Below are 285,681 nucleotides of genomic sequence, written 5' to 3' on the forward strand. Positions count from 1 at the left end.
CTCTGGTGTCAGCTAAGATTATATTTGGCTTTAAAAGAACTCATGTGTGACCACAGCTCACACTAATGAGGAATATGTTCTCCCTCAAGGGTTGTTTCAAAAATCCAACTGGCTCTTATTGATGACCTTGTAAAGTCACTTTTTTTTTTTTTTAAGATTTTATTTATTTATTTGACAGAGATCACAAGTAGGCAGAGAGAGAGAGAGGAAGAGAAACAGGTTTCCCGCTGAGCAGAGAGCCCGATGCAGGGTTCAATCCCAGAACCCTGGGATCATAACCTGAGCTGAAGGCAGAGGCTTTAACCCACTGAGCCACCCAGGCACCCCATAAAGTTGTTTTATTAAGATTTTGCAAATATTCTAGGAAGGGTCTACCATAACTTAAGTTTTAGAAGGTTAGAAAACAACAAATCTGAATTTCTTGTTTAATTTTTGCAAGGACCCACAGTGACATTTCACAAGATGGGACAAACTGACAAGACAAACATACACCCGTCAAGGCTTCTGTCTGTATCTTTCTGTATACAGGAAGGAATGGAAATGTCCAGTCTCACTCTGATGAAAAGAAATGCAAAATAAAATAACCTGGTAGGGCTTCACCTTACCAACAAAGCAAATCTTTCTTTACGCAACACCAAATTTTGTGAGTGTAAAGTAAAACAGGTATACTCTTGTGCTTTTCTGGTGGCTTTTTCACACAGCCATCTGGAGAAATAATTGAACGATACACAGAAAAAGCCAACATAATCTTGCATACTCTTTGACCCACTCATCCTATATCTAGGAATGGTTTAAGCAAATGCTTCAGGAGGAGGAAAAAGCATGTGGATGTTCATTATAGCACTGACTGTAATAGTAAAATGTTGGAAGCGGCCTAAGTAACCAACAATGGAAGAATGGTATGTTTAAGTAAATTATGGTAAATTATCCATCCCAGTATAACAGTGGTTAAGGTGGGCTTTTGAGTCAGAATGTCTGGGTTGAAATACTGGCTCCAAGGCTAGCTCTGTGATCTTAAAGACTGAATCTCTTTTTCTGTGCAATGAGTATAATAATAGTACCCACCTATAGTATTATTTGGGAAAGTAAAAGATACCAAATACATAAAACACTGAGTGTGTGATGCATAGTAAATGCTCAATAAATGTCTTTTTCTTTTTTTAAAGATTTCATTTATTTATTTGAGAGAGACAGAATGCACACAAATCAGGGGCGAGGCAAAGGGAGGGAAAGAAGCAGACTCCCCACTGAGCAGGGAGCCCGAGCTGGAGCTCAATCCCAGGACCCTGGGATCAAGACCTGAGCTGGCAGATGCTTAACCGACTGAGCCAGCCAGGCGCCCCTCAGTAAACATCTTTTGATGGACCATTATGTACCTAGTGAAAATAAGAATTAGGAAAAATCTTATAATTTTTTTAAAATCACAATATTGAAATAGAAGCTATTCTGTATTAATGAAGGCTAATAGAAAACATACAAAAATAAAAATAAGTTTGTCAAAATGTTGAAGTCATGGATGCCTTTTCCCCCTCAATTTTCTATGTTGCTATTATTTTTATCATTAAAATACTAGTAGTGGTCACCTGTGGGGCTCATTCTGTTGAGCATCTGACTGTAGCTTTTGGCTCAGGTCATGAGCTCAGGGTCCTGGGATTGAGCCCCAGGTCGGGCTCTCTGCTCAGCAGGGAGTCTGCTTGAGGATTCTCTCTCCCTTTGCCGTCCCCCCACTCACCCACACACATTCTCTCTCTCACATGGATGTATACATCTTTAAAGGATTAAAAAAAATTAAAAAAATACTAAATTGTAAGCAGCCGGAACCCAGAACAAAAATCTATTTATAAATGCACTCAAGCAGCCATTAATTGGTCTTTTATGTTTCAGGCGCTGGTAAAAAATTAAGACATCATAAAAAAAAATCTATAGTTCAGTAAAAGAGAGACATAAAAATTAACAACTTCTACTGGAGCATATTAAATGCTATAATTGAGATTCATTCAGGGATCAACAAGGTCACCGAAGAGGAACACCTACTGACCCTATGATGGAGAATGGTCAAGGAAAGCCTCACAAATGATGTAATGCATGAGAATAATCTTGAAAGATTTGTAAAATCTAATTAAATGAGGAGAGGAAGGAAGAATATTCCAGGGAGGAAATATAATTAGAAAGACAAAAGTGAATTAAAGCAAAACGGATCCAAGGAACTGAAGTATATGAATCAAGCCACAACATGGGAGAGTGTTGTAAGAAAAGAGTCCAGTGGTGTAGGCAGGGGCTACATTTCACAGCCGAGCTGAACAATCTGTACTTTGCCCTGAAAGCCAGGGGGAGCCCTTGACAGACACTGTTGGAGGAGGTGACTGAGAGGAAATGACTGCAGGTTGGCCCTTAAACTGGCCCCGGGCAATTGGCAGCACTCTACCCACTACCCCGTCCTTAGAATGTATATCCCACCCACTGTTCGCATAGTAGGAGTCCCTTCGAGGGCAGAGATAGCCTTGAGAGAGTACCGTGTTGAGACCATCTGAACCATACACAAGACTGAACCCAGGCCTGGCCTCTACAGAAACTCTTAAGAGTCTGGTGGGCGTGTGTTCTTGCTGGCGCCCAAGACAACCTTGTATGCAAGTTTCTCTGCTTATTAAAGCTGCCGCCTACCGACCTGGAGTGGCTGACCTCTGCCTTCTGTGTCTCCTTACCCTCTGAGCACAAGGGCCGATTTTGATTCTCACTCAGGGAACTCCCAGAGTTGTAAGCCAACAATTGGCGAGCCAACCAGGGAGACCAAAGAAATGGGTCTTAGGAAAGAGGCATCAGAGGGGGAATCCCAGGTTGGCCCTGTGGAGAGGGATGGCCCATAGGTCAGACGCCTGGGGACTGCTGCATGAGTACAGGGACACCCTGAAAAGGCCAGCTGGCCCAGTGCATTTGGTGGAGGAAGTGTGCACAGCATATGGTGGCCAAGAAGGGGAAGCAGGGCTGCCACAGTGGGCTGGCCTGTTCTGGGGACAGTTTGAAGGCCACCAACACCCAACTACAGACTGTAGCTCAACTTGGAAAGTTGGGAGAGCTGAGGTTAGAGAAGGCTGTGCAGGGGTCCCCTACTCTTCTAGCTTCGGGGCCTGGCAGGCACAGTGGGAGAGCAGGATAGTATCAGAGGCCTTGACATGCCCTTGTACAAAATGAGGAGGTTAGAAGCTGCTGCAGATAAGGGTCAGATCACTTGTGAAGAGATGGTAAAAGGTGGAACCCCTGGGAAGGTGAGGAGAGCAAAGAGGAGGGGGTGTGGTGATTGATGGCGTGCCCTTGAACCCCAACACAAAGGGAAAGAAAAGCACAGCAAGAGCCTCCAGTTCAGGAAACAATCATTCCCGTGGAGAACAAAGGCAAGAAGGAAATACAGACAAAATTCAATGTCCTTATAGCAGCCCAACAACAAATTCTTGAAGGGGGCAGAGTAGAACATTCCTCCAGGAAACGCCCAACTGTCTTCATGTTAATGCCTGTGGGGCTAGAGGTGAAAACCACCTTAGCTTGACAATTGCAAGGCCTCCAGGACCCTGGGAGTCTTCTTTCTTGCACATGAATGTTCTTATGGAAATGTCCCTCTTTTTTTACCTCTCCCAACTCCAAAGATACAAATCAGTCACCCTGAGGCTCCCAGGCCCCTTCTTTCTACCCAGGGGTCCTGTCCCCATGCTACAATAAAAAAATACCTTTTTGTACCAAAAATCTCAAGAATTCTTTCTTGGCCATCTGCTCTGAACCCCAATATTTCCACATCAGCCATGATGAGAAAATATCCTTGCAATGAGGTTTTTTTTTTTTTTTTTTTTTTTTTTTTAAAGTAGTCTCTATGCCGAGCACTCCGTACCCAACTTGATTTCAGTACAAGAATGAGATAAAAAATCGCAAGCTCTATGGACTAAGCCAGCCAGGTGCCCCCTCCCCTGCCTCTTTTCCCACTGAGCTTACTGACATAGCTGCCAAATTCCAGCAGAAGGCCCGGCAAACACAGCTGCTGTGGCTATGGAATATGGGGGCCATAACATTTCTCTGACCAGGCTGGAGGCAGAGATGCTGAGCAAGGTCACCACACACCTTGCCCTCTGGCTACAAGGGGCTCAGGGGGTCAAAGTACTCACTCCCAAACAGATTGAATTATTCTAGTGTACAGGGAGGTTTGGCTCAATGCTGGGCATGCGGGAAACTGGAACTCTACAGAGGAAGGGCAGCAAATTCTCAGGGAGGTGGTAATGCCACAGGCCATCTAGGCCCTCATCTTTGAAGGGTGTGATGTGGCCACAGTCACCGCAAAGAATGAAAACCAAGATTCTCCATTCTGCCCCTGGCACCTGGTACAAATATCAGTAGATATCTGCGCGGAGCCCAGTTGTGGGACAAGACACGTATGAGGCTGGGCAATCCATTGTTAATCTGGGGCACATGGGCAGATCCTGGGAACAGGTATGTGATATAGAGAAGACATTAGGGTTTGAAGCTGATGGCTAAGAAAGAATTCTTGGGACATCTTTGGTGCAAAAAGGTGATTTTATTAAAGCACAAGGATAGGACCCAGTGGGCAAAAGAGCTGTACCAGGGTCACAAGGAGTGACCCATTATATACTTTCAAGTTGGGAGGGGATTAAGGATAGTGTGAGTCACTAAAGAATTTTGGAAGCAAGGTTTCCAGGATCTTCACGGGGTTAGCCCCTGTTGGGAAATGTCACTCATTACTGTTTAATAAAACCTGAGTCATGAGACCTTTCAGATGTATTTCGGTGGGCCATGATGAGGGAGCAGGAGGCTGGCTGAGGACAAAGCAAAAGCTGGCGCCTTGCACCCCCTCTTCACCCGCTCCCCTCCATATGTGTGGCATTCCTCAGGCACCCATGACTGCCATAAAACGATAAATAGTTAACTTGCAGGGATCGCAATCCTGCAGAACAGGAATCTCCCTTGCCCTACAAGATGTCCTAGAGACCTGAACAGGGAGGTTACCTTATCAATAGCACAAATTTCCAGAGGCGAATAACTCTTGGTTCCTGAAGCCCTAATGTCCCCCTCCCACTATAAACTGGAGGAGACTGGGGTAGAAAGGAATGTAAATGATAGCCAGATCATAATGCCCCACCATGAATCCCCCATTATCTTGATGTTAGTGCTTGACCTAAAGACGACATTAATCAAGCCATAATGGCAAAGACTCCCCCCCCCCCCCCCCCCCGGCACCTTGTAGACCCTCCCTAGCATGTGAGAACTCTGTCGAAATCCCCCATTCCTTTACCACCTCCCCCCCCAACCGTGGGGTATATAACATGCCCACCTTCACAACCCGGGGCAGCAGCTCTTCCTGCCCACGGGTTCTGTCCCCGTGCTTTAATAAACCACCATTTTGCACCAATGACGTCTTAAGAATTCTTTCTTTAGTCGTCGGCTCCGAACCTCCTCACCACACCGAACCTGACTTAAGGTTCTGGGACTTCATCAGGCCATACGCTTGGGGATGAATGCTAACATGTATCCTGAGAGGTAGAGATAAAGGAAATTTCTAAAGGAATTAAAAAAAAAATTTTATTTATTTATTTATTTATTTGAAAGAGGGAATGGGGAAGGAAAGGGGCAGAGGGAGAAGGAGACTCCCTGTTCAGCAGGGAGCCCCATGTGGGGCTCGATCCCAGGACTCTGGGACCATGACTGGAGCCAAAGGCAGATGCTTAAGTGCCTGAGCCACCCCTCTAAAGGAATTTTTATCTGTTAAAGTAGGCTTATGGGATCCTGGGGAGGGGGTGCTGGGGTAGGGTTGGAGGTGGGCTAGGATTGTCTTTCGCTCTTAGCAAAGTATTGACACTGAGGCAGTTGTGTCTTTAGAGGAAGGTCACTCTGCCTGTTTCTAGGACTCCGCAATGGGCTGTAGGTAGTAAGGAAATAAAATAATTTTTCTTCTGCCGTTGTTTCTCACATCAGTACGGACTATGGGAAAGACTGGAGACCGAGAAGGAACTTGAGAAGCCAATAGGCTCCTCCAATTAGCTATAACGGTAAAGAAAAATACCCAGGAAGTAACTGTAGTTTTGTTACAAAACCTGGACTGGATCCTGACGGAAGAACCAAGCGGCCCTCGGAGGCGCTGGAGGATCCGAGGTTTATTTAACACTTGTGGGCTCAGAGGAGACGGTTCTCCTAAGGTCTGGGCCCTGAGCACAAGCAGGGAGGGGGATTTACATCCTTCTACTTCTGCACACTTGGTACTTTTGGTGCACGCGGGAAATGGGGTAGAAAGAAGAACCCAGAAGGGCTTTGAGACGGGCTAGAATTCCCTTGCTGGTTTGGTCGGCCAGCTTATGAGACAGATAGAGACCCTCTCTCCCCAACCAACACCGGGGCGCAGCCCCTTCCTGCCCTGCTAAGGCGGAGGAAAAGACCAGAGGGCTGTCCTGTTTAAGAAAAGAAAAAGAAACCGTCCCCAGGGTGATTTAGCACACTCTGCAGGGATTATACTGCCACAGGAAGGGGCCATTCGGCCTTGAGAGACCTCAAAAATGTCCCATTACCATCCCCCCTCACCCATAAACATAAAAACTCACCCCTAACCCTGCGGGTGCTCAGCCTTTGGGAAAGGACCCCGCCGAGGCCGCCAGCGATGATAAAGCTAAGCTCTCCCTGATTCCCGTGGGTCGCTTGAGTTTCCTTGGTCACTTCAGATTTTCCGCAACACTTAGATTAGTTTTTCCCTTAACAGTTTGACCTCATGACTGCCAGACCTCACCTGAAAAGATGGTCTTGCAACCTACTACTGTATTGGTCAGCCTTCAGGAACCCTTAAAACCTGAGTAGTAGTTCAGCCCTGTTCTGTCTGTCCCTGCCACCCCTAGTGCCCTGCCTGGTCCAACAGAGGCCTTATGGACACAGTCCTCCTCAGGGTGAATGGTTCCTGTGCCCTGGGTTTAGGACGCAGGTCAAACTCATCTCCAGAGGGGGCCCATAGTGGGTGATCAGAGTTCCCAGGTTGAACTCACTATTCACTGGTCCCCAGAAATAAACAAAGGGAGACTGCTTTGGTGGATACTGGAGCTGATTGTACTCTAATCCTCAGAAACCCTCAGAAGTTTCCTGGCCTCTCAGTGCCACTGAAGGGCAGACAGTTGTGCTCAGGAGGGTCCTTTGCACACAGAAAATTGGAGGCTCCCCCCACCATGAGAATACCAGGTTTTTAACTCTCCAATACCAGAGAACATATAGAGGATTGATAACGTACGAGGTCAAACATAAAACCTCTATCTTTGAACTCTCCCTCTCGGTTAGGAACCAGTGTGCAGGGGAAATGCTGACTAGGAACCCATAAGCAGGGCACCCTCATGAATAATGTTAACTGTTCAACAATATAAATTGCCTGGGGGGGGGGGTAGGAGACACTACCTGAGAACAGTGTTGAGTAGCTCTATTGTACTCCCTGCCCACAGTACTGTCAACAGCCCAGTGCAGCCAGTAAAAGAGCCAAATGGGGGAGTACTAAGAATTGAACAAGGTAGTGTCCCACCCCCTCATCCAGGCTGCTGTGCCCAACATGGCCGCCATCTTAGGTACCTTGGCCATGATCCTAGCAGTGTGCCGTGATGTGCTGAACTTGGCAAATACTTTTTTTCACTATACCCCTGGGCAGAGTCATTAGCCAAAGTCCCTCTTTATGTAGAAGGGGCAACCTGAGCCATTCAGGTGCTTCTTCAAGGTCAAGCTGAAGTTCAGCATTTCCAAAAGGACTTTCATATGCTAAAGAAGACTCACAGGATCCTGGCGGCCTAGGGGTTGTCAAGCTAGAGCTGTTTTTCCCTCCAGCAAAGCATTAGCTTGAATGTCACACTCTGCCTAACTCAAGTATTTGTCAATGGGCTACGAGAGGTAAAGACATTGAATTTTATCTACGTTTCCTTCTTGCCTCTGTCCTCCTCATCAGTGGGAAAGTAGCCAGAGACTTGTCCCTGTTTTCCCTCCCCACAAATAGGCCCATTACATTGGTGACAAATGTAAACACTTACTTCTTGACAGGCCACCCTGAGGGCTTTGCTGGAACATCAGCAAGGGAGAGGATGGGCACAGAACTCCCAGAAAACTCAAGTCCCAGGCACCACCGTAAAGTTTCTGGGAGTCAAAAGAGTAAGGGAACAACGTGTGTTGGAGAGGATGTGGAGAAAGGGGAACCCTCTTACACTGTTGGTGGGAACGCAAGTTGATGCAGCCACTTTGGAGAACAGTGTGGAGCTTCCTCAAGAAATTAAAAATAGAGCTTCCCTATTACCTTGCAAAGATACAGATGTAGTGAAAAGAAAGGCTGTCTGTACCCCAGTGTTTCTAGCAGCAATGGCCACAGTCACCAAACTGTGGAAAGAACCAAGATGCCCTTCAGCAAACGAATGGATAAGGAAGATGTGGTCCATATACACTATATACACTATGCCTCCATCAGAAAGGATGAATACCCAATTTTTGTATCAACGTGGATGGGACTGGAAGAGATGATGCTGAGTGAAATAAGTCAAGCAGAGAGAGTCAGTTATCATATGGTTTCACTTATTTGTGGAGCATAACAAATAACACGGAGGACTTGGGGGGATGGAGAGGAGAAGGGAGTTGAGGGAAATTGGAAGGGGCGGTGAACCATGAGAGATTATGGACTCTGAAAAACAACCTGAGGGTTTTGAAGGGGGTGGGGGGAAGGTTGGGGGAGCCAGGTGGTGGGTATTAAGGAGGGCACGTATTGCATGGAGCACTGGGTGTGGTGCAAAAACAATGAATACTGTTACGCTGAAAAGAAATAAAAAATAAGAGAGTAAGGGACTGTGCACATTGTCCCAGAAGCTGGGATTAAGATGCAAACCTATCCAACCCCTAAGAATGTGAAAGGGGCACAAGCTTTGATAGGGATTTGGGGGTTTGGGAGGACTTTTATTGTCCAGTTGGCACACTGCCTCTGTCCCTTATGCCACTTGGTTTAAAGGGGGGGGCACAGACGGGAGTGGGGATGAGAGCAGCAAGCCGCCCTTGAGAAGACCAAGCTACTAGTGAGCTGGGTAAAGCTCTGGGCATCTCCCAAGCAGGCTTACTGCTTGCATTAGCTGTTTTTCTGACTCCAGAAGGTATGGGCCAGTCACTGGGGCAGAGACAACAGGAGAGAGAAGCCTTAGGATTTTGTTTCCAACTCTGAAAGGACATAGGACAAAAAGCCACCAAACACGAAATGATGCCTCACCTCACTACTTAAAAAAAACAGAAATTCACTCAGGCTAATAATTCTAACAGTAAAGTCTCACCTGCACTTGCTCAGGTGGCACACTGGAACCACTCTGGACCACAGGACAGGGTTATTTCAAACAGATAAAGAGAAGCAGTTACACCACCGCATCAGGAAAAACTGGACAGTAGACAGTCCTCCCAACACAATGATGTGTCCACCCAGATGCACTCTTTGCCGAGACCGCTGTCCTCCCTCTAATGTTGCTGGGCAGCAAGCGGACATCTAACTCAACCTGGGCCTGCTCCATTCCTCTGGGAATCTGGACCTCGGGTAAGGAAGCTGGACTCTCCAAGAGGCTGAGGCTGAAACCTACAAAAACAAGCAGGTGCCACCGGCTCCTCTTCAAACTGCTTATGAACCTAGGTCCCGGGGGACAATCTTCTGCTTTTTGAGTGGTCGATGCAACTAGGAGGACGATCCAATCAGAGTTGACCTGAAGTATCTCATTTACATTCACGTGCATCTTGATTTTTTGTCTCCTCAGAAATTGAGTTTACCCAAAACCTCGTCCGAATATGCGATTTATTAGTAAGTCCTGTGGCTTCACAACTCGTTGCTGTCTTTTCCTCAAGACTGGGGGGCTGTGTCTCTTATTTCCAAGTCTTTCTCTAAGTTTTCTCTCAGGTCCAAGGAAGGCTCCAGGAAGTCACCATGGCAGAAGAAGAATGGCAGGAAATGGCAGAGATGTTACGGACAGCCCTATTACACTAACTATAGAGTAGGTCTTGAAGATGGTTCACCCCCAAACTGGCATCTCTACAGAAGCCCTGTGAATGAATGAATGTTCATGATTTTACAGCACCTCCCCATGAGTCTACTCACCTGGCTCTTTACAGTGGGCTCTTGGTTATCATGTATAGGGAATTCCAGACGGTTCCTGCACTCTCATGCCTGGGGAGCTGGCCAGGCACACAGTGTGTAGGGCACTATTTCCTATCACCAAGTATACTGGCCACAAATGAGTTTTTTTAAATTTTTTTTTTTCACAGAGAGAAAGCTCAGGTGGGACACGGAGGGGAGGGGCAGAGGGAGAGAGCGAATCTTAAGCAGGCTCCACGCCCAACACAAAGCCCGATGAGAGTCTCGATCTCACCACCTGGGGATCATGACCTAAGTCAAAATCAAGAGTCAGGTGTCCCTCAAACGAATTTTTTAGGAGGACATGAGCATCCAAACCCTGGAGACTCCTTTCAGAGCCAATTACACTGGCATGTTAAGAGCTGGATTTCAGGTGTTTGATTTTGGATTTAGAACTTTTCCCTGTTTTTTTTTTTTTTAATTTTTTATTTAGTAAATTTGAGTTTATTGTTCTGTTCTTTTCAGTAAGTTTTCTAACAGAGTAATTTTTTAAAAAAAAGATTTTAATCTAAAAAAAAAAAAAGGGGGCGCCTGGGTGGCTCAGTGGGTAAAGCCACTGCCTTCGGCTCAGGTCATGATCTCAGGGTCCTGGTATCAAGTCCTGCATAGGGCTCTCTGCTCAGCGGGGAGCCTGCTTCCTCCTCTCTCTCTCTCTCTGCCTGCCTCTCTGCCTACTGGTGATCTCTCTCTGTCAAATAAATAAATAAATAATCTTTAAAAAAAAAAAGATTTTATTTATTTATTTACTTGACAGACAGAGATCTCAAGTAGGTGTAGAGGCAGAGAGAGAGGGAGAGGAGGAAGCAGGCTCCCCGCTAAGCAGAGAGCCCAACTCGGGTGTGGATCCCAGGACTCTGGGATCATGATCTGAGCAGAAGGCAGAGCCTTTAACCCATTGAGCCACCCAGGCACCCCTAACTGAGAGTAATTTTAGATTTATAGAAAAGTTGTCAAGATAAGAGTCCCTGCTACTCCTCACCCAATTTCTCCTACTGTCAATATTTGTGCATTTCTTACAAGCAAGGAGCAAACACTGGTAAATCACAGTGACTTGAACTCTAAACTTTGTTTGGATTTCAATAGATTTTACCTAATTTGTTTTTCCCCTGTTCTAGGATGTAACCCAAAATACATGACATTTAGTGGCCATGTTTACTTAGCCACCTCTGGGCTATGACAGTTTGTCAGAATTTCCTTGCTTTTCATGACTTTCATAATTTTGAGGGTTTATAGTCAAGTATTTTATAAAATGTTCCTCAACTTGGATTTGTCTGATATTTTCCTCACGGTTTGATTGGAATTATGGGGTTCCTGGGAGGAAGACCAAAGATGTGAAATGCCCTTCTCAACATACCAATTTAAAGGTACATTTTTGACACGGCTCGTCACTGATGCTGTGCACTGATCACCTGGCTGAGATACTGTTTGCTAGATTTCTCTACTCTAAAGTCATTTTCTTTCTCCCCCGCCTTTCTGTACTCTGTGCTTTGGCAAGGCTGAGGTCTCGAACGCTACCTGCTTGATATAAGTGTATCTATTGAATTATTTAGAATTTTTCGGTTTAGAATTTTTGCATATCCCTCATTTAGACATTTATACCATTATTCTTCCTTGATTTTAAAATTTCACATTAAAAATTTAATTGCTATGTTCTAGACATTATCTAATTTTGTTCAATATATCTGTACAATTTTCAGTCTTCAAAATTTTTCCTTCCTTTTGTGCCTTCCCCAATTGCATGCCTTAATTGGTATTTATGTCCTTTAATTCAAGAGATGGTTAAAACTCTTTCATAACCCAATCTCCCCTAATTGACATATGTATTTTATGCTCATCTTTTAACTTCTTATAGAACTTTATACCTTTCTTATAACTGCTCACTTACATATCCTATGTGTAGATCTCAAGTGTCTGGAACGGCTTTTTTTTTTTTTTTTTTTTAAACCAGTGAGATTCTTTTTCTTTTAGATAGACTACTGAATATTTTGTAGTTATGCATTTGATAGTCTAACTAAATGTTCATTTGTTTTCCAATTTTTCTTGGTGTTCACAGTACAAACAAATCAACTGAAACTATTTTGTACTCAAAATTTTTGAAAAGCTTGGCTAAGATTTCTTAATAATTTCAAATAATTATGATAGACATTTTAAAAAAGATTTTATTTATTTGATAAACAGGGAGAGAGGGAAAACAAGCAGGGGGAATGGGAGAGGGAGAAGCAGGCTCTCCACCTAGCAGGGATCCCTACGGGGGGTGGGGGCTGGATCACAGGACCCTGGGATCAAGATCTAGCAGAAGGCAGATGCTTAATGACTGAGACAGCCCAGGCGCCCCCTCCTGTTTGTTCTTATCCAATCATCACTTAACTATAGTCCTTAATTCAATTTTAGCATTAATGTTGCCTGTCTACAGGTGCCTGGGTGGCTCAATGTGTTGAGCGCGGGCCTCAATTTCGGCTCAGGTCATGATCTCAGGGTCTGGAGATTAAGCCCAGGTGGGGCTCAAGCTGAGTGTGGAGCTTGCTTGCTTGGGATTCCTGCTGTCCCACTGCCCCACTGCAAGTTCTCTAAAAAGTAAGTCAAAGTCACCTGTTTACATTAGCTCAGAAACTAAGTGGTGGTTGCAAAGATAAGAGAAATTATAGTTCCTTCTCCCAATGACTCTAGTATGGTGACTGAACTTTGCTGTCTGGGGTGCCTGGGTGGTGGCTCAGTCAGTTAGGTAGACTCTTGATTTCTGCTCAGGTCATGATTAGGATCCTGAGATTAAAGTCTCCAGGGGGATCTACACGGAGCATGGAAACTGCTTCAGATTCTCTCTCCTCAAAAAAATCTTCCTTGCTGGGGCATCTGGGTGGCTCAGTGGGTTAAGCCACTGCCTTCGGATTGGGTCATGATCTCAAGGTCCTGGGATCGAGTCCCGCGTCGGGCTCTCTGCTCAGCGGGGGGCCTGTTTCCTCCTCTCTCTCTCTCTGCCTACTTGTGATCTCTCTGTCAAATAAATAAATAAAATCTTAAAAAAAAAAAAATCTTCCTTGCTAACCAACCACTTACAGGAAGGCTTGTTGATCCTTAACTTTAAAACTCAGAAGAACCCGTTAGCAGAACCAAAGGTCTAGTATGCAGGGATTTTTTACCAGGATTTATGGCACATGTATATATGTGTATATAGACAACTCACACACATGGCAGTTCATGCACAGCCTTCACTGATCATTTGAGTGGCTCTGAAAAGAGCCTTTGTTTTTTCTTCACCAAATGTTCAGGTCACTCACTAGGATTCATGACTTGTTAACTATTTGCTCTGGGCTTTGTGGTGGTGGCTCTCGGTCTTCTTGGGCAGCAGCACGGCCTGGATGTTGGGCAGGACGCCGCCCTGCGCGATGGTCACACCGCCCAGAAGCTTGTTGAGCTCCTCGTCATTGCGGATGGCCAACTGTAAATGGCGCGGGATGATGCGCGTCTTCTTGTTGTCCCGAGACGCATTGCCAGCCAACTCTAGAATCTCTGCAGTAAGGTATTCCAGCACGGCCGCCAGGTACACGGGTGCACCAGCCCCAGTGCGCTCTGCATAGTTGCCCTTTCGGAGCAGACGGTGGATTCGGCCCACTGGGAACTGGAGGCCTGCTCTAGATGACCTGGATTTGGCCTTCGCGCGAGCTTTGCCACCCTGCTTCCCGCGCCCAGACATAACTGAGTGCACCGCAGCAAACCAACGGCTAGAGACCCTAGGGGGCCTATTTATAGTCTGACAGTAGGTTGTGATTTGCTGTCTGATTGGCTGACGGCTATCTAGCCAATCAGAAAGCCTCGCCAGAATCACCTCATTTACATTCACGCCACTGCCTACTAACCAATCAGACGGTGTCTGCTCAACGCGTCACTTCAGAGCTGTGCCTATAAATACTGCTCTCGCCAGCCTCCAGTGATCTTTGCTTACTTGGTGCGTACTGGAGCCGTTAGAGCTGTAACTGGAGAGCTGTAACGCTATAGAGCTGTACACTCATCATGCCAGAGCTGACTTCAAAGGGCACGACCATTTCCAAGAAGGGCTTCAAAAAAGCTGTAACTAAAACTCAGAAGAAAGAAGGAAAGAAGCGCAAGAGATGCCGCAAAGAGAGCTATTCCATTTACATCTACAAGGTGCTGAAGCAGGTGCACCCTGACACCGGCATCTCTTCGAAAGCCATGAGCATCATGAATTCCTTTGTAACGGATATCTTCGAGCGCATCGCGGGCGAGGCGTCCCGCCTGGCGCACTACAACAAGCGCTCGACCATCACGTCCAGGGAGATCCAGACGGCCGTGCGCCTGCTGCTGCCCGGGGAGCTGGCCAAGCACGCCGTGTCCGAGGGCACCAAGGCCGTCACCAAGTACACCAGCTCCAAGTGAACGTGCCAAGTAAGCGTCCTCACCTAAATAACCCAAAGGCTCTTTTCAGAGCCACTTAAATTTCCTGGAGAAGGGCTGTGGGCTCTCCGCTGACCGGGCACAGTCCCTATATCCTGGCAAGCTGAGAATTAAAAAAATTTTAGGAAACTGGTTGAAGTAAGTGCTAGTTCTCCTTGGAACAGTGACTTGTTCAGCCAATTGAGGACCAAATAGTGCTGTAAAAAGAAAAACCTGCAACTGAAGTTGCCCGAGTACTGTCCCCAATGGTGCCAAGATTCACATTACATGCTAGGGCTACTGGTATTTTCCATGGGAGCCCTGAGCATCTCAATAGAAGAAATTCTGTAATGCAAGTTCTGAGAAGCAGACTGGGATGTTGAAGACTGGCTCACAGTCTGCAGAGCAGAAGGAGAGGGCCAAGGACAGCCAGAAATGGGGCTGGTTCCCAAGACCCTGATATCATGACCTGGGCTGAAGGCAGATGCTTTAACTGAGCCACTCAGGTGGCCCTGTAGCAGGCCTTTGTCCAAAAATCTTCCCCAGTAGAAGCTAAGGGCCTGAAGCTGTGGAGAGCCCTTGAGACCCTAGGGTATTCTGGAGAATATTAATGATATTTTGCTTCCTGTTTATTGTTGTGCATGAAATAATTGGTCCTATAGACTACTCTAGATGCCCTGAAGTTGCAGAGTTTGAGGTGCTATCTCTTAGTTCAAGGTGTTCTATGTTAGACGTTCACAGAGGGCATGTTGACACTGAATGTGTAAATGTTAGTGTATGAGGTTTTCAGATTGGAACTCACTAACCTGGCTAGTCACAATCAGCTGGTAAACAGTAACTTTAACTGAATCATTTTTACATTGATTTTCTACACCTATGATCACTTGTTCTGTTGTAAGATTGATCATTAAATGGTGTCTGTGTCCTGGGACGCCTGGGTGGCTCAGTGGGTTGAGCCTCTGCCTTCGGCTCAGGTCATGATCCCAGGGTCCTGGGATCGAGCCCTGCATCAGGCTCTCTGCTCGGCGGGGGGCCTGCTTCTCCCTCTCTCTGCCTACTTGTGATCTCTCTCTGTCAAATAAATAAAAAGAATCTTAAAAAAAAAAAATGGTGTCTGGGTCCTGCATCACTGCATCATCTGGACTCTTCTCAGAGAAGCAGACCAAGTACTAAAATCCATACATGATTGAATTCAATGACCTTAAAAGGAAGGGATCAATTACTTCCAGCAGACCGGTGATTTAGCTGGAATCCTCAACTTGACTTAATTTAAAGCACTTTTTAAAATGATTTAGAAGTGTATACATGTTTTCTTCTCACTAAATAAACTTTAGTGCCACCCAACAGTGCCAAGCCTGACGCAGCTTTTACCTCAGATTATGTTTTGGTTGCAAAGAGCAGGAAGTACCAAATGAATGAGCTGATAGAATACGTAATGTCACTAATCAGGATGTCCAAAGGTAAAGAAATTGCAAGAGTGGGATAACCGAAGTCCCGGTTCCATCGCCATGATAGCCTCAGCAATTCTCCACACCCTGACTTCACCGTCATGCTGGCTACAGGCCCAAGTGTTCATGCAGACAGGGTGAAGTAAAAGCAGGAAGAAATAGTCTATTTCACTGGGTCTCTGACTGAGAGCAAGAAAAGCCTTCCCTGAGCATTTCCTTGTCACTTTTCCTTTTTTTTTTTCTGAAAGAGAGAGAGAGAGAGAGAGAAGTACAGAGGGGGAGGGAGAGAGAATCTCAAGCTGACTCCCAGCTCAGCAGGGAAACAACATGGTTCTCCCAACCCTGGGATCATGTCCTGAGCTGAAGTCAAAAGTCAGATGCTTAACTCACTGAGCCACCCAGACACCCCACCTTCTCTCTTTTCTAAACCTGATTCTAGTCCCAAATACTGCTTGAGCCATTCACCTACAGGGAATGGGTGTCTGGTATGGGCAAATCAATTTCCTTCATATAAATTTGTCATATTTTTTATTAAGTATAATTCTAGATATTTTCATTCTTCTCTTATTATAAATGGTGTATTTCCCTATTCAAATCTTCTATCATTTAATTGTTCTATGTGAAGGTATTGTTCTATGTGAAGGTATTGACTTGTGCATCATTTTTATATCCTATTATACTTTACTTAATTGACTTAAATTCTTGTTGGCTTTCTGGTAAATTCTGTTGGGTTTTACACTTTGGTGATAATATCTGAAAATAAACATTTTACTGCCTCCTTTTAATTAGCTTGCTTCTAATTTCTTTCTTCTGTCTGATTTCAATGGCTCACAGACTTCATAAAGATGTTAAATAGAAATGAAGAGAGTAGGCATTCCATTTTTTTTCTTCACTTTGCCGGAGAACCTTTTGCACTATTCTTCATTAGATATATTTCATCATAATGAGAAATAATTCTTCTTTGTCTACTTTACTGAGAACTCTAAGTTAAGAATGGATATTGAGTTTTAGAAAATGCTTTTTCAGCATCACTGGGGATGCTTCTTTAGACATATTATGATGAGTTATTTTAATAAACTCCCTAATACTGAGTTATCCTTGCATTTCTGCATAAAACCCCGCTTGGGCATCATGTTGTTCACTTAATTCCAGTTGGCAATATATCATCTACAATTTATGCTTCAATATTATAAATTAGATAATCTCTATTTTCCTTTTTTGTGTGTAATAGTGTTCAGCTTTTGGTATAAATTTTTATTCAGTTCATAAAAATAATATGGAAGATAATGCTCTTTTTTTTCTTTAAAGATTTATTTGAGAGAGAGAACGGGTGGGCACATGTGCACGGACACATACGAGTGGGGGTTAGGGGGAAGGGGAGAAGGAAAGAGAGAATCCCAAACTCCCACTGAATGCGGCGCTCAATCCTACAACCCTGAGATCATGACCTGAACCAAAACCAAGAGTCCGATGCTCAATGGACTGAGCCACCCAGGTACCCCTAGAAAATAACTGTCTTTTTAATACTCTGAAACTGAATACACTGGAATTCTGTTTTCTTGAAAATTCTGGTAAAATTCCCTTTTCAAAACAATGGGTACTTGGTGTCTCTTTTACAGTTGACAGTTCTTTGACCATTTTCCCTATTCTTTTATGAACCTATTCTGCTTAGATTTGCTAATAATTTGTAGTAAGTTTTGGTAAAATATATTTTACAAGAAAATCATTTAAAGATATCCTCTTAGGGACAAGCAAATTGGTCTCTAATGATTTTCTCTCCACCGTGCATGTAACTACAAGTCCTTTATTATCCCTAATTTTCTGTTTGTGTTTTCTCATTTTTTTACAAACCCCATCAGTTAGTGGCTAGTCTTTCATTTTTTAAATGTATTCATTTATTATTTCTTTACCTTTATATTTATTATTTTACTGTAATGAAAAATTTAAAAACAGTTTGGCCATTTCTCTTTCTCCTAAGTACTTTTCCCAGGTTTTTCATTATTTAACCTTTTGCCTTCCACCGACTCACTTTATTTTTATTTTTCCTAGCTTCTTTAGTGGGGTGCTTACTTCACAGAGAAAATTTTCACACTGCACAGTTTTGATATAAATGAATTTCAGTTATGACAGTTCAGTTAAATAACACCAGTTGTCCAACAACACAGTATGAATTTCAGTAGTGAGTAGATGCATAAATTACAAACTTCAGCATTGGATCTTTAGTTCATATAAGTCATTGCACAGAAAACAAATGTACATTGTTTTCTATCATGTGACCTATCATGTCACTTATTTTATTTATATATATTTTTAAAGATTTTATTTATTTGTCAGAGAGAGAGAGAGAGCACAAGCAGAGGGAGTGGCAGGCAGAGGAAGAAGCAGGCTCCCCCCAAGCAAGGAGCCCGCTGCAGGACTCTGTCCCAGGACCCCGGGACCATGACCGAGCCAAAGGCAGACGCTTAACCAACTGAGTCACCCACATGTCCCATATCACTTCTTTTAAAATGTGTTGGTTTCTGGACACTGCATACATTACTCAGTTTATGTACAAATAGGAAATGTGTACTTTTAGTTGCCACTTTGTCTCCCAGTGATAAATGTACATGACAAGAACTGCTCATCAAAAGAGGGATTTGGCCATCAAGATGAAAGTATAAGAAAAAAAAGAAAAATTATTATCCTGGAAGTGGAATTCAAACTGAATATAAAAGGAGTTCTAGAAGAAACAGCTGGCAGTGAGACTGCTGGCGCTATCCAGAGACTAGCTACATGACCAGAGGAACTCGGGGAAGGTGAACTCACGGACATAAGTCGGAATATGTTTGTGTCGAAAAGGATGAAGATGTTCCAGAGAAAGTGGCTCCGGCAAAACACTTCATAGTACAGGAATTCTCAAAGATATTTCACAACACTGAAAATACAAAGAATAAAATGGTGGAAGCTGACACGAATTTAGAAAGAGCCTGACCCTTCACCAAGGTGTAGAAAAGAAGCTCCGTGTACCCTAAGTTATATGATGATGAGAAGGCAAGCATGTCCAACTATTTTCGCGAAGCTTTTAAAAAAGGAATGACACTTTAATTCTTTAATGGTTTTAATATTTTAAAGCACAATATCCTAAATATTTTTTTTCATTTCCCTCTATAATCATAGCAGTCAGTTAAGGGAATTTTTAAATATCTGGATAAAAATGTAGAAATTATTTAGTAATCATGATTTTTCCCACTGATTATTGAGATTGCTTTGCATCATCATTTTAAGATTTTATACTACCTGAAGAACTGCCTGTATTTATGCGTTCTGATTAATGTAAGCAGTTACACTACCTTTTTTTCCTCTAAGTCATGCTCCCCCCCATTCCCACATATTCACAAATATTCTGAATTCTCACTGATATGTAAGAGTTGCTGAAAGATATGAATTTCTTCATTCTCCAGTAGGAAACTGGAAATGTTTATTATTAGAAAAGCAAAGCCATTGGTGAAACTGTCTTTCCTTAGATCGAACTTGCAGGCCAAGAACCCAGCTTTAGGGACCTTGGTGGCACAAAGGACGGTGGAAAGGGTTCGCGATCTCCGAAGACTTTTAATGTCAGACAAGTTAAGAGCAAAGCTTTAGTCCAAAACCATCCACAGGAAAGCAGTGAAAACACAGGGGTTCCTGTTATTGTTTCAGGTTTTTAAAATGTGCTTTAAGAAGGATACTGTCTGCCTGTTGCCGGCACCTCAGTCTCTGAGTAACATAGGACAGGCATGATGGAATTTTCTGAGGAAAGGGTCACAGCAGAGCTACCACTTGGCTTTAAATACAGTGAGGTTGGGGTTGGGAACTGGGGAGAGCAGATCCTGAAGGTGCACCCCTCCCTAAGCCCCTCTAGCTGTTTACTCCACCCCGACATTACCAGCAATAACTACCTGTTGGGATTTGCCCTGGAAGTAGGGAAGGTCTTCCCTCTCTCTCCCTAATTCTAGGGCTGTGGTGTTGTTATGCCACAGAGCAGAAAACATAAGGAGTGCCAGGAAGGTGAGGGCTGGAAAACAGACAGAGCACCCAAGCCCCTTGAGAGACCTGGATGCTGCCATTGCCCTCAAGCTACCATAATTTCTCTGAACCCAGAACAGCAGAAAGACCTCTGCTGGTGCAAGTCAAAAGAGAAACTTCCCAGTCCCATCTCGGATGGGACCGTGAGGTATGTGGGGCAAGGGAAACCCTCCTGGGGAGCGGGGCCACAACGAGCCAGACCAACGTAAGTCCTCACTCTACTGCCCCGGCAGGCCCGCATTGCTCTTCCTTGAGTGGAGGCCAGTCAGAGAAAGTGGCTGCATTTTGTTGTTACTCTTTGTGTTCCAAAAAAGATTTTAAAATTATGTTTCTTTTTCCTCTGGTCTTTAAATATTTGCTCAATGAATGAACGTGTTATGTGTAAAAGGACAAGACCAAGGAGGTGCTTACTCTTCTTGTGTTTCCTTTTTCCTAGAGTGAGGTAGACATAAACACAAGGTTTCAATTAGTTATGAATGAGGGAGATAATTAGGTGCTCCAAAAAGGCTTTCTGTGGTCTATAATTTAGTCTAAATTACTTCAGTCCAGTTTTTCCTCTGGTGACCAGGAAGACAGTAGACATTCAGAGTGAGCATGCCTACTCACAACAGCCAAAAATCTTTCAAACTAAGAAGGTCCTTCTTGGAGAAACTGGCAAGGAGAAGCTCCCATGATACCATAAGAACATTGGTCTGGGTTTCAAGGTGCCTAAGGAGGCCACTGAGGCTGCCTACATTGACAAGAAATGCCCCTTTACCAGCAATGTCGCCATCTGAGGGTGGATTGTGTTTGGCATGGTGACCAAGATGAAGATGGAGAGGACCATTAGTTATCCAGCAAGACTGCTGCCACCACGTCTGAAAGCATAGCTACTCAGAGAAACACCATAAGATGTCCTATACCTGCCCTCCTGCTTTACAGATGCTCAGATCAGGAACATCATCACAGTGGACAAGTGCCAGTCCCTGAGTCAGACCACATACTTCACCATTCTCAAGGTCACCAAGCCCACTGGCACCAAGAAACAATCTAGAGGTTCTGAGACTGGATGCTTGCCAATGCCAGACAAAACAGAGTTATTTTCCCCATTCATTAGTCAATCAATCAATCAATCAATCAATCACTTCAGCCCAGATAGAATGATGGAAATTTTGTGTGCATCAATGTTAAGCTAAACCTTAGGAGCAATTTGTTAGTTTGTGATGTGTAATGGGTTCAGTTTTGTTCTGTTAAAGGATATATACAAGCCTTAACCCCTCATACCTATGAATGTGTTTGGAAATAGGGTATCATTAAGAGTTAATTAAGAATCTTGAGATGAGATAAATCTGGATTTAAGGTACCCTTATAAGGGAAAGGAGGAGGTCATCGCAGACATAGAGATGCAGAATGGAGGGCCATGTGAAGCCTGAGGTGGGCAGAAGGAATAGGAGTGTCTTAAGCAGACTCCACGCTGAATGTGGAGACTGACATGGGGCTTGATCTCAGGACCCCAGATTATGACCTGAGCCAATACCAACAGTTGGATGCTTAACCAACTCCACCACCCAGGTGCCCCCAAATATGAGCTTTAATAATAAAATAATGCCATATTGAAACAGTTTTCAAAATATTTTAAAAATGTTTGATAGAGTAATATTTTAATATTTATATTTAATATTTAATAATTATATTTAATAGTGCTTTTAAATTTGCACTTGAAATAGCAAATAACAATGATAATATTTTGAGGTTCTCATGGGTATTAATATTTTGAGCGATCGGTAATCATGGTTAAGAGCTAGGAATATGGCTGTGATTTCCATTGGCAAAAAAGCCACAGGTATGGCTAATGTGACTGGTCTGTTTGCTACGTAGTATTCATAACTGAAAAGAATGCTAAATTTCAGTTAATGGTTAGTGAAAACAAAAATTTTTCTCATTTAAGATTACTCTGCCAACTGAATGGAGAATGGATTTTATGGAAACAAGATTAAGAACAGTGAGGCTAGCTAGGGACAGTAATTTAGGTGTGAGATAGATGACAGGACTGGACAAAAATGGCAGCAGTGGAGATGGGGAAAAGTAGCCAGATAACAAAAATATATGGGAAATAAAATCGATACATCTTATAGATAGATTGAAGTGGAGACTGAACAAAAGAACTAACAAGGAAAAAATATCACATCTCTGGCTTGGACAACCACGTGAATGGGATGGCACCATGGCTACCATGAACCGTAAAATTGAAAACACTTGTCAAGAGAGACTGCAAACCCTTGTGGAGAGAATTTTGAGGTGGCTGTTAATGTCAGAATGGCGACGTTGAGAAAGCAGTTGAATTTACTGGTTTGGAATTCAAGGGGAGCCCTAGACTGCAGATATAAATCTGTGAGTCTGCCATAGGTGTTTAGAGCAAGGGGTGTGGTCTAGGCTACGTAGAGTGAGTTTAGTGTCCAATATGCTAGTCACTAGCCATACGTAGTTACTGAGCACTTGAAATGTTGCAAGTCTGAACTAAGACATGCTATAAGTATAAAATACACATTGGATTTCATAAATCTAATTCTTTAAAATGAAAATTATCATAATTTTATCTTTATTACATGCTGAAATTATACATTTTTGGTATATTGGATTAACTAAAATATTTGATTAAACATAATTTAACGAATTTCCTTTTTCTACTTTAAATGTGGCTGCTGGAAAGTTTAAAGTGACATATATGGCCAATGTTTGTGTCTTGCATTATATTTCTGTTGGGCTTTTTGAAATTAAAAATGTATGCCTGCGTAAGAGAATGGAAAGACAGACCGCAGATGGAGAAAATATTTGCAAATCATCTATATGATAAAGGACTTGTACCTAGACTATATTTTAAGAAATGCCTGAAACTCAACAGCAAGAAAATCAACCCAATTAAAAAATAGGCAAAAGATCTGGACAGACATCTCACCAAAAAGATCTACAGATGGTAAATAAGCATTTCAAAAGATCCTCAACATAACGGTTATTAGGGAAATGCAAATTAAAAACAATGAGCTATTACACACACCTATTATTAGAATGGCTAAATCCAAAACATGACATTGCCAAATACTGATGAGGGTTTGGAACAACAAGAATTCTCATTCAGTCCCTGCTTGTGAGAATGCTGAGCGGCACAGCTGCTTTGGAAGACAGTTTAACAGTTCCTTATAAAGCAAAACATACAGCCCAGCAATTGTGCTCCTGGTAATTTTTACCCAACTGTTTCAAAAGTTATGTCAACATAAAACCTGCACACAAATACTTACAACTTTACTTACAATGGCTAAAAAGTGGAAGCAACGAAGATCCCTTGAAATATGTAAATGGAATTCAAGGAGAGCCCTAGACTGCAGATAGAGATCTGTGAGTCTACCATAGATTTTTAGACCAAGCACAGTTGGTCTATCCATACAATAGAGTTATTCAGTGATAAAAAGAACCAAGATAGTAATCCACATAACAAAAATGGGTAAATCTTAAATACATGCTGCTAAGGGAAAGAACCAGCCTGAAAATCAAAACTCCTCAACTCGAGTTGATCAGGATTTGGGAGCTGTGCAGATATCTGCTGTTTTATAAGGTCTTATTAGGGCAGCTGGGACCCCTGAGTGGAGATGATGCCCCCTTCCCATACAATGTGGCATAGAGGTTCCATCTATTACCTCCTTCAAGGACTCCTGGCTAAGGCATTCAGAGGTTCTGCAAGGGCGTGTGACACTTTTTTCCTATGAATTTTTACTATACATATTCAACTAAATGGCATTTCAGTTTGTTTTTTTATTTTTATTTCTTATAAAGAAGATGTATATATATTACATCTTTCTAGAAAAGGAAGAAACTAAAAATTAAGAGTCAAACTGAGGATTCTAGCTGAACCACAGGTTTCTGGGAAGTAGTCATAATAATTTGAGTCCTTTTTTTTTTTTTTTTTTTTGTCAATTTCCATGGCCTTTTTCACTGATTTTTAAAAATGCTTGTGGGCTCTCTCAGAAGAGTCCAGATAATTATGGCAGATTAGATTTTGTACCTAAAGTCCTCTGCTGTGATTACCGGACATCCTATTTTGATAAATTCTGTATGACCCGATTTGAAACATCATGGTATTGAGCCCAGAAGTACATGGTACAAGCACAATTTAATGATCCAATCACAATATAAAAAACAAGTGGCCCTATTATAACTTGTAATAAATGATGCAAAAAAAGAGTGAATTCATTAATGTTCCTCGTTTGCCAGTTGATTGGGGTTAGCCAATTATTGGGCTCCAGTGTGAATTATTTGGCAGGGCAAAGTGTCCACATTCCTGTCAACCTGCTCTTGATATATAGCCCAGTTTAGAAACCACAATAAATGTTCGGATAAAATCAGACCAAGAAATTCTGGGCTTTGGGCTTCAAATATCAGCAGCTTATGGGCAGCTAGCCTGACACAAAGAATTTTTTCACACATCATAGCCAATGTAAAGAGGAAGCAAAACAGCTGTAACTAATGCTCCCATACTAGACAGTCTTAAGGTCTGTAAAGTCTGTCCACAGCTCCAGGCTTTCACTGTTATCTGATACAAAGTACTTAAAACTAATATTTTTTAAATAAAGGGAAGCCATATTCCTTATGGCTCTCATGGCCCATGGAAGGATCTCCCTGAGGACACGGGATTACTGGAATTTTTTTCTGTTCAAAGGATTCCCTTCTCTGAATTTCTTCACCTAGATATAAAGTCTCACTGAAAATGCTGTAAATGCATAAAGAATCCAGTTAGGTGTTTAGTACTAAGATAGTCATGCAATCACTCCAGTGAGACCTCATTATTTCTCAAAAGATATTGTGTGAGCAAAGTGAACTTGGAAAAATGGACCAAGAAATCTATTTGCTTGTTACACCAGCAGTTTCCAAGTCAGAACACCTACCCACATACATTACAACTAAGACGAGCCTACAGTCTTTTGGAAAGTGTGGGTGGCTCTTAAAAGAGCCTTTGGGTTCTAAAGCTTGTCTAGTGACTGGAGTCATTTTACTTGGAGCTGGTGTACTTGGTGACGGCCTTGGTGCCCTCGGACACGGCGTGCTTGGCCAGCTCCCCGGGCAGCAGCAGGCGCACGGCCGTCTGGATCTCCCTGGACGTGATGGTCGAGCGCTTGTTGTAGTGCGCCAGGCGGGACGCCTCGCCCGCGATGCGCTCGAAGATGTCGTTGACGAACGAGTTCATGATGCCCATGGCCTTGGACGAGATGCCCGTGTCGGGGTGCACCTGCTTCAGCACCTTATAGATGTAAATGGAATAGCTCTCTTTGCGGCATCTCTTACGCTTTTTCCCTTCTTTTCTCTGAGTTTTTGTTACTGCTTTCTTGAAACCTTTCTTGGAAATGGTAGTGCCCTTCGAAGTCAGCTCTGGCATGGCTGGTAAACAGCTCCAATGTGGCCAACAACTGGCACTTGGAGAAGCCAAGTGTGGTATTTATAGGCGCAGAGCCCAATGACGCGTTGGGCGGCCAGCATCCGATTGGTCAATGGGTAGTGGCGTGTTTTTAAATTTGGTGATTCCAGGAACATCCTCTCATTGGTAGACGAATAGCCAATCAGATAAATGGGCCTGGTGCCTGGCCTAACGGAAATTCCCTCCGTTATCACACAGGTGTTCGTAAGCAATGACAGGTGGAGGCAAGCAGGGCGGCAAGGCGCGCGCCAAGGCCAAGACGCGCTCGTCGCGGGCGGGTCTGCAGTTCCCGGTGGGCCGCGTGCACCGCCTGCTCCGCAAGGGCAACTACTCGGAGCGGGTCGGGGCCGGCGCGCCCGTGTACCTGGCGGCCGTGCTCGAGTACCTGACGGCCGAGATCCTGGAGCTGGCGGGCAACGCGGCGCGCGACAACAAGAAGACGCGCATCATCCCGCGCCACCTGCAGCTGGCCATCCGCAACGACGAGGAGCTCAACAAGCTGCTGGGCCGCGTCACCATCGCGCAGGGCGGCGTGCTGCCCAACATCCAGGCCGTGCTGCTGCCCAAGAAGACCGAGAGCCACCCTCATAAAGTCCAGTCCAAGTAATACCTCAGAAGCAGTAAAGCTTCGCGAGTGAAAACAAACCCAAACTGAACCAAAAGCTCTTTCCAGAGCCACTCACATTTTCTGAGAAAGAGCTTAGATTTACAAAAAAGTTAACGAAGAACAGTAATGGATTCACCTGCAATAAATAAGGATTTAGTTGACCACAACTCTTTTTAACAGGACGTGGAAAACTATCTAGTTAATGGTGACCGAGACCTCTGAAGCAGTTTGCCTTAACGTGCAGTGACTTTTCCAACGGAACTGTTTTCGCCCTCCAGAGGACACAGAGTAGCCATCTGGCAGGCTCTTGGGGGCAGAAGTGCCTCTCCTTGGCAAAGGAGCAAACTTAGATTAGGGCTGTTGTGACAGCAACAAACTTAGCACCAAACAAGGGGTATGATTGGTCTTTTGAGCCTTTGTGGATTATCAGAACATTGTGACTCAGCAACTTGAGGTCATTAACCCAATTCCACCCTCTGCTCCAAGAATCCATAAGAGGGCAGTGAGATAGGCTGGTCTGTCACTTATGGTTTCATCTCTTGCCCCATGAGTCCTCTAAAATCCTGAAATTTATCAGAACTGGACCACATTGAACATTCTACCTAGTAGAAATAAAACTGAAATGTGACTACCTTCCCATCTTAAATATACATTCTTACACAGTCCAACTAAACTCACCAGTATGTTAATCAACCAATAATATATGACCATCATATAAGAATGGCACCCAAATAACACAATGCTGGAAATAAGAACCAAATTTGTTGCCTTCACTGGAATATAACAATATTATTAGATCTCTGACCATTTTCTCTTTAAAATCTAGCAGGAAAATTTGGGATTCCCCAGATGAATCTCCTCTCCCTTTGTTATCACAGACAAATTAAATCCTACATGATATAAGTAATTTTATTCCTAACACCTTTCTTTTGATTTTCCTTAATCGCAGCCATTCAGGTTCTGCTTAGATTCTAGGCTGCTGTCTGTGTTCTTTCTGGGCAATTTAGGATCTTGTATTATCTTAAGGGCCCAGGTGGGGCCTAAATCCAGTAATAACTGGTTATAAGAAACCAAAGAGAAGACACAGAGAAGGGAAGATCATGTGAAAGTCGAAGGCAGTTGTTAGAAGTGATATGGCTACAAGCCAAGGGACACTAAAGATTCCTGGAAGCCACCAGAAAAGAGGAGGGAAGCATGGGACAGATTCTCTCCCTAAGCACCCAGAAGGAACCAGTTCTGTTACACTTGAATTTGACTTCTTCCTGCCAGAAATATACAAGAATAAACTTCTGTTTTAAACCCCCAGTTTGTGTTTGTTATAGCAGCCATAAGAAACTAATATTCTCTTTTAAGAGAATGCAAAGACAAGCTATAGACTCAAAGAAAATAGCTGCAAAGCACATATTTTACAAAGAACTAGTACTTAGGATATATAAAGAACTCCCAAAACTTAACAGTAAGAAACTAGTCAACAATCCATTTAGAAAATGGATGAAAACATAAATGGATTTCACCAAAAAAGATATACAGATGGCAAATAAGCACATGAAAAGGTGTTCAATATCATATGTCATTAGGTAATTTAAAATTAAAACCACAATGAGATGCCATTATACACTGACCCCAATGACCAAAATCCAAAACACTGACACCACCAAATGCTGGCTAGGAGCTGAAGTAACGGTACAACATTACAGTGCCGGTTGTAGTGAAAAATGGGACAGCCACTTTGAAAAACACAGTTGGTTATAAAAGTAAACATTAGCTTAATATTTGATCCAGCAATTGTGATATATCTATCTAAGATTATGTGTGTGTGTGTGTGTGTGTATGTGTATGTATACCTCCCAAATGTTTATAGCAGTTTTATTCACAATTCAGTTCAATAGATGACTGGATAAATAAACTATGGTACATCCATACAAGGAAGTTTTATTCAGTGATAAAAAGAAATGAGCTATCAAGCCATGAAAAGGTAGCAGGAATCTTCAAAGCATACTGCTAAGTGAAGGAGCCGGTCTGAAAAGACGATGTACTACATTAGTCTATTAACATCCTGGGAAAGGCAAAACTATAAGAACAGTAAGAAAGACCAGTGGTTGTCAGGATTTGGTGGAAGAGATGAAGCATGGAGGACCTTTAGGACAAGGAAACCATTCTCTGTAATACTATATGGTGGGTACATGACATTATGCAGTAGTCAAAACCCACAGAACTAACAGCACAACACAGAGTGAATGCTAATGTAAATTATGGATTTTCATGAATAATAATATACCAATAGAGAATCATTAATTGTAAAAAATGTGCCACACTAACACAGTGGCAGAGGAAGTATATTAGGTATATGCACTTTTTTTTTTTAAAGATTTTATTCATTTATTTGACAGATCACAAGTAGGCAGAGAGGCAGGCAGAGAGAGAGGAGGAAGCAGGCTCCCCACTGAGCAGAGAGCCCAATGCGGGGCTTGATCCCAGGACCCGGAGATCATGACCTGAGCCGAAGGCAGAGGCTTTAATCCACTGAGCCACCCAGGCGCCCCGGTATATGCACTTTCTACTCAATTTTTCTGTCAACTTGAAACTGCCTTTAAAAATAAAGTCCATTTTTAATTTTTTTAAAAGATTTATTTATTTGAGAGAGTGTGTGAGAGAGAGATCATGAGAGGGGAGGGATAGTGGGAGAAGCAGACTCCCCACAGCAAGGAGGTGAATGCGAGACTCCATCCCAGGACCCTGAGATCATGACCTGAGTGGAAGGCAGATGCTTAACAACTGAGCCACCCAGATGCCCACAAAGTCTATTCTTTAAAAAACAAAACTCCAAAAGATTACCTACTATATAATTCATTTTACATAACATTCTTGAAATGACATAAAGAAACAGAAACTGTATTAGTGGCCCAAGAGGAGTGTGGGTGACAGAGAAGTGTCTGTGCTATAAAAAGGAAATATGAGGGATCCCTGCCATTACAGATTGCCATGTTGATTATCTCAATGTCAACATCCTGGTGGTGATACTGTACCAAGTTTTGCAAGATGTACATTTTGGGGAAACTGAGTAAATGCTACACGGTTTCTGTAATATTTTTTACAATTGCATGTGAATCTACAATATCTCAAAATAAAGTTTACTTAAAAAATTTTGGGGGGCACCTGGGTGGCTCAGTTGTTAAGCATCTGCCTTTGGCTCAGGTCATGATTCCAGGGTCCTGGGATCGAGCCCCATATTGGGCTCTCTGCTAAGCGGAAAGCCTGCTTCTCCCTCTCCTACTCCCCTTGCTTGTGTCCCTCATCCTGTCAAATAAATAAATTAATTAATTAAAAAAAATTTTATAAGATGCAGTTGAAGTCATACTGAGAGGGAAATCTAGCACTAAATGGTCATATTGGAAGAGGAGAAAGTTCTCAAATCATTACTACAAACTTCCACATAAAGGTATAGAAAAAGAAGAGCAAAATAAGTTCAATGCAAGAAGAAAGAAAGATAAGAAAAGAACTCAGGGAGGGCACCTGAGTGGCACAGTCAGTTAAGCATCTGACTCTTGGTTTTAGCTCAGGTCGTAATCTCAAGAGTCAAAGAGATCCAGTCCCGAGCTGGGCTCCATGCTCAGCACGGAGTCTGCTTGAGTTTTTCTCTCCCTCTCCCTCTGTCCCTCCTGCTCTTGCTCTCTCTTTAAAATCAATCAATCAAAAAAAAAAAAAAAGAGAGAGAGAGAGAGAGAGAACTCAATGAGATTAAAAACAAACCAAAAAAAAAAAAAAATAGAAAAACCATGGCAACAATGTTTTTTAAAAAAATCAATACAATTGAGAAACTCTATCAAGACTGACAATAAAAGAGAGAAATTACAAATCTCAGAAATAAAACGGGTATATAACAGATCATTAAAATGATAATAAGGGGGGCGCCTGGGTGGCTCAGTGGGTGAAGCCGCTGCCTTCGGCTCAGGTCATGATCTCAGGGTCCTGGGATCGAGTCCCGCATCAGGCTCTCTGCTCAGCAGGGAGCCTGCTTCCCTCTCTCTCTCTCTCTCTCTCTGCCTGCTTCTCTATCTACTTGTGATTTCTCTCTGTCAAATAAATAAATAAAATAAAATCTTTAAAAAAAATAAAATGATAATAAGGGAATACTGCAGGCAACCACAAACTAGAAGAATTCATCCAAGACAAATTAGAAAAATGGAATATTCTTATAAATTTAAAGAAATGGAAATAATAACAAAAACCTTCACTCAGATAAGATCTATAGACCTAGATGGTTTTAATAAAGAATTCTACCAAATGTTTAAAGAAGAAAAGCACTGATTTTTATACAATCTCTTCCAGAAAAATTAAAGAAAAAATAATTCCCAACTCAATTTATGATTCTAAAATTAGCTCAATACTAAAATCATATAAAAACAGTATAAAATAAAACTACAAATCAATATCCCTATGAACATAGGAAAGAAACAATAATAGCAAACAAGTCCAACAGTGTATAAAGATCAAGGAATGCAAGACAGGCTCAATATTCAAAATTAATGTAATCTACCATATTGACGGTATAAAGAAGAACACTATAACCATAGTAATGAATGCAGAGAAAATGTTTGACAAAATTCACTATCCTTTCCTGACTAAAAACTCTCAACAGAGTAGTAATAGAATTTTCTGAGTGTGATAAAGGACCTCTACAAGTATCCAACAGATAACATCATATTAATGAAAAGAGAGTCAGTGCTTCCCCATAAGATCAGGAACAAGGCAAAGATATTCATTATCACCATTACATTCAACTTCTGAAGTCTTTCATAGAGCACAAAAGAAATTAAAGGCACATGGATTTGAAAAGAATAAATAAAGCTCTTATTTGAAGATGATGGGATTGTCCATGTGGAAAATCACAAAGACCCTACAAAACAAAACAAAACAAAAAACCAAAACCAAAACTCCTAAAACTTAATAACTGAAATGTAAAAGAACTATAATATCAAAGAGTTTTGAAAAGAAAGAATAAAGTGGGAGGAATCCCTCTTCCCAGGTTCAAAGGTTATTATATATTGTGGTGATCAAGACTGTGTGGTAATAGGAAAAGGATAGATAAATAGATTAATGGACCAAAACAGAGAACCCACAAATAGTCCCACACAAGTAGGGCTACCTAGCTTTTGACACTGAGGATAAAGAAATTTAAGGGAGGAAGAATAACGTTTTAAACAAACGATGCCAGACCAATAGGCAAAAGTAGGAAACTCAACCTAAGCCTCACACCTTTCACAAAAATTCGCTTAAACCTGATGGTAGATTCAACTATAAAATGTAAAACCATGAACCTTTTAGAAAGGAAGACAAATCTTTGGGATCTAGAGCTACACAAAAAGTTCTTAAACATGAAACCAAAACCATCCAGGAGAGAAAAAAAATTGGTAAATGTCATCAAAAGCAAAACTGTTTGTTTTTTGAGAGTCCTGTAAAAATTAAAACGACAAGCTATAGACATACAGAATATATCTGCAAACTATAAATATGACAAATCTACATTTAGAATATATAAAAACTTTTCCAAGCTCAATAGTAAAAAACAAACAAACAAAACCAAAAACTATCCCATTTAAAAAATGGGCAAAATCACTAAGGGACATTTCACAGAAATTAATAAACATTAACATTAATAACCACTAGAGATATGCAAATTAAGACTCTGATGAGATATCAATATATACCTATGAGGCAACTAAAATAAAGAATAGTGACATTGATTGCTGGCATAAATGTAGAGAAATTCCATGTCTCATACATTGCTAGTGAGAAAAAATGTTATGGTCACTTTGGCAAATTTCTTGGCAGTGTCTTAAATTACGAAAGGAATTTCTTAAAATGCGAAAGGTATTACCATATGATCCCATACTCCCGGTACAGAGCACTCATCCCAGTGAAATGAAAACTGACGTTTACACAAAGACCTCTGTGTTCACAGCAGGGTTTTGGTGGTTTATTTTTGTTTAATCCGTAATAGTTGGAAAAGCTAGGATGTCCTTTAAAAGGTGAATGTTAAACAGCTGTTATTTATCCCTACCACGGAATACTATGGAGCAACAAAAAGGAAGAGCTACTGACACATGCAACGACCTGAACGTACCTCTGCGGAATTCTGCAGAGTAAAAATACGGTAGGATTTCATTTACAGGACATTTCAAAACCGAATTATTGAGTGTATATTAATGCTCACTTCCAGCTGGTGTCCTTGGTGGACATCACACAGGAAATAGCCATCTGATGAAAACTTCAAGGTCTGAAGAAAGCCTCTGCTTCCAGTGAGACTGCCCAACAGGTCCGCAGGACCGCAGAAGAAGCGCGTCTCCACCAATCGCCCAGGTTCCCCAGGAGAAACAAGGCCCAGGACCATTGCTGAACTTCAGGACCACGCTGCTTTACCACCTCGCCCAACAACAAAACTCCTGTTTACGTCCTCACAGTCTCACCGCCTTCCCTAGAGACTCAGGAAAACCCCTTAGACGATCAACCACAGGAACATGACTCGGTCTCTAACAAAGACTGATGGCTTTCCGGGACTTGGAGTAAGGGGCTCCTTTACAGTCCGTGTATTCAAATAAGTTTGACATAGTCATGTCTGATTGGACGAACGGTAATAACAGACTGTAGGTCAAAGCCAAACAGCCCCGTTCCACTCTCCGGTTGGACAGTTGCCTAGATGACCTCAGCCAATCAGAACATGCCCCAGTGCAGTGGCCGGAGGATCCTTCCCTTTAGTTGTGCCTGAAGTGCTCTTATTTCTGTTCCCTGTTTTTGAAGGTGGGAAGAAGCAAGTAGGGCAGGCTGAGAGCAGATGCACCGTGTTTCCTCCGGGGCTGGCAAGCGGCGAACCCGTGGGGGCGAAGGTGGACTCACAAGCTGGCCGACCTGGGAGCTGCGAGCCCAGCGCTGGGCAGGGCGGGCAGTCAGTCCATCATCCAGCAACACCAAGGGCCACCACCACAGAGGCAAGTGCGACCCAAGTCTTCATTTAGTAAAAGCCCAACGAGTAATATGCACTCCTGGGAAAGGACACAATAGCAAAGCAAACATCAAAGTCTCTTTTTCAAAGGTGTCTACCCAATTTCAGAGAGTGAGCTGTGGCCAGAACCATATATATTTCCATAAATCAACCCACTTAATTATGTTTTCTTGATAAGTTTCCTGTAAGTTACTCTGCGAGAAAGGGTTTTACTTGAAACTTCGATTGTCATTAGATTTTTAAATCCTATTCTAACCTTTCCCATTTAAAACAAAAACAAAAACAAAAAACAACTCTAGGTGCCCACTAAGTTGATTTCAATGCAGGGTAGGGCACTGAGTTGAAAAACTCTGGGACAGTCAGTGCCAAAAGAGAAGTGCCCATCCCCCAACCTTACAGCCAGTGGAACTACTGTCCGGGGTCCTGGGTCACAGTTACCCCAAAGGTGGAAACACAGTCTGAGCTGATCTAATGAAAGAACTTCCTGAGATTTTCAGCTCTGCCCCTTGAACACACTTTTTCTTTCTTTTAAGAAGTTGTGAATAAGGCTCTGAAGCTGCTGAGGAAGGTCTCCTGGCTCTCAGAAAAGATTGAAAACTGAAATGAAAGGGAACAAGAAAAATGGGTTTGGGACGTCTGGGGTGAAGGAGAGAGAGAGCAGCCTTGACACCCAATCTCAGCCGCTGTGTTCCAAAGGCCCTTAAATTTTGAGCTGCCACAGACTACTTAGCACTAAGTCTCCCCTTTGCTTTTGGCCCTTCTTTTAAAAAATACTATTCAGTTTGACTTCTGTCACTTGCAAGAGACTGTATCTGACAAATCAAAGCCAAAACTAACTCTGCCCATGAGAAGTTTCACCCACCATGTGCTACCATAACAGAAAATTGTGCATCTGCCCTTAATTCTGTCCCTCCTCTTTTGTAGCAATAATGCTGAGTCTTTGCTCTTCACCCTTACATTTCATTCAAAGAGAGGTGAAAATCAGAGTGGGAGAGAGAGGAATCTGGTACATTGAACCCAATCAAAACTTTAAAGTAAATGGCTGAAGCAGAAAGTACTCACACAGAGTCTCAGGCTATGACTGATTTTCCTACACTGGGTGTTAAGAAAAAAGAAATGACTCTTGCTTTGATCTCCAAGCTAACATTAGAAGAATGCTGAGGTAGTTGGATGAAGAGGAAGGAAAATATGGAAATTTTAAGGGAAACTTTTCTTTTCTAATAGGTGGCATTATGGCTAACCCCCCCCCCCCATGAATGTACCTTAATTCAAAAATATTTCTAAAAAATTCTAGCCATTATCTAAGCCTCCAGCAAGTTGCAATCACTAATCACAGATCACCATAATGAATATATGATAAAGAAAATGTTTGAAATATTGCAAAAATTACCAAAATGGAGATACAAAGTGAGTAAATGCTAATAGAAAAATGGCACCAATAGACATGCTCCACACAGGGTTGCCACAAACCTTAAATTTGTAAGAAACAAAACAAAACAAAACAAAACGAACCACAGTATCTGTGAAGTAGAATAAAGTGAAGCAGGATAAAATGATGTATGTCTAAACGATGAAACTGAGTAAAGGAAACCTCATTTAAAAATGGAATCAGGAGGCCATAAGTGGGAACTCTGATGTTTTGTTTCTTCTGCTCCACTGCATTCCCAACAGGAAGAAGCATACTTTACTACTGGGATAGGGGGAAGGAAGACCTTCTCCTTGCCCAGCAACAAGTTCAGCCAATAAGAAAATACCACAACTCAGCCAGTGAGATGCTGTCACCACCCTGAACTCTAACTTTCCTCCAGTGGGCTTTCTTTCCTTTAAAGTAACCCCTTCCAACCTCTTCTTTTTCTCTACCCAGTAATGTTCCTTTCCTTTGATCTCCGGACTTGCCTATGGTTTGCCAGAGCTTGTGTGTCCCAAATTGTAATTCCTCTGCTATTCCCAAATAAATCCATTTCTCCAGTAAAATAACTGGCTGTTTTACTTTTAAAGTTCACAAAACCATACATTTGAGAGTGGCCCCTAAGTGAAACACACAAGAAAGAACAAGGAGAGGCAAAAGAATACTTTTAACACTCACTTTTTCTTTGGCTTCAAATCCCAATACGATTCCTGAGAGAGGCCAGATCATGGGAAGAACTTCTTTTCCCTGCACTAGAGAAAACAGAGAGGAAATAAAATCTGCTTATTATTCCTGTTACAGACTTTCCTAAGTTGAAGGATTTTCTCCAGGCTCCAAATCCTTGTATCTCAGACCTATGGAATAACAATCATTTAAGTAGCAAAAAGAGATAATATGGCCTCTTTCCAGAAGGGACTGACTCAGGGTTCACAATACTCTGCTCCTGTGGCTGAAAAATCTTTAAAACCAAAATGCATGGGCGTCATGGAGGCATTTAACTGGTTTTTCTCCTTAGAGCTCCTTTTATTAGAGAAACTATCACTCCCATACCTATTCCAGCTAACAAATCCTCAGAGGCTTTCCAGAAACAGTGCCTTTGCACAAGACTGCTTTGGCAGAGCTAAAAAACATGCCTGGAAATAAATTCACATGTTTGACTTAAAGACAGAGGGAATCACTCATGAGCACATTTTGCAGCCCTAAAAATAAGTACAATTAATGTAATCAACCTGGTAAACTCAAGTGTTTATCACATCTGCAAATAATAAATTCAACAAAAAGATGCATCAGGTCTTATCAAAGGAACTGTGTGAATCACAGCCATTATAAACAAGGAAGACAGTTAATCACAGCATGTATTCTGGAAACTTAGCTGTTTCGAGAACACTTTGGTTTCTGATGATCTTTAAGTAGCTTATCGGCAGCTGGAGGTCTTGAGAACTGCCTCCTGGGGTTCCTCCCAGAACACAAGGATGATTCAATACTAGTATATCCATAAAGATGATTCACTGACTTTAGTGAATCAATACTGCTACAGCACTAAATTCCTAACAATGGTTACTAAAAATACATTTGGCAGTGCTTGCTCTAACTACTTTAAAGTTAAAAACCCTTAATAAACTGGGGATAATGGGATAAATTCTAAAAAATATTGAATGGACTAAAAAAACCCAAGTGTCATATATTTAATAGTGAAATAACATTTATATTGTTGTCAATGAACCTGCAAAAAACAGTCCTTGTCACTACCATATGTCCCGTTGCAGAATATTAGACACAATTATTTTTTTTAATTTATTTTTATTTTTGGCATAACAGTATTTATTATTTTTTCACCACACCCAGTGCTCCATGCAATCCGTGCCCTCTCTAATACCCACCACCTGGTACCCCAACCTCCCACCCACCCACCAATTCAAACCCCTTAGATTAAATGTTTTTTAGAGTCCATAGTCTCTCATGGTTCACCTCCCCTTCTAATTTCCTGCAACTCCCTTCTCCTCTCTAACTCCCCATGTCCTCCATGCTATTCGTTATGCTCCACAAATAAGTGAAACCATATGATAATTGACTCTGTCTGCTTGACTGATTTCACTCAGCGTAATCTCTTTCAGTCCCGTCCATGTTGCTACAAAAGTTGGGTATTCATCCTTTCTGAATAGCGTATATGGGCCACATCTTCCTTATCTATTCATTAGACACAATTATTAAGTAAAGCATGTAACCTGGTCAACTCTAAGACAATATCACACTTTCCCATGACTTACCTGTATACCTAGTGTGGTAGCCAGCTTCCAAGATGGCGGTGCTCCTTTGGCAATCAGGTCACAATAGATACAGCAGCTTCTTCTAAACAGAAAGCGTCAGAACATAGCAACTGCCTGATTCCCAGCAAAATACTGACAATATGAAGAGATACTTCCATTTATCCCAACTTTTATAAGTTCAGAGTACTCTATAAAAACAATCTTTGATTTGGAAGGACAAGGGCATCCCAAAGCTGTTCACTGAGACTATCATCAAGAGAGGAACTCCTGATGCCCATGGCACAGAGGATGCAGGTAGGAAGTGAGCCCACCCCACAGGGTCTTGAGCAGCATCCTTTTTGGTTAGGGCATTTGTGGAGCTACCCTACGGTAACAGAGCAAAGTATTGTACCAAAGTACTTTTGGAATCATAACAACAAAACAATGGTCGAGAAGGAAAAATAAGTATGTAGGTAATAGTGGCTGTATGGGGAACCTTATTTTAGGGCTTTTCTTTCAGTGATGTAAGAAGCTGGGCTTATAGGGTGATGGGATTAGCAGCAATAGAAGGAGGTGCATCAACTTTCAGCCTTCAGCTCAACTGGCTCATGGCAGAGTACCCCACAAGGTGGTACATAGCAGGCTGTTGCTGGGAATCAGTCAGTTGCTATATTCTGACACTCTCTGACTAAAAGACTTACTATTACAACCTGGTCGTCAAAGGCGGGCCACCATCTCAGAAGCTGGCTACCACACTACCACACTAGAAGTTGGCTACATGACAAGTACCACCTTACCTCCAAGGCTATATAATTTCTCCAAGTATCTCCTGGTCAGGAGTAACCTTCCAAGAAACTTAGTATATACTAACATGGGGAAATGTATAACAGGGGACTTATAATACCCAACCAAAATATCTCCTTTTGATTTATCACCAACAGTATTGAGAACCTAGAGGTTGTCCTTATTCTTGTTTTATTCATTATTCTTCTCCATAAAAATTAATTTTGCTCTGGCATGTGGCTTTTGAGACAATGGTCAAATGAATTATATGACTGTTTTGCTCTAGAATGTAACAACTCTGTCTTGTAATTTTGATATACTGGTCATCAACTTGGAAGTTTGAGAAAGAATCTATATTTAAATGGTCTTAGATTTATGTACATAAAATGTACTTCCTATTAAAAAAAAGTAAAAGATTAGTTAGTGATTTGAAGAGAAGGCAAAGCACAGAAAAAGCAAAACCTTACAAGTGGTTAAGAAGAATCATGAAACCACAGGAGACAGTACTGTGATTATAGTTAATCACACTTGGCCCTAAGGCTACAGTGAATATAGGATCACCTAATATATGCCACATTACTGATATTTTTCCTTAATGAGGTTTCAATTTTTGCTCTGTCAAAAAGAATCCATTTTATTAAAAATCCAAAATTGTTTTTTCTTAAAGGTATATGTAGTTTCTCTGACATAATCTCGTTTGAGAGGAAAGTGATTAGGGAGCAGAGCAGGGGTAGGACTGATATGTAAGACCAGCAGCTACAAAGACTTCTCAATTCTTCTTTTAGAACTAACATTTGGGAAATCTCCATACTGTTTTCCAGAGTGGCTTCATCAGTCTGCATTCCCACCAACAGTTCAAGAACCAAAAATAGAACTACCCTACCATCTTGTAATTGCACTAGGAGGTATTTACCCAAAGGATAAAAAAAAAAAAAATACTAATTTGAAGGGAATACATTCACGTCAATGCTTACAGCAGCATTATCTACAACAGCCAAATTATGGAAACAGCCCAAGTGTCAACGGACTGACGAATGAATAAAGAAGATGTGGTATGGATGTACAATGGAATATTCCTCAGCCATAAAAAGAATAAAATCTTGTCATTTACAATGACGTGGATGAAGCTAGAGTGTATAAAGCTAAGTGAAATAAGTCAGTCAGACAAAGGCAAACACCATATGATTTCACTCACATGTGGAATTTTAGAAACAAAACATAATGAGCATAGGGAAAAAAAAAGAGGGGCAAACCAAGAAATAGACGTTTAACTCTAGAGAACAACTGATGGTTACCAGAGGGGAGGTGGAGGGATGGGTTAAGTAGATAATAGGGATGGAGGAGGGGGCACTTGTTGTGATGAGCACTGGGTGTTGTATGCAAGTGGCAAGTCACTATATTGCACATCTGAAACTCATTTTTTTTTAAAAGATTTATTTGAGAGAGAAAGGGAGAGAATGCACATGAGCTAGGGGAGGGGCAGAGAAGGAGACTCCCTGGTGAGCAGGGAGCCTGATGTGGGACTCGATCCCAGGATCCCAGGATCATGACCTGAGCAGAAGGCAGATGCTTAACTGACTGAGCCACCCGGGCAACCCACCTGAAACTAATATTACATGTAGGCTAACTACTAATATTTGGTAGAAAGATTTTCATAAATTTTGGGGTTGCTTTACTTTAACAAATTGTTTCTAAAAGTGTTTTCTCATTTTTTTTTCAAGTGAATGTTATAGTTCCTTAGAACACCCTTCTCATTTTCAGAAGTCATTTTATATCTTAAGTTGCACACAAATAAATCATTTATTTCATTGCCTTCCAATACAATGTCCTGAAGCCCACTGTTCAATGAAGAGGGGCTGTATTTTTGAATATGAAGCACTTTAATATTGACTTGATGGTAACTAGTCTATTTTTTCCAGAAAGCAAATTGGATATATATGTATAATGTACTAAATTTACATAGAAATTCCAAATAGTAGACCACAAAAATTACATCTAACTCAAAAATGTCATGATCAAATATCTCCTTCCCAATCCTGTTGTTCCTTTTTTATTATACTATTTATTGTTAAATTTTAAAAGCATAAATTAAAATAATATAAATTTTAACATAGATTTTTGCTTCCAAATCAAATGTGACATTTGCGCTAAAAAAACAAAAACCGAAAAACCAAGACCCAGAAAGTGTTAAATTTAAAATTTGCTGAAAGGTCATATGTGCCTACTTATTACTTATGTTACAGAAAAAAGCACTTAGTGAAACAAGACTAATAGTATTCATAACATATGGGCAAAAGATATCTTAACCTTAAGTCCAAGATCGTGTTTGATGACAAAAAATCATACTGTTTTCAGAAGAGATGAGATGCAAAATGAACTCTTTATATCATAATCACTATCGATAACATTTTGTGATTTATTTAGAAACAAACAAACAAATAAATAATATAAATAAATAAATAAATCGCATTTTGTGATTTATTTAGTCAAGGAATTTTCTAAGTAGTTTATTTATTGCTTGGCATACAAACACCTAAAAAAAAATGACATAAAAAACAGAAATGACCATTTTAGCAAAGTGGCCAAAGACATTTCTGTGAGAAAAAAAACCCAACCAAACACGAAGAACTTTTTTTTTTTAACCATGAGGCTATGAGATAGAACAATGTAATCCATATACCCAATAAATTATCACACACATCCAAAAGTTACAGAGATTTGGGGCACACATAACAAAAATATGTAGTAATGGGAAGAAAGGTCTACAGCTTTTTAAGAGGTTTAACCTAAGGGACACCTGTGTGGTTCAGTCGGTTAAGCATCTGCCTTCAACTCAGGTCCTGTTTATCCTGGGGTCCCCGGATGGAGCCCTGTATTGGGCTCCCTGTATAGTGGGAGCCTGCTTCTCCTTCTCGTTCTGTAATCTCTCTCACTTTCGTTCAAATAAATAATAAAATCTTTAAAAACAAAAAAGAGGATTAACCTAGGATTAGAAGAAATGACATAATTTGATAGTTAAGAATGATCACATTTATGAAAGTCATTTGCTCCTTTAATTAAGCACATGTATTCTCTCTCACACATACATGTGTGTATGTTGGCTGAGGGGTTTCCCCCCGCAAAGAGGCAGAAAAGTTCTGGAAGATATGAAGAGAAAATGGAATCACAACTAAATTACACAAAAATATATTTCATTTGTATTTATGTAGAAAACACAATAATAGGGTCAAACCTAATGAAGAACATGCTTAAAACTGATCAGTATTGATCAATATATTTCCTACATTAAAGATTTGATGCCAACTCTGGGAGAACATTAAATAATGAGCATGTAAGGCCAACCTGAGGAGAGAACAGAAGGCAAGCTGAGGACAAAGCAGAAGCTGACCCCCTGCAACTGCCCCCCCCCCCCCACCGTGGGACATATGTGATGGTCTTTCAGGAATCTCCCAACTATCTTAGTGGTAATACCTTGCTAGAGGGGAAAAAGAACCTTAACTTGACAATGGCAAAGCCTCCAGTATCTTGTAGGTCCTCTTTAGCATACGGAAGTCCTTTTGATGAACCATGAGAGACTATGGACTCTGAAAAACAATCTGAGGGTTTTGAAGGGGCGGCGGGGGGGGGGGGGTGGGAGGTCGGGGTACCAGGTGGTGGGTATTAGAGAGTGTACGGATTGCAAGGAGCACTGGGTGTGGTGCAAGAATAATGAATACTGTTATGCTGAAAATAAAAAATAAATTAAAAAACAAAAAAGAAAACCTCTCTTTTCCTTGCCTCCCCCAATCCCATAGTATATCATCAGCCACCCCTCACAACCCTGGGGCAGCAGCTGTTTCTGGCTGGGGTCCTGTCCCCGGCGCTTCAATAAACCACCATTTTGCACCAAAGACAGCTCAAGAATTCTTTCTTGGCCGTTGCCTCTGGACTTCACCCCACTGAACCTCACCTATATTCCAAAACCCCATCAAACCTCTGATCCAAAAGGTTCAATATCCGGTAATAGGCAAAAGTACAAGTCAACGGTTGTATCAGTCCCTCCAGTCAAGAGAGAGAAACCACACAGTGAACTGAATGAGGAAAGTTTCACATGAAGAATTACTCTCTCAACGCCCGGGAGAAAGGAGGGGGTGGCTAGTGAGAAGTAAGAGCTCAAAGTATCAGAGGAAGGGCATAGGGTGTAAGAATGGGTTAGTATAAGAATAGCCATCTTGAAGGCAGGGAAGCCATTTTACTGAGCATCCCTAACCAGCCCACAGGGCATACGTGACTTGAGACAAGAGAAAGTAGCTAAACCCTAAGAAAACAACTTAATCATATACTACCAGGGCGGTTAAGTGAAGGCGCTACAGGGACCAAACGTTAAAGAAAAACAAATAGTTAACTTGCAGAGATCGCAATCCTGCAAGACAGGAGTCTCCCTTGGTTTGCAAATATCCTGGTGATTTACAACAAAAAGGCCATCTCTTCAATGGCCCAATTTCCAGAGACAAATGGCTCAGTGCCTCGAGGCCAAAGGTCGCCCTCCCCACCACAAAACTGTAGGAGGCTGAGGCAGAAGGAAATGTAATTAAGGTGAAAATTCTTCTAAACCTAAATCTCACTTAACCGCTAGGGTGACGCTGGGGTGGCAAAAGGTTAAACAAAGTTAAACTGTCAAAGTGGGATGCAAGAGATGTACGTAGCTATGAAAAAGTGCCTTGAAAATGCTATATAAACCCTTGGCTTTGAATGCTCGGGGTCCTTGTTGAAACCCGCTGCGCTGGGCGGATACTTGGACCCCAGCTAGCTGGAAATAAACCTCGCTGTGTGACTTGCATTATCGAGAGTGTTCTCTGTCTAATTGAGGGGTGGTCGACTCCAGACCCTAACAAGGGAAGGGCCCACTGCCACCCCTGGGGCTGGAGAAAAGACCAAGCACGGGGATCCGGGCCTTACTAGGGAGGGTGCCTGTGGAGCTCACTGGGTTGCAGAGAAGCTTCAAGAACTTGGCACTTGCCAGAATGGCTGAAAACGCAGGCCCTGGGGTAAGAGGGCAAGTGCCCTCCACCCTCTGCCCCCAGGGTATGAGGGAAAGCTCCCCACCTGGAAAGTTCTGCTGATGGCCTGAGAGAGCCACGTTCATGAGACGTGCTGCTCCACATCTCGCTGGAGAGGCTCAGGGTAGCCCTGGAGTATGGTTGGGAGGGAGTGGGGATTGGAAGGGGGGAGTGCACAGCCACGTCCAGCAAGCAAATGCTTCTCCTCTAGGGTGTCTCTCCAGTGCCCCCATCTGATGAGGCTTTGGTACCAGCTGACAAAACCCTAACATTTAACAAGGGCCAAGTCCACTGCCCAGAGCAGGCCAAAGGGAATTGTCTCCATTACTAACACCAGGTAGGTGGGCCCCTCTGAGGACAAGTGCAGGGAAAGCTCAGAGCACTCCTGCCATCATCTCCAGGGGTCCCTCCTTCGAGTTCCCTCCACTGCAGCTCAGAATGACCCAAGGAGCTGAGACCACAGTTCAACCCCACGTATTGATGACAAAGGCGTCTCGGTTATCGTCCTGTTACTTTTATAAAGCTGCTCAGAACTGAACTGCTCAACTAGTTTACTTACAAATCCACTCTACAGAAATAGAAGCAACATTCTACCCTTACCCCAGAGGAAACCATACTCCATACTCCGTTCCCCTGGCCGTCCCACATCACCAGCATTACGGAGTAATTACAAGCCAAATTCAAAAGCTATAATGCAGTAAGAGAGCCACAGTGTTGTGTCTTTCCAATTGTATTTACTAACTCAGTTGAGAATTGAGAGCTCATAACTCTCAATTTATTGATTATTGACATAAAAATTAAGGTGCCTACAACAAAATGTCCTCTTCTTATTGCTGGTCACACCAAGCCACAGCTACTCTGATGCGTAAACTAGAAAAAAATACATCTGTTCACCTGCTCAGAGAGACAAAAAGCTTTTCTCTCTTGGCCTATACTCTAGATGGTAAAAACAAAACAAAACAAACCAGACAAAACAATAGAACAAACAAGAAACCCTCCTAATGAATAACTACAGAGTTCTACAGGCTTTATTTTTATTTTATTTATTTATTTATATATATTTTAAAAGATTTTATTTATTTATTTGTCAAAGAGAGAGCGAGAGCGAGCACAAGCAGACAGAGTGGAAGGCAGAGTCAGAGGGAGAAGCAGGCTCCCTGCAGAGCAAGGAGCCCGATGTGGGACTCAATCCCAGGATGCTGGGATCATGACCTGAGCCGAAGGCAGCTGCTCAACCAACTGAGCCACCCAGGTGTCCCCAGGCTTTAGTTTTAGCTTCATATATATGCTATTTACGTAGTCCATAAAAGTGGTCTCAGGTTGGTAGTACTTAGAAGCAAACACAAAAATCTCTCTGGAAGAATAATCCCTCAACCCCCCGACAAGATTTCCTTGAGTAAAGTTTATTAACCGTGAGGCCACAATCTGGAATTACACAATACATCCAGAAACACTCCAGCATGAGCAAGGGCCAGGTGAACACAAACAAGATAGAACATCCTTCCCCAGAACTTTGGATAAGAGGACAGCGTAAGAAGTTTGACAAATGAAGAAAACAGCGCATAAGAAAGCACAGTAAGGACCTGGCAGATATGGGGAAAAGGCAGAAGGAGCAAATAAAACAAAACAAAACAAAAAAGAGTCACTGAAAATAAAACTCAGTAAAAAAAAGGTGAGTTTTGTGCCAGATTAGACACTGCCCACAGAGTAGAGCTATAAGCCCTGAGGAAAGATATTCTGGGGGCACTGCTGTCCTCCACATCACCTGCAGAAGCCCCATCAGGAACCATACACCAGTTCTTGAAATAGCTACCTACATGATTTCAGATTTCTTTGAACTAGCAACGACCAACGTGTGTTCCCTCTGTTTGCAGCTGCCTTTCTGTGTTCTAGCCTCACACACTGGGTGTGTGTTGAACAGAAGACAAATTCATTCATGGCTTTTGGGAACAAGAGAAGCAACTTCCTGTCCTGTGCTGTGCATTAACTTGGTCCATTTTGTCCTGATTCTACTGAGAAGGCTTTGGAAGACGTTAAACCAGTAAATGGTGCATTTACATATTTACAGATTTATGTAAGTTACAATATAGGTATTTACATTTTCAATATTCTGCCTGCTGTGTGGAGACGAACTGAAAAAGAGAGGAGAAAGAGTGGGGCCAGGTAAGAGTATGTTTTATTTACCCCAGTGACAGGCAATTGTGTTAGGAGTGGAAGAAATGAAAAGCGATGGCATTTGGGGAAAGGTCTGTAGACAGAGCTGACAGGACATGCTAGTTGGAAAACACTCGCCAAGGGAAAGAGCAGACTGAGGAGGACTCCAAGGTTTGGGGCAAGATGCAGTCTTGCTCCAGGGATGAAGATGGAAGGGGTTGAGGCATTCTCCTTGTGGTCATGTGAAGACCGAGATACCCACTGGATACACCAGGAGAGATGATGGTGGCCAAAGGGCTGAAGTCCTGGCTCGGGAAGGGGTGTGAGGAAGGGCAGTTAGAGAAAGGAGACGGTGTGGGCTCACCTTGGGAGTGAGTTTGAATAGGGAAGAAACTCAAGACCACAGTCCTGGGGACACCAATATCAGAGGTTCCAGAAAACATAAGAACTCGCTAAAAGGATTCAGAAGTAAGACACAATAAGGGAAAATCAGGTCCAAATCATGGATGATAATCAAGTGAAACAGTCCAGGGGAGAAATGAGTGATGAAAGCTATTGAGCTTAAAAGATAAAGTCTCGGGACTGGCCACTGGATTTACCAGAATGGAAGTCAGTGAAGGCTTCGCTAAAAGCTTTCTTGTCTCGAGTGGGACAGGGAGTATGTGTGAGTCTTTTGAAATGTTCTGCCTGGAAAGGGAGCAGAATCACAGGCTATGAATGTTCCAGAGAGCTCAGTGATCTTCATGCCAACAGCTATCATCAGTAAACCACAAAAGTCACTTGAGTCAACCCAAATGGATATTAAGTCTCTGCTTTGTGGAGACCCCATTTCTACTAAACATTTCTGGTGAGACAGGACTCAAAAGGGACAGGGCATACCCCATCCTAATGAGGAACACAATGAGCAGCGCTGCAAACACAGGGTATGGGGTGTCGGGATCCTACAAGGAGGGACGTTGATTCTGGCTGGAAGATTAGGGAAGACGGAAGTGACCTCAGCTGGCCTTTAAGTCTGAGGAAGATCTAATGAGTTTGGTTTACTTGTCAACTAATAGAAGTTAAAAATTAAACCATTCACCAAAAAATATCTTTTCATTGGGTAACATAAAGGCTAAAGGTTTTAAGGTAATCATTTACCTCTTGGGGATCTAAGGCAATGTAGAAAATTTTGAAAAGCTTAAAAGAATTTATTGGAAAGGACTGAGGACCCCGCACTCTGACTTGCTCAGGTTAGCCTACCATCTTTCCTCCTAATTCTGCTTTTGAGATGATGGGAGAGGGTCTTTCTTTCATTTGCTGCTCTGGGTTGGATGCTATGGGGTGCAGGAGAGAACTCCTCTTTCCTAAGATAATCCTGGAAATCAAGAGAGGATATCACCTTATCCTAAGAGAAAAAGAGCCCTAGAATTCCAGAGAATAAAACTTCAGGGAATAAATTCACCCAAAAGAATAGTTGCAGAGGCAAGAGTCAGAATTTTCTGAAGCATGTGGAAGTGAACCTGCAACTTTAAACTATGCCTTTAAGGCTTAACATCACCCAAATATTGGGACCAGTCGAGATACCTTCAGCTTAAGATTGATATTGGGCTTATTTTTGTGAGATGTGTTAATAATAATAATAGTAATAATAATAATAATGATAAAGCAGTGACTGCATTTGGATGAGACAATAAATGTAAAAGCTGAATTTTGGCAAAGGAAGATTTTATCAGGGCTAAAAGACCAAACTAATTAGAAAAGATGAGAACTCACCAATGAACTGATGCAAATGGAATCCCACGGCCTTGGGCAGTAGTAATGGAATGAAGAGTTTGGGGCCCAGGACTCAGATTTTGGAGCTATGAATATGAGCCATAAGCTACTTCTTACATGGAGGAAATGTTCAGGGCTGAGACCAGATATAAAAATATGTGAGCTGCTAACAGCTCAGTACAGGACCTTAAGGGAAAGCCTCACTCCATAGTGAACTAGTTTAGAGCAGAAGAGCAAGACACAGGTTCATGCATAGAACAGACACAGAATCAGTTTTGGCCAGGGAATCAGACAACAAGTTGACAGAATGACTCATTCAATATCTTTGCAGGTTGTTCCTCATTTATTTAGTCTGTAAGTAAACAGATAAAAGTGATGACTTTCAAATTTCTATTTCTTCCTTGGCCCCCTGCCTCAAGCTACAGCATCACAGACACAATGCCTACTGGGCCACCTTCCCTTCTGGGTCTAACAGGCATCTCAAAACCAACAGCACAGAATGAAACTCTTATTTTTCTTCTGGAAACCTGCTTCCCTCCCACTTGCTTTCCCATCTCTACAGAGCATAACACCATTTACTCATTTGTAGAAGCCATAAATCTAGAAGTCTCCAATGATCTCCTCTATTCTCTCTTCCCCTACCCATCTCATTAGCAATTCTGGCTTTCACTCCAAAACAGATCCAAGTACAGCTCTTTTGTACTATGGTCGGCCTCCCCTATACATCAACTCTTGCCTAGGTGATCGATCACCATAGCCTCTTCTCGACTCTCTTGGTTCCTGGTCTTGCCCCATAGAGACCATGCATCACCCAGCAGCCAGGTGAATCCAGTCCACTTACCTGGCCTGTAGGAACCCCATGGAATGGCCCCTGACCACCACTTTGGTCTCCCTACTCATATCAACCTTCTCACTCACTCTGCACGGACACTGGACAAACTTGCTGGTTCCTTTTACTCAGAGCTCCATTCTTCTCATCTTTCCCAACTTAGCTCAAATAGACCTTTCCCAAACAACCAGGTAAAACGCTTGCCCTCTTCTTGCTAGTTACCTGGTGGCCGTCACTGTGACTCTCATTTTCTCCAGAGCAAATGTCATTCTCACATTTTCCTTGCTGGGGTTGACGAGGCAGTGGAAGTTGGCAGTGAAAAAGGAAGGTAGGACACATCTGTTGTAGGGCAAGGGACGCAGCCATGGACAGTATGTGAGACATCGTTTCTGGTTTCTACCAGACAACCTGGCATGTACTTCTGTCACAGTAAGCACAGAGAGGGGGCAAATTTAATGAGAACTAAACACGTCAGCCATAAATGTAAGAGAAAGAGCAAAGATGTCTGCCTTTGGCTCAGGTCATGATCTCCTGTCCTGGGATCAACCCCCAGGCAGGCTCCCTGATCAGCTGGGAGTCTGCTTCTCCCTTTCCTGCTGTCCCTCCATGTCATTCATGCTCTCTCTCTCTCAAATAAATAAATGTTTTTTTTTTTTTAAAGAAAAAGATAAGGAAAAATAACATCCACTGGTTCAACAAATATTTACTGAATCAATGAATGAACTAGTGATCAGTGAACTCTCAGGCACTGGTGCGTGAGAAGTGTCCTTCTAGTTGTCACTGTGGCAAAAAAAAAAAAAAAAAATGTTAACCTGAAAGGTAGGGCTGTGGGTCTTGTGACCTGAGTTCAACTGATAGCCCTAAATGTGGACAGACGTGAGGAGCAAACTATTTTTACAGGAAAATATTCCATCCCTTCATTTGATGGATTTCTTCTCAGAATCACCAGGGCGACTCCTTGGTTCCTTTCAGTTTCCAAATAATCTCATGTTATAAACGAATAGGTCCTGTCTGATGAAAAGCACAAAACTCCAAACTTATCTAAAAGTAGAGCTTTTTGGGGTGCCTGGGTAGCTCAGTGGGTTAAGCTTCTGCCTTCAGCTCGGGTCATGATCCCAGGGTCCTGGGATCAAGCCCCACATTGGGCTCTCTGCTCAGCAGGGAGACTGCTTCCACCTCTCTCTCTGCCTGCCTCTTTGCCTACTTGTGATCTCTGTCTGTCAAATAAATAAATAAAATCTTAAAATATATATATATATATATATAAATTAAAAAAAAAAAAAGTAGAGCTTCTCCCTAAATAGGGATCGAGAGTAATGTATTGTGATGAACACTGAGAACTGTTGAATCATTACAGTGTATACCTGAGATTCAAACAACGTTGTATGTTAATTCTACTTTAAAAAAAAATAGAGCTTCTCTCCTCTCCATCTTGGACCTTGGTGGGGGTCAGTAGTCACTTAGTTTGGCTTCTTGTTCCCTCTCTGTCAGCTCCTCCCCACACCCATCTTGGTAGCTGCGGCTTCTGAGCCTTCTAGGGCTGGGGGTTAGGGAGATGGAGGGGTGGCTGGGAAGAGGCAGGAAGTGGTTTCTGACTGGAACTCTTGTGATCTGGCTCTGGTGCTCTCTGGGCTCGGGTGGATGTTCACTGCTGAATCCTTTAGTCAGTTCCCCACTGGAGACATCCCACAGTCTCTCCCTTAAGGGGCCCGCCAGCCATCTGGCATCTATGGTCCCTCTACCTCTTTGGGGCTCATGCGGCCCTTCTAGATAGTTCTCTCGGGTATGGCTGTAAGCTGGATCCCTCCTGCATCACCCACATCTGGTTCAGAGGAACCTGCAGCTCTATGTCCATGCGTCTCTGCACCTGTCGCTGGGGGATGTGGAGGCATCACGACCTCTCATTGGGCAGGGGCCTTTATTCTGCTCTGCCAGCCTCGTGCCTGTGGATGCTGAGGCAGGTGTCACTCACCAGCCTCCAGGGGACATAGGTCAATCTGTCTAGGTGACACCCCCTCCCCCCACAAGCAGTCCCTGTCCTCTGATTTAGAGTGAAGAGCAGCACCCTCCCCGCTCTTCCCTAAATGCAGGGTGGAGAAGTGACAGGCCACACCGGCAGCTTTCTCTAGAGATATTCTCTCTCAGAGATGTCATCTCAGCCAGTTTGTGCCCCGGTGGTGGGCTCAACAGCCCTCTTCTTGAGTCCTGGAGGGTGGTCTCCTATCGCTTTGGAGTGGAGGCAACACTTGCTGTTTTCTTCTCAGAATGGCCTGGGGGCAGTTGCACCTTTTTTTTTTTTTTTTTTTAAAGATTGTATTTATTTATTTGACAGACAGAGATCACAAGTAGGCAGAGAGACAGGCAGAGAGAGAGGAGGAAGCAGACTCCTCGCTGTGTGGAGAGCCCGATGTGGACCCTGGGATCATGACCTGAGCCGAAGGCAGAGGCTTAACCCACTGAGCCACCCAGGTGCCCTAAGAGGCATCATTTTAACATCCAGTTATAAACACACACACACACACACACACACACACACACACACACACAATCACACATGTACACATATGCACACAATTTGTAAAGCTGTTAGGATGAGAGATTCCCACGCCCCACACACTGTGATCAGAGGTTTTATGATAGTTTTTTCTGTTGTTGTCGATTTAAATGTACTTTAAAAATTTATTTATTTGACACAGGGGGAGAAAAAGAGAGAGAGAGAGAGAGAGCACACAAGCAGGGGAAGCAGCAGAGGGACTGGGAGAAGCAGGCACCCTGCTGAGCAGGACCCTGGGATCATGACCTGAGCCAAAATCAGACGCTTAACCAACTGAGCTACCCAGGCACCCCTTAAATGTATTTCTGAATCACAGTAATAATTTGCAAAAGCATTATTGTTGTAACTCATTTACATACCACAGATAATGTGAAGTTCCCTCCTGGCCATTCCTCCCCGAAGGGAATGGTCCCCTGCATTCCCTTCTACACATTTGAGCAGCGTTATCAGATTAATGTATCTTAATTTAACTTTTCTTTATTTTTTAAAAGATCTAAGAGAGAGAGAATGAACATGAGGAAAGAGAGGGGCAGAGGGAGAGGGAGACTCGGCACTGAGCAAGGAGCCCGGTGAGGGACTTGTTCCCAGGCCTCCAGGATCATGACCTGAGCCAAAGGCAGACACCGGACCAACTGAGCCACCCAGGCTTAGCCAGCCGTGTATCTTATTTTAAAACCAGTGCTAAGGGCAACTTACAGCAGAGCTGTCATTGTTTCAATGTTGTGCATTTTCTTTTCACAATTTCCTACTCACTTATAAACACGTCAATGACATAATGTAATGTTGTGTGCATATATGTTTTACTCATTACCTTGGTACTTAGTGTTCTACAACTTGCTATTTTCTTTTAAGTTTTTATTTTAATTCCAGTTAGTTCACATACAGTGTCATGTGAGTTTCAGGTGTGCAATACAGTGATTCAAACTTCCATATGTCCCGCGGGACTCCTCCCGAGAAGTGCCCTCCTCCATCCATCACCCATTTCCCCATCCCTCCCCCCGCCCCTCTGGCAACCATCAGTTTGTTCTCTGTAGGTCAGTCTGTCCCTCCCTGCCTCCCTCCCTCTCTCCCTTTTCCCTTTGCATGTTTGTTTTGTTTCCTAAATTCCACATAGGAGTGAAATCATATGGTATTTGTCTTTCTCTGACTGACTTATTTCACTCACCATTAAATTCTCTAGCTCCATCCATGTTGTTGCAAATGCAAAGTTTCATTCTTTTTGATGGCTGAGTAATATCCCATATCTATCTATACCACCTCTACTTTCTCCATTCATCCATTGATGCACACTGGGCTGCTTCGTATCTTGGCTGTTGCAAATAATGCTGCTATAAACACAGGGGTGCATGTATCCCTTCGAATTTACAACTTGCTTTTTTTACTTACTATGTCCTTTAAATTGTTAATACGTATTTCGATTTTATTAGTTCTTTTTGATGGTTATAGAATGTCCCCAAAATATACGTACTTTGCTTTACTTACCTATTCAAACATTAATGACCACTAGTTAGCTGTTCATTTTTCACTTTTACAAATATCGCTAACAAGAACTGTCTTGGGATATGCTTTTGGGTGGCTGTATGGATTATTCCCTGGTAGAGGCCTTGAAGCAGCAATACCAAGAGGAAAGCTGCCCTGACTCCCACAACAACAGCTTAGTTCCCCACACTTTCACCTAAACTAGAGAGAAGTCTTTCAAATATTTGTGGAAGCGGGTAAGAAATATTGTCTTATACTTCGAAGGTTCATGTCTTTGATAGTAAGTCAGGGTGGGTTCTGCTGTCTGTTCTTTATCTGTGCTTACATACTGTACTGATGGTTTTGTACTCTTCACTCACTTTCCTCTACTTTGTCATTATTATTATTATTATTATCTTGAAGTTTAAAAAAGAACACTGCTCCCTTCTCTGGTATCATATTGTAATTACTTTCTACCCCCTGTCCCCCACCAATGACCTCATATGGTATGTATCATTACAGATAAGTTTCACGCTTTTTGTATTCTACAGGATTCTTAACGCTTTGTCTAAGTATAGCTTTAACTTCATTTTTGTGGCTTCAGACTCACTATCATTCCTGAATCTGAGAAATCTTGTTTCATCTCTCCTGGAAAAGCCCTAACCATTATTTCTTAAAGCATTGCCTCTCCTCAGTTCTGTTCATTTTCTTTTCCCAGAAATCTTACTGAACACATATCAGAACTTTTAACTCTATTTTCCAAGTCCCCTAACTCTGCTATGATATATCATTATCTGCCTGAGCTTTAATCTGTATAATATACTTATTCTGTTTAATATTCTGTATAAATTACTTTATTCTGTATAATTCTGTTCTATCTTCTATTTCCCTCATTCAGTCATTAGCTCATTGTCTAATGGTGTCGTTTCTAATTTCAATACTTAAATTTGTCATTAGTGTTTCAAGTAGTGCCTTTCTTAAATATGCCTGATCTTTTGGATATCTTCTTACGTTTTGGTCTCTCCTTTATTTCTTCAATTATTTTAAACATGCTTATAAAAGGCAGTTATCAGTTTATCAGACTCTTGGAAGTTCTCAGCAATTTGATCGTGCTACATGTTGAGTCTGAGGACTTGCTTTGGACGGTTGCTTCTCTGAGTGTTTCTAATTTTGGATCTGGAAGTCATATTAAGCAGAGCTTCATCAGTAACTATGGGTGATCTGTGTTAAGGAAATCCGCCTGGGCCCAGTTCTTTAGTCCAGTTTTTCAGCCAAGAAAGAGTTCTCTCTCTGACAATGAAAACAGTATGAATTGCAACCCCCAACTCCCTGTGACATAGTTATGAATTTTTGGAATTTTAAGCAGAGGCTCTTTCTTTTCAAACCAGAGCTCAGGAGGATGTAAGCTATCACTGTCTCACTATTGCAATCTTTAACTCAGCCTCTTTAACTCAGTTTTGAACCCCTTTGAGGGTTCTGACTCTATAATAGGATCTCCATGATAATCGCCTTCCTAGCGGAGGTCTAAGGCTTCACCTCTCGTCCCCAAGGACCTAGATCTCAAGACCCTGCATCACTGAAACTGATATCTGCTCCCCACCCCAGTCCCAATATCACTGAGGAGTTAGCTCATACTGCAAACTTTTCATTACATCCATGGGGATATCTCTTACTATCTTTGGAGCTATGTATTTGAAAAGATGTTTGCCATATTTTATCTGGTATATCAAGATGTTCAGAACAAGCAGTTTTTCAGGTAATTTAAGAAGTTGGAACCTTCCAGATGAAATTTCAAAGAAGACTGTCAAGTTTTAACAAGCAGTCGATACATTTATCAGTGGAGAGACAAAGGAACACAGAACTGGAAAGAATATTATAATCCATTATGGCTATCCAGGCCAGACCCTTCATTTCAGAGAAGCAGAGATTAAGACCCAGGGGTAACTGTGATGTTCCCAAGGTCACACAATTGGCTAGCAATAGAGTCTGGGCAACAAATCAGGTCTCCTGAACCCCAATCAAATATTTTTCCCATCAAATATTTCCTCCTAATTCACAGAATTGGGGCAGTGTCATGTGTGATACAGGACACTTGTCGCTCTGTATTTGCTTTTGCATTCTTTTATTTCAGCAGGTGAATGTCAGTCCCTGGGAGAAGAGAACCAAAATGCCTAGCAGAACAGAAGCCAAGGGAGTGGGAGCTATTTCCAGCGATGGTAATTTAAGCACAACTCATGCGCAAACCCCCAGGAAAGGTAAAATCATGCACTGGCTACAGATAAAACTGGTATCTGTGTCACCTTGACTTCCCTCTTGGTGATACAGAGCATGAGGCTACCCCCAACTGCCAAGGGCTCTACATAGTTATAAAGCCTGTTTTATGGAGAATTATTTCACTTCCTGTAAGAAACCTTGAAGGTATACAGGACTGGTAGGTGTCAAGACATTATTTATAGAGGAATGAAAAACTTCAGAGCAGATGCTAAGTAGAAACTATAGAAACCAGTCTTGGGTTTTCCGACTCTAAGTACAGGAGCATCCAGTTAGATCTCTCTGTTCATACAGAGTCAGCCCTGCCTCAAAGAGAACAGGCTTTTCCTTTCCACTATGTCGTAAAAGTCACTTTTCCTCCTCCACGTTGTCTATGTCACAACTTGGTACTTTTCTATAACATGTCCGAAGAAAACCTGCTGAAGACCTTATTTTGCCCTAAACTCTTAATGGTTCACAATTACGTGATTCATTAATTCTCCTACGGAATTAGACTTTCATAAGATAATGCCTTTGAACAGTACAGCACTAATCAAGGTGGGATGCTTTATAAGCCTCAACCTTTCAGCCAGTGTGTCTGTTGGGGGGTGAGCATGTCTCAAGGACAAGAGGATTCTCCTAGTCTTTCCCATCAAAGAAAAAATAAGGAGATGTGCATTCTAATACTCTGTCTACAGTTAACTAGGAATCATTTGACCTGGAATGCATACTACCCCTTTGCCTCAGCTTTCCCATCTGGAAAATGGGAGAGCTTGATTCTTGTATCTCTAAGATCTCATCTACATCTAAGTAATTAAGAGCCTATCGGTCAAATTCTCCTATCCTAACTCGCACGTGCTCTCTCTGTCTCTCTCTCTCTCAAAATCAGTAATATGAAGAACTTATACATAAAAATTTTCCATGATTGCAATCCTGATTTTGCCATTTCTGAGCAATGTGACCTTCAAATTTGTGTGTCTCGGTTTCCTTACTCATAAATACAGGATGATAATGGTAGCTGCCTCACAGCATCTCCATGAGAATTAAATTAGTTATAAAATGTAAACCACTTAGAACCATGCCTGGCACATAGAAAATACTATGTAAACTTTAGCTATGATTATCACCTCTCCCACAGTGTCCCCTCCTCAGTCCCCTTTATGGCAGTGGTGGGACTCATGTGTGGTCTTTCTGGATTCTTCTACAGTCTTCTAGAACATCCACCCCACCAGGCTGCTTAGTCCACTGCTGACACCCCAGAAGCTCCAGAAGCTATATCCAATCCTTTCGTAACCCATTTGACCTGTCGTTACAAATGGCATCATGTGAATAATAACCCTTCTTTGGATAAATCTCATCCCACTTGATAAGGCACAACCCCAACTACTCATGGTCTCACCTGGTTATTTTGTTAAGTCTCCAAGTACTTGTCACAGTGCTTATGCATAAACCCTGCTGGCTGCTTCATCCACAGGTGGCCAACATCAATTTCCACTCATCTCTCTTCCTCTCTGGAGCACACGTCCTGGGCACTCCTGGGTCCTCTGTCTCACACCTTCAGGGCACTGCTGGGGTTTTCTCTAGGTCTCTGTGCCCCCAAAGGCTAGTGACATCTTTGCTGAGTGTGACAGCATTTCAAAGAAACTTACAGAACCAAATCCAGCTATTCTGTGGCACACACAGAAGTACCCCTCCCCCACTACAGGTCAGATACAGTCACAAGATAGAGTTGCTTATGCTCCTGTACCCCTAGAGATCCAGGGAAAAGCTGAACTTTGACATTCTGCCAGAGGTCAGTGGTTTCTATTAGGCTCGGTTAAGGGTTCATGGGGCTGAGTGGGGACAGACACCACATTGCCCTTCCTATCCCCTTCTCTCCCAGAGGCCTGTGAGCTTCTGTCTGGGTTCACTCAGAAAAACAGAAGGCACTCTAGATATTCCAAGAAAAAAGAGGCGATTGGGGATTGGAAGATTTCACAGACTTCGGAGGGCTGGGGAAGCAGGAGTCTGGATTAGCCCCTTCCAGAAAATCCAGGAGTCAGGATGGATGGGTCACTGTGATGACCACAGGCAGCCCCGAGTGACTCCCAGAAGTCACAGGCAGAAGTCCCATCTCCACCGTCACTGGTCCTCATCCATGGGCCTCTAGGTGCCTCACAGCCAACATGGCTTCTCACTGCGTTCCCCCTTCCAAACCTTGTCAGAAGGCCCTCATTGTTGGAAGCCTGTCTGTCTGCGTGAGAGATTGACATCTGTCACTTCCAGGTATTTGTCTGTCCATGGAGAACTCGGAAGGGCAAGGATGGCAGCGAGAATTCATAAACAGCGAACGGCACAGCTTCCTTCCTCCCATCCAAAGCCCACATGGAGGTGAATCTCCAGCCCACAGAAAATATGTCACCCAGAGGCTAGGCTACAATAACACCCCTCTCTGAAAGTTCCAAAATTAAATAAGCAAGCATGGCACTTGGAGAAAGTATCTCCATCCAGGTTAAAATTAGGGAATTGTTCCTACAACACACTATGAATCCTAAGGCTCATTGATGGGTTTAATACATTTGGAATGAGATTGAGAGAAGATGCCAAGTGCTTACAAACCTCTCCTCCTTGGAGCATGGGACAGTCATTTAGGAAGAAAGGGAGCACACTCGTTAACCGTTAGGCCTCGGCTCACACTCCCTAGCTCTGAATGGCAGTGTCTAGAGGCCAGCAGCCCACCAGCAAGGCGAGGCCACCACAAGCCAGGGGAGTCTGTTGTGCTGAGATGTGGTGGGTGAAGCTCACATGGGCCCACATCCTGCCGTCTCCTCCTCCACAGCTTACCCATCTTTCTGAAGATCTGCATCTTAGCAGACCAAGGCAGTATATACGCGATGGCCAAAATTAACTTCGAATTTTGGGGGACTTATTCTCAAAATCGACCAGGTCATTGCAAAATTCAAATGAACTGGCAAAAGAATTCCAAGATGTCCTCCTCCATCCCACCAGAGGCCCCCTGTGCAATCACGCACACGCTATTACCACCGCACGGCAGCAGGCCTCAAACCAGCAAAGGTGGCCCAGTCCAACACGTGACAAGGGTATCAACATACGGGAACTAAATCATAAAGGACTGACCTTTACGGTCCAAAACCATGGGGAGGATGTTAGCACAAAGAAAAGAAAAGGAAAAGGAATGTATTAGATCAAAGAGTAATTGTGACATAGTAAATGCATGTTTGATGTCAGGCACTGGTCTAAGCACTTTATATGGATTAATTTACTGAATCCTCCCAACATTCCTGCAAGGAAGCTACTCCTTCTGGCATCCTCTCCATTGAAGGAGCCAGAGTTCAAGCAGAAAGGAAGAACTCATTTAAGTCACTGAGGCACAAAGAGGGGTCACCTGGACTCACACCAGAGCAGTCTGACTGCTAACCAGCATATTACATGGCTGCACTTATTTTATCTGGGGAAACCGAAGAATATTTTCATTTTCAACTTAACATCTCAAGAATAATAAGAAGCTCACAGTGCAGGAAGTAAATCAACAGGAAAATGTACAAGAAGAGCCCAAAGTAGACAAGAAAGGAAACTAAAGAGGAAAATATATGACTTCAGAATTAAAGTGGAATAAGTAATAGCAAGGAAAGACATGACCACTGCAGAAAATTGCATCAGTGACATAGAGCCAAGGCTTAGAAAAGTCAGGAAGGACGCAGAAGGGGAGCAAGACAAGTGGCTCAAAAGATGAAGTGTATAAAGAAGGGAAGAAAAGAGAGAGTGCATGAGAATAAATGAAAGCAAAAAAGACAAAAAAAAGAATAAATGAAAGCAACTTAATCAAGCATCCAGTTCATGGAGTCTACACCTTTGAGGAAAGGATGTGGAAAAACAAAAAAAGACAACCTCAATATAGGAAAAAAGTGAACTCAAATTATGAAAGAAATTGCCATGAAAATATATACAAGAGCAGGTTCTCTGACAGCAGATACCTTTTATAGCAATAAAATAATTAATAATTCCTGACTCAGACGGATCAGGTAGAGAAATTGAGCACACATAATCATGGGGAAGGAGGGGACAGAAGCATTTCAAATGTGTAAGGCGTTAAACACGGGGAAGCAGATAATGTCCATGACTTCCATGGAAATAACATTTATAAATTTGAATTAAGAAAAATTGCAGATGTTGAAAAAATATGCAAGAAGTGAAGAAAGTTGTCAAAAAGTCCTCTTTTTTTTTAATTTTTTATTTTTTATAAACATTTATTTTTATCCCCAGGGGTACAGGTCTGTGAATCACCAGGTTTACACACTTCACAGCACTCACCAAAGCACATACCCTCCCCAATGTCCATAATCCCACCCCCTTCTCCCAAACCCCCTCCCCCCAGCAACCCTCAGTTTGTTTTGTGAGATTAAGTGGGTAGGAGAAGAATAAATGAAAAATGTCCTCTTAAAACAAACAAATGATGTCTTGGTGGTTTCACTAGAAAAATTCAGTGAGATTCTATAGAACAGAAAATGTCTCTGTATCCAGTGCATTTCTGTAGATTCCCTCCTTAAGGCGGTGGGGCACAGTTCCTCACTCCCTATGTGTGGACTGTGCACGTGACTTCCTCCAGAGCACAGCATGGAAAGGGAACAAACAAGAGTAACTTATGGAGAAACTCGACAAATACTGCCTCAAACTGGTTGTCGAGGGACATTCTACAAAATATCTGACTGGTACTCTTCAAAACTGTAAAGTCATCAGAAACAGAGAAAGTCTGAGAAATTGTCTTAGCCATAAGTATCCCAAGGAGACATGACAATTAAATGGACTGTGCTATCCTGAATGGGATTCTGGAACAGAAAAAGCACATGAGGTAAAAACTAAGAAGTCTGAATACAGTATGGACTTTAGCTAATAATCCTACATTCTAGTAGGCTCGTCAATTGTGACAAACATACCAAAGCAACAGGGGAAAACAGGTGTAAGGTGGTCAGGAACTCGATAATTCAGGGGCGTCTGGGTGGCTCAGTCATTTAGCATCTGACTCCTGGTTTCAGTTCAGGTCATGATCTCAGGATCATCATATCGAGCCCAGTGGCTGGCTCTGCCCTCAGCAGGGAGTCTGCTTGAGATTTTCTGTTTCCCTCTTCCCTTCCTGCTCTCTTTCTCTGCAGTAAATAGATCTTTAAAAAAGAGAAAAGAAGAAAAGAAGAAGAAGAAGAAGAAGAAGAAGAAGAAGAAGAAGAAGAAGAAGAAGAAGAAGAAGAAGAAGAAGAAGAAAGAAGAAGAAGAGAAGAAAAGAAAAAAGAAAATGACTTTATACCTGAAATATTTCAGGTCATAGATTGAGATGAAAAGCCTAAAATCTTTTCTTTACAAAGCTAGCATATCAAAAATTATGCATACACACATATTCACAATAATCTTCACCTGAATTCAATTATATATGCCAAAGAAAGTTCCAACCAAAATATTAGCAAAATAAAGCATGTGTTTTCATTACAACAGCCCATTAAGAGATCATTTCAAGAATGTAAGCACAGTCAGATATTATTAATAATAATTATAATGAACTTACATAAATGTACTCAATTAGTCTCTATTTCTTATTTTAAATATTTAATTAATTTATTTATTTGAGAGAGAGAGAGAGAGCAAGAGCAGAGACGGAGAAGCACGCTCTCTACTGAGCAGGGAACCCAACCTGAGGCTCAGTCTCTGGACCCTGGGATCATGACCTGAGCTGAAGGCAGGTGCTTAACCCACTGAGTCCCCAGGCACCTTGAGGTAGGCTCTATTATTAACCCCATTTTACAGGTGGAATACTGAGGCTACAGATAGCTCAGTAATTTGCCCAAGAATATACAGGTCCAAATAGAGCAGATCCAGGTGGCTGACTCTATGATTCAAATACAGTTTATAAAATCCTGCATTCACATCAAAATAATAAGAAACAGGAATAGGAAAGCTTCATACAACAAAAGTGCAAGTCCCACTAACAAGTACAAGTCCTACGACACACTTAATGGTGTGATGTGAGAAACATGCTCAGTAAATTCAGAGAGGCTCTCACCACTCCTATTTGGCACTGTTTACAAACTGCCAGTGGATAAATTACCCACAGGGATGAAATGTTACAAATGACAAAAATAACCATGTTTTGTTTTCCACTATTAGTACTTGCCACTTGTGTGCCTTTGGCTTTCTGTTGTAAACCCAGAGGAAAGAAACATGAAAGTAATAAAGGGAGGACTCAGTTATAGAAACCATAAAAAGTCTCTGAAGAAACTTGTGTGGGACTTAACTGAAGAGAACGAACTCTAAGATTCCAGCTCCAGCCAGAGGAAGAGACTGGAATCCAAAGGAAGCCACCCTGCTCTTGGCCAGGAGAAGACAACACTGTCCATGGGGCAGTCCCTTGCAGTGTCATCTGCCCTATCTATACAATGTTGATCAAAACTCTAATGTAAATTCGTGTGGTTCGGGGAGGGGCAGTCTCAACTGAATGCCCCCCAAGTTAAATCAAAGGTGGGGGTCCTGGAACTTGACAAGCGTGTCACCCCTCAACACGAGACAGTGTTGGCCATTTCAACTGCGTTTGTTCCCTTGTAGGAGCCAGAAAACGGGGCACCCATGTGCCTTGAAGGAGGGATCACACATTATCCCTCTGATAGCTCATCAATCCTTCTAGCTGTTGGCAAACTAATGTACCTGGACTCAATCCAGGATGGCCCCAGACCCCTCCTGGACCACTGGCAAATTTCGTGCGAGCCCAGATTACAGTAGCAAGATGAAGGTGAAATGCTTCTGGAGTCTAACCTAGCCCACCTCTCAAGTCTGATCTCCTTCCAGCACCTAACCTGTTAATGTGCCTTGTTCCCTGGTAATAGGGTGGGGACCTTGGAAGTCATGTCCAACAACTGTCTCTTCCTATCCATCTCCCCTCGACCACTACCTCCAGCCAGTTCTCTGTCCCATTTCACTTCTTTCCAGTCCCACGCTCACGAGCTCATCCCAGAGCTCAAGTGCTGATTCTAAGCAAGTGACTGACCCACTCATCTCCCAGGGGCGGGAGTGCTGGGTGTCCACGAGCCACCTGCAGAGCCACTCCTGCTCTCTCTCTATTTCTCCTTCCACAGACTGCAGTCTTCTCCCTCTTCCAGACTTAGGGAAGGTGGGAGAAGATTACCCTGATCTTAAGACTTTCTGTGCCCCCTCACCCCAGGCTTTTGTTCGGTCCGACATGGGCTGGCCCTTCTTGTGCATCTCTGCAATTTTTCGATTGACTCTCAAAGGATGAGCCTGAGCATTGCCATGCCAGCCATGGTGAACAGCACGGCCCAGCTCAGGCCACCCAATGCCTCCACAGAAAGGCCTCCTGTCGACTCCCAGGACGGCTGGAATGGAGCTCTGCAGCACTCTGAGGCCATGGTAAGTTTAATGAGACTCCAGACCCTTTCTCGGACTCGGATGGTCTGACCTAAAGGGTTATTTATGAAGCATCTACTATGTTCAATGAACTATACTACACGAGAACATAACAGGTAGCTAAGGAGATGATAGCTCTTCTCTATCTAGTGTCTAGCAGTGGAACCGGACCAAGCGGACTAAGTGAAAATGCAGGAAATCACTTTCGTCTTTAGTGGACAAACATTCTTCCCCAGCAAGGATGAACATTGCAAAATAAGTTTCACAGATGTTTATCTTGGCTTTCTTTCTTCACATATTTTTCAAGTTACCCCATTGCCTATAATGCTTTCTTCTTTATAGCTTTTCTTTATTTACAGGATCTCGTGCACTTTAATGGGTTAGTTTATTGTCTCACCAGGGAAACTGTGTAAAAGGAAAGAGTAAATAGTGCATAAGTTTGGGTTTTTGGTTTTGTGTTTTGCGGTTTTATTTATTTATTTATTTTGAATGAAATTGGTAGACTGGAGGAACTGGAGAGAAGTATGAGAGAGAACTGCCTGTTTTTGTTTTTGTTTTGTTTTTTGCCTCTCAAGTTTCACATGATCAAAACGGCCAACTCTCTGGCCAAGATAAACAGTGAGATTCTCTTGTCCCTTAGGGTCCCGTGTATAACTGGGGTCCTGAAATTCAGGGGATCATTCTCAGCTCGTACAACTATGCCTCATTCTTGCCTCCCATCCCTACTGGCTACATCGCTGGAATATTTGGAGCCAAGTACTTGGTGGGTGTTAATCTGCTTCTTTCCTCAGTCTTGGCCCTCTTGATTCCATTGGCTGCTGATGCAGGAGTGCTCTCGATCATTGTCCTGCGGATTGTTCAAGGCTTAGCCCAGGTACCAAGATGCTTTCTAATTATAAGTGGAGTATTAGTTCCAAAATGACCTCAATAGCCAAGAATGGAACCTTCCCCCCCCTCCCCCCAGGTTATGGTATCAACAAGCCAGTTTTCACTTTGGGTCAAATGGTCTCCCCCACTAGAGAAGAATCAACTCATCAACATTGCTGTATCAGGTAATCGAGGCCCTAAGCTGTCAGTTTGTATGCACTGTCCAAGGGTACTCTACAGTGGCCTATCAATAGAAGCAAGACCTTAGGCTCCAACTACCCTGTCTCCCTGCTCCTGCTTGGGTGAGAGAGGACCCTAACCCTCTCACCCAAAACATCCTCACATCTTCTGTTTAGGGCATTTGATGGGATCCTTCATTACTTTGCTCGTCGGTGGTTTCCTCTGCCAGACTAAAGGGTGGCCCTCTATCTTCTATATCTTTGGTAAGTTTGGGCTTCTCAGATCTCAGGATTTTTTTCTTTTTGTTTTTTTGTGTGTTTCATTTTGTTTATTTATTTATTCATTTAAGAGAGAGTGGAAGAGAGAGCATGAGCAGGGGCAGAGGGAGAAGCAGACTCCCCACTTAGCAGGGAGGCGATGTGGAACTTGATCCTGGATCCCAGCATCTGGATCTGAGCCAAAGGCAGACACCCAACCAACTGAGGCACTCAGGCATCCTTCAGGATTTTGTTTTGTGATAGAGAATGCTGGGCATGATTTTCGTGATGCAAGTCATCTATAGTTAACCAAATCCTAATAGATATGAATATTTATATAACTATATAACTACAGGTGATAATGTTCACAGCTAATCATGTTGTGAATCATGCAAAATGACATTTAAATCTCAGGAGCCTGGATGCATAGTCAGAATAACCTAATGACTTCAAAGGCATCATAATGTTCTCTCCTGCTTCCAAACCAAACACACAATGAACCCCAGAGGGATTTCTTTCATAAGATGCTGAAAATGGTATCTTGATGGGATGGTATTTTTAGTTATGCTTATTTATTTAATTCATTTTTTATAAAATTCTCCTATTATTACAACCAGAAAATTGTACCTGATCATAAAATGCTGATTGAAACAGAGAATTAACTAGTAGAACCTGCAAGATAGGGCAGATTGTGGGAGGCTCCAGGGTGGATGTCATACATTAAGAGATGCCGCAGAAGAACCCAAAGATGCATGGGGTATTCCAGAAGCCATATTCTACTACTTCACTGTTTTGCCTTTACCCAGCCCTGATTGGGATCTCCCCAGCTGCTTGCAGCTAATGTTTGTGTCTGAGTTTTAAAATATTCTCTAAAGTCCTATCTGCAACCTGCGTGATTCCAGTAAGACCAGTAAGCACCAGCGGTGTTTCTGTTAGAGGACAATGCTCTTATATCAAGGGTTCCTGTAACATCAGGTCAATATATTCACTAGAAACAAAAATTGTGTGAAGATGGATTACTTTTGCATGGCAACCTGCAAAGGCTCTGTCATGGAAACTTCAAAGGGCAGGTTACAAAAATGATCCAAGCAACAAGAGAGGTTTACTCTGCTCCTAGTTTTCAGAAAGGGAAGCTACAAATGTAGATCTACAAGGAAGGAATTCAGTGAAATATTTGTTGACATCCTCTACTCAATCTCCAGTGGTGGAAAATGTTCCTATCTATTTCTCTGTACTTGATTTTAAGTTCCTCCAGGGCAAGATTGTATCTTTGTATTCTTATACTCTCAAAATCTCACAGAATACCTGGTGTATGGTAGTTCTATACTCCATGATAGCTCTTTACTCTCTGTGAAGGCACGGGTAAAGGCCAAGGTGGCAACTAAAAAGAGCGGTTAAGATTAGGGCATGCATGGTGATGAGCACTGGGTGTTGTATGCAACTGATGAATCATTGAACACTACATCAAAAACTAATGATGTACTCTATCTTGGCTAATTGAACATAACAAAAAAAAAAGTATTGGGAAAGTTGGTGATGTTTATATAAAACATCACCAACTTTCCCAACAGTCATAATCTATATACAGGTGGTGGGGAAGCACCCTCCACCAATGATGGGGGCCAGAGCATAGATACAGGTAGGAATGGAATATTGGGGTCAGTGATTCTGTCAACCACAGACATCAGCTTAGTGCAGAGTTAAATGGAAAGAACTGCCATCAAGGTCTAATGGTATCCTCTTCCTAGGTGGAATTGGCTGTGCCTGTTCTTTTCTCTGGCTTCTTCTTGTTTATGATGACCCCAAACATCATCGGTTTATCAGTGCTGGAGAGAAGGAATATATTGTGTGTTCACTGGCTCAACAGGTGTGTTTGATGAACTTCTCTGCTATTTCCCTGTATTGGTCCAGGTATCTTGGGCTGAAGACAGCATTAGAGCAAATCTCTTGTCTTCTGATGGAGCAGTACTGATATCTGCTTTCTTCCAGGGCTGTTCGCCAGACTGGTCCCTTCCCATTAAGGCTATGATCAAATCCCTACCACTTTGGGGCATTTTAGTCTTTCATTTCACTCAATTCTGGATTTTTAATATTTTGATCATGTACCTGCCAACATACTTCAACTCTGTACTTCAAGCTAACTTCAGAGACGTGAGTATAGAGAAAGTCTATTCCATTCTTCTGTTTAAATGCCTTATTATATAATCCTCTGTCTCGCTTATGGCCACAAAATCAGGGGATTAGGCCAAGGACCTTTGTGTAGGAAATGCAACCTGGTTGTGTGAATTCTTAATCATCTCACTGTGACCTACTGATTATTGGGGAAAACTGGGACGGTTCTAGGTAAGCTTGACATTCACAAAATGTCATACTTTTTAAGGGACCAATGTAAAACTTTGATGTTCAATCCAACCAACATTTGCAAACAAGATAGTCTGCATAAGACAGTGTTAACAAGACAAATTCTGCCTTCAAGAAGGCTTGACAGGAAGCATAAACATTATAGGCTGAAAATAAGAGCTTATGACTAGGATATAAAGTCCCAAATAGGACTCCTACCCAAAACTTGCAGATAATGTTCTTCTAAAAAATATGTTATTCAAGTATGACACATACAGAGAAAAGTGTATGTGTACAGCTGAATTTTCACAAAATGAACAGGTGCCCTGACAGGTGGACAGGAGCCTTTAAATTCCTGCAAGATGAAGGTCTTAGAAGTGGCAAAGAGTATATCAGATTTCAGAGCCTATTAACAGCACTTCACAAGGTTATTGAGCGAATGATATTGTGTTTTGGACTCAAAAAGCAGTGCTCTCATATTAACTGGGCTCCTCTTGTGAAAATGTGCTAACCGGCCAACAGGAAGCTGATTTTTAGAGCAGAGGTCAGAGTCTGGGGTGCACATGTACAAACAGGCTGGAGGTACTGAGGTCAGAAAGCGCAAGGGTTGAGTGGCCATGGGTCTTCACAAAGAGGAGGCCAGAAGCAGGTAGCAAAGCCATAATCTTGGGTGAGACCATCAGGGGACAGGAGGTCCAGATAGACATCTCTGAGGCCAGCTGTTGGGATGGTTTGTCTGTGGTGTGAGGCCAAGTGGGTTCCCCATCTCAGAGGCCAAGGCTGAGGACAGGAAGGCGGGAGGGAAGACTGGAGAGACCAGTGGAGACGAGGCTTATCAGCTTGGGAAGTCAAGAGGCCCCAACTCCCATGGGTCTCAAGATGGCTTCTCCCTAAGTCATAAAACCTTGGTGGCTTCAGTCTACTCATCCATAATGTGAACAGCTGGGACATGGTGACAGTTAAAGCCTTTCTGTTTGGGGAGTTTTACACAACATTTCTTTCCTTATATTTTCTTTAATAACACTGTAATAGAGAGGCTGAGCTGATCAAACCAGGGTTCAACATTTTAAAAACTCTATCCAAAGAGAGGAGTGAAAAATCTTCCTGTCGTTCCCATCCCCGGTCTGCCCTGTCCCCCTAGCCTGTTCCCAGCCACAGACAACTCTTTTTTATTCATTTCTTAAATATTCTTCCACTGCTTCTTTATCTTCTTTATGAAGCTGCGGGCATACACAAACATATCTTATTTTGTCACTTTTTAAAAAATTTTACACAAAACATTATGTGTTGTGTACATTGCTATTGTTTGTATATTACACCACAGTGATCTTTTCAGATCAGTACACAGGACTCTTACTGCAAGACATTTGGGTTGTTTCCAATCTCTGGGCAAAAAACCTTGCTCGTCAGCCACCCATCTATGCAACACTTTCTGCATGTCTGTTCAGGGTAAACGCAGTACAGACTTTTGTATCTGTTGCTAAATTGCTCTCCACAGGGCACTGATATTTGTAAGTACCCAGTTTCCCACAGCATCCCAGGGGATCAGGTCAAAAAACTGCTGGATTTTTGCCAGTTTGATCCATGAAAAAGTAGTTCTTCTCGCTATAGAGTTGGAGCCCCTTATTTTCCTTTTTCCATAAATTGTTCCTATCTTTTGTCTATTTTTCTATTGGGCTTTGCTCTTTTAAAAAATCTGTTTCCAGGTGACTTTACCTAAGATGAGAGCATTAAACTTTTTTTTCCCCCAATTGAACTATATGCATATTTTCTCTTAGGCACCAAAATTGTATTCTTGTAATTCCAGTAACCTGAAATTTGTATTCAAGGAGATAGGTCTATATAGAGAAGCTCTACACACAGACAAGCCACACAAGGGTCAGTGTGTGCCATGGCACACGAAGTGAGGCAGGCATCTTCTCTCTGGTCCTCAGAGTGGAATCCTGTCAGCCCTGCTGTTAGGTACTGCCTGTATTGGCACTATCCTTGGAGGACTACTGGTGGATTTTCTTCACTCCAGAAAAATCTTCAGACTTGTTACAATCAGGAAACTCTCCACTGCCATTGGTAAGGACCCAGGTGGATTGTGGGATGGACGTGGGAAGCTCAGGGCAGTTTTTATTTCCTCTGTTTGTCCTCCTGCTGCAGGGGTTCTTGTCCCATCTGTGGTCTTCGTGTCCCTGCACTGGGTCAGATTCAGCTTCAGCGCCAGTATGGGCTTGTTGGCACTGTCTTCTGTCACCAGCACCTTCTGCCAAACAGGAGCCCTTGTTAACATCGTGGATATTGCTCCTCGGTAGGGACCCCTTGGCCACATCCACACAGGAGGTCAGCTCAGGTCCTGCAACCCTAAACTCACATTGATGCCCCAGTTCCATGTGGGTGATCCACGCTACAGGTCACAGGAAATGCCAGAATTAGCCCTACATCCAGATAATTCCTGGAAGGGACCCAAAGCTGGCCCACCACTGTGCACTCAGTGTTCCAGGTGAAGTGGGGAGGCAATGGCCACACTCACAGCTCAGCTAGGGACAGGAGGGGCCTCACACCCACATCTCTGTTGGGGAATGCAGCGGTCCCACAGGGTTGGATAGGTGAAGGACCCGTAAAATACTACTGTGCCGGCTCCCAAAGGTAAAGCTTGACTAATGGGAGAGTAAGAGAAACACTGACTTCCAAGAGAGGTAGTATCAAGGAGGACTGGGGACTTCCAAATGCAGCCCCCAGGATCCTTTCACGGTCAGAAGAACATATTCTATCCTCAGAGAACCAGCCACCATGACCCATGGGAGATGCCTTGGTTGCAGGGGAACCAACGTCTCATCCAGTGAGGGGTCTTTTTTACCCAGAACAAAGCTGTGAGATCAGGTCCCATAGCAGAAACTAAGAGGACATACAAACTCGGTGCAAATCATCAATCTGTACATTTTGTAACAACAATGTTGACAAGTTAGTACAAATGACCCTTGGGAGCCTCAGACCCTCACACGGGACTGTACTAATCTCAAGTCAGCACATTTCACTCAGGCTTGACCGAGGGTCACCTCAGGGCACCCCCAGGGACAAGCACAGAGTTACAACAAGTAAATTGGGGTGAACGGTTTGCTTACACTGGAATATTCTTTTCTGTCTCAGGTACACCAGCTTTCTTCAGGGACTATCAGAAGTCTTTGCGTACTCATCGGGAGCCATTTCTTCCACTGTTGCTGGATTTTTAATCAGTCAGGTGAGGTCAAATGCTCTGATGAAAATACTCATGAGAGACAGCTAGAGAGGTCACTCAGGAGAAGTCAGACTGAAGATATTTTTGTTCACTCCCCAATGGGGGCTCAGCTTAAAGCTCGAGAGTCCCAAGCCCCCTCAGGAACCCCCCATCCCAGGCTCAGCTCATGCAGGACCATTACCACAGGTTTAGGATGTGGAGTGATAATGAACGCTCAGACTTAGAGTTTATACTTTAAGAGTTTTTAGAAGTTTTTCAGGCTAATCATCAAAATTTCTAGCAATATTCATGGCACTTCTTACAAAGTATAGAGAGGTCAACTATTCTGGTTCGACTGTGACTGCGGGGTTTCCCTTCTAGTCGCTAATACTGTCAGGAAACAGCTTTTATTATTATTTTTTTAATTTAAAAAGATTTTTATTTATTTATTTGATAGACAGAGATCACAAGTAGGCAGAGAGGAAGGTAGAGAGGGTAGGGGGGAAGCAGGCCCCCTGCTGAGCAGAGAGCACGATGAGGGGCTCGATCCCAGGACCCTGAGATCATGACCCGAGCCAAAGGCAGAGGCTTTAACCCACTGAGCCACCCAGGCGCCCCAGGAAACAGCTTTTAATAGGGAAATTCTCAAACTGAATTTGTTTCCCTTGTCATCCCTCCATTCATTCATTCGTTAATTCAACCTTAGCGTGTGTCACGCATTGTTTAAGTGGATCAAACGAACAGAAGTCCCTGCCTGGTAAAGCTTATATTGTAGGAAAGCAGCTGATGGAAAACTAATGAAATCAATAACATATGAAATATACTGAATGGTGGCAAAGTGCGAAGAGAAGAATAAAGCAGGAGAGAACAGGGCGCGCAGGAGGGGGTGGGATTTCCATTTCATATAGGGTGGTCTTGGAAGGTAACATTTAAGTAAGGGCTGGACACAAACCAGAGAGTGAGACACATGGCTATCGGGAGGAGTACTGTTCTGGCAGAGGGAAAGGCCAGGGCCCAGGAAATGACCTGCATATTCTAGGAACAACCAGGAAGGCCACAGACTCTGGAGCAGGATTGGGGAGCCAGACCTGCACCAGGACCTTTCTGAATAGGAGGACCAAGAGCCAAGAGACTGTTAATACTCTGTAATTTCTTCTTTCCAGGATTCTGAGTTTGGCTGGAGAAATGTCTTCTTGATTGCAGTTTCTATTAACATGTTAGGCCTGGTCTTCTACCTCATCTTCGGCCAAGCAAAGGTCCAGGACTGGGCTACAGAACAGAATTTCACTCAGCTCTGAGCAAAACGGATGCGTCAGATCCCAATGCTTAGCCATTCATTGTTTACCGTCATGGACATTCCCCTTTAGTACCTGCTTGACTGGTTAGCCATTTGATTTGCATTGACTGTTTCCAGTATCTTCTCAGAGAGCTTGGCTGTGTAATACTGAAGGTTCCGCCTGCAGAGGTTACGGTGGTGGGTGGGGTTAGGGAAGGCCAGTTATCTAACTGTGAGCTCTGGAAAGCATAGCTGTGTCTGAATTTCTAAGTGTTCTCTACTCTGTCCATTATTATGACTTAATAAGAAATTATCAATAAGAAATACATATTTAGTCTCTGCCCCTACTTTCTGGAACAGAGCTCCAAAATTTCAGATTGGTGAAATCTCAGATCTCTTGAGTGGTAGAGATGATAGGAGTACCTTTTGTCATAATACTTGGACTCAGTCCCTAGTTCCCAACACAAGAGCTTCTAAGACCCTTGGAATTCCTAGAGTGAAGAGAGCACCGTGGGTATTCTATGGAAATGACCAGTGGCTGGGGGACACTGAAGCCACCCATAGCTTCAGGATGGGAGCTGGTCTGATTCAAAGGTGGGAGCCTCCAGCTCCACGATTCCACCTCCAGGGAGGTGAGAGGGGCTGGAGATTGAGTTATTCATCAGTTGCCATTTACTCTAAGCACATCTATGCAATAAAGCCTTGATAAAAACTTAAAATACGGGGTTCTAAGATCTTTTGGCTTGGTGAGCACAGGGAGGTGCTGGGACAGAGGTGACCGAGAGAGGACAAGGAAGCTCCGTGGCTCTTCCCATATTCCTTGGCCTGGGCATCTTTTCCTTTTGGCTGTTCCTAAGTTGTATCCTTTATAATAAAGCAGTAGTAATAGTAAGCAAACTGTTTTCCTGCATTCTGTGAATCACTCTAGCAAATTATCAAATGTGAGGGGAGAGGGGTCATGGGAACCCCCAATTTTGTAGCTAAATCAAACAGAAGTGTGAGTACCTCGGGTACCGACTACTTTAATTGGTGTCTGGGTGGGGGCAGCCTTGTGGGATGGAGCCCTTCACCTGTGGGGTCTGCACTAATCCCAGGGAGTTAGTGTCAGAATCAACTCACATGGCACCTGGCTGGTGTCCCCCCAGAGAGAGAGAACTGTCTGGTGTGGGAAAACTCACACATTTGTTGTCAGAAGCGCTGAGGACAGAAATCCCTTTTGTTTAGTTATCCTGGCAAAAGCACGAGGGGCCAGAGGACAGTTTCTCACCACAGCAAAAAAGGAAGCCGGAACCATGGCAATGAGGACAGGGGAGCACAAGAGGAATTGTGTCCAAACAACCAGATGACGAACCCTGAGAGCTACCTTCCAAAGAGAGCCCCAAACAACGGAAGCCACAGTGTACACAATGCAAAGTCCTAGGCCAGGAAGTCAGAGCAAGTCAAGCTGACCTCACATTCATAAAGAACAGATATAGGATGTCCAGGAGAAAAATACCAAGGAGGGAAAAACGATGAAACCTGAATCCACTGTATGCAGAGAAAGGCTCATGCTTGCCACTAGTGGCAGTGGGGTAAGGAAACATGGGCCCTTTCCGAGAACTTGTTTTCCGTGGATGATGGTGTAGGAATCAGAGTGGTCTCTAGAAGGTGTGGGGTGCTTGGACATGCCCTGGCTGTCACTTTTCCCAGCCACTTTCTTTCTTGCCATCGTGATCTCTGCTCTGCATCTTGCTTGTGGGTCTCTGTAGATCCCTCCCACCTCAGGGACCAGACATTGGCCAGGGTTCCTCCTCTGACCTCCTGGTGTCACAGCTGCTCTTTTGACCACTGGAGTGAGCCTCACTCCACAGTCGCCTCATTCACTTACCAGTTCTTCCTAAGATGCGTGTGCAAGACTCACACTGGCTTGACTCCACTCCACAGTCTGCAGGGTGCGTGCGGTGTGTCGCTTTCATTAATCCCCCACGTGGGGAGGATCAGGATCATGAAACACAGCAGCAGCACTGAGCAGCGGGAAGTGAGTATTGATGAGGATATAACATGGGTTCCCAGCAGAGACCGAAGTCAGACCCAGCTTCAGGGAAGACAATGTGTCAGGAGAGTGGACGACAGAAAGGCATGTGGATGATGACTGTAGGAAAGGAAATAAAGGGGTCCATGGGTGAGGGGTAAACGGATTATCTGCCATAGGGGATACACCTGACAAGACCCAGACACGGAACAGGCTCAGGGCGACTCCCAGGTTTTGGTTTGGTTCTGTCCAGATGGAGATGCCTAGGAGGCTGAGGGCTACCCAAGTGAAGATGACAGGAAGGAAAGTAGACACTTTTCCTTCCTGGGAGATCTGGGCTTCATGTGTAAATCTAGGGAGCTTCTAGATACAGGCAGTGATTGAAATGCTCAGCACAGCGGAGGCTGTCCCAGGCAAAAGGATGGTGTAGGGAGGGAACATCTGCCGAGAACCTTACAGAAGTCCCAACACTGAATGGCCAGCCTGGGGGATCATTAGCCTTTTTAAGAAAAAGGAAAAAAGAAGAGACTAGAGAGAAGGAAAACCAAGAGGATACGGTGCGCAGAGAGGGAAGAGAGACGTGTTCCAGAAAGCAGTGTAGCAGGAAAGGAGAGACGTGTTCCAGAAAGCAGTGTAGCAGGAAAGGAGCTTAAAGCGAGCATGGTTCAAACCTGGGGGAGAAATGAAATGGACTCTTGAAAAAAACACACACGAGTGCGGTTCTTGAGAAGCTGAGGGTTCGGGAGGAGCCTGGGCCTGAAGCCCATTTGGATGGATGACTGGGGGTGCGTGAGGGCCTCTCCTGCTCTCTCACAGCGGGCTCAAGACTGCGTCCTGCCTTCAGGGCCCCTCCAACACCTCCCCTAGTTCTTCCCTCTCCCCCCGCCCCACCCTGGTTCATTTAGGACAGTTCCCTCCACCACATCTGACTGCAGACTCTGGAATTGCGGGAACCATGACACATACTACTTTGTAATGTCTTAAACACAACAACAACCGTGTCTTGCACACAGAATCAATACGTGTGTGTGTGTGTGTGTGTGTGTGTATTGAGTGTGTAAGTGTTCACTGTGTGCCTCAGTGCACGGCCTGTGGTGGTGTGGAGGACCAGTTAGGGAATAAATGGGTGAGAAGGGAAAGGACCCAATTCTTCTTTAATATCCTTTGTTTTTCAGAACATAGAATTATCTAAACCTACCAAATCCCTTCCTTATCCCATCTGGTGTTGAGACTGAGAGACTGGTTCTCGCCATTCCACGTCTCCAACAATCACAGAGCAAACCCCAGGCCCTCAGCAGCAAGGATCACGGGGTTCGCGCATCAGGGCAGAGGCTCGTACTTGTTTCTGAACGACCCCTGTTGGCGTGTAATTCCGCTCCTTTCCTTCGGTGGACTCTTCTGTTTTTTCCTCATCTATCACTTTTCATTGCTTCTGGAAACAGGTTTGATTCCTCCCCAGGGCCTGATGAGTACAGTTTCCCCCAAATGGCTCACTTAAAGTACAGAAACCTGTCAGACTTCCCACTGACCCACACGTTGACAACACAGAGGACTGAACGCTGAAGAGCAGGGAAAAGGTCTTCCAGAAAAATCTTAGAATAAAATCGTTTTTCTTGCACTTGTTTATTGGTTGACTCAGCAATCATTTACAAAGCAAAGAATGTGGAGTGGAAGACGAAAAAAATCCACATTTAAAATTCAGACCTGCTAGCTGGTACAAACAATATATGGTACAAAAGAGATGCACACGGGGTGTGTGTGGGGGGACATCCTAGGAAGGTGCACGCCATCTTCTTCCTTGGGCCGCTTACTGCCCCTCAGTCCCAGCTCCGGGGCTGGTCCCTCTTCCCTTCAGTGAGGAGGTCAGTTCCAGGCTCTCCCAGGGTTCTACTTTACACAAAGCTTTGTAGCGAAAGAAAAAAGTGCACACAAATGTCACTGGTGAGTCCCGGCGTATAAAGGAAAGCTTTCAGAACAGTTCAAAGCACCAGTCTGGTCAAGCGTATTTTTCTCCAGCTAACTTCCTTGTCCTGATGACAGCTTATCCCAGGCATGTGCTACTCTGTTCTCCTCCTGACATAAAAATAAGTATGTCTGGTGAACAATTCTAACATCGTGCTAAGTCCAGGAACACAACACGAGACCATGCATCCCCTGTTCCCTGTCTCTGCGGTGTCAGGAAACACTGGGCAGCTTGGGCTTTGCACCTGAAGCCGTCTGATACTGCTGCCCTCTCTTATTAATATGAATACGTGTTATCTACAGCAACAATAAGGCACAGTCTGTGTACTTTGGCAAATGCCTATTTTGTGAAAAGAAGACTTCCATTTGTGCCCCCCACACTCTGGTCCTGCTCAGATGCACCCCCGTCCTTTCAAAGAACAAACTGCCAGAGCCCATGCCAACTGGAAGACCAGACTGCAACCCAGCTTCAACTGGTTACAAAATCCAGAAAGGGCAAGTGCTCTACACACATCCTTCCTCCGCCTGACAGATGAGTCCAGGGCTGCCCAGCAGGCCGGGATGAGGAGTGTTGGAGGCCACGGGAGGTCAGGACTGTTGGGACAGGACAGCCTGGCATAACGTGCTGAAGCCTGACCAGAGGTGTGGACCATGTCTGCGTTGGCTGACAGCCTGGCACAGGGTCTGGAAGTGACGCAGTGAGGAAGGCCAACGTCCATGAGCACCAGTTAGCCATCCCAGGTGACCCTCCCCTGGGCCAACCCCCTTCCTGCTTTCTGTAATTCTTCACCGGTCTGACTCTCCTAAGCCCCTACTTCTCCCCTCTCCTTATTCCTTTGTCTTCCCTTTAAAATGCCCCTCACCTCTGTACGAATAAAAATTTGAGTTTGGATCTCTCTAGACTCATTTGCTTTTTGTAACAGTGTATGACTGATTAAAATCTGTCCTTACCACTCTAAATAGCATCTAGCTTTGTTCATCTTGGATATTAGGGTAGGATGTCAGCACCCAAGAAAGATGAAGAGGGTTTCCATGGTCCAGGAGGGGTGCCCCAGGGTAATGGTGCCAGAGCATGGGAAAGAAAGCAGGGAAGAATACACAATGGGGAAAAGACCGTCACTTCAATAAATGGTGCTGGGAAAACTAGACAGCTACGTGCAGAACAATGAATCCGGACCACTTTCTTATCCCATACACAAAATACATTCAAAATAGATTAAAAACTTAAATGTAAGATCTAAAACCTTAGAATTTCTAGAAAAAGACACAGGCAAATGTTCTCTGTCATCAGTCTTAGCAATATGTATTTTTTTAATCTGTCTCCTCAGGCAAGGGAAACAAAAGAAAAAATAAACAAATGGGAGATATCACACTAAAAAAGCCTTTACATAGTGAAGAAAACTACCAACAAAGCAAAAGAGGCAACCTACTGAGTAGAAGATATTCACAAAAGACATATCTGATAAGAAGTGAACCCCTAAAATACATGAAGAACTCATACAATGCAATATGTTTTTTAAAAAACTATCAATCCCATTAAAAAACAGGCAGAGGATCTGAACAGACATTTCTCTAAAGACATTCAGATGGCCAGGAGACACACGAAAAGATGCTCATCAGGGAAATGCAAAACAAAACGACAACGTGGTATTACCACATAAGGGACAGAATGGCTATGATCAAAAAGATAAGAGACAACAGATACTGAAAAGAATGTGGATGGGAAAAAAGCCTCATGCATTGTCGGTGGAAATGCAAATTGGCGCAGTCTCTACGAAAACAGTACAGCTACGAAAACAGTACAGTGGTCCCTCAAAAAATCAAAACAGAACTATCATAGGGGTGCCTGGGTGACTCAGTTAGTTGGGTATCTGACTCTTAGCTCAGCTCAGGTCTTGATCTCAGAGTCATGAGTTCAGGCCCCATGCTGGGGTCCATGCTAAACAAACAAATAAAACAAAATAAATAAACAAACAAGCAAACAAAAAATAGAACTATCACAGACTCCAGCAATTCTATCTTGAGGTATTTACCTGAAGAAAATGAAAACACCAATTCAAAAAGACACATGCATCCTTATGATTTGTAGCACTATTTACAACAGCCAAGATATGGAGGCAGCCCAAATGTCCATTGATAGACAAATGGATAAAGAAGATATGGCTTATTTATACAACAGGATATTACTCAGCTATAAAAAAGAATGAAATCTTGTCATTTGTAACAATGGGGATGGAGCAAGACACTAAATGAAATTAAGTCAGGCTGAGAAAGACAAACACCAAATGATTTCACATATTTGTGGAATCTGAAAAACAAAACAAGCCAGCCAACAACACAAAATAGAACCAGATTCAGAGATACAGAGAACAAGTGATGGTTGCTAGAGGGAAGGAGGGTAGAGGGATGGACGAAACAGGTAAATGGAATTCAGAGGGACGATCTTCCAGTTATAAAATAAATAAGACAGAGGGATATAATGTACTGTATAGGGAATATAAGAATAATATTATAACAATTTTGTATGGAGACAGATCACAACTATGCCATGACCATTTCGTAATGTAAATATATATCAAGTCACTACATTTTTTTTGAATCATACGTTTTATACCTAAAATACAACATTGCATGTCAATTATTCTTCATAAAAAATTATATAGATAAAAATAAACAACTGACTTCTTAGAGTAAAACTAGAAGGGGCACCTGGGTGGCTCAGTCAGTTAAGTGTCTGCCTTTGGCTCAAGTCATGATCTCATGGACCTGAGATCAAGCCCCACGTTGGGCTCCATACTCAGTGTGGAGCCTGCTCCTCCTGCTCTCTCTTCCCCTCCTTCTGCTCATGCTCACTCTCTCTCTCAAATAAATAAATAAAATATTGAAAAAAGAATAAAACTAGAGTATATGCATTTAAAGGCATAAAGAATAAAAGAATACTAACATTAACCCATTATTTAAATTTTTTTCTGGAAATTCTAAGGGCCATGAGTCCAGAAGGGGGGAAAAAGATAAAATATCAAAAGGAAGGAAAGAAAATTATTATTTTTGTAAATGACATGATTATCTACCTAGAAACTAGAGAATTAACTCCCAAACCATCCAAAGGAGATAGCTTAGCTACAGGTTAAATTTTTCAATTAAAAAATAAATATATTCAAACAATACATTCCCTACATCCCAGCCCAAATATGTAAGAAATTACAATAAATAAAAAACACATTCAGGAAATATAAATAAAATTTTGTTAAGAAATGTATACTAAGTACAGGTAGCAAAGTGCAGCACTGGACTCAAAAACTGAACCCATATTCATCATGGGGTGGGGGGGTGGGGGGTCTCGCTATGCACTCTTAAGGGAGAATGTGCTGGTACAGGGAACTTAGTTTCTCCCAAACAGATTTAGTGCACTCTAATGCAAATAAATTGCAATTTGGTGCCATTTAAATACTGCAGTTCAATCTTTATTAAAATGGCCCAATGATTATAAACTTTCCCAGGAGAATAAACAGCTGATATTACACAGTATCATCTTCAAAAATACAAATGAAAAATGTTTGATTGGTCTGGTATTTACATATATTAAAAATTTAGACCCATCAATATATTACACAACAGGTCCCAGGAGCAACAGATCTTAAACTATATATTAAGCCCCAAAACACATATAAATACATAGAAGTTTATTTTACCAAAAGTTAGTATTTTAAGTCAGAGGAACAAATGTGAAGCATTTTTTAAGAAAATGACGTAGTTAAAACTCACTGGCTTGGGAAACAAATCCAAATCCCTACTTCAGCTGTCCACTAAACATCTGTAGATGAAGTAACGACGGTAAAGAAACCACGAATCCCCAGGAACTCTTCTTTCCCCGCTTTCCCCTCTGTGTGAGCTCGGACTCCTGGATGGTGGCGGAGGGGCGGGGCCTGCCCTAATTGGCTGACACAGCGATTTCCAAAGCTTGCGGGAGTAATACAGAGAAGTCTGCAACCGCTCTCTGTACATCTGAAACTAATACAACCTCGATGCTAACTCTACTGGGATTAAAATTAAAAAAAAAAAAAAAAAGGAAAGAAAAGTCAAAGGAAAAAGCTTGTAGGAGCTTAAACTCTGCCAACTGTCCTTGGTATCCTGCTGGGCGACACGCCAGGTGGCTGACAGTGTCAGAGGGAGAAGCCACAGGACCGAGTTCACCCATGAGTGCCCTGGCGAGGGGAGCCTTTTCTGTCCCTCCAGTGGCTTCACTTTGTCCCCGGCTTCAGAGACAGCTGCACAACTGTTCCTCCTACTTCTGTTTACAGACCCCAACACGTTCACCGCGATCTACCGGTCCAATAAAATCCGTGCGAATGGACAACACACAACATGCGAAACTTTAGAAGATGCCAGGCGCACAGAACTCTGCCTTTTCATGGGCAAACTCTCTAGCCCAGTTTTTTGTTATGTAGACTACGGGAGAGCCTCACCGACAAGGCTCACCCCGCAGTACCCACAGTATCTAAAGTTCTGTGCTGTCTTCAACGGGGCACATTCCCCAACCCCCTAAAAAGGCAACTTCAACAGAGGAAACAAGGGAAACCAGGGAGCCACCTCCCGCCAGAACCTACAAGGGCTGTTTGCTAATTTCGAGACAAGGACCCAAAGAGAAGGGGACAGTCAACTCACAGCTGCCTGCCGGACTCCTGAGCTCAGCTCCTTCCTGGGGTGTTCGCTGGAGAGGGACTCGGGTCCAGCGAGGTTTGCGGGGCTTAGTCAGCGCGCACGCGACACCCCCCTGGACGCCTGCCACTCAGCGGCCCAGGCCCTTTGGCCGCATGCGCTCTGGGCTGGAGGGGGGGGGGGGAGACACGTGACGAAGACCCCGCCCTTTCCGGTTTGCCCCGCAGCTTCTCCAATCAAGACGCGCGGCTGAGGTGGACCCACCGGAACAACGTGTCCGCCTGGGCCCGGGCCTCACCGCCGATGCTGCAAACTGTTAAACACCGAGGTTGTCGAAGAAACCTTCCATTCTCCTCTCAGAGCGCCCAGACTCAGAGCGGGAGGCCAAGGGAGACGCCTCCCGAGACACCCCCCGCTCCCTGAAAGGCCACCAAGGTAAGCAAGAGACAGGAAATTGCCCCCGGGGGGCTGTGTGGGAAATTACAAAGTGAGGCCAACGCAGTCCCGCGGGAGAGAAGTTACTAGAAAAGCCCGGCGTGTTCACCAGTGCCTGCTGAGGAAACATGGAGGCATTTCCAAAGATGTCCCCCGAGCCTGGAAACACAACCAGCATTTCACATATACCACAGACCGGAGTTCCTAGCGGCTGGCCAGGGGGCAGGCGTGGGAGGACCGCAGAGAGACGGAGGACACTGCTTGAAGGGGACAGAAAATCACACGACAGAAAAGGCAGGCTGTAAGGGCACCAAAAGTTCAAGCGGTTGGCTGAAACCCTGCCAAAGAGGCAGCGCTCAGAGTGGGTGAAATATTTGTAAGAAACATGTATTACGTGGAATGACTCCGAAAGGTAGAATCCAGAGGCGAACGTCTGTGCCGGAGAGTCTGGAACCGGCGCACGCGCAGAGTTAGAGATCACTTCCTGACGTGAAGGCAGGCGCTCAACCCTCTGAGCCACGCACGCGCCCCCTTGTCCCTCGGATTTAGTTCATGGCCTCCTGCATTGCGTGGTGTGTTTCTTACAGAACGGTAGCTGTCTTTACAGGCTGGGTTGTCCCCAGTGGGTGTTCACAGAAAGACCTCGGGGGTGGCCGTTCTCTCATCAGGATGTACCCAGTATGTCCGAATCTCTCTCTCCCTGTGATGTTAACGGCTGTTGACTCGCAAATCCGAGATCCCTTCATTCCCTGGAGTTTGCAAACTGAGGCGATTCTACCAAGACCAATTCTTATTTCTGTATTCGCTGAGGTAATCTTACAAAGAGACATGTCTCCTCTTTATTTACCACAGACAGAGTTTCCGGAAGGAAGGCACAATACTGGATTCTCTTTTCGACCTTTGGTGGACCCTTTGTTTCCATTATTCATTCTAGTCAGGGTCAAATCCATGGGTAGATTCTCAGACCTCATGCAGTTTGCTCCCTTGGTAGTGTTTGCCAGGGGTGCTCAGGTGCACCTTTTCCACTTCTTTTCTGAGCTAGCACATTTCTTCAAATGTTCTTCCTGCTCCATCAAGCGTCCTTCGCATCCCCTCAAAAGCGTCCCCTTGTCCTCCTCACCCTTAATGTTAGAGAGGCCCTGACTCCCAAATTTCTATGTCCTGGACCCACTCTCTCCCCAGAATCCCAGAGCGGCATCTCCTCGGGGCTAAATGTCCCATCAGGACACCAGAGAGTTTTAGACTTGACATGGTCCCCTTCTTCCCCCAAATCTGAGCTTTTCCCCACCTTAGCACCCTATCACCCTAAATCCCACCCTATCCTGCACCCCCAGTTTCAAAATCTGACCTCAAGCTGATCACTGCTTACCTTCAGAGGCGCGTGTGTTCTTGTCTATCTTTAGCCCAGTCCTGAATTTCTGCTTTTCCAAATACGAGACAAAAAAGTAGGCATATCACGTTAATGACTGCCATCAGGAAGAAAATTTTAAACCAGGCAGATTCTGGATCCTGAGGGATTATAGTGCAAAGTGATTATAAATTGATGGGCTTGAGGTATGTTGTAACAATTCTAGTATAATTTAAAAATAGTATAGGTTCAACACAGGTCACTTAATAGACATGGAAAAACACACATAAGGAGCAAAAAATTGATGATTTCACTCTACAAAGATAACTATCATTTATCTTTCTATTTTTAAAAAAGATGTATTTGAGAGAGAGAGGGAACACGTGGGTGGGGGGAGGAGCAGAGAGAGAGGGACAAGCCAGCTCCTCACTGAGCTCAGAGCCAGATATGGGGCTCTGATTCCAGGACCCTGACATTGTGACCTGAGTCGGCTCAGGTCATGATCCCAGCATCCTGGGATCAAGTCCCACATCAGGCTCCCTGTTGAGCAGGGAGCCTGCTTCTCCCTCTGCCTCTGCCTGCCACTCTCTCTGTCTGCCTGTGCTCACTCTCTCTGACAAATAAATAAATAAAATCTTAAAAAATTAACATTATAATGTACATAGTGCTGAAGCCAGAAATGCATTGATTTTTTATCTAGAAATATAAACATGTTTGCATATCAAGAAATATTTGGCTATATCATAACCTTTATGACTGATTAGTAATCCAGAGTTTAGATTTATAAAATTTATAAAACATCACTTATTTCTTTACATTTAAATTGTTTTTCACTTTTTGCAGCTATAAATCTGAATATCTTGGTAGTTAATTACACACCCATCAATGCTTTTGCATAAAATTTATCAAATACCTTTTCTTTATATATAACATTTTCTCTTTAAGCCTACCAGTATGATCAGTTTCATTAATAGATTTTGTAATACTGAGTCACTTTTACTTTCCTAGACAATGCCTTAGTTAATCATGGTGTCATAGGCTGGTAGAGTCTATACACTGGTGATTTATTTCATTTTGCATCTATATTCAAAGATGACATTGAATTTTAATTATGTTTGAGATTTGTTTACCATTTTGCTTTTTACCTTTTTTATCAGCCCAGATTAAATTTTATGTAGTTAAATGTATAATGCATCGTGATTGGGTTTAGGTGTCTGGTCCCAAGCTTTTGAAGGATGTCCAACCCAAAGTTTATCTAATTACTAAGTCTTGTTTTACTTTAGTATTTTCTTTGTTTCCTTTCTTCACTTACATTTTTTACCATCTAGAATTAATTTTGGGGGTCAGAGTATAATTGTATTTTTGTATTTTTATATAAATAAGATATAATTGCATTTTTCTACAAGTGGGCTTCCCACGATGTTTTTTTTTTAAAATAAATCCATCTCCTCTGGTTCGAAATGAAGCTTTATCGTACAGAATGTATTTTTTTGGAACTTGATCAAATCATCATCAGTTTTATTTAAAATATAATTAAGAGTAGAGGTGCCTGGGTGGCTCAGTCAAACTTAGTCTGACTCTTGATTTCTGCTCAGGTCATGATCTCAGGGTTGTGAGATCAAGCCCCACAAATGGCTCCATGCTCGGTGTGGAGCCTGCTTAAGATTCTCTCTCTCCCTCTCCCTCTGTCCCTCTCCACTCCTACTTGCTCTCTCATTCAAAAAGAAAATTAAAATTGGAAAAATAAAATGAAATTAAGAGTAGACTTTGAAAAGGTAAAACAATATGTTTCCTTCAGCTAAGGCATTAAATATATTTAATTATAGCGATTTCTCTAATTAAAACATGCCAAGCTTGACAAGTCATTGGCAAACAGAAAGTGAAGAAAAGGACCAAGATGTGCCCAGAAATTTAATGATAAATAATAAAGTTTTCAAAAGTTTTAAGTTAATAGAATTCATTGTGTGTGTGTGTGTGTGTGTGTGTGTGTGTGTGTGTGTGTATTTGGACCTGAGCTCCAGCATAAAAACTTAATATGCCTCCCTCTTCTTATAGTTTTACTGTGTTGCTTTAAAAGGTGTGCAGTTTTCTTCATATGGAGTTTCCACAATTTTCAGTGTTTTTCCCCCATAGGTATTTTGTAATATTGGTTGATACTGTGGTTTAGATATTTATATGATGTAATATCTAACTTTGATTCTTCTTCCCACCCCCGACAGTCTGTTCTCTGTACATAATGTAACTTTGTTCTTCTGCATTTACATTGTATATACCTGTAAATACTTTTCTTGACCAATTGTGTTAGATAGACAACACTTAAAAGGGTATACAAATAATGATATTAATTTCTGTTATGGGTTGACTACATGAGCATCTGGCACTTGCAGCCATGATCTGATTTGGTAAGCCCCTAAGCCCCATGAGGTTTCTGTGTCATTTTTGCCATTTATAGCTGGAGACACCAGGACTTAGAGAAATGTTTCTGGGGTCTCATAACCCATAAGTAGTGGAGTTGAGATTTGAATACACACATTTTATATATAAATTTGAATGCACACATATTTTTAGAATATGAATATATTTGTATGTTCATATATATGTTCATTTATGTATAAATGAAGTTTTCCCAGATTTTTAGCATAGAGTTGTTCTTAATGTTCTTAGCTTTTAATCTACGTCTCCAAAAAAAAAATGAGCCACCCAGGCACCTCTGCTCTGCCTTAGCCACAGGGAGTGCTTAGAAGATGGGCTCTCCCCAGTTAGCCCGTTGGCTGACTGGAGATGGATCTACCAGCTGAGAAAGACAGACCTCCATAGTTTTGGCTGCTGGGGTTTGGGGTTGTTAGTGCTGCTGTGTCTGTCTAATTCATCCAGTGAATTCCTAACTTTTTTGGTACAGTTTTCCATTTTTAAACTTCAGTTTTAATTCTTTTCCCCCTCACATATTCTATGTGTCAGAGCCTCCTACAGAAACTTCCAAGCCTCACTTATCCTTCCCTGTGCAATGTATGCGAGCTGGTGGTACCAGTTGTCTTTGGGGGCCCTGTTCTCCTGCCACAGTTGTTTGCTCTTTGTTCTGCCAGTTTTCCCAGCTTTTGCTGTGTCTCTTTCACGTGCCTGGTTATCTTTTGTTGTGTGCAGGAGATTGTACTTAAAAAAACTATTTCTAGGGACAGTCGGGTTGGTGATGCCTTTGCCCGAAAGTGCTGTTTTTGATGGCTTCCTCAGACTCCTCTGGGACACTGGTAAGTCTGAAGCCCTTTAAGGTCAAGTTGGCTATGTTCCGGTCTGCCCAAACAACTCAGAGCAGGCTGTGTGAGGACTGGTGTATTTCTCTTCACCTTTACTCCTTCCATGCAACTCTTGGAAGGTCTCAGGCTAAAACAAGAATTAATATATCAGGGTCCTCATGTTTGGCAAGTCCTCAAAAGCTGCCAAAAAATTTGCTTTCCTCAGCCCAGTGGAAAATACCCTGTAGTCTTTTGCCTAATTCTTTTTAGTTCCTGGCTTCTCCTACATCTTGCCTGTTAAAGTTTTCATCTCTCTGGTTCTCTGAAGCTTCGCAGAAGACTCTCAACATTTTTCCAACCTTGTAAAATGGCTTTTACTAAGAGAATTGGCCCAAATTACTTACTCTCATCAGTGGAATCAGAAACTTCACTAATTCTCTTGTTAGCTGTATTTCATATGAAATTTTTTATTTCCACTTTTCTATTTTTAATTGCCAGAGGTTAGATTCAGTTCTTTGTCAGATCTTATGCCTCTTATTTATATTTGCAGTCCTCTTTTTGGCTTTAAACATCTGCAAAGATTTCCAGTAACTCTGAGGATCTGATGCTAAGGTTCTTTTATTCTTCTTTCACATGACATCTTCTTTCTTCACGTGTTTGTTGATATTTGATTGACTGTAAAATCATTCTCACTGAATGTTAATGCTTGAGAAAACCCTAGAGTATGAATTTAGGGTGAGTTTCTCCAGAAAAATCTTCTACTAGACCTCTGCGAACTACTCGAAATTCAATGCTGGGCTTACAGTGTTGAAAATAGAGTTTGAATTTGGGCCTTAAACCTTTGTGAAAATTAGTTCATTGTTCCAGATTTCCAGAAGAGTCTTTATTTGGTTTTTCCTCTCCCTTTGAAGCTGAGGCTGAGACAGACAAATTTACTGGGCAGAGATAATTTTGGACCATCTGGAGGTATATTTCCTCCCACCTTGTGGAAGTCAGCAGAGAAGTTAGCTCATCTCACAACTTTTGGAAGTTCACTCAGCACATCCCAGTGAATTAAATGGAAGAACAAGCTGAGTGGGCCCTATACTGAGGAGGAGAAATCAGCCTGGTCTCTTGGACCAGGGGGATTCCATGGTTATAGTGACTTTCCTGCCTTTCCGAGACCATGAGTACATAGAACCTGATGGTGGCAGGTGCTCTTCTTTAGGAAATTTGGCAGTGGTGAATGCAAACCATCTCTCCTTGCCCAAGTAATGGGATAAGGAGCATGTGGAAGAATTTTGTAGATATTGCTACTTCTCAGCTCATAGCTTTTCCTCCAAATAAATCAAGTTTGCCTGTAACTTACATGGTACTATGAAGTGAGGGTGTAGTCCTTTGTAATTACAGATTTTTGCCAGCATTTTCAATCTGACTTTTTTGTGTTTTTGTCTTATGAGTGGTTTGGGGATATTATCTCTTATTCTTGGTTTGTTCATCGCAGCTGAAGCGACAGCTCGCCCAGCAAGGGTCATTGCACCCGGAAGAGCACAGGGCTTCATCGGGCTTTGACCTCTCTGGGATCAAGCTCTTCCTTCATTTTTCATCTCTTAAATATTCTTATACATCTTTTTTAAGATCAGGTATGCACTGAAAATGATTGTTTCAATTTGTTAGGGCATTTTAATATCCTTAAGAGAAGGATTTCAGGTAACCTTGTCCAGGACACTTGTTGAAACACAAGTTGGCCTTTCTTTCTCTCACTTCCTTTCTTTCTTTTGCCTTTGCTTAATTTGTATTTATTTTTTAAAATTTTATTTTATTTTTTCAATGTTCCAAGATTCATTGTTTATGCACCATACCCAGTGCTCCTTTAGAGAAGGGTTGCTTTTGATCTCTAATTCTATTTGCTCCTGATTTTTCATTCCTTTTCTAACAAAACTGTATCTTGTTACTTATGTTACCATTCACCTAGCCAAATTCCTATTTGGATCAAGACACACACTCATTGTTAAAAACTCACAGAGGTTCATTTCTGTTCCCAAGACCAATGACTAAAATGTTCCCAGCACAACTACGTGATATACAATGAGAAAGAAATTACATTATCTATAGATTTGGAGGGATGCCTGATCTGACTAAGGTTAATGTGAGCGAATATCTCATTATTCATCTCCTGCTGATGTCACATCTACAATTGTTTGTGTATATATTGCTTTCTTTCTCTGTATAAGTGATATTAGAAAAGCAACCACCCATGCCTGGAGCTTTCTTACCTGATTAAGGATCACGCCGCACAGAGTAGAAGAAGTTAGTCCTCCTATCATCCCAATTAAAGTTGTAATTCCTTTAAGAAATCCATAATAACTATGCAAAAAAGAACGACAAGACACAGATATAAAGTCAGACACATGCTGCAGGAAAAGCCAACCTAACAAAATGAGGTTTAAGAGTGGTAACTGTTGATTTCCTGAATTTTGCATCCCTTCTCAAATTCCATTAAAATGTTGAAAAATGATGTGTATGGAGGTAACCTTCCTATTTCAGTACAAAGTTAGAAAGGTTGGCTTTAACAGCAAAAACAATTCAGAAATTGAGAGAGTGAGAGCCTAGTGGAGTGAAAGCCAGCACAATTAGGAAATCTGTGAATCCAGTTGAGAAAATCAAGGTGATGTTTACTGGTGATAGGAACTGGTTTAGAGTCAATACAAAAGTGAAGGACACTGTTCACCCGGTCTCTTCCCACAGTCCCAGAGCTACTGGTCACAGTGATTGCTCCCAGTACACGGATGAGGAAGCTGGAAGCTTAGCGTCCAAGCAGCTGTCCGTGGCCAGTCCTGGGTACCCAAACCCAGCTCAGCAGAAAGCAGGAAAAACCATGGAAAATGATCAATAGAGCAAGGGCCAAATCCATCAGCCATAGAGAACAAGGAGGTGACTTTTGGAAAGCGGAATCTCTGTCTTACCAAGAGATTAGTTCTCTCCCAGCGCAGAGGATGGGGGTGGGGGGGCAGTCTTTGCCTCTCCTGTTCAACAGATTTTACCATTAAAGGTTCTGTTTCCTTTTCTTCCAAGAGTGAGGGTTTTTTATTTTGTTTTGTTCTGTTCATTTCATTTCCCTAGGTCTATTTTATTCCTATTCTGCCTTTACCTATTCAGTACGGGAGATAATAGTTTGTCTATTAGTTTCTCTGTCCCTTAATCAGAGAGGCATGACATACGGACTGAGAATCCCTGCATGTTGAGTTGTATGAGGTCACTGGGTGGAAATTTGATCTGATTTTTAGGGGGAGCTGGAGAGTGTGTTCTAATGTATAAATAAGAACATTTATGGTTATCAGCAACAACAGATGTAGATTGGTACAGAAACCACCAGTTGTCCCCAGAATTTATAGTTCTCCTTTTCATTTTAGCAATAGGACCCCTAGGGTTTTTGTGGGAATTGGGCTACATATGCCTTTTGTGAGCCTCTGTTACATTTGCCTTCAGGAACCCCTTTCCCCATAAAAATATTAAAAGTTATATTTATGACTGTGTATATGTGTGTTGATGGACATTTCAGTTTCATCTAAATTGTCAGACCTACTAGCAGGAAGTTGCTCATAATATTCTGTTATTTCTTTTCATACTCTAAACTTACCATAATATACTCTGTCATTACTGATACTGATAATTTTTCTCTACTTTTCTTTTCTTTTCTTTCTTTTTTTTTTTTAAAGATTTTATTTATTTGACAGAGATCACAAGCAGGCAGAGAGGCAGGCAAAGAGAGGAAGGGAGGCCCGATGTGGGGCTTGATCCCAGCACCCTGGGATCATGACCTGAGCCTAAGGCAGAGGCTTAACCCACTGAGCCACCCAGGTGCCCCTATTTTTCTTAATCAGTTTTCATTATTTCATTACTTTTATTATTTTCCAAATAACCAACTTTTGGCATTGATGGTTTTATGTATAATTTTTTGTCCTGATCTTCATAATTTGGGGGGAGGGTTAATTTGCTGTTTTTCTAGCTACTTGAGATAAGAAACACGATTATTGTTTAAGAACTGCTTTTCAATACATATGTTTAAAGCTATACATTTCTCTCTGGGCATGATTTTAAAAGCATTCCATATGCTTTGAAATGTTCTACATCATCATGATTTAGTCAAAGTATTTTCTAATTCCAATTGTGATTCCTTTGACTGAAGTATTAGTCTCAAAGCAATGGGGGTTATGTATCTTTTGCTTTTGATGGTAACCTTATTTCACTGTGATCAAAGAATATATTCTGAATAATTTCAAGCGTTTTAAATCCATTGCAGCTTGCTCTGTGACCCAGCATATCACCAATTTCAACAACTGTCCCATAGGCAAGTGAAAATAACTTAAATTCTCTCCTTGTTGAGGGAACTGTGGTCTTCCACATATGTCAATCAGGTCAACTCTGTTCATTTTTGTTGCTTTTCTAGTCATCCATATCCTTACTGATTTTGTCTACCTGTTTTTGTCCAATCTTTTGAAAGAGGTTATGAAAAGTTCTTCCTACATTGTAAATTTGTCTAGTTCTTTGAGTTCTGTCAATTCATAATGAACATAAATTAAAGCTGTGTTACTGGATTCAAACATATAATTCTGATATTTTTCTCTCCACCATTATGAATTAACACCCTTTATTTCTAGTAGTATTCCTTTTTTTTCAGGTACTAACATAGTTATTGCAGGTTTCTCTCGGTTAATGTTTGCTTGGAATACTTCTTTGTATTCTTTCATTGCATCCTTGCTATATCCTCATGTTTAATGTGTGTCTTTTATTTGCAGCATAGAGCAGAATTTCCTTTATTTTTGACTTTGACAATCTTGATACTTAGAGTATTTCATCTATATTAAGTTAATATAATTACTGATATACTTGTGATTATCAGTTCACTACTTTCTTTTTGAACTTTCTTATATGCCATTTTTTCTTCTAGATTCATCCATTTTATTTTTCCTTCTATGGTTTCCTTCTATTATTTCAACTGTTCTTTTCAAGCATTGAAGATGTTATAACAAGTACTTTTTACTTAAGTTTATTATGAATTTTACTTCTAGTATTTTCTCTATTTCAGAGCTTAGAAAATTCTTAAGATTTTAATATTTTAACATTTCTGTTTATCTCCCTTCTGCTCTTTGCATTATTTCATCCTGTATTTTAGTTCCTTAAGGCAATTTGTTTAGATATGCATTTCAACTCACAAGTTACTTTCTGCTGTTTTTACAGATCAATAGTCTCTGTAATTACACACATATTCACCCTCCCTGATTGCTCCTCAGTCCTTCTATTATATTCAGATTTCAGTAGGGATTTCTTTTTACCCAAACATTTTCTTTTAGTATCTCTTTTAGTGAAGATCCACTAGTGACAGTTTCTCTGTTGGAAAACATTTTTATTTTGCTTTGATTTTGAAGTATATTTTCACTAGGCATAAAATTCTAGGTTGACATTTATTTATTTTTAAGCATGTTGTAGAGTTCGTATCATTATCTTATGGTTTTCTTGGTTTCTGTTGAAACGTTAGATGTCAGGCATATTATTGCTACTTGAAAGTGACATGCCTTTTTGCCCTAGTTCCTTTTAAGATTTTTTTGTCTTTGGTTTTTAGCATTCCTACTATATATACGTGTGTGTGTGTGTGTGTATGTGTATGTATATGTGTATATATATTATATACTGTATATGTTATTATATTACATATTAATATATGTTATATATTTTGTATTCTATGTACTTATATATTATATATTATAATTTACATTTCATCATGTTTTAAAAAATTTACAGAGCTTTGCGTATGTGTGGTTTACTGTCTCATTACTTTTGGATTATTCTCTTAAAATATTGCTTATGTTACATTTTATCTTTCTTTTCCTTCTGAGACTGAAGTACAAATTTGTTAGCCTTTTTACTTCATTCCACATTTCTGTTATGCTCTTTTGTTTTTTTTCCTGTGTATTTCAATTTAGATATTTCTTTATGATGTCTTTCTATTTACCAATTGTATCTTCTCTCGTGGCTAATTTGTCATTAAATCTATTTAAGATCTCAGTTTCAGATATTTTATTTTTTTCAGTTCTAGAACTTCCATTTGATTGTTTTTATAGATTCTCATACTGGTCAAGTTCTTTATCTTTTCTTCTCATTTCTTCAGTTTTTCCCCTGGTTTCCTGGGTATATTAATCATAGATATTTCAAAGCTTTTCTTCCTGATAACTTTAAATCTGTTTCAGTTGTAGGACTATTTCTAATGCATTTTGTAGTTATTGACCACATGGCCCTATCCCTTGTCATGCCTAGTAATTTTTATTAAATGCAGGACATTTTTAATAAAATATATAGAGACTTCAAGAATGTGTTATGCTGACAATAAGTGACTCTTAATCTCACAAAACAAACTGAGGGTTGCTGGGGGGAAGGGGGTTGGGAGAAGAGGGGTGGGGTTATGGACATTGGGGACATATGTGCTATGGTGAGTGCTGTGAAGTGTGTAAACCTGGCGATTCACTCTTTTCTCTAATAAATAGACTTGGAGGGGAGGGAATGGATCACTTTAATCTAATTAGTGAATGAACTGAGATGAGGCCAGGTTTCAGTATTGATAAGACTCAAAGCCTGTAGTTACCCTTCCCCCCAGTTGCTTAGGTATTGTCTTCCATGTTGTTAATGGAGTGCTCAGTATATCCAACCGGTTCCCTCCAGGGTTTGATAGTTCTTGTCTCCTTGGTATATACAGTATAGGAAATACTGCCATACTTCTCATGGTCTTAGCTTAGTTTGGTTTTGTGGGGTTTGTTTGTTTGTTTGTTTGGCCACTTGCCCCATTGAACTTCAGAATTCAGTAACTGTCTCTAAGAAAGAAATTGACTTTATGTTTAAGCTCCTTTAATTTTCAACGTTATCACTCCAACCCTGTGCAACCCAAATGCTTCACTAATTTCTCCATCCAGAGCAGCAGGCTTGTCCGGGCCAAACCTGGATTAACAGCCTTTGGCAAATGACTCCAGGGAAAAGTGGTGAGAATGGTCAGCTCACCTTAGAGGTGCTATCCTCTAGTTTCTTTGGTCTTATAGGCCTTGGATGTTACCTGATGACTTTTAGTGAATAGTTTGGCTATTTTATTTTATTTTTAAAAATTTTTAAGTAATCTTTATAACCAGTGTGGGGCTAAAACCTTGATCTTGAACAATCTTGAGATCAAGAGTCACACACTACATTGAGGGAGCCAGCCAGGCACCCCTACTTTTGGCATTTTATTTGGTCTTTTCAGATTTTTCCCAGCTAGAATGTCAGTCATCCTCAGCTGCCCAATCCTATGTAGAAGTTGAACAGTTTTCTCAAATTTTGCTTTGCAGTTGTAAAATGCTAGGTGCATAGAAATTTAGAATATTATATCTTCTAGTGAATTAAAGTCATTCTTAAAAAATTCTTTCTTTCTAGTAATGCATCTCGCCTTAAAGTCTAGATTGGCTGATCTGTTTTCCTTTAGTTTGTTTATAATCTGCTACATTTTGTTTTTGCTTTTATTTCCATTCAGATTAACTCAAAATTTGGAAGATATAGTCCTTTTATATTTTATGTTTTCCTGATACATTTGACTTAAAATGATTCTCATTTGTTTTTTTTCCACCTATTTTATGCTCCTTTTTAAACAATGTTCTTGATTTCTTTTTGTTTTTTTAAAGTATTTCCTTTGCACTTTTACTAACCTTCAATAGTTACCCTAGAGATTAATACATGTATTCTTGATATGTTTTAGTTTAACATAACTTAATATTTTTATAAATTCCCATTAATAAAAGCACCTCAGGACACATATTTGTATCATCTCATCTTTTGTGTTTTTTACTGTCATTTTAATTTACATATATTTTGTATCCTATGAGGTATTGTTTTCCTTTTGTGAATTCAGTAATTACTAGATTTACTCTATTTTTTCCTCTCCATCTATATTTGTTCCTAAATTTCTATGCTTTATCTGTGATTATTTTGCCTCTGTCCAAAGAATTCCCATTTAACAAGTTTTCATTGGAGGTCTTTGCTAATGAATTCCCACAATTTGGCTGAAAATATTTTTATATTACCTTAATTCTTGAAGGAACTCTAGACCTCTAATTAATGGGGATTTTCTTTTTTTCATATTAGAAATTGGCTTCTAGCTTTCATTTTTTTCTCTTGAGAAGGCAACTCCTAGTCTTATTATTTCTTCTTTGAAAGCCATGTGCCTTTTGCATATGGCTATGTTTAAGAGATCTCTATTTCTCCCTCCCTACCTTTCTAGTTTTAGCAATTTTACTACTACTACTATGAAATTTACTTTCATTCCGTAGTTGAAGAAATAAACAGAATCCTCAGTGTCAAGAAGCCTGAGTGCCTTGACAATTTCTCTGAAAACCATTACTCATCCATAAGGTAGAGCAGTTCTTCTGATCTGAGAGTAGGTTGTAACATTTTATGATCTAATCCTCATACCATTCAGTCCTCAAACGTGGAGTGTGATGTGGAGCGCGAAAACAAAGGTTGTTCTAATGAAGAATAATTTTCTGGACAATAATGAGCTCTAAATTGGCTTATCCTTCAGCAGCAAGAGCCCATGCTAAGAGACATTTTGAAAGTTTAAATAACCATTAAAGTAGACTTTCAATTTTATTGACAATCAATTTTTATTGATTTCATATTTTGGCATACTATGATTTAGTAGAGCCCAAATAAGATTCTGATGTCTGAACTCTACTATGGAGGGAAATTCAAGGGTATACAATCCATCCAATCAGTTAAAAATAATGAAAAGCAATTAGTCTTTTTGGAGCCTCCATTTAAGAATGTCAAGGCAATGACAGGTTCTTCTTCATTACAGAACTCTTCATTACAGAACTCTCTGTGCTTTTCTGCTCTTACTGCCTACCAAAGTGATGGCAGCCACTCCATTCTTAGGTCTCTGTCTCCCTCAATCTTATTTCTCAAACAATATCTTCATAAAATCACGTGTGTTTCTTTTTCCTTCCAGACCTTTGTAAGCTCCAACCTATGTAATCCCTGACAGACTCTTTAGTTCTAACAAAGACTGAATTTCCCTGAGAAAACAAATTAGAAATTTATTCTCTAAGGGAGCTGTTTGTAATAGGCAAGGGAGGTATATGATTAGGAACATGTCTTGCTTAAATAAGTTTGGTCTCCATCCTATTAATAAACAATAGTTTAAGCAACACAAATAGGTATGGTTGATCTATAACACACATATGCCCTAAAGATTGAGGATGAACTAGCTTGAGAGACTAAGAATTTTTTCCAGTTTGTATCTTATCTTTGTAGTATCTCTGACTACAAAATTACCTAGCTGATAGGGAATTTGGGTCCATTGGAATGATGCATCTCAGACCAAGCCCTGTATAATTCAAGCCATTGCTGGTTGAGATGATTTCACATCCTACTGACCAGATGCTAGCAAATAGCCCTGTTGATGGAGTGAGTACAGATAGTCAGCCACAGAAGCAGACATACATAGTGCTCAGTGTTTATTGCTGTGTGATTTACATAAATTCTTTTCTTGGTCTTTTGCTTCCCCACCCATACTATGTGGGTGATACCTCATTTACACTGGGGCATGACAGGCACATAAAAAGTACACTGTAAATCCTAGCTACTTGTAATTTCCTTTCCCTATTTCTGTATACATTATTTTTTTAAAGATGTGTTTATTTGTTTTAGAGAGAGAGAGCATGAGCAGGAGGGGCAGAGAGAGAGGGAGAGAGAATCTCAAGCAGACTCGGCACTGATCATGGAGCCCCACATGGGCCTCGATCCCAGTACCCTGAGATCATGACCTGAGCCAAAACCAAGAGTCGGGTGCTTAACCGATTGCGCCACCTAGGCGCCCCTATTTCTGAATACATTTTTGATTTCAAACTGCATATGGCTCAGTTGACCCTGTGCTTTCTGTATCAAATAATCCTTATATATTTTGATATAATTCCAAGTAATCAGAATACTAGTGGACATTTTAAAGAAGGGTCTTGGAACTGAACAAAAGAAGTGAACTCATGTCCTCATTACTCTGGCACTCACCTCGTGTAGATGTAATGAACAAGACTCTTTAGAAGAATCAAGATAAGTAGATTATTCATTGTTGATTTCACCTCTCTACCCCACGGCCACTGCTTTGCTAAACTTCAGAGAATTCTGTTCCTACTGGATCCGTGTTCTCCAGGACTACTAGTCCCATAAAGCATAATGAAAACAGTGCCCCCAGAATTATGCAAATGGCCGGGCTGCTTCCATCAGTCACACTTGGTGCATCTTTTTTTTTTTTTTTTAGGATTATTTATTTATTTGTTTGACGGAGAGAGACACGGAGAGAGAGGGAACATAAGCATGGGAAGTAGGAGAGGGAGAAGCAGGCTTCCTGCTGGGCAGGGAGCCTCATGTGGGCCTCGATCCCAGGATTCTGGGATCATGACCTGAGTCAAAGGCAGATGCTTAATGACTGAGTCACCCAGGCACCCCACTTAGTGTGTCTTTAAAAAAAAAAAAAAGCATCCCAGTAAAAGCAAGAGATCTTTGCAGACAGATCTGGATTAAACTCCCAGGTAAGATCCCAAACCAGTGATAAGATCTTAGGCTGACTAGTATCTGACCTTCAGTTTCCTTAACCCAACCCTGGTGGGTTGTCATGAAGAGTCATAATATATAAACATGCATTCAGTACAAGGGCAATGGGAAGCAGGTACCCATATATAGTGTTTGCTATGGGCCAGGCACTATTCTGTGTACTTGACCGAAATTAACTTATTTCACCCTCTAATAACTCTATGAGGTAAGCATTCCCTTATCATTCCCATTTTAGAGGTGTGGAACAGGCCCAGAGCAGGTAAGTAATTTGTTTGAGAGTGGTCATGCTGTTATTAAACTGGGCCTTCTGACTTTAGAATCTGTGCTCTGAATCACTGGGCTATACTATACGCACACACACACACACACACACACACACACACACGTGTGTGCATGTTTGAGTTGCAAACATTAATATTACCATTAGGTATCTAATGATTACTTACACTATATGAATGAACTATATTGATGCTACTTCTGGAAACATTTTGGCCTGCTGGCCACAAACAAGAAATAGTTGTATTCTTAAAACACTCTCAAGAGCTGAGGTGCAGGAAAGAGATTTGTAAAACCCTACCTGGGAGCAATATCCAAGCCATTTATGAGTACTCCGGCCATGCAGAAGGCTCCTGTTGAACTGGCAAGTATCAGGAAGATGGTAATGCTAGAGAAGCTGAAACTCCAGTAGAGCAGGCACACGCTGAAGAAGGGAGGCAGGAGAAGTCCTGGGGAGGGATTCAGACCTCACAGTTAGGGGCATCCCAAAGATTGGGCAATGGGCCGCAAGGTGCTTGAACATCCCGGCTGTTCCTTACCTAGTGTGTTGAAGAGTTTCCGGATGGTAACTAAGCGGAGAATATTCCTGGACAGGAAGAAGTCTGTCAGGTGACCTGCTAGGATACCAAAGCTCCAGGCAAACAAAGAGGGGAGGGCTGACAGCAGCCCGTTCTGGGAAGTAAACGTTAATATGAGGGTGAGTATGATAGGTAGAGTCAACCTGACACTAAAATTAAGTACTGAAAATTTGTAATTGCCGTACAAGCAGCCATCAACGTGCAACCTCAGGATTCCCACTTGGGGCCACATCACCCATAAGAAAGAGGAAAGCAGTTCTGGGGTCAGGAAGAGTTGTCAGAGTCTGTCTGGTGTTCTCTTCCTAGTGTCACAGCACCTGAAAGTACTGGAGCATCAAGATCGGAAGACTATAGTCGGGAATGGGGACTGCAGGCCCTAGGCAAGGGGGTAGAGCTAGTAATGACAGCGATTACAGACATTCGTATGGTGCTTGTTTTGAACCACTGCTGTGAATCCTTTCAAACCATCCATGATCTCATGAAGAATGACACTGAATCAGAGAGCACTTGGCCCTGAGGCTGGATTACTGGAGGTTGGCTAATGCATGGCACTTTGGGCATTCCATTTCTATAGGGGTCTTTTTGGTTATTATGGCCTTGAACATAATATTCAGGGAAGAGTGGTTTTCCAAGTCAGACAAGCAATGAGAGTGCCCATCCTTTCAGAGCAATGGGTTCTCAAATCAGGACGTGTTGCCTTATCCCAGGAAATAGATTGGTTGTGAGCTGGGAAGGATGTCATGGAAGGATCCCAGTCTCTGTAGGGAATGATGGTGTTGGAGCCTTAACTAATACTAATTAGAGTGATCATGCAGTGAATGGGAGGTAGGGAACCTGTGGGAACATGAGTGTGTCTGTTGTGGAAGGGCCAGATACTGTGCCTAAACCCTTTGTTCTGGGAAACGTTAACATAAGAATTGGAAAGAATTGAGTTTCCAATACAGCTAAATAGTGTAGGGGCGAACAAGAGCTTGGATTAGAGTCATAAGAAACAAAGAAATGAGCAGAGTCCTTCATAAAGTTAAAAAGAGAACACAGATTGACTTACTTCTTTTATATTCACACGAAGCTTGGAGTTGATAAATGTTGGAGTGTAAAAAACCATGATGTTATTTGTCCAGTGAAAAGCAAAGGAACCTAAAGCAATGGCCCAGACTGGGAGAGACTTAATCATAGCTTTGATCGGCAGAGACTGTGTCCTTGAGCTGACCTGGAAGCAAAACAAAAACAAAAAACAAACCCTGTTTAACTGTTAGCACATTAGGACAAGTGGGAACATGGTTTCATTCGTCACAGAATCTGGGAGATACCACAGTGGAGCATCTGTGTTCTACCTGCTGGCTGAGGGAGGACAAGATGTATTCCTTCTCACTGATGCTTATACATGGGTGGTCCTTTGGGTCGTCATAGAACAGAACAAACCAGAGAAGACTTAGGGCACAGCCACAAGCACCTATCAAAGCAGGACAGGTTAGAATCGAAATTGCTTCTGTCTGTAGTAAGTTTCTTTCCCAAATTGGCATTTGTCATTATCAATCAGAGAACCTGGACCTCCTCCTCTTTAGAACTTTGCAACAAGGCTTATGTTTTTGACAGTCCTCTCTGGATCTGCAGCTCCCTCTGCTTACACTGCGAGTTTTGCAGAGAGCATGGGAAGCCCTCTAGCCTCTCCTGTTCAAGACTCTGTATCCCTTCAGTCCTCATAGTGGGACTCCCTGCTCTTAGGCCTTCATCTTTTTAGTTTCCCAGTGTGTTTCCACTGTGAGAATATGGCACAGCTGAGCCCTCACAGGGCTTGACAATCACTTACCTTTGAGAGCTACATCTTGGCCGTGCTCTTAAGATTCAGCCCAGGCTGGGGGGATTATACAAGTCCTCTGGGAGGAATCATGTGTTAGGACCAGGGAGTATGTACTACCCAGTCACTCTTGACAAATATTGATTAAATGCTCATGATTGTACCATTCACTGTTTTATATGCTGGGGATGTAGCAATGAATAAAACACAAAAATTCTGTCTTCATAGAGTTTACTTTCTCGTGGATGAGAAAGGGATGACTGAAAAGTAAATAAGTAAAAGGTATTAAATGTCAGTGATAAGAGCTATGGAGAGAAGTTATGGGGGCAGGGGTGGGGTGGGGAGTGTCATGCTCAGTAAAGGCTGGGACATAGATATGGGGCAAGGACATTCCAGACAGAGAGAGCAGAGATCATGAGGTCATGAGGCCAGTGTGTCTGGAGAGGAAACAAGGGGATGGTGGGAAAGGTTGAGGACAAGAGGTGATAGGACCAGATGGAAACCTGGAACCACTGTAAGATCTTAGACTTTTACAACACTCTTTTCAACAGCATTAAAAGGATATTTCTACTGTATACTCTTTCCATGTCATTCTGTGACCTGAGTACCCAGTCCCAAGGCAAAACGTAAATGGAGAGAGATTACTATCTAATAAATACATGTGTAATATGTACATTTTAATATATTATTTCAGTTGACTCAGGAACTTTTCCAGATGAGAATACAGATGTTCAGAAAGGTCCCATCCTTGCCCCAGGACACACGGTTAATAAGTGGTAATTGACACTTAGCATGAATTATATTTTTAGAGCTGGAGTAGAGTCGTTGAGGAGCAGCCTGGGGCAGAGCTTTGAGGAAAGACAAGAGTTAATGGGGTAGAAGAGGATGAGTTTACAAAAGAATGAGACAGAATGGCCAGAAGAACAGGGTCCAGGGCACGAGGCATAGGCATCACTGGTGATAGATGTGATTGAGAGCTCAGGTCAGATGTGGACTGGAGAACTTCCATCTGGCTTATGGGCATGGAGGTTTGACCAGCTCTAACATTTGTGAGGCCTAGGGCAAGACGAGACATGGAAATCCACATGAATGTTTAAGTTACAGATTTATTAAGAAACTTAAAGTGTGTCTCCTTATCCTATGTTGACAAAAATGTAACTTCAAAATGACCTGGAGAGAAACTTCTGGTTTCTTACCCAGCATTTAAGGAACTGGATAGTCATCCTCATGATAAGAAAAATGTTGAACAAAGTAAAAATCAACAACTCTTCTTTGATCTCAGAAAATTGAGGCCATAGGACAAATTACTGTACCCAAAATTGGATGCAGAGACTCACAACTTCCTGGAACAGAAGCCCGGAAGCAGAAAACTGCATGGGAACAAGTACCAGGGTAAGAAAGCCTGGGAATTGATTAATCCTGGCAATTAAGCAGTAGGCTGTGTGGACAAGTTTGAGAGTTAAAAAATCTGGAGTGGGGGGAATCCTGGAGGGATCCTCATACTTTTGAGAGTTCTACCTTTAGGAGACCTAGCCACGTTCTCACAGTGAAGATCAAACAAAAATTCCTACATCCTTTTAGCAGGAGAAAGGAAAAGTGGCTGTTTTGAATTATGCCTAGAGCATTCTGTTCTTAACAAAGCCTGCTATGAAGGGAAACTTCTACCAGAGTCTAACCAGCTTACCTGAGAGGAAATACTCAACTGCTACTCCCTCCAGCCTTCCTGTCTTACCTAATGGGGAGCATACTGGGAAGGATTTCTGAAGGCGAAGCCCAGAGGCGCAGGCTTACCAAAAGACTGAGAGTAACCATAAGACCATAGAACACTGTCTTCCCCACAATCACCTTACCACCACATCAGCAGTTTCCCTGTATAAAAATGGGAATACAAATGGAAAAACTGCATGTGTCAAACCTCATTTAAGAATACTGTTAAAAAAAAAAAAAGAGGGAATTGTTATCTCTGAAACTAGAGCTATAACACAATAAGCAATGTCTAACCCCTAGCAAAGCCAGGTAAACCTAAAACCTCACATTGAAAGACTGTTTCCATTCCTCTTATCCAGTACATCTTATGGAGCTTTCAACAACAAAAAAAATCACAAGGTTTCCCAAAAGACAAAAAAATATAGTTTGAAGACAGCAAGCCCTGGGACTGATTCAGAAATGCAGAGATGTTGGAATTATCAAATCAAGAATTTCAAACAACCATGATTATATTGCTAAGAGCTCTTATAAAAAATGGGACAACACACAAGAGTATATGATTCACATAAGCAGACAGATAAAAACTCTAAGAATAAAATCAACAGGAAATGCTAGAAATGAAAAACACTAACCTAGAAATGAAAAATGCCTTTAGTGAGCTCATCAATAGACTAGGCATGACCAAGGAAGGAATCACTGAGCTTGAAGAAATGTCTGTAGAAATTTCCAAAACTGAACTGCAAAACTGAGCTTGAAGAAATGTCTGTAGAAATTTCCAAAACTGAATTGCAAAGAATAAAAATGACAGGTATCCAAGAATTATGCGACAATTACGAAAGGTGTAATATATACATATGGTACTATCAGAAGGAGAAGAAAGAGAAAGAATGGGAGAAATATTTGAAGGATTGTTAGAGTCTTCCAAAATTAATGATAGATGACAAACCACAGAGACAGGAAACTCAAGAGAACACCAAAAGGGTAAATACAAAAAAATTCACACTAAGGCATATTATATTCAAACTACAGAAAATCTAAGACAAAAATTTTTTAAAGAAACCTGAGGAAGAATGAGGTTTAAAATTAGGATTCTTAGATTCCACTGGTCACAAATCCCTGATCACTGTGGTCTGAGGCTTGACCTACCCAGAGCTGATTCCCACACCATTAGAAGTTTCAGTTAGTTATTTGTCGAAATTCTTGCCTTCCCCATCATACTCCATTTACATCTGCAAGCAGTTTTGCCTGCCCCTCATTGGCCAAGTCTAAATTCAGTGGATGTGCTGAAGAGTACTGAGAAGTCTGAAAAGCCTTGGTGGTTTCTGAGCTAAAACTTCTGGGAGTGATGACTAGGAGTGATGGACATGGGCTCTGGAGAGTATATAATCTTGACCCCACAGACAACACAGAGGGCCTGGCTGGAGGGGGCCAAGAATGGGTGCAGCGAGGAATCAGGGCAGCTCTGAGTGAAGCCACAAATGATCTTGTCAAGAGGTATCTTGATGATGAGACACATATGTGGCTCAGTCAGTTTAACGTCTGCCTTTGGCTCAGGTCATGATCTCAGGGTCCTGGGATCAAGTCCCATATCAGACTCCTTGCTCAGAGGAGAGTCTGCTTTTCCCCTCTGCCTGCTGCTCCCCCTGTTTGTGCTCTCTCTCACATACTCACAAATAAATTAATGTCTCAATGGCAGAATGGGTCAGACACAAGTCAGAAGTTGAGAGGTCTGGAAGGATGGGGTAGTAGGTAAGAACAGGATGAGCAATAATTTCCACTGTTCAAAGAGAGGTGACATGAGAGAGAAGGCAGGCAAAAAGGAGCATTTTTGAGACTTGAGGAGACTAGAGAAGTTTTGAGAAGTTCAAAATAGTCCTTGTGGAGGGAAACTTAGCAGGCTGGACAGCTGTTTTAAGCACAAATGTGAGTTTATGATCCCATTTGCTCTTCTGGGAGCCTTTCTCCAGCAATTAGAAGCTGCTCGAAAGCAGACGTTATTTTGTTCTTTAAAATGGTGTGGATCTAATTTATTTATTATTATTATTATTATTATTTATGGGGAAGAATAAATAAAGGTTGAGAAGAACTTTCAGATGAAACCGGGACCAGCCATTTGGCCTCTGTGGGCATGGTGTGATGCCTTACCGTAAAGACTTGTGGAGGCAGATGCCTAAATCCCTACCCTGCTACCCTCTAAGCCTTTCCCCCATTCCAGGTGCCTCCATCTGAGGCAGTTCATGGGAAAGCTGCTGACCCAGGACAACGAATAGTGCCTCTCTCTGAGCTTCATGGAGCCACCCGGGAGAACAGCAGATGACCTTTGTCACTGTGCACATGTCTATGACATTGGATATGCCATGTGTGTTGGAGGTCATCCAGCCTCTGATCAGCGCTGATGGGCAGCATTAATTATCGAGCTTGTCTTTCAAGGAGCACAAACCTCAGCTTCCTGTTATTTCTCTGATTACTTTTAATTTTGTAATACAGAGCAGGTGTGCATTTTTCTTCTGTGCATGCTTTTTCTCCCAAGCTAGACAGTCCCAGTTCTTTTGGCCCCCTTCCTGGTGCAGGGTTTGGGTACTGTCACTATACTCATCATCACTTACTACTGATGACTAATCTAGTGATGAAGAGCAATGGAATCTGGAGGACTCTAGGCGTGTTTCCACATCGTGGCTTTGCCATGTGCATTGGGTGTCTTTGTTTGTCCCTCTAGACCCACTGTTCACCCTTCTGTATCCTACTTTGGTCACAGATGATTGGCTTGAAAGAACAGCACCAGGTGCCTGTGCTTTCTGCTTTCTAAATTGATTTGGCAAGCAGCCTGAGAAGAAGGTAAGGAAGAGAGTTGAGTGAGATTGGGGGGTCTTCCCTGACATAACTCCTTCGTAGCATCGCTTCAGTCTGTATGCTCCTTTTTTATGAACAGTAGTGGCTCATCCCTTTTCTCAAGGGTTTCCTATAAGGGGTATGGATCTCTAGTACCTACATGATAGAATTGCAGAGCTTATGTACAATAACACATAAATAGTTCTGCTTGTAATGTGAAATTAATGAATGTTGCCTTCTCTCTTTCTTTCAATGAGGTTCATGATTTTAAGTGTCATTAGCTTTATATAAATTATTACCTGATAGTTTTTACTTTTAATTTTTTTTTTCAATTCTGAATAATGACTGGGATGTTATAGAAAGAGACTTACCAAAAATGTAGAAGGCCATGGGCCAGCCCAGGGATTGGCAGATGAATCCAGTCACAAGCAGAACAACGAAGGACCCCAGCAGAATTCCTAATCAGAGGGCACAAAGAACACCCCTAAGGAACATAAGCATCTGAGAATAGAGATAACACAGCCTCATGGTAGCAATAAACAATTTCCAAAGAAATACATTCGTAAAGCAGAATACTGAATGTAAAGCAGAAAAGAATGAAATATTTTTCCTAAGAAAAATAAAAAAGACTTAAAGAAGGTCTTTCTTTAGACAGTCTCCATATATTTAAAACAAAGATGCTGGAACAGATGGTTTCCAAAGCCCCAGACACTTGAAAAGACACAACTTTTACAGGTCAAGGAGAACATGACAGAATGACATGGTAGCAGGATTCAAACACTCTAGGCCTTACGTCATTACCTGATAGACTCAGGGAGGTAAGTCGGCCTCGTTCCAAGGGAGGAGCCCACTTGACCCACACGACATGCTGAGCTATGGATATCAACCCCTGCAATCAGAAGGATGCAACATTTGATTTCTGATACTTTCTGTGCACTTAAACCCTGCTCAGGATTTGCAGTATCTGAATACCTGGGCTGCTCCCTGGGCTACCCGGCATGCCAGGAGGAAAGCTTCTCCACCTTCAGCTGCCATCGGCATTAACAGGCTAAGCAGAGAGCTGAGGAGGAATGCAAAGCCAATCATTTTCTTGATGGAGTATTTTTCAGACAAGTATCCAGCAGGAATTTGGGTGATGAGTGCACCATAGAAGATGGAACTGAAGATGAAGCCCTGGATTTGGGGGTTCCAGTTATACACGGGGTTCTGAAAGAAACAAGGAGACATCCTGTGAGTTACTGTGATAGAGATGCGGGGGACCTGCTCTACCAGCCCACAAGCTCCCCTCTGCCTCATTCTCATCATGGGATCCTTGCTGTTCCTTCGACACATCTTCTCCTGTGTGTACTGTCATGTAACAGTGGCGTCTTCAACTATAATGTGAAGTCCTTGCCATTGAGAGCACCCTCTGTGGCCCCAGGACAGCATGGACATTTATTACTTGTTTCCGGAACATTGCCACACTGCACGTCAGCCCTTCTGTAGAGTACTACACCCACTGCAGTCATGAATGTCCTCTTGCCTTTTCTTGTCCTCTTACTCCTCCAGTAAGGTAACCTCATCCACAAAACAACATTCCCCCACATCCAGGCTACTCCCAGAGAGAGGAAATAGTGATAGATCAAATCACAAAAAGATGATCATGGGCTGAACTGGAAATGGTTGGATGAAACAGTGAAGGGAGAAGGCCATTTCTCTCTTATTTTTTTTTTTTTTTTTTTGGTTTGGTGTCTCTTCTTTTCTAAAACGTTCTAAATGTCTTGTTTTTCCATAAGCCTGACCATCTTGGCTTTGAGCTGCTGTATGTTCTTCCCTGTGGTGACTCCTTCTGTAACTATGATTGTTTCATGAGCTTTTAGGTTCCTTTTGTAATTTCAGGTTACAATTTAGATCTGCTCTTTGGAAAGAGTTTTCTGGTGAGTCTTCATATTTGGGAATAATTACATGCTATATTTTCTCATTTTTTTCATCTAGTGCCTTTGCATGGCAGCAAAGAGAATTCCTTTTTTGTGACTCACATTTGAAGGATATCAGTTTCCCTGCATTACAGAGGGAGCCTCTATAGGACCTCCACAGCTCGAGTGCCCTCCTTTTTTGCTATGGTGAAGGATTCAGTAACATGGCCCCTGGAGTAGATATATCTCTAGAACATGGTTCTCAATAGTGAAACCAAACCATTGGAATAGTACAGATATTTAAAGAATATAATTCAAAGGAAAGTTTGGATTAAAAAATTCAAAAGATTTTTGAGGGACAAGTGACACAGTGAACTTCATATTTAATCTTTATAACGTTATAAAGGATACAACTTGACAAATATTTAAATTTGTGTATGCTCACAAAACCATCACCACAATAAAGGCAATGAATGCATTGTCTACCTTCAGTAGTTGCCTTACTTTTATAATTCCTCCCTCCTTTTCTCCCAACACTCATCTGCCTGTCGCTATGACATCAGTTTCATTTTCTGGAAGTTTTTTTATAAATGGAGTCATGTACTATGTATATAGATTATTACACTCAACATACTTATTTTGAGTTTCATCCATGTTGTTCTGTGTGTCACTAGTTCATTTCTGTTTAGTGCTAAGTCATAGTCTCTTTTATGGAGGTACCATAGTTGATGCATATTTATCTACTGATGAACATATTTATTGGTTTCAGCTTAGGTCTGATGTCAGAGTTGTGGGTTCAAGTCCCCCATGGGGCTCTGCACTCAGCATGCAGTCTACTTGAGTTTCTCTCTCCCCTCTTCTGCCCTGTCCCAGCCTGCTCTGTCTCTGAAATAAATAAATAAGAATCTTTATAAAAAAATAAGTAAAAATAAAGTGATTATTGAGGGGTGCTTGGATGGCTCAGCCAGCTAAGGGTCCAGCTCTTGATTTAGGCTCAGGTCATGATCTCAGGGTCATGAGATTGAGGCCTGGGTTGGGTTCCATGCTGGGTGTGGAGCCTGCTTAAGATTCTCTCTCCTTTTCTCCCTTTGCCTCTTCCCCCCATCTGCTCACAGGTGCTCTCTCTCTTAAAATAAATGAATAAAGTTGGTACAGTTGGATTAAAATCTGCCATCTTTTAACATTTCTTTTACGGCAGGCCTGTTGGCAATAAATTACCTCGGTTTTTATTTGTCTGAAATAGTCTATCGGTAATTTCATTGGATAGAGAATTCTAACTTGGCAGATTCTTTTTCTTTCAACACCTGAAAGAGTATTTTCTGTTTCTTCATTTGAATGGTTTCTGATAAGAAGTCTTCTGTAATTCTTACCCTTATTAGGTATTTTCCCCTCTGGCTTCATTCAGGATATTCTCTTTGTTTTGGTTTTCTGCAGCGTAAATATGTATGTCTGCTTGGTTTTTCTTGTTAATTATTATCATTTAGTGTCCTGTTTGGTGTTCTCTGAGCTTCTTGGATTTGTGGTTTGGTTGTCTAGTAATTTTGGAAAGTTCTTAGCCATTGATTTTTCAGATATTACTTCTTGCCACTCTCTCTGTCTTCTTTTTCTGGTATTCTAGTCATTTATATATTATGCCCCCACTTTTTTAAAGATATATTTGAGAGAGAGGGTGGGGGAAGGGCGAAGGGAGTGGGAGAGAATCACAAGCAGACTCCCTACTGAGTGTGGAGTCTGGCATGGGGCCAAATCTCATGACTGGGAGATCATGACCTGAGCCAAAAGCAGGAGTCTGATGCTTACCAACTGAGCCACCCAGGTGCCCCTGTACCTGTTGATATTCTCCACAATTCTGGCATAGTCTCTTAAGTTTCCCTCCCAACTCCTCCATTCTCTTTCATTTCAGCTTGAGAAGTTTCTATTGACCCCTATTAAAGTTCATTGATTCTTCCCTCAGCTATGTTGAGAGTACTTAGGAGCATGTCAAAACATTCTTTATGTTACAGTTGCCTTGATTTCTGTTTCTTTTTTATTCATTCTCATAGTCTCCATCTCTACTGATACTACCCATCTGGTGTTATGTGTTGTCACCTTTTTCCATTAGAGCCTTAAATTATTGATTATAGTTATTTTAAATTCCATGTATGGGAATTCCTACATATGTGTCATATCTAATCCTGGTTCTGTTGATTGTGAAAAAAAAAATTAAGGTGCCATACATTGCATATAAAGTGTTATTTTTAATGTAAAAAAGGTAAAAATAAGAAACTGCTCATGCTTGCCTGTGCATTCGTAACAGAACATGGGAAGAGTAGAATGAAAAAATATTCTTCCCATTCGTTTCCATTTTTTTCCTATTCTACGTCTTCTGATAAGTAGCAACCCATTACCTTCCAGAGATGAAATTAGAGAAACATGTAAATATACCACATACTCAAAAACATTTAAAAGTAAAGAAACAATGTGTCTTTACTTCCACTCTGGTTTGAAATGCTTTCTCTTCTTTTCTCTTATCCAAACTCCTTAATTCTAGGAACCCTGATGCTTGATTTTTATTCCTCTTCACATAGAAGGATTAATATAACAAAGCCCTTCACAAATATAAGGCATGCTGTAATCATGGGGCATGTTTAGTTAGGTTACTAACTAACTAGGTTACCTAGCAAGGTAGACAAAGACTTGAACTTCTTTTTCTAGTGATTACTGTCGCATCAATTATGGTAACATTCGATTGCCACACAAATCAATTAGCAAGAGAGGATTTTAAACTTGTAACTATAGACAATATTTTTTATGTACCTTACTGTGATCCAGGTGTTCCCCTGTGGTGGTGTTGGCCAAACCATGAGCATCTGTGCTGTTCACCATGGCTACCATTGTGAGGCTCAGACACGTGCGCTGTGCAGTTATTATGACATTGCAGAAATGCAAGAGGAGAGATAATCCGTAGCGGAAGGAACAAAAATTTGGAACTAAGAAGTAAAACAAAGTGTCCATTGTTAACACAGCTGAGATAAAACCATACAGCAGCTTCAGGAAGGGCACTCAGAAATTTGGAAACATATATATAATATATTATATATGTATGGAACCATATATATATAGAATCAATTATATATATCATATATTTTTTTCAAGTATAGCTGACATATAGTATTATGTTATGGAACCCTAGATATTAATTTAAAATTTTTATTATTAAATTTAAAATTTCATTGTACTTAATGGCATTTAAGAAATTATGATATAATAAGAAGCTATTTGATTATCATAGTCCTATACCTTCCTACCATATAATCCCAACAAGAATGTCTCAGAAAATTAAACCAGTCCTCCAGATACTTTGTCTCATTAATGGGATTAATGAGTTACTTACAAGTACTCTGGGTTAGTCTTGGAAGTAAGTCCCCTTAATAACAACAAAGACTTTCTTTCAAGGAAACTGTTTCATTCTCTAAATTTGTATCAATAGTGTATGAATAGTCATAGAAGCACATTGCAGAGGAAAATTACATTTAAAAGAAATGTAATTACTTTTTGAGGTAGTTTCAAGCTAGAATAATGAGCATGGTGTTTGTGTAAGGCCAAACAAATTCATCAGTGGAAGAGAGTAGGGGGTCCAGAAACAGATGCAAAGACATGGTCAAATGCTTTTGAATAAATGCACTAAATGTAATATAGCAGAGGAAATGAAAGACTTTTTCAACAAATGGCATTTTCCCAAGAGAAATAGCAACATAGGTCTACAAAAAGACTTGTACCAGAATGTTTATAGCAGCTTTATTCAAAATAGGTGAATGTTTAGAATGAACCGTATTATAGTAATACAATGGACATTACTCAAAAATGTAAAAGAAGGAAGTACACACTCAGCAATCAGATGAATGTCAATGAAAATCTGCTCAGCTTGGGTGGCTCAGTGGCTTAAAAAGCCTCTGCCTTTGGCTCAGGTCATGATCCCAGGGTGCGGGGATGGAGCCCTGCATCAGGCTCTCTGCTCAGCAGGAAGCCTGCTTCCTCCTCTCTCTCTGCCTGCCTCTCTGCCTACTTGTGATCTCTGTCTGTCAAATAAATAAAATCTGTTAAAAAAAAAATGCTCAGCTTAAGAATCTAGACACCAAAAAAAGTGCATACTAGAGAGATCTATTTTTATGACTTTTAAAAACAGGCGAAATTAATTTGTGTGGTTAGATACAGCAATTCCCTCAAGGCAAGAGAACCAGTAAGAACCTAATGGAACTGCAATGTAATGTTCTAAGAGTGTTGCTCACAAGTCTGTGCATTTGTCAGAACTCATTTAAGGGTACACCCGAGATCTGTGATTTTATTGTATGTAATGATACTTCGATAAATCTTTAAAACATATTGAGAAATTATGATCATGTATCAGATTAGCATAGATCCAAAAGCACATTTGTTGGCCAGCCCCAAAGAGAAGAGAGAAGCTACATTGTTACAACCCCATGGAGGGTAATAGGGTAATTTGGTGTCTCTTTAGTTACATTTTTTATATGCCTGTGTTTGGTATAAAGAAATGGATTAGACTTTTAAAGATAGATACTATATCCAGCAGCTAGCCAAAAGTTGCTATTTCTTAAAAATACCACTGTTAATTTGGGGAAGTTGTCTGTGCTGGGAATATGCAAATAATGACGATTTTATTTCTTCTTTTGCTACCCTCGGATTTTTAATTTCATGTTCTCCTTGGAGCAGAACCACCAGCATATTGTTGGTTGCACCTGTCATCCCTGGATTTTATACCAGTGTTCCTGATATATAAGGAGTGATTCTAATGTTTGTACATTTCAGATAATGCTTTGTTGAAGGTTCAGTTGTAGATAGGCTTTACAAAGTGTGTTCATTTTCTGTTATTGTGTAAAAATTTTTTTTTTTTTGCAAACATAATGGCTTAAAACAACACCCATTTATTAACTCACAGTTTTGTAGGTCAGAAGTTTTAGCATAGTGTTTAGCATGGTATGGTTGGGTTTTCTGCTCAAGGTCTAAACAGCTAAAACTCAAGGGTTCAGTCCAGGTGAGTTCTCAGCTGAAGACTCTCAGCAAGGATCCATTTCCATTCTCATTTAGATTATTGGAAGAACTCAGTTTTCTATGGATGCAGAATGGAGGTTGCTGACTCCCTGCCAGCTCTCAGCTGGGAGCTGTTTACTGTTCCAAGAGGCTTCCTGTGACTTGTCACATGGCCTCCTCCAGCTCCAAAACCAGCCAGAAAGAATCTTAGCATTGTGTTAGTATTGAACTTTCTCACACTGAGTCTCTCTAACGGCTTGGTCTTTGACCTCTAGACCCAGATTTAAGGGCGGGGTTATTTTCTGGATATTTCCCTATTTTAAGACCAGCTGATTTGGGACCCTACTTAAATCTGCTAAATCTCTTGAGGTAGCACCTAGCTTAGTGTTCGTTTGAATAACTAGCAAAAAGTGCATATACACTAGGGGTCAGAATCTTGGGGGTGATCTTAGGATTCTGGCTACCATGGCCCACTCTCCAGTCCTTAAAGATTCATATTCATCCCACATGCAAAATACACTCACCCACTTCCAGGGTTCCTTGAAAGTCTCATAATACAGTATCAGCTCAACTCTGTCTCCTCCTCAAAATCTCATTAGCTTAAAGTCACAAATCTTAATCATCTAAATGATCTAAAACAGATGTAAAGGATGGTCACACTGGAACACAATATTTCTGTATCTGTGGACTTGTGAAATGAGAGGCAAGCTCTTTGTCCCCAGTGGTCTTGCCATACAGAGGTGGGGCAGGCATTGGGTCATTGTTGCAGAAGTTCCAGTTCCAAAAGGGGGAGAGGGAGAGTAAAAGGCTGTTGCTGACTCATAGGGTTTTGAAGGTCACCTAGACGAATGTTGGATATACTGCTAAGTGAATTTACACTAATGCCTGGAAAATTCATTTTTTGGACTGATCTCTTTGTAACAGATAAAAATATTAGATGAAATGTATTCGAAATAAAATATTTCAGGGCACCTGGGTGGCTCAGTTGGTTAAGCATGTGACTCTTGATTTCAGCTGAGGTCATGATCTCAGGGTCAAGAGATGGAGCTCTGTGTTGGCTATATACTAGGCACGGAACCTGCTTGAGATTCTCGTTCTTCTCCTCGGCCGCCCACAACTAAAAATCAATCAATCAAGTAAGTTATTTCATTAAAAGCATGGATGATCTGCTAGGAAAAATGAAATATTCAGACCAAGGGTTTGGTGGAGATGGGCTCCTAAAGGCATATACTGATCAATGAAGGAAGATTTTTCTCTGAAGACATTTGATACCAGAGTTAAAAAAAAAAATTATTATTCTTGTTTTCTGCCTCCCAGGGCACAGAGACAATAAGGAGTCAAGTGCCAAGACCCTGGCAATGGGAGGGTCTAGTAAGAGACCCTCTTCTCAGACAATTAGATGCCAAAGACCCACTGGCTCAATGAGGGGCTGTGGAAACTTGCCTGCGGTGAATGAACCCTGGAGCCCAGTGGAGGGAAGAAAGCAATTCAGTCATCAGCCTGTCTTTCCTTTGTCTTGCAGCCTAAAACTCACTATCCCTGGGCCATGAGAAGAAAAAGTCTCCAACCACACACATACACACACACACTGAGGATGGCTTGCTCCAAAGCTGATCAAAAGGAAAGTGAATAGACCTGGAAAACTAACAGAAAATAGTCCCTGGAAGAGAGAGAGAGAAGAAAATAAAAATCCTTCTAGAGAAGGGAGGCAGTCCTCGGCATGTGTAGAGAAGAACTTGACGTCATTGTCAGGAATGGCCTTTTGAGTTCATGCACTCGTCTCCTTTGCTTTGCTCCAGGAAGAACATGAATTAATTCTAAATAAGCCTTGAGTTAAAAAGTAAACCAAGAGAAATTCCAAAGTGCGTGGGATGAGCAACACTAAGATGTCCAACTCATGGACAGTTAGAGCCAAAGGTATACCCTGAGGATGATTATCAAAAAAAGAAGAAAGAATTCAAAGCCAGAAAATTAACAAAGGAAAAAACCCAAAGAACCAAAAAGGAAGGAAATGGTAAGAAAAATGGCAGAAATTAATGATATATACATATCAGTTTATATGTTTAAATGTTTTGTATATCTGTATATAAGTTTGAATATAGATTAAATGAACAATAGAAAACTATCCAAATCACTAAATGTAAAAAAAAAATACAAGAAGATACTTAGAAGTTAATAGACCACTCATCTTTACAAAAATTGAAAAAGAATATAATTCATTGCCCACTCTCTCTCCTTAGATTGTGTTCCCCTGGACATGCACATAACTCTAAGACAATGCCCTTCCATTGCCCTGCTCAAAATAAACAGTGTGGCTAAAAAAAGTTTTCAGGATATGCAAGTGTTGATGTCCAAGGATGCAGTGACTTCAGAATATTCATCCTGCCCAGCTTCCATCTGGGCATCTGTCTCTTTCTCTTCGAGATGCAACAAAAATTGTGCACCTCTTTCTGATATTCTCCACCAAGTGATTCAACTGACAAATATATAAGAATCAAAATAACTTAGTGAATTCTTTGTATTTGGGCTTTTTCTAATGGAAAACTAGAGTAGGACTAATTTTTTTCACATCCTTCCCTGAACATTTCTAAGACCCTTTACATGTATATTTTTAAGATTTTATTTATTTTAGAGAGCACAAGTGGGAGAAAGGGCAGAGGGAGAAGGAGAAAGAGAATCTCAAGCAGACTCCATGCTGAGGACAGAGACTGACTTGGGGCTCAATCCCACGATCCTGAAATCATGATCTGAGCACAAATCAAGAGTCAGATGCTCAACTGACTGAGCCGCCCAGGCATTCTAACCCTTTATATGTTTTTATGGGAAAATCCTCTCACCTAGAATCTATGATGTCTCTCTCTCTCTCTCTTTTTTTTTTTTTAAAGAGAGAGAGAGCTCTCATGCACATGGAGGGGCAGAAGGAGAGAGAGAATCCTAAGCAGACTCCACGCCCAGCACTCAATCCTACATGGAGCTCAGGCCCATGACCCTGAGATCATGACCTGAGCCGAAATCAAGAGTCAGAGGCCTGACTGACCGCCCAGGTGCGCCTTGATGTCATATCTAAGAAGAAGAAAGCCTATGCACTGGGATAAAGAATAATTTGTACCTTTCCTGGGAGGGAACTGGTTATCCATTTGCATAAGGGATTCCAGTTTCTTCTCTTCTTACTTGAAGGGTTTGGTCTCCACTGCAAGTGTAAAACACATTGGTGTCAGCATGGTGCAGGGAAGAACTGACCAGAAGTCCAGTCCTCCTTTCTGATTTAAAGTGTGCATCAAAGGGAAGCTTTCTCCTCCCACCAGTACCCATTTAACTCAACCATGTGCTTTTTTTGACATTGCACTCTTGTGTTTTTTAAGTTGACTAAAAATATAGATGCCCCCTGAAAACTATTAAAAAAGAACAAAAACCCTGCTAACCCATAATTCTACATGCAGTGACAATATTCCTCAAAAGTGAAGCAAACAAAAACTAAAGGAATTCACTGACGGTCTATGTGCCCTACAAATAATGTTAAAACATGTTTTTCAGGCAATAGGAGATCGCTCACGGTCAGAAAGTTGAGTGTACAAAAAGAACATTGGAAGAGGAGTAAGTAAAATCAAATAAATGATTTTTTACATCTTAATAGGGCTAAAGAAACTATCTGCTTATTAATTTTGCCTCCTTGAGGACAGCAGGTCATTCTCACATAGCCTCCTTCCTGGACAGACCAGTTTGTACGCTAACAGGCACTGGTCATGTTGGTTGTCTACACCTTGAGTTTCAGCTGCATCAATTTGAATGACCAGATGCTCAAGGATAAATTCCCAAGGATGGATTTGCAAAATATTTTGAGTGAGCAACTGGTCAACCACCATTATTGCATGCTGAAACATCTTTTGGGTCTGCTGCTTATTTCCAAATACACACGTGCACAAGCACACATACCAATACATACTACACAAACACACATACACTCCGCACACACACACAACCACACACAAACACATCTCAACACAATACAGATATATGAAATACAAACATCACATACTTATGCATACCAGCTGCCATGCACACCACAGACACCTCACACCATTCACAGATACACAAGCACCATACAGCACACACCACACACTTCTCTTTCCTTGACTGTCCACACAACTGTCCACATCACATTCATCCCTAGAAATAGGTTCTTTTTACTTTTCTTTGGAAAGAATCTGTGGAAATATATATTTTCCCCCAAATTTCCTGAGCTTGCTAAATACCCTTGATAAGGTCTTTAACAGAGAAGTCCCCCTTATCACTCTGGGGAATTGTTAATTTCATTCATTATCAACATAAGAGTAAGACTGACCTGATTCGGGAGAGACAAGCGATTCCTTCTTCCCCTGCGAAGCCTTTGAACTTTAAAAAGTACTGAACTTCTGGATTTACCACTTTTAGCTTCATTAATCCTTCATCCAATCCTCTGACTTCATTATATCCAAGTTAAAAGGGTTAGTTTTTAACTTCACTTTTACCTTTTCTTGAATCTTCAGATGAGGAGTGTGAGTCTTACAATCTTCCAGCAAATTAGAAACCTCCTGGCAATCAGCCATCAAGTTCGTGACCCTATAGCCAGACATCGTTCATCTCCTCCTGCCAGGACGGAGAACCAGACTGTTGCGTAAGTGTTCCCAGAGTAATGTTTTCTCTTGCGCATGGCTCTGGGTAAGTCATACTCTTCTGACAGGAAGGCTATGGCTTTTTAAATGCCTGATAAACACCCTATTAGCTTTTTGCTTTCCTACTATCCCTTTTCCTTCTTTTCCCTTCTCTCTGCCCTGCCTCTCTTCTCTTCCCTTCCCTCCCCCCCTTCCCCTCCCTCTTTCTCTCTTTTGCAAAGGCCACATCTGCCTGACACTCAAGCTACTCAGCTACTCAGAGAGATGTACATTTTATTAAGGTATATCCTCCAAAGAAAGTGACTTCCCCTATAGCCTCTGCAATGACTACATTCTCCTGGTTCTGCCACTTATCCATAGTGACACCCAGGAGCGCTTTTACCTTGGAATTCTTTGAAGGGAACCTACTGATCAGATAGGAACATCTAAGCCCTTAAATTAGGGATTTTGTAAGACATATAGTTTCTTACATACTTAAGCATTTTTAAAGAGATACGTTATTATACTTATAAAGTGCCTAATAAATATTGGGCACATAGCAGATACTCTATTAATTGGCCCAATCATTTTCTCTAAAGAAATGTTGAAAACGTTTAACCTATTTGCCCCAAAGACTCTGATGTCTTATATAATCCATTGGATATTTTCTCCATCGGAAATCTAGGTCCTGGCTATCCCTGTATGTTTATATAGTTTGATGATGAGGCTGGCCATTTCTGGCATTCTCCAGCCTTTTAGTGATGGGAGCCCCAGATCAGCAGCTGCTCAATGTCCATATTTTAAATAAACAGCATTCCCATCTGGTGTCCATGTCTCGGGTTCTCGTCACTGATTACCCAGAGCAAATGATCTTCTTGTATGCTGACCCCCAAAGCTTTATGTTGCTCTGTGATGTACTCTGAAATCACTTCTGGATTCTACATCTGAATTCTGTGTTTCTTATTAAGTTTTTAAATTTAACACTGTATATGAAACTTCCCAACATAGAAGAAACATAGAGCAGTTTAATATAACCATGTGCCCATTAACCAGCTTCAACAATCACCAATATATATAATTTTATACATACATATTTTTACATATTTTTCTCCAGTGGTGGTTTTCTGTAGTATTTTAAAATAAATCTCAAATATTATGTTATTTTTCCCACAAAAAGGACAGCCTGGATATAGAACTAATTAGTGCTTTAAAAAACAACATGCCCTCAGCCCAATAATAGGCAATGATCTCTTGATATCATCTAATAGTCATTATGAGTATGTTTCCAATTGCTTTAGAGTTATCCTTTAATACTTCATGTATTTATTTATTTAATCATTTGTTTATTTAAATGAGGACCCAAACAAGATCCACGTATGGTCCGTAACTGTTAGGGCTCTCACCTCTCTGTAACTTCATAACCATCATTTCCTTCATTTTGTACTGGCTGTTACTTAAAAACAACAGTAGTAACAAAACAGGCTCATTTGCAGAGTGACCCTCATGTCTGATTTGGCTAATTGCTTCCTTTCAGTGTCATTTGATAAATTTTTTATTCCCTTTGTTCTGGAAGCTGCTGGTGTATGGAGAGGCTTGCTTAGACCAAGGACAAGAATTCTTCATGAGCTGCTGGCAGCTTGACTCATCTTTAGTGAGATAAGATTGCTCGGTGGGTTCAGATAGTCTCAGCTTGATTTATCCACCGATGAAGTTCTCAGCAGCCTTTGCCTGCGGACTTTGATGGTTGTTAGTAAATGCTGTGTAGAGCCATTATTTTATTAGAAGTTACAAAATGGTTTCCTAATTCTGTCCTGCCTTTGTCGTGTAGGAACTGGAGCCTTCTGCAAAACAGGATATTTGCCCAATTGAATATTTTGTTAACCTGAAACACAATTTAACAGGAAAGTTGGGGCGCCTGTGTGGCTCGTCAGTTAAGCATCTGCCTTCTGCTCAGGTCGTGATCCCGGGACCCTGAGATCGAGCCCCATGTCTGGCTCCCTGCTCAGCAGCGAGTCTTCTTCTCCCTTTGGCCCTCCCTACAGTTTGTGTGCACTCTCTTTCTCTCTCTCAAATAAATAAATGATCTTAAAAAAATAAGAAAGCCAGGATACTTTATGAAGTTGTAGAATAATAATTTAGTGCCTTAGTGAAGTTGACCACGGAAAATTATGACTTCATGGGTTTTACTTGATGTGTTTCAATCTGTTGAGCCCCTGTTTTTTGATGCTTAAATTGTCCCTTCTTTGGCCAGTAGGAGGCTACTTCAGCTGGTTTCTATCTATTAAGACCTGACCCTAGTTGTCTGGGAAATCTTCCTTGTTTTCTAACACACACACACACACTCCAGACTTCTCTAGCGGATTTCCTGTTCTGGAACCTGGGCTTTCTTATGGAGTGCTGTTTCCTTTCAGTAGCAGATAACAGCCACGCTCCAAACACTGAGGTACTCTCTGCTCCTAGGTCTCATTGCTTCTAGCCCTTTCAGCAGCAGAACTTAAAAGAACTAGTTTTTAAGAAAAAAAATTATAAATTCTGATTGATATTTCCAATTCAATTTGAATGTTGGAGTGATTTTTAAAACTTCTTTGATTTTATGCTCCTGAATTTTTGTCATACAGTAAACATCTTGATTCCTAATACATAGAATTACGTGTTTGCTTTATGATAATATTCCTATATTAAGATTCATCAGACATTTATTAAGTACCTACACCAAAGACTCAGAAGCACATGGCTCAGCCTTGGACCCTCAGGGCCTTCAGCATGTTGGTCATATCCATTTAGTACTCTCAAGAATGACATTAAGAACCTGTCATTAGCAGGATGTCTGGGTGGCTCAGTGAGTTGAGCTGCTGACTCTTGATTTCAGGTCATGATCTCAGGGTCGTGAGATGGAGCCCTGGGTCAGACTCTGTGCTGAGCGTGGAACCTGCTTAAGATTGTCTCTCTCTCTCTCCACTTGCCCCTCCCCCAGGTTCCATGTACGGCATGCTCTCTCTCTCTCTCTCTCAACCCCCCCCCCAAAACAAAAAACCTGTCATTAACATGGGACATCCTTACAAGTAGGGGAAAGTTTGACAAAGAGACATGTACAGAGGGAAGATGATACGAAGACAAAGGGGGAAAGATTTCTACAAACTAAGGAGTTCCTGAGGCTCCTAGCAGAGAGGCACAGAACTGATTCTCCCTCAACACTGAGAAGGAACAAAATCTGCTGCTCTGTCCAGACTTCTGCAACTGCGAGACAATAAATTACTGCTTTTCAGCCACCCAATTTGTAGCACTTCGTTATGGCCAACCCAGGAAACGAATACACATGCCCACTTGATTACCTCATTATTATCACTAACACAACATGGCCCCACATCAACTCATTGTCTTCCCTCTAAAAAAGACTCCTTTTCTTGCATTCTCTGGCTTAGTTGTTCAGACACTCTATTTGCAGTCTGTCAGGTTAGAGACCCAGATTCCTCGGCATCCATCTAACCAAATACGATGACCTTTCAACTTTACCTCCTGAACATTATGGATGTCTCTGTTCTTCTCTCCATGTCACTATTGCTTGTAGGGTCTCCCTCCAGCTCCCTAACGTGGCAAACACGACCTTCATGTGCTGGTCACACTCACCCTCCTAATCTTACCTTCTGTTCTTTACTCATTGACCGTGGAGGCAGGTCATTTTTTTCAGAATTCATCCTGTTTCTTGTCTCCATGCTTTTGCATGTGTTGGGCTTCAGTGTGAGAAATCTTACCATGAAACAACCCATTTAGCTCAGGAATTTCTTGTGGAGGAAGATTCCTCACTGTGCTCTTCCACTTGGGGTCAGAACCGCTTGTATGGTCTCCCCAAATGGTCTGTATGTCCCTCTGCTATTTTGCCTAAGGCAGAGGCCTGGCAGTGATTTTGTCTGTCCTGTACTTTAGTCTGGAGAATAGTGACTGTGCCCAGTTTACTTTCGTGTCCCAATTCCTAGATTCTAGATGAGAGCAAGACTTCAGTCATAGTCTTTTAGTGTATACAGATTTGACCTCTGTTTACTTGCCCTGGTTTTTCATTCAGAACCATGCCTATCCCATCACCTCAACATGAAATAACCTCATGGCTCTACTGTCTCTGAGGTGAATATCGCCGCAGGAAGCAACCAAGGAAACAGCCCTGGATCCCCGTACATGCTCTGACCAGTTGACACCTACACATTCCCATTTTACAAAAATACTGCTCCTTCTCCTGTTGGGAGCATTATAGATGATTCAACCACTGAAGCCGTTGGAGCCCAGAAGGAAAATACAGCAGACTCACAGTAGTGCATTTGAAGACATCGTTAAAAGAGACAACTTACACAGGACTGAGAATGTGGCACAGGCCAAGAAAGTCCTGACAGGGAGGAGAGAAACCACCAGAATGTGTGGATGGACCAGCCAGTGGCTGTGAACTGCAGGGGAAGAATCAGCCACCTGCCGATCCCACAGGGAGGGACTTTAGGGTTAGACACCCCCTGTCCTCACTCTTCAGCCTCCACTGAAAATCCAGCAGGATCCAGGGGACAAGGCAGTGTGGATGGAAACCGTGCAGGTCAGCCTCCTGGGGCCTAAATGGGATGAAGAGTGGATCATACAAAGGGAGGGGTATGTGGCCAATGTCTAGTCCAACAAATATAAATGAACATTAGCTTTTACAAATAGGAAAAATCATCATCCAACTGAGGTTACCACCCTGGATGAAGAGCTTCCAAACATTGTTTCCTGTTTTGAGATCCAGAAACTGTGAGTCTGGCCTGTGGGCTCTGATCTAGCAGTTCCTCCTAATCCACTGGTAATTCAATGAGGACGACAACTTCGTACTTGGCTGTTACTTTATTGGAATTTTCATTCTTCTTACATTTTTCTCAGAAAGAAAGCTTAATAACATAAAGAACTGATCTCAGATTTGAAAAAAACCAGACAAAAGAAATTCTTTCTGTTGATATTTTTAACACCAAAGTCTTCTCATTTGTGCAGGAAGGTGTCCAGTAACTTTCCATCATAGCAAGGTAGGATAACTAAGGAAATCAAATTAAAGGACATCAAATTAAAGATTTAAATAGTGCTTCTGTGGTTAAATTCACAGGCAAAATCACTATCCTTTACCTTCATAAACGAGTGAGTTTCCTCTCTTTAGCCCAGTCTTGGATAACTGCTTCTCCAAATATAAGGTAGGTGATCAGTCCTGATAGGTTAATGGCAGATAACAACAAGAAGACATTTCTCCACCCAAATTCAGGGTCCTGAGGACACAAAAGCTCAAGTAAATATTACCCCCTTTCATCCTTTTCTCTGTGAGGCTGTATTAATAGTTTGCTAGTGGGTTTCCATGCAGAAATTCATTCCCTGCAAGCAGCTTGGTAGTTGGGTAGAAATAATATGTTCAAAGTAGATTTGGAATAGTTTTAATAAATGGAATTTAGGGACCTTTACGATTAGCTTACCAAACTGCATTTGTCACAGTTTAGCGAGGTGCCATGTTTTCTCTTTTGTACAAATCATGACATCAAACACGCTGAGTGTTTTTTTCTTGCTTTGCAATGTCATGGTGGCAACATTGCAGGCTTGGGGCTAGACATGTCTAAAAAGGAAGAACTCTGATTCTATATCGTCTTAGTGGAAAGACTTATTCTGTCAGATTTTCAGCTTAATCATCAGGAAGTGGGGGTAATAACATACCATCCTCATAATTAATCCATAATTAAATGAGATTCCTTCATATGATATTCCTATAATGATGCCTGCATGTGTCCCACACTCCACCACATCTGTTTTAAATCATCCCTCTGCTTGGGGATGGTTGTGCAAGTGAAAATTCCAGAATGTTGCAGAAGACATGGTAAGTTGCCTCTATGCACGCAATCATCATCTCCGGACACCTCTATGGCTGTGTGGTTTCTGGTATTAAAGACTGAAGGAAATTGTTCTACATTTTTCTTTGCCAGGTTGATCTTCATGACAAAGGGGACCTGCAATTTATTGTGTTTTCTAAAATGAGAATAGCGTCTTTATGCCACTACCTCTAGATCTAGATGGCAGAGCATCTGAAGAATCTGTGACAGGAAAACTACCTGATCGAGGAGAAATCCATTGACAGTTGGTGTCAGGATTGCTGCTATGAATATGAATCCCCTTGTGGCTCCCGTAAGAAAACTGGAATGTCTGTGGATGACAGGAATGTTCCAGGCTAGATCCAGAGGTGCTCCACAGTGTCCTTCAGCCCTGCTCTTCAAAGTATATCAAAAAGGACTTGCACTGCCTATGTTCAATGAGAGGAACTGAGACAAATAAAAAAATACCCCTCCCCCCACGTACCTCAAAAAATGGCCAGAGGATCAACTGCGGTCCTTGCCTATGATTTATTATTTCTCAAAGTTTGGGGCTCCCAGAAAGCTTTGGGCTACATTTTTTTCAGAATACATGAATATAAGAGTGGAGATTACCCTCCTACCTTGGAGCAATATCTAAGACATTGATATAGATCCCTGAGTGACAGAAGGAGCTCAGTCCACACGAGAGGATCAAGAAGGTCATTGTCGTGATGTAGCTGGGGGTGATGTAGGGCAGAACCACAAGGAGCACTGAAGATGGGAAATTTCCTAGGGAATGTGGAACAAATTAAACAATGAGATACATCTTTGGCTGTTGGATGCTTTGCGAATCACCTGACCTTCAAACCCTGTTCTTACCTAGAAATGTGGCAGCTTTCCTCACAGTAACGAGCCTAAAATTCTTGGTCAGGAGGAAATCTGCCAGCTGGCCTCCTAGTATACCAGTGACCCAGGTGACAAGAAAGGGAAGGGCAGACAGGAACCCATTCTGAAGGGGAAAAAAATGAGTAAACCATCATAACAGGGACAGTGAGCCCACACCTTTTGTCCTTTTGTTGATAAACTACTGATCATTGTACTGACAGTCCTGAGATCTCATGGTCTGAAGAAAGTCAGTAGCCTCTTCTATCATGTCCTTAGAAGAGCTACCAGCATTAGTGTTAAATCTTAGATGATTTTGTGGTAGGGGTAAAGGAAAAACTTTTCTGGAAGGAATGAGTTGTGAAGACAAAATGATTGGTGGGTCATGCACACTGGAGAAAGGCATGGAAGAAAAGGCACTCACATCTCTCATGTTAATGTTGAACACAGAGTTGATGTAAGTTGGTGTGTAGACCAGCAGTGTAATCATTAGCCACTGATGGCCGAAGCCGCAGACACATATGGACCAAAGTGGTAGCGATCTGAGCATGGCCTTGATGGGAAGAGGCTGCTTACAAGGGCTGACCTGAACACAAATGTACTGATTAGAACAGTGAGATCTGCACCTCAAGCTCCCCGAGAAATCCAGAGGCTGACACAGCTCTCTGGAGATGCTTGGACTCCTTACATGTATCTGGTTGGCCAAGGACGATATGATATATTCTCTTTCTGTGATGTTTATCCATGGGTGAGAGATGGGGTCATCATAAACCAGAACAAACCAGAGAAGGCAGTAGACACAGCCGATGCCTCCTGCAAGCAGAGGGTAAATTTGGGAACTGAGCCTGATTTTGCTTTCTGTGTGAATTTCTTTTCTGTCAGGACATTCAAGTCCTGGGAAAAGCCCTCGCTTATAATATCCCCTGTCCATTTCTCAAAAAAACCCCTCACATGAATAGCAAAGCTTTCTAGAAACCTCTTTAAAAAAAAAAATACATTTCTTGATTTGTGTGAATGGAAATCACAGACCCTAGGGATGGCGGAAAACTTGGCAATTCAACCTTTTTAATATTACCAAAAGAAAACTATTTCTTTTAACACTTTTAAGAAATTCTCCAGTGCTCTGTAGACACCAGCTTTGGCTCAGTTTGACACTAACATCTGATACAGACCCCATAGGGTGAGGGCTCAGTCTTGTAAGACTGCCCCCCCTCCTTCAGAGGCCAGTCACAAGCAGGGGGTCCCCATATCACCCACATTTCTGACTTGACTACACAGGTGGAGGTTCCTACAATTCCCATCTCGGTTTTGATAATTAATTGGAACAAAGTCAGCTCACAAGAGTCAGGAAAACATTTACTTGTGCTTACCAGTTTGTTATAAAGGATATCATACAGGAGAGAGACGGACAGCCAGATGTAGAAATACACGGGGCAAGGTCTTTCATGCTCAGAGAAGAGGCGTAGTATGGGAGAACAGAAGGAGTCTTGGAAGAAGTAATGGGTGATAAGTTGCTTAAGTCAATAAAAACTCCAAACTCACAGACCCAAGAAGGTCCGTGGGCCTCAAGGACAGGAAACATGAAGAAAATGACACACTGTTCTGTCCTGATGTTCTCATTCACTATTACTTCATTTCTCAGGTGGTCCATTCTGGATGATTTATACTGCTAATTTTAGGTACCTTAATCTGTCTTTAACTCCATCCATATAGTATAGTTTTCATCTCCAGAAGTTAGATTTGGGTCTTTTAAAAAAGATTTTTTCCCTGTCTCCACTTAACTTCCAAACAAATAGACTTAGGTTATAGCAGAGTTATAATAACTATTTTAATGCCCTTGCTGGCTAATTCTTAACATTTGTGTCCATTCTAGGTTGGTTTTCACTTATTTATTATGATTATGATTATGATTATTATTATTCCAGATTGTGTTACTGTGTTTTCCTGCCATTTTTTCCCCCCATATGTGGTGATCAATGATTGGAAGCAGACCTTATGAATAACAAGTAGTTGGGTGCTAAATATTTTTGAGCTTTTGTCTGGGATGCAGTTAAATTACATAGAAACAGTTTGATCTTTCAGGTCTTGTGTCCTTATTTGTCAGATGGACCCCCACAGCACTTCCTCTGGAGCGAAGGATTCCGCATTACCAAGGAAGTCAATGGGGAGAGTTCTGCCCAATGACCTCTGACCTCTAAGTGTTTCCAGCCTGTCCTGCGGTCAGAGACACTATCTCTGATTCTCTGTAAATCCTGGATACTATTCTTTAATCTTTTCCAGTGATTTTCCCCCACTCTGGGCTCAGATGATGTCTTCACACACGTGTCCTGATGAGTGTCCCACTGCGGATCGAGTTGGTGGGGAGGAACCCTACAGAGAACCGGGTTTCCTGTTCCCTCTTTTCTGCCTCACACTCTCTTCTCTCCAAGCTTTTAGCATTGTCTCCTCGATTCTGTTTCTGCGGAGTTCCCTTGTCCTGCGCCCTGCCTGAGACCTCACCTCTCACAGGTCGCTGTGCCTCCCTCCCTGCACCCTGCTGGTGTTCAGTGCTTTCTCTCCATAGGAAGCTTGCCTCCCCCCCGGGGGTACACAACACCCAGTAGTGGCTGCACGTCTTTCTTTCCTCTCTCACGAACCACCTCTCTGGGGCTGGGGAGATAGTAGCTTACCAAAGATATAGAAGGCAAAAGGCCACCCAAGGTTTTGGCAGATCATGCCACCCAGGAGGATGGTGGTGAAGCTTCCCAATATCATTCCTGCAAAGAGAGAGCAAGCTGCCAGGCTCCGGACTGCCATTAGAAAGACACCGGCAGAATGATGGGTGTTACCAGCATCACCAACCGTAATGAGGCAGGCATGCTGGAATACGTGAACTTCAGATGTATCCCCCCACATGTTCTCCATTTTTCTGACAGTTCCCTAATAACATGACAGATGACAGGTATGCTTCTTCCTTCTGTGCTATTTTAATTTTTACCTACACAAGTCGTGTGATGTATGCTTATTGTAAGAGTAAATTACCACAAAGAACCAAAGTTCCCCTCGTGTGCCCCCAAACCCATTCCCATTCTGGTCTCTAATGTTAACTAGTCCCCATTATGTGGTGTAGAGTTGCATGCCTTTCTTCTCTGCAGACATCTCTAATGTATACTGACTCACACACCTACCTCTCTGTAAAGGCACGTGTGCCCCATGCAGGCAGAAAGCTCAATTTGTCTGTGAAGGGGCCAGTAGCATTGTTTTAATTTCCCTGACCTCACAGAGTATTCTCATACATAGTAGGGCACACTTCCTTTTTACAACTTTTTTGAAACTAAGGTGTTCTTTCTGAATGTAAGTATAATTTATTTTGGTAGAACAGGCTGTCATCAGTGGCCTTGCCTGACCACTTGTGCATTTTTCATTTTGATGGGTATTGTCAAAGTATCTTACAAAAAGGTTGTACCAAACTAAATGGTCAAAAATATTGGTTTTTTTCCCCCCTCATATCCTTGAGAACATTGAACATCTTCAACATTTCAGTACCTTTTCTACCATGAAGTCCACCGAATCTTAATGTTCCCCTTGAACCCTCTGCCTTTACTCCAGTTACAATAGGGGACAAGTTCCTGCAGCCAACCAAGACCAGATCCCTCTGGACCCCTGGACCACGTCTCCTCCAGTCTTGCCCAGGCCCAGGCCGCTCAGAGAGGAGGCACCCTCAAATCTGTACCCTCACTTAATTCCTTGGCTCTCTGTTCCCACCCATCCACATATGCAAATTTATCTTCCTTCATACAGCCAGGACTCAAAACCAGACAAAACTTTCCACCTCTTCAGAACTCCTTCCATGTGCTTTGACAGTTTTCTGCTCCTTTTGTGCTTGCAGTCCCTGTCCTTCCACCCTTGTCAAGGCCTTTCAGGACCTCTGGCTTGCTAAGTCCACCATCGTTTTCTCTAGACCAGCAGCACATCGTTCCATGGACCCGTCACCTCAGACTGAATGTTGCCCAAGGGCCCCTGGGAGGCTTCCCAGTCCCCGCTACCTCTCCTTCTCCTCTGTCTGGGGCCCAGAGATTGGAGGATCATGGGACTATTTCCTTGGGTTTCTTCTCTGGGTGATCACATTCAACCCAGGTCTTCAAATACCATCTGTATCTTCTTTTTTTTAATAGAAACTTTTTTTAAAAAATGTATTTGACAGAGATCACAAGTAGGCAGAGAGGCAGACAGGGTGGTGGGGGGAGTAGGTTCCCCACTTAGCAGAGAGCCAGATGATGTGGGGCTCGATCCAGGACCCTGGGATTATGACCTGAGCCGAAGGCAGAGGCTTTAACCCACTGAGCCACCCAGGCGCCCTACCATCTGCATCCTGAGAGATTTTAGTATGCCTTGTTCTCTGCCGTATTTCTGCCGAGTCCATTCGATCTCCACTCATAGTTCATAGCTAGCACTTGATTTATATGTATTGTAAATTAATGCTTAAATCTATCACCTGTTTATGCAATTTGTACCCCATGTGTATGTGTGTGTGTATGTGTATGTGTATATGTATACCTCAAGGGTATGTTTGTCTTTTTTGACTTTTATTAAAGTTATAGCATCCTGGCTATTCTCTTTAGAACATTGCAAAGTGTATCTTAAGTGTGTCATTACCCCATTTTTCCATTTTCTGTTTCACTGTGAGTTTTAGAGGAGTTTAACTGGACAAGAGAGCACCCCATTTATCCTGTGAGCCCATCTGTACCGTGACCACTGGGATAGCTTGCCAGGGTAGTGCACTTGGGGCTAAAATTGCATCAAGGTGATTTTCCACCACAATAGACATGCTTTGTTCATCCAGCATTTGTGTTTCTAACACTTAGCCATGTTGCTGTGTGCAGTTGCAGTGTTGTGTTTTCCCCCATTTTTATCGCTGTATGTTGTTGCCTCATCTTCAAACTAAGTGTGTGTGTGTGTGTGTGTGTTTCTGTCACCTCAGATATGAACTGCCAGTTCTGTTTTATCTGTTTTATCTTTTTTCTGTAAGTGGTTAGAAAGTTTCCTGCTTATAGATGTGCCTCTGTGGTTCCCTGGAGAGGAAGATAGAGTATGTACTGTCCTAGAGCCTGGCAGTACCTGGGCCCTTCTACTTTGGGGTGTTTTCTGGGACGTCTTCCTTCAGCCTCACAGGATGAGTCATCCTGTTGACCAGGACAGCCTGCTGAAATCCCTAGAATCACCAGAAATGGCCATTTCTATAAGAACTATTGAGTTCTTACAGGCTTAGCCCACTCCACCTGCCGGTTCCTCCAATGGCTTCCCATTGGCCCCTCGGACGGCCTTGGCTTTGTGTTCTCTGAACCAAAAAAGGTTTCTAGAGGCCAGTGAAGACTACTTTTTGGAGACACTAAAGTATTCCCCTAATACCAAAACCAAGGAAGCCTCTGGAACTTGCAGACTTGTGGATTCCTGAGATTTCTATGCAGTCAGTCATCCTATTCCAGTAGCTCTATGCCTATGTAACAGGAAATGAGAGAGAATGGGGCTGTCTTCCTTCCAAAATTTTAAACCTTTCCTGCATGCTTTCCATCTTCTGATTCTTGTATTGTATTCTGGGATAATCTTTCAACTTACTTGTCCAATTTGCTAATTTGATGTTCATCTCCCTTCATTTAGGTATTCAGACCATTCATTGCAGTTAAAAATACTAACAATTATATTATTTTATCAACAACTATTTTACAGCAATCTATTTTCTAAGTTATTTTCTCACATTTTTAGTTGAAGTATAGTTGATGTATGTTAGTTTCAGGTGTACAATATAGTGATTTGACAAAGTCACACATTGCAAAGTCACACCATACAATAGTAATATTATTGACTCTATGCCCTACGTTGAACTTTCCATTCCCATGGTTAATTATTTTATAACTGGAAGTTTGTATCTCTTAATCCCCTTCACACCTATTTGACTGATCCCCCCCACTCCCCCACCCTCCCACTTCTGGCAACCACTAGTCTATTCCCTTTATTTATGAGTCTGTCTGTCTTTCCTCTTGTTACTGTTATTTGTTTGTTTGGTTTTTTACATTCTACATATAAGGGAAATCATATGGTCATTGTCTTTGTCTGACTTGTATCACTTAGCATAATAAAGCTTTGGGTCCATCCATATTGCTGCAAATGGCAAGATTTCATTATTTTTTTATGACTAAATAATATTCCATGATGTCTATACCGCATCCTCTCCAGCCATCCATCTATTGATGGACGCATGGATTACTTCCTTATCTTTTGCTGTTGTAAAGATTGCTGCAAGATATGAGGGCAAATATCTTTTGTACGAGCATTTTTCATTTTCCTCAGGTAAATACCCAGAAGGGGACTAACTGGGTTGTATGGGATCTTTATTTTTAGTTTTTTCAGGAATCCCCATACTGTTTTCCACAGTTGCTGCACCAATTTACATTCCCATTAATAGGGCAGAAGGATTCTCTTTTCTCCACATTTTTTCCAGTGCCTTTTTGTTACTAGCCATTTGGACAGTTTTTTTTTTTCTTTTTAAATAAATGTTATTATACATATTTCCTGGGATCTCTCCCATGTTATTTGTTAATCATGTAAAATTTTCTTTTAATTTATCCTTCATTTGGATTCATTCTTACAGTTTTTGAGTTTGGTGTTTCTCTTTTGTGTTCTTGGTTTCTTTCATGTGTTTGAGGATTGGGGGCGGAGGTTAAACTCAGAAGCTCCATTAGTCAGTTGTGATAACTGATGTGAATTTCCTTTGCCCAAATTGGTGGACTATTCCCCTATCAGTGAATACTGAATACAAGCTCTGGTGATTGAAAATATAAAGGGCTCTATGGGGTATGAAGTCAGTCAGGCTGTGTGTGTTTGTATGTAGTTGGGGCAGGGGGGGCTTGTTTTCTGGGATGAAGAGTCCCTGGCTCTCTTGGTATCCATTAGTTAGCTTTTCTTACCCATCACCTACTTCACCAATTTTATGTTTGTTAGCTCTATTCTTCCCATTTTTTATTCTTCCCCAATATTATGTAGACTTCTTTCTTCAGAATATTCCTTTCAGATACACTGCCTAAGCAAATCACAATCAGAAAGCAGTTCTCAGTAAGCTAAGAGAAATTCCAAAGAAGATTAAGTTGGATGCATACTTTATACATAGAATTCTAAAATAGACTCCGATATATCAGAATTTTAGCTATAAAAATGAAATCATGCAAGTTCAAGAAAAAACACAGGTGGATGCTTTTATCTAGAAGCCATAGAAGGAAAGAATGATCAATTTACACAAAAATATGTTTCTTTCAGAATAGGAAAAATCATTATCAGCAAAATCATGTTACAAATGACAATTTGGGGAAAAAACAACTGAAAGTCCTGTCACAAAGGATCCATCTCCCTAATTTATAAATACCTGGTCAACACTGAGGAGAAGACAAAGAAACATTCAATAGAAAAATTGTCAAGTAACCCAGGGTGCAGATGTTTCATGGTAATGTACTCATTTCAGTTCTATGTTTTTATCTGATAAACTGATGGAGCAGAGTCGACTTCGTTCATGTGGAGGACCCCATTTCTCCCACAGCGCGTGCTGACCCCCTAATACCGATCCCTGAAATTAACATAGTTAGAGCTCTTGATGTGTGGTGCCATGTGGAAACTCCCATCCAGCTCATAGTTGCAAAGTGTCTGGATACCTGGCCTATGCTCTGTCCAATTCGAGTTGCAATGAAGGAAACTAGTCCCAGCTCGGCCGCCAGAGGGGCGAACATAGTGAAAAGTGAGGTTGCAAACAAAGAAACACCAACCACTCTCTTTGTTCCTACTCTTCCAGCAAGGTATCCACTGAGAAACGGCATCGGTATCAGGCCATAGCTGAGAGAACTAAAGATGATGCCCTGAATTTGAGGGCTCCAGTTGTACACAGGGACCTTAAAGAGACAAGAGACCGCTTCGGTGAGCTATTTGCAGGAAGGTGCTATCATAACTACAAAAACCTTGTTAGATCTTTCACTTGCTTTCACATCACTATTTCCCCCAATACAACTTTTTAACATAGAAGCCCCCAAAATAAGCATACAAACAGATGAGCAGCAAGAACAAGCGCACAGCTTCAATCTTGCTTTGCTTACCCCTGCAGGGAGACTGTCTGGGGCGTTATTTGGGTCACCAAATGAGTCACCAGGCAGCCCCTCGGTAGAGTCATTAAACTGGAACCGATGGTCCGTGCTGTTGACCATGGCTACTATGGTGATGTTTAGGACAGTACACTGTGCCACCATTATGAAGTTGCACATGTGCATGGTAAAGGCTATCCCATAGCGAGTGGAGCACAAGCTTAGACCTAGAACGATTATAATGTGACGTTAGGGCTTTTCTCATTAAGCCATCATTTGTTTCTCACAAGTTGTAATACAGAAAAATACCACAGGCCATGCCTTGATGGTTTAAATGGCGCTCTGCTGGCTTTAGGAAAGGAAGATACAAAAGGAGGAAATCACTGAGTTCAACCAAAGGTGTTTTTATTTATTTTTATTTAAAAAAAATTTTTTTTAATTTGAGAGAGAGAAATTGAGCATGAGTCAGGGGTGGGGCAGAGAAGAAGATTCTCCACTGAGCAGGGAGCCTGATGTTGGACTCATTTCCTGGACTCTGGGACCATGACCTGAGCTGAAGGCAGGTCCCCCAAAGGTGTGTTTATACTACAGGTGTGTAGACACTGACTTGCTTTGAGGCATCTCTCCTTCCCATAATTCTGTCTCTCCCATTCCTGGGTTATTATATCCTATTGTTGATTAAAATCCTCAGAAGTAGGGCGCCTGGGTGGCTCAGTGGGTTAAGCCGCTGCCTTTGGCTCAGGTCATGATCTCAGGGTCCTGGGATCGAGTCCCGCATCGCGCTCTCTGCTCAGCAGGGAGCCTGCTTCCTCCTCTCTCTCTCCCTGCCTGCCTCTCTGCCTACTTGTGATCTCTCTCTGTCAAATAAATAAATAAAATCTTAAAAAAAAAATAAAATAAAGTCCTCAGAAGTAAATACATATATAGTAAAGTGTACATTTTATATGCATATAAATAAAAATATGTATATGTACATATTTACATTCTGTAATTTAAATAAACTATGTTATATATATTTTGTGTACTACATTATAAATTAGGTATATATAAAACACAATTTTTTAAACTCTGAAGCAGTTGTTTCTTGGTGTAGATGATGATTCTTATTATTCCTTATGTCTTCAGGCGTTGAGGACAAGCTTTCAGTTAAAGTTTAAAATTAAGAGGTGCCTGTGTGGCTCAGTCAGTTAAGTGTCCCACTCTTGATTTTGGCTCAGGTCATGATCTTGGGGTTGTGAGGTCAGGCTCCACACTCAGTGGGGAACCTGCTTGAGATTCTCTCTCTCCCTCTCCCTCTGCTCACTCTCTTCCCCCCGCTTTCTCTCAAATAAGTAAATAAGTAAAAAAGATTCTCTTTTTCCTCTTCCTCTCCCACCCCATTCCTGTGCTCTCACTCTCTCTAAAAAAATAAAATCAAGTTTGAAATTAAACCCCTAAAAATGTCTTCTCAGGCAAATTCACAACCACAAACTATGGAAAAAATATAGCAAAAAAAAAAAAAAAAGGTAGAAAAAGAAATGAGCACAACATTCAAATCTGGTTTTGCATTTCTAGGAAAGACAGCTACTGCTGGGAAGAAGCTATTGCAATAATGCAGAAGACAAGTGAAGAACGTTGGACGGGGGTCATAGCAGTAGAAGAGCAAAAAGGTAATCAGATCCCAGATCAATCCCCAGCATGAGTCACACTAAATCAAGGTTTCAGTTTTATAGACTGGTGGGGGAAGGGCACTGGAGAGGTTCTTGTTCTAAGAACTAGAAGCCTGGTTCACTGAGGAAGGAAGTTCTGTGGCAAGAGCAGGTTTGTGGGGAGTGGGGATGATCAAGAGCTTATTGTTAGACCCACAGAGATCCCTCTTAGGGACCTAAGGGAAGGTGTCTAGAATGTTGTTGGATACACAACTTTAGAGTTTAGAAGAGATATAGGGGCTGAGGTATAAGACTGGACACTCATAACCTATACATAATACTTGAAGCCATGGTATTCGGGAAAAGAAAACACAGAGGGAGGAGAACCAATGACTAACTCTGGGCACGTCTGATATTTACAGAGGCCAAATACGTGGGTACAACCAGTGAAAGGGAATGGTCAGAGGGTTTGGAAGAAAACCAGGAGAGTGTGGTGTCCTGGAAGCCAAGGGGAAAAGGGTTTCTGGGAGAAGGAAGTCAGCTGTGTCAGATGGTCCGGATAGCTCATGTAACGTAATAACTGAGGATCAATTCACTTAATCCTTACACAATCCTTTGAGGAAGCTACTGCTACTATCCCCATTTTACTGATGTACCTATGCTTCACATAGGTATAGAGAGACCAGCTAATGGTGTAAGTCAGGTGTCTATGCTCTTAAACATTGTGTCACAAGTATATGATGGCTTTTCTTTTGTCCTAGATGACACCATGAGAATACATTTGCTATAAACCAAGTGCACCCATCTGTGGGTGAATCATATGGCTATATGGTGTACAATAGAAGGTCGACACCCTGTGTCTTCAAAAAGTCCTCATAACTTCAAGGAAGGAGTCACCTTGAGATAACAAAAGAGCCTTCCTCAAAAAGCCATGCTGTTTTCTCTTTAAATGTAGCAGAAGCCTTTGTAGTGAAGGTGGGGGCAGAATTTTGATAAGCGAGAAGCTCAAATATAATACTTTTTAAAAAAAAATAGTTATTTATTTATTTATTTGACAAACAGAGATCACAAGTAGACAGAGAGGCAGGCAGAGAGAGAGAGAGAGAGAGAGAGAAGCAGGCTCCCTGCTGAGCAGAGAGCCCGATGCGGGACTCTATCCCAGGACCCAGAGATCATGACCTGAGCCGAAGGCAGTGGCTTAACCCACTGAGCCACCCAGGCGCCCAAATATAATACTTTTATAAGGGTTTTCTTTCCTGATTCAGGGCCAAGTAGTGACCTCTATGTCAATCAAATCAACTACTAATTCATGAGTTCTTGGGGGTCTCTGATTTCTCCAAGTTGCCCAGGAGTCCTAAAGACAAAGACTACTGAAAAGTAGTACCAGTGAACCAATAGGCTAATGGCTCATGAATGAGGGCATTAAACATCTGCCGTATTAGATTACTGAAAGACTAAATACATGCTAGCTGGGTAGTAAGTATTTCTTGCTATTATATGTGTCCTTAAGGATGGTTTCTGTTCTGTGTCCATTCTGAATGAATAGTTCTGGCCATGTCCACCTAATAGGTTGGTGCCAGTGTCATGCTGACTGTGAAATATTTTTAAGGATTGCCCTTTTAAGGATTACCTGAGAATGTATGAGTTTGTGTGTCTGTGTGTGAGAGAGAGAGTGTGTGCAAATTAATACATATCTTGGAGTTATGGTACTTAACCACTAGAAGTCATGGACTTTTGAAACTGGAATCTTATGTCAAAGAATTCAGTACTATAATCACAGTCGAGAAGACTTGTTTTTTAACTTAATGTGACAGACAGATCCTAAGGTGACTCCAGTATTGCTCATCTCATGGTGTTCATGGATTTGTGTAATCCCCTCCACCTGAACGGTGGCAAGACCTATGAGTTGCTTCCAGCCAGCGTAAGTGAGGGGATGCCCTCTCATGATTACATTATATAAGACTCCATCTTAGCAGACTGAAGCTAGAGCCTTTCCTCATGGGCTTGATAAAGTAAACAGAAAGATGGTGAAGCCCATATGGTAAGGAACTATGGACTTTCCCTAGGACAAGAGAGCAACCTCTAGCCAAAACCCGGCCCAAACCAGGGCCTTCAGCTGTATAGCTGTAAGGAGATGAATTCTCCTAACAACCTGAATGAGCTTGGAAGTGGGACCTTCCCCAGTCTAGCCTCCAGTTGAGAAGGCACCCTGGCCAACTCCTTGATTGCAGCCTTGTGAGATGCAGAGAACAACCAACTAAACCATGGCGTGTCTTAAACTCTGACCCACAGATTATATAACATAATAAATGTGCATCATTTTAGACCAGTAAGTTTGTGGTAATATGTATATGTAGGAATAGAAAATGAATACAGTAGGCAAAAAATAATAAAGGTGAGTTATATATATATTAATAGACTATACAAGAGGCTTTTTTTTATTTTTTTAGACGGGATGGCAAGCATTGAGAGACATTTGCATTAGGCTGCAATGAAATTTTCATTAAGTAAAATCAGACATAAATAAGCAGAAAAATCTAAGGAACAATAGAAAAACATGCAAAGAAATCATACAGTGAGTAAAGGACATTGTGGCAATTGATGGAGGAGATCTAATTTATATAATAAGTGATTCTGAGATAACTGGTGAACTATATGGAGAAATGGAGTTGGAACAATATCTTGTAAATCAACATAAAGTCTATATATAATACAGTCGCAGTGCATTTTGTCAAATTAGAGATGCCATTGATTTTGAGATGTGTCATCTTTTGTTCCACTAAAAATCAATTGATCAACGAATCAAAGAAATCAAATGTAACAGATTCTAAACTGAATGTCTGAGTTCCCCTTCCCAGCTCATTTCACCCAGGCTGTTTCTCAGCTCAGTGGACAGAAATCCCAACCTTGCAGATACTTTGCAATTATCCTTGATTTCTTTGTTTCACATGTTAGATCCTATTTATCTGGAACATACTGTTGTCTTTACACTGAAAATGTGTATAGACTCAAACCCCTTCTCACCAGGGCCATTGTTATCTTTTGGTTTGGAGCTGCTTCCAGTGGGTTCTAGCTACCAAGATCTCTTGCTTAGATTTCTGCAATAGCCTTTAGCTTGATTTCCTGCCCCCAATTAATCTTCAATACAGCAATTGGAGTGTTCTAGTCATACCATAAATTAGATCACCCCCTCTTCCACTCAAAATCTTCAATGTGGCTTCACTTTTATTCAGATGAAAAACTAAGGTCTCTGTAGTGGCCAATGGAAATGAAATATTTATGCCCTTTGCCTCAAAATTTTATATTTCTTAGGAATAAACACTGAGGAAATAATAATTCTAACTGTAGACATGGGTTATGTTAAAGGATGCATATATATATATATATATAAAATACAGACATTTTATATATGTATAAAACATATATGTAAAATAGCTAAGTAGCAAAACAAAACTCTGTAACTTAAATATCCAACCACAAGATTTTTTAGGTAAATAATGCTTTATCTATTGGATATATTAGAATAATAATATGCATCCTTTAAGAAGAATGATTTAGTATTATAAAGCAATATGGAAAGGTGTGTATGGTCAAACTAAAATGTTCTGACTTTACCTAATTAAGCAATGCAATTATATTTACAATATTATTATGCAATGACAAGCAGAATATATGATGTTAGGTGTATACAAATTTGGTAGCAATTGTCAAAAAAAGGTAAATGCATATGGACCAAGATTAGAAGATAATTATCAAAAATAAAAGACTTGTTTTTTATTGTATTTATTTATTTATTTTATATTTTTGGTGGGCAACAAAAGCAAGGTTTAGTGAGCAATAGCAAAGTGATAGTACAAAGCTCCCGAGGAGGGAGAGGACCTGAGGGGGTTGCCCAAAAGGCTTGTTTTTTGAGTACAGTGGTATTTATTTCCTTCATATATTTGAAAAATATGCATTAATATTGTCTGATTTTAAACAAGAATTAAATGACTTACAAGGTGGTATAATTTGTATTATGACACTGCCCATAAAGAACCCACCACAGAATCCTAAAACCAAGCGGTCACAGCTGCATTTACCTTTCTTGCGAATGGGCTTCTCATCCACTCGCCTATCTTGGGAGCACTTCCTCTTCCCCACTGTGGCACTCCACTCTGCCATTGTGTTCTTTCCCCCTGGTGTTTTTCACCTGTCAGGGTAATATGCAGGTGTCAGCCAAGAGAAAGAGACTCTTTTGAAACATTTAAGCAGTGGGCAACAAGCAAACCAAAGCTTGGCCATTCCATCAGGTTCGGATATAGGGAGGGTCACTATTCCTTCTTGGCTCACAACAACAGATGCACCGCACTTAAGGTGTGGAACTGTCCATTACAAGGATCTAGAGTGCTTGCTGGGTGCCAGTTTAAGAGTGCTGGCTTTGGAGCTAGGCATTGCCAAGTTCAAATCCAGGCTCATGATTTACGCAATGTGCCAAATGATACCAGGAGCAAATTTGTATATATTGAGATTCTTGACTATTATTATTAATAATAACCAGCCCCACAACCACCGCTGCACTGGCATCAAGGATGAGAAGAGTTCCGTAGACTGCTCATGTCTGGCACCCAGCAAGTGGTTGGCACATGGTTTATTGTCATCGTTGTTGAACCACCACACATGTGGGTCATCTCAGAGCTGTACTTTTCTGGAATGCTCTACCACACTGAGAACCTGGCTTCTAGTGTCCCTGATGATTCCCCTACTTCTTCTCCAGTTGACACACTGAGATTGTTGCTGTATGTATGTCGCCAATACTTGGGGACCATAAATATGGTGTGATATGATATGATAATATCATTTTAATCCCATATTATTTCTGGCCACAGATGATGAAGTGTCTACAAAGTTCTGAAATAACTAATATGGAGATTTTGACACTAGTATTGTTTGGGGTCCCTACAATTTGGACCATGACTGCCTCAAATGAACAAAGTTCTGTCGTAAACAGGATGTTTGGTTTAAGGTTATAAATATACTCTTATTTAATTAACAAGTAGTTGGGATTATGAAGTTGGTTTTAACTGGCCCATAGCAAGAAAAACTGAAACCATATATACTACCCAGCAGGGGAAAATGGAGATAAAACTGGATGATGAAAATGTCATTCTTTAGCAGTTGGGTCTGAGATAAAAAATACCACCATGTTTGAATATACCCCATTGTAGCCACCATGAATGGAGGCTTAAGACTCTGAGTCCTCTAAGCTTTTAATGTTGGATCATGTTCTTAGGTTTCCCTTCCTTAAACTCTTTGATGAGGGCCGTGTGACATCTCACAGTTGTCTCACCAAGAATTCAATAATTTCTGGATGGAGGGTGGTCAGCTTTTTTGTAGAAGCACCTGATGTGGATGTCCTAAAAAAAAAAAAAAATAGTGAGACAACCAAACAGGCATCCTCAGAAATGCTAATTTATATAGGGAAAAATTATATAAATAGACAAAGGCATGGCAGAGCTTGAATTGAGACAGGAAACCAAGAGAACCCAAGAGGTGATACAGCATAAGGAGTGGGATACTGGAGTCAGCTCGCATAGGCCGGCAAAAGCAGACAGTTACATTTTTAGGAATTTTGTAAGCTGGTTGTTGAAAACAGCCATTACCGGCAATTAAATTATATAAATTCAGAATTAAATAAATTATACTTTTAAAAGGGAAGAAATGTTTATAGCTCATGACTTTGTAATTATTTCACTGCAGTTTACTATCAGGTACACTCTTGGGATCATTCATGTTTCCTGCATCTATATGGTAGGAGAAAGATATAAAGCCATAATGCTGCTTATTTCTTCCTAAGTCTGAATTCAGTGATGTCATGTTAGTAGGTCAAAGTTGGCCATAATTGGAGATTTCACACCAAAAAAAAAAAACCCCACAAATGCTACACATTTGGACTTTATTTGTTGATTTCTTGTACTTAAGAAATTTATTGAATAATATTATATTAGAGCTAGACTCATTATTGATGAGTTTAGTGAGTGATTTTTTAAAATATTTTATTTATTTGTCAGAGAGAGAGAGAGAGAGCGCACAAGCAGCAGGAGTGGCAGGCAGAGGGAGAAGCAGACTCCTCGCTGAGCAAGGAGCCTGATGCAATACTCAATCCTAGGACCCTGGGATCATGACCTGGAGGCAGGTATCTAACCGACTGAGCCACTGAGGTTTCCGGGGAGTGATGTTTTTGCTTAACTAATTATTAATCAAAAATGTACTTGTGGCCTGATTTTGTGGCACTATGGCTGGGGAAAGAATTGTAAAAATTCAGAGTGAATTCTGTAAGAAATAGAAAATTACACCGAAGTTATAGATGTAACTGGAAAATAGGGTAAGTATTTTAACTTAAAACCTGTTATTTTAAAAATGATATAAAGATATTAGTGACAAATTTTATGTTACCCTCAAGTGGTATTATGATTTTGATTAACATGAACTTAAATTGGGCAATTTTGCAGATAGTAATGTAAAAGCAATCCCTTCAAACACAAAAAAAGCTAAACAGTGGAGAAAGGGGAACCCTCCTGCACTGTTGGTGGGAATGCAAGCTGGGGCAGCCACTCTGGAAAACAGTGTGGAGGTCCAGCAAGACGTTAAAAATAGAGCTACCCTACAACCCAGCAGTTGCACTATTGGGTATTTACCCTAAAGATACAAATGAAATGGTCCAAAGGGTACCTATACCCCAATGTTTATAGCAGCAATGTCCATAACAGCCAAACTATGGAGGGAGCTAAGATGACCTTCAGTAGTTGAGTGGGTAAAGAAAATGTGGCATATATATATATATATATATATATATATATATATATATATATATACACACACATACATACAGTGGAATATTAGCCATCAGAAAGGAGGAAATCTTACAATTTACATTGACGTAGATGGAACTGGAGGGTGTTATGCTGAGTGAAATAAGTCAATCAGAGAAAGACAGTTATCATATGGCTTCACTCATATGTGGAATATAAGAAAGAGCACAGAAGATCATAGGGGAAGGAAGAGAAAACAAAGTGGGAGGTCATGAGAGGGAGAAAAACCATGAGAGACTTTTAACTATAAGAAACAAACTGAGGGTTGTTGGAGGGGAGGTGGGTTGGGGGGATGGCGTAACTGGGTGATGGACATTAAGGAGGGCATGGGATGTGATGAGCAGTGGGTATTATATGCAACTGATGAATTACCAACACTACATGTACTATATGTTGGCTAATCAAATTTAAATTAAAAGACTAAAAAACAACTAAAAACTTTGGATTATTGTAATTCAGAATGCTAAAGCTGAGGATGGTTCCAGTTTGATGAATATAATTTGTATGAGAGAGAAAACATTCAACAGTAGATCATCTATGATATTTACTGACAACAAATATATTGAGAAGAATTGGCAGATTGAGATTCAATTTCATTTGTCAGATTGTGTCTGTGTTTCAACCTTAGGTTGCCTACAGGTACAGTGTTTAGCAAAAGCACATGAAAGTTTTACACCTTAAATACGTAAAATGTCTGTTTGTTAATTATACCTCAATAAACCTGAAAAAAGCACAGTATTCTAAGAGAATCAATTAACTATATAGAACTTAACAGTTCTATATAACAGTATTGTATATTTTATTATTATTCACAAACTGTGTGCCCCAGATTCTATCAGTAAGATTTATAATATACCCATCTGTGTTTGTGCATGCATTTTTCCTCCTGTGGAAAGCCAGTTGTGAAATATTCATCAACATACCACCAGGGTAAGGTAAGGAAACACATCTCCCCCTTGCGCCTCTCTACTTGGTGCAATCATTTATTGATGAACCTACCTTTTTTTACTTGGCCACCAGCATTTAGGCATTTTCCTAGAGGGTTTTCTATTACTTGACACTCCTATTTCAGGAATTCCCAAGAGGCAATTTATAGGGAAGTGGCCCCCTGCAGGAAGCAAAGGGCCAGTTTCCGTACGGAAGGAATAGATATGAAATCTGGTGCCTGTGATCCGTGCTCATTCCTGTTTTGTTTGTTGTTGTTGTTGTTGTTGTTGTTTTCTAGCATAAGATACTTGGTCCAAACTCCTTTACAAAAATGAATATATTGGGACATTCATTAGGCCCTCCAACTTTCCACAGAGGTGGTAGTTCTCACTGAAAAGTATAAGGAGGGATTCCATCCTACACAAGCACCATAATTAAATTCCAAGTGTTACTCAATTCCACTGACCCATGGCTCCTGTACTGGTTCTAGGAAACAAGGACCCTTATATGCACCAGTAGCTCGTTGGCATTTCCAGGGCTGTTGTGATCAGATCTGTGTAACATACTGTCCATCTTTTTGGTTTGTGAGCAATCAGGTTATTGCCTGCCTGGACAGGGTTCTCAGATGACTTGGATTTCCATGTCCTGCTATCTCCTTTAGGTGGCTTCTTTCAACTGTACTCAGCACAGTTTTCTGGGACACCGTAAGAATTGTGTGCTTATGTCTCATGAACTGAAGTGTGCCAGTGATGTTCTACCCAGCCAAACTTTGAACATGACTATTTCATCAACAAGCAAAAACACAGAGCAATTCCAGTGTGATCTAGAGATTGAGGTTACTTTATTCTCTGCTTTGATGCCTGGACCACCTAGCAGCTGACCTCTTAAGATGGAGAGTGATTTCCTGTCCTGGGGTTTGATGCTAAATTCCATGGGATGAAAATATTATGGGATGTCTATTCCTGGTTTACCACAACTTTGCCTGTTCTTGGAGGTGTGCCTCTGGGACCTTTCTATCATGGTGGGAGTGGGTTCTTGAACTCTCCAGTTTTGAGTCTGTTCATCCAGGTGGCAGCCCCAGTGAACCCTCTCTAGTCCATGGAGGACATTTGTCCATTTTCCAGTTAATTTCAAGACTTATACCCATGGAATAGAATCTCAGTATTTACCCATAGTGTGCTCAGAATATCAGCTTTCATAATGCAGAAACTTAAAGAATAACTTGACTAAAGTAATCTGAAGTACTTGTAGCCTTCTACTGTCTCTATACTAGAAAACTAGGACGTGCCTTGTCCTGGAAAGCTGAATGCTCAATGCTAGCAGATGGGACCATATCTATGGTCATTCTCCCAGGAGATTTTGTCAGCGGTTACTCACACAGCTAAGCAGGTGGCTGGGCATGGGTAGTAAATGGGAATCCATGTAAGGGAAAGTTCCGAGAGCATTTGACTGCCAAGGAAGCATGTAAGCAAGCATCACTCCAATAAAGCTTGGTGACCTCAAAAAGGTCTTGTGGAAGGATGCCCCAGCAGTGGGGTTGCAGCAGTAACACAGTTGCACCCTGGCTAGCCTTCAAGTCCTAGGGCTGTGCAAAAGAAACAATTTAATGTTGTCACACATATATTGTATATCAATATGTCATATATGTGTTTTGTGGGGCATATATGTTTTGTGTGTATATATGTACATGTATATATACATATATATGTATATATGAAAACATTTTAAAGATTTTATTTATTGAGAGAGAGAGAGAGAGGACTCATACACACTCATACACACGGGGGGACTCTGCTGAGAAGGGAGCCCAATGTGGGGCTCAATCCTAGGACCCTAGGATCATGACCTGAACCAAAGGCAGATGCCTGACCGACTGAGCCATTCAGGTGTCCCCATATGTAACCTTTTTCAATAGCAACCTTGATTTTCCACTACTGCCCAGAAAACTGCTGGTTCCTTGGGTCAGGGACTATATATGGCACCTTGAGATGTTTCTGCTTCAAAACAGCGTTCACAGGGAATCCCAGTGAAGGTCAGTTTCCTGCCCACCATTAGGGTTAAATGCTGTGGGTGTCCTGCTAACAGATCTCATTTATACCATCTGTGAGGTCACAAGTACCACCACAAACCTGTAGCTTCCGCATTCCTGCCTTGCAGGCTCTCCTGGATTAACTCCTCTCAACTGCCGTCAGCCTGCCCTCCATCTTCTGACCCTAGTGGCCCTCACTGCCCCATCGCTACATTTCCCTTCTATCCCTGCCGTCTCGGTTTGCTTAACTCTCCCTCATCTCCTCGCTTCATGACTCAGCGTTCCTCTAGATGCCATCTTGGACCAGAGTCTGTGTCAAAGTCCTGGACCCTACTTGACGTGGGAGGGAAATGAAGAGGGTGAACTTGATCGCAAAAGGCTGGAGTCCTTCAGCCCCCCAGGAATTGCCTGTTGCTGCAGTGAGCCTGTCCAGGAGAAAAGCCCAGTACAGACTTCTGGACGGCAGTGAATCTTGGCTTAAGGGATTTTTTTCTTATCTGAAATCTTTATTTGCAACCAACCTACAACTCTTCCTCTGTGTTCTGCCAGCTGTTGGTATAAGGAGCTCTGCTAGCTGCTCTATCCTAACTTCTAGCCATCAACCCTAGATGGATATGTTGACCCTCTCTGTCCAGGCCAGCCCGTCGGTAAATAAAAGAGCTGATATTTGTTGATGAGCCCCCGAATTTAATCCCTTAAATTCAGCTTTTAAGTACCTCACGAGAGTGCCTATTTCTTGGAAATGTCTTGCACAGACATTTTCCACATGTTTATGGATGATCAGGCATAAAACTTCAGCTCCCTGCTTATACCTCTCTCCCCCCTGCCTGGTTAGGAAAATAGGGGTTTTTCACATTTTCACTCACCTTTCAAAAAATTAATATGAGAAAACCTGGGACTCGGGCGGGATATCAAAACTGTCAGTTGTTACACAGAAAGAACCCGTAGAGAGTCTGCATATCAACACCAGGGTAAGTGACTTACCAACGTAGCATCTGAGGGGGGACTTCCACTGAGAACCTGCTCCTCCTTCATGCTCTGGCTCTGCACCTCCTGGCAGACGGGGGAGGATTCTTCGCTCCCCCAGGGCTGGGACTGCTAATCATTAACGAGATTCGTCAAACTAGAAATTGAAGGAACGGTGCTTCTGGTCTGGCAGCCTCTTCCTCAGAGGTGTGCTTTTAGAACCTGGAATCTAAGAGCCTCCCCGGCTCTGCCTTCTTCCTTACTGATGTGAGCGTCTTGAGTCTGTCTCCTCCAAACCCGAGGTGTGTCCTCTAGCTCAGACATCCTCATGAGGCCTTCGCTTTGCTTTGTGGTATCTTTAATGACTTCAGTTCTGTTCTGGAAAGGCAAAAGAAACAAAAGGATTATAATTAAATATCAAAGTTGAATATGTTTTTTCTTCTTCTTGAAATTTTGTTAATTTTTTTCTTGGAAATCTATGAGATATAACATTACATGTAAACTTGGATTTCGTACCTGCTTTCCCTGGTCCTCTGGTGTGCATACACACACACACACACACACGCACACACACCCCAAGAACAAAAACATTTCACATAAATTAGGTTGCTCCATATTCTTTGATTTAATACTATCTATAGATTCTCTCCTAAACTATATAAAATAACGCTTTCTTTATTTCCAAATTTGTACTCCTGCTATCATGCACTACGGACTTTTCTGTAACTCACTTTGGACAATAGACAGCATGAATTGGGAACACTCACATGGACACCATGGAGGCCAAGCCCTTCCAATTTCTTTTGCTTGACTTGTTTTCCTCTCTCCCCCCATGTGGTTGAAAACATCCTCACTGCTCTCCAGGCGTGTTTGTAGTTCTGCTCATCCTTATCTCAGAGATGAGGCAGCGCTTTAGATCGCCAGCTTTATGTAGATGGTTCCTTCCCAGCTCCCCACCTCCACCCCGCTCTTCTGTGCTTAGCGCGTGCACACCTTTCTCTGTGGAGAACATTCAGGTCGATCTCCAGTCTTGGAAAATTAAACCTGGTTCTGACTCCTGGGAGCCCTCCTTGCTTCAAGGCCTGCTTGTCACCTTGACTTTAAGTTCCTTCTTAGTTCATGGCCCCAGAGGAAGCCTCCTGTGATTTCCAGTCGGACTCTTTATACCTATTTTGAACTGTGTTGTGGGGGGAGTAAACCGCCTCACAGCTCCCTGGTAGAGGAGTGGGAGCCTGAGCTCAAGAATTCAGAAGGAGGAGCCCGGGTCTTAGGGATTCAGAGATACTATTTTCCAAGCATTCATTATAGGTCATTATCACACTTTTTTTTTCAGGTTAAATTTTTTTAGTCTTTGTAAGAGAAAAGAAAAACGGATTTGTCTATGTGCATTTTGGGACTTTAAGCACGACAGTCTCGGTTCATTACGCAGGGGGAGGGGATGTCAACTTCACTTTCCTATGTAAAAGATTTTTCCCTGAGTCATGTTGGAGGGACTCTGGACCCTGAGATAATGAGTAACAACGCCTGAATTCAAATATCACGTGAAATATCGCTAACCCCGAAACTGTACCCAAGTCAGAAAATGTGGTTTTGGTTTTTTTATTTAATTTTTAACTTCATTTTAAAATGCCCTTGGGTTGTTTGTTCTTCCATTCTATGAATTAGACTTGATAGAAACAGAATCATGTTGCTGTTGTGTGGGAAAAATCCAACTTGGCTAACATCTATAATTAATTTTTTTTTTACATTTAGTTTATGGATGCAATTTTTTTTTAAAGATTTTATTAATTTATTTGACAGACAGGGATCACAAGTAGGCAGAGAGGCAGGCAGAGAGAGAGAGAGAGGAGGAAGCAGGCTCTCTGCTGAGCAGAGAGTCTGATGCGGGGCTCGATCCCAGGACCCTGAGATCATGACCTAAGCCAAAGGCAGAGGCTTAACCCACTGAGCTACCCAGGCGGCCCATAATTAATTTTTTTTAACTTGAATATCAGTTGAAATATTTCCTTGATTTAGATGGTAATAGCCACCTTTGAAAAATGTATGTTCTCCTTTTGAAAAATGTTGTTTTTAAATTACTTTGTTTTTGTCATGTGAATTATTAGAGAAGATGAAGGGCAAGTTTCTCCTTTGATAGGGTCCAAATTATCCTGAGTTGTTTTCCTGAGACTGTAAACAACTGTTGTTAATAATCAGTGGGATGACAATGCGACATGATGCGGGCTGTGATTCTGGGTACTATGACAGAGGATTCCAGTGCACCATCCTATCATGAGTGTAGGAAGCCTGTTGCAACCAGTCTAGGAGGCCGGGAGGGGCCTCTGCAGAGGACAGACACCTCCCGTGCACACTCAGTGACTCAGGAAATGCAAAAGCAGCTGTCAAGCAAACACATCAGATGAGTTTAAATCCTGAAACAAGACTTTCCTAAATAGTCATGGTTATTCTCTGGAGCTTGGCTGCTTTTGCAAACATAATTAAAAAAAAAAAAGGTTTTATTTAGTTATTCGAGAGAGAGAGAAAGCACACATGAGCAAGGGGTGGGGGCAGAGGGAGGGAAAGAAGCAGACTCCCTGCTGAGCAAGGAGCCCGATGCGGGACTCGATCCCAGGACCCTGAGATCATGACCTGAGCCCAAGGCAGCTGCTTCACCGACTGAACCACCCAAGTGCCCCTCAAGCATACTTGAAACCATGAATGCTGCATTGTTACGACTGCTTAGAACCTTACATTTTCATCATGGTTCTGGCAAATCCTTTTTTCTGCCAGTCAAACTCCTGTCTAGGCTCACTGTCCCTATAGTGAATGGGGTCATGAAGCTCACAATGGGACCTCATCTCTGAGTTCGGCTTCTATCCACAAAGCAGCAAGGTGTGTCTCTGTCAGCTACACAACACAGCCAGTTACATGCTGGGCTGCTACAGTGCAAATACTTCTTGCCTTTTCCTTAGACATGGCTTTCTGCCAGTCTGCTTTCCAGATTCAATGTCTCCTATTTTAGCAACCCCAGTACCAGGAGTTCAGGGCTAAAAGTACAAAATCGTATCCTATTTAGCATAGCATCCATAGGAAAAACAACACAATGGTGACAAATAAAATTTTTAAGAGTAGATATGGAAGGAAATTAGGAACGCTAATGGAAGGACATGTTATGTGCTTCCAGATAGTATAGTAAACAAAGGAAAAAGGCTGTTTGTATTGTATCGTAGCTATCAAGTAAGTAAGACAGTGGCACATTTTCTGACCAGCATGAGTAATAAAAATATTTCACACTGAGGTTTTATCCAGGGACTTGGAACAAACATATTTTACTTGTTGATGCTCACTTATTTGGAGATCATCGAAAGAAGCAGGAAACTAAACAAAACCAAGAAGCATACTTTGCCTATAATAGAAAAACCAATAAATGAAGTCAATTGCTGTCATTATTATTATTAATACCTCTAAACTGTCATGTCATGATAGTCATAACAGAAAGTTATTAAAAATCTAACTTACCCCCCGAAAAAATATATAATTACATTAAAAAGTTAGAGGTAGTAATCTATGTCAAGGAAATAGCTTGACAAGATTGCTATGTGCAATTCAACAAAATAAAAAGAAAAAGCATTCCTGGGAAACTTAGACTAAAACTAAATTCAAATTAATTTCAAGTTAAAGAGTATCTATAAAACCTAGGACAAACATTCCACTCAAAGGTGAACCCTCTGTAAAAATTACGTACATAAAAGGGGTACTGGTTACCACATCTCTTCACCAGCGTGTTAGAAGTTGCAACCAATACAATAACACAAGAAAGAAATGTGAAATGATTGGAAAAGAAGTAAACCTATAATTATTGATAAGTGATATGATTGTCTACATGGGAAAACTAAAATTCTATTCATAAGTTATAAGTCATAAGGCTTCAGCAAGTTTGACAGACATAAAAGTGACTTTTAAAGTTAGATTGCATTTTTAGGTACCAGCCTGAAACAAAAAACGATCTTATAAAAAGTGCTGTAATTCAGAACAACAGTAAAAGTACATAGTAGCAAAAAAAAAAAAAAAAAGGAAATAAGACCCAGGAATAAATCTAACAAAAATATGACACATCTTTATGTAGAAAATGGCAAAACTTTACTGCAAGGTATTAAACTAGAACTAAATGCTAAGTATAGACACATAATATTTTCATGGACAGCAACATTCAGAAAACTCTCTGGTCTCCCCAGAGAACCCATAGATTCAACACAATTCCAATCAGTATTCCAACATGATTTTCCATAGAACTTGCTAGCTGGGGACTCCTGGGTGGCTCAGTTGGTTAAGCAGCTGCCTTTGGCTCAGGTCATGATCCTAGCATCCTGGGATCGAGTCCTACATCAGGCTCCTTTCTCGGCAGGGAGCCTGCTTCTCCCTCTCTCTCTGCCTGCCACTCTACCTGCCTTTTTAGCGATTCCTTCAGGTGGGGTCACTTATTTAACACTAAATATGTACTGGGCACACTTCTGAACACTTTACATACAATAGCATTTTTGCTGCTCATTCACAGCAAACCTCTCTGGAAGGTACTATTACTATGCCCATTTTACAGAGAGGTTAAATAACTTGCTGGTAAGATATAGAATTGGGAATCTAATCACCCAGGAAGTCTGGGAATATTTGTCATTTCTAAGAAAACTTTGTTTTTCATGCTTCCGGTTCTTGTTGTAAAAATATTTATAACATTCTGGGAGGATGGGTGAAATAAGTGATGGGGATTAAAGAGTACATTTCTCATGACCAGCACTGAGTAATGTATAGAATTGTTGAATATTGTTGAATATCATACAGTGAAACTAATATAACTGTATGTTAACTGTACTAGAATTTTAAAAAATTTAATAAAAGAATACTAGGGGCACCTGGGTGGCTCAGTGGGTTAAAGCCTTTGCCTTTGGCTCAGGTCATGATCCCAGGGTCCTGGGATCGAGTTCCACATCAGGCTGCCTGCACAGCAGGGAGCCTGCTTCCTCCTCTCTCTCTGCCTGCCTTTCTGCCTACTTGTGATCTTTGTCTGTCAAATAAGTAAATAAAACCTTTAAAAAAAATTTAAAAACAGAATGCTATTCACCAAACATTTCTGTTATTCATTTATCTAATTTAAATATTTATACAAATACTCATTTTTTTGAGGGGACACTAGTTTGTCTATTAACTTTGCTGCTCTATCTTTAAGGTTGTTGAATTGTACTTGCTTAATGATTTTTGTTGATGGTGTTGAGTTACCAAATGAAAGAATATATTTCTACAACCTAAGTGTGAATTACTACTTACAGGTGGGTTAGAGAGCTTCCGGATTCCTATAGCTTGTCTTGGGAGAGGAGGGTAGATATTGGATATGCCCCTGGGCCTGGTCTGGTGTGTGAAACACTGGCGTTTCAAATCTTATCTGAAACATTTTTATTTATTAGTCCTCACTGACCTTGTCAGTCATTTAAAGTATAGCTAGATTTCAAATCTTAGAGAAAAATGCAAAGGGTAGTTTCCCTTTATATTCTTTTTTCTTTTGTTCCTTTGCACTCTGCTAATCTTTATGGAGATAAGGAGTTTGCCTCAGGCTTGACATGGCTTCTTTCAGTTTCCAAAATCTATATTAAAGCTTTCCATGTGGGTCAACCCCTTTTGATCTTTCCCTCTCCCGCTCAGATTCTCACTTCTTGTGCTGAATCAGGATGAGTGAGATCAAAGACCTCCATTGTTGCTACAAAGAGGATTAGGGGCCAAACTCATTTACTGGCCATTGCACTGCAAGGCTAAATTTTGATTGTATTCAGTTAGTTGTGGCCTCTTGTTGTTAGACACTTGTGCTTCTAAGTGATGGGAATCCAACTGAAATGGTTTTGGAAGAAAAGAAGAAGACAAGGTGAAGATTGAGATATGCCACAGACAGTAAGGAGGTTGTAGCAGGAACAAGCCCAGTTTTGGACACACAGACTGTATCTAAATCTCTCCCAGCCAACCACAACACAACAAAACAGGACACACTCATTTTTGCTGTTTTCTTAAATTTCCCTTCCTTTTCTAAATCTTCTCCAAGAGGCAATAGACATGTCTGCAGGCCGTTCTGGAGTCTCACTCTTCATATCCATAAAAGAATGAAAAAGCAACTGTGGTCAAGCTCTAGGTCTGAAATCCCAAGAAAGAGTGGGATTTGCTCCGTACGGGAGATGGTGCTACCATTTGACCCAAAGCATCAAGTGGTCTGATTGGCTGTTGCCATCATCCCAAGATTCTTCAATGTCACTTCTCTCGGGTAAAATCAATTTAGTGCCTCATGAGTAGATGTATGGCTGTTTTGTTTTTTTTTTTAAATAACAAAACAGGATAAAATAGATTGAAATGAGAGGGCATCGTATTTAGTAAGTGTAAAGATTTTTTTGTGAAATTTTGATTTTGAAACACGTATATCTGTAGAATGAACCTGTATATTAGTATTTCTTCACTGTAAAAATGTATATTACTTACTGTAGGTCAAAAGGGTTGGAATTTTCTTTCTAGTATACACATTTTACAAGTCTTAATTTTTCTATAATGCCTCTGCTTTATTAAGTCTCCCAGATTTAATACTTTTGTATGGCATTTTAAAAAAGGACAGCCTGGAGTAGATCTTGAAAGTTCTCACAAGAAAAAAATATTTTTTTTGTAACTTTCTATGAGGACAGGTGGTAACTAGAGTTATTGTGACAGTTAGTTCACAATGTATAAAATATTGAACCAATATGTTTTATACCTTAAACCAATATAATCTGTCAAATGTAATTCAAAAACATCTGTGAATTCATTAAAATTCCATTTGCTCGTATAAAAATAATAAAATAAAGTTTTAGAACAACAACAAAAAAGGCCAAAACTAAAAAGGCCAAACTAAAAATTATTGCCTAACCTAAGGGCACCTGTGTGGCTCTGTCAGTTAAGCATCGGACTCATGATTTCAGATGGGGTCATGATCTCAGGGTTGTGAGATAGAGCCCTACATCAGGCTTTGCACTAGGCACGTTTAAGATTCTCTCTCTTCCTCTGCCCCTCCCTGTCTGTGCTCACTTTCAAATAAATAAATAAATAAATAAACAAAACCAAACAAAAATAATTGCTGCATTTTACAGAGATTGTGTCTTTTACAGCTGGAAGGTTTGTGGAAACCTTACATGGAGCGAGTCTATTGCTGCCATTTTTCTAGCAGCATTTGTTCCCTTGGTGTCTTTGTCACATTTTGATATTTTTGCAATATTTCAAAGGCTTTCATTATATGTATTTGTCATGGTGATCTGTGATTGGTGATTGCGGCTCATTGAAAGCTCAGATCATGGCTAGCATTATTTACCAATAGAGTATTTTTTTAAAAGATTTTATTTATTTATTTGACAGAGAGAGAGAGAGAGATCACAAGCAGGCAGAGCAGCAGGCAGAGAGAAAGGGGAAAGCAGGCTTCCCGCCGAGCAGAGAGCCGGATGTGGGGCTCGATTCCAGGACCCTGAGACCATGACCTGAGCTGAAGGCAGAGGCCTTACCCTCTGAGCCACCCAGGCGCCCCGACTATTTTTTTATTAATTAAGGTATGTACATTGTATTTTTAACATAATGCTACTGTATACCTCATAGACTACAGTATAATGTAAACACAAATTTTATGTGCTGGGAAAACAAAAATTACTTGACCCCCTTGATTGCGATACTCATTTTTTTATGGTGGTCTGGAACTGAAACTGCAGTATCTCCAAGGTGTGCCTGTAATTGATTTTTGTTACTCTAAGGATTAATGGCAAGAAATATCCCCTGGACTCCAGATTTGCACTCTTCAGCCCAGATCAGGATGATGAAGCAGCTACAGGAGTGTCTTGTTCAAGGCCATGTGCATCATCGATTCCTTTTGCCATGGGTCTTTGAGTGGATCACTGGTGCACCTCCCACCTGGCATATTACCGCAGGTGACTGCCATTACCTCCAGGCCATTCCAAAGGCCATATGCTTCCGACAGCCTGGAGAGCTGGCCAAGCAGGCAATATCTGAGGGCCCCGGTAGCGTCAATAAATACACCAGCTGCAAATGAGTTCCTTTGATCAGAAATTAAATATCATAAACCCAAACTATTTTTTAGAGCCATCCTAGTTTTTTAAAAGTTAAAGTTCTATTTAATGTCTTTTTCACTAATAATTCATTGGTTTTCATTTGCCCCAGTCAACTAGTAAATGAATATAATTTCTTTTCTCAGCTTTAATAGCTTTCCTTATGAGGAAATAGCTTGTTTGCAGTGCAGGTTTTTATTTTCCAAGGTTGTATAGTAGGTATTAAGTGTATGTGCTCCATAAGTGGAACATGTGCTCCACTTATGAAATGATGGTCTCTACCCTTTACTTTAAAAAAAAAAAAGATTTTATTTATTTATTTGGCACAGAGAGAGAGAGAGCGAGCACACAGGCAGGGGAAGCAGCAGAGTTGGGGGGAGGAGCAGGATCCCCACTGAGCAAGGAGCCTGATGCAGCACTCGATCCCAAGACCCCAAGATTATGACCTGAGCTGAAGGCAGAGGCTTAACCCACTGAGCCACCCACGTGCCCTCCTCTGTCCTTTACTTTTTGATTAGAGGCTATAAATATCATTTTGTGCAATGTTTACACCTTTTCTTCAATGTTTAAATACCATCATAATATTCTCAATCTTTTATGGTATCTCGTTTTAAGCTGTTTCCTAGTAGCCTAATAATATAACAAAAAACTATACATATTTAAAAATTTTCCAATTTTGTGGGGTTTTCAGTCAGTCCTGGAGACATTGGGGTCTTGGCCCAGGTCTCTTGTTTTCCAAGATCATTCTCCTCTCCCAGATCAAAGAGTTCTTGCTCAATCTAAGGGTGGCCCAGTTTCTGCCAACAGTTGATTGTGGGTGGGTGGATGGATCTATGATCCAAATGAAGCCACGAGAACAGCAACATTCCTCACAGACTTCCATTAAGGAGGTCAGTCTCTCTCAAACGCTCTTCAAAGCACTCTTGATAGAGGCCACACTCAGTGACCTACTAGTGTGGAACTTTCAAGTTGCCTTTTTCTTCCTGAGTGGATCATGCCAAGTATTATTACTATCCAATCACAGTGAATTTCAAGCAACTCATTTACATGTAGTCATTCTTTGCTTTTCATCCAGAGATTGGGTGACACCAATACCTCATTTGAATACAGCAACTATAAGTAGATCTCACTTGGTATCAAATATCATCATTCTCTTTACTCAGAGCAGTGGGAAGCTGGATTCATGATGCCTGGGTCTTTATTTAAGGATATTAGTATCTCTATAAATGACTCTAAGAGAGACTTTTTGTTATCTCTAAAAAGGACTCTAAGAAAACTTTCACCAAAACTCAGAAGATTTGCAGGAGAGATGCTCTAAAGTGAAATAATTGTCCATCTAGTTTAATAAAATCTTGAAACAGGTGTACCCCAACATGGGCATTTCACACAGTGCCGTGTGTGTTGAGAACTATTTTGTCAGATACATCTTCAAGCACACAATGGGGATGCATCCCACCTGGCTCATTATAGCGGGTGTTGGACCAGTTGTCTGTGTGCCTGGTGCTGCCTGTGGAATTGACTAAGAAGGCTATATCTGAGGACATCAAGGCCATTACCAAGTACCTCAGCTCTGTACAAATGAGCTGCTGTTAAGAGGACTTGAATACTTAAGACAAAATTTCTTTTTAGAGCCATCAGCATTTTCCATTCATAGTTATCAATTTGTATTTCTTCTTTTTTAAGCTTTTATTTATTTATTTGAGAGAGAGATTGCTGAGCAAGAGCATTGAACTGTGAGGAAAGGAAGAAGAAGGCTCCCCATGAGCAGGGAGCCTGATGTGGGACTCGATCCCAGGACCCAGGCACCATGACCTGAGCTGAAAGCAAATGCTTAACTGACTGAGCCACCCAGGCGCCCCTGTGTTTGTATTTCTAATACAAATATCTTTGATGTTACCTCTTTGTGGACTGTCCAGGATCTTGTAAAGTTGACATACTTAGTAAAACTTTTATCCTTTCTATTTTTTTAAAAAAAACTTTTACTTACTTATTAATTTGTTTGTAACATAATCTTGACACCCAGTATGGGGCTCAAACTCATAACCCCTGAGATCAAGAGTCAGATGCTCTATGGACTGAGCCAACCTATCATTTCTATCTATCATTTCTACTTTAAAATATCGGTTATCTTACCTGGTGTAAAATTAACTTATCTAGGTGCAAATATAATAAGGGATTTTTCCATCATATTTTCTCACCACTTTTCTGTGTGGGGATGCTATTGATATTTGTATTGTCATGTGGTATTTGACTACTTTGCTGAATTCTGTCATTTCAGTCTTTTGGGTTTTCCTCGAGAGTTTTCCAGGTAGCAAGCTATCAAGCAGTCAGGTGGTCTCTAAGCAGCAGCCCAGTGACCCTGCCAGGCACGCTCCCCACATTTTCATTATACATTTGGTCTGGAGGAAGACAATAAGCCCCAATGGATTTCAATAGTTCATTGCTGATACAGTTACCAGAGATGAGACCAACATGGGGTCATCAGCCTGTTTTCCTAGTTTCACAGGCTAGGTCCCACAGACAGGGACCTGGAAGGACCAGATGGCAAATGACACAAGTGTGGTGGGTTGGTCTGTCATTGAAGAGCCAACTAAGCTGTCACTGAGCAAGTTTATAGTCTGTATCTGTACCCAAAACGTAGAGATAGAAAGTCCGACACCTCACAGAAGCCTCCCACAGTATAGGTAACTTCGATGTAGACAGTGTTGGCGGGGGAGTGGCTGATGAGAAATGGCCCGAGACCTCCTCGTGAATGCCTCTTGGCATGTTCCAGGGAGGACTACAGGGCACTCTGCCAAGATGGATCAGAATGCAGCTGAGCCCCAGCTGAGCCCCAATTTTGTGGCCCATGAGGGGATGTACTGAGTCACCAGAATCACTCTTCTAGACCAACTATGGGATTAGTTTGCCTTATTGTTTTCAGTGGTTAAGTTTCTTTTCAAAAATACGTTGTCTAGAAGACATACAAGTGGCTAACAGGCACTTGAAAAAATGTTCCACATCACTAACCATCAGGGAAAAGCAAATCAAAACCACAATGAGATACCACCTTATGACAATTAGAATGACAAAATTTAACAAAACAGGAAACAAGTGCTGGTGAGGATATGGAAAAAGGGGAGCCCTCCTACATTGTTGGTGGGAATGCAGGCTGGTGCAGTCACTCTGGAAAATAGTATGGAGGTTCCTCAAGATGTTAAAAATAGAGCTATTCTACGACCCAGAAATTGCAAGTACTTGTATTTACTTCGAAGATACAGACATAGTGAAAAGAAGGGGCACATGCACCCCAGTGTTCATAGCAGCAATGTCTGTGATAGTCAAATTGCGGAAGGAGCTGAGATGCCCTTCAATAGATGAATGGATAAAGAAGATGTGGCCTCTGTGTACAATGGAACATTACTCAGCCATCAGAAAGGATGAATACCCACTATTTGCATCAACGTGGATGGAACTGGAGGTGATTACGCTGAGTGAAATAAGCCAAGCAGGGAAAGACAAGTATCATTTGGTTTCACTATTATGTGGAACATAAGGAATAGCGTGGAGGACCATAGGGGAGGGAAGGGAAACTGAATGGGAAGAAATCAGAGAAGAAGACAAACCATGAGAGACTCTGGACTCCGGGAAACAAACTCAGGGTTACAGAAGGGAGGGGAGTGGGGGGATGGGGTAGCCGGGTGATGGGCATTAAGGAGGGCACGTGGGGTGATGAGCCCTGGGTGTTATACGCAACTAATGAATCATTGAACATTACATCAAAAACTAATGATGTGGGGCACCTGGATGGCTCAAGCATAAATCAGCTGCCTTCGGCTCAGGTCATGATCCCAGGGTCTTGGGATCGAGCCCCACATCTGGCTCCCTGCTCAGTGGGAAGCCTGCTTTTCCCTCTTCCACTCCCCCTGCTTGTGTTCCCTCTCTTGCTGTGTCTCTCTCTGTCAAATAAATTTTTAAAAATATCTTAAAAAAAAAAACAACTAATGATGTACTATATGCTAGCTTATTGAACTTGATAATAATAAATAAATTTTTAAAATGCATTGTCTAATAGTTGGATATAGTGATTAAAAATAGTAGTAATAGTGGATTTGAGTTTCTCAAGTATAATACACAGATGCACAGACTGAATTTGATATATGTTACTAACAGATTTTAATTAAAATTAAATATAAAATATTAGCAACTACCCACTTTGCAACTACCAAATGACACGTGATTCTTTTCTTCTTTAATTAGTATCATGAAATACATTCATGGTTTTGACCATCAGCGACAAGAGGAGCCAAACCAATGAGCTAATATCATTTTTAGACAAAGGCTGCAATTTTTGATGGCTCACAGAAAGAAGGATGTTTAAATTAATGTATAGTAAGAGAAAACAGCAAGACTATATTCACCATTAGATTTTAGAAATCTGAAAGTCTGATGACACACTATTGGTAGAATGTAGGGAAATAAGGAGGGCCTTGGAAGTGGTAGTCATGATTAACTTCAGAAAAACAGTAGGAAAATAAGGAATCCTTGAGAGCAAATCTCCCATTTCATACCCTCAGCTGGATTTGTAGCCACAGAAGCAAATAGTGGAGAGCTGTGCCCATAAAAATGAAATTAGGAATGCTCCAATGTGTCTCCAAGCTCTTTAATAAGACTAGCTCTAAAAAACCCAAAACAAAACAAAACCAAAAAAACAAGACTAGCCTTTTTGGTCTTTAACCATAAACTTGTCTTTTTATATGTTATTTCGACAAAGAGCAAAAATCCATCCTCTGACTGGATTTTAAGCTTCCTCTCTACCTCTCCCTTGTTCTCCGTGTATCTTCTCAGGATAAAATGAAATTAAGAACAAAGTTAAGGGGCAACTGGGTGGCTCAGTGGGTTAAGTCTCTGCCTTTGGCTCTGGTTATGGTCTCGGGGGGGTCCTGGGATCGAGCCCCGCATGGGGCTTTCTGCTCAGCAGGGAGCCTGCTTCCTCTCTCTCTCTGCCTGCTTCTCTGCCTACTTGTGATCTCTGTCTGTCAAATAAATAAATAAAATCTTAAAAAAAAAAAAAGAAAAGAACAAAGTTAATCTCATCATAAGGAGGAAGAGGGTCAGGATGGCAGGCCAAGGTCGTTTCACTGGCTCTTGTATTGGGAGTGGTTTTCATGGTGTCAAGTGAAAGGCCGGGGCTCCTTTATCAGGTGTGTGTGCACACACGGTGCAGAAAACCATGTTGGACCAGCTTCAGGACAGAAAACAACTAGGGTGGAAAAACAGACAGGACAGAAAGGACAACGAATGAATGAACACAGCTCCACAGACCACATGCCTGGAAGTCAAGATTTGTACCCTGTTGGCTCTCGTTTCCTCTCCCATTTCTCTGCCTCTCTCCTGCCCTCTCCCTCACGTTCCTTTCTCTCTTTCCCTCTTTACTCTTACCCCCCTTCTTCCCCCACAATCCCAGGCTCTCATTTCTGTTGTTGTTTTTTTTTTTTACACATCACTTCCCTTCTCTTAGTCTCCAAGCAGGAAAAAGCTTTTGCCTGGCAGTCTGGACCCTTACCCTTGAATCTTCATCATAAGACAAGAAAAAGTGTTCAGTCCAGGCTCCAGATCACAGAGTCTCATGAAGGACTCCTACTGGCTCAGCATCCCCAACTCTTGGACCTAATTCCAGGGCCGGGGCATTAGGTAGAGCTCTTCTGTGAGCTGAGCCTGCCTGATATGCATCTGTGGTCACCTGGAGTGTCCTGGCTAGCTGTTACCATAGATCCAGAGTAGAGTGAGGAAGGAATCTTGACGCACCAGTGAAATCAATTTACATGGCTATGAAGATCCTTCTGGAAAAATGAAATATAATAGGATACACCAAGGCTTTATTCAATAGAACTGAAAATCTCAGGGTATATCTCATGTAATAAAGGTGTTGTTCAATAAATATTTTTGTTTCTGGGCACCTGGGTGGGGCAGTTCATTAAGCATCTGACTCTTGATTTCGGCTCAGGTCATGATCTCAGGGTGGTGAGATAGAGCCCCGCGTGGGGGTCAGCATGGAGTCTGCTTAAGATTGTCTTCCTGGGGCACTTGGGTGGCTCAGTCGGTTAAAGCCTCTGCCTTTGGCTCAGGTCATAATCTCAGGGTGCTGGGATCGAGCCCCGTGTCAGGGTCTCTGCTCAGCAGGGAGCCTGCTTCCCTTCCTCTCTCTCTGCCTGCTTGTGATCTCTCTCTCTGTCAAATAAATAAATAAATAAATAATTTTTAAAAATTAAAAAAGATTGTCTTCCTCTCCCTCCATACCCCTCTCTCAAAAATAAATAAATAAATCCTCAAAAATTAAATATTTTTGTTTCAGTTACATTTGTGTAACTTTTGATGGAAATAAAATACTGTATTTCTTACTCTGTGATATTGTCAGGAAAGTTTTAAAAAGTCTTTTGCTCATAGTTTTTATGCTTCACTTATGTTAATACTTTCCCACATTTCAGGCACTTATAACGTATTCTTCACAGTAAATGGTGCCATTTTTTATTTAGTCTTTCAAAAAGGTTATGTTATCAACGATTGCTCAGTCATGTAACCTTTTTGCTTGCATTGCATATATTGGTGTAATGCACATATATACTGGTTTCTCACTCTATTTTTAAACTTTAAACTTTGCTTTCATTTTGTTTCTTACCCAATTCATGTGTCTATATGCCCATTGCTACATTCTGTCTCTTTATTCTACCACCTACCTCAATTTATTTTGTGATTAAAGGATGGGAAATAAAAATAATGTATTTTTCTCATCAATGGCTCACGCTTCTTCTCTGAGAAATTCAGCTTCAAGAACTTTAGTTTGACACGACTACAATAGAGATAGCCCAAATCACATGTTTCCAAATTGGTCTTTTGTTTGTCTTCTTGGAATACATCTAAACAAGCATGTTTCTCTTCTATACTGCAGTTTTTATGAAATTCTGGGTGTACTAAAGAGGCTGCCTTGGAAAAATACTTAATTGATTCTTAGTCACACATTGTATCAGTTTTTATTATTTCTGAAATCCATAGACAACTTAAAATTAATAGAGTTTTAGAACTCTCCTCAGTTGTTAGAAGTCCTGTCACGTTACCCATAGTTTTTTCCAGCTTTGAGATATAATTGACATGCAACATTGTGTAAGTTTAAATACAACAGCATGATGATTTGATATACATATATATTGTGAAAATATTACCACAATTAGATTAGTTAACATTCATCACCTCATATAATTACCATTTTGTGTGTTCATGTAGTAAGAACATTTAAGATCTACTCTTTTAGAGACTTCAAGTATATATAACAGTATTGTTTTGTTTTGTTTTTTAAAGATTATATTTATTCATTTGTCAGAGAGAAAGAGCAGCTGCAGGCAGAAGGAGAAGCAGGCTCCCCGCTGAGCAAGGAGCCCGACGCGGGATTTGATCCCAGGGCGTTGGGATCATGACCTGAGCCAAAGGCAGATGCTTCACTGACTGAGCCACCCAGGCGTCCCAGGTATTGATAACTATAGTCCCCATGCTGTCTGTTAGATCTCCAGAGCTTATTCATCTCATAACAGAGAGTTTTTAACCCTCTCACCGATGTCTTTCTCCCACACCCCCAGCCTCTGGCAACCACCACTCTACTCTTTCTATGAATTTGTTTTTTTAAGATTCCACGTATAAGTGAGATTATACAATTCTTGTCTTTTGGGGTACATCTCAATTGTATATGATCAATATCCTGTAACTGCCACCTCTGCGCGGCTTGCAGATACATGTAATTTTCTGGATCTAAATTATACTTCAACAAAAATTATTTTAAATGAGATAATTATTACTAACTGTCCTCTAAGGACTTGTCAGCTCTAAAATTCAGAATTCTTCAGTACTAAATATCACATATTTTGAAACAAAAGCTCCATTGTAAATATGATCGATTATTTTAAACATGTAACACTTTCACATGGTTTGAAATTCAAACCTACAAAAACAGATAACAAAAAGCAAGCAAACGAAATAAAAACAAACAAATTCTGCTTAGTCATGTTCTCCAGTCCTTTAATTCCTTTTTGAAAAAGCCAGAGTAATGACTCCTTGTAACTTTCAGAGACAATTCAAAGTATTTTTTCCTTTTTAACAGAAAGGACTGTATGCTATCTCTTTTTCAGTAAATTAATATACATATATTTTTTCTTTTTATTGCTACTTGATATAAATTTGGGAAATAGAAAAAAATTGCCCAATATTCATCATCCTAACACACCAAAAATTGTCAACTATATGTATTTTCCTTGTTGGCTTTTTTTACCCCACTCATTTTTTGTTTGTTTGTTTTTTGTGGTTTTTTTGGTTGGAAATCACAGGGTAGAAGAAATTTAAGGCAAGTACTTTAAGATGTTTCCTTTCTCTTTTATTACAAAACTTTGAGAGCACCAGGGATTCTTGAAATATTCATAGTTGGTCACTATTCAAAATATTGTTATCCCACATCCATTTGGTGTCAGGCTATTTGTTAAGAATCGAGAAGAAAAACATGGCTACCACCCTGTAGGAGATTACCTTCAGGCAGAACAACTGAAGGTGCAGAGCTTTAAAATAAGATGTGCAAGACTATCTAGGATGACTGATTTGCCTGGCATCCTAGGGGAGGGGGTGTTTGCTAAGAGTTTTCCACATGGGAAAGCACATGCAATGGGAAATAAATATGAAAGACTGGCTGGCTTGGGATTCAGGGAGAATATTTGACTACTGGGGTTTGATGCCTACAAAGAACTAAGGTTTGCAGGTGCTTCTGGACACATGAGATGATGGCAAGCAAGGAAGATAGAAGTCTAGGGAAAAGAGGCTAGGTGGAAGCCAATCAGACATGCGGAGAGGGAAAGAGAGCTGCAGTGTCTCAGGGTGTAGATGGCAATGCTGAAATCAGAGTATGAAGAGGACAGCGGCAGAAGCTATGAAGCCCTTCCACGGGGCGATGGGGCGATGACCCAGGCGATGACCCTGGAATTGCTGCCAGCAGCAGGGACATGTTCAGTGCCAAATTATATAATGGAAAACAAATCAGATATTGCTGGAGAAAAGCCCAAACCTAGAGAAAAGAGTTTTTTTTTTTTTTTAAGACTTTATTTATTTATTTGACAGAGATCACAAGTAGGCAGAGAGGCAGGCAGAGAGAGAGGAGGAAGCAGGCTCCCTGCTGAGCAGAGAGCCTGAGCCAAAGGCAGAGGCTTTAACCCACTGAGCCATACAGGTGCCCCGAGAGTTTTTAACAGTAAAGCAGACAAGAGAACCCACTCACCCTATGAGGGTGCTGAGGTCCCTTCCATGCTCCAGGAACTCTGGAGAGGTGGTCATGGTGGATCCTGGCATAGAGACTGTTCACCTCACAGTATAGTCAGGCAACTGCCCTCTGAGAGCAGTTCCTTCCAAATGTGACTGCTGGTTTAGTTAGGGCTCTCGATAAACTGATCCACTGGGGACTTACTTATTTTAGGAAAGAAATGGAGCAATCTGCTAGGTAAGTGGGGGGTCAGTCTCAGGCTGCCTCCCAGACACTCTTCTGGTGCACACCTAGGAAGTGTGCCCACTCTGGTTATTTGGTGCCCCACTGTGTTTTGAAACTTTTAATTAATCAATCTGAATAGCCTTTATTTGAAGTCAAATGCCAAATAACAACCCTCTGTCTTGTAAGTGGAACCATTTTAACTCAAGCCTTAGATGAAAGTTTCTCCTAGTGCTTTGGACTCTTCTGTAAGTTCCCATAAAACAGGAGGCACACACTAAGAAGGCTCTCAGCACCCTACATGAAAAGCTAGTAACTTCCATAATGATGTCTACTTATGTGTCTCTCAAAACTATGGCTATCTTCAATTTCTGAAAGGCACCGTTTCGCATCTTCCAAGATTTCCTGATCAGTGAGATCCAAGCAAACTCCTTGTATTCTACATCTTACCACATGATGCCAATCTCTGTTGCTTCATTGTAGAATGAAGGTAATAATGCTCCCTTGGAACTAGGTGGGTTGTTGTGAGAATTAACTGGCTTAGAATAAGCACGCCATAAATGTTGCCTATATTATTATATTATTTTTGTTATTCATCTTCTCATACATGCTGGTTCTTTTGACTGGAACATACTATTTTTCTTTATGGAGTAATGCTTGTTAACTTTCAGAGCTCGGCTCAAGTCAATGTCACTTTTTTTTTTTAAATGTTACGTTAGTCAGCATATAGTACATCATTAGTGTTTGATGTAGTGTTCCATGATTCATTGTTTACATGTAATACCCAGTGCTCCATGCAATCCATGCCTTCCTTAATGCCCATCAATGTCACTTTGATGAGGTCTTTCATGGCTACGTGTTGTTCCCTCCAGACTCTCCTGTCCTTTTATATTGTGTTCCCAATGCTCACCCTAACTAATTCGGTATTGATGATGGAGTTTACCATTTAATATCTGCCTAAGTACTCTTCCTCCAAACCCATTCCCCTGCTTCTCGCCCCCTATTTAGGACTTTACCTAAATATCTCCCTTTCAGTGAGGCCTCCTCCCCTGCTTTATTTTTCTTCTCAAAGTTTTTTTTTACCCATGCCCAATATGTGGTTTACTTACCGACTGCCTTGCTCCCTTTCTTTGGACAGGGACTGTATCTGTTTGCTCACTACCCTAGCCTGAGTAGGCTTGCAGCAGGCAGGGGATATATATTTTTGGAATGAGAGTATTAGTCCCTATTAGGATGTGGACTTCCATGACAAGGACAACATTGGCATCACTTGTCATTGTGCCTCCAGCCCATCACCCAGAGACACATAGAAATGGCTCAAAGCGCACATGAGTGAAGAACAAAAAAGATAAGCCCATCCAGACGCCAGGCTACAAGACAACTAATCTTTTTTTAAAGGACACAGAAAGCAGCAACCCGAAGATGAAGGCTAATCTTGAGAAGGAACTCAAATTACTGTTGAACTCAAAAATATTGATAATAATTGACTTTGAAGAAACAGATGAATAGTGATGATATTTCCATGAAAGAAAGAGTTTCTCAATTTCATAGTCTCTTACAGATAGTTTTCTAGGTCACTAATCTGAATCTGTTTGACACATTTTGGTTCTTCCCTATATCTGTGCGTGAAGCCAAAGACCCATTTATGTCCAGCCTTGGAATGGCAGTATCTACATGTCCCACACAATGAAATGACTAAGCAGTCATTCCTCAGGATTGCTTCTAAGAACCCCAATAAAATTTAAAGCTCCAGATGCCGAATTGGCTTTTTCAAGCTCCTGGGAAATAAGAGGGTAACATGGTCGTAAGTAAGGATACTGGGCACCAATTTCAATGATGCTCAGCCTCTCTGCTTCACTGAAACATCTGTGTCTGTGGCACCCAATTTCTCCACTGGGTTCCCAGGAACTGGAACTAAAAGTGAAGTTGGATCCTTGGACCATTGGGGATGACTCACACTTAAAACGAGGGGGCACTTTCTGGAACTGTAAAGTCCCATATCAACAGGGAGACGTTACTCCCTTGCTTTCAGAAAAGTAACTAGATATGACCACTTGGAAAGTGATTTCAACACAAACTGGAAGCCATTACATTCTGGTTGGGGATGTCCATGCACTCAGCAACCTCAGCATACTCATTAACATAAATTAATTATTATGTAAACTGACATCACTTGGGGCAGATCTCAGGTCCTAAGAATTGTGGTGGCATCCAGAGTAGCAAGGGGCAGTTCTGAAGAAGAAACCATCGTCACTTCATTTTGGTGAACAGCTGTCTTACTAGAACTAGTTCTCTTCCACAGTAATTAAAAAGAAAACAAAATAGATTTCATATGAACCTATTCTGAGATTTCTTACCCCTTCTTTCTAGTATTGCAGCTTTATATTGGGGAATTATCTTTTCCCCATTGTGTAAGAACATATTGTGATGGTGAATCATGGTATTCTGGTTATGGTCTCGGGGTCCTGGGATCGAGCCCCGCATCGAGCTCTCTGCTCAGCAGGGAGCCTGCATCCCTTCCTCTCTCTCTCTGCCTGCCTCTCTGCCTACTTGTGATCTCTGTCTGTCAAATAAACAAAAAAATATTTTTTAAAAAAAGACCTTTTATAGAAAGGAGACCTTTTATGTGTACCACATAAAAGAATTAAAACTTTAGCTATCCTCTTAAACATTTTTAACTGGACATCTAATACTTTTCATCAAAAACATAAATGAAGTTGTTTTCTAAATAAAACATTAAACATTTTATAAGATGAAATAAGAGGAGAAATGATTATAATTAAGCATTTCATGACATGGTTTGATTTTAACAGCGGTTTGAACCACCTTATTATAAATTTCATACCAAATCTAGAAGTAACCACGTAACTTTTTATCTGAGAATTTTATCAAATACATCTTGAACCTGGAAAAATATCCTAGCTTTACTTCAAAGAATTGGTTCCCTAACCTGCCCTGTTGCTCCGAATTCAGAACATTCCAACCCTGGTCAACCTTCACCTATAATAAAATACACACAACAGGCAAGGAAAGGCAGGAAACCCAAGAGTTAGGTGAATGTATTAATCATTAACAGGTAATACTTGGAATTATCCCTTTGCTCACAAGCAGGAGGTATTTACACTGTAGGCATTGGCTCACAATAAGGTGTGGATGCCTTTCTTTTTTTTTTAAATGGGAAGAGGAATAGTGTGGACGTCAGCATATTTTCAGGCAATTTTAAGAAATAATTTGGAGAAGAATCAATGAAACAAGATGGAATTGGGAGGGAGACAAACCATAAGTGACTCTTAATCTCACAAAACAAACTGAGGGTTGCTGGGGGGAGGGGGGTTGGGAGAAGGGGGTGGGATTATGGACATTGGGGAGGGTATGTGCTTTGGTGAGTGCTGTGAAGTGTGTAAACCTGGTGATTCACAGACCTGTACCCCTAGGGATAAAAATATATGTTTATAAAAAATAAAAAATTAAAAAATAAAGAAATAATTTGGAACTTATATAAAGAGAACCTATACGGAACTTATATAAAGAGAACTAATGTGAAGAGCTTGGGAAATGCGTCAATGTGATTCCAACATGGAGAAGACAAAGTAAAAGATCCAAGGATGACATCAGCGGAAACTGGAAGATAGATAACAAGGTTTTAGGATACGGATAAATAGATGAGGGATTCTTGACAAATAGAGAAGAATCATTAGCTTTTTAAAAAATTGAAGGAAATTCCAAGACCAATAGCCCAAAAGCAAATTACTCATGATATTCAAGGCAACATCAAATTGAAAGTGATTCACACCTTGGACATCTTGGTGAAAGTATGGCACTTCAGGGAAAAGAGTGAACCCTATCACACCTACCTACATACACCTGTCCTACAAAAATTAGTTGTCTGACCAGATTTCCTTATTGCATTAGCTACCAGAAGAGACTCACAAGAAGTCAATATGGAGCAGAAAGTTTTGTGAAATGAAATTTATCCTGGCTAACTTAATATTTTACTGTATTGAGCTCCATAATGATAGTGTGTCATATTAAGAAAGAAACTCTCTGCTATTTTGGGACTCAGGGGATTATCCAAGTATTTTTCCAAAATAATCTCTATTGAACTATTTTGAGAAGAAGAAGGGGGAAGGAGGGTGGTCATAGGAAAAAAGTCAGTGGCCAGAACTAGGCTAAGGAAAACATGAGAAGTGCTCAGGGTATGACAATGAAGGGGTGCTCACTCTCCTGGGCCAATTCTGTGCTTGCTCAAGCCTCAGAAAGACTGTCGCCTTAGATGCTGCTCCTTGGGCACCTGGCCTGCCTCACCCTAGGGGAATTGAATTACATCCAAATCACAGTGACGATTACAATACTTAACAGAATGTAATCCTGGTATGGAAAGGACAGAATGCAACACTAATACATTAACTGTCACATGTTTAGAGCACAAATTCAGAGAATAGTAATGTAACCAAGGAGACTGAACTTGGGTGAGATGTCCAGGTGTCTCAGAGGCCAGTTTCCTCAGGCATATATGGCAGGAGTTGACAGATGCTTGTTTTACTCCATGAGTTATTACCTTAAGAAATAAAACATTAAGAAAACAATGAATCTAGGGCTCAACACAGAAAAATGTAAGTGTTCCTACAAAGGCAGACTTAGAGGAAAAGTCTTTGGAGGCTTAAGTTCTCTCCATGATTAAATAAAGGTAGATGAAAATAAATGAACTAAATATTCAAAACAAAACTTATGAGATGTAAAACAAGGAAATAGGAAGAAAGATGATGTAAGGTAAAGTGAATAGATTCTAAAATAAAAGGACAACTATCTTTGGGGCACCTGGGTGGCTCAGTTGGTTAAGCTCCCCACCCTTGATTTTGGCTCAGGGTCATGAGATCAAGTCCCTTGTCAGGCTCCACACTCAGTGGGAAGTCTGCTTGAGATTCTCTCTCCCTCTCCCTCTGCCCCCTCCCCTATAAATAATAAATAAATAAGTCTTTTTAAAAAAGAGAGACAACTATCTTTAAAATGAATATATAACTAAGTGGTATAATGAAGAAGCAGAAAGAAAGCACCCACACCTCATGTCAGAGTCCCAAAGAAGCTCACCCCTCAGAAACAGAAAAAATGAAATATTATTAAAAGGATAATTTGATAAAGCATTGCAATATCTTGCAAATATGTTTTCAATTATGTATAAAATGAATGATCCTCCAACATAACATAAATTGTCAAAACTGATGGAAGAAATACATAGAACCCCTTCACTGGCTCATAACCATGAAGGAAATTGAGAGTTATGCCAAGAGTCTCCTCACAATGGCTTTTAGCTTACATAGTTTTACAGGCAATGCTTTCAGGCCCTCAGATAATAAAAGCAAGAATACAATTTCTAAAAAATAAAAGTTGTATCTATAAAGTAAAAAAAAAAAAAGAATACAATTTCTATCCTATTTTTTTCAGATTATTGGGCACTAAAGAGTTTCTCATTCTTTTCTTGAGATCAGCATAAGCTTCATATCGAGACATTCAGAGCCAATGTCATATACCAATAGGGCAGCCATGTCCTAAACAAACTATTAGTGAATCAAATCTGATGGTATTAAAAGAATACTCAAGGTATACTTTGCTCAACATGAAGAAATGTATTCATATAATTCATACTATTTACGTCAAAAGAGAAAAAGCATTTCATATCATTGTTAGATAGATGCTGATAAACTATTTGAGTGTGAAGTATTATTTGAGTGTGAATTTGAATGTGAATAGTGATTTAATTCACATGACTTAATGTTATAAAAAGCTCTTTAGGGAAGGGGTTTGGCTAGAGATGCTTCCAATCAACTCACAACTGTACCCATTCTGAGCCCCTGCGAAATGTAAATGGTAACCCTTCTTCAAACCATCAGATGGGGAACAGTAACTACAGAGCCCCTGACCCAGACATGATGTCTGCCAGGAATCAGTCATAGCAGCTGCTCTGGACGTGCAGAACCATTGTTTTTACCTCCGAGGCAATGGATGCTTCCAGGGACTCGCGTGGGGAGCCTGAGCTCATTCCTGTTGCTGTTTGGCAACTTAGACTGTGATCCAAAAGCTGACAGCATCAATTCTCCAGCTCCCTTTCCTTCTGCTCTGGTGCTGGACAGTTCCATGGAAGAGGAGGAAAGGGACAGCCAGGAAGAACGTCAAAGTGGCTCCTTCCTGCCTGCTCCATTGATCAAACCTAAGCCCAAGACATAAGAGAGGCTTTGAGATGAATGAAACATTGGATGTGCTTTAAGTAAATGTTTTCGTTTTTACCCACATATATGTACTATGGGCCTGGCACCCAAGTCGCAGGAGATACCAGCACCCGAAGAGCCTCCATTACAATCCCCAGCCCGTCACTGCAGCCACCCCCACCCGAGGGGTAAGTCCTGACTTGATTTTTAAGAGGATAAACTAATTTTGTCTGTTTTGAAAATCTTTACTTAAGTGTTTGAAAGAAGATATTGTTGGTCTTCTTTCATTCCTGCGTCTGTGAGATCCATCCATGTTGCGCTCTCCTTACTCGCCTTGATGTGTGAAGAGAACGTTAGCGATTTACTCATTCTTCTCTTGGCAGACAGTCGGATTGTTTCCTGCTGGGATACTCCGAACGTCGTTGCACATCTTGTTCTGAATGTGCAGGGAGGTTTCTAAGGAACAGGTCTATACTGCAATGTCTACATTGGGCTTTAGGGGACAGTGCCAAGAGGCTTCCAGAGGTTCTAATTCACACTCATACGCAGTGGGCGAGAGTTTCAGTCACTCCACACCCTTGCCAATCTTTGTTTTCGTCTTTTCTCACTTTCTCTTTCCATTCTGTTGAAGTGCGTGGTGCCATCCCACGGAGGTTTCCATTTTCATTTCCGTAACGTCTAGTGACGTTGACCAGCGTTTTCATCTTTAGGCCACTTAGAATTTCTCTTTCATGAAGTCTCTCTTCAAGACCTTGGCCCATATTTCTGTGGGGTTGTCTGCCATTTTTTATTATTTTTTTATTATTTTATTTTTATTCTTTTTTATTCTTTTTTTAATTTGCCCATCCATTATCTGACTCCTCTTTTTCTCTTCTTTTTGTTTTCTGCAAACTCCCCTTCTTCTCTATGTTGTAAAATACCCAGAGACAGAGAGAGTTTTCTCATCTTAGCATCATCCTCAGAGCCTGGCTATCTGTTTTCTTTGAAACACCTATTTAATAATACCTGTTGATTTGTGTCAGGAGGTTCTCTTCATGTGCTAGGTTAGCCCAAATTTCCATTCCTGTGGTTCTGTGGGGCTTTTAGAGATGGCGGGAATTTCTCTTCTAGAACAGTTGCAGCAAAACTGGCGTCAGCTCTGTGTATGAACCAGCTCTCACAGCCTGGAGGATGCGTCTTAAGAGGTAGGAACCCCAATTATTTCCTGCTGGAGACAATGATGACTATTTGAGTCCTGGGAAATTAGAAAGAAAGTCAAACAATCTTTTTCAATCTTGAAAAAGGAACTTCTCTGGTATGTGAGTGATTGTACAGTTTCTTCCATCTTGTCATACCTTCAGTATTCTTCTCCTTATAAATCATGATTTCATTTGAAAGCGCCTCTGTTGTCTCCCTTCAATTTTCATGACATGGTCCAAACTATCTCCATGTACCTTCTGGAAGTGCCCATCTTGCCTCCACTTGAGCCTTTCAATTCTGTCTTTTCTCTCCTTTGATTTCTAGTTAACCTCATCCGTTTAATCTCTGCCTGGTCATTTCCCAGTCATTGATCCCCGGAACCTAGCTAAGGATAAGTAGGTATCTGTTTCGCCTGATGGAAATAATCCTGATCTAAATAACTTGAAAATGGTCTATTTAATTTTAGCATGTGAATTTTAATAGAATTGAGCCACATAAATAAACATCCATGTTTCACATATTGCATACAAATAATAAAAAAGTTAATCCCATGGGTTACAGCCTTAAATTTCTGTTCCATTCTGAGCTCTATACTGTATGACTACAGCTCCCAGCAGGTCTTCTCTGTGTCCATAATCACCCCTATGAAGGGACTTATCCGTGATTATTTTCACATAGATTTTTTATTCAGCCAGTACTTTCCAAAGAGGAGACTTCAAAGTCAACAGGAATTGACGTTTCCAGTGTGTCCAGCAGCTGTCGACCCTGGCTGCATGCTAGAAAGCCCGCGCATGTCTGAGGACCTGGGGCCCCTTAGGCTCTCCCACAGACCAGTTCATTTGGAGTCTTGGCGGGCGGCCCCGTCCTCCATGTGGTTTAGACACTCCCCAGCGGGATCCAGCACGCAGCCAGAGTTGAGAACCACTGAGCCTATGGCCAAGAATATGAAGAATGACGATTCGTAAAAAACGTCACTAAAGTTAGTGGTCAGCACTGCATTCTGGTTTGCGGGTCAGTATCAGAGGCGCCTCAGAGGCGGGTGAGGGTCTTCTCTCTGGCCCAGTCCTGGATTTCTACTTGTCCAAATGTGATGTAAAAAAACATGCCAAACATGTTGACAGCAGCAGACAGGAAGAAGACATTCCTCCACCCAGACACAGAATCCTGGAGATGGAAAACACAGAATTATCAGTCTCATGGCTCCTTCCCCCACCAGCTCTAGAAATCCTCCATATTGTGCATTGCAAAACTGATCTCCAAGTATAGCAGGAGTGATCTGCATAGCCACTTAATACCTTAAGTTACCAAAGAAGGTTTTATGAAATTATTGGAGACAGAACGACTCTAAAATGAACAGTGGGCTCTGGGTTGAGATGAATTTTTCCTTTCTTTTCTTTCTTTCTTTCTTCTTCTTCTTTTTTTTTACAACAATTTTTGGTATTTATTTGAGAGAGAGAGAATGAGAGAGAGAGAGAAAGCACAAGAGGATCAGAAGGAGAAGCAGACTCCCTGCTGAGCAGGGAGCCACATGTGGGCCTTGATCCTCGGACCCTGGGATCATGATCTGAGCTAAAGGCAGGCGCTTAACCAACTGAGCCACCCAGGTGCCTGAGATGCATTTTTCTTTAAACCAAAATAAATTAACCTATACTAATGTCTTCCTAGAAATCTGGATCTCAACATTCATAAAAATATCACATTACTCATTTAAAATTATACCCAAAGTGACGTTTTTAAGATCTCATTCCTGTGTTCTTTCTATTTAGTTTTGGTTTTGGTTGTTGACATCGGGTGTTGACATCAACACCCCTTAGCCGGACATCTCAATACAATGTGTGTCGTATTTGGGCAGAATGACCCTCCTCACCGAGCCCTGGTAAGTCAGAGTTCATTTCTGGCATTAGAGTCACAGTGGATTCCTAACAGTTTGGTCAAAAATGAACCTGGAAACTAGATCACAGAGAGATTTGTTAAAAATGAAACAAAACTTTTTTGTAAGTTGGGACGCCTGGGTGGCTCCAGTCGGTTAAGGGTCCAACTCTTGATTACAGCTCAGGTCGTGATCTCAGGGTGGTGAGATTGAGCCCTGTGGTGGACTCCGTGCTGGGCGTGGAGTTTGGTTAAGATTCTCTCCCTCTTTCTCTTCCCCTGCCCTCCCTCCTCTGCCCCTGTTCTCTCGCTCTAAAAAAGTAAGTTAACTCTTGTAAGTTAACTCTTGTCATCTGGCCATCCTAGCCTGGCTCTGCTTTTTCTTCTGTTCTCGCAGCCCACACTTCACACTGGGTGAACACGTGCCCACAGCCATGCTCTTGTTACCATGACCTCAGCCCCCTTTTATTTAAATTGGACTTCAACGCTTTATGCTTCCATCGTGTAATTGTTTATTTAGAATTAATCTGAACAGACTCTTCATAACCTTTCCCTTCTGCTCCTCTGTCTTTATCTCTTACCATCCCTTGACACGTATCATTCACTCTGGTCCTAACCCAGAACACTTTCATGCTTTTCTTCCTCCAGGAGCTCATCTGTGCTGTTTTCTCTACCTGAACCACTCATTTTCATCCACCTAGCATCCGTTCATTTTTAGAAGTTCAACCTGTATTTTCTTTCCCTGGGCAACCTGACTTAACAGACTGCCATTTTGAGTCCCCTGTGAAGAGAGGGACCGCGATGACACCTGCGCTTGCTGTCTCTGTCAGACCACACCGTCCTGGAGAGCAGGGGCCCCGCCGTGAGTCTCCAGGGCCTCAAAGAACACCTGCCACTTGCAGCTGATCAAGAAACTGGCCAACCTGACTGATGAGGAATCCAGTGGCAGTGGAGGAGATAATTCCTGCGATGAGACCGAATCCCCTTGAGATTCCCATGAGGAAGCTTGCATACCTGTGGGCCAAAGATTTTACAAATGATTTTATGTACACAGCTGTCTGAGGCTTCTTAGAAGCTCAACTTTAATGTAAGTCAATTTGCCTAATGATGTTTCCTTTACCTAAAGACTTTCAGGGGAATGTCTGTTTGCAAATCCTGAAATCACCTCTCCGTCAAATCAACAACCAGGGGCCATTTCAGTCTCCAGGATCCCAGGATCTACCCGCCACCCCCTCCTGAGGCCGCTCAGCAAGGCGAATGGTGAATGCAGCGCCCAGGACAGCATTCTGGACAAACTGGCTGGGTCTGAAGACTGGCTCTGCCTTTGTGTGACCTCAGGCTTGTCCCTTCACCTTGGAGTGACTCAGTCTTCTCCTCTTTAGAGCGAGGATAACAATCAGGCCGACCTCATGCAGTTGTGGGGAGTAGATGTGTTGATATTTGTCTATCAAACAGGGCTTGGCTCACAGCAAGAGCATACATATCATACATATGATGTTACCAATACTCTGAAAGCTTTTCTGAAACACATGTGTCGGCCCTTTCCCAGAGCACACACTTCCATCTCTGGTGGGGAGCCTTGGAAAGCTTTTCATCTAAATGATTACTGGCCAAGAGTAGGAACTATTGTTCTGAAACTGCCCTGATAGGTCATGGCCAGGTCTTGATGTTTCTAATTTTTTGTCATTATTGTGCTATCGTTTTGTGCATGCCCTAGCATGAGGGAGTCGCAAGAAGGGGCCTAACACCTCCAGAAGACCCTGGGTGGGGGGTAGGGATGGGTAGAGGTCTTACCTAGGGGCGACATCTAAGGTGTTGATGATGAACCCTGAATCACACAGGTTGCTGGTCCCAGGAATGAGTATCAGCAAAATAATGGTTGTCACATAACTGGAAGCCACAAAGGGCAAGGCCACGGCACATAGCGATGGAAGGAGGAGCCCTGGGCAATGAGATGCACCATTAGGACCTCTCTCAGACCATGTGTGGGGAAATGGGGTTTGTTAACCAAGCCCGTGCACTTATCCTTACCTAGGGATGAAAAGAGTTTTCGCACAGTGATTAATCTGAGAAGGTTCCTGGACAGAAGGAAATCTGCCAACTGGCCTCCTAGAATCGTACAGCTTGAAGCAGCGATGAAAGGCAGGGAGGACAGAACCCCACTCTGAAGGAAGGAAACACACACAATGAGTGTGGACATGTAGACGGCCCCAGTGTTTATCAGCTCCCCAGGCGACGGTTAACCCGCACTCTGGACATCCTGAGTTGTTTTTTGGAAGTCAGCAGCCTTTTCCACAGAAGAGGACTGCCTCAGGGCAGAGGGCTGGTTGCATGGCAGTACACTGGGCTCCAGAGAGAGTGATAGTAAGCTCTAAAGGACACTGAAGAGACGGCTGGTGTTGCGAAGTCCCTCAGTGGCTGAGGACACAGCTCCTGCAACTGCTCTGTCACTCAGTGGTTGTGCGATCCAAGGCACATCTGCTGACCTCTCCATGTCCCCAGGTCCGTGCCTGGGCAATAGGAATCATTACACACCTCCCTCAAGGTCATTGTGAAGGTCAAATGAGTTGTTCTGTGCAAGGCCAGAGTGCAGTAGGCAGCATGGAACTCTTTCTCCTTATCGCGGTTACTGTTTTCGTAGATGTACTGCAAGGATACTTACGTCTCTGATGTTCACGTGGAGCACAGAGCTGATGTAGGTCGGCAGGTATGTTATGATGATGGTGCATAACCAGAAATGGCTGAAAAACCCCGTGAAAATGGCCCAAAGTGGTAGGCATCTGACCATAGCCTTTATGGGGACAGATCGTCTGGGAGAGCTGGACTGAAAGGAAAGATCTAATCAACATGGCGTTGGAACAGGTGTGAGGAGGCCTCTCCCAGGAGCCCCACACCATGCCCTAGAGGCCTCCACATGGTCCACAGGTAGAAGGGATGCACTGTACCTGTTGAGCCAGTGAGGCGACGATGTAGTCCTTTTCCTGGACACTTATGCATGGGTGGTGCATGGGGTCATCATAAATCACTGTGAACCACAGGAGACAGCAGACACAGCCAATGCTACCTGGGAAGCCAGGACCCTGTTAATTTTCGGGTAGATCTGTGTGCTGGGGAAGGGAGGTTCCTCCGATGTGGCCCACATCCCCTTCAAAGCATACCTATCGATTCATGGTTATTCCACCAGGAGCTAAACGTGTCCGCTTCTTTATTTCAATTCTTTTACAAATCTCCATTTTTAAAAAAGATTTATTTATTTGAGTGAGAGAGAGAAAGAGAGAGAGAGACAGCAGGAGCGAGAGAGGCAGAGAGAGAGGGAGATAGAATCTGAAGTGGACTCCCTGCTGAGCACAGAGCCCAATGCAAGGCTCGATCCCAGGACCCTGAGATCATGACCTGAGCCAAATCCAAGAATTGGAAACTTAACTGACTGCAACACCCAGGTGCCCCTACAAATCTCCTTTTAAAAGCTCTCCAGAGACCACCTTGCAAATATGGAGTTGCATTTGGCAATGTCAGAGCCCTCTGGAGAGAACCTGAGCACGAACGTACCATTGCCTAGCTGGTTAATTACTCTTAGGACCCCAATGGTTATAGAGTTAAGTCATTAGCAGCTATTTCTTATTAACCTCAGTATTGTCTTATTTTGGAAGATCTGAGTAGTCAGGATTGGGGAACACAGTAGTCATACATACATGAGATGACCTGCCAGAAAGTCAGTGTGGCAAGGCAAAATTTTCGGCACATTTGCAAAAGATAGTGTTCTTTCTATTCAAACAATATGCTCACTATGGATTTCCAGAAGAAATATTTCTTGACAGTACCTGATTAACACGTGTGAATCCAAGTGACCTGGGATTAACATCATTAAGGAGAGAGCCATACAAGCCAGAACCATATTGAATGACATCATTTGGTTATAACAACAGAACAGAAATGTGTCTCATTGCTAAGATCTGTCATTTGAAGATGGTTAAAGACTCCATTTGATGGGATAAGCCCTGGAAGTTTCCCTAGGGAAGGATTTTTTTTTTTTTTTTAAGTAGGTCCCACAACCAGCGTGGAGCCCATTGTGGGGCTCAAACTCACGACTATGAGGTCAAGATCTGAGCCAAGAACAAGAGTCAGACAATTAACTGACTGAACCATCCAGGCCCCCCAGGAAGATTAGCCTGGTAGAACATAGATTAAGGGAATCTTGGCAGAAATAATAATTACAGTAAAATATGAAGACACATTTAAAGTGTGTTCCACCAACTTTTGGGGACACTGATATTTTAACCACAAGGCAACTAGACCTGGCACTTCAGACATGGTGGCGGAGAGTCTACAGAAGACGCCTGGGGTGGGATGGGGAGGGGCACTCCCAGTTCCTCAGAAGTCAGCACAGGGAGTCATTCCCTAGACTGGAGAGTAAGGGAGCCACCAATCTTCAGCATTCTCTCTTCTCTGAGCATAGGTGACAGGTAACATGGGCATCCAACCAGAAATGGCTGGCCAACAGAGGGCTTGGGATTGAGGGGAAAATGACTCACCAAAGATGTAGAAGATAAAAGGCCAACCCAAGGCCTGTGAGATTAGTCCCCCAACGCAAAGGATGATGAAGGACCCAAATGCTGCCCCTAAAGAGAAGAGGGACAAAAAGGCACATATGAATACAGCAAAGGGCTGAGACTGAGTGGCCTCCCGGACATTGTCCCTACAGAGTGTTACTGAGTGAGGAGAGTCTCTCTTCCTGCTCCCACATCTCCCCCGATAATGATGTCATGTGAAGTACTTGGAATTGGTAAATAATGGTAATGGTAAATAATGGTATGCCTCCTGACACTTCAAGAGCTCCTTAACCCCAAGGAGCCCAGTTCAAATCTTTTAGTTTGTCATAGAAACTCTGCTCAGTCATAGCCCACCAGTATTTCCTTAGAATCAGAGTTGCGTTCTGGCAGGGCACAATGTGAGATTGAGGACAGGAAGGAAAAGTCTTACACGGATGAATAAGATATTGTTCGTGACCTCAAGGAGCCTTCAGTCCACTTGGGGAGAAAAAAGCATGAGCCAAATTCACTGTTATAAATATAATCTAGTGTAGACCTTGGAGTTTGAACATACTTTACAGAGACCTATAAGAAGAAATGCATTTTACACGGTGACATAATACACACACAAATACATACACATACAGAAACCTCAGACAAAAGTTTCATGAATCAATACTTAGACTCACCATGTGCAATGTACTCCAACATGTTTTATTCTATTCAGTTTTGTTTTTAAATACTTTTTTTTTTGACCCACTACATTAATTTTATGGCCCCCAAATGGGTCCCCATCTGTACTTTGGGTGGGGGAAAGGATGTGGAATAGTGTCTTGTGGATGAGCACATGGGGAGGGTGTAAAAGCTGATGACGAGACTTACAAATTGTTTACATGAGCTAAGAAGAAGCCAGGAGTAGAGGACCTTCCAGGAAAATGTGCCAGAGAGAAGTTATGTGCCGATTGTAGGTGACAAGAGCCTTGCTTTCAGAGGGATGCCGAGTGGAAAAGCAGGCTGGGACCATATGGCAGCTGATCTTTGTATCCACACCATAAGGAGTTGGGTTTCTATCCACAGGCATGGAGGAATGCAACTCGAAGCCCGAGCAAGTGAGCAAATGTGTCTTATCTGTGCTTAAGGGAGGTAACTTGGCTTTGATGGAGAGAGAAGTCTGCAGGGGACAGAGATGGAGGAGGGAGAAGAGTTGCTGAGAGTGACGGGGTTTAGGAATCTGGGTGTGATGTAGGTCGGCAGGTATGTTATGATGATGGTGCATAACCAGGTTCTGGAGCCGATGGCCAAGAAAGAATTATTGAGCTGTCTTTGGTGCAAAATGGTGGTTTTATTGAAGCGTGCGGACAGGACCTGTGGGCAGGGTTGTGCCCCAGGGTTGTGGGGTGGTAACTATAGACTATGGGGAGGTTTTCCAAAAGAACTTTCGTACACTTAAGAGGACCTGCAAGATATGGGAGGCCTTGCCATTGTCAAGTTAAGGTAGTTTTTCTCCTCAACTAAGGCCTTAACTTTAAGATATCTGGAGGCTTCCTGGAAGAGTATCACACATATCCCACCCAGGAGTGGGAGGGGGGAGTTGCAGGGTGTCAGCCTGCGCTTTGTCCTCAGCTGGACTTCTGCTTCCTCATTGAGAGCATTCATGGATAGAGAAGACAGGACAATTGCAAAGGAAGGAGCCGGAATGCAGGTATGTTGCTTTAGAGTAAAAATGTGTAGGATGCAGCCATACATTGGAGCTGGGAATGAGAGGCTTGAGGGAACCTCACTTCCACAAGCATACACTTTCAGTGCTACCAGCTGGGGGAAATGGCAGTGAAGAAGTCACTGAGTCCTTGGTGTGATCTGATCACACGGCCTGGAGAGGCAGACAGTAGGGCGAGTGAGATCACAAGGCTGTCATCCACACACGCGTCCTTACCTGAGCCTGCAATGCTGGTGAGCTTACTTCGTTCAAGTGGGGGAGCCCACTTGGCCCAAATTGTAAACTGACCTGTCCATGCCATTCCCTGAAAGGAAAATCATTAAGACCTGTGATCTTGAGTAGAAATCTGGCACCTTTGTCCCACTCAGAGAAAGTAGCTGGATACCTGTGCCATGCCCTGGATTGTCCGAATCACGATAACCAAAATCACTCCGAAGTCAGCAGCCAATGGCGTAAACAGGGTGAGAAGGGAGGAGATCAGCAGCCCAGCACCGAGCATCTGTTTCGCTCCCAGGATCCCTGCTAAATAGCCACTTGGGATCAGAGTCACTATTATCCCATAGCTGATGGAGCTAAAGATGATACCCTGAGTCTCTGGGCTCCATTCATACACAGAGGCCTGGTGGGGGGTAGGGAGGAAGAAAGAAAATTATTTGCTAAGAAATTCTGTTATGAAAATCTACTTTAAAAACAGTGCTGCTTGGGGTTGGTGGTATTCTAGTATAAAAATCCATTTTTCTATATTTTTTTGTTTTTTGTTTTTGCTTTTTTAATTTATTTTCTTAAATTTTTAAAATTTAAATTCAATTTAACTAACAAATTGTGTATTACTAATTTCAGAGATAATTTAGTGATTCATCAGTTGTATTTTTCACCTAATACGTATCCCACTTCTTCCAAACAAACAACCAATTATACCCCTAATCTGCTCCTTTCTGAGAGGAGTAAAAACAAAAAAATGAAGAAGGAAAGAGATAAAGAAATGAAGGCATGGTAGGAAGCTATTAGATGAAATAAAGCCATTGAAAGATATTTCATCTGAGAAAGAGCTTCCTTTAACTATTTGCTTCTGAGAAAAGTTGGGTGACATGTTGACTCTCATTTCAAAAATTAAAAAAACACAATTGAACTTCATCAAAATCAGTCCTTAAAATCAAGTTTAAGAATTATGGTCTGCCTTGGCAGAGATGATTTCCTAAAACACGTATTGCATATTAGTAAGATCACATTCTTCTCATGAAGTAAGCCAATAAATAATTTTTGGTAGCCTACTAGATATGTGACATCATGCTATAAATTGTAGTAAAGAAGCAAAAATATAGATAGATAATATGAACTATTTTTATTCATTTATAATAACTACAAATAATGTAAGATATAGGATTCTGGTCAGAATTCAAATTTGAGGGGCACCTGGGTGGCTCTATCTTTAGGCATCTGGGATCGAGCCCCACATCTGGCTCCCTGCTCCATGGGAAGCCTGCTTCTCCCTCTCCCACTTCCCCTGCTTGTATTCCCTCTCTCACTGTCTCTCTGTCAAATAAATAAATAAAATCTTTAAAAAAAAAAAAAAGAATTCAAATTTGAGGATAAACATCAGTAAAATAGGGACTCTGAGAAGAGGGAAGAACAATTTGCAATGATCCCGGGGAGGAAGCAATACTTGAACCATCCTTTGAAGAATGACGATGATTTGTACAAAGAGAAGTAAGAAAATTCATTTTTATTGAAGAGGAAAAGTGAATTTGTAGCATTTGAAATGAAACCAAGTGATGAGAAAATAACCAGGACTCTGAATTGCCCAGAGCCTGGGCCACCGATAGATCTGAGGGTGATCTGAGGGTGATAGATCTGAGGGTGATGAGAAGTGGGGCCAGATTTTGGAGGAGCGCAGCACATCGAGAGAGAATTTTGGCAACTTGAAGTTATCCCGGAATCTTGAACACAAGAATGTGAATGTGTAGGATGAATGATGGAGAAAAGACGGGAGACAGAGAGGTCATTACAGATAAGCTGGGCCCAAGGTAATAAAATCATGAAATGCAAAGGTGACATTAGGAATGTACAGTAAATAATAGTTTAAAGAAAAAATTTAAAAATAGGGTGTAATTATGATTCTCGTACAATATTGTGATAAAGATTTTATTTAACTCATGGATTATTGGAGGAATTAGTAAGATGTTACAACTGGTCCAAAGAGAAGTCAAAGACTCTTAAGCAGGAAGTAATGCTGAATTAGATTTTCAATATATAGCAAATTGGCTTATTCAGCTGCGGGGCAAGTCAGGAGAGTATCAGTTGATTTTCCACAGGACAGAATTCTTTTGCAGAGCCATGGGCAAAAATTCCTTGCATGACTATTTGTTCTAGAGAACTTACAGAGTTACAGAATGGCCCTGAGACAATGAAAGGTGCAGAGATCTACATAGAATCCCGCAGAAGGGTGTGCCAGGTTTTTCACGGAAGACACCTAGTATTCTGTTCCTTTGCAGAAGTTTTCACAATTTCTTTCTATAGTCCCCCTACTTTGTAATCATAACAATCTCAGTGAAGGATTATTTTTATCACAGAAGTAAGCAGTATCTCAAAAACAAAATGCTAGGCTTTTTGCAGTTGTTCATTGAAAATTCATACTTCTATACTTTACAGAATCAAGATCCTTCCTTTCAAACTCGGTTTTCCCTCTCAACAAAAAGCATCGTTCTCCATGATACTTACTCCTGTATTAAATTCCTTCATGGATCTGCTGGGGTTGTTGAGGGTGTCCACAAGAGGTCCTTCTGTGGAGGCATTGGACAGACCATGCTGTTGAGTGCTGTTCACCATGGCAATGATTGCAATGCTCAGACTCACACGCTGGGTTATCATCGTGAAGTTTGAGAAGTGCATGATGAGAGCCAGTCCATAGCGTAACGAACAGAACTCTGGACCTAGAGGACAATATGGAAGTACATAATGAGCATCCTGACTGAGGCCACCATCTTTCCAGTTATCCCATGGCTAAAGCTGAAAAAGATATCAAAGACCTCACTCAGCCCCACTGCCTTTTTTTCACCGAAATAATCATGACCACATACAACGTTACTTTGTAATATTCTTTAGGTGGCTGCACAATAGTCAATCTGGGATCTTACAGTCAAGTAAAGCAAATATGGTCTTTTTTTTCCCAGAGGTGTGGGGAGCAATTGGCAGCCATAGGAAAACCTAAGTAAATGTATTTGTGTCACATTGTCCCAAAATAAAGTGAATGGGGGACATGGTGGTAGAGCCAGTGACAAAACCTAGGTTACCCAGCTGTAAGTCAGAGGTCCTGTCTGTTCTGCATATTCATTCACCATAAAGCTTGGAAGTTTATACTTAGGGAATTGCAATTGAAGGAAGCTAACCAAACCTCAGGGATTCTCTTCTAAATATTTAAGATAGAATGTAAATGAGCATCTCATTTGGTCCTACTGATTCCTTCAGGTGATGCTCACTTGGAAACATTTTTGTTGTGTGCCACTAGACTCTGACTGCATAAGTGTCCAGCTTTTAAAAAAACGAATGCAGTGAACCATTTTTACTGAGTTTGTAGATGACACAGTGCTGGGTTAGTATTCAGTATGTTACAAGACAGCATATTTTCCTTAAAGATTTACTTATTTATTTGAGAGAACGAGAGAGAGGAGGGCAAAAGGCAGAGGGAGAGGGAGAGAGAAAATCCTCAAGTAGATTTCCTGCTCAGGGTAGAGCCTGACACGGGGCTCGATCTCAGTACCCTGAGATCATGACCTGAGCTGACATCAAGAGTCGGCTGCCTAACAGACTGAGCCACCCCAGTGTCTCCAAGAACACATTTTTTTAAAAAAGTCCTCACAAGGTGGAACAGTGGACCAATATTGCAAAGGTTTCCAAGTGAATGATGGATTCGATTTTTTCTGTGAACTTGGAGAACTAGAACTACAGAGAAACAAAGAGAGGACCTGTGAGTAAACAGATAAAAATATAATGAAAGAGATGATTTGTAATGGCCAAATAGGTTCACTGATAGAACTATTTTCCTGCAAAAGAATTTTTTCCATGCTACTGGAGGATTCCAAACTCTGGAAAATAGCCAGCTGCTTGGCAATATACTATAGCAGGAATTTATACATAGGTTATTTTAAAATGACTTTTTAAAGGCTTATTCTAATCTTTATGTCCCAATATTAATTGGTCATTTGGCTTGATTTCTGATAAATAACTCAGTGGGGCTCCCTAAACAAAAAAGCAACAAGTAACAGGATGAGGGGCTGGAGCTTGTCCAAAGTTCTACTCAGTCTTTGAGTCTTTCTAATGGGTGACATGAGAAAAAAAGAATTAGGAGGGGAAAGCAAGAAAAAGAACAGCCCTGGAGATGAGTACCCACTCTTTCATAAAGTAGCCTGCAAACAAGAGGTTACCTTTCCGGCTGGAAGTCTTCTTGTCCATTTGGATCCTTTGGGAAGTGGTGGCGCAGTCTGTGGACTTCCCTTTGTCTTGAATCTCTTTCACCACGACTGTGTTTTATCTATAGGATGAATAACAGTCCAAAACACAACACACAAATTACCTTTCCTGTGAGTGTGACCTTCTTTCAGCATCAAAGTTGTGATCCAACACAGCTACGTGAATGACATTTTGCCATACACGCTTCTTAGGCTAACAGAGGACTCGGTTTTTATAAGAAAATTGGGCTATAAGACTTACAACTAGTCGTTTAAGTTCTGCAACTGTCCATTCCCTCGTCTGTTTAGAAAGAATCAGCCTTTCTGAGTGGTGCCAGAAAGAACTAAATGAGAAAGTTGCAAAGCAGAGAGAACTGAGCAAAGGCGAGGAGTATTGTGGCTTGGGGTGAATCAGAGGACAGGGAAGTTAAATAAACTCAGGAGCTGAGAAAGTTCCAGAATACCCTTTCTTTTCCTTCTGACCTTGTTTCTCTCCCTTCTGGATAACGAGAATAATGCTGCACTGGATCTTCTCTGAACAGGAAGGATGACATTGCACAACACGTAGGTGTATTACATTTGAGGCTCTGAAATGTTTATTGTTGTTTTTGCTACAGGCAGTTTGTTTGTCCAGACCTAAATAGATGCCCCATGGCTAAACTAGACATGGTCAGCACCAGGAAACATGTTGGCTTTTGTCCTGCCGCGGCAGGCTTTCGAGTCTTGCTAACATCTGGATGATCTCAGGAGCCCGGTTTGGTGCTTATCACTCAGGATCTTAGCTGAAGCACAATGGAACAGACAGCTTGTTTACCTGGAGTTGGGACCACTTTCTAGCTGATTTCTCTTGTTGGGAAAGTTCTCAAGACTTGCCTAATGGAACTTCTTCGCTGTCCGTGCAACTTCTAGTATCCATACTCCACTGAAAGCTTTCCCACCAACCTCATCAGTCAATCTAAACTCTAGAGCGGAAAGATGCTCAGAGCTCCTTGGGCCCAACTGTTCATTTTACTGGTGAGAAAATTGATGTACTGGGAGTCTGAGAACTTGACACCCGGTCTCACGTTTTACTGAGCCAGCACCAGCGTTCCTGATGGCCAGACTGTTGCTTATTCTGTTAATACTACTTCCCCTTTGGGTTCCTATTTTAAGCTCAGCTTTGAACACAATAGGGTAGCTTCCTTTTGAGGTATTCTACAGGGGAATTTATATGCCTTTAAGTGGTTTTGATCATTTACTCCAGAAGGCAATTTGATGAGGAAAATACTTTCAAGCGGAGCTTGTAATATTTAAGAGAATAAAAATGACTAGTTTTTCTTGCTTTTTTGGTTAGTGGAAAGCTCTCACAAACCTGTCACTTCGGCTGTCCTTCCCCTTCCACCTGCTGCCATTCCTACCTTCGTTTTCACTATTTCACATAATATGAATTTTGCCTCAATAGTGGATCTCATTTGTTAATTTCCTTTTTCCGTCGCATGAAACAAAGAGAAATTGGGCAGACATTCCAAACTACTCTAAACTAGGGTCCTTCGGGGATGTAATAATGAAAACTATTTTCCCAAAATAATCACAGAAGCATATGAAAATGATGGGGCCTGAGTGTTATCATGACCGATACGCACTCAGAGATAGTGGGAGTCTCAGTCCAGTTGTAAATACTATTAGGGACCCTCCCATTCAGGGGTGACACTTCTAAAAACTAGCGAGTCCTAACACCAAAGCTATAAGTAAATATAGAAAAATCGAACAGACAGTAAATGAAAATTTGACCTTTTAAAAATAAGTATAGAGTTGTAGTTGATATAAAATTAATAATGTAGACAGTATGGTTTATGCAGAAGCAAAAGAGTAGTTTTTGTGTTTGTTTTTGTTTTCCTATTTGTTTCAGTCTAGAACCCACTATTTTGTTATAGTGTTCTTTTTATTGCTCTTAGATTTCCCCTAATCCCTGGCCTGTCTTGCATCATCTCTGTTAGTCGAGTCTCCCAGTTTACTCAGAGTAAATGTCACATGTCGTTGAAGAGTATGAACCCTCAGTTCAAAGGGTATCCAGGGACCAAGCTCTTCTGTCCCATTTTCAGCTGAGTAAACCTGTGCAGGTTTCATAAGCTACCAGAGCATTGGTACAGGAAACAGAAAAGAACAGGACAAAAAACAAAAATAAAAACAAAAAACAAGATATATGGGGATGATATTACTTCATGGGACAGCTGTGAGTAAGGGAAAAAGAAAAGATATTGAGACACACCTTCTAAACGTGAAGTACATGTTGTGATCTGTTCCTGATATTAACAACAGCGATCATCATCAGCACTCACCAGATGGGCGCTCGGGCCCTTGCAGGTTAATGAGTATAGACTTAGAGCAAATAAAATACATTTCTGTGGAAGCACTTTTGATTGATTGTTCAATCAGTTTCAAACATTTCCTTTGAAAAGCAGGTTCTTCTGAACTAGAATCCACAAGATGGGGAAGGAAGGGACGCATCTTGCTATGAACATCAGAGAATGTGGGAAGAAGCAATGTCTCCCAGGTTAGTAGAGCTGAGGCCCCTTTTTAGCACCTGCCTACCTTTTTGAAAGATGGGTAGTGCTGAGATAAAACCCGTTACTCCAGTAGGTCATTTATGTCATGCTGTCAATTCACTTATGAATTTAGTCGTAAAAAAAAGAAAGAAAGAAAAAAAAAATTGTATCAGGGACTGATAGTGGGTGATTCTAGAAAGCAGGGTAAGGCCCAGATCAAGTGCACCTTGGGGGACTCACAGCTGGGCTCACCAGGTCTGCACAGTGTCTGTGCTCCTTTCCTCCAAGTGACAACCTCAAAGTTATCTTCCAGGCACATACAAGCCCAACTGGACTTTGAATGAGGGACCTTCTCTGGCAAATTGGGAAAAGGAGCCTTCACGGACTTTCCACCTAGGCCTTCCCGTGAGAGCAGCATAATCCTAATCTCTCTGGGCCCTTCTCCTGAGTTGCCCAGTGAGGACACCTAAGCCAGTGAGCCCTACAAGCATACACGTATTCTTGTTTTCACTCTTATTTACGATTTCATATGCTCCTTTTCTTGAGAGACAGTTTTGAATATACATAGACATCAGAAAAGACTCATTTGCCACAGTCCCTGAGCCCACAGCTGGTTAGTTCTGACCCAGTGTTTTATCTTACAGTGAAACCCATCCAACTCATCCAGGTGTCACAGCTAATAGGGAATCTTCAGAGAAGGGATCATTGCCCCGTGTCCACTGGCACTGGTGGCCTCTCAAGCCTTGTTCGATTGAGTCCATTGAATCGATTGCATGTGTTAGAAAAGTCCCTTCTTCATCTGGAAACAGAAACCATTCCCGGGTGGGATCCTTAGTCTGCTCTTAACGTTTTCCTCTGACTTCCCCTCAAACTGTTCCCTCCCTTTAATGGATCTCTGCTTGATTAGTAATTATCCTCCGACCCAAAAAGAAGAAAAGCACTTACCTTCACCATTAAACCAGTATTTTAAGCCCTAGACTATAAGGCTCCCTGAAGAAGTTTCTATCCTTTCCTCCCTTTCCGATTATTCCAGAGTTTCACAAGGATAAATACTGAGCCATGTGGCAGTGCGACAGCATCAGGTCTGGCCCTGCATCCTCAGAGCAGGGCGCCTGGGTTTGACTCTGCTGCTTAATTTTTAACTTCATTTTCAAGTTGTCACCGATAAAATGAGTATCTCAAAAAGTGACATCATGTTTTTCTGCTTTGAACTGTGCATACAACCAAAAAAGTCAACAGGCATTTTTCCTGAAAGGAAGGTGGTGTATTGTGGATGAAAGACCAAGGCTCCCAGGGTTAGAGGGATGAGGTGAACCCCATCTTCACTTCTAGCGTTTTCTGCGGCCTTAGACAAGTTGCTCATCCTCTGTGAATTTCATTAGTGAAGCAAGGGTTATAACACCCAGCTCATGGAGTCATTATGCAAATTAAACGAAATACTCATGCTGACTGGTAGTTGGTTTTCCATAAATGAGATGTTTCCACTAAGGGGTTCTGCTAAGTTGTCTAGACTTTCCTTAAGTTTTTGGTGCCCACATTCTTATAAACTTTGACTAATCCAATATCTTTTCATGAAGCTATCCTTTGTTGGGGAACATCATCAAAACTTGTGGCCACTGACTGACCCCTAAGCTAGGCTTAGACACTCAGAGGCTCCTCGGCCTCTCCTCTGTCCCGAGAATGTGGGTCCCACTTACCTTTTCTGCTCCCAGAGGCCGCTACAAGTACATAACCTTGAGATGGTGATGTGTGTTGAGAACACCTGTAGGATATGTGGCTGAGCCCAGTAAGGGCCTCTTTATAAACTTCTAAGATTTGGAAGGGGGGTGCAGAGATCCTTTTCTGTCACGCATGATAAGGGTCATTCCCTTTGTTGTTATTAAAACAGCCACCGGCCAACCTGGAGTGGCCGTGTCTGTCATCAATCTTTTCTTGTCCTCTGAATACAGGGGCTTGTTTCCGATTAGACTCAGGATGCTCCCAAGAGGGAGATAAACCAGCACCCTACACTTCCTTCCTGTTTCTTATCTGACCCTGCCATTCTCCAATCTCTGCTTGACTCCTGATTCTTGGATTATGTCTTATTTATGAATTTTATTTTTTGGTTTGTGGTTGCTACTGGATATTTCCAGCATGACTTTGACCCTTATAAAATGAGGTGGGGGTCCCCCCTCTGTCACTTTATTAGCTTCAAACTGCCTTCATGGTGTTTCCTTGTGCGGTCGGCCTCACCATACTCCCCCAAAGAGCCTACTGGAGCCAGCACCTTAGTTTAGCTACTTCATTTTTTGGTTTTAGTTTCCTGTCATTGCCGTCATAAATTAACACGAAGTTAGTGACTTAAAACAACATGTATTTACTCTCGCAGTTCTGGAGGTCAAAAGTCCAAAATGGGTTTCACTGGGCCCCAAATCAAGGAGTCTACAGGGTCACACTCTCCCTGGAGGCTTCAGGGGGAGAAGTCATGTCCTTACCTTTTCCAGCTTCTAGAGGTCATCTGCTTTCCTTGGCTCACAGCCCCTTCCCACATTCTGAAAGGCACCAGTAAAACATCTTGAAATCTTTCTAACTCTGACCTTCCTGCCTCCCTCTTTACAAGGACTCTTATAAAGGGTCCTTGGAAGGACCCCCACCCTTCCAAGTGGGGCTCACTCGGAAAATCCAGGAGAGTCTTCCCATCTCAAAATCCCTGACTTAATCATGCACGGAATGTGCCCTTTGCCACACAAACTAACATATTCACAGGCTCCGGGGACCAGAACGTGGAAGTCTTTGAGCAGCATTATTCAGTCCACTTTTAAGTCACAGAGGAACAGTAGTTGAAACAGTAGTTCCTTCCTCCCTTTAATGAAAATTCTGGTTATTGACTTATTGTAAAGTCATCGAGTACCTGATTAGCCAAGAAAAATGGCTAAAAAGAAGACATATGAGGACTTCTTTTTTTTTTTTTTTTTCCTAGTCTGCCCAGAGAAGGTGTGACATTTTCTACTTTGCTTGCAGACACAGCGTGACATGGCAGTAGTCTCGGTAGAAAAGATAGCCAAGGGGTGCCTGGGTGGCTCAGTGGGTTAGGCGTTTGCCTTCAGCTAAGGTCATGATCACAGGGTCCTGGGATTGAGCCCTGCGTCAGGTTGCCTGCGCAGTGGGGAGCCTGCTTCTCCCTCTCCCTCTGCCTGCTGCTGTGCCTGCTTGTAGTCTGTCAAATAAAATCTTAAAAAAAAAAAAAAAAAAAAAAAAAAAAAGAGTAGCCGAGACTGATTCTCCCCAGTAGGAGTAAATATATTAAAGGAATATCCTCAGTGTCCAATACCAAAACTAAGATTCAAACTATATTCTTCAAGCTTCATATTTTGTTTAACTAGTGTAATCATATAGTTGAGTTGTGCAAGTTCCCTGCAGAGATCCTGTGTGTTTTGAAAATTGTTATATTCACAGTTCCTGGCACAGTATCTGGCCTGTAGTATGTTTCATTAAACATTAATTTATTGGGTGAATGAATTTTTTAAAGAAATTTTTTCTTAAGATTTTATTTATTTATTTATTTGACAGAGATCTCAAGTAGGCAGAGAGAGGAAGGGGAGGCAGTTTCCCTCCTGAGCAGAGAGCTTGATGTGGGGTTCAAACCCAGGACCCTGGGATCATGACCTGAGCCGAAGGCAGAGGCTTCAACCCACTGAGCCTCCCAGGCGCCCTTGGGTGAATGAATTTTTGAGTCACACTCACCAATAAGAATCAGGATTTCTGTAGATGGTCTAAACCTTTCACCCTCCATCACTATTTTCACATAACAAAGTGTTGTTAAATCAACTTCCAGAGTTATGTACTAAAGCATATAAATTCCCCTGTAGAATATCTCAAAAGGAATCTACCCTATTGTGTTCAAAGCTGAGCTTAAAATAGGAACCCAAAGGGGAAGTAGTATTAACAGAATAAGCAACAGTCTGGCCATCAGGAACGCTGGTGCTGGCTCAGTAAAACGTGAGACCGGGTGTCAAGCTCTCAGACTCCCATTACATCAATTTTCTCACCAGTAAAATGAACAGTTGGGCCCGAGGAGCTCTGAGCATAGTACATAACTAAAAGAACAAGTATCTATAACTTACGTGTAAGTATCAAGAGTAATACAGCCGAAAGATCAGAGGTCCTTAGAAAGTTATGTCTTTCTGGCCTGCCATTAGCTGTTTCCAATCAGAGCCAATTCCACACTCTTTTTTGAGAATTTACTATATTCCAGATGTGGTGCTAGCTTCTGAGAACACCTATTTGTTTAAGACCTGACCTATGACTTCACGGAGGTCGGAGTCCACTGAGTGAGACTATACACAGACAGACAACTGGGGTGAAAAGTGGAGAAAACAAACAAGACGTGTGCACAGGGATACCAAGAGAGGCTGAGGACCCCGCCAACACAAGGGTATCAGGGGAGGGCTTCCAGGAGGAGGCACGGCTGTGGTCAGTCTTCACAGGTGGTGTGGGTGAGTCAGTGATGGAGATGAAGGACTTCTGGAAAGAGCAAAGGCACAGAGGTGTGGTGTGGGGAATTGCAACCGTTCAACACGACCAGGGATTAAAGTGCAAAGGCGCAAAGGGGATTTGGAGAACTGACTGCAAATATGGGAAAGGTTTTTTCTTTTAATCAATTGCTTTCCCCAGTTGTAGAAATAACTGGCCAGCAGAGGAAATAGAAAAGAGTTTTTGATGTTCTCTAGCAACAAAAACTGTGAAATTTTTCGAAATCGTTTGAGCAAGAAAAGTGTGACTCAGAGAAAGAAAATAATAAAATTTTATTAAAGGACATAAAACAAGACCTGGCTAAATGGAACTAGGTATTATATTGCTGGTTGGGAGCACTTAATATAAAAAAAATGTTGATCCTCTTGGAATTACTAAATATATTCAGGAGCGCCTTGGTGGCTCAGTGGGTTAAAGCCTCTGCATTTGGCTCAGGTCATGATCCCGGGGTCCTGGGATCTAGCCCCTCATTGGGCTCTCTGCTCAGCAGGGAGCCTGCTTCCTCCTCTCTCTCTGTCTGCCTTTCTGCCTACTTGTGATCTCTGTCTGTCAAATAGATAAATAAAATCTTAAAAAAAAAAAAATCTCCAAAAGAGGACTTCCACATCTTTAAAAAAAAAAAAAAAAAGCCCATCAACGGGAGACTAACTAAGCAGATTGCAATACATCTTTATGTAAGAAAAACTGAGCAAGAGTTTGAAAGGATGAGTTGCATCTGTACCATTTGACTTGGATGCTTTTGTATAATGTCCTAGAATTTAAGTGAGTAAAGCAGACGCAGGCTACATAGAAAAGGACCCCATTTTTTCTTAAATATTTATACATGAAAAATCAGGATCTATGTATTTTTTGTTTGTATGAGATTCTGGGAGTCAGACCTGGCTGTTAACTTTGGTTATCTGGTTTGGGTAACTAATGAGTTGGTTAAAAAACAAACAAACAAAAAAAAAACTGTAAAACTACACAAAATGGTAACTACAAAAAAATCAGCATTTATAGCCTATGCCTGTATAATTACATGTGTTAATATGTGCATAAATATACGTGTATATGTTTGTCTATGTGTACGTGTACATATACAGGTGCAGGCATGTATTTCTATGCATACATGTACACACACGCACATACATGGAAAGAGAGCGAGAGAGTCACAGGCGAACATAATTAGCTTGGTGGAGAGGGATAAGCCAAACTTTCTTACTTAGGTTTTTCCTATATTGTTTAAAGTTTTACACAAAGAATATTTATTTATTCTGTAATCAGAAAAAGAAAAAAAAAAGCCCATTTTGATTTTAGAAAAACCCAAAGCACCCAGATCATACACTAAGTCAGGGAATAGTGGGAAGTCTGGGGGAGAAGTCAGCAAGACCAGGTCACAAAGGCCTTTTATGTAATATCCAGGGGCACAAATTGTATCTTGTGGTTCCTGTACACCCTCAACACAAAGGTATGCAGACAGAAATAGGAATGCACAGACAGGGAAGCCAACAAAAGTGGTTAAAAATAAGACAAATGGGTACTTTTTTTTTTTCTGCCCAGAAGAAGGCAGGAAAAATAGAAAATATTTTTCTGAAGTGCCAGTTTTATGCAATACTTTGAGGAATATTTATTTATTTATTTATTTGACACAGAGAGAGAGAGAGAGAGAGAGAGCACAAGCGTGGGGAGTGGGAGAGGGAGAAGAAGACTCCCCACTGAGCGAGGAGCCTGACCAGGGGCTTCATCCCAGAGCCCTGAGCCAAAGGCAGATGCTTATCCGACTGAGCCACCCAGGTGCCCCTTTTTATTCATTTTAAACAATTTCAGTCAAATGTAAAAATTCCGTGAATTCTACAAGAAAAAATACAGAGACGTGAAAAGGAATCCATGCCAGGCTTTCCTGAGTTACACACCCAGACCCACTTTGTGGTTAAACTTAATCTAGTGAAAAAAAAAAGTGACTAGGAATGATTAAAATGTCTTAAGCCAGCATGAGGCATGATCAGGTTTATACTTTAAGGACGTTATTGTCTGGTGGTTGTGTCTGATGAATGAGAGTATGTATATCCCTAACTGAAAAGTACTACCAAGTGAGAAATTCAGAGTGGGACTAACAGAATGACACCAGACTTTTGTTTCCAAGAAGGAGACAGAGTCAGACAAGCAGTGATGAGTACAAAGGCTGAACCAAAGAAGTTTCACATTGCATCATAAGAATTTAATCCCAATTCTGGCTGCAAAATGACCCCGAGGTAGAAAGAAGTTGGTAAATAGAGAGACATCCAGATCAAGGTCCCCAAGGATTTGAACAGTCGCCAGCATTTGCCTCAAATCCAAGTAAGTAAAGAGGAATTATTTTTATAAGGCCAGAGGTCTTCAGTTGGGACCTCGACCTTGGATGTGGCTTGCACCATATAGAAAAGACTGATTCCACCCCATTGTTCCAGGTGAAAAGGAGGCTATGGAACCTCTTTCTTACCTTTACCCTAGACCTGCAACCCAATCACAGCCTTTAAGACCTGAGGCTCCAGATGGCAAGAAGAGACCGAGAGGGACCAACCCAAGGGCACCAAGAACAGAGCAGCTTCTGCTAGAATTTTAAGATAAAGAGAGACTCTTAAAAGCTACCATGGAAAGCTAACATATTATCTGTGCAAGGAACAATTTTTTATCCAAACAACAGATGGGCCCATGAAAGAACACTCAACAAAGTAGAATACAGCAAAAGAGAAGCATAAATCTCTTGTATTTGTCCTGCTCAGGATTTGTGGTGTATTTGTGATTTGAGAAATCCATGTCCTTGATTCCAAAAACTTCTCAACGGCTATCTCTCCAGATGCTTTTGTTCTACTCCTCTGGATTGACCTATTATTATAGATATACAGAATCCCTGGTCTAGCTTTGGCTCTTAGCTGCATTTTCATGTATGCTTTTTTTTTTTTTTTTTTGTCTTTTTGTTCTGTTCTGCATTCTGAGCAAATTTTTCTTCCACTACCCTAAGGCAGCACATCTGAAATTTAGTGTGCATATGAATTACCTGGGGGAACTTATGAAAGTGTTAAGTATCTTGGTGGGTCTGGGGTGGGCCTAAAGTTTCGAGTTTCTGTGAAGCTTCCAGATCAAGGCTGATCCTGAAGCTATTAGCCCTCTGCTACTTTGTGTAGAAATGTTCTTATTCTCTCTTCCACTATATTTTGTCTACAGTTCAGTCTGGGAATGATATTTAGTCTAAGATTTACCTCAGCAATAAGGTTTCTTCTTTCAAGGCCTATATTTTTTCTCATATTTCTAAATTTTTTAAATGGTCAATTTTTCTTACTTAATTTGACCTACTTCAGTTTCATCATTTCCTGATGTCTTTAAGCAGAAATGAATCTTTCATTTATTTCCTTGAGCATCCTAAACACAGTTATCTTTGTCTGACTTTAAAATTATTTTTGTCTGGAGTAAATTCGCATGCATTTGTGGAGTTTGATCACGGTCTTTCGGGTTTAGGTTACTTCACGAATTTTGAAATTTTGGTGTGCAAACCATATTTCAATATTTTTACTTGTCTTTCTCTGAATCTCTCTTCTTTTTCTTCTCTCCCTCCCTCAGGGCTTACCTTGCACTGTCTAGGACTTTTTTATGTTGCCTTCACCTGCCTTTTAAGGTTTGCATTCCAGAACCACGCCATGTCTTATCCTAGCATTCGAGGTCACCCACCTTGAGATGACATTCCGGCCATCACAAATCTGGTCTCTGATCTTGTAGGCAGCTTGACTGAGATGCTAGCCGCCAGCCTTAGTCTGTATTTACTTCCCTAGTTCTTCAGGATTCCATCTTGCTAAGGCCCAGAACCCTGGACACATGGGGCCACAGACTGGTCTGCAGCCTCCTTCATGATGTGATAGAAACTCAAAGATGCCTCCATGATCCCTGTCTCCTCATGTCTATGTCTCTGTTCATGTCCTTGAGTATGGATGGGACTTGTGATTTGCTTCTAACCAATGGAATATGACAAAGGTAATGGGCTGGCATTTCCATGATCATATTATATTATGTTATATTAGCCTCTCTTATTAACAGGCTTGCTTCTCTGTCTCTCCTTTGCAGGCTTTGAGGGAGCAAGTGATTGTGTTTAGGAACCCCCATATGGGAAGACACTGCAGGCAACCTCTACCAAGAAATTTAAACTTTCAGTTCTCTAGCTATAAGGAACTGGATTTTTGTAATAACCTGAGTGAGGTTGGAAGTGACTATTTCCCTAGCCGTGCTTTTGATGAACCCTCAGAGTCAGTCAATATCTAGACTGTAAGGTGAGGTGAGGTGAGACCTTGACAAGGTCAGATGAGACCTTGAAGCAGGGAACTCAGCTAAGCCATGCCTCAATTTCAGATTTACAGATGCTGGGTAAAAATAAATATGCGTTGTTTCAAGCCTGTAGGACAATTTTGAAAAGCTCTAACATTTGGGTCATCAAAGCTTCAGAAGTACAGGAGAAATGGCACAGAGTGGGAAAAAAAATATTTGAATCCATATGGACTAAAAACCCTCAAATACATTGAAAGACACAAATGCATGGTGTCAAGATAATCAGAAAACTCCAAACAGGATAAAGCCACACACACAAAAAAATCCAAGTTCAGGATAGATTGGAGTACAACAGGCTGGTCTGGAAGGTCTACTTTCAGCTACAGAAAGAGAAAAAGATCAAAAATAAGCAAGCAAACAAAACAAACATATAAGCAGCCCATCACAACACAAAGCCATGGGGTAGAGTGAGACGTAGACCAGATCGGGGGATTGAGAGTGAGATTTGATATACAGAAGGGTGTGTAGGGGAGAGACAGAGACAGAGACAGAGAGCCAGAGCCCTAGTCCTGAAGGGAGGAAGCAAGCAGCCTGTCTCCTCGTCAGGATCCCTTCATCTCATAGCCTAGAAGAGACACAGTCCCTACTGAACCTGGGCCCTGGTGATATGTGTCAAAGATCAATGGGACTTGTGGTTTTTAAAAACTTACTCTGAAATAATTTCAGACAGAAAAATTGCAAGACAAACACAAAGAATTCTCCTATATCCAAACCTAGATTCACCAATTGTTAATATCATGCCACATTTGTTTTCTCTCTACCCATACATCCTTTTATAGATCTGTGTCTCTATATATAATTGCGGAAGGATTTGAGGTTAAGTTGCAGTTATCATCCTCTATCCTTAAATATTTTATCTCTAAGTTTGGATTTCACAAGCTGTCTTAAGGATGTCTCTCCTAACATTCTCCCCTCTGCCCAGTCTGGGATCACACCTTGCATTTAGTTGTCATGTTTCTTCAGTCTCTTTTAATCAGGAACAGTTCCTCACCCTCTTCATCTTCCAGGACAATGAGTTCTTAAAGGGTACAGGCTGGGTGTTTTGTAGATTCGTTGGATTTTTAAACCTCACTGCAAAGTGCCCTTGGGGCCCAAAGATCTCTTGGCATCGGGGTTCAAAACAGGTGGATGGTCATAGGGGCCAGAGAAAGGGTCTGATCCAAAGGCTGATGGTCTTCTCGTCCCTGCATTGCTGTATCAGTCATAGAGCTACGGATGTGGCAGTACCTCCCTGACCCTGAATGGTGTTGAAGATGTTGAGGAGTCTTAGGGGTAAGAGACTCTTGGAAAGGGAGACTCGTCTGTGAGTGAATTTAGCTGTACTAGGAGTCAGGGGAGGGTTTTAGTCCATCTCGGGGCAGAATCCACCTCGGGGTAGGTTCTGTATGTAGGTAACAGGTCCCTAGGACCTGAACTTAGGCTGTCTGGGCCAAAGGGAAGAGCCTAGCTTGGGATAAGCAAACCGAGCAGATTCTCCACCTTCCCCCAGCACCCCAGCTCAGTGGTGGTTATGAATTTTCCCTCCATGTAAAAATCCTATAAAGGAAGTATGCAGGGAGAGGGGAGGAAGGAGATATGAGTTCTGCTAGTTGCCTCACTTATGTTGGTCCCAGATTTATTTGAAAATAAATCTTGGTTCTGGAACCTCACTGTATTCACATAACATGGAATACTTTTAATGACTCTTGACCTTTTCACTATAATTCCTGGCCCTCCTCTTCCCCTGGTGAACTTTCACTTCTCCTTCAGATTATGACTCCGAAGTTTTCAACTCTGCAGAAGTATCCAGATTCTGCCAGGAATTGCATGCTCCTTTATTTTTTTTTCTCAACTTCAACGCTTTTTACTACCTTGTTATAACATGTAGGATATAATTTTTTTTTACATGTTTTAGTTTTCTGGAAACTTTATAGGAAATAAATTATCTCTAATATAATTGGTATGTCCCCAGGGTCCAGCCTAGTGTCTGCTGTAGAAAAGCTATTCAATAAGTACTTATTGTGTGAGTAAGTCATTTAAAAATGACTGTTTGGAAGTAAATGCCTTTGTTAGCCATTTGAAGTCACCTGTAAGAACAGATTACATTTACAAATCTTTTTAATATTGATCAAAAAAGTAGTTACGCTTTCTTAAAGGCAAAACCATACAGACATAAGACACCAAAAACGCAAGAGTGCCATCTGTTGATCAACATGTAAGCAAGGAGGTCACTAAGATGCCATGTAAAATACATGCAATTTTCGATAATGTGCCCCATATGTAGGTTATATAAAATGTGAAAGAAAGATGGAAACAAAATTAATAGATGTTGCTATGTTATTTTCCTAGAAAATATTTTCTCCTAATAATCCATGTAAAATGTAATAATTTTATTTTTTTACGATTTTATTTATGTATTTGACAAATAGAGATTACAAGAAGACAGAGAGGCAGGCAGAGAGGGGAAGGGAAGCAGGCTCCCCGCTGAGCAGAGAGCCTGATGTGGGGCTCGATCCCAGGACCCTGGGATCATGACCTGAGCCAAAGGCAGAGGCTTTAACACACTGAGCCACCCAGGTGCCCCAATAACTTTATTTTTCTATAATGATAATTTAAAATGCAATAATAGTATATCAAGAAACAATATATTTAATGATAAATTATTAAAAGCTTTTTCCACCTATGCTTTTCCCCCAGATTAAGAATAAAGTAAGAAGCTAATTCTCACAACTTATGTTCACTATTGTCTGGGAGATGCCAGCCAAGTGTAGTATGGGAAAAAAGTAAAGGTTAATATTAAATGTTAATGGTCTAAATATTCCAATTAAAAAAGCAAAGATTGTTAGAATCCATTAAAAAATTGAAGAACTAAACATATGTCTGCTAGAAGAGAAACATTTGAAATATAAAAAAAGATAAGTTTAAAATAAATGTGTAGAAAAAATGTACTATGTAAACAGCAAGCATAAAAAGACCGAGCGTCTATATTAATGACAGAGTTGAAGACAGAGAGTATTTGCAGAGATAGAGTGATATTTTGTATTGGTAAAGGGTCAGTTCAGCAGGATAATGTAATGATCATAAATGTGTATGAGCTTAACAACAGAGCTCCAGGATACATGGAGTAAAAAATGGAAAGGATTAAAAGGAAAGTAAAAGATTCTACTATCACAGCTGGAGATTTTAATATTCTTCTTTCAATAATGACGGAATAACTAGATAAAATATCAGTAAAGACGTAGGAGATCTGAAAAACCATATCCATCACCTGGAATGAATTGACACTTACAAAACATTATACTGAACATCTGCATCCATGTTCTTTTCAAATTCACGTGGTTATATTCATTGTGATAGACCACATTCTGGGCCATAATACAAGTTAATAAACTTGAAGGGATTTTTTTTTTTTTTTAAAGATTTGTTTATTTATTTGAGAGAGACAGAGAGAGAGAGGAGAAAGCACAGGCAGGAGGGCCAGGGAGAGGAAGAGACTCTCAGGGAGACTCCCCACCAGGGGTGGAGCCTGATGTGGGGCTCAGTCTCACAACCCTGGGATCAGGATCTAAACCAAAACCAAGAGTCAGTCGCTTAGAGACTGTAAGAGGGATCCCAAATGGGGAGGAGTGTAACTATAAATAGGTGGTCAGAGTGAGCCTGGTAGAGAAGGGATCCCTGAAGGAGTTGAGGGAAGGCACCCAGGGATTATGTGAAGGACAACTATTCCCCAGAGAGGGACCCCCCGAGTGGGTGCTTTTAGAGCCTGCGGTGCCCCCTCTCCCGTTCCTGCATCCCAGACTCACTGGGTTGCACCTAGCCTCACTCTTTGGAGGAGAGGCATTTCCCCTTGCGGCAGCTCCTATGGGTCTCTCTCTAGGCCCATATTTGAGGGACATATCTCCGAAGTCTCATCTGCATTCCCCTCCTCTTCTAACACTGCGGGCAGCTCTCTCTGCACGAACTAGTCCCTCCTTCACCCAACAGGAAACGGAGGCAAGGTGCGCTGGCCCGCGGCCGTCGCAAGACAGACCCTGTCATTAGGTCGCTGCTTTTCTCTTGCTGTTATCTGTAGCAGTGGCAGTTTGCTTTTCTTCCCCGGCATCCACTGGCTTCCTTTGTACGATCCTTTGACCAGACAGGTTTGGAACAAGCTCTGCCTGGGTCCAGAGTCACATCCACGACAGTGAAAGTCATGGGGATCAGCAAGGATGCATCATGCCTCAAGGCCTCATTCTGGGTCTTCGTCTGTGCGCTGGTGGCCTCGGGAGAAGCTATGTCCTGTGCTGGGCGCAGGGCCTGCCACCACCCCATGTGCCAGCGGGACACGATGAGCCACTGGGCTGCAGAGCGGCCTAAGTCTCTGTGAGTAGCCCGGGGGGCACAGTGGTTCAGAGAGACCCCTGTCCGAGAAGGGAAGAGAGGAACGTGTCCCACGGCTTGGGACCCGCAGGACCCTGTGTGGGCGAAGTCCCCGGCCCCACAGCCTGTCCTCCATTGTGCAGGTCCCGTGACGGCCCCCGCTGAGGCCACTCGCAGCGGGGCTACGCGGGCTCCGGTTTGCAGTCCTGGGCCGCGCGTCCGGGGCTGAAGCGCGGTCTCCGCATCCCGGGAGGGCGGCCGAGGAGGGGAAGGAGCGAGGGACAGAGAAGTGGGGCTGGCGCGGGCCGACTGCGGGACACCCGGAACTCTGCTCCTGCCACCACCGCTTCTCCCACGCCCTTCAGCTGTTGGACAACCGCGCGCGACCTAAGAACAGCACCAACATGGGCCCCGAAGGGGGTCGGTGGCGGAAGGAGAAAGATCTGGACCCTCTGCGGGCTTCCTGATCCGAGCCGCTCTCGCTCAGGTCGCAAATGGCGGACGGGGTGATTCATTTCTCCCGACCCTTCACGGCTGTGAAAGAAGGGTCTTCCCTCCCGCCGTCTCCCCTAACCCCAGTCGAGCTGAGCGCAAAGCTGGCGCCTCCCCGCCGGGACCCCGCGGGCGCCTCCTCCCGGGCGCTGGCCGGCGTCTCCTCAGACCGCCTTCCGGGCGCTCGCGGCCCGCCTCCCACAGCAGTTTCGCTTCTCAGTTCGCGGGCGGCGGGGCCTCGGGCGGCGGCGGCGGCGGCGAGTACGTGGCGGGCGGCGGCGGGGGAGGGTGGTGGGCGCGCGCGGCCGGGCGGGGAGCGGAGATGCGCGCTGGGGTGGGGGGAACGCGGGTGGGGGGGTTCCTGTGCGGGTGCCCGCGCCGCCCGGACCCTGCCCGCGTTCCCGGCGGCTGTCCGGCTCCTGCGCCCGCGGAGCGCCCGCCGGGCCTGGGGAACCGTGGGCTGCGCGGCGAGGGAGGGCGCCTGCCCGCCCGCCCCGCACGCTCGGGGCCTCCCGAGGGGAGCGCCGCACCCTGGCGCCGGGGAGCCGGCCGTGGTCCGGGGGGAGAAGCTGCCTGCCGGGGAAGGGAGGTCCCCGGAGGAAATCCGCCGTGACTGCGAGAGACCGGCCCTGGCTCTCAGATGCCGGCAGCCGCCTCGCAGCCGGAGCCGAAGCCCGGATTTCGTGTCTGGCCCTGTCCGTGCAGAGGCTGCTCCTCGCACCTCGGCGCCCCTGCCCGCCAAGGCGCGGGGCTGGGGAGCGGGGGACAGGGCGAGGTTCCCCAAGCCGCTGCCAGCCGCAGTGGGTGCCTCAGGTCAGGCCTCCCTGTCACCCGTCGTCGGGTCCTCGGCGCGGGACACCAAGAGGCCGAGCCCCCCGGAACATCTCCGGGGCGCGGCCTCCCACACGCCCTGGCTTCTGCAAACCCCCCACCCCGGTCCCCCGTGCTCCCGTCACCCCGAGAACCACGTCCTGGTCTGGAGGGGAGCTGGTCCCCTCCCTCATTCTGCAGGAGCGCTGTTCCCGGGGACAACCATTCTTTTCCCGATCTTTCCCTCAGGACTGAGAGGACAAAGCAAAGACACATTGGTTCTTCCGGTTGCCTAATTTGCTTTCGTTATTGGGGCTCCGTTGAGACATTATTGACCCGGTGTCTTTTGTCCCCCGTGGGGTGGGAGTGGGGGCCGAGAGAGCTGGCAGTGGGGTTCCAGCAGAGTCAAATTTGACGACCTCAGGGGACTCCTTCATGGCCACCCAGTTACATCAGGGTTGCTCGCAGTCTCGAAGAAACAGTTCTGGTGTAAGGATTCTTGATGTTTGTAGAGTAGGAGTTTCACATTCCCTCACTTGAGTTCTGTCTTGCTACAGCTTTGGTGAGGAAGCCTTCCTTGCTCTCTGTCTCTGTCAGTGCTGGGTCTGAGAAGACTGCACCCATCGAGTGTTGCATATGGGCCATCATGGAGCCTCCAGTGGCCCCAGCTGTTAAGCATATGGCTAGCGGGATTGAGAAACTGAGTTTTAAGTTTTATTTAATTTTAATTTAAATATAAGTGGCCACATGGGATCGTGACTGCCATTTTTCACAACACAGCCTCATTTTATGTACCATCTTAGTCCCAGTCCGTCTCATCTCTCTAGAGAGAAGACTCTAGGACCTGTGGAGGCTGGTGGCCTCCCACGAAGCGCATGGCTCGGAGGCTCAGGTGAGGTGTATTTCCATACCTGTGCATTTTCGTCCCTGCCTCTAGATCCCATATTGGAACTTGTCAGGAAAAGCCATGGCCTCAGCCACCAAGAAGATGAAGGAGGAAGCCACGTGTGCCATCTGCCTGTCCCTAATGTCTGAGCCCGTGAGCATCAGCTGTGGACACAGCTACTGCAATCAGTGCATCATGAGCTTCCTTGAGAACCAAGGCCCTGTGGACACATCGTCCAATACGTTCCCCTGCCCCCACTGCCGGGCTCCATTTCGACTGGCCAGCCTGCGGCCCAACAAGCAGCTGGGGAGTCTCATTGAAGCCATCAAGGAGATGGAGCACGAGATGTCATGTGAGGAGCACGGAGAGCACCTCCACCTGTTCTGCGAAGACGAGAGCCAGCTCATCTGCTGGCGCTGTGAGCGGTCACCGCGACACAAAGGGCACCACACAGCCCTCATCGAGGACGTATGCCAGGACTACAAGGTGAGCGTGTGGGTTGGCAGGCTTTGGCAGGTGACGCTCCCATGCTGCTCCCTGGGGACCGAGGTTATTTAGCCTATGACCTGAGACGATGATCCTGAAACATACCTGTCATCGTGTCACCCTTCATGTCACATCTTTCGTGATATGAGAAATAGTGTATTGTGGGTCCTCACTTGAGTCAAGTCCTGACCGTCCATCCTGACCTTCAACAGGGGGGGTCCCACTCTTGCCCCCCTCCCTTCTTGCTTGCTACGGTGGACGTTTCCCTGCTCTGGATCGCCATGTGCTCGGACGCACACCTGCCTGTGTTATTGCTTCGCCCCACGTATGTAATTTTAACAGTGAGCGAGACCATATGATGTGCTTTGAAAACACAGGAGACAAAGACATACAACCTTTTAGGTATCCTACAGTCCGGTGGGGAAGACAAATCAGTAAAAGAGGCCACGTGGAATCAGCTGGTTGGATGGGGAGGAGGATCACCAAGGGGTGGGCAGTGGGTCTGAGCAGCCTTTCCGGAAGTGGCTCCTGAAGAGCATGTAACAGTCAACCACAGGTAGAGGCCCGGAGAGAAAAGAGGGCGTTCTGGGCAGAGGAGACCATAGGTGCGAGAGCATAGCCAGGGCGGGGGGTGTAGGGAATGCCAGGTGATGGCCTCGGAAAGGAGGTTGGCCCGGAACTGTGGTGTCAACTCAGAGTCTAAATCGCAGCCCAGAGTGGTACTGCCCACTGAGGGGTTTTATTTGCAGATTGAAGGATCAGGTTGACATCGAAAAGGGCATTCTGGCCTTTTACTGAAAGTGAAAGGTGTATCCAGGAGTAAAATTCAGCTTATTCCTGTAAGAAGGGGGAAGGGATATAGTTTCAAGCAAGATTTAGGAAGGGAAGCTAAAGGATTGGAAAATGTTGATGGAGGATGAAGTGGAGGGAGAGGTTTGGGGCAACTCCTGTTTCTCACTCAGAAGCAGTAAAGAAGGCTGGCCTTTGCTCTAGGGAATGAAGAAAGGGCGCAGTCCTGCTACCTTATTCCCTCCCTGTCCTGCCTAGATTTGAAGAAAATGTCCCCAGTGTGGGGCTCTTTGTTCCTGCCCCTGTGAGGTGGAGGTGGGCTTATAGTGAGGTTCTGGGTCCCCCAGATAGCATTGGCAATACAGTCTTTGACAAGTCTCATAGAGCCCTTTCTCGAGAGTACTCAAGAATTAACGAGTGCGCTCACTGAGTTTACAGAAGACAGGGGCTGATCTTTTAGAATTGATCGCAAGCAGCAATTTAGGTCAGCTGCAAATTCTTTTCCATGGAAATGTGAAAAACTGTTTTGAAAAATCTCCCCAAAACTTGATATAGATACAAAATCATTTTAGATTGGCTTCACGAATTACCACTCTTCAAAGATAGCAGAGCTCCCCTCCTGCGTTAACTGTTCCTGGTAACTTCAGCTGACATCCTGGTCTTCCCTTCCCAACTGAACATAACACATTCAGAATTCCCTGTGCATCACCCTGGCATGGGTTATGTTTGGTTCAACACATTATTTTATAAAATCTTGAAGATGATGATGAGATGTTCTGTGTAAAGTGTTTCCCTGGCAAGACCGTAGTGGATATGGCTCAGGCTCTGGGGTAGCAGACAAGGTTGGAACCGCATCTTAGCTCCAGCAGCCACTCAGAACTATCTATGAGGGGGTTACGGCACTCGGGCAAGTTATTTAACCCCTTTCTAAGCCTCAGTTTCTGCTGCACAGAAATGGTGTTAAGAATCCTACCAATTGCTCTGTGCCGCCAAGGGGATCAAATCTGTGATTGCACATACAGCCTTCGGCGTGCTTCCTAAACTACTGTAATGACTCAATGTGTATTCGGTGTTATTCTAAGAGTCTTGGAGGCCTGGGGTTCCCCTTAACGTGCCTAATGGAGAGTTACTAATTGAATGGACTTTATTCACCCATTTTTTCCTTCAGGAGAAGCTTCAGAATGCTGTGACAAATTTGAGGCAACTAGAAGAGGAGTGCACGAAACTGAAGTTGTTCACAACAAAGCAGATAAGCGAATGGAATGTAAGAATTTGCGTTTATTGTTCTCAAGTTCTTTTCTACCCTAGAGTGCAGGCATGGGGAATGGTTGGCAAAACACAATGATAATTTATTTTTAGTAAACCAGACCAGATGAAACCCCAAAAAGAAACCATTTTTTTAATACCTCTAGTTGTCTACATCTGTGAGACTTTGTTTCCGATCCCTTCAACTTTTCAATAGTAATTGGCTAGGATCCCTGATACCTTACGGAAAGCAGAATTGGTATGTCTAGTTTAGTTAGAGCTGTCATTGACCAGGCTTCAAATTTGAAATACCTCAAAGTGCCTTCCTGGTTTGAAGGCCTCAACTTTATTGCTTCGGCACACTTACCACAGTGCGGGCCGTGGCTCTCAGCCTTGCAGGTTCAGAAGTCAATCTTTGTGAACATTAAGGAAATAGAATCACTCCAGGTTGAGACTCATAGTCCTCAAGCTCATGAGGTTGGTCAAAGAAGTCTATCTGATTTATAAAGAGGGTCACAACTTTGCAAGAACCTATACACTTCAACTGCAGACTTGGAGTCTCTAAGATGATCCCATGGCTGACTAGTTCCCCATAATCAGAGATGCATTCCTTTATGGAAGTATTTATGTAACCCATCAACTTGTAGCCAAGTGCCTCAGCCTGGTGGACCATTTTGCCTCTCTCAGGGGTCTCTTCCTTCCTCTGCCCTGATCCTTTGTGTGTGGATGCTAAACTCCCCAAGGATGCTGTCACTTCCCTCATTTCTGGGATCTTGGGCCATGGGTAGGATCTTGATTATAGCTAATATATACAGAAACCCCATCCATGACCCTTCTAGCACATCCTCTCAGTTATCAAAACACTGTCTGAGTTGGGGAAGCACTAGTGGAAATTGCAATTCTCTATCTCCTGAATTTGAAAGCCTGACCCAAAAAGACTTATATCCCTTGGCTTCTGTAATTTTTACACGTGAAGATGATTACTTGGACCCCGGACTGGTGGTGAATATTTCTCAGTTAACTATGAGAAAAGCCTGCCACCCAGACCTCCCCCTGCTGAAACCATGGACTTCCCTACTAGCCTGTTTTTTTGAGTCCAATCTCCATGATGTTTATTACAAACTGTTGCTTCCAGAAATTCCCTCAGGCTCAGAAATACCTCCTTACTTCCTGAATAAAAATTCTGGTTTTTTCCTCTGTTACTGATAAAGTGTTTGACCTCAGCTCTAGTTCCGTGATTAAACTATCTGGCACTACTGCCCCTCCTTCTTCCTGCATCTTGGCTGAAGAAGAAGGAAATCGGTCAGGTGACTGTCGAGAATCCTGACAACTCTCCCACATCTCAGTGCTTGCCTCCTAGGCATGACTCGGCGGCAGGCAATCTGTGACATTCTTCCAGCTCTAATGACTGAGAAAACATTCTTCTGTGTGTGTTAAAATACACATAACATAAAATTTTCCATTTTAATCATTTGTAAGCATACAGTTCATTGGTGTTAAGTACTTTAACTATCACCACTGTCTATGAATGGGAACTAATAGTGGAAACTGAACTCTGGAACATTTTCATCATCTCAAGCTAAAACTCTATACCCAATAAACACTAACTCCCCATTCCTTTCTTCTCTGTAACCCTGTTCCACTTTCTGCCTCTACAAATTTGGCTAGCATAGGTAGCTCATATAAGCAGAATCATATAATATTTGTCCTTTTGTTTCTGGTTTATTTCACTTAGCATAATGTCTTCAAGATTCATCCACATCATAGCATATGTCAGAATTTCATTCCTTTTTAAGTCTTCATAGTACGTCATTATCTGTATACCATATTTTACCAATTCGTTCATCGATGGACGTTTGGCTTGTTTCTACCTTCTGAGCATACTCTCTTGACTCTAGGAGAAGATAGAGATTGAGAAACAAAAAATCCAGTCTGACTTTAAAAATCTTCGGAGCTTCCTACAAGAAGAGGAGAAGTCTCATCTGTGGAGGCTGGAGAAAGAGAAAGAGCAGACTCTGAAGAGACTGAGAGATAACGAGGCCACTCTGGAACAGAAGAGCCAAGAACTCAGGAGTCACATCCTGGAACTAGAGGAGAAATGTCAGAGCTCAGCCCAGAAATTGCTGCAGGTGGGGCTGTGCCCTCGGGGGAAGGAACTCTTGAGCTATTAAGAGAAGAAGAGGGAGGGAACACGGGCAGATTGGTGAGGCCTGCCTCCCTCATTCAGGTGGCACATGGGCATGAGGAATTGAAAGAAATGTTTCTTTGAGGTATACCTCAGCATTGGGTGGCCTTTGCTAGTCTATAGTGAATCACAAAAATCTGTTTCTGTGACTCGGAAAAATATAGCCCTTCTGATGGATATGGTGGGGTCCTTGGCTAAAGGGAATCATGGGGTAACTTTTGCTACCATTTGCCTCTGATTCATGTGCACAGAACCCTGATTGTCAAACTGCCTCCTGAAGCCCTCCACCAGCTGACTGGTGGGCCATAGAGTGGACAGCCAACACGAGGGACAGTATTTTCCCTAATTCGCTTGTAGAGCCCTCCACAGCTCTATGGGGCCTTCTTTCAGCTGTATGAAGATCTACCCCATTAAGATAAACTATGCCTGAGCTATTAGTTCTAGTTCCTTCCAGTAGGACAGCATGACTGCTGAACTGCCCTGTGACACCCGCTGCCACCATCTTAGTGGGCCATTCTCAGGGGCTGTGCACGGATTCACCGCTAAGGACCCATAGTGATAGGTGATGTGGGCTCACTCTGAAAGGGATTAGGTCACTGAAAGCAAGTCTTGCCAGAGGAAGCACGGGCAAAGCTCCTCCGCCTCGTCCTGAAGCATTCCACAGGCTGTGATTGCAGACACCATAGCTGCCCACAGCTCTCAGCCAGAAAGACAGCAGACTCAGAGGCTGATACACATCCTGCCTTGCTGAATATCCCAGACGGCTGGGGTGGGAAGCCTTCTGAGTATCCATCAGGATTTGAGGCTAGAGTCCGTGTCTTCACTTTTTTGGAAAGAGCATATATAGAGAACAGCCCCATGCTCCAAGCCTCATGAAATACTGATGTTTCCACTTACTTTTTGTCTGTGTTTCTCTGTAGGATGTGAAAGACACTTTGCGCAGGTAAGTCCTATATGAGCACACGAGGGAAGGGGTGTGGGTACATAAAGGTGAATGGGCTGTCTCACTGAACGAGTCCTTGGCCTCTGCTTATTCTAGGAGTTGGGCTATGACATTGGAGAGACCAGACGCCCACTCTCTGGAGCTTCATGCCGTGTGCAGTGTTTCTGAGCTTTATTTTGATGTGAAGAAAATGTTAAGAAGCTATCAAGGTATGTGAAGAAGCCCTGAATGCTTCTGGATGGAAGGTACCTGAAGTCCTAGCCATGTTCACTGCCGGCCCCCTGGGCAGCCTCACAGCCAGAGAGGTTGTTTAATGGTTTTCAGTGGCTCTGTCTTGCCCTCCCCTTGTTAGCATGCTCTAGTGCTTAGACAGGACACAGCGTACTGGTTATCTGTGCGGGCCTTTTGCATTCCTGACCCCCATGTATTAGCTGGGTCATCCCAGGCACATAACTTCCTCAGTTTCCCCAGCTAAAAAATGAAGATATGGACAATCCCTGCTTCATTGGGTTATCATGAAGAGTAAGTGTGTCAACATGTGTCAAGTGCTTAGTGCAGTGTCTGGGATATAGTGTTTGTGGTTAATATTTTAGTCAACTCTCAGAGCAATGTAGGAAAGATCAGTGAACATTATGGGCTTTGATTCAGATGGTTTCAGGACCTTGACCCAGACAACACAGATGGTAAATATTAGAACCATAATGAAAACTGAAATTTACAAATTTCAAAGCCTGAGCTTCTGGATTCATTGATTCTATTAATCCATGCTTTCTATATTTCTGCAATATGTTATTTATAATTACAAAATTTAAAAAGCTCCAAAAACTGAAAGCTTTAAAATTTGTTTGACTATAAAATCAGACCTAACCTAAAATGATTTGGAGATTGTATTATCTCTTCCAGTGAACAGATTTAATAGCTTAAAACAACACATACATATTATCTCATGAATTTTTGGGGTCTGAAATCTGGGCACAGCTTAGTTGGTGCTTTGTTTAAGGTTTCACAAAGCTGCATATTAAGGTGTTGGCCAGGCTGGGGGGAAGGATTCTCTTCTAAGCTCACCCAGGTTGTTGGCAGAATTCATTCATTTATTATTATGGGGCATAGGGCCCTGGCTTTTTGTGAGCTGTTGGCTGGAGGCTGCCTTCAGCTTCTAGAAGGCACCCCTCAACTACTTGCACATGGGCTTCTCAACATGGCCAGTTACTTCTTCCAAAGTGAGCTCAAGAGAGTGTCTCTAGAGCATGTCTTTTAGAAAGATGGAATCCCACATAATGAAATATAATCTTAGGAGTCACATCCCATCATTTTTGCCATATTCTGTTGGTCAGAGGCACTTCACAGGTCCTGCCCACACTCAATTGGAAGGAATTGCGTAAGAGCACGAACCCCAGAAGGCAGGGACTCTGGGAAGGCCAAGCCAAATCTAACAATACATAACAACAACAAAAAAGAAACCTATTGCTATGATCAAGTGGGATTTATTTCTGGGGTGCAAAGGTGGATCGATATTGGAAAATCAAGAATGTGATACATCACAACAAAAGAGAAAGGGTAAAAAAACCATATGATCATTTCGATAGATGCAGAAAAAGCATTTGACAAATTATAATATCTATTCATGATAACAACCCTCAACAAAGTAGGTTTAGAGGGAACATACCTCAACATAATAAAGGCCATATATGAAAAACCCATCACTAACATGCTACTCAATGGGGAAAAACAGAACTTTACACCTACGGTCAGGAACAAGACAAGATTTCCACTCTCCCCACTGTTATTCAACAGATACTGGAAGTAGTAGCCACAGCAATCAAACAAGAGATACAAATCAATTAAGGAAGAAGATTTTCACTATTTGTAGATGACATGATACCTTATATGGAAAACCCTACAGACACCACCAAAAAACTACTAGAACTACTAGAACTAAATTTAGTAAAGATGCAGGATACAAAATCAATATACAGAAATCTGTTGCATTTCTCTACACTAATAGTGAAGTAGCAGAAAGAGAAATTAAGGAAACAATCCCATTTACAATTGCACCAAAAGTAATAAAATACCTAGGAATAAATTTAACCAAGGAGGTGAAAAATCTGTACTCTGAAAACCATAAAACACTGATGAAAGAAATTGAAGACAATACTAACAAATAGAAAGATATTCCAGGCTCATGGACTGGAAGACTAAGTGTTGTTAAAATGTGTATAGTACCCAAAACAATCTACAGATTGAAGGCAATCCTTATCAAAATACCAACTGCATTTTTAACAGAGGTAGAACACCACTGACAAAAAATTTTGAGTCCAAAATGCACTTGGACCCAGGGAGTTCAGATAACGATTATGGACCTGTATTTATTTTCCCCTCAAGTTAGCAACAAACAATAAGAACAGCTACAAAACAAAGCAACTCTGTATTTGATCCTGTAAAGAGATTCAGGAAAGGAAAAAACAGGACTCCCTGCAAATCACTGAGCTGATTTGTCTACTCTTAGCTTTTATAGGATTACAAAATTGTGCAAGTCAATCTCTTTCTAAAACGACCTCATCTTTTTACTAGATAATCCCCTTTCTTTTTTAGAACCCTTATTATTAAAACTTTTCTTGGGGGCACCTGGGTGGCTCAGAGGGTTAAGCCTCTGCCTTCGGCTCAGGTCATGATCTCAGGGTCCTGGGATCGAGTCCCACATCGGGCTCTCTGCTCGGCGGGGAACCTGCTTCCTCCTCTCTCTCTCTCTGCCTGCCTCTCTGCCTGCTTGTGATCTCTCTCTGTCAAATAAATAAATAAAATCTTAAAAAAAAAAACTTTTCTTGTTTCAAAAGTAATACAAATAAATAGTAATCAGTCACACTATATAGATAGATACGAAGAATAATTCAAGGTTTCTTCTACCCTTCTCTAATCTTACTTCTCCAGGTTACAAGAGTTATGTCTTTTTCTGGTTTTATTTTATTTTTTTAACAAACATTTACTATATAGAATGTCACTGGTTGCTTTCAAAAGCTAATATTCCATGAGTACATCACAATTATATGTAGCCATAGCCCTACCATTGGAGCTTCGGGCTGCTTGCAGCACTTGGAGATCACAACATTGCTTCAGTAACAGCGTGGGCCATGCAACCTTCCATCCTTGCGTTTTCATAGCTGGAGGGCACACATCCAGCCCTGGGCTCACTGGGCTTGTTGTTAATCCCAGTGCACATTACGCGGGCCAGTGTGGCAACATACAGTCTCACCAGCACCAGGAAAAGCAACTTACAGATACCAGGCCCTCTCTCCATGACAGATGAGGAAACCTTCACATATGTTACCTGTTTTATACCACAGTCCTCTCTGTAGGAAGTATTTTCACTCTATAGATGAGGAAGCTAAGACAGAGAGGCAAGGGATAAGTGGAAAGTCAGGTAGTCTCTCTCAGAACACACTCTCTTAATCACTCTGCAGTGTGGCAAAAAAATGAATATGTTGTGTTTTTGAATCCATTGTTCAGTGGCATAGGCGCTGAAGTTTATGTCTAGTTGGTTTTGTTCGTTGCTGGTACACACCATGCCGCTGGGAACATTCTTCTCCATGGGTACTTGCATTCGGTAAATGCTTTCCTCTGAGGATATACCTTAAATTGAAAATGGTGATGTGTAGGGGTGCGCATTTAATGTGACTAGATATTGCCGATCTTGAAATTGTATCAGTTTATATCCTGCCGACAACATAAGAGCACTGACTGTTTCATATCTCCCTGATTCTTTGCTTATAATTTATAATTTTTGATAATCTGATGGATCTGAAATAGTACCTAATAATTGTGGACTTAATTTGTGTTCTATGATTTCCCTAGCAAGGTTGAGCCTTTTGTAAGTCCATTAACCTTTTAGCCTTCTTCTGTGATTTACCCATGATCTGCTCTGATTGAAGCATTTTTCTATTGGGTTCTTTCTCTTACTGACTCATGGCAACTTATCATGACTAGTATCTCTGGTATACATATGACATTTTACATTTTCATTCTATCATTCTATCTTTTGCTATATAGGGTTTCAAGACACATTTTCCTTCAAAGTCTGTGACTCTTGTTTCCAAAGAGCTCCGTCATCATCAATGGGCATTGAATTTATCAATGAGTTAGTTGTATTGATAGGGTCATGTGGTTTCTCTCCATTAATCTGTTTATGTGGTGATTATGATAATTTATTTTCTAATGTTAAACCATAGTTGCAGTCTCAGGAAAAGCTAAATTTATATATATATATATATATACATGTATATATATATATGTATATATATATATATATATATAAATTTAACATACAGGTTTGATAGCCAAATAATTTGTCATGAAGATCATTGTTGTGCTGCAGTTATGTTGCTCGATAAGGGTTAGTTGCATAGAGCAGTTAAACAAATAGTCCCCTGGGCAAACAGGAATCCTGACTTTAGAAAGTAAAGAAAGTGTAGCTGTCCCCGCATGTACTCTGATAGCATGACTGGGATGGAGTGATGAGGGACAGTCGCTAGGTATGTCAGGAGAGGGTGCTTACACGTCAGACCTCCTCCCGGTTAGATGAATCATATGTTTTCCTGGTAAGTGTCCCTCTGCAAACACCTTCCTTCCCCATTACTATGACTAATACTCAACCAGCTCTGTTGATGACAACGTTGTATGTTGGCTCCTCACCTTGACTTTTTGACTCTCAGTCTAGTTGGTAATAAAAACATCCCAGTCTTTTCATACATTAGACACACAAACAGAATATTATATATCTAATAATATATATTAAAACATTTGACATATATAGGGAATTTATTTTTGATATAATATATTCCGTGTGACATCTAGTATATAATGATATATATCAGATGACTATTTAAATAATAATTATATAACAATTATATAATTAATATGTGTAATTAATAATATGTTATATAATGTAAAATATGTAATATGTATGATAAATATTAAATATATAACATATACATTTATAAAAATACATTATAACATATACATATATAAAAAGTAAAGTAGGTGTGTAAAAATACAATTATACATACATGTAAAATTTGACTTATTATTTATATTATTTTGTTTAGGATTTTTATGTCTTTGTCTGTAAGTTACAGGGTTCTGTAATTCTCTATTCTTTGAAAGATTTGATATGAGATTACCATTTTCCCTTGACTGGTAGAATTTCTTTAAAAACTGACAAGGTCCCTTTTTATTTGGTGTATGTGCATCTTTTATTGGCTGTGGGTAAATTTTAAACTCCTTATTATATTTCTTTAACATTAGGCCTGTTCATGTTTTCTTTTTTCTTCTGAATGAATTTTACGAAGAACTGTTTTTCTAGAAAGTTATTCATGTTGCTGATGTTTTCAACTTTCTTAGTACCATAAAGTTTACCATAAATTCTCTTAATTTTTAAATTTCTATATTCATTCCAATTTTGTCTTTTTTCCTCCTTTGATAAATCTTTTTTGAGGTATGTCTATTGTTATTAGTCTTTTCATGAAAGCTATAGTTGGCTTTTCCCTCTCCATTGCATTCTTAATTTTCTTTCATTTCATTGGTTTATTGTTTAAACTTATTTTCCTTTTTAAAAAAAGTTCTCTTTGGGTTTCTCTGTACTTTTTTTTTTTTTAAAGATTATTTATTTTTTTATTTAGAGAGCACCTGAGCAGGGGGAAGGGCAATGGGAGAGGGGGAGCCTCTCAGGCAGCCTTCCCACTGAACACAGAGACCCATATGGAGCTCGATCTCATGACCCTGAGGTCATGACCTGAGCCTAAATCAAGAGTTGGATGCTCAACCTGCTGAGCCAACCAGGAGCCCCATTCTCTGTTCTTTTCTTATTTTAACCTGCATAGCTAGCTCCTTAATTTCCAGCTTTTTTTTTTTTTCTAAAATAAGTACTTAAAGGTTATCAATTTTCTGGAAAATTCCACCTTAGCTTCATTGTATAATTTTTTAATATGTAGCATTTTATTATTGTTCAAGTCTGTATATCATCATATTATGATTTAGAAGCATTTAAATTTCCTAATATTGAGAATTTTTTTTATTGATCTTTTTAAATTGATTTCTAACCTAATTGTATTGAGGTGAGAGAACATGATCTGTACAATATAGAATCACTGGAATTTGTTCAGACTCGCTTTCTGACTAGTTTTTACTCAGTTAGTACATATTCCATATATACTGGAGAAAAGTACATATTCTCTGTTTATTAATTGCTGAGCTTTACATGTATTTATTAGATTGAGCTTGTTGGGTTGTTCAGATCTTCTATATCTTTCCTTTTTTGTCTGCTTGATCTATCAATTATGGAGAAAAAGAATGTTAAAATATCTCATGATGGTTGTAGAGTTGTCAGTTTCTCCTTATAATTCTGTAATTTTTACTTAGTATATTTTGACACTACATTATCAGTGCATGCATATTTGGAATTAGAATATCTTCCTAGTGAATTAATGTATTTTTCTCTCTTAGGTAACCCTTTTCATCCTTGATAATACTCTGACTTAATATCATTTGATATAATTATATAACTGTAACAGCTTTATAACTATATTATCCATCCTCTAACTGTCAACCTTCCTGTGTCTTTTTGTTGTATGTGTCACTTATAAGCAATCTGAGGTAAAAAATTTTTAAATTTTTTAATTAACATATAATGTATTATTAGCCCCAGGGGTATAGGTCTGTGAATCACCAGGTTTACGCACTTCACAGCACTCACCATAGCACACCCCCGCAAGTCCATAACCCCACCACCTCTCCCGACCCCCGTCCCCCCAGCAACCCTGTTTGTTCTGCAAGATTAAGAGTCTCTTATGGTTTGTCTCCCTCCCGATCCCATCTTGTTTCATTTATCTTTAAAAAAAAAGAATATCAATTGAAACCTCAAATTTTTTTGAATCAGGCTCATGATAAGAACTGATCAGATAGCATTTAATAAAGGAATTACTTACAGAGGTGAAGACTGGGGTCATTACCAAGGAACAGTGAAGCAGCCAGGGCTAGGCATAAGTACGGAACCATCCCGTCCCTGGAGCCCTCAGAAGCAGGTGGAGGGCACTGTAATTGCAGGAGAGTGTGACCAGAGGCAGAGGAAGGCAGATCTCCAAGTGATAGGCAGTAGGGAGGGACTTGGGACTCTTAACTCTGCTTCTTTTTGCCCTGTGGTCTCCTCTAGTATTTCCCATTGGGTTTGGAGAGGACAGTAACTATGTCAACTCTGGTTAGTTCTTTTCCTTGACTCCTCTGAATGACTAAGACGGTGGAGCTGATGAAGATGATATTATTATTTTTTCTTTTTTTAAAGATTTTATTTATTTATTTGACAGAGAGAGATCACAAGTAGGCAGAGAGACAGGCAGAGAGAGAGAGAGAGAGAGAGAAGCAGGCTCCCTGCTGAGCAGAGAGCCCGATGCGGGACTCGATCCCGAGACCCTGAGATCATGACCTGAGCCGAAGGCAGAGGCTTAACCCACTGAGCCACCCAGGCACCCTGAACATGATATTCTTATCATTACCACTGACTGGGCACTTACTATATTCCAGGAATTTTACTCAGCACTGAACATACATGATTTCATTCAGTTCTCCCACTATTCTTTGTGCCAGATACGATAATTTCTACTTCCTACATAACAAAACTGAGTCTTAGAGAGTGACTTGTCTAAGCTGTCAGGGCTAGTAAGAGACAATGCTTGGATCTGAGGACAGGCTGGTTTTATTTAAATTAAACTGTGCTCCTGGCAACAAAAAATTATTTATCTATCTACTTACTTATTTATCGTTTTCAGTCAATGTGACTCTGGATCCAGATACAGCTCATCGGGAGCTCATTCTGTCTGAGGATCGGAGACAAGTGACCCGTGGATGCCCCCAGGAGAATCTGGACAATTCTTCTAAGAGATTTAGTATCTTACCCTGTATTTTGGGCTGTGAAGGCTTCATTTCAGGAAAACATTACTTTGAAGTGGATGTGGGAGAAGGAACTGGGTGGGACTTAGGAGTCTGTCTGGACAGTGTTCACAGGGACGTTGGTTTGATGCAGAAGCCTCAGTCTGGATTCTGGGTCATTAGACTGTGCAAAAAGAAAGGCTACTTAGCACTTACCTGTCCCATAACTTCCCTTTCCCTGGTGGAGCAGCCTCTGGTTGTGGGGATTTTTCTGGACTGTGATGTCGGACTTGTATCCTTTTACAACATGACCACTGGATCCCACATCTTTACCTTCCCAAAGGCCTCCTTCTCTGATACTGTCCGGCCCTATTTCCGGGTTTATCAACATTCTCCTTTGTTCCTGCCTCCCCCAGACGAGTAAGGAAAGAAGTAAAATCTCCTTCTTGGTTTAACTAGCATAGAAAATATAATGTTAATCCTGTGGGGGCAGAAACCTGGTCTGTTTTCTTCACTTCTTGTACTCAGAACAGTGCTGGGCTTTTAGTGGCTACATAATAAATTTGCTTTGAATGAATGGATAGAACAATGGCAAAAATACCACAGATGGTCACCCTGAGCTGGGGAAGCCAGATAATAGCAATGATCGTGCATTGTCTTCTCCAACCCCCAAGCCCCTCAGTGGGTTCAGAGTTTTGATTTCCAAGAGTTTTGGGGTGACCTGCAGGGTGACCCGGAGGTCAGGAGGTCTGAGTTCTCCCAGTTTGTTCAATGCCATAGGAACTCATGGGTGGGGGGTGAGGGAAATTGCAGTTGTCCCTACCAGCTGTGAGAAAAAGCAGGAGAGCCAACCGAGTGACTCTTCCAACCTCTGGCATAGCTCCGATGACGCAGTGAGGACAGATGCCTTCCAGACCTGGTGAGCTCTGCCTGTTGCAGTAACACGTCACCTATGAGAGAAATTGGCGTACAGGGCTATGTTTCAAATGGGAAGGAGATTCAGAATAATAACAGATTTACTTGGGGGACTCGGTACTGGAAAAGAAGTTGGTATTTTCCAGACTGTGCCAAGCCAGCTATCTTGAAATAGTTTAAGATCTCAGCAAATAGTTACCACTGGCATGATCGTTGGCAGACTTTGTTATGATTCTTCTATGACCAAATAGACCTTAGCTCTAGCTGGGTCAATTTTGAAGAGAACATTCCATGTTCAACCTAAATTATCATGGCTGAGTTGACTAATGGCAAGATCATAGTAAAGTCAGCCAAGCCACAAGCAACATAAATGATTGAGGTGTGATGGCTGGGTCTTTAGAAGCTGTCCTAGATTCTACAGATGGCGGAAGTGTGGCTAACAGGAAGCTGGTAAATTTGTGGAGGTTCTATACCAGCCCTGGATTCTATGGGTTTCTTGGGCTTTCTACATTTTCTGGACTGTCAACATGGGAGAGATATGAAGTTGCTTCAGCCACTATCATTTTGGGTTTTCTGTTCAATGGAAACTAATCCAATCTTCCAGGACACAGTGAGTTGCTATTCCTTAAAAAAAAAAAAAAAAAAAAAAGTAACCATAAAATCATCTACTCCTTATTTGTTTTGTTTCCATGTATTGAACTGGTGTTCTGTAACTTGCTGAACTTTATTTGTATATATGGGTTTGTTTAGATTTTCATTTCCTCTTGAATCAGGTCATTCAGTTTCTTTTAAAAAGCAATTTATCAAAGTTTTCAAATGTATTTGCACATAATTCTTCAAATTGCTCTCAAAACTAATATTTCCTGTCTATGCTCTTTCAGACTTTCATTTTATTTCCTGTTTTCTTTTTTAAAAAACCTCTATTACAGTAGCTAATGGTTTGTCTAATATAGTAGCATTTCTTCCTGTTAAGGACTAGCAGAACTTATCTTTTGTTCTATAACTTGCTTGCACTCCAGTTTCTCATTGTATCTTAATTTTCCTTATGGTTTACAAAGGTTTATTTTGTTAATAAAAAACATTTTTTTTAGTTGAACATTTATCATCATTCTTTCTTGCTTAGCAGTCTAAGTGTTTAACGGTATGGACTTTTCTCTGAGCAGGGTACTCGGTTCTAGGCCCTGCCAACATTAGGAGGACACTCCGCACTGGGCCAGGCCACATTCCAAGATGTAGGGTGGAGAAAGGGACATAGATGTAGAGCGAAGGGCCTGCAGGTAACAGCTAATTTTTATGTAGCTTCCGAAAACCTACTATATGGCTTCCTGCTCGCATTGCATTAGCAAGAACCAATGGGCAGAGGCTGCGTGCAGTAGCCCGTTCGTATTTAGCCAGAAAAGAAGAGGGCCCCCAGTGCCCCTTCTTCAGACCTTCTAGACATCTCCTACTGCAGTTGCATGCAAGGTCAGTTATGTGTGGTGTCTGTGGTCCTGTAGCAGAGGACCAGGGACAGGGCACAGCAGGAAGGAGAGACAGCAATTGAGGGAGCCAGAGGAATACAACTGAGCAACCCACCCAGAGTCTGTGCACCTAAACTCACCGTGGCCCAGAAGGCGAATGCTGGCCTCACAGGCCTTGCCTTCCTGAATGAGTCATCTACCTTTCCTGCCTCTCACCTTCCGTACATTGTGGTCTTCTCTTTGGTCCTGGAGAAGGCCAAGGTTGTTTTGGGCTTTTGAGCGTGCTGTGTTCTAGGTTCAGAGCAGCCTTTAAGCCTCTGTTTTTTCTGAAGCTGGGTGGGCTCATTCTGGTCACCAGCTGTGCAGACAAGAGGTGGGTGGCGATTCACATCCCAGGAGGGAATCTTCAGCCAAGGAGGGAATGGGGTGGATGGATAGAGTCTCCAACCAAATGACCTGCAGAGGAACAATTCTGGGATGACTTCTACACGTTGCCTCAAACGACATCCAGTGAAATGGAACCGACATGTTCACAGCGGTAATCGGGTCAGGTCCGTATTCCCTGTCCCAGCACGCCTGCCCTGGGGGCCCCTCCTAGCTACCACCTGCACCCCCTTCCCAGTCTCAGCTCAGCTTTTCAGAGACAGCAAGCACCACCACCTCCCTCTCTCTTGGCCTCTTTCTATAAATAAGTACAGAAATAGATACAGATACCAAATGATTAAACTCACAGGTATTTATTGTGGAATACTGTAAACTAAAGTAAATTATACTCCCAGTTCCAAGGAACAAACACTCCCACCATGGGAGTAATCCACCTTCCCCATATGTATGTTAGATCTTGTTTTTCTCAGTGCGAGCTCCTCCCCATGACATTAAACATTATTTTAATATGTGGTTTTAAATGACTAGCAATCTCATAGTCACATATGCTTTTGGGTTGTTTCTTGCAAATACAAGTAATGTTCAAATGAACATCATTGTATGTAATTATGTCTTCAGCTTTCTTGTTTTTCCTCAGGGTGGGTTGCCTGAGTCCCAGTATATAAACATTTGGTTAAAAGACTTGATGTATTGTTTTTTTTTTTTTTTTAAGATTTTATTTATTTATTTATTTGACACAGAGAGAGAGAGAGAGAGATCACAAGCAGGCAGAGAGGCAGGCAGAGAGATGGGGGAAGCAGGCCTCTGCTGAGCAGAGAGCCCGATGCGGGGCTCGATCCTAGAACCCTGAGATCATGACCTGAGTCAAGGCAGTGGATTAACCCATGAGCCACCCAGGTGCCCCAAAAGACTTGATACATTCTTGCCCCCTCTTTTCCCCTTCCTCCACTTCCTCTATCTGCTCTTCTGTTCCTATAGCTCTGGCCATCATTGGCTGACCCCTGTGGGAGCTGGGAACCTTGGGGGGCTTTTATAACATGGAAACCGTGGGCGAGGTCACATGGGAGAACCCATCCCAGGAGATGGGGAGTGGAGAATGTTGCAGTTTGGAGACGAAAACATCCCTGGAAGGAGATCACTTCATTAATGTTTCCTCGTGTAAGAAAGGGAGAGATACAGAATTTTAAAAATTAAGGTGCTGAAGGGGCAAGGGACAAGAAGCTGGATGCATCTGGGATTTTACTTCGGAAACAACACCTGTCACTGTTGTAAAAGACTAATTCAAGGGGCGCCTGGGTGGCTCAGTGTGTTAAGCCTCTGCCTTCAGCTCAGGTCGTGGTCTAGGGGTCCTGGGATCGAGCCCCGAGTTGGGCTCTTTGCTCGGTGGGGAGCCTGTTTCCCCCTCTCTCTCTGCCTGCTTCTCTGCCTGCTTGTGATCTCTGTCTCTCTGTCAAATAAATAAATAAAATCTTTAAAAAACAAAAACAACCAAAAAAGAGACTAATTCAAGACTATCCGCTGAATGCTTGTCAATTTCTGCATGAACCCGCTCCAAAACTTTGTTGTTTAACTCTGCTATCAGTTATTAGACTCACAATGGTGTAGGTCAGCTGGAGGTTCTTGTAGTCAGGGCTGTATGTGGCTGAACCCTATTGTGCTTTCTCGTGTGTCCACAACAACTGGAGAATCAGCTGGCCCTAGGAGATCTTGTGTGGTCTCCGCCCAAGTCTGGGGGTTGGCAGGCTGCTGCCTGGAGCGCCTCCTCCTGTTAGCAGGCGAGCTTAGCCTCTTTCCTATGGTTGTTCAGGGCTGTAAGAGAACCAAAAGGGGGACAAATTGCAAAACCGGCTCTTTTGAGGCTTCTGCTTAGGTTACATTTGTTAAATCACTTGGCCAAGCCCAGATCTAAGGGCCAGAGAAATACATTCACTTCTTGATGGGAGAAGCTGCAAAGTCACAAAAGCAAAAGTGTACAGACAGAAACAGGATGAGATGAATTCAGGACAATTTTTGCAATCTATCATTAGAAACTTATTGGTTAAAGTCTCTACATCTAAACTAAAGGAGGGATAGAGATTCAGAGACACTCTGAGTCCTTGGCCCGTAGCAGATTCAGTCCCAGTTTCTCCCCAGAGACAAGGTCTACTGGAGCTCCTGGCAACATCAGTAGTTCCACTCTTTGCCCACACAAACAGCCCAGCCCCTGGGACTCAGAACTGATCCTCACACCCGCTCTCTAAACTCTGCCTCTCATGCTCTTCTATATGGCTTCTGTGATTTGTCCTGCAGAACCGACCTCCTGCGCTTTCAGGTTCACAGGCAGGCCAAGACATGCCTGAGACTCGTGCTGTGTGAATAACCCTGGGAGCCTGGTTACTTAAGAGTTTATGAGCTGGCCTCCAGGTCAGAACTGGCCCTTCTGTTCCAAACACCAAGAGCTACAAATCTTGGTCCCCTCCTGCTCCAGGGGGGCCGGCCCCCCAGGGTGGCATCCAGGAGTGGGGGCAGACACACAGCCGGGCTCCTGGATGACACAGAAATGTGAGAACACGGAAAGGCAGCTCGCTGCAAACTGCACGTAGGTGAACAAATGTTTAATTTCAAACCCTGTTATGTGCTCTACAAATCTGGCCCTTATGGGGACAGTGAGTCGGAAGTCTTGACCGAGGGGAGGACGCTCTGCCCAGGCCTCCCAGTCAGGACCACAGCCCTGCCATCTCCACCGGGCTTCCCCGGCAGATGCAGCAGGATGTGTAAGGACCCGATCTGATGTAACTCTGCCTTATTCTTATTTATTTGCCTACTATTAACCTCATCTCTGTGTAGATTCCTCTGCTCTTCTGTTTCTATAGCTTTCTGTAATAATAATAAAGTTTTCTTTCCTTTTTGAAACCGAAACACTGCTGTTGTGAATCTTTGGTTCAGAACACATGCCCACCCATAACACCAGCCTTGAGCGGAGTCTGCACTGGTTCTCTGGGACTCCCAGGGAAGGAAAAGAATTGCCAGCAGCTGAATTGGAAGTGCAGGAAACACCTCAAGCCCTTCACCCCAAATTCTCTTCTTCACCAGGAATAAGGAAGACAGAGGTCTGATGTTCAGGAAGGCGTTTGATTAGCATGTTAATGAGCATGTGGCCAAGAGAATCTGCTACACTCCTCGAGCTTATACTGAATTTCTCTGGTCAAGTAAAAGTGATCCAACCTGTTCTATTCTAGGAATCCGGTGTTTCCTCACTCCAGGCCAGAGGCATGGCCTGCGGTCTTCAGAGCTCATTCCTTCCCGTCCGCCCTGCAGCTCAGCCATCTGACTCTCTGTGTCTCTTTTTTCCAATGCCTAATCTCTCTGAGGAAGGGACTGTTGTTTTTTTTTTTTTCCTTTTGCATCTTGGTGCCCATCCTAAGAGCCTGCTTTAGTTTCTTGGACACCTGGATCCATTAAAGACAGTAAGTGAGGTTTAAATGCTCATCTTTCTATGGTACAGCCAGATCTATGTCTGATTTCTGATTTGACTTACAAGTGGGTGACACCAGCCTTCTGGGTTCTGTTCCCTCAAGGGTAATGCTGGAGCAATAATCAGGTACAAAGCAACAGGTATGTAACACAATAAATGGGCCTCTTCTGTTAATCGATGTGACAATTGCAAAGCACTTTCTCTGACATGACCTGCTGAAGAGGACTTCTTGGGCCGCCATCGCATAATCTTTGTGGGATCCTGGGTAGCTCAATCCCTTCTCTGGGCCTCCAACCCTCCAGAAAAATATTAACCCGATTTCAGTGATGACAACGAATAAACATTCAGTACTGTGTGGGACTTGGCCCAGATCAGGTGGTTTTTAACTTTTGCAGCCCACTGTGGTTATCTGGAGAGCTTTTGAGGAATACACCAAAGCTGGCCTGCCCCCAGGCAAATTAAAAGGGGATGGGAGCAAGGGGAGCCCAGGCACAGAGTTGACATCTTGAACTTCGGCAGTGACACTAAAGGGACCTCTCCCCCAGAGGTGTCACTTCTTTGGCCTTACCCAGGTCCCCTTACCCCATGAGCCTCAAGGAGGACGGGGCACCCCCTTCTCTCCTGAGGCGGGTCCTGAGGGCCTTCAAGGTCCCACCCTCACGGGAGCCTCTCCACTCGGTCCTGGGCGGCAGGCAAATCCCCGAAGGGTGTGTGCCCCCAGCGGCTGCAGGGCCGTGGGGCTCCCCGCTTCCACGCCAGGGGTCCTCTGCGCAGACTCCACCACTGACCGGAGTAGGGGTGATGGGTCGGGGGAGACCTCGCGAGACCGGATCAGGCGTCAGCATCCACCGAGCTCCCCCGCCCCTCCAAGCCCAGCCCGGTCGTCGGGAAAGGTCCTGGCGCCTCCTGCCGCAGGAGGTCCGCCCCCAGCGCCGGCCCCGCCCCGCAGCACCGGCTCCGCCCCCTCCGGCCTTCAAAAGCTGCGCATGCGCCATCGCCGCGGCTCGTGTGCCGGCGTCTGGGATCGATGGCGTGGTGCTTTCGCTCCCACCTGGCAGGTCGGAACGCTGGGGAGCCCGGCTGCTCCCCGCCGAGGTTTTTCTCGTTTCTAAGGTGGGGAGCCCTGGCAAAGGGGCTGGTCGTGGTGGACTCGTCAGGGGATAAAGATGGAGACCCCTCGTCTGAGTCGGCAGGAAAGAGGTGAGTCGCGTAGAGACCCCCGCGGGGTGGGCGGTCCGGGAACCGCCGACCCTCCCGGCCTCGTGCTTGTGGTGTAGCCGCTGGGCTTTCCTCAGAGGCTTCAAAGGGAAAAAAGAAAGAAAGAAAGAAAGAAAGAAAGAAAGAGTAATGGAAGCCTGCATATCCAACTCCCAGATCTTTAAACGTTCACATCTGACTGTGTTTGCTCCAAATTGTGGTGGGAGAAATCCAAGGGGACAGACTGGAGGAAGAACTCCCGGCTTATCCCTCTGAGAGTCAGCAGTGCGTCTGAAGGTGGGGTGTCGTCTCCCAGAACCCGTTTTGATTAAAAATATTAAAAGTTACTTTTCAAAATACTAGATGCAGTACGGTGTCGTTTAAATGGATTTTTAAGGACGGACGTCAGGGGCTGTCTTGCTGCCCGGCCCATTTGTGTCTAGCCTTTTGTCACTTGCTTTTTCCCCCGCGGGATATTGGTTTTTGTTATCTGTGTGCATACATGCCGTAGCGTCCATTCCACTGGAAGAATAAATCGTAATGAATGCCTTTGTTCCTGATGGTGAACATCTGGGGGTGTCGGTGGAGAGCTGGCCGGCTCTGAGGCTGTGATCTGCTGCCGTCTCCAAGACCCTTCTTCGCTGCGGTGTTTCTGACTCAGCTGGAACCCAACGAGAGCAGCGCACCCCTCCACAGTGTGCATACTTTTTCACCCTCTCAGTGAAAGACTCCCAAATTCCAGTAGTTCCTAAGTGGTACCAGATACCCCGCCTAGTGACTTCAGCATGTAGAATCCTGCATCAGTGCCTGAGAGGGGTTTTTTGGTTTTGTTTTTGGTTTTTTTTCTCCCCATGTCCCAGTGTTTATGTCTTATGAACTTGCCTGTGCTTGCTTTTATCTAGCTTTCTAATTTATGCCAGGCAAATAGGGAGTAAAGTGACCTCTCACTGTTTTATTTGTCCATTTCGGGAACTGAGTTGTACATCTCTTTAAATGATTATTAGCCTTGCAGTTTTCTGCCTACTGCCCGATGATATCCTTTGTTGATTTTTCTACTGAGTCAGTTACATTTTTTGTTGCTTTTTCAGATGTTTATATAGTTTACCTATTAATTTTTTGTGGGTTTTTGATATTTAAAGTATCTCCTCACAAATGAGGTAACTTTGTCATAGATCCTTAATTGAACAGCAAACCTTAATTCTAACATAATCAAAATTGTTAGTTTAATTATGACTTGTGCCTATAGGATTTGCTTGAAGTTCTCTTTTATTGACTTATTTGTGTATTTACAAGCTTTGGAGTTTACCTTATGCTCTTAGGCATTTAATTCATTTAGATTCCACCTTTGCAGGCAATGGAGAGGGTTGGGATCCAGTTTAATTTTCATCATTCAGTGAGCTACTTTTCAGGGCACCAACTACAACCGATCTGTTCTTTCCCTGTGGACATGCTCTGTTCGTTTTCATGTTCCATCCCTGGATCTACCCATGCCAGTATCGAGCTCATGATTATATATTGATTATATATTCTTAATTATATTATATATGGGTTTTTTTCCTGTCTTGCAAATAGTGCCGCACCTTACATTGTAGTTCAGATCTGTGTGCGTATGTACAAGAATTTTTCCAGGGTGTATACCAAGAGAGAAAATTGGTGACTGTTAGGGGATGCACACTTTAATGGGACTCCAGACTGCCAGGTTGACATCCTTTTTATTTTTTTTCCTATGTTCCTGCCCCAAGGGTTTGAAATGGTATCTCACTGTTGTTTGAATTTGCATTTCCTTGCTTTTTGCAAGTTATTGGTCATTTTGTCGCGTCCTCTTCTGCTAGTTGTCTGTTCGGTATTCTTCTGGGTTGTTTTTCTTTACTGATTGATATTTAAAAGGTTTGTGTGAATTTTGGATTCTGATTCTTAGTGATGTAACAGATAGTGTCTACAAGTATATTGTTTGTCCCTTAATTGTGATTAGAATGAATCTTGTTAGATAGTGTTAATTTTGGATTGTTCAAGTTGAATACTATATTTCTTAAAAGTTTTTGGCTTTGTATCTGATTTTAAGGAATTCTGCCCTTCTCTGAGGTCATAAATATCCTCCTTATTTTCTTCTAAAATTTTAAAAGATTTTGTTTTCTAGTCTGTGTCTTTGCTAGCTCTGGAACTTTTTGTGAGGGGTAGAACTATAATTTTCTTTAGATTCTGTATGAAAGCCAATCGCTCAATCTGAGTGGTCAGCCTTTCTCCTCCCCACTTTTAGTATTGCTGATTCTGTATGTTCTGTGTTGGCACTGTTTCTAGGCTTTCTCTTTTATTGTACTGATGTCCTCTTCTGAAGCAGGGCTCTCCTCTGTTGCTGAAATAAAATAGTTCTGCCAACAAAAGACCCGTCTGATCCCCATAACCATGCCATCAATAGGGAAGGCCGAAGTGGCATGTCAGAGATTGGACATACTCTGTGACGTGGCCAGGGGCCTTCGGCTGGTGGAATGCTTATACCCCAGTCGTCCCCCTACTTAGCAGGAGCTGTTTGTGTGTGTGCATGTGCGTGTGTGTGTGTGTGTGTGTGTGTGTGTGTTTGGTGGGTAGAGGAAGGGGGTGAAGGGAGAATCCTCATCTCCAGATCTTCCCATTCACTTGTTCTAGTATGTGGAATCTTATCATTAAGTGTTGATGTTTTCAGTTTTGTTTGTTTAAATCAGTATCTTCTTTAGAAAGTAAAGTGTCGCTAAGGCTTAACATATAATATGTTTAGATAGGAGTGAGTTTATCTCAAAGCCAGGACCTTTTGAAACAACCAAAATGATGAAATATGGAAGGTTGGAATGGCCTCTGTCAGGAAGGGCAGCTTTTAAAACTGTAGACTAAAATAAAATTTAGAGGTTGTTTTTAATTTTAATTAATCACCCCATTATTTCTCCTCTTTAATTTCATATATATTTATGAGTTGATTATAGTATTTTTCTGTTTTTACTATACTTATCCTGATAGTAATTGTCACCTGTCCCCATTCCAGCCAATAATATACTTAATAAAAAATCAGCTTTGAGGGCGCCTGGGTGGCTCAGTGGGTTAAGCCGCTGCCTTCGGCTCAGGTCATGATCTCAGGGTCCTGGGATGGAGTCCCGCATCGGGCTCTCTGCTCAGCAGGGAGCCTGCTTCCTCCTCTCTCTCTCTCTGCCTGCCTCTCTGCCTACTTGTAATCTCTCTCTGTCAAATAAATAAATAAATCGTTAAAAAAAAATCAGCTTTGAGGAATAATTTATATCCAACACAATGCACTTGTATTCATTGTATGATATAATAAATTTTATATATCCATGTAGTTACCACCATAATCACGATACAGCACATTTCCCTCAACCTGGATAGCTTCCCTGTGCCCCTTTGGACACAGTCCCCCAGACCCAGACCTCGACCCTCGCCCACCACTGATCTGCTATCTGTTATTATACCTTAGTTTCCCCATTCCTTGGATTTCATATGAATGGGATTTATATCACATATTCTTGTATCCGGTTTATTTTTTTCAAAATGTTTTTGAGCTTCATCCTTATCATTGCATGTGTCCCACTTTGTTCCTTTTATTGTTCTCTTTCGTTAAATGGTTACATTACTTTTTTTTATCCATTCACCTGTTGATGGACTTTTGGGTTGTTTCTGATTTATGGCATTGTGAAAAACACTGAAAAAGACTTTGTATACAAGTCATGGTGTAGACATGTTTTCATTTCTCTTGGTTGGAATTGCTGAGCTGTATAAGTGTTTGTCTAATTTTATGGGAAACAGCCAAGCTCTTTTTCCAGCGTGGTTATAACATTGTCCACTTCCTTCCACAGTGTATGAGAGGACTGGTTCCTCCAGACCCTTGCTAACACCAGATCAGCACTTTTAATTTTAGGCATTTTATTAGGTGTGAAGTGGTAACTCATTGTGGTTTTGATTTGCGCTTCTGTAATAACTAATAATGTTTAGCATCTTTTCATGTACTTTGCCATTTTTACATCTTTTATGACATGTCTGTTGAAAACTTAGACTTTTTTTTTGCTTGTCTTATTATTGAGTTGCAAAGTTCTTTATATTTGCTGGATACAAGTCACCTGTCAGATATATGTATTATAAATATCTGTAGTTTCTCTTTTCATTGTTGTATCTGTTTTTTGAAGGACAGACCTTATTACTTTTGGTGAGCTAATTTGTTGTTTTATCACTTACAGTTTTTGTGTTTTTTTTTTTTTTTAAATAAACCTTTGCTTGTCCTGAGGTATTGAAGATTTTCTGTGATTTCAGTTCTTATATTCAAACCTGTGACCCATTTGGAGTTAATTTTTGTGTAAGGCTTTGTGTGAAGTTCTTTTTTTCCCCTATGGAGGATATCTAGTTGTTGGAGAACCATTTTTTGAAAAGATTGCCCTTTCCCTTTTGACCAGCTAGTTTTGGCACATTTCTCACAATTAATTGACTGTAGATGTTTGGATCTGTTTCTGGGTACTATGTAGGCCACATCCAAGTTGGTGCAGAAACGAGAAGGGGGACGTAGATGAGACAGTTTGGGACCATAAGGAAGAGAAAGGGTTTCTGGGGTTTTAGAGCTCATCAGCTCCAGCAGAGGAGCAGACACCATGTTTTCCCACCAGTGAGGGGAGAGGGGTTAGGTAGTCCGTGTGGGGCCAGAGAAGACAGGGGATTTCCCTGAAACAAAGGGAGTTTTGGCAACTGCTTGGGAATATTCCTTAAAGTCTCTGTCCCAAGGAAGACTAACCACAGTTTGTCAAGGAACAAGAAGAGCACCCTTTGGACCTAACACCCCCCCACTCCAGATTTCCCCACCAGAGTTTCAGGTAAAAATTAAAAATGGGGTGGGCCCAAGTGGAACGTAAATCCGTATTTGAACTAAGTTTTGTTGGCAATTAAGATATACACATCTTTATTATTTATTTATTTACTTATTTATTTACTTGACAGATGGCAGAGAGAGAGGAGGAAGCAGGCTCTGCACTGAGCAGAGTGCCTGATGCGGGGCTGGATCCCAGGACCCTGGGATCATGACCTGAGCCAAAGGCAGAGGCTTTAACCCACTGAGCCTCCCAGGAGCCCCAAGCTAGACACGTCTTTAAAGTTATCAGCACTAAATGTAAAGGTTATTCTATTGAGGTTTACTGAAGGTCAAAAAAGCTCATATTATCCTTCTTGGAATTTGTTAACCAAAAGATGACTAAACTGATGGTGAATTAATTGTCTCAGAGTTTTCTTGGGTAATTGTTAAGATAGCTTTCAAAGTCTTTGGTAACCTGAAAGTTTAAAGTTTTGCTTGGATGATAAATGGAATTAAATTTGTTGGACATCTAAGTCTTTTCCAAATGGGAGAGAGTGCTAAATCACTGTTAACTGGGCATAGGTTTGTGCTTTTGGCTTACTGCGAAGAACTAAGGATATTTAAATCTGTTGGTAACATGCTTTGTGCTTAACTGATTCACAAATTTGCCATCTAAAGAATTCTGGTATAACAGTTTGCCATTGGTTACTCCTTAGTCTTAACTGGAGATGAAGGTTTCTAAAGAATGAAAAATTCTGCTAACTCTAACTACGACTGATGGAAATAAGGGAAACCACTCTGAATGTGGAAAAGTGGGAGATAAGTAAGAAAGATAAGAAATGGGAATGCATTTTTGTTAAAGGTAGAAGAAGGTAATTTTGTCCGAAATGAGATGGTTGATTGGAAAGAAATGGCTTGGGACAAAATCTGAATGCAAAGGGAAGTTGTAGAAGGTTTATGGAGGGAAAACTTTGGAATGGAATTTTAGATGTGGTCAGGATGGACTGAGACCGAAATGAATGGATTTGAAAGTACATTGTTAGAAGATTGAAAGTTTGCCTTCTCTCTGTTCAATAAGACCAAAAGTATTGTGTGGTTGTTGGTTTGTCTTGATAAGAAAATGCAAATAGTTGTTCTCTCCACCCTGCCTAGAAAAATTGGGTCTTTAACATCCCTAATCCTATGTAGGCATGTGCTTTAAAACTTTCTAAGGTTTTAACAGACTTCCCCAAGATTTAAATCATGAATAAAGTCTTGTGGACTAATTAGGCTTGCTTGCTTGGTATGTAACATTCTGGTTCTGGCTATTGAAGTGTTATGTGGCACAGAATAACTGAGTTGCCTTATCATAGTGAACTCTCCTATCAGATCATTCACAATGTTCATTTCTGAGGTTTTTTTTTGTTTGTTTTTGTTTTTTGTCATTTATAATTGTCCTTATTGTCTTGCAAAATGAGTTTCATTTCTGGGAGGTTCATATAAAAGACTTTTAGGACAGCACAGGTATTCAGTATCTTTAAGATCAGAACTGAAATGAATAAAAATTTCCAGAACTAACTAAAGCTGCATTCAAACTAAACCAGAATTAGTAACATGGGACTGAATGAACTAAGAGATTATAGTGTTATGGCTCTTGTTTGAAACATGGCTGGTTCTCTAATGTTTGCTCTTCCAGACTAAGGAAACTTTTCCTTAAGATGTCTGTGACTTACAGAAATATGAAAATACTCATTTGTAAACAAATCAAAACATTCAACTTTTCTCTCTACCTGAACCCTCAAATTCAAAAGGTCTTTGCCCGGGAAACATTATGCCTAAGTGTGGTGGAAGGATCTTTTAACAAATCAGTGGTCTGGCCCTGATCCTGTTTTAATTTGGGGACAAGGGCATGTGTGTATCTTTCCTGGGAACGCTGATGGACCCATCTGGCTCCTCAAGTGGCTCATACGCTCCTGCAGTGGATCACACTCCAGAGGAACTTCTGGATCCATCCCAGCGCCTCATCCCACCGTTCTGGAGGCCGAAGATACTGACATACAGCCTTGATTACTATAGCTTTTTTCTTCTTTTTTTAAGATTTTATTTATTTATTTGACAGAGATCACAAGTAGGCAGAGAGAGAGGAGGAAGCAGGTACTATAGCTTTTTAATGAAGTCTTAAAATTAGATAGTAATAAGTCCTTGGGCTTTTTTCTTTTTTGGAAGATTGATTTGGCTCTCTCTAGCCCTTCACATTTCATGTAAATTTAGAATCAGATTGCCAGTTTTGAGCCTCCTTCCCAAATAAAGCTCCTGCTGTATTTTTTTCGTTGGGATTTTATTAAAACTATTATATCAATTTGGAGAGAATTGATATCATGACAGTTTTTAAAAAATTTCTAATTTTTATTTAAATTCAAGTTAGTTAGCATATAGTGTATTACTAGTTCGGGGGTAGAGTTTCGTGATTCATCGGTTGCATGTGACACCCGGTGCTCATTCCATCAGATGTCCTCCTCGATGCCCGTCACCCAGTTACCCCAACCCCTCCCTGCCCAAACCGCAGTTGTTCCTGGCAGCCCTCAGTTTTTCCCCCATAGTTAAGAGTTTCGTATAGTTTGCCCCTCTCTCTTCTTATCCTATTTTATTTTTCCTTCCCTTTCTCTGTGCTCATCTTTTGTTTTTTTTAATTCCACAGATCAGTGAAATCATATGGTATTTGTTTTCTCTGACTTATTTCACTTAGCATAATATACTCTAGTTTCATCCCCATCAGGTCTTTAACATCCCTAATCCTATGTAGGCCTGTGCTTTAAAACTTTCTAAGGTTTTAACAGACTTCCCCAAGATTTAAATAATGAATAAAGTCTTGTGGACTAATGGCAAGATTTCATTTTTGATGGCTGCATAATACTCCTGTGTGTGTGTGTGTGTGTGTGTGTGTGTGTGTGTGTGTATACACATCTCATCTTCTTTATCCATTCATCAGTTGACAGACATCTGGGCTATTTCCATATTTTGGCTGTTGTGGACATTGCTGCTTCAAATCCCTATTTTTGTATCCTTTGTACAAATATCCAGTAGTGCGGTTACTGGGTCATAGGATAGTCTTTTTTTTTTTTTAAAAGAGATTTTATTTATCTGTTTGACAGATCGCAAGTAGGCAGAGAGGCAGGCAGAGGGAGAGGGAGAAGCAGGCTCCCTGCTGAGCAGAGAGCCCAACGTGGTGCTCAATCCCAGGACCCTGAGATCATGACCTGAGCTGAAGGCAGAGGCTTAACCCGCTGAGGCACCCAGGTGCCCTAGGATAGTTCTATTTTTAATTTTTTGAGGAACCTCCACGCTGTTTTCCACAGTGGCTGTGCCAGCTTGCATTCCCACCAACAGTGTAGGAGGGTTCCCCTTTCTCCACATCCTCGCCAACATCTGTTGTTTCTGGACTTATTAATTTTAGCCATTCTGACCCATGTGAGGTGGTATCTCATTGTGGTTTTGATTTGTATTTCCCTGGTGCTGAGTGACGTTGAACGTTTTTTCATGTGTCTATTGCCATTTGGTTGTCTTCTTTGGAGAAATGTTTGTTCATGTCTTCTGCCCATTTCTTGATTGGATTTTCTTCCTGAGTGTTGAGTTTGGTAAGTTCTTTATAGATTCTGAATACTAGCCCTTTATCGGATATGTCATTTGCAAATATCTTCTTCCGTTCTGTGGATTGCCTTTTAGTTTTGTTGACTGTTTCCTTTGCTGTGCAAACGCTTTTTATCCTGATGAATTCCAGTAGTTCATTTTTGCTTTTGTTTTCCTTGCCTCTGGAGATGTATCTAGCAAAAATTTATTGTGGCTGAGGTCAGAGAGGTTGCTGCCTGTGTTCTCATCTAGGATTTTGACAGATTTCTGTCACATTTAGGTCTTTCTTCCCTTTTTAATTTATTTTTGCATATGGTGCAAGAAAATGGTTCAGTTTCATTCTTCTGCATGTGGCTGTCCAATTTCCCCAGCATGATTTGTTGAAGAGACTGTCTTTTTTTCCATTGGCTATTCTTTCCTGCTTTTATGAAGTTTAGTTGATCATAGAGTTGAGACTCCATTTTTAGGTTCTTTATTGTGTACCAGTGATCTATGTGTCTGTTTTTGTGCCAATACCATACTGTCTTGATAATTACAGCTTTGTAATACAACTTTGTAATAAAAAGTCCAGAACAGTGATGCCTCCAGCTTTGGTTTTCTTTTTCAAAATTACTTTGGCTCTTTGGGAACTTTTCTGGTTCTGTGTAAATTATAAAATTGTTCCAGCTCTGTGAAAAATGCTGGTGTTATTTTGATAGGGATTGCATTGAATGTATAGATTGCTTTAGGTAGCAGAGACACTTTTTTTTTTTTTTTAAGATTTTCTTTATTTATTTGACAGAGATCACAAGCAGGCAGAGGCAGGCAGAGAGAGAGAGGGAAACAGACTCCCCGCTGAGCAGGACCCTGAGATCATTACGGGAGCCAAAGGCAGAGGCTTAACCCACTGAGCCACCCAGGCACCCAGCATAGACATTTTTTAAAAAAGATTTTATTTATTATTTGACCAAGAGAGACACAGCAAGAGAGGGAAAACAAGTAGGAGAGGGAGAAGCAGGCTCCCTGTGGAGCAGGGAGCCCAGTGTGGGGCTTGATCCCAGGACCCCAGGATCACAACCCGAGCTGAAGGCAGACGCCCGACAGCTAAGCCACCCAGCTGCCCCTAGCATAGACATTTTAACAATATTTGTTCTTCCAGTCCCTGAGCATGGAATGTTTTTCTATTTCTTTGTGTCTTCCTCAGTTTCTTTCATGAGTGTTCTATAGTTTTCTGAGTACAGATTCTTTGCATCGTTGATTAGGTTTATTCCTAGGTATCTTATGGGTTTCGGTGCAGTTGTAAAGGGGACCAGTTCCTTGAATTTGTCTTTCTGCTGCTTGGTTGCTGGTGTATAGAAATGAAATAGACTTTTGTATGTTGATTTTATATCCTGCAACTTTGCTGAATTCCTATATCAGTTCTAGCAATTTTTTTGGTGGCATTTTTCAGGTTTTCTACATAGAGTATTGTGTCATCTGCGTAGAGTGGAAGTTTGAGTTCTTCTTTGCTTGTTTGGATGCCTTTTATTTTTGTTGTCTGATTGCTGAGACCAGAGCTTTCAGTGCTATGTTGAACAACCGTGGTGAGAGTGGACATCCCGGCTGTACTCTTGATCTTGGGGGAAAAGCTCTCAGTTTTTTCCCATTGAGGATGATATTAGCTGTGGGTCTTTCGTATATGGCCTTATTATTTTGAGGTACTGTTCCCCCTATCCCTACTTTGTTGAGGGTTTTTATCAAGACAGAGTGTGTATTTTGTCAAATGCTTTTTCTGCATCTGTTGAGAGGAATATACAGCTCTTACCCTTTCTTTTATTAATGCGGTGTGTCATGTTTGATGTGCATGTTGAATGACACTTTCAGTCCAGAAATAAATCCGACATGTGGTGAATAATTCTTTTAACATACTGTGGGATCTGATTACTTATTAATCTTGTGGAGAATTTTTGCATTCATGTTCATCAGGGATGTTTGTCTGTAATTCCCCTTTCTAGTGGGGTCCTTGTGTGGTTTTGGAATCAAGAGAATGCTGGCCTCATAGAATGAATTTGGAAGTTTTCCTTCCATTTTTATTTTTTGGAACAGTTTCAAAGAAATAGTTATTCTTTTTTTTTTTTTTTTTTAAGGATTTTATTTATGTATTTGACAGAGAGAGAGAGATCACAAGTAGGTAGAGAGGCAGTCAGAGAGAGGAGGAAGCAGGCTCCCTGCTGAGCAGAGAGCCCGACATGGGGCTCGGTCCCAGGACCCTGAGATCATGACCTGAGCTGAAGGCAGAGGCTTTAACCCACTGAGCCACGCAGGTGCCCTGGGTCTTGTTTTTTAATCCATTCTGATACCTTATGTATTTTGATTGGAGCATTTAGTCCGTTTGCATTCAGAGTAATTATTGAAGATAAGAATTTAGTGTCATCGTATTACCTATATCAAGCCCAGCTAGTACTCTTGTAATCGTTTTAAGTTCTAGTTCAGACATCTTGCTGATTAAATCTGTGGCACTGAGTGCTACCTCCTGTTCTTCTTTCCTTTGGGGTGAGTGTTTACATTAATCATTTTGTCCAGAAAAGAAAAGAGGAAAGAAAAAGATAAAACAAAAAACCTAACAATGGGTTTCAGACAATACCTGAAAGGAATTGAGAAAAATAGGAAAATAAATGAAAAAATTAGAAAAACATTTTTTGGAGAGAGAGTGTGAGCCAGCGAGGGTCAGAGGGAGCTGGAGCGAGAGGATCGTAAACAGGCTCCATGCCCAGCCCCGAGCTTGACGCCCGCGGGGTGTGACCTCATGACCCTGAAATCATGACCCGAGCCAAAAGCAAGAGTTGGGGACTCAACTGGCAGAGCCACCCAGGTGTCTTGGCAGATGTAAGCCTTCTAATCCCTGAATCCCTGAATACATCTGTATTCAGACGTACTGTATTCAGGGTCTTACTAAATTGACTTCAGAGGAGCATAAGGGAACTTTTTGGAGTGACGGGAATATTCTGTGTCATAGTTAGAGTGGGAGTAACATGGGAACATACAATTATCAGAACTCACCAAGGTGTACTTTAGATTCTGTAGTTGACTGTGTATGAGGGACTGCAGTGAAGAGTAATAACAAAAATTACGTCAGGTATTACATTTCTTTCACTGACATGATTCCTAACCATCAGAATCATTTGACTTGCGTGTCATTTGAACAGCTGGTTTGATGCTGACGGTGCCGCATTCGTTCACGAACTGTCTTCATGACGCACTGCCGACCCAGTCCAGGGAGAGATCTGGCCCCCGGGGCCTGGCAGGAAGGGGAACTGGGCCAGGCGTGATGATAGTCAGCAGAGCATCTGTGTCAGAGATGATTACGTGTTCACTACTGTCTCTTTCCTCTTCTTCCCTGGACTCGAGGTCAGACTCCTGGGAGGGTTTACTGGTCAGAGTGTATGGCCGAGAGACTGAGTTCTGGTTTGTAGAAGGTGAGCAAAAGTGACGTGTGCCCTTCCGACTTGGCCCATAACCAGCGATCACGTCACAGCACTCCATGCCCTTTTCCTCTTCAGACTCTTGTTTAGAGACCAGCTGCAGGGCAGGGTTGGGGGCCGTAACCTAAAGACGGCCGAGCCACGGGTTGGAAGGAGCCATGTCTCCCAGGCAGCGCCCTGACTGGATCTGGAGAGAAGTTTTCTCTAATAGCCTCCTTTCAGTCCCAGTTGTAGTCTGCTTCTTTGATTCTCTCAGCACGCAGTGTGCTCTGGGGAGATTCTAGATTCTCAGTTTGGTTGTAGGTAATAAGGAAAAGCTCATTCCATACAGACGCGTGAGGCAGAGCAGATCAGGACAACAGAGCGGGCCAGGAGCAGAGAGACTCCACAGGGGAAGGAAGGCCTTGTGGAAGGGGGCAGCGGAGGGAGATGGGCCCTGGAGTCAGGAAGGGTCCTCGGGGCATGCCAGCACCCACCAGAGCCTGGCAGAGCTATTTAAGGAAATTGAGAAAAAGCTCTACCTACCATAGGCACAGAGGATTGGGCTGTGGATGGTGGGTAAATCAGGGGTTAACATCTCTGTCATATTGATGAGGAAATTAAGTTTTATAGAGATTAAAATATTTGTATCTAGCCCGGTGCTTAGTTCATAGTAGATGCACAGTAAATATTTGTTGAATGAATGAATAATTTACTAGTCTGACACCTTTAATGCTGAAGCCTTCTACCAGGGATTGAGAACTTGTCTGTTCGGTGGTGTCTGGAGGAGTATGGTGCTGGTACCCAGGACGGACACCGCTGTGCTTGCATACGGTGCTTGAAAAAGGTTCGAATGTTCGTGTGCTCCCTGCTTGGCCCTCGTCCCTACCATTCCCGGTTGCCTTACAACTCACGCGGTCTCCACTTTGAGGCCAGCCGTCTGTCTCCTGTGAGCTTGGTTGTGTGGTACCCCTCTTCCACTTCCCCGTCCACAGGTCACCTTCTAGATGACTCTAGAAGTCATCTAGGGGCTCTTCCCTAACCTGTCGTTTTGCCTTCTCCCATCTCTTTCCTGCCACTGCCACCCCATCCTCTCTCCCCTTCTCTGTCCGCTTATGTCCCGGATTTTCTCATGCTATTCAGCATTCTAAGCAGAACTTCTTAGGCTACGAAGCCTAATACGAGGAGCTGGGAAACCTAAGCCCGGGACAGAGTTGTACCAGGGGTGGCGTCTACAAGTTTGTGTTACGTGTAAAGAGACATAAATATTATTGTACTGTGTGGTTAGTAGGCAAATGAGCAGTGTCTGTAAATTATAGTTAACCAACATGTTACTCTGCTTTTACTGGCTGCAGTTAACTACCTGGGCATCGAGTCATTTTAGCGTATTTTCTTGTCTGATGAACTAGGAGTTAGAAGGTGTTGTGTCCGTTCTGAACAAAATATTCACAGCGGCTGTACTCTCCGTTTCGAAGTAGAAAAATCCCTTTATTGATATTATCAAACTAGATTAGAAACAGCAGAAAACGGAAATGTGCACACAGACGGGAGCACAGTAAGCCATGAAGGCGGGTAAGACAGTCACATCGGATCGGGTCCTCGCACGTGCGGCCGCATCGGCCGGGGAAGCCCCGGGGACACGGCCGGGCTGCGGTCCTGACAGGCCTGGACGAAGCGTCCCTCCCTCGGCGGAGACTTCGACTCGCCGTCACCATAGGGGCCACATTCACAGGGTGAGTGACGGGGTCTGAAGTGAAACATTTGTTCGCCGACGTGCAGTTTGCAGCGAGCTGCCTTTCCAGGTTCCCATGTTTCTGTGTCATCCAGGAGCCCGGCTGTGTGTCTGCCCGCACTCCTGGGGCCGCCCTGCGGGGCCGGCCTCCCTAGGAGGGGACGCGAGCCAAGATTTGTAGCTCTTGGGGTTCGGAGCAGAAGGGCCAGTTCCGACCTGAAGGCTGCTCACGTCCGCTGACCGGGCTCCCAAGCTCACTCGTGCCACCTGAGTCTCGCAGGTGGTCAGGTCTGGGGGGACAAGTCCCAGGACCCTCTGTTCAGACGGCGCAGCACATGAGAGGCTCTGGGGACGCAGCCAAGGCTGTGTGCACGGTCACCATCTGGACGGCTTCAGCCTAGAGCAAGGGGAGCGGGGCTGAAGGGACACGGTGCCTTGGGCGGGTTGCCTGGTGCTGGTTGCCTTGGCCAAGTTCTCCAGAAATGTCTTCTGTAAAAGCAGCTTAAGAACCTCTGTCCCCAGAGGTCACCAGACCTGCCTTCACTGGAAGTCCTCGGAGCAGAGTTGGATGGAGCTTGACATCCCCAACCTGTCCCTTTCTGCTCCCTGTCCAGACTGTCGCCTTCCGACAACCCTTGCCACAGTCGGCTTGGCCTTGCTTCCTTCTTCTCTGGGGCCCCGGGTGCTGAGGGTCGCACCCCTCGCCAGACACACACCCACAGGGCCTGTGGGGATGGGCGGGGTTGGGGGGCTCCCTCCCGGCCTCTTGCTTCTTGAGGTGGCTCCGGCCCCGTGGCCCGGGTTTGCGGCCAGTCCTCCCCATTCCTAACGTTGGCTGGGACAGGCTCCTCCCACTCGTTCTTTCTGTCTGGCCACTAGACCAGATGTTACTTTGACCACAGGACCTTTGTCCTGTTTATGGAGAAGCCCAAAGCCACGGGTAGGAGCTCCACCAGTGTGGAATCAGATTTATTTACCCTTACATCCTGCCGGAATATGGGAGGCAGGGCAAGGAGAGTTGTGTCTGGACCACCGGGAGGGTTTTGTTTGTTTTAGGAGCTGGAAGACAGAAACATCAGCTTAATAAGCTTTCTGGGTTCAGCTGAAATGTGAGTGGTCAGCCTCGCTGTTGCCTTTGTGAGTTATGTAATAATCCAAGTGGTATCTCACAGACCTTCCACTCTGTGGTAACCTCAATGTGTCACATTTGCTAACAAGCAAAAATTACATTTATGACATAGGAGGCCATTATATTTTCTTTGGATAACAGTAAAATATAAGGAAGAAATGGATTTGCTTGGGAGTTTTTCATATTTAGCTTAGCACATCTAGCCAACAGAGACATCGGATTAATTACTAGTTCTATTGAAGTAAAAACAGGCATTTTGGAAAAAAGGGGGGTTCCGCTTCTTTTATTTTTTATACTCATGTAAAATAATACCTTTATATAATAAATAAAACTTAAGCATGAGGGGAGCATTTATTTCTAATAACTATTTTAAAATTACACGATCATCTAAGTGATGATGCACATGGTTTCATAATTAGGACATTCTGATAGAATCAACTCAGTAATACAACAAAAACTTCATGAGTGTCCATAACCATACATATTTTAAGAAACCAGTTCTAAAAGAGCCAGTATCAGGAATATTGTAAAATGAATTGGGGCAGCTAGAATAGTCTGTATTTTCTCCTGACAAAACAGGTGAGTGACTCTGGCATTTCCTGAGAACATTCTCTGAAACTAATGGCATGTCCATAAATGCTTAATAGTCAGCTCTTGAGAAGACAAACAAGGAACCCCCCCCCCCCACACACACACACAGACAAAACCCCTTTAACCTGTAGCGCTCGCCCTTTTCTGCAGTGCACCTGTTCCCGCACAGTGGGTGTCACACTAGCCGGGGCGAAGTGCGGTGGCGGTAGCAGAGCGAGGCCCAGTAGCCCACGACGGAGTCTCGCCACTCCATGAGCCGGAGCCTCCCGGTGGGTGAGGATAGTAGTGAGGTAAGTAGGAGGTGTGGGGGATCTGTTGACTTTTCTTCTTCTTTTTTTTAAAGAGTGTGTGAGTGGGAAGGAAAGGCAGAGGCAGAGGGAGAAGCAGGCTCCCCGCCGAGCAGGGAGCCGGATGTGGAGCCCATCCCCGGACCCCAGGACCAGGACCTCAGCTGAAAGCAGACATTTAACTGACCGAGCCACCCAGGTGCCCTTAACTTTGTTTTTCATATAAGCTATTTAATTGTAAATGTATTTAATTTAATTTGTAATATTCCTTGAGTTTAAACAAGCAGCTCACAAAAATGCCTGAAAGCTTAGCAGTTGGCCCTGCTGAGCGACGTGAGCCGCCCCCACTCGGCGGCTTTGTCCTCCTCCTTCTGTGTAAACGATCTAGTCCTGTGACATGGGGATGCTCTGAAACTCCGGGGGGCAGCCAAGAATTCCAGACCCGTGAGACATGAAGCCGACCGGCAGAGATCCGTGGCCAGGACGTGCTGGAGTGGGCGTCCGAGCCCCAGTCCTTGTGTCCCCTCACCACCCCCTCTGGAGTCCCAGGCAGTTCCCATCGCCTGCATCTGGTCAGCTGGCCAGCAGGTGCTCCCTCAGGGCGTCGGGTTGTGGAAGTAGCTGTCCTCTGGTGGTCTTCCAACCCCAGCTCTGTCCTGGGGCAGGAGGGCCTGAGGAGCCGGGTGTCTTTCCAGCGCCTGGTACTGAAGGCTCTTTTTAGGTCTGATGAGTTCCGGGGAGGACGGATGCTGTTTCAGCCTTGGGGGATCCGGAGGGGCCGGACGGTGACGGAGGAGGCACCGGGAGCCGCCTCACGGAGGACGTTGGAGTAAAATCTGAAAGAGGGTGAGGGCATGAGCTCTTGTGCTTTCTGGGCAAACCATTCCAGGTAGGCGGGACGATCCATGCGAAGGCCCCAAGGCAGCTCTGTGCTCCCGAGGCTCCCGGGAAGGGCAAGGCCCCAGGCTGCTCCTGGACGCGCCGTCACGGTGACAGTGAGGTGCTGGGGGCGTGTGTGGGTGCAAAGACATCGGCTGTACAGAGCAGTGTAGTTTGCTGAGCGCAACCCATTAAGTATTTGTGAAATCAGTTTAAGGGGCTGCTGCCGCCTTTTTATGAGAGAACAGAATGTAGAGAAAATAGCACAGAAAAAGTCAAGTTAGGGTAAGTATTATTTATTGAAATACTTGTTTTGCTTTTGTGTCTTTGCTGTGACATGTAGTTCTTACCGAGTAGAATTATGAAAAAAACAGATGTTTGAAAGGCCTGGCCCTCAGACCGTGTAGGAACGCTGGGTTTTCTACTGCACGAGGAGGGAAGCTGATGGCAGGATTTGAGTCAGGGGACACGAGAAAACACCTGCTCGCTGTGTCGGGAGCAGACTTAAGAGGATGGTGGTAGAAATAGGAAGACCAGTTGGGAGGCTGTTGCCACGGGTCCAGGGGAGAATTAAGGCGATGGAGGGACCGTCTGAGGACAGGGGAGGGCCTGCGGGTGCAGCATCTGGAGAAAGACTGAACGATGGGTGTTGGACATCTGTGCGGCATTGTAAGTCAGCAATTTCTAGAAGGCGTATGTAGTATTAACCTTACCCAAAGAGAGGGCTGGCCTTTGCCCCTAGCTGCTGGGACGTGATCCAGAGGCCCTTGGAGAGTGCCTTTGTTTACCTGGCGGTCTCGGCCACTGGACAGTCAACAGTATAATTCATAATGGGAGCTTTGGACCACACAGGATCTGCTCCTCCTCTGGGGGGCTGGGACAGCGGGTCAGCCCCGGGACATCAGTGGTGGGGCTCCAGACCCGTGAGAAAGTACCTTTCGGTCTAAGCCACCAGGCCGTGGGGTTTTGTTGGGGGCACACAGTGTGATAGAAAAATGGGCAAGAGATGCAGAGGAAAACCGCGCATCTGCCACGATGGAGAACATTGAAAAAAGACCAACAATTTTAATTAAAAAACAAACCCAAAACTAGCAGGATATGAAACAGGGATTTTCATCTAAATTTGACTCAGTATTAGGTGTGGGAGGGTCATCTGAATGTTCATAACTATGGCTTTCATTTTCGTTTTTGATTTCAGAGCAGGGAGAAGTGGTACAACCTCTTTGGAAAAGGTAAGGGTTTGACCCAGTGATTTCTGACTCTAGGAATGTAAACATCGTCGTGTCCGCACAGGCGCCAAACCACGTGCAAGAGCGCTCGAGGCACTGTCATCACAAATGTCAGTCGGCAGCGGAACAGATGCCTAAGCTGGGGTATGGTCACAGAATGGAAGCTGATAGGACACAAACGAGTCACACCTCTGCACAGCAACACAGATGAATCTGCCAAACCTGATTTTCTGTGAGAAAGACACCAGGCACAAAAGACTGCTTGTAGTTTGATTTCCATTTAATTAAGATCCCAAACCAGCTAAACTGAATGACTGTCGGACATCGGGAGGACGGACATTGAGGGAGGACGGAGGGCGGTGAGTGTCAGAGCGGGGTGAGTAGCAGTCGGCGGACGATCTGGGCTCCGACCGGCGTGTGCTGCGGGGCCGTTTACTCTGCTTGTTCAGTGAGCTTTACAGTGCTCTTTTGTCACGTTTTGTTACGATTTTCTCTTTGTAGGTTATGTTTCCTGATTCAAAAAGTTTAAAGAAGGTTGGGATATTCTAAGGACTCTGTTTTCCATGAGAAGAATTTTCAGCACCAGAATGAACTTTAAAACCTCCAGTTTGCTTTCTAGGTAGGTTCAGGAGCTGCTTAACTGCTACTCACTGTTTTCGTCTCTCAGTATCAAAATACTGAATGAATATTTGCTGCACAACCATGGAGTGTGTAGCATATTAGCAGCTTTATAAATAAAAGGATAAAATCAACCCACAAGATTTTGGGGGGAGCTGCTACCCCCATTAACTGAATCCTATTTCCAGTGGTCCCCGTTCTGTGTGGGACATGGGATAGTGCGGATCTGTGGGTCACTTCCCACGTCGCTTGGCTTTACCTAAGAGCAGCCAGGCAGTGCTGGGTTCTCTAGGGGCAGAGGGTCTACACATGCACACCTGGACCCTGTGCCCTCTCTGAAGAATTAGCAGATACGTGAGCGATCCTTTAAAAAACACCAAACCCTATGTGAGTGTGGAAGAGAGTGGCTGCTTACAAAAGCTCCTTCATCTTCAGCGCACGGGAATGAGGATACCTTACCTGCCTCCTTAACTGTTTCCTCTGTAGTTAGGATTCCCCATGTGGAAAGGGACGGTGCCCTGTAAAGAGTTTGGAGGAAAGAGTGATAAATTGGTTCAAAGAGAACACCCACTGATTCTAAGATCATAAAACTTAATCTAGTTTCTTTCACTCATTGACCTTGAATGTGGCCCGACATACACGCTGGGTGAAAGCACAGGGCTCTGAAGCTCTGGTGGGCCCTTCTTAGCTGGTGGGGCTGCTGGGGCCTGAAGTCAGAGCGCAGCGCTCCTTGCGGCTCGCCCGCACGGAAACAGACGCTAACGCACCTCCGAAGCTTGTCCAGCTCTAAGCATTCCACAGTTCTTTGAAAAGCTGGAATGGGCATGATTGCCCTAAAATTGGAACTTAAGGACAGGAAGGGTGGGTGATCTTTGCCCTCTTTTGGGAAGGATTGTCAGTCCTCAGTTTACACAGTGTGGTGCCGCTGCTTGGACAGAGGGACTGACGCACAACAGAAGTCCAGAAGTCAACAACACAGGAATTTTGTATGCCATAAAGACAGTACTTTTTTTTTTAATAGGTTCCACACCCAGTGCAGAGCCAAAGGTGGGGCCTGAACTCATGACCCTGAGATGAAGACCCGGTCTGACATCAAGAGTTGGACGCTCCTCCGACTGAGCCCCCCAAAAGCCCCACCGATAGCTTTTCTCATCACTGGGAGTAAAGACGGACTTCATTAGCGTGAGACGATGGGATAGCCGTTTGTAAAACACCATATATACCAGGATAAACTCCAAATAGATCAAAGATTGACATGTTAAAAAGAACAGAACAAAAACCCAGATGAGAATAGAGGTGAATTCCTTTGATTCTTGAAGTGGCAAAGACCCTTCTTAATATATTGCTCAAAATCCAAAAGCTGTGAAAGAAAATATTGACACATTCAATTACTGAAAGATAAGGCCGGGTAGCGACATTTATCAAAGTTAAAAGACAAAGGACTATCTGAGAAAACGCCTGATACAAAGGGCTCAGCTCTCTGATACAGACACGGAGCTTCCAAAACCAACGCGAACTATTGTTTTATACATTGTGTATCACATACCTGTGGGAGGAGATGGCCACAGGTCCAGGACAGACTGCTAGGCGAACAGCGGTAGAGAACTTGTATGCGTTCTCCTGTGAGAAGACAAGGAAGAAAAGTATGTTGTTTCTGTTTCCATAGACACTGGAAAGGGAACTGGGTGGCCAAGGTCAGTGACGTGGAAGTGGACTTCTCAGTGTGGATCTCTCCACGTAATTTTGATTTTTGTAGCAAACTATTTATTTTAAAATGAAATAAAATGGATGGTGACCAATTAGAGTTGAAGTCCACTCACATTTCTGTCTTTAGGCATTTGTATTTAAGATTCCGTGACGATGATTTTACTGTAAACTGCAGCTTGCAGTGTTGCTGTTTACCCCGGAATCCCACTCCTGGAAACCCATTCTGAGACACCCTTGGAAATGACCATGTAGTTTTTGCTAAATAAAATTTTAAGTCCAGCAGGCGACTGGTGAGATCAACAATGGCGCACACGCGATGGGATCCTGGGGGAGCTACTGGGCCAGCACTGTCCTCGGTCACCACGTAGTAGGTAATACTTGTTTAACCTAGTTCTGTTTTTCTTTTTTTTTTTTTTTTTCTTAAGATTATTTATTTGACAGAGAGAGAGAACACAAGTAGGCAGAGAGGCAGGCAGAGAGTGAGGGGGAAGCAGGCTTCCCAGTGAGCAGAGAGCCCGATGCAGGGCTCGATCCCAGGACCCTGAAAATCATGACCTGAGCCAAAGGCAGAGGCTTAACCCACTGAGCCACCCAAGTGCCCAATCTAGTTCTGTTTTTGTCCACAGAGTAATTTTACCCCTTAGATTTGCACGTACACATTGTCAAAGGTCTGAAGAATAAGTCATAGTGTAAAGAATAGAACTCACCCCCCGCCCCCCAACGTTCCTCCTTTTCCTTTGGGCACATAGCACGCGCAACCTGCAGCATCCAGATGCGAGATTTCCCCTCTGCTCTTTTTCCCATTTGTGAGCAAATGTAGGACTTATACAGAGCCAAGGTCATGAATTGTCCTCAGTACTTTAAAGGGCCTGCACTGATCACCCATCAGTCCTGGAATCCTGTGACTCCTGTGCTTTGCGCATCTCTTTTCTTTCCTTTCAAAAGTCCCCACAGGCAAAAATAATGCAATCAATTAGTAAATAATAGAATTTGTATGTCACCTCTTACCCATCTGTTTCTAGAAAACCTGGGACAAGGAGATGGATTTCAAGTCTCTCTACTCTCTTATACAGATGTTAGATCTGATTCTGTGGTCAGAACATCAAAACAGCAGATTCTTGGGATTGTGAAAAAACCATAAAGGAGCATCTTAACACTAGTTTTCAGATTTGTGACCCCAATAAGATACACAGTCTTCTTCGTGACCCAGCGCAAACATACTTATGCCTAACGACGTAAGGGCCCCCAACCTAAATCCCAGGAAGCCTTATCTACCTTTACAGGTTGGCACGCTCTAAGATGTTCTCATCTCTTCCTGACAGTCCATGAAAATCACTGCTCTAATGCAACTTTTACATTAGCAAATGGAAGCACAGAGAATAGTCGCTCGGTTTTATCAGTGATAAATGGTCAGGACTAGCTATCCTCTGCCCTTGATGTTTAATGCCTCAGGACAATATTTTCCCCTTTATACCTTTCTCTACCAAGGTCTCCTCTTGCTGACCTCACCCAGGTTCATGGCTTTACTTGCCATCCATATACCAATGATTCCCAAATTTATACTTCTAGCTGAATTCAATTCCATCCTCCCCAAAACTATTCTCAAAGCTAGCAGTAACCTCCATACTACTGATCTACTTACTGATCTACATAATTACTTAACTAGTCTCAGGCCTGTACTCAGTTCAGTCAATCAGCAGCATTTGAATCCAGTTGCTAACACCGCATCCAGCTGGTAATCTCAGGGACTCAGAATTTTGATGGGGGAGCAAAAGGCTGGCTAAGGACAAAGCAGAAGCTGGCACCCTACTCCCCTCCCCCACCTTTGTGACATCTGTGACAGTCCTCAGGCCCTCCTGGCTGCCCTAAAGGAAGAACCAATAGCTAACTTGTAGAGATCACAATCTTGCAAGACCTGAGACTCCTTCCGCTTAAAAATGTCCTAGTGATTTACAAGAAAGAGGCTTTCTTACCAACAGCCTAACTTCCAGAGACCCAGAGCTCAGTTCCTGAAGCCCTAACATTGCCCTCCCCTCCCTAAAATGGAAGGAGACGGAGGTGAAAGGAAATGTCAATCAAGCTGAATTTCTTCTAAACCGAAAGCTCACCGACAAGGACATGTAACAGCAGAAATGTGGCATTCCACCAGGAAGCTCCCAACTGGTACCTCATTAGAGAAAGCAAACAAAACACCGCTTGGCTTGACAATAACCAGGCCTCCAATATCCTGAAAGTTTTTACCGTGTCAGCCCTTCTGAACACCCCCTTTGTCCTCACCTCCCCAACTCCCCAATATATAATCACCACTCCTTGGGGTACAAGGCAGCAGCTCTTTCTGCCCACGGGCCTGTCCCCGCACTTTAATAAAATCACCTTTTTGCACAAGAGACGTCTTAAGAATTCTTTCGTGGTCGTCGGCTCCAGGCTCCAGACCTCCCTTATATTCTAAACTTCATCAATTTGACTTGCCCTCCTCTAGCTCTACCTCAGCTCACTTGCTTCTCTCCTATTCGACCACCTTAGAAAAACACACATCTTTTTCTAGTTCATTCTTTCAGTCACATTGAGTTTGAAGAAAATTATATATCAATATAATTAAAATCTAAAAGCTATTGAAAAATTTTCAAACAGCAAACTTTGATGGTATTTAAAATAATGAAGATGCCAAAAATTAACAAATATCCCAAAGGACAAACAATAGCTTAAAACTAAAAACTAGGGGCGCCTGGGTGGCTCAGTGGGTTAAGCCGCTGCCTTCGGCTCAGGTCATGATCTCAGGGTCCTGGGATCGAGTCCCACATCGGGCTCTCTGCTCGGCGGGGAGCCTGCTTCCCTCTCTCTCTCTCTCTCTGCCAGCCTCTCTACCTACCTGTGATCTCTCTCTGTCAAATAAATAAATAAAATCTTAAAAAACAAAAAACAAAAAACAAAAAAAAACGCTAAAAACTAAAGAGGAATTCCTACTAAATTATTTACTTTGGAAATTCTTAGCAAATGCAGTACAAAAGGGAAATAAAATGCTTGGTGTTCACATCAAGGAAGGTAGAAAAGCCAATAAAAGTTATTTTGGTGATGACTAGGAAAAACTCAAGGGGCTTTATTCTAAAAAGTAGCAAGAAGCGGGAATATAGAAATTGGTAAATTCACTGGATACAATAGATCAATACATTTCCTCCTTCCTAGCAATTGAGTCCTATAAAAAGGAAACGAGGGCCTTCCATTCACACTAGAAACAAGCATATAAGTTAATAAGGAAACATGACTTATACAGAGAGATCAGTAGAAGAAATTCCATTTGAGACTTTAATAACAGAGGATATACAGTGGGAGGAGGGGATGGATTATTTAATAAATTGTGTTAGAACAACAGGCCGTCTATCTGGGAGAATATAAACTCGGATTCTATAAAAGTGCATAAAGTTTTAGATGGGTTAGAGACTAAAATAATTTTAGGAAGCAATTTTGAGAGGAAAACCTAGGCTGTTCAGTTTCTTAACCAAGAATGGAAATCTAGAAGCTTTATAAGTTTCTAACATTTAATATTTGGAATTTTATATAGATATCTATAATATATTTAAATGGAAAATTTACCATAAACAAAATATAGTAAAAAAAAAAAAAAATGCCAAAAAGTAGAAAACTATCTGCCACAGAGGTGATAAGTAGTTCACTACTATATAAAAAAACCACAATGGGACAAGAAAGACAAACTGCCCAATGAAAAAAATTAGCAAAGGGATAAGCCTGCATTCTCTGAAAAGTGTATTCAAATGACCAATAAACCTAAAGAAAGGATATATACAAATAACCGTGATCATGCCCATCAAAGTGACAATATGAAATAATCTTCCACCATTTAGACTGGCAAAAATTGAGACCACACCTTGATGGCCAGAATGGGTGGGGGGAACTATTTTCAGGACATGTCAGCACCAACTGAAATATAAAATGCACTCTGATCTAGCAATTTCAGTGCTGGAATTCCATTGCACTGCACCACAGTCAGCAACCGTAAATGTTAACAAGTGTCAATGCTTACCAACAGGAAATGGACGAATAGCTTGTTACTCCATGTGAAGGACATTAAAAACAGAATTTGACTTGAAAGAATTTTCAAAAGGTTTCAAGAAGGAATGTGTATAAAGCTACCGTTTTGTAATTAGCTCTCACTGAAAACCAGATGAACCATCGTACATGTATATGATAGGTGCTCCTAGATGACTGAGTTCAAAGAAAACATTAAATAGCTACGTGCCTGCGTGGAGCAGAGATGGGAAATGCCTGCACGGCAGACATCGGATAGTGGGAGACCAGCAAGAGAGGAGGAAAATATCACCTGAAAAATGGAACAAAGAGTATGCAGGGGCGTGTGTAAAAAATAAGGCTTTACAACCAATTGAGCTGATTAGTAACCCTGGCTCACCATATGTTGTTTTCTCCTCGGAGGTGAAAGACGTGATTAAAATCTGCATCCTAGAATTAAATTTTAAAAGCCTAAAGAGACAGTTCTGCAAAAGTGTCCTTTCCTACCTAACATGGTAGCCCCACCAGAATGGGAAACCCTGGGGACGATAAAATATGCTCTTAGGTACAGAGTGGATTTGCAAATATTACCCAATCAGGGCAGTTTTGTTTCCTATATCTACAGAAGCCGGGTAAGGGGCTTTGGGGCTTAGTCTCCCCAACTTCGTCGCAGTCAAGCTTCGTTGTGACCAGCGCTAGATACTTGTGGCAGTGCACAACCCGACCCGCGCGAAGGCGCCGCGCCCGCAAAAGCCATCCACACCAAAGCTCGTCACCATCATGCCCAAGGACATCAGCTGGCGCGCCGCATTTGCAGAGGTTGTAGCCAAGCATTCGGTTTCAGTGGTTACCCCAGGAGCACTTCTCAGAGGAGCCCAAGTCCATAAAAGGCCGCTTAAAACACTATTGTCCCAAATACCGCAGGGCTCGGCTGTTAACCCAACTGCTTCCAGCTGGGGCCGCGTGGAGGAAAAGGTGTGGATTACAGCCCAGCCGGGGACCATTAGCTCCCCAGGTACTGCCGACACGGTTAACTAGGCGAGAAAGCACAGTAGGCCGCTGGTTGCCAAACCTTTAAGTGTCGCCTAGGAAGGTTAGGCACATCAGCGAGAATACAGGAGGTCTCTAAGAAATCTAGGTGTGGGGTAAGGATTAGCCCAAAACCGTCCTCGCAAGTGGGTGGCAACTCCACGTGGGAGCCGAGATACACGCCGTACTAAAGCTCTTTCCCCTGAAATATGTTGGTGGCTCTTAAAAGAGCCGTTGGGTTACTGGAACAAGTTCCAACTGCAACTCTACTTTTTCTTGGGTGCGGCCTTTTTGGGCTTCGCAGCCGTCTTTGGCTTGGTCACCTTCGCCTTGGCCGCTTTGGGCTTCACAGCCTTGGCTTTGGCGGGGCTCTTGGCTACTTTCTTGGGCTTCTTGGGACTCTTGGACGGCTTCTTGGCCACAGCCGGTTTTTTGGCCTTTTTCGGAGTCTTGACCGCCTTTTTAGTAGCCGCTGTGACCTTTTTAGGTTTCTTAGAAGCGCCCGTCACCTTGGCTTTCGCCACTTTTGGTGGGTTGGCCTTGGCCTCGCCGGAGGCCGCCTTCTTGTTGAGCTTGAAGGAGCCCGAGGCGCCGGTGCCCTTGGTCTGTACCAGGGTGCCCTTGCTCACTAGGCTCTTGAGGCCCAGCTTGATGCGGCTGTTGTTCTTCTCCACATCGTAGCCGGCGGCCGCCAGCGCCTTCTTGAGCGCCGCCAGGGACACGCCGCCGCGCTCCTTAGAAGAGGACACCGCCTGCACGAGCAGCTCCGACACCGAGGGGCCCACGGACTTCTTGGCGGTAGCCGCTGCCTTAGCCGGCTTCTTGGCTTTCTTGCCGACAGCCGCGGGCTTCTCGGGGGGAGCGGAGGTGGCCGGAGCGGGCGGCGCGGTCTCGGACATGGTGAGAGCGGAGCGCACCGAGCAAACTACCAGGACCTGACTGAGCAGGAAGACGCCGGCGGCCCCGGCGCGCCGTATTTATAGCGCGGGGCCGTGCTGTGATTGGTGCTCGCCCGCGCCCGCCTCTCGCCCCCTAGCGCCCTCCGCGCCACCGCCCTCGGCGCGGCCCCGCGGGGACCTTGCGGCGGCTCCCCGGTCGCCTCCAGCAGACCGCTCTTCTGGGCGGGCAGGGGTCGGGCTCCGCAGCCCGGTAACGCCGGTGGCTGCCACCGTCCTTTGCAAAACAAGCCTTTTCTTGCGGGGCGGAGGAAGAGCTGTTTGTCCGGGAGGCACCCAGACAGGAGTCCCGGGCGGTGGCCGGAGGGGCGTGCGTTCCCAGCCGGTGGCGAACGTGAAATGGCCGGGGAGGGGGAAGAGGCCGGGGGCCAGCCCTCGTCAGCGCCGCTGCCTTTCCCGGCGACGCCGAAGAGGGACACCCCTGGTCAGGACCTTTTCTGCGTTTTGGTTTCACGAGCGCACAGTTAGACCCTCCTGCAAGTGCAGAACAAGCTGTGGCCACCGTCCCGTGCGCTGGACCCGCCCCCGAGGCCTTCCCGGTCTTCCCGCGTGCCCCGGCGCGGCCGACTGGCTACCCTGGGCGCTGTCGCGCTCTTTCCCCGCAGGGCAGCTCCCAACCCCGCCCACGAGGGGCGTTCGGGAGGCGCCGGCCGGACTCCACGCTCCCCCTCCCTTGCGCCTCAGGGCGACAGCCAGAGGGCACGGCTCCCGTGACTTCTGCGGGGAGCCCTCCTGTGACTTCTTTGTGGTTGTACGGGGCATTTAGACGCGTCAGCAGGGCTCCGGTGATTCCCCAGTGCGAATCAAAGGAGAGAATAAAATGCTTTTTCCAGGGCCGCGCCCGGGAGCCCACACACCCCGCCACAGGCTCGGGGACGTCGCCTCCTGGGGGCCGAGAGAAGGCAGTGACGTCTCCTTCCCGCGCCGCGCTCCTGACGTTCTCAAACAAGTCCGCGCGGCCCAAGTAACGCGAGCTTCCCGGTTTCTCCCGAATATCCGCTGGCCCGAGTACTAGCTGGCGGCCGTGAACATCTGGGAATCAAACCTTTCTTAGTGTAATAAACGGGGACTCTAATTAAACGCAGCTTTTTAAAAGGAAACACTTGTTTCGGGGATTTCTTACCGTTCCAGCCTCCTGCGAATCCATTGGATTAAATAGGCTTCAAATAAAATACGAACAGTCCACCCAGAGGAAGGATGCTAGATTTCTTACTGGCTGTTCAGTATAAAAGTACTCAACCAATGAAAAGGTAGAATCTCGCCTACCTACTCTTACAAAACGGTCACATTTGGTGTTTTTAAGCTCGAAAAATTTTAAGAACTATAAGGTTAGGTCTTGGCAATGAGAAGTTGGCCCTTCTTGTGTCTGGGAATCCTGTTGATTGCGCTGAGTACACGCCTGCTCCGCAAAATTCAGAGAGGTTGGTACTGGAGAATTTAGTCACTGATATTTTACATCTGGCAGAATATACTCTAGACGTGAGAAAATATAAGATCCAGAAAGCTCCAAGTTTAGAAGTCAGCATTAGTATTTAACAGAGGTAAAATGGGATTGGGAGGGAGACAAACCATAAGTGACTCTTAATCTCACAAAACAAACTGAGGGTTGCTGGGGGGAGGGGGTTGGGAGAAGGGGGTGGGGCTTTGGACATTGGGGAGGGTATGTGCTGCGGTGAGTGCTGTGAAGTGTGTAAACCTGGCGATTCACAGACCTGTACCTCTGGGGATAAAAATATAGTGTATGTTTATAAAAAATTAAAAATATATTTAACAGAGGTGCCCGATTACTGGGAATATTTCTGTAAACTCCAGTGTAATTTTACTATGGTTCAGTTAGGATTCAAAGGAGTTCCTTCATGTAAGCATTATAAAGGGATCTCATTTTTGAAAAAGGTTTCAGAAACTTATAATATGATAGGGGATTGTTGGGGTTATTGAAAAGGGAGAAAAAAGAGTACATTATCGGGGGCAATATTTCTCAAATTTCTCCCCCAAAACTACAGAAATATAGAGTTTTGAACTACAGTACCAACGAAGTAAATGTTTAGCTTTTCGAAAAGGTAATGTTCAAAGCACTGTATCCAGACTACGAAAATCAGATGTGAAAGGAACAAAAACCTGAAGAAACGGGATAACGTGATAGCCAATGAAATTGCGCCGATGTTGGAAAGCTAAAAGATAGACCAATCAGCCTGTAACCTTATACGTCAGCATTTTCCTCATCCAATCACTACACTTTGCGTCCTATAAATATTGGCAGGCATTCTAGTGCAGTGTGTTGGTGAGAGCGCGGTGTTTCTGTTCCTACTATGGCCCGCACGAAGCAGACGGCGCGCAAGTCGACCGGCGGCAAGGCCCCGCGCAAGCAGCTGGCCACCAAGGCGGCCCGCAAGAGCGCGCCGGCCACGGGCGGCGTGAAGAAGCCGCACCGCTACCGGCCCGGCACGGTGGCCCTGCGCGAGATCCGGCGCTACCAGAAGTCCACCGAGCTGCTGATCCGCAAGCTGCCGTTCCAGCGGCTGGTGCGCGAGATCGCGCAGGACTTCAAGACCGACCTGCGCTTCCAGAGCTCGGCCGTCATGGCGCTGCAGGAGGCGTGCGAGGCCTACCTGGTGGGGCTCTTCGAGGACACCAACCTGTGCGCCATCCACGCCAAGCGCGTCACCATCATGCCCAAGGACATCCAGCTGGCGCGCCGCATCCGCGGCGAGAGGGCGTAAGACGCTACCGTTTTTTTTTTTAAACTTCAGCCAAAGGCTCTTTTCAGAGCCACCCACGTTTTCAACTAAAGTGGCTGTAAAATAACTACCAACGAAACAGTTGACTGGGAGTAGCTATGCACTTAGAAAGAAGGGATATCGGTTGGCAACACTAGAGTGGGTTACAGATCCTTATTGCTGCGTAAGACATCCCCGGTGTATGCACACAAAAATAACCCTTTACAAGGTTAGAAGATACTGTTCATCGAGGTCCTAAGGAACCGTCAGCGTCTCAAGAGGGGCATGAAACAGTTGGCTATTTGAAGGGCATTAAATGGGGCCTCCTGAGCATTTCTAAAACGAACAGGAATAGAGGAATTTCATCACAGGTATTAGAAGTAAAACACCTGAAAGAAATCTGGCTTATCACTAAACTACTCAATTTATATTTCTTTGACCTTGATATTTTTGCCATTACTGAAATTACTGCAAAACAAGCATTTTTATGTAAGTATTCTATTAGATTATTTTTTGAATCCTACATGAGTTTACCATAAACCTAGTTCCTTAGAACAAGATAGTCCAATTATGGGAGTAAAGACCAATGGTCAAGCTGCGTTCTGCACCCGCCCTCCCGGAGTGTCTGGGGCCTGGAGGCGGGACTAAGGGAGGGGACTGCTGGCGTCATATTTCCCGCCTGCGCTCTTTCTATTCTTTACATCTGCAGGGGGTGGGGTTGGGAGGAGGGACGTCTTATATAAGGACCAGCTCTCGCTTGCTTTGTCACTTGCTGTGGGTTTGCTTTTCTGGAAGCCATGTCTGGTCGCGGCAAGGGCGGGAAGGGCCTGGGCAAAGGGGGCGCCAAGCGCCACCGCAAGGTGCTGCGCGACAACATCCAGGGCATCACCAAGCCCGCCATCCGGCGGCTGGCCCGGCGCGGCGGCGTCAAGCGCATCTCCGGCCTCATCTACGAGGAGACCCGCGGGGTGCTCAAGGTGTTCCTGGAGAACGTGATCCGCGACGCCGTCACCTACACGGAGCACGCCAAGCGCAAGACGGTCACGGCCATGGACGTGGTCTACGCGCTCAAGCGCCAGGGCCGCACCCTCTACGGCTTCGGGGGCTAAGCTCTGATTCCACCACCAGGAAATTGCATTTCGCCATCAAAGGCCCTTTTCAGGGCCACCCAAACATTCAGAAAAAGAGCTGACCTGATACACTCCATTGGCTAAAATGAGCAGTTGAGATTTAATGACCGAATTATGTGGGATTGCGGGATTTTTAAAAGTAAAGCTCCGTGCAACATCCGATTACACCAAAGGGCCTCCCTTAGCTGAGCCGTACTTAATTGCTCCTCTGTCCACATTGACTGCATTACACGTAAAAGGGATGATACTCCTAACTCAAAAGTGGGGAAACCAAGTAGAGCAAGGAACTTGCAAGGATTTCTAGGAACAAAGAGGAACATTGTCCAATCAGCAGGTCCCATCCGTGTTTGTCAACCAATCAGAACTGATGATCTCATGTGCACCTCACCCAACCCCCCCAACCTCCCAGGCGAGCCAGACTGGGGGATGGGAAGGTTGGCCAGAAACCCCAAAGCCCTGTGTAAGGAATTTGTGGGATTTATCATTTTGTGCATTACGAAGTAGACTCAGACCTGCAAGTGTCCTTCAATTGGGTCTCGAGGACAGTAGAGGTTTCACCACTAACAAACTCCAAAAAATAGTCTTTGGAAACCGGCAGGGGAGAAACGAGATTCAGGCTGCCAGAAAACCCAGGGCACTGGATTCGGGGGAAAGTAACATCTGGTTTATGGGGGAAAGTGCCTCTTTCACTGTCAGCAGAGCCCGTCTGAATTCGCCATACTTTTCCTCCCTTCACAGAGAAATGGAAATTAGGGCGGCTAATTTGGAATGAATTTTATGGTGCATAAACTATATTTCAATAAAACTGAGTGAGTGCGATAGAACCTGTGAGCTGGCCACAAGCTCAGTATGTCAGCTTCAGCCGGTGTCTCTCCTAGCTTTTGGGGGCCCCCTTTGCACCTGATAACTGTCCTCCAAGATTTCTTGGGGAATGATAAAAGTACCTAGTCTGGCCTAATTTAAATTGACAATGAGGAGAATTCAGAGCCGCATCCTGGATGGCCAGAGGAGCAACATGGGCCTGGTTGGGAGAGCGGTCATTTTATGTTCTCCCTAGCTGGTGTTCCTTCAAGAGATATTTTTTGACCTCATGTAATGTGCCAGGTACTCTTATAGGCAGTGGGGTACCTCTGTAAGCAAATCAACAGAATTCCCCGTTGTGGATCCAGAGTATACGTAGAGAGATGTGTGGATACAGATTTTCTACGTGAGAGGGGAGCGGTAGTTGCTACAATAGACAGGACGAGCTTCTGTGATGGCAGGCCTGGAATCTTTATTAACAGCTTTGTAGATAGTACCATGTCCATTTTAGTCATGCTCACTGCCCTGGGGGAACGCCTCTGAGCCTTCTTCAGCCTTAACACTCATGAAAGCCTTTTCAAAACAAAGGTAACGCCGCCTATCTGCCACTGGCATCATTCCTCAGATCTAGAGGAAAAACTGCCATATGGATTGATTCGGGCAGAGGTAAATAAAAGAACAGTACATGGAGAATCAATTGTGGCAACACTCTGGTGGGCCTAGGGTCTGACGTAGAAAATTCATGCACGCATTCATTCAGCTGATGGGGTTCAGGACATGCGATCCCCTAATAAGCCTCCTTGGCATATTAAATATATTAAACTCTAAGGAGATTAAGCTTCAGAAGCAGGAAATTCACCCTGACATTCCCTCTGCCCCACATCAACCCCCACTTCTTTCTTTTTCCAAGAAACCAAAGATAAATCTTTTATCTGAAAGGTACCCTCCTGTACCAGGAGGAAGAAAAAAATCCTTATCACCAGAGATGAGGAACTCAGGGTTGAGAAGTGTCTATGAACAAACCTTTTAACTTCTTTACCATTTGCTACTTCTAGTCCAAACCGCTTTGTCTTTTCACTTCTTCAGAAAGGTATTCTTTGTCTAACAGATATAAAAGCTTCCTGCTCTGTTCATTTCCTTGAACCTCATATCTTTGTGGGGCTCCTGTGCATATGCACATAATTTAATTTGGTTTTCTTCTGTTACCTTATCTTTTTATTACAAGGAGATCTGTTAAGAATTTAGAAGGATAGAAGGAAAAATACTTTTCCTCTCCCCACACAACAAGCCTTCAGAGACTACCTATTAGCTGTCAGCCCTGTTCTAGGTGCTAGGGACAAGTCAGGGACAAAATAAAGTCCCTGCTCTCAGAGAATTATATTCTAGTTGTGGGAGACAGAACAATTAAACATATATTGATACATGTGGGGATGCATATACTATTTTAAAGAATGAGCAGAAATGGGTATTACTTTACATAAGGCGGTCTGGAAAGTTCTCTTTCATAAGAGGGTGTTTGAGCAGAGACCTGAATGAAATGAAGTCTGCAGCCATCCAGGGACAGGTAGCAGAATATGCTACACAAAAACTGACTCGGACCTAAAGATCAAAGGCACTTGAAAAACAACAGATGCCAGAAGGCACACTGACCTCTCCTTTTTCTTCCTGAAAGCAGGAGAGAAATTCCCCATATGGAAGATGTCACCCTTATATGACGAGGAAAGTAACATTTTTCTCACCTTGGGTGAGGGGTTGAGGCCAGGAGAAATCTGTACAAACAAACCTTGTAAACTAACACTTATCTTCCTAGTTACATTCCCACAACTCACTATCCTAGCCCCAGCCTCCTTGCCTTGTTGTGTTTTCAGTTCACTACGCTTTGTCCAGCTCAGTACAGAAGTGTTCAACTCTAACTGCTTCTTTGGGTCTTCATTTCCTTAGGAGTGCACCTTTGTCATGGAAAGCATATTGGCGTACAATAATGTCTCTTTCTACATATAAAAAAACATATATGTATTTATATAAATGTAAACGAATTGTATGCTTTTCTACTGTTAGTTTGTTTTATGTTATTTTAATTCTTAGGGCAGAAGTAAAATCCTCCCCATGTACCAGAATAAGATACTTCTAGGAAGTCAGAGAAATACATACAAGGGCTCCGAGACTGGAACATGCTTGGTCTGTTCTGCAAACAGCAAAAAGGTCAGTGAAGACAAAGAAATGTGATAGCAAGTGAGATCAGAGGGTGGCCAGGGCCCAGAGCATGTGAAGCCATCTAGGCAGGGAGACAAACTCAACCTGTTTGCCTGGGACTTTCTCCAAGTTGTAGCATTGAACGTCCCACATCCCCAGCAACCCTTCAAACTCAGACAAACTAGAATTATTGGCTACCTTCCTTATAGGCTGGGATGAAGAGGGAAAATCACTGGAATGTTCTGAGTGTGAAACAACTTTTGAAATGATCACTCTTGTTGCTGGACTGAGAAAAAAACTAGCTATCAAAAGTGGAAATAGAAAGACTAGTTAGGAGTCATTATGGTCATCTGGACAATAGGTGAGTGTGGCTTGCCCTGAAGTAGCAGCACAGGATGTAGTGAAAGGTCCTTTCATTGATTTGTAACAGAGATGACTGGGTTGGATAAAAGTTGTAAGAGAAAGAGCTCCAACAGGATTGCAAGATTTCTCAGATGAGCCGCTACAAGAATGGAGTTCCATTTATTGAGGTGGGGAACACTGGAGAAAGAATAGATTTGGTGTTTATGTGTTAAGATATCTAATTTGGAAAAATCAAGTTTGAGATGTCCATTAGACACTCAAGTAGATACATCAAATATGCAACTGGATATGTGGCAAGTTTCCTTATGAAGCTTGAAGTGGGTGGAATGAACTGAGAAAAGTTTAGAGGTGATTAAAGTCTAACACAGCCATTGTTTCTAAAAACAGCCATTGTGATTGAGAAACATACAGAAGCAGACACCATCATAGGCATTGTCACTACAACCTGACCTGACACTTAGGGCTAGGTCATGGAGTTTTCCTGTTGAGCATAAACCATTACACAGAACACAGAACATATCAAGATCAAGGTCATACCAAGATCAGAGAAGGGGCCCAAGAAGTGAGCCATAGGTACTTGAGCACATACTGGAATAGACTTTCCCTTTTCTTTAGTAGGGCTGTATAGTATTTCATTTGTTATGGGCTGTTTGTATTCCTCACATATTCACGTGTTGACATTTAAATCCCCTATATGATGGTGTTAGGAGTTCTGGCCCTTCAGTAGTGATTAGGCCCCGAGAATGGAGCACTCACGAATGTAATTAGTGCCCTTCATAAATGAGAGACTTCAGAAAGCTCTCTGGCCCTCCGTCTGCCATGTGAGGACACAGCAAGACAAGTCTACGAACCCGGAACGGGGTGGGGGGCTCACCAGACACCAAATCTTGTCTGAAACTGCCAGTGCCTTAATCTTGGACTCCCAGCCTTGAGAAATCAGTTTGTTGTTTAAGGCAGTCTGTGGCATTTTCCTTATAGCAGCCTGAACTAAGACAGGGTTTCTGGTGGCAATTTACATTTCTGCTCATTTACTATTACAATGCATTGCAATAAATGGTGTTTGAATTCTTACTGATGGGATACAGACTCATTTATAGGCTGTTGATTCCCAAATTTTCCTCTAAACCAGACCTCTCACTTGAACTCGAGAAACTGTTCCAACTGCCTATTCGGTATCTTGTGTCGGAGAACATATTAGAGTAACTTGCTTTAAACAGTCATCAATAGGGGCGCCTGGGTGGCTCAGTGGGTTAAAGCCTCTGCCTTCGGCTCAGGTCGTGATCAGGGTTCTGGAATCGAGCCCCACATCGGGCTCTCTGCTCTGCAGGGAGCCTGCTTCCTCCTCTCTCTCTGCCTACCTCTCTGCCTACCTGTGATCTCTGTCTGTCAAATAAATAAATAAAATCTTTAAAAAAAAAAAAGTCATCAATAGATTTTTCAAGAATTAAAGATGCTATCACGTGCCTGATTTATCAATGAGGGCATACTAGAAAAACTTTATTTTTTAAGTTTACGGTTTTGAATGAAGCTTTCAAGAATGCTCGAAAAGTGTTTTGAGGGACACCTGGGTGGCTCAGTCGGTTAAGCGTTTGCTTGCGGCTCACGTGAACCCGAAAACCTTACCATGTACAGGAGGCGGAAGAGGACCTGGGCGGAGGGACGAAGACGGAAGGTGCAGGACAGTCGCGTGAGAGCCGGTGACCTCAAAGGACGGAGCTCCTTCCTTAAGCCCTCAAGGTGGGGCGCTGCCGGAGACCCTAGGGGGTCCGAGCAGCAGAGACCTGAATCCGAACAGATCCCCTCCGTCCACTAAATGGCACTTTCCAGACCCGCTTAGGCAGGGGCGGAGGGAGGACCCGGGGCTCGAGAATGGCGAGGCCCCTAGAAACCTGCGACCCCCGGCTGCGGCCTCACAGGTTCCAGCTCCGGGGCACCGGCGACGGCCCGCGGGGACCTGACGCCAGGGGACGCTCCGCTCTCCTCACACCGTCCAGGGAGGCGACACGCTAGGAGCGAACGTCCGGCGTCTCTCCGGTCGTGCATTTTAAACCACCTGGCTGCCTGGGAGGCGGGGGCGGCCTCTTCCAGAGACAGGGATTTACCGAACCTCCCCAGGCGAGCGAGCTGGGCGGCCGCTGAAGCCGTGCCGCTACCCGAATCGCTCCGGACAGGAGGCATGGGTCGTCGTTTCACTCCTTCCACGGGAAACAGGCGGCAAACCTGCGGGAAGAGCGGAGGTCGGGCCCCGCATCTCTCCCGGGAAGCCTGGGGCCCGCGTCGCCTCTCCATTGGCTTCCCTCGGGCCACCCCTGGCCCTGATTGGCACGGACCCCGCGCGCGCGCCGTACGGCCAGCTCATTGGTCGAGCTAGCATCCGGCGGCCAACGCACCGCCCTGGCTCGTTTACACCGGAACCCAAGACCCCAAGCACCGGGAAAACGCAGTAGGTACCAGAATCAGGAAGCACAAAACGCGTACAGCTCTTCTGGAAACAAAGTGGGCGGCCCTGAAAAGGGCCTTTAGAGAGATTTGAAGAATAAATGAATCCGGGGAAAATTTTAACCGCCGAAGCCATAGAGAGTGCGGCCCTGGCGCTTGAGCGCGTAGACCACGTCCATGGCCGTGACCGTCTTGCGCTTGGCGTGCTCCGTGTAGGTGACGGCGTCGCGGATCACGTTCTCCAGGAACACCTTGAGCACCCCGCGGGTCTCCTCGTAGATGAGGCCGGAGATGCGCTTGACGCCGCCGCGCCGGGCCAGCCGCCGGATGGCGGGCTTGGTGATGCCCTGGATGTTGTCGCGCAGCACCTTGCGGTGGCGCTTGGCGCCGCCCTTGCCCAGGCCCTTCCCGCCCTTGCCGCGACCAGACATATCGACCTAAAAGCTCTGTGCGAGTTCCACACAGCGATGGCCCTTCGCCTCCGTCAGCGCCAATTATAAGCAGAAGTCGGACCTAGTTGAAGACTGACAGCGCGGGCGGGCCCCAAGGCCCCGCCCCCACCACGACTCCTCCCACCTCTGGGCGGAGCTCCGAGGACTGTGTGAGGGAGGGAGCAAGGTCGCGTGGAAGGTCTGGCTTCTCCTGAGCCGGTTCGTACTGGTGTCTGCGGGAATCTCCCCCATGAAAACGTTACTAGGGGCTTCAGTTTACAACAAAGGACTGCCTTCTCTCATTGAGAAGGGGAATGATTGTTGGCTGGGAAGGGAACCCTAAGGTGTCACCCCGAAACAGGAGTGTAGGGGTTCAGGACATACCGTCTCAAAATAGGCCTCTTCGGTATGGAGGGCAGCAGAAGACGTCCCCCAACCCCCCAACCAAATGCGCCTCTTTGTCTAAGGACTGTATGCGAGCAGATGATTTTTAAGAAACACCGACACGGGAGAATCTCTAAAATCTTCCTAATGGGACATTTTAACATTCATGAAGGAGACCTCAACCTCTAAGTGTCGCCCTCTCTGCAGTAGTGATGAAGTCCCAGAACCTAAGTCAGGTTCGGTTGGGTGGGGTTCGGAGCTGACAACTAAAGAAAGAATTCTTAAGACATCTTTGGTGCAAAATGGTGGTTTATTAAAGCACGGGGACAGAACCCGTGGGCAGGAAGAGCTGCTGCCCCAGGTTGTGAGGAGTGGCTGGTTATATACACAGGAGTTGGGTAGGTGAGGACAAAGGGGTGTTCAGAAGGGCTATTGGGGCAAAGAATACTATCAGGATATTGAAGGCCTGGTTATTATCAAGTAAAGACAATTGAGAGTCTCCTGTTGGAATGTTACATTCCTGCTATGAAGCGTCCTTGTTAATGAGATTTAGGTTTAGAAGAAATTTAACTTTATTTACTTTTCCTTCTACCTCCGCCTCCTTCGGTTTTTTATGGAGGGGAGGGTGACATTAGGGCTTGAGGAACTGAGTTCTGTGTCTTTGGAAATTGGGCTATTGATAAGGTAACTTCTTTGTTAGTAAATCTCAAGGACATTTGCAAACCAAGGGAGATTTCTGCCTTGCAGGGCTGTGATCTCTGCAAGTTAACTATTTATCGTTTTAATGGCAGTCAGGGGTGCCTGAGGAATGCTACACATATGGAGGGGAGCGGGTGAAGGGGGGGTGCAAGACGCCAGCTTTTGCTTTGTCCTCAGCCAGCCTCCTGCTCCCTCATCAGCAGGAAGAGAAGGACGACTAAATCACCAGACATTCCTGTCCTTGGGAAAGCCCCAGCCTAATTCGGCATCACAACCTTGTTTCCCGTCTTTTTCCCGCCAACCCCAGGCTGGCTTCCTGGGCACTCCCTTCCCACACCAACATCTGTTAGCGGAAGGGGGTCTTTCCTGGGGTGGCTGGGGCCTCTTCGGGGAGTTCCGCTCAGTTCTTCAGAGCATCTCCCAAGTACACACGAGGGGTTCATGTCATTAAACTTCTCTTTGTTTTTCTCGTTCATCTTTTTTTATAGCGACTCAACTAAGCATTCAGAAGAGTAGGGGAAGTTATTTTCCCTCTTTTACAGATGTGTGATCCTGTAATTTTTCCTTCATTTTCTTCATTTGTAAAGGTGGAGTGATGATACTACTCATGGAGCTTTTGTGAAGATTTACATTGCTAATGTAAGCAAAGGGCTAGAACAGAGATTGGCACAAAGAAGTCCTACGTAAATGTCCCTGATTTTTAGCTGGTATTATTACTTAAAGAATCTGTCTGGAGTTGGGAGATTGCCCTGAGCTTTCATTTTTAAGCTTTTACTCCTAACACAATATAGACAAAACAGGCACATATATAATAGTGAAGATTTTTTTTTTTTTAAATCACAGCATTCAATAAAATATAAAGCGTTGATGAATTGCGTTTTTCTCGTTGTATTAGAGTATAGCTGACACACAGTATCACCCTGGTTTTAGGTGTATAGCATAGCGAGCTGACGGTTCTATACATTAGGAAATGCCCATCACGATGTGTTACCATCTGTTACCACACAAAGCCATTATTATATGATCGTATTCCCTCTGCTGTACTTTGCATGCCTGTGACTTATTTGTTGTATAACTACAAGTTTGTACCTCTTAATAACCTTCACCTATTTTGCTTCTTACCCCGCGCCCCCACAACTACTCAACTGTTATCTATATCTCTGTTTCGTTTTTTTTTGATTGCACATATAAGTGAAATCATATGGTATTTGACTTTGTTGTACTTATCTAGCATATATCCTTGAAGCCCATCCATATGAATAAGATTTCATACTTTTTCATGCTAATATTCCACTGTATATTCAGTGTACCCTTGAAAAACGCAGAGGTTGGGGTACTGACCTATACACAGTTGAAAATCCGCATATAACTTTTGACTCCCCCACCCACAAAACTACCAATACCATACTGTTGATTAGAAGCCTTACTGATAACATAAAGTCTATTAAAACATATTCTGCATATGTACTATATGTTATATTATTATAAACCAGAAAAAAGAAAATACTATCAAGAAAATCAGAGAAAAGAAAAACATTTACAGTAGTGTATTATATTTGTTGAAAAAAAATCTGCAAGTGGGCTCACCCAGTTTAAACCTGGGTTTAGAGTTGTTTAAGAGTCAACCCTATATACCACATCTTCTTTATCCACTCATCTATTGATTGACAGACTCTTTTTTGTTTTTCATACATAGCATGTTAATTAAGGTTGTCTAAATATATTCCTTTGTGCCCTTTCCAAGTGTACATTGACAACGTCTGCTTTCTGACTGTCTTGTGGCCCTGTCTGGAATGCAGTTCAATTCTATTAACTGATTTCCAACTGTTGTGTTAAGTCTCCCTAAAACACTCATTGATTAGTAAGTCGCTTCTTCTGGGATGACTGGAAGGGCTACTACTAAATTTTTTAGTCTGAAAAATGCACCCTGACTTTGGCTTCCTCCTCTTTTCTTAAAGACTTTAACAAACCAAAAGCGATTCTAGACACCAACAACATTACCTGCAAACTTTAGCCTGTGTGGTCATACCACGCCTTGGTGCTTGGGTGACTGAGAACCTTCCAACAGCCATTTGAAAGATAAAATCTGTGTCTTAAACACCCCCTTTTTCCCTTCAGCATGGCCATAGTCACTCTGCTAATCCAAAGTAATAAATGCTTAAAGCACGGATGTTAAAAGACTGGCACTACATTTGGTCCAATATGTTCAGTAAATTTTTTATAAATGTGAATTTCTTCCATTCTTTGTTTTTCAAATACCTGCTGAAGTTTTCTTTACAAACAGCAACAAAGTAATGCAAGTGAAAGGGACGTTTAGAAGCTAAAGTTTGCATTTTTATTTCAATTAAAAAAAAAATTCTGAGGGATGCCAGTGTCTCAGTGGGTTAAGTCTCTGTCTTCAGCTCAGGTCATGATCTCAGGGTCCTGGGATCAAGCCCCACATTAGGCTCTCTGCCTGCTTCCCTCCCTCTCTCTAGCTGCCTCTGTCTAGGTGAGATCTCTCTGTGTCAAATTAAAAAAATAAAATAAAGTCTTTTTAAAAAATCTGAGAATAAAAGGGAAAATAATACATAACTCAGAAAAATTAATAGCATTTATACAATGCTCTGTGTTCAAAAATCAACTCCTATTATCCCAATAACAGTTCTGAGGTGGGTAGTACTACCCCCATTTTTCTGACAATGGAGAAATCAATTTGTGAAAAGGATATATTAAGTAGCAAACTGGAATTTGAATGTTGGCAATCTATCACCCAAATGCTGCTCTGGGCCGCCAGCTTCCAAAGGACTCTTGGACAGAGTAACAAGGTTGGATTCTAAGATGATGCTAACCTTACTTTTCTAGACACTGGACAATTACTCTATTGAGGAGCTCAGGTAAATGAAAACACAGCCAAATCCTTGATCCTTGGCCAGGAAAGGGGTAACAGTTGGTGGGAAGCACGGTCTGAGCCACTGTCCCCTGGCCATCTAACCCTCCCAACAGTAATGGGTTCTTTCACTTTTTAAAAGCTATCCTCTCGAGCCCTATACCTAAAACACCCTTTTTGTAACAGATACATAATAGGGGAAAAAATCCAAAAACAATGCATATAAAACCCAGCACAGGTATAAAACCCCATAATTGGACTTTAGCTGGGGCCCAGAGCTAGAGAGCAAAGTCACCCTGGTTTAAGCCAGAGGCATTGGTGCCTCGGACAGTCCCTTTTATATGGATAGAAAAGGTGTGCCAGAGTTGTATGGATAAATCTGGAAAAACAGAATGTTAAAAATTCAACACAGTGACACACACAAATTCACAGAAATATCAATCTTTAAAATGCAAACATGTTGTAAGGCAAAAGTGCTTTAGTAAAGTCCTGGAATGTAAGTAAATCCAAGTAAACCACACAATTCAAGTTTAATTTTGTTTTGTGTCTACTGATAAGAGCTGCCCACATGACTTAGCAACGGTTCCCATCTCAGACATAGGCCCAGAATTTCAGGTATTAAGAGCTAAGGTGTAGAAAACAAGCAACATTTTGGAATTTGGTGGCTAACTTTAAAAGAACCTACAGCCAAGAATCGTGAATAGGAATTGTGGCTAGCCCTAGAATAAAGCAATACAACCAATCACAAGCAGGGCCACAAATAAATGGCATATTAAGCAACAAGAGAACTTGATAAAATTAGGCTTTATCAACGGATTAACAAGGTGTATGTAGCCAGAAGATAGACGGTTGGGCTCTTACCTCGACGGAGAGAAAATTTAGGTTATCCTATTGTAGAAGTTATAGGACTACACTGGGTAAACGTACTATTTTGCCTGCGCCGTTGTTGAACCTGATCATGACGTCGTTAGAGATGCCGGATGACCAGGTTAGCGAGGGCTCCAGTTTGGCAAGTCAGGGTCAGTTAGAGGCCGTACGGTCACAGCTACTTTTGTTGAGCTAATTGGTTGGCTCTGAAAAGAGCCTTTGGGTTTAAAGTTGGCGCTCCCCTTGCAGAGACTTAAGCCCTCTCGCCGCGGATGCGGCGCGCCAGCTGGATGTCCTTGGGCATGATGGTGACGCGCTTGGCGTGGATGGCGCACAGGTTGGTGTCCTCGAAGAGCCCCACTAGGTAGGCCTCGCACGCCTCCTGCAGCGCCATGACGGCCGAGCTCTGGAAGCGCAGGTCGGTCTTGAAGTCCTGCGCGATCTCGCGCACCAGCCGCTGGAACGGCAGCTTGCGGATCAGCAGCTCGGTGGACTTCTGGTAGCGCCGGATCTCGCGCAGGGCCACCGTGCCGGGCCGGTAGCGGTGCGGCTTCTTCACGCCGCCCGTGGCCGGCGCGCTCTTGCGGGCCGCCTTGGTGGCCAGCTGCTTGCGCGGGGCCTTGCCGCCGGTCGACTTGCGCGCCGTCTGCTTCGTGCGAGCCATTTCTAAGGCGGGCGGAGACTGTCTTCACCGAAGCCGGTGAAAGGCTCACAGTCCTCCTCCTTTTATACAGCCAGACCGACAACCATTGGGCCCACGAATATTCAAAAGTTCCCGCGCCCTCCCCCGATTGGCCCAGCCCCGGAGCGGTGCCCGGATTAAGAGCGGCTTTCGGGTTGGTGAATGACTCCTAAACCCTGCCTTTCACGGTAGCTACTCTGATGTCATTTATGTACCCTTTCCATTCTTCTAACCACTGGGGACAAAAATCTTTTAAGGAGAGCTTCAGAGGTTTTGAAATGTCAGGTAATCACGCAAAGCAACATAGGAATTTCCAACGGATCTTTTCTTAGAGAAACCGTCAAGATAATTTGCAGGTGCTCAGGGAAATATACAAATGCGCTGCATTTACAATGAAGGTGAAAATTTTCTTGGGTCTGGCACAAACACTGTGGAAAATTAGGAAAATGGTCTTTATTCACAAACACTAATTATCACGAACCTGTGAGTTACTCTCAGATGCTTCGGCAAATGTGCAGCGTTTTCATCAGCTTGGATCTAGATGGGAGAATGTGGGTATCCTTCAACAAATGTTTTAATTAGAACCTAATATCCCAGCTCTTTTCACTTTTTTGCAAAACGTGAAGCTATTGCCCTTGCGATAAACTTTGCAACTCCATCTGCACAATAGGGCCCTTCCCGTTTAACGCACGTATTGCCAAACACGTCCAATACTTAAACTAAACCCACGTGTGGCTTTTACCTCCAAGCGAGTATTACTATTTTTCATGGGGCACGGGGTAATGCTTCCCGGGGGTTAATCGTGACATTTTACTTTGGTTTTAAACGCTTGTCAGAATTCAAAGCAGGACAGCTCTTTTAATGGAAATGGTGGGTGGCTCTTAAAAGAGCCTTTGTTGTTAGGGTAACTTTCTTGATTAGGAAAAAGTCCGTGTTAGAAACAATAGCCAGCATTTTACTTTCCCTTGGCCTTGTGGTGGCTCTCGGTCTTCTTGGGCAGCAGCACGGCCTGGATGTTGGGCAGCACGCCGCCCTGCGCGATGGTAACCTTGCCCAGCAGCTTGTTGAGCTCCTCGTCGTTGCGGATGGCCAGCTGCAGGTGGCGCGGGATGATGCGCGTCTTCTTGTTGTCGCGCGCCGCGTTGCCCGCCAGCTCCAGGATCTCGGCCGTCAGGTACTCGAGCACGGCCGCCAGGTACACGGGCGCGCCGGCCCCGACCCGCTCCGAGTAGTTGCCCTTGCGGAGCAGGCGGTGCACGCGGCCCACCGGGAACTGCAGACCCGCCCGCGACGAGCGCGTCTTGGCCTTGGCGCGCGCCTTGCCGCCCTGCTTCCCGCGTCCGGACATGGCTGATAAAACAAATAGCAAACGCCTTCAAAAGAAAACACAAGAATGGAACCAGAGCGTGAGCAAGTGAAGTATTTATACTAACGGGAGGTATGCTGTTTGCAAGTCTCCTATTGGCTGTTTGCAAGTAACCAATGAAAAAGCAAAATCAGCATCCCTCATTTACATACACGCTCCCATCTCGCGGGAGGTTTTTGAATGCTTCAGTGTAATCCCGTATGAAGAACTTTTATTTTAATACTAATAATTGAACAACTTGGTTTTTTCAACAATACTATTTCAAAGTACAATTAGAAGCAGAAGTTACTGTCCTCATTGCTCCGTCTTTTCGCTGTTTTTCCTTGTTCAAGGTTGTGACTAATTGTGGAATGGAATAAACAGAAAAATTTCTAAATAGGTAACATTTAAGAAGTATATCTATGCCAGCAGTTGCTTTAGCGCTTTGAACCTCACAACAGAAAAGAAAAAAAGGAACAAAATAATTCTTTGGGACCACTTGAGTGGTGCAGTCGGTTAAGCATAGGACTCTTGGTTTAGACCCTGGTCCTGATCTCAGTGTTCTGCGTTTGAGCCCCGGGGAGCCCCAGCATGGGCCTCTGCTCTCAGGGCGGGGTTGGCTTGAGATTCTCTTTCCCTCTGTCCTCCCGGACCCTTGCGTGCTTGCTCTCAAATAAGTACATAAATCTTAAAAAAAAAAAAAAAAAATCTTTGTCAGAGCCCAAGTCTTAAAATATCTGAACAACGAAACCTAAAGGCAAGAACTGGACCAATCAGCCTTTGCCCTGGGACAGCCAAGTTTTCTGCTTCAGCCTTTATCTAAACATGAGGCATTAGAGGACCAACCACCCTCAAGGTATATAGAGTACTGTTGTCACTTTAGAGACCAGAAGACTTAGAGACTGATTGCTTGTGCTTCAGCCTTTATCTAAACATGAGGCATTAGAGGACCAACCACCCTCAAGGCATATAGAGTACTGTTGTCACTTTAGAGACCAGATGACTTAGAGACTGATTGTTTGTTTGTTTGACCTTGTGCAGGCGCAGGCTGAGTTAATAAAATGGAGGACTCCAAACTCTTGACTGGGAAAGTCATCTTTCCCAGTGCCATTTCCAATTCTCCCGCCTTCTCTCTTTTCTCATTTGGCTACAACACAAAGGATTCTAATCAGGTTCAGGAAACTCCTCTGTTATCAATAGAGATTGCCAGGAGAAATGTTGCTGTTTTCCCTTTTACTGTCCATGAGACAAACTAGACGGGACCCAGATGGAGGTGAATAATTATTTCAGGAATTTTTGCAGGCTCAAGCCTAAACGGCTTCTGACTACCAAACAGGATGGTAAAAGACAAGAGAAGAGCCTATGTGGCTCTGAAAAGTAATATGGAGGACAGATATTGGTGAGGGAGATGATGAGGGTAAATCCTTCCATAAAAATATCAGAAGAAAAGTAGCTGTCTCCAGTAACCCCTCTTCCTTCTTCTCTGAGCCAGGGGAGGGACAGAGAAGAAGATTCACCACTAAGCAGGGAGTCTGACACGGGTTTCAAGCCCAGGATCCAGAATCATGAACAGAGCTGAAGGCAGATGCTTAACTGAACCACCCAGGGGCCCAAGAATCCCTCATTTTAAAATAGAAGTTAACAATGACAACAGATCTTGAAAGACAGCTCAAGTTGACTTGATCTAGATCTGTACATTATTTATCTGACAAAAAATTTTTTAAAGATTTTATTTATTTGTGCAAGAGAGAGTGAAAGTACTAACAAGGGAAGGGATTGGGGTCGGGGCAGAGGGACAAGCGGACTCCACCCTGAGCAGGGAGTCCAATTTGGGGCTTAATCCCAGGACCCTGAGACCATGACCTGAGCCAAAACCAAGACTCTGATGCTCAACAGATTGAGGCATCCAGGAGCCCCTCATCTAAAAGAATTCTAAGAAAACCATGTTTTTTCCAGTACTTCAAAAGCCACTTAAAAAAAAAAAAAGAATGATTATATCCAATTTTGTTTCTTATCTCATAAGTATAAATGTCTATTGAATCCCCAGGATGTGTTCTTTGTGGCAGTATGTTTGAAAATAGTAGCTGGAAACCTTGCTTACATCACAGAGAAACAACGTATGAAAATTATTTCAAAAGCATAAAACCTTCTGTTTCTGGACCACAGTGAAGTATACACACTTATCTCTATTCTTTCTGCTAGGTACAACTAGAAATCCCAGACATTACATGTAAACCAAAGGTGGAGAGAAGGCAGGTTGGCTAAGTGACCTTGAGAGCTGAAGAACAAGATAGTTCTGTGTTCTCTGGGTTTTCTTTTTACCTCCCATATCCTGGATTTGGTGCTGAAGAAGTTGGCAATCTCAAAATGCCAAGGAGAGCAAACAAACAACAGCAACAATAAAGACACAAAACAAGAACCGGATATCTCTACCCAAAGGTCAAGGGTTGACCTAGAAAGTAGAAAACTTAAGACATAACCACTGCACAGCGAAACACCATGGAAAACATTGTGCCTCTGCCTCCCCAGCTTCACAGGTATAAGATTTCCTTGGAGGCCAGACGGGGATTTCGGGCTTCACTTACTCAGCGATGATGGGGTGCTTCTCCCTTTTCAGCAGGTGGAAATTATCCAACTAGGATTTTAAAGCAGTCGTCATAAAAATACTTCAATGAACAGATAACAGACCCACTTGAAGCAAACGAAAGACTGCAAAACCTCAGGAAAAAAAACAATAAAAGATGTAAAGAAGAACTAAATTCAAATTTCAGAACGAAAAAACACAATGACTGACATTGAAAACTCCACTGATGAGCTCAACAGCAGAAAGGAGAAGACAGAGGGGAAAAAAATCAGTGAATATGAGGATAGAAAAATAGAAATTACCCAATTTGAACGACAGAGAGAAAATAGACTGGGGAGAAAAAAACCAACATCAGAGACCTGTGGGACAATAACAAAAGACCTAACGTTCATGTCTTTAGAGAATCAAAAGGAGAGGAGAAAAGAGAGTGCAATGTCCAAGAATTCCTAAACTTGACAAAAGATGTAAACCTACAGATTTCAGAAGCTTCACAAACCCCCAAGTAGAATAAACCCAAACACATTCTTGACATAAAACACATCATAATCAAACCCAGGCAAACTAAACACGCGCAAAATATCTTGAAAGCAGTGAGAGAAGAAAAAGGGAAGGGGGAAAAAAAGGGAAGAAAAGGGAAAAATCCATTCAAACGACAGCAGATTTCTCATCAAAACCACATACCAAAAGGCAATGCCACATTTTTTTAAGAACTCATAGAAAGAAACTGGTACTGTCTCTCTGAATTTCATGCCCTTTAGGAATCGGTGAGGGAATAAAGACATTCTCAGATGGAGCAAAGTGGAATTTCTTCCTGGCATATCTCTCCATAGGAGAACGACAAAAGGAAGTTCTTGAAAAAGAAAGAAAATGATATGAGATTTTTGGAACATTAGGAAGGAAGAAAGGAAAGAAAGAAATATGGGTAAATACAATTCTCATGTGTTTTCTAAATTATGTTTAGAAGCTAAATTTCTTATATTATGTGATGTGGTTCTTGATGTACATAGAGGAAATATTTCAGAGAGTTATATTATAAACAAGAGAGGGTAAAAAGATTTAAAAGAAAACAAGGTTCTAAGGTTGAACTGGTAACATGTAGATACCAGTAGACCGTGATGTTGTGTGTATGTAATATCTAGAGCAACCACTAAAAAACTATCCAAAGACCAGAGATGAATCAAATTCAAATTGTCTCAAGAAAATATTCAAGTAGCCCACAGGAAAGCTGGAACTAGGAAACAGAGAAATGAACAATAGCGAGGGAAAATTAAAAACAAACCAACAAAAAACCCACCAGAAAACAAAAATTTAAATGGCAAACTTAAAGCCTAACACGTAAAGGAGGAAAATTTTTCCTAAACCCTTTTAGAGTCCCTGGCTGGGTATGATAATTAAACTGACAAAGATAAACTGGCAGGAGAAAAGCATACAAATTTTATTGGAATTTTTACATGTACATGGGAGCCTTCCTAAAACAATGAAGACCTAAAGAAGTGACCAAAGCAGAAAGCTTTTTGTACTTTTAGACCTACAAATAAATTTCTAAAGAGAAAAGACAGGAGCACCTGGGTGGCTCAGTGGGTTAAGCCACTGCCTTCGGCTCAGGTCATGATCTCAGGGTTCTGGGATTGAGCCCTGCATCGGGCTTTCTGCTTGGTGGGGAGCTTGCTTCTCCTTCTCTCTCTCTCTCTGCCTGCCTCTCTGCCTACTTGTGATCTCTCTTTCTGTGTGTCAAATAAATGAATAAAATCTAAAAAAAAAAAAAAAAGAACTGAAAAGACACAGGGGTTTGGGCAATAGGTAGTAAATGGCAAAGAAGTAACAAGGTTTATTCAGAGTCTTCTCAGTCCTAAATTCTGTTTTCTGGTGATGTTTTTCTAATCCTGCCTTTAGGGAAGACGGGTGAGGGAGAGCAAGTCAAAGTAACCTTGCTTTGCTATTTTCCCAAACACCTCTATCTTAAAATATTATGTCCAAGTGCCCATCTTTTGCGGTAATATGTCCTGAACCCCCTCAAGGTCAATCATTGCATTAAATGTATATGGTCTAAATACATCCATTCAAAAACAGAGACTGGCTGATTTGATAAAAATACAGGCTCCAAATCGATGCTATTGTAGGGAGGAAAAATCGTTTTCCCTCTACCCTTCTAGATTGTTAGCTGAGACCCTCCCTGCCCCCCAGTAATATAAGACAGCTTAACAGGAGGAAACAGAGCTTAAAAAAAAAAAAAAAAAAAAAGGAACAAAAAAAAAGTTTAAGTATGCGTGTACCTCCTGTATGCAAGGGGCAGACCCAAGAAGTACTGAGTAATGCCTCAAATGGCCCCGAGCCATCACCTTAAATACCATCTCCAGCTAAAGGCAAAACATGTTCAGGGTGGGGAGGACAGTTTTGGGAGGTTACCAGGCAAAGCACAGTAAACAAGGCTATGGTTGTTAGGCAGATTTAAGTTTTTGTGTTTTCCACTGGGTTCTTACAGTTTTAGTCATCCTTCTTTTCCTGGCACAGAGAGGGATACACTCTTGCAAACTCAGATTTCCCCTGTAAATGTAAATTTCTCTTACGAAATTTCCCCAGGCAAACGGGGAAACCGTTTTACTAGGTTTTCAAAGCTTTTTTAATGTCTGCTATTTAAAAAAAAAATCACTTTAGGTAATCTTTCTGCCAAAGAAGCATATTTTAGGGTGCAAATAATGCTCCCCTTCACTCTTGACAGGAACTCACTTCAAATATAACTATCCATACAGGTTGAAATGACAGGGTAGAGCTAGAAAAACCTTGCAAATATCAACCAAAGGAATCAAAGGTGCTTATATTAATATCACGTAGGTAAATGGGAGCAAAGAAATTTACCAGAGATAGAAAAGGACATTACAGAATGACAAAAGGGTCAGTCTAATAAGAAAACCAAGAAATCCTTTAAAAAGAAATTATTTATTTGACAGAGAGAGGGAAAAAGCACAAGCAGGGGGAGTGGCAGGCAGAGGGGGAAGCAGACTCCCTGCTACGTGAGGAGCCTGAGACAGGGCTTGATGCCTGGACCCTGAGATCATGACCTGAGCTGAAGGCAGAGGCTTAACCCACTGAGCCACCCAGGTGTCCCAAACCAAGTAATTCTATATGTGTAAGCACCAAATAGCAGCCTTACAAAATACGTGAGGCAAAAACTGGTAGAGCTGCGTGGCGTACTGAGCAAATCCGCAATTGCAGGTAGGCAGGTCAACACCCCTCCCTCAACAACTGATACAGCAAATACATAAAAAGTTAGCAAATACACAGAACTCAGCAAGTGCCTTGTTTTCATCTGTAAACCAGCAATGGTAACGTAGAGGTGGAAAAATGTTCCCTTCCTCCTTTCTAGGTGCTTTGGCTGGTTTAATAATTATATTTCGACCCAGGTCAGATTAATAGGAGAAAAGCAAATACACTTTCTTATGTCTGAGAGCAGCACAAAGACAGGACACCCAAAAGTCGGTCAGGCAGTTGAGGCTTGTAGGCCATCCTGAACTAAGGAACAGGGACTGGGGCTTCAGAGGAGAGACTGGCAATTCACAGGAAGGTAAGAATAGATGTTTAGTTCATCAGCTGTACGCCCTGCCCTGCAGATAAGTCTTTCGGATTAAAAAAAAAAAAAAGAAGAAAGAAAGAAAAGAAAAAGTTATACTTGACAATAGCTCTCTTTCTGGTACTTTTAGAATAGGCAGTTAGTGAGAGTCTATGGGGATGCCCGGAGGCCAGCAAGGCGGAGGCCACGGTCGGCTGTGGGGAAGGTCAGGGGCCCCTCCTGGCAGGATCCCACCAGGCAGGCCCAAGATGGCAGCGCCACAAGACGGAACCCCTGAGCAAGGGAGGTGGAAAAAGCGGGGGGAGCAGCTCCTTCTCTCTCTCTCATATCTCAAGGGTATAATTTTAACTTTAATAAACCTTTCCGCCTGTGTCCCTTGTCCTCTGTGTTGCACATCTGTCCTTGAATTCTTTTTTGTGACAAGACCAAGAACCTGGTCACCTCTTTGGGATATGCAGAGTAGAGGCCCCGGGGCCAGGGTTTCCCCGTTTACCTGGCAACAAGATCTCTATTAAATTTTAAAGGATAAGAAAAAGTATGATCTCATATGACATTCATATATCTATATGCATAGAGACCCGTATATGTATGTATGTGTATGTGTGTGTAAAGTAAAAGTAAAATTTCCAGAAGACTGATGGCAAAATTTCCTGGGTAATGGAATTGATTTTCATTTGTTTATTTGAAATTATTTGTGGTGGTTGTTATTTTAAAATAACGGGCAGATATTTTGTTTTACAAGGAAGTTAAAAAGAACTGACTTAAATATGTATATTATTTAATGGAAATGAAAAGCCAAGAAGAAAGATATCAGATGTTGCAGAGAGATGCTGAAGGCAGAACTGAGAAGTCTGTGTCCTCTCATCTGCCAGGAAGCAGGGCCAGGGCATTCTATTTCGAACTGTGCCCTCTTTCCCAAATCATGAACACTTTCTGGACCCCCTGTTATGTATCTTTTCCAAATTTTCAACCTCCCTCCAAATTAAAAGCCTCTCCAGCCCCACCCCCTCTGTCTTGTTCTTGGCACCCAGAACTTAGCCCAGAGCATCTCCCCTCTCCCTCAGGGACAGATCCAGATCGGGGACAGATTGAGCTCTTCTTGTCTCCAGCTCATCTTCCTTGGACAGGAAGGCAGCTGAAACTTCCCTGTGGCTGCAAGGATAATCACGAAAGTAATACAAGCTATTTTTTTCTCATTTGCTTTTTTACTCAGAAATTGCCTTTCTGGAGAAAAATGCAGATGTTTTATTAGGGAAGAGGGTATATAAAACCTTGTAGTATTTCACTTGGATGGCTCGCCTGCTGGCTCTGCTGTGTCCAAAACTGGCCTCCCATCATATGCAGCTGGAGAGATTTTATGAGTTTTTTCTGTTTTCTCACCACTACTCACTATAGATCCATAGTCTACCCCACAGTCCAGGCATCTGATTTTTTTTCCTTTTTTTTTTTTTTTTTTTAAATTCTCCTTTCACTTGTTAGAGATCAGCCGGTATTCAGTACAGATGGCAAAAAGACCTAGGTCTGAGTCTACAAACCCCAGTTTAGTTTGAATTTGTCAAATAAGGGTAAAGTTTTACGTAAAGAATCAAATGTTAGGAAGGAAGGGGAGTATGGAAAGAGAGAGGAGAGGAGAGATGAAAGGTAGAAAGCAAACAGGTAGGCAAAAGTTTTGAAGGACGAGATGAGGAAAAAATTATCCCTACCTCAGACCGTTTTGAACACGATGAGAAATATTACCACCTAGATCTCACCTCGCCAGGGTCAGAACATAAAGGTCAGTGAGTTTTAACGTGTTGGCTGAGTTTGATAATTAAAAAAAAAAAGGAAGGGGGGGTAGGGAGAATAGGTCTTTTTATAGTTATTAATTTTTAAGGCCAGGGTCTCATTCACAGCTATATTTTGTGTTGCTGAGACTTGAAGTACTCAAACAGCGGTGGGCTGACATTTGAGATCTGGGAAAAGATCATTTAAAGTTAAATTTTCTTCATAAAGGGGTCCCTTTAAAGAAATTCTATTGTACATTTTATTTCTTCATCCAGAGTCACTGTTGTGTGTCAACTACAGAAAATGCTCATAGACTGATGAAAAAAATACCGTTTTCCTTTTTTTCACCAGCAGTCAACAGCTGAGTCCTACCCATTCTCCTCTCTTCCCCCAATCCCGGACATAGACCTGCCCCATTACCTCCTCTTCATCAAGGCATTTTCTGTCTATACAGGATAATTTTTGGAGTCTGGTGTCTTTGATAAAGGTTTACCAAGAAAAAAACAGCACATCTTCCTCTCCAACCCAGGCCGTCCTTGCCAGCCAGTAAGGTGGCGCGATAGGGAAGAGCGGGAAATTCAAAACTTGTCCTTCTTAGAGCTGGACGGCCATTCCCCCGCCCTTCTAGTGACATTCTCGAAAAGCCATTAACACTCAGAATGGGCAATGGACCTCGGAATCTTGGGACGCAAGAAAAATTGAAACTGGTGTAGATTGGCTGTTGCTATATGTAGACAATTCTAGTGTGAAATTAGAGTAATTCCCTTTAAACTGTGCAAAGAGCTTGAGGTATATCTCAGAAGTGCCCACGAGAACCACGGGCGTCTATCTACCCAGTGTTTTACGCAAGGGAATTTAGGGTCCAGGTATAAGCCCTACCTCTTTCCCGCAGTCCAGATCTTGCCCTCTTCCCAACAGCGAGTCTCAATTAGTCATGCCCCGAGGGTCCCTCTATTCTGAAAACCTTTAACCACTTCTTTACCCTGCAGGAAAAGCCCTTTTTCAGAAACATAAACACTGGGAAAATAAGAGTGAGCACTTACAAGCATCCGGAGCGTTAGGGGAAAACAGAACCTGGGATGAAAAAAAAGGTGAAATCAAAGAGCACTGTTGGGGGAGATTCCTGAAGACTCAAGCTGTAGTGGTAGACTTGTACTTAACACTGCAACGAAGTGGTGGTTACAGGTCTTTATTGATAAAGTGGGTGGCTCTGAAAAGAGCCTTTGGGGTTGAATCACAGGCCGCTTACTTGGAGCTGGTGTACTTGGTGACGGCCTTGGTGCCCTCGGACACGGCGTGCTTGGCCAGCTCCCCGGGCAGCAGCAGGCGCACGGCCGTCTGGATCTCCCTGGACGTGATGGTCGAGCGCTTGTTGTAGTGCGCCAGGCGGGACGCCTCGCCCGCGATGCGCTCGAAGATGTCGTTGACGAACGAGTTCATGATGCCCATGGCCTTGGACGAGATGCCGGTGTCGGGGTGCACCTGCTTCAGCACCTTGTACACGTAGATGGAATAACTCTCCTTGCGGCTGCGTTTGCGTTTTTTGCCGTCCTTCTTCTGCGCCTTAGTAATGGCTTTTTTGGAGCCCTTCTTGGGAGCCGGAGCAGATTTGGAAGGTTCAGGCATGGCTTTTCCCTAAGAGTTGTAGAAACGCCAATCGCACTCGCCACAACAAAGGTTAGTGTTGTGAAAGGTCCAGAGCTCATTCTTTTATACTTCCTCAATGCAAATGAAGTTTCAAGAATTGTCACTTCTGATTGGATAAAATGGGAGAGCTCTCGTTCTGAGGAGGGGTTTATGCAAATAAGGGATAAACAGTTTCTCTTTCTATTGGATACACAGACTAACATAGTTTGACCAATGGGATAGCTTGTAAGCTCATCCCTGAGCTGTCTATAAAAGAGGTTTGGGGCGGGGGGGGGCAGGTCGTAGCTGCAAACGTGTTTTCTGTTTTTGGGTTGTTTCGGCTGCTAAGCTAATTTAAGTCGACATGTCTGGCCGTGGAAAGCAAGGTGGTAAAGCCCGGGCCAAGGCGAAGACTCGGTCATCCCGAGCCGGCCTGCAGTTTCCAGTCGGCCGCGTGCACCGCCTGCTCCGCAAGGGCAACTACTCGGAGCGGGTCGGGGCCGGCGCGCCCGTGTACCTGGCGGCCGTGCTCGAGTACCTGACGGCCGAGATCCTGGAGCTGGCGGGCAACGCGGCGCGCGACAACAAGAAGACGCGCATCATCCCGCGCCACCTGCAGCTGGCCATCCGCAACGACGAGGAGCTCAACAAGCTGCTGGGCCGCGTCACCATCGCGCAGGGCGGCGTGCTGCCCAACATCCAGGCCGTGCTGCTGCCCAAGAAGACCGAGAGCCACCACAAGGTCAAGGGCAAATAAAAATCTAGACCAGGCCGCACGCATTTTATACTCAACTACAGCAAATAAAAGGCTCTTTTCAGAGCCATCCATGTTTTCACAAGAATGGCTGATAACCCAGTTTGTGCTACCATGGTAGAACCAATCCTGAGAGCCTATAAAAAAAGTTGAAACATTGAAACTTAAGGAAATCGGTAATTTATGGGCTGAGTGTGTACCCGACGTGTAAGTTCGCTACAAGAAGTTCAAGGGCTAAGGTGTACAAGCAGGAAGGAAATTTGCTTTTGGCCAGGAATAAAGTTGCACAAGCTTTTCAAGTTTTCAGTTTATAGGGAAAAATTTCATCCAACAAAGAAGCTATCATTCATTGCGGTACAGTTTTGTATGTAGCATTAGTAGATCCGGTGCTTTTACGTGCGATATTCCAAATACACCCAGGAACGCTGCCATGTAATTTCATACGAGAAAACTTGGTATTAGGAGAGATATAATGACCGAAGATCTAGGAAGAGGCAGTCCAGGCTACCCGAGATCTACTTCAAAATAACTAGCCCAACTGTCTAGAGGAGGGGGTGACATGACAAAATTGTACTCCGTGAAGTGTGCAGACCGGCAGGATTGATAACCTCCGAGCCTGTGGAGAATTGGGGGAATTTCAGATTCACTTACATTTACAGAACCACACAGATTACATTTAACATGTTTCTTAAAAGGCTGGCTAGGGCTCCTGTGCTTCGTGAAAGCATAAAACAATCAATATTAATTCGCACTGAAAAGAGGGAGAAAGGTGGAGTTATTCATCCAATCGGATTCTCCAGTAACTCATCAATGCGGCTACCGTTCGACCAATGATTTCATCGCGCGGTTCTTTTGAAAAACTACGAGGCCAATCAGAATGCCTCTTACTGTATATAAAGGAATCTTCACCTTGGCTCCCCAGGCTCTCGGTGTGTCTTTAGTTCCTCCCAATGGCTCGCACGAAGCAGACGGCGCGCAAGTCGACCGGCGGCAAGGCCCCGCGCAAGCAGCTGGCCACCAAGGCGGCCCGCAAGAGCGCGCCGGCCACGGGCGGCGTGAAGAAGCCGCACCGCTACCGGCCCGGCACGGTGGCCCTGCGCGAGATCCGGCGCTACCAGAAGTCCACCGAGCTGCTGATCCGCAAGCTGCCGTTCCAGCGGCTGGTGCGCGAGATCGCGCAGGACTTCAAGACCGACCTGCGCTTCCAGAGCTCGGCCGTCATGGCGCTGCAGGAGGCGTGCGAGGCCTACCTGGTGGGGCTCTTCGAGGACACCAACCTGTGCGCCATCCACGCCAAGCGCGTCACCATCATGCCCAAGGACATCCAGCTGGCGCGCCGCATCCGCGGCGAGAGGGCGTAAAACAAACTGCCGGTTGCAAAAGGCTCTTTTCAGAGCCACCCACCATTTCCTGAAAGGGGTTGTAATTTTTTTACGGTTCCAACTACAGAAACAAAGTTATTTGCCACCGAAATGATTTCCTGACGTGGACGTTTTTAGTACAAAGTGTATTTGAGTGTTAACTGGCCGAATATTCCAAGTCCCTTTATCAGGCTTCCGCAGACTTGTTAAAGAATTGCTGTTTAAGATGCACTTACCATTCCAGGGTGACATGATTGTAATTTTCTAGAGCCCTTAGACAAACTTGACATGTGCACCAGGAATAGAATGCAAACTAAGCTTGTAGTTGGGCTTTATCCAGGGAGTTTTCTCTTTTTACGTTTGCAGTGTGGTTCCTAGAACCCCTTTATATTGGTTTAGTTTGGCCTGTTCAGTTCCGACTTCATAGAGAATACCATTTAATCCGTTGAGTTTGTAGAGGGTCGTGGCCACGCCCTGTAAAAGCTTTTATTCCATTTAACATAACAAAAGCAAGTCTAACAGCAGTATCCTTACTGTTTCCAGTAATCCACAAAACATTTCATGTATCCTGACTTCAGAATCTTGTATTGGTCTGAGAAGGGGCCAGGTGACAGACTTCTGTACTCACCAGAAGACACCCACTAAATACATATATGCAATAAGACAAAAGACTTACCTATCATTATCCGAAGTTTCTCTGCCTACACAACTTAAAATCAGTGGGATGTGATTCTGACAGGCTGTTACCTAGAGTGTTTCTCCTACCCATGTCCCCCCCCCCTTTTTTTAAAGTGGTTTTTTGTTTGTTCTTAAGGTTTTATTTGACATAAGAGATCACAAGTAGGCAGAGAGGCAGGCAGGGGGGTGAGGGATGAGGGGTATGGGGCCGGGAGCAAGCTTCCCGCTGAGCAGAGATGCGGACTCGATTCCAGGACCCTGAGATCATAACCGGAGCCAAAGGCAGAGGCTTACTTAACCCACTGAGCCACCCAGGCGCTCTCCATGTTCCCTTTTAATAAACGCAAAATCATTCACTAAAGTGATACTTTCTTTAATTTTCTAAGTATAAAGTTATAATAAACTGATGGTAGTTCAAGGTTTTTGAGGCCTAAAACTTACACAACTTGGCAACTCTTAATAATCACAAATTCACAAATCACAATTCACAAATAATCACAATTCAAAATTTAAAATACAAAATAGACAGTGAACATTATAATTGAAAGGATCCAAATTCCAATTTTACCAAAATAAAGCTGTAGCTATGACAAAGTTCAGTAAAATAGCATATTAATTTTCGAATACAACACTATAATTTTTTTGTCTTAGAATATTTTTGATGGCATACTCTGATTCCATTTTCGCTTGAAAATTATTTGAGGGCAACCCTCTCGGTTGCCTCCCTCCTTGGAAACTTTGCGCTATTGCTCAATAAATCTTGTTTTGCTGCCCACCAAAATACACACACACACACACACACACACACACACGTATATTTATGTATACGTATATACACATATATATGTACAAATATTTCCTATATATACAGTGTGAAGAGAATTCAGTATTTCCTCCCAGGTAAATTGATCACAATTTGTTTTGTTCTCTTGATAACTTAGAACTGAGTTTCAGCTTCCAAACACACTACTGGTAGTGTCATTTTTAAGACGTTTCAAATCTGGGAACTCCTTGGTCAATCTTCTTTCATATGTGAGTTGTAAAATTTGGAAGGATTCTTCATGGACTAGCTTTCAGCTCTATACGTTTCAAATCTTGATTCATCCATACTATACACCGTTGCTGCCACTGCAGTTGCTGCAAATACACAGATATCATTATATGCACCTAGCACAACATCTTGTCTGAAATCCAGGTTTGTCAGTGAGCAGTAGGAGTACACACCATGAAACCACTCTTCCAACTGATTGGCTAGAACTGAACTATATGTGAGCACATCTGCGAATTTTTTATCTTGCTAATCCTAAACTAAACATATAGGAAGTAGATTTTCTCCTACCTAAATCCAAATGTGTTCATCGGAACCCCCATATAATCAGGCGAAAGGTGCACTGGAATACAAAAGGGAAAATTGAGTGGCTACAAACAACAGGTGTAGCCCGCTGTGAATAAAATATATTAATATTGAAATTTAAAAAAAAGAGAGAGAGACCAAGTGAATACACTCCCAAGGGCCTAACATTTGAGTTTCATTAGCTTCAGGGTAAATGTGCTTCTGAACACTTTCTGTGCTTTTCTAAATTATACACGGCCTTCGCCTGCTCTCCTATCACTCTCTTGTAGCACTAGGAATTGAGAGTCGCTAGTTTGGGATGACATGTAGGCCTCTGGGATAACCCAAGTTTGGCTTTGCATGCTGCTTTGGATGGTGATACCATTCTCAGAGATACCAGAAGGACAAAACATACCAGGAAGGATATAAAGTCAACTCCGAGCAATTTGAACCCTTTCGGTGTGAACGTGAGTTCCCTGGAACAATACTGCAGGATGTTACGGTTCTATTCTGGACTGCATATCATCTTCCTTTAAGAGGTCCCCATGGGAGGAACAATAAAACCAAGTTTTCACTGGAGACAGTCGAATAGCTAACCTTCATAGTTTTCCATAGGTTAAGTACCATGTGAACTGATTGGCCTGAATTGTTATATACCATTTCTTACTTTTTTTTTTTTTTTTAAGATTTTATTTATCTGACAGACAGAGATCACAAGCAGGCAGAGAGAGAGAGAGGAGGAAGCAGGCTCCCCGCTGAGCAGAGAGCCCGATGCGGGGCTCGATCCCAGGACCCTAGGATCATGACCTGAGCTGAAGGCAGAGGCTTGAACCCACTGAGCCACCCAGGTGCCCCTGTTTTGTTTTTGTTTTAAAGGAGGCTCCATATCCAGCATGGGGCCCAATAGAGGGCTCAAACTCATAACACTGAGATTAAGACCTGAGCTAAAAAAAAAAAAAAAAAAGTAAGAAATGGTATAAAATGGTGAAAGTCAGATGCTCAACGGACTGAACCACCCAGGCACCCTGATGTCACTCTTGATATAACACTGAAAGTCAAGTTCTCTCACTGTGTCCATTTTACAGAGGAAAAACTTTAGCCTAAGACATTTTAGTTACTTAGCCAAATTCATACTACTAATAAATATCATTGACAGGCAATGTCGCACCAAACCTACACTCTAAATATCTTCTGATTAATAAGATTGCTCAGAAAGGGATTCTTAGAGCTAGCTGCTCCTGTCACACACATGAGGCTGGATGGCTAAGATACGCGGTGGCCTGGACTTGGGCTAGCTTCTGTGGTCAGAGTCCTCTGCTCAGTGGCCTGGTATGAGATGAGATGGATAGGGATGCTCTCTGGGCCTTGGGACCAGGTCAGAATAATCGTTTCCTTGGAAACATCTAGACTCTGCTACAGAGCAAGTATTTGCTTGTGTCTTACCCACAGTGTTTACTATGGACCTATATTGTCCACGATAGTAACCACTAGCCATGGATAGCTATCCTGCACCTGAAATGTGGCTAGTCCAAATTGGGATGAGCTTTAAGGGTAAACTATATACCAGATTTCAAAGAGCTGTCTGCAAAATAGAATAAAAAACCTCCTTAATATTTTTTATATTAGATAACTTGTTGTACAGGTATTTCCTTTATAGTGAATTAAAATACTATTAAAAAAGATTTATGTGTTTCTTTTCTACTTCTTTAAATGTGGCTACTAGAAAATATCAAATAAGTGATACAACTCTTACTGTATTTCTGAGGAAAAGCACTAGCATACAGAGGATAGTTACACTGGCTCACTGATTGGAAACTAACAAGCTATATTCTTGATATCACCAATCCCCAGTATTAGTGACACCTACGTGCTGTGACAAGGTGTTTGACAGTAAGTGGAGAGGGATGAGCAACAGTGTTTGGCACATTGTAAATTAGAGCTCAGAAATGCTGGCTCTCAGCACTCTTGTTCCCACTGGGCCCTAAATCCCTTCTCCACTGTGAAATCCTCTAATGATGTAATCTTGCTTCTCCTGGACCTGTTCATCTCTGGTATGAGTTCCAACCCAAAGTTACTGTACTTCCCTTAGGCATAGAATAATTCCTAGAACTTTGCTTATGAGAAGTAAAAGGATATTTTATTTTTCAGCCATGAGAGCTCTGTGTATGGGCAGGAGAAAAAAAAAAGTTTGCATTATAATACATTACAATTATATTGCATTATAATGCATTACAAGTAGACTGTAATTTCTGTGTTACTCACATTTTTGTCATACATGGACACGAGATCGTGAATTTTCATTGTTGAATTATCAACCAGCAATTTAGTTTATGCACTATTCATTGCCAGTTTTGGCTAATCAGGCATGTTTGGGCAATTATTTGAATATATTATTGCCATTATCAGTATGATCATAGTAAGTAGAACGTTGAAAATGATAATATTAATAATGTCAAAATAAAATATAAACTTCATAAATTAGAAATCAAAGACAATGACTTTTTTCTTAAAGCAGCCAAATTGGAGTCTAATGAATGGCTTACAGTATCGGACTTAAGCCAGGCCACTTTGTGAACACTGGTGAGGGAATGGAACAATTTTGAAAAAACATTACTGAAGATTTTATCTAACGTCTAGGTGACATTAGAGATTTTTACAACTTTTAGCTCTCCACGAACGAACTCTCCCTACACCCTACTAGAGAAGGGCGATTGTTTGTTCTTAAGGAATACATTTCATTTGAAAGTAAAGGATGCCCATTACCTAAGCAGACATGTTTGCAGGAGACGTTCAGTGTTAGGGTCAACTGCAAGTATATAACCTCCAAAGGTGTGCGGACTTAACAGCATCTGAAGAGGAAAGGAAGTGTGGAAGTACGCTACGCTCGACTGAGGCCGAACTGTGCTTCTATTTGGAGTGTCTTAAGTCTCCTGATTGCTACAACTTGACCCAACCTGAGTCAAGAGAGGTGACCCTAGTGGCAGGAGTTGAGATGGCTAGGAGAACCAAGAACTCCAATGTCAGGAGCACAGACAATAACCCTCTAGGCATCTCTTGGCTCCATTTTGGTCTTTTTAGTCCCCAGCCTTCTTGGTTTCTCCTAGAGAATGCCTAAGAAATCAGTTCCCTGAACATCGGTTCACCTCATTTTCTATAACTCAATTCCAGTTTTTGGAAGACAATTGTTGATGGTTCATTTTGGCCCAGTGCCCTGTGGACCAGTCAACCATCATTTAAGGTCAGACACTTCACCAGAAGATAGTATATATTGACACCCTGACATGCAAGCTTTAAGCCAAAAACCAGGTTAGAGAAGACCAGGATTATTTGGGACCAGAGGGCATTCTAGAGTTTCATTGTTCATATAGTTAACTGAGCTGTTGAAACAGGTTAGCAGGAATTGAGATGTGCCATATGCATAGAGTTTTCAAAGACATAATATAAAACGCAAAAAAGAAAGTGAAATATTTTATAAATATTTTTCCATTGCTTTTATGTTAAATGAGAATATTTTGGATATATTACGTTAAATTATGTTATTAACACTGATTTCACCTGTTTTTTTTTTTCTTTTTCTTTCTTTCTGTGGCTATACCCGCATTGTTCTAGAGGTTGTTAATTCACATAGGCATAGATCTCTTCCAGAACTGGGTATCTTCTTCAGTGTGCCCCTATGGGATTCTGGTCCTCGAGGAATCTCAAATCTCATAGGCTGCCATTTCAACAGTAGAAAGATGACAAAATATCTGGGAATAAAGGTAATAAGAAATATGAAGATATAGTTGGAGAAAATTTGAAACATTCTCCACAGGTACAAAATATTTGGAAAAAAAAAGGGGGGGGGAATAAAATGTTCTTGAATAGGAAAAATTCATCGTCTCCCCAAATTAATTTGTAAATTTAACATCATCCCAAAGAAATTACTGATAGGGTTTTGAGGGTTTTTTATGCATAGTGGAGGGGTGGAGAGGTGGGAGGAAGGAAGCATCTTGTATTACATTTGGAAAAATGAAATTAACAAAAACTAGAATAACCAGGAAATTCTGAGAAAGAGCAAGGACCGGATGAGCTCTATCAGCTATTAGTCACAACATCTCAGTTTATTAAACATTCAACTTTTATTTTAATACCTACTATAGGCCATGTATTCTCAGCATTGAAAATAGTCCTGTGAACAATATTTAGTGTGATCACACTTGAGGAATGACAGAGACCAAAGGAACAAAGTAGAAAACCAAGAATTATTCCACCTACCCAGGGAATTTAGCCTATGATAAAGGTGGCATCTTAAAATGAGGGTGGGGCAGGAAGGGGACAGGGGGGAAGACACGGAAGGATTGTATACATTTATTAAACCTTACAACAAAATACAGAGGGCTCCATGGTTTTAAATGTGAAACTAACAGCACAAAAATTACTTCGTGTAATTTATGGAAAATTGGGAAAATTGTCTTCGTGTGTGCGCGCGCGCTGCGCCCTGAAAGTGGAGGAGGTCTTTCTACTCTTGACAACGGACACTAAAAAGTGTCCCCATTCCGTGGGAGGGTAGGGAGGAAACCCGTGATCGCTGCCAGTAATGCGGGAACGAATCTAGATGAATTAACCGCTAGTTCCGTCATCGTGGCAACGGACGAAAACGGAGCAGCGGGTCCAAGAAGCCCCAGTTCCTGGAACGTAAGAAAATCCGGGTTCACCAAAATAGAAGCAGGACTAGGACTTTGTCCGGAAGAAACGCCATGAATATCAAGGAACCCGCAGATAACACCGTGAATACAAACGAAAGCCCCCCGCCCACGCACACGTTTCCATACAGTTTACCCATATTTTGTTCCTGGCGTCGCAACTGTTGGACTTGGGACCGCCGCACAGAAATGATTTAAAACGTCTCCGGCTGTCAGATGTGGACGTCTGCCTAAAACGAGGCTCGGGACCCGCTGCCAGACAAAATGGCCGACGAAAAGCGGTTTCTGATGCCCTGAAATCCATCACACCTGTGTCCAAAGGCGCGCGAGGCGAGGCGCGGGAGGGCGCGGGAGGGCGCGGGTGGGGCCGTGCGCCCGGGCGCGGCCGCCGCCGCCTCTGCGCGCTGTCCCGGCGAGGTACCTGGGGGCCGCGGCGCACCGGCTCGCACAGCAGAGCGCGGGACGCAGGCGCCTGCGCCCTCTGCTCCCGGGCCGGGGACTGCCCCCGGACACCCCAACTTCACTTTCCAAAACACCGTAAGTATCTGAAATCCATACGTGTTTATCAACCGGAAAGGCCCAGTTCAACCCGCCCGAAACAAAACAGACTACACCCGAGGCCGGACGCCACCCAATGAAACACGGGGCGAAGACCACGGGCTGGAGGCGTGGGCCAACCCGCGAGCAGGGCGGGACTTTTGAATGACTTTCCAACCCAATCGGTGAATTCCTGAAGACAAACTGGCTGGCTTGATTTGTGGTTGTTTTCGATGAACCCGGCGCGGGGCGGGGCTCCGGACGAGTGCGCGCCTCGGCACAGCGCTTCCGCACCGCCGCGGGAGAGGCCCCGGGGCACCGCAGGGCAGGGGACAAGCCCCACGGCCGCGCCGAGACCTCCCCCCCACCGCCCTTTTCGGGTTAGCGTTAAGGCCTAGGTTACCAACCACACCCCCGCAATCCTGATCTTAGAGCTGAAAGTTCAAGGAGAGAAGGGAATAGGATGCGCAGAGAATGCCCAGCTCTTTCTCGGAGATGGTGGTGGCTCTGAAAAGAGCCTTTTTGGGTTTCAGAAGCAGACGTCCAACAACCTACTTCTTTTTGGGCGCAGCCTTCTTGGGCTTGGCAACCTTGGGCTTGGCAGTCTTGGGCTTCACGGCCTTGGCTGTGCTCTTGGCCGCCTTCTTGGGCTTGGCAGCCTTAGCCTTCTTCGGACTCTTGGCCACTTTCTTGGCGACAGCCGCCGCCGCGGGCTTCTTAGCCTTCTTGGGGGTCTTCTTGGCGCTCTTCTTGGGGGCGCTGGCCCCCGCGGCCTTCTTGGGCTTCTTGGCCGCCCCGGCCGCCTTCTTGGGCTTGGCCGCGCCCGCCTTCTTGGCCTTGGGCTTGGCCTCGCCGGAGGCCGCCTTCTTGTTGAGCTTGAAGGAGCCCGAGGCGCCGGTGCCCTTGGTCTGCACCAGGGTGCCCTTGCTCACCAGGCTCTTGAGGCCCAGCTTGATGCGGCTGTTGTTCTTCTCCACGTCGTAGCCGGCGGCCGCCAGCGCCTTCTTGAGCGCCGCCAGGGACACGCCGCTGCGCTCCTTGGACGCGGCGACGGCCTTGATGATCAGCTCGGACACCGGGGGGCCGGACGCCTTGCGGCGCGCCCCTGCGGGCTTTTTGGCCGCCTTCTTCTTCACCGGGGTCTTCTCCACCGGGGGGGCGGCGGCGGGAGCGGCAGGAGCGGTCTCCGACATGCTGAGGCTGTGGGACTGGGTACAAGTGGCAGAGCGCCGTGGGTGCGCCGCGGCCGGGCCGCCGTATATATAGAGCGCAGGCGCGCGCTGATTGGTGCTCCGCTCGCCCGCCTGGCTGGCAGCTCCGAGCCGCCGCCGTGCGCCCAAGTTGTGTTTGTTCCACTTCACAAAAGGGGGAAAATGTTAAAATACCCCGCACCAAATCTCCCGACTTTGGTCGGGAAAGGATCCGAGAAGCCTCAGGCTTCGTGCTCTCCATTTATTTTTTCCGCAAGCCCAAAGACAACGCGTCCAGGCGCCCCCAACTCCCCCAACTCCCAGGGAAGTCCAGGACGGTCGGAGACCACTTTCTGTTTTTCTTCTAAATTACCTGTTCGCTCCTTGGCGCCTGAAAGTTCTTTTTCTCAGGAGTGCTTGGACACATGCTGCCCTTCTTTGGGATGCAAAAACGAAATGGTTTCCACCTAAGTTTTCACGATAATTCTGTTTCTTCGCAAGGGAAGTAACACAGGTCCTCTGTGAGTTCTGCGCACAGACCCACAAGAACCGTGGACTGGGACAAGGATTCCCGGAACAGTCCAAAGCAGTTAGGGCTGGAAGAAAGGGGGTCCAGAAGCCTTGGGGGCTGCCCTGGGTCGTGGAGGGTTAGAGACTTAAATCTTAGACTTGAAGACATTGAAATTCTCAAATCCGTCTTTTCACAGATGGGGGCGGGGCACTCTTCACTTCTCCAAGGGAGAGAAATTGGGCAGTTTTTCAAAAGGTCTCAGGTTCCCCTCTGGGTTGTGCAAGGCAGGGGGTCTGACTCTCAAGAATAGGGATAATGAGGGAAGAAGGGAGACCCCCTAAGCTTAAAAAATATATATAGATACATAGATATATATCTACATAAATATCTCCTCAATATACTTGGCAGCTATAAACATAGAGATGATCTGTTTTCAAAGAAAACCAGCATTTATTATTTTTATATGCTCCAGTAAAGGGATGAATTTTAGCCCATGAAAATCCTGGGTTACTTCCAGTAACAATAACTGAAGACATGTTATGCTATAGAAGGACACTCTCTAGCTAGGAATTCAAAGATCTGGATGACTTTCATGTGGTACACTTTTATCAGGTGAACTATAGATCTGAAGTTGAGCAAAACAGATGGCAAAATTTTAAATAGAAACAGGAAAAGTACTGGACCATATAAATTATTACACCATTTTTTGTTGTTGATAAGAACACCTCTTCTAGCCCCCTCTGAAGCAGGTCTTATACATTCTGTTCTCAAGTTTGCTTTACTTCTTTAAGGTTTGTTATTTCACATTTCAGCCTTTGGTCACCAGCAGTTGCAATTGTTTCTTGAGCTGAATAAAGTTACTAATCAAGAATTTAATAGAATTATGTATTTGTATTTAGGGGCAAAGGAAGTATTACAACTTACCAGAAATTCTCATTCAAATATACAGCGAATGAAAATATGTTTTGAAGATGTTTGCCTTAGATTGTGATCAAGAAGTACAAACTAAGTTCAGTGATGAATAAAAAATGAGGCATCTTTTAGACTAAGGATAACTCCAGGGTTTTATTGAAGAACATTTGTTCAACATTTGGAAATTGTGTCTAGTACTGATCATGTCCTCTGGGAATTAGCAGCTTAATAAGATTAGTGATGGATGAATTACCAGCCATAGAAAACTACTTTAAACCTGCCATCCCTCACTGTGACTCTGGGTATAGAATTGTAAGAAGTTATTGAAAATGTTTGAACAACTAAAGTACTTTTATCACATAATATACTTTGGTAACAAAATAAGAACATGCCACTTTGCTCTGATTCTCTGTGCAATGAGACCCCCCCCCCAACAACCTCCCAACCCCACCACCACCGCACCCTGGCCCCCCACAGCATCTGAAATTCAGTTATGTGCGCTTAACCACCAGGAAAACAGCAGTGGAAAGTCTTGATTATCAGGTCACTGGACTTCCCATCCCGGTTTATAAGTCAGCAACGTGTCAGTTTGATTACTGTGATTCAGTTCTCTAATACGATCACTCAGGTTGAATCAATCAAAACACATCTTCCTACATTCAAATCTGATATCCAGATCTCAAGTCATTAGGACACCAGCCTCTCAGTCTTGCTTGCAACCTCCTGGCTGCATCCAATAGGCCAGAAGGCAGAGAAATAACTAACCCGCCTCCAGATCCCTGTAACTTATGTTGAGAAAAGCTATCCAAAACTTAAAATCAAGGGAAAACTATTTCTTTCTGTCCTTCTGAGCTGTATTAGAAAATTGTCTGGGTTCATTTCTGGGTCATTTGATGCTCTAAGGCAATGTTCTACAATAAAACACTGTGAGTCACATGTGTAATTTTAAGTTTTCTGGTAGTCCCATTGACAAACATAAAAAGAAACAAGTGAATTTCATTTTAATAATGTATTCTACTTCACTCAATCTATCCAAACGCTGACCATTTCAACATGTAATCAATATTTTAAAAAATAAGATAATTTATGTTCCTTTTCTTTTAATCAAATGGCAAGTCTGTCAAATCTAGTGTATTTTACATTTGTAGAACAAATGTAAAATAGCCACCAGTCACTAGTGGCCACATGTGGCACTAGTTATCATTCTGGATGGCCCGGCTTTCAAGAAGGTAAGTGACTTCATATTTACTCTTTGATTAGGTCCAGAGTATGTGAAATTAGGCATTCACTTGTAGAAGATTGATACGTTAATAAGGGTTTTGCCCAGTTGAGAGGTAAGTGAACTCTTTCCAGTAGAAAAGATAACCTTAAAAGTAATCATTGCATTTTTTTCTTTTTCTGCCTGAATATATATTTCATTTTCCTGTATCCTGCCTTGACCTAACGTTGTCATCCTGCTTGCTTCCTTGCTAATAACTTTTATCATTATTTGCTCCATGCACAAGCCTGCTGTAAACAGTACTTGTAGGAGACATGTGGGTTTTGTGTGTGGGATTTTTTTCTTTTTAATATTTTATTTATTTATTTATTTGTCAGAGAGAGAGAGAGCACAAACAAGGGGAATGGCAGGGAGAGGGAGAAAGAGACTCCCTGCCGAGCAGAGAGCCCCACACTGGGCTCCATCCCAGGACCCAGGATCATGACCTGAGCAGAAGGCAGATGTTTAACTGACTGAGCCTCCCAGGTGCCCAGGAGACGCATGTTTTTAACTTTTTGAAGATTATACTTTGCCACTTTGTTAGTTGGTTTGTTCTAAGTGCTCCAAATCAGAACCTTTAGAAACCATTCTAAAAATGAGAAGGTGTAAAACTTCTTGGCCGTCGACTTTAAAGTAACCTTAGATCTGGTAGGTGTGTCATGGAGTCTCGTGCTTTGAAATAAGATTGGCGAAGCCTGTGAGCAACAGAAAGCCTACTAAAATTAGCTCCAAGGGAGAATTCAGGTCAAGGGTGTGGTCCTCCTACTCAAATCGGTGGCCTCAAGGTAGCCAACAATAAGCCAACAACACAAATATCACAATGCAATGAATTGTGTATTCTTGTATTTACACACATTCTGAAAAGTATGAATTCGCTAATTTTCTTTCGTGTTTGTCAGGTCTGGAAAGCTGGTGAGCAAAATTAAATGTGCAGAGCCGAATGTCACGTCCAAAAGGCAGTAATGGCCACGGGGCAGAGTGTGTGGGGGAGAGAGCCTTGAGCATCGTGAAATACACAAGGATGATGAGAGGAGTTGCTGGAGCAGGTGTAGGCATCAGCCTTCCACCGAGCCAGAGTAGGGTTCTGTCTGCTTCCGAAAGTAGCTAACCCGGTGCTCATGAACCTTGTTACAGGTTCCCACTGGGAGTGATTCAAACCTGCTTCTTCCTGACTCACCAACTGATGAGGTTAATAACAGTAGTCAGTCCACTAGCCTCCTTGCTTGAGGGTACATGGCTAGTGCTTTGCTCCATTGTGAGGCTGACGATACAGGGCAGCCTGAGAAAAAGTATACAGGGAAGAGCTTCAGGAGATTTGCAGCCTCAAGAAGATTGCAGGCTCACTGACTGCTTCAGCCCCAGGAACCATCCTGACAAATAACCCAGTCTCTGCAGGCAAACGACCAACAATTACGCAATCAGACCTGAGCCAAAATGTTTCCTGCAGCACAGCCTGTGGGCACCTTAAGGGCAGAGACCACTGTTTCTGTATGTTTATTCCCTGACACATCCTTAAAAGACATTGGGGAAACAGAGAACATAATGGTACAGTACAGAATAGGAGCTTAATAATACATAGAGAATATCACCAAGGGAGTAGTACATTCCAAAACATATTTAGCTAACATTCTGGAATTGCAGCTAGAACCACATAAGTGACACGAGAAGCTAGGTCATCCAGAGCCCCCTTATTCTTTAAGCTTGTCTTCAAATGACTTTAAACTGTGTCAAATTCAAACCCTCAGAAGAAAAGGATTTATCAATAGTGAGAATATATACATTTTTATAGCTTCCCAGTCAAGGCCCGTAATAATGGTGATTATAATCCATATGTTGCAGACATATTTTAGGTGGTAGCCTTAATCGGAGTAAGCATAGAGCCTTACCCTGTGGCTATTTTGGAGGAAACGTGGACATACAAGTTTTGATAGATTTTTGTTAAGATGTATTACCACTTTTTTATTATGAGCCCATCACGATGCCATGCATGAGCTCTGCACAGAAAGGGCACCTGTTAAGCAAAAGATACCAGATGAGATCATAAAAACAAACATCAGCCCAGCAAAGTGCCTCCTCTCAAGGAATTCTATAACTGGGGTGACAGACACAGACAGGGTAATTATCATACTGGGCGATAAGTCTCATCGGAAAGACCCAAACCACGGAGAGAACAGAAGAATAAAAGAATTAAAATGTTCATGTGCTGGTTACACCTTTGCCTTCAAGTCCTTACCAATCCAGTTGGGAAAATAAGATGTCCAAGTTCAGCCTAGGGCCGTGGTTCTCAAACTTCTAGATTTTAGGACCCCTTTACACTTTAATAGGGCCCCCCAAAATTTCATTAATGCAGGTTACTCTTGTAGGCATATTAACTACTTTAGAAATTAAAACTGAGTGTTAAATTAATTTAATAATGTATATCTATATTGACTTGGCAGTTTTCATTAAGCACAAGATTGTTTATAAATATATATAATTAACATATAACATATCACATATTCACTTATATTACATATTATAGATTTGTATGTATAATGTATAGTATAGAATATCATATATATTATTATAGAACATTATATTTTATGTATTATATATTGCATATATAAATGATGAAGGTCAACTCAAAAAACCTTCCGCATTCCCTAGCCAGTTGGAAACCCTGTCAGCCCCAGGCTAACCCAAAGGTTGTCAGGCTGCTTGCAGGCAGAGAACACAGCTGAGCTCATGGTGCAAAAGAGTGGGAAGATAGCTGTTTCAGAGCAAAAACATTGTTTCGGATCCCAGTTCTTCCATGCAGCAACAAGGTGACTCTGCTAAGTCTCAGACTTTCCACTTCCATTTCCTCCTCTGGGCCAGGGGACTAGCACCCCCCCACCCCCCAGGAATATAGTGAGAATTAAATTAGATCACATGCATACAGTTCCTGAGACAGGGCTGAACACACAGTTGCCTCTGACTTGAGGTTTCTTTCCATGAGATCCATCCACCGTGGGATTCTGCTGTTTTGGGGTGACCCCGAGAATTGGTACCCTCCTTAATTTGGAAGAGGGTGATAAGAAACCATCAAACAAGCTTGTTCACTCTTTCCAGTTATGTGTGTTGCTCCTGGAAGCCTCTGAAAGGTAACATGACTGGGTGTTAACTCAAGGAAGATTTTGATGAGAAATTCTAACAGGAGATAAAGCCAGACCATCGGAGAAGGGAGTTGAGTGTGGGTGTGTACACTTGAATGTAATTGTGTGTGTGTGTAGTATATATATGTGTGAGCATATAACCCAGAACCATCACTGTCACTCAGCATCTCCCCCCTCGTTGCTGTTCCTGGAGCTCACTCCTTGCCTAAAACACCACGGGAAGAGATGACGTCACTCACATAGTCACCCAGTCCTCACCTGCTGCATGTCAGGTGCACGTGCACTTTCAATGGCAGCTACGGCTGTCAGGGAGAACTGTGTGTAGCCGATACATAAGAGGGACCCAGGAATTCCATCACCCTGCATTTTTTACTACTAAACTCACCAAACCCGCTTAAGTTCACAGAAATCCTTGTTGGGACCAAATTCTTATTACATCAAATTCATCAATTACCAAATTCTTATTACCTACGGATTTGTAGCTATGCTTCAGTTAATACATAGACTTCTTATACTTTTCATGGTTAATAGTAGTGGCATTTATATTTCCTCTTTTCTAAAATAATTCAAGAAAAATACAGAGGTGGCATAGTATATTTATCTAAATGACTGCCTCAGAGGCCGGAATGCCTGGGTCCAAGTTCAACTTTACCATTGGACAAGTTAATTAATTTCTCTATATTTCACTCTTCTCATCTATAAATGTCAGTAATACCACCTGATTCATAGGTTGTTATATAAATTTACGAGTTAATATGTATGTAGTACCATATTATAAGAACAAAATTTTTATATACATATTAAATAAAAATAACTTTTAAAAGCACACGTATGTTATTATAACCACAACACAGCAGAATCGTGCCCCTGTTGGTTTAAGAGTGTCGATAATACTAATAAGGACAACAGGTAACTGAACATTCTGTATGGACCAGGAATTAAATGCACTATTTTCGTTCTGTCTTCACCACCGTCCTATACATCCTTAACATCCATTATCATATCATCAGTAAGAAAACGGAGATTGAGAATTTAGATTTCTTCTAGGGTTAGCTGTATAGTCCAGGTCCCCAACACTCGCGCACACACACAAATACAGATTAAACTACAGTCGAAGATAAGGCTTGCTTTTTAATCTATAAAGCGCATAAATTAAAATACACCCCAACTATTACTTACTAGC

The 285,681-nt window shown here is 42.8% G+C and overlaps 16 protein-coding genes, 3 long non-coding RNA genes and 3 pseudogenes across 42 annotated transcripts; 10 read left to right on the forward strand and 12 right to left on the reverse strand.

Moving 5' to 3' along the window:
* Positions 1-13,448: 13,448 nt before the first annotated feature.
* LOC309864426 (histone H2A type 1-A) lies at positions 13,449-13,844 on the reverse strand (the record flags this gene model as incomplete). Its single annotated transcript, XM_082729849.1, has 1 exon — positions 13,449-13,844. One exon carries the CDS (start codon positions 13,842-13,844, stop codon positions 13,449-13,451), a length of 396 nt encoding a protein of 131 aa, XP_082585975.1.
* A 295-nt stretch (positions 13,845-14,139) lies between these two features.
* LOC309864862 (histone H2B type 1-A) lies at positions 14,140-14,592 on the forward strand. Its single transcript, XM_082730744.1, has one exon. It carries the CDS (start codon positions 14,162-14,164, stop codon positions 14,543-14,545), a length of 384 nt encoding a protein of 127 aa, XP_082586870.1. The 5' UTR covers positions 14,140-14,161; the 3' UTR covers positions 14,546-14,592.
* A 10,424-nt stretch (positions 14,593-25,016) lies between these two features.
* LOC309864028 (histone H2B type 1-A pseudogene) lies at positions 25,017-25,457 on the reverse strand (annotated as a pseudogene). The gene has a single exon. The product of its transcript is annotated as a histone H2B type 1-A pseudogene (transcript).
* A 231-nt stretch (positions 25,458-25,688) lies between these two features.
* Positions 25,689-26,099, forward strand: LOC309864086 (histone H2A type 1-H pseudogene; annotated as a pseudogene). The gene has a single exon. The product of its transcript is annotated as a histone H2A type 1-H pseudogene (transcript).
* A 5,952-nt stretch (positions 26,100-32,051) lies between these two features.
* On the reverse strand, positions 32,052-111,893 carry SLC17A1 (solute carrier family 17 member 1). Of its 7 annotated transcripts, XM_082731505.1 has the most exons (14): positions 111,784-111,893; positions 110,551-110,631; positions 105,210-105,382; positions 101,491-101,724; positions 101,320-101,407; positions 100,890-100,976; positions 95,519-95,637; positions 95,233-95,394; positions 94,146-94,278; positions 93,908-94,055; positions 84,984-85,074; positions 79,520-79,568; positions 35,171-35,244; positions 32,052-33,124 (listed from the first exon to the last, which is right to left on the reverse strand). In XM_082731505.1, the coding sequence occupies exons 2-14, from the start codon at positions 110,582-110,584 to the stop codon at positions 33,029-33,031; spliced, it is 1,488 nt and encodes a 495-aa protein (XP_082587631.1). In that variant the 5' UTR covers positions 110,585-110,631; positions 111,784-111,893; the 3' UTR covers positions 32,052-33,028. The 7 variants fall into 7 exon arrangements, with proteins under 7 accessions (XP_082587631.1, XP_082587635.1, XP_082587632.1 ...); XM_082731509.1 differs by lacking the exon at positions 32,052-33,124 and having other exon boundaries at positions 35,184-35,244; positions 79,520-79,659; positions 111,784-111,890; XM_082731506.1 differs by lacking the exons at positions 32,052-33,124; positions 35,171-35,244 and adding an exon at positions 72,699-72,996 and having other exon boundaries at positions 111,784-111,890.
* On the forward strand, positions 45,856-69,974 carry SLC17A4 (solute carrier family 17 member 4). Of its 4 annotated transcripts, none has more exons than XM_082729829.1 (12): positions 45,856-45,943; positions 53,439-53,562; positions 60,759-60,964; positions 61,602-61,835; positions 61,926-62,013; positions 62,185-62,271; positions 64,014-64,132; positions 64,255-64,416; positions 66,540-66,672; positions 66,754-66,901; positions 67,741-67,831; positions 68,971-69,974. In XM_082729829.1, exons 2-12 carry the CDS (start codon positions 53,475-53,477, stop codon positions 69,103-69,105), a joined length of 1,491 nt encoding a protein of 496 aa, XP_082585955.1. In that variant the 5' UTR covers positions 45,856-45,943; positions 53,439-53,474; the 3' UTR covers positions 69,106-69,974. The 4 variants fall into 4 exon arrangements, with proteins under 4 accessions (XP_082585955.1, XP_082585957.1, XP_082585958.1 ...); XM_082729831.1 differs by having other exon boundaries at positions 60,903-60,964; XM_082729830.1 differs by having other exon boundaries at positions 45,875-45,943; positions 53,442-53,562.
* Positions 109,355-112,069, forward strand: LOC309865258. Its single transcript, XR_014312009.1, has 3 exons — positions 109,355-109,455; positions 110,976-111,035; positions 111,968-112,069. It is a non-coding gene; the product is annotated as an uncharacterized lncRNA (long non-coding RNA).
* Positions 112,070-116,917: 4,848 nt separating this feature from the next.
* On the reverse strand, positions 116,918-132,673 carry SLC17A3 (solute carrier family 17 member 3; the record flags this gene model as incomplete). The annotated part of the gene is made up of 12 exons (XM_082729480.1): positions 116,918-117,111; positions 117,200-117,336; positions 118,165-118,255; positions 118,545-118,692; positions 118,783-118,912; positions 119,210-119,371; positions 119,474-119,598; positions 121,455-121,541; positions 126,292-126,379; positions 126,465-126,698; positions 126,900-127,111; positions 132,592-132,673. The coding sequence occupies 11 exons, from the start codon at positions 132,671-132,673 to the stop codon at positions 117,202-117,204; spliced, it is 1,494 nt and encodes a 497-aa protein (XP_082585606.1). The 3' UTR covers positions 116,918-117,111; positions 117,200-117,201.
* Positions 132,674-133,834: 1,161 nt separating this feature from the next.
* Positions 133,835-140,147, reverse strand: LOC309864981. Its single transcript, XR_014311888.1, has 3 exons — positions 140,050-140,147; positions 139,301-139,660; positions 133,835-133,905 (listed from the first exon to the last, which is right to left on the reverse strand). It is a non-coding gene; the product is annotated as an uncharacterized lncRNA (long non-coding RNA).
* Positions 140,148-159,498: 19,351 nt separating this feature from the next.
* On the reverse strand, positions 159,499-180,442 carry SLC17A2 (solute carrier family 17 member 2). 4 transcript variants are annotated; one of them, XR_014311886.1, is made up of 14 exons: positions 180,272-180,439; positions 179,373-179,446; positions 176,778-176,884; positions 175,075-175,286; positions 172,742-172,975; positions 172,573-172,660; positions 170,643-170,729; positions 169,056-169,174; positions 168,773-168,934; positions 168,142-168,274; positions 167,905-168,052; positions 167,034-167,124; positions 162,846-165,405; positions 159,499-161,417 (listed from the first exon to the last, which is right to left on the reverse strand). XR_014311886.1 is itself a non-coding variant. In XM_082731001.1 (12 exons), exons 2-12 carry the CDS (start codon positions 176,803-176,805, stop codon positions 165,271-165,273), a joined length of 1,437 nt encoding a protein of 478 aa, XP_082587127.1. In that variant the 5' UTR covers positions 176,806-176,884; positions 180,272-180,439; the 3' UTR covers positions 162,610-165,270. The 4 variants fall into 4 exon arrangements, 2 of the variants coding, with proteins under 2 accessions (XP_082587127.1, XP_082587128.1); XR_014311887.1 differs by lacking the exon at positions 179,373-179,446 and having other exon boundaries at positions 159,501-161,417; XM_082731001.1 differs by lacking the exons at positions 159,499-161,417; positions 179,373-179,446 and having other exon boundaries at positions 162,610-165,405.
* An 11,113-nt stretch (positions 180,443-191,555) lies between these two features.
* On the forward strand, positions 191,556-210,269 carry TRIM38 (tripartite motif containing 38). 4 transcript variants are annotated; one of them, XM_082731518.1, is made up of 7 exons: positions 191,556-192,995; positions 194,748-195,182; positions 197,140-197,235; positions 199,115-199,345; positions 200,322-200,344; positions 200,441-200,553; positions 208,159-210,269. In XM_082731518.1, exons 2-7 carry the CDS (start codon positions 194,778-194,780, stop codon positions 208,680-208,682), a joined length of 1,392 nt encoding a protein of 463 aa, XP_082587644.1. In that variant the 5' UTR covers positions 191,556-192,995; positions 194,748-194,777; the 3' UTR covers positions 208,683-210,269. The 4 variants fall into 4 exon arrangements, with proteins under 4 accessions (XP_082587644.1, XP_082587643.1, XP_082587642.1 ...); XM_082731517.1 differs by lacking the exon at positions 191,556-192,995 and adding an exon at positions 193,012-193,261 and having other exon boundaries at positions 194,638-195,182; XM_082731516.1 differs by lacking the exon at positions 191,556-192,995 and adding an exon at positions 193,013-193,261.
* A 5,081-nt stretch (positions 210,270-215,350) lies between these two features.
* LOC309865302 lies at positions 215,351-235,960 on the forward strand. 4 transcript variants are annotated; one of them, XR_014312013.1, is made up of 5 exons: positions 215,351-215,671; positions 231,302-231,444; positions 233,390-233,712; positions 233,855-233,972; positions 234,993-235,960. It is a non-coding gene; the product is annotated as an uncharacterized lncRNA (long non-coding RNA). The 4 variants fall into 4 exon arrangements; XR_014312014.1 differs by having other exon boundaries at positions 215,522-215,671; positions 233,390-233,972; XR_014312015.1 differs by lacking the exon at positions 215,351-215,671 and adding an exon at positions 226,373-229,239 and having other exon boundaries at positions 233,390-233,972; positions 234,993-235,773.
* A 4,801-nt stretch (positions 235,961-240,761) lies between these two features.
* On the reverse strand, positions 240,762-242,785 carry H1-1 (H1.1 linker histone, cluster member). The gene has a single exon (XM_082731530.1). The coding sequence runs from the start codon at positions 241,627-241,629 to the stop codon at positions 240,997-240,999; it is 633 nt and encodes a 210-aa protein (XP_082587656.1). The 5' UTR covers positions 241,630-242,785; the 3' UTR covers positions 240,762-240,996.
* A 1,184-nt stretch (positions 242,786-243,969) lies between these two features.
* On the forward strand, positions 243,970-245,492 carry H3C1 (H3 clustered histone 1). The gene has a single exon (XM_082731535.1). The coding sequence runs from the start codon at positions 243,996-243,998 to the stop codon at positions 244,404-244,406; it is 411 nt and encodes a 136-aa protein (XP_082587661.1). The 5' UTR covers positions 243,970-243,995; the 3' UTR covers positions 244,407-245,492.
* Positions 245,201-245,696, forward strand: LOC309865300 (histone H4; the record flags this gene model as incomplete). Its single annotated transcript, XM_082731567.1, has 1 exon — positions 245,201-245,696. The coding sequence occupies one exon, from the start codon at positions 245,201-245,203 to the stop codon at positions 245,510-245,512; it is 312 nt and encodes a 103-aa protein (XP_082587693.1). The 3' UTR covers positions 245,513-245,696.
* Positions 245,697-251,373: 5,677 nt separating this feature from the next.
* On the reverse strand, positions 251,374-251,814 carry LOC309865295 (histone H4). The gene has a single exon (XM_082731562.1). The coding sequence runs from the start codon at positions 251,758-251,760 to the stop codon at positions 251,449-251,451; it is 312 nt and encodes a 103-aa protein (XP_082587688.1). The 5' UTR covers positions 251,761-251,814; the 3' UTR covers positions 251,374-251,448.
* A 1,838-nt stretch (positions 251,815-253,652) lies between these two features.
* On the reverse strand, positions 253,653-257,292 carry LOC309865273 (histone H3.1). Its single transcript, XM_082731533.1, has one exon. It carries the CDS (start codon positions 257,241-257,243, stop codon positions 256,833-256,835), a length of 411 nt encoding a protein of 136 aa, XP_082587659.1. The 5' UTR covers positions 257,244-257,292; the 3' UTR covers positions 253,653-256,832.
* A 722-nt stretch (positions 257,293-258,014) lies between these two features.
* Positions 258,015-258,657, reverse strand: LOC309864389 (histone H2A type 1-D). Its single transcript, XM_082729833.1, has one exon. The coding sequence runs from the start codon at positions 258,607-258,609 to the stop codon at positions 258,217-258,219; it is 393 nt and encodes a 130-aa protein (XP_082585959.1). The 5' UTR covers positions 258,610-258,657; the 3' UTR covers positions 258,015-258,216.
* A 9,038-nt stretch (positions 258,658-267,695) lies between these two features.
* Positions 267,696-268,225, reverse strand: LOC309865292 (histone H2B type 1-B). The gene has a single exon (XM_082731559.1). It carries the CDS (start codon positions 268,146-268,148, stop codon positions 267,768-267,770), a length of 381 nt encoding a protein of 126 aa, XP_082587685.1. The 5' UTR covers positions 268,149-268,225; the 3' UTR covers positions 267,696-267,767.
* A 212-nt stretch (positions 268,226-268,437) lies between these two features.
* On the forward strand, positions 268,438-268,976 carry LOC309865281 (histone H2A type 1-B pseudogene; annotated as a pseudogene). The gene has a single exon. The product of its transcript is annotated as a histone H2A type 1-B pseudogene (transcript).
* Positions 268,977-269,817: 841 nt separating this feature from the next.
* On the forward strand, positions 269,818-270,300 carry LOC309865278 (histone H3.1). The gene has a single exon (XM_082731539.1). The coding sequence runs from the start codon at positions 269,853-269,855 to the stop codon at positions 270,261-270,263; it is 411 nt and encodes a 136-aa protein (XP_082587665.1). The 5' UTR covers positions 269,818-269,852; the 3' UTR covers positions 270,264-270,300.
* Positions 270,301-271,298: 998 nt separating this feature from the next.
* Positions 271,299-278,749, reverse strand: H1-2 (H1.2 linker histone, cluster member). Of its 3 annotated transcripts, XM_082731526.1 has the most exons (3): positions 277,093-278,749; positions 275,870-276,020; positions 271,299-272,078 (listed from the first exon to the last, which is right to left on the reverse strand). In XM_082731526.1, the coding sequence occupies exon 1, from the start codon at positions 278,684-278,686 to the stop codon at positions 278,045-278,047; it is 642 nt and encodes a 213-aa protein (XP_082587652.1). In that variant the 5' UTR covers positions 278,687-278,749; the 3' UTR covers positions 271,299-272,078; positions 275,870-276,020; positions 277,093-278,044. The 3 variants fall into 3 exon arrangements, with proteins under 3 accessions (XP_082587652.1, XP_082587653.1, XP_082587651.1); XM_082731527.1 differs by lacking the exon at positions 275,870-276,020; XM_082731525.1 differs by lacking the exon at positions 271,299-272,078 and having other exon boundaries at positions 275,730-276,020.
* Between the last annotated feature and the right edge of the window lie 6,932 nt (positions 278,750-285,681).

The sequence above is a fragment of the Mustela nivalis genome (genome assembly GCF_964662115.1).
Source record: "Mustela nivalis genome assembly, chromosome: 5".
NCBI classification, from domain to species: domain Eukaryota; kingdom Metazoa; phylum Chordata; class Mammalia; order Carnivora; family Mustelidae; genus Mustela; species Mustela nivalis.

Coding starts and splice junctions, on each gene's coding strand:
- H3C1 (XM_082731535.1), top strand. CDS start 243,996: ATGGCCCGCACGAAGCAGACGGCGCGCAAGTCGACCGGCGGCAAGGCC.
- LOC309864862 (XM_082730744.1), top strand. CDS start 14,162: ATGCCAGAGCTGACTTCAAAGGGCACGACCATTTCCAAGAAGGGCTTC.
- SLC17A2 (XM_082731001.1), bottom strand. CDS start 176,805: ATGGACAAGAAGACTTCCAGCCGGAAAG. Junction 168,053..168,141: donor AAAACTCTTTTCATCCCTAG/GTAAGGATAAGT, acceptor CTCATTGCCCAG/GGCTCCTCCTTCCATCGCTA. Junction 167,125..167,904: donor ACCTTAGATGTCGCCCCTAG/GTAAGACCTCTA, acceptor TTTGGCCCACAG/GTATGCAAGCTTCCTCATGG.
- LOC309865273 (XM_082731533.1), bottom strand. CDS start 257,243: ATGGCTCGCACGAAGCAGACGGCGCGCAAGTCGACCGGCGGCAAGGCC.
- H1-2 (XM_082731527.1), bottom strand. CDS start 278,686: ATGTCGGAGACCGCTCCTGCCGCTCCCGCCGCCGCCCCCCCGGTGGAG.
- LOC309865278 (XM_082731539.1), top strand. CDS start 269,853: ATGGCTCGCACGAAGCAGACGGCGCGCAAGTCGACCGGCGGCAAGGCC.
- LOC309864389 (XM_082729833.1), bottom strand. CDS start 258,609: ATGTCCGGACGCGGGAAGCAGGGCGGCAAGGCGCGCGCCAAGGCCAAG.
- LOC309865292 (XM_082731559.1), bottom strand. CDS start 268,148: ATGCCTGAACCTTCCAAATCTGCTCCGGCTCCCAAGAAGGGCTCCAAA.
- SLC17A4 (XM_082729829.1), top strand. CDS start 53,475: ATGCCTAGCAGAACAGAAGCCAAGGGAGTGGGAGCTATTTCCAGCGAT. Junction 53,563..60,758: donor TGCGCAAACCCCCAGGAAAG/GTAAAATCATGC, acceptor CCCTCACCCCAG/GCTTTTGTTCGGTCCGACAT. Junction 62,014..62,184: donor CATCAACATTGCTGTATCAG/GTAATCGAGGCC, acceptor TCTTCTGTTTAG/GGCATTTGATGGGATCCTTC.
- H1-1 (XM_082731530.1), bottom strand. CDS start 241,629: ATGTCCGAGACCGCGCCGCCCGCTCCGGCCACCTCCGCTCCCCCCGAG.
- LOC309865295 (XM_082731562.1), bottom strand. CDS start 251,760: ATGTCTGGTCGCGGCAAGGGCGGGAAGGGCCTGGGCAAGGGCGGCGCC.
- TRIM38 (XM_082731518.1), top strand. CDS start 194,778: ATGGCCTCAGCCACCAAGAAGATGAAGGAGGAAGCCACGTGTGCCATC. Junction 199,346..200,321: donor CAGCCCAGAAATTGCTGCAG/GTGGGGCTGTGC, acceptor GTTTCTCTGTAG/GATGTGAAAGACACTTTGCG. Junction 200,554..208,158: donor AATGTTAAGAAGCTATCAAG/GTATGTGAAGAA, acceptor TATCGTTTTCAG/TCAATGTGACTCTGGATCCA.
- SLC17A1 (XM_082731505.1), bottom strand. CDS start 110,584: ATGCAAATGGATAACCAGTTCCCTCCCAGGAAAG. Junction 101,725..105,209: donor AACACCTGGATCACAGTAAG/GTACATAAAAAA, acceptor TGTTTCTTTCAG/AACCCCGTGTATAACTGGAA. Junction 94,279..95,232: donor TTCGTGTGAATATAAAAGAA/GTAAGTCAATCT, acceptor TTTACTTCCCAG/AACGGGCTGCTGTCAGCCCT.